Source organism: Bufo gargarizans, chromosome 4 (assembly GCF_014858855.1).
Source record: "Bufo gargarizans isolate SCDJY-AF-19 chromosome 4, ASM1485885v1, whole genome shotgun sequence".
NCBI classification, from domain to species: Eukaryota; Metazoa; Chordata; class Amphibia; order Anura; family Bufonidae; genus Bufo; species Bufo gargarizans.
In genome coordinates, this window is record NC_058083.1 from 230,938,926 (window position 1) to 231,201,292 (window position 262,367).

The 262,367-nt window shown below is 42.2% G+C and overlaps 1 protein-coding gene across 1 annotated transcript; it reads right to left on the bottom strand.

Annotated features, from left to right (window-relative positions):
* Positions 1 to 57,739: 57,739 nt before the first annotated feature.
* CUX1 (cut like homeobox 1) lies at positions 57,740 to 240,088 on the bottom strand. Its single transcript, XM_044291108.1, has 23 exons — positions 240,046 to 240,088; positions 229,839 to 229,924; positions 209,032 to 209,110; positions 195,578 to 195,715; positions 188,828 to 188,951; positions 185,441 to 185,517; positions 183,127 to 183,193; positions 145,796 to 145,844; positions 141,976 to 142,074; positions 139,687 to 139,875; positions 135,024 to 135,082; positions 131,515 to 131,563; positions 130,599 to 130,695; positions 128,988 to 129,662; positions 125,562 to 125,627; positions 117,394 to 117,495; positions 114,779 to 115,608; positions 111,178 to 111,343; positions 110,833 to 110,889; positions 79,283 to 79,585; positions 79,003 to 79,191; positions 68,747 to 69,011; positions 57,740 to 66,259 (listed from the first exon to the last, which is right to left on the bottom strand). The coding sequence occupies exons 1-23, from the start codon at positions 240,086 to 240,088 to the stop codon at positions 65,578 to 65,580; spliced, it is 4,491 nt and encodes a 1,496-aa protein (XP_044147043.1). The 3' UTR covers positions 57,740 to 65,577.
* Between the last annotated feature and the right edge of the window lie 22,279 nt (positions 240,089 to 262,367).

Genomic DNA, 262,367 nt, shown 5'->3' on the forward strand with positions numbered 1-262,367 from the left:
TCAGCTCCATAGTCAACTGACACTACTGTTGGATTTCGTTACTGAGTCTGGTCCATCCAAGGATGCTTTGGTGCTTGGTGGGCAGTGGTGGACTAGGAACTTAGTGGCCCTGAAAAAATAAATAAAAGTGGCCTCAAATTGTAGGCGAGTCCAAATTGACAGAAGGCAGGGACAACAGAAGCATGCAGAGCCAGTAATACTGTAAAACAAAATAGCCGAGTGATGCCCTATGACCATTTTGAGGATGGTGATACAGTTGAATTCAGGAGGTCACCTGCAGATATTGGACAGGTGCATAAGTACCTGATGTTTCTAGCATTAATACTGAGAGCATCAGATCATTATGTACCTGGCCAATGGCTGTAAGGAGGGCTTGGACATCCCCCTGGGCATTGGCCTGCCGGGAAATTTTCCTGTAGGGTATATGGCCAGTACGCCCCTGTAAGTGGGCCAGTCATAATCTGATCCTTGGGATCTTGTGGCGCACCAGTCCAACCCTTATTACAATTTTAGTATTCCTGAACATTTTTGAAATTTATCATACATAACTTTCGATAAAAAAACCCAAAAACTTTTATTTGTTCAGCAACATTTTAAAATCAGGAATGTAAAAGCACTGACTATTCTAAAATTATTCTAAATGATAAAATGCTAATGTTAATTATCACCTTACTGGCCTAATTAGGTGTCAGTAGGAGCATTTGATCTTACAGGGACTACACTATGCAGGGCAGCTTTAATCAAAGGGCAAAGGGTACAAATGCACCCATCCCACCAGCGGTAGGTCACGTGACCCATCGAGGACAGTCCTCGATTTTGGTCACCGTCTCGCAGACCTGGAAGGACATGTTCTGATTTTAACTACATGTTCATCCTGAGGACAAGGATATAGTAGAATACAATGGTGAAGCAAGGAGCCGTCAGATCCCTGCTCTACCATTTACCACCCTGTGCTCTCCCCAGCAGGCAGACATGTAACATTCAAATGATTTTGCAATTTCTTGTGCCAGTCATCCCAATAACACCAAAATCATTACATTCCAAAATGACATCCTTTCTGGGCTTCTGGTAAATACTGCATGTATTGACTGTTTAATGCTGGCTTATCAAGTTTTCAATTTTCTGAAAATACATTAAGAATTTATGAACTGAAAATTATTTTTGCAATTGTTTCCTTTTTTGCAGGAATGCATTCATATTTTATGGATAAAGATTGAGACATTGCTGTGGCTCCTAGTTTTATGTATAGTTGAATTCTTAATCATTTATTGACATGAGTCACTTCTCCTGAAATTTCTGTTTTAGTAAATTAATGCATCTCCCATGTATATTGTGCCATTCCTTTATTAGTCCTGCTAGAAGTTTATGAATACATTTCTAGCAGTCTTTAATAAAGTTTCATCTAGGTTTTACCAGTGTGTGTGTGTGTTGGGGTAGGATAGGAGTGGTCCCTGTACAGTCCGACACTATTCAACCAGTTCTGCCAGTGGCAAATGGTGCAGAGACAAACCCCTCACTGGTAACACCCAGTTGGGAAACTGGGTGGGGCAGGGGGCCCATAGTAAGTTTTGCTGTGAGGTCCTGTGAGATCTGTGTACGCCCCTGGCTGAAGACATTTCTTAAAGGGGTTCTTAAGAATTAAGAAAATGAAAATACTTAAATATTACTTTATTATAAACATATTCCCAAATAACTATCATTAGTTATAATGGCTTGTTTTGTCTAGGGAGCAATAACTAGGAGTAATAAACTGCTGCCGTTCTATTAGTACACACAAATCCTGTCGTAATCGCACAGCAGGACAAGTTACTTCACAACACTTAGCTAAGGAGCTGCCTCATCCTTAAAGGGGTTATTCGACTTAAATATATTCATTCTAATTACTCTTATTATATTCCATTGAAAGATTCTTCAAATCACTTACATTATCTATCTTTCCCCATTTGACCAGTTCACTTATAGGTCATGTGACCCCCGACGTCAGCAAGCCGGCTCTGGCGCTGACGTCGTGTTTACAGGCTTCTCCCTGCTTAAGGGAGTAGCCCGGCTCTGTAAACGAGACGTCAGAGCCTCTGGTTCCCTCCCCTCTCTCGCTGTTCTAACACTGCCTCGGCGATGGTATGCGATCGCACATGCGCAGTACGTACCAGAGCCGAGGCGATCTCTTCTCCGGCAGCAGGTTTTTTCTCGCTCCTGCACTCACTGGGCTAGAGTTAGTGTGATCCGGTGTGAGCCCCTCTGCGTCTGGGGATCGTTCTTACAGCCATGTTACCCTCCACAAGTACACATTCAACAGTTACCACCCCCTGGGAAAAATAAATAAATCATTGTCCATCATATTTATTGATACAGGTCCTTCTAAAAAAATTAGCATATTGTGATAAAGTTAATTATTTTCTGTAATGTACTGATAAACATTAGACTTTCATATATTTTAGATTCATTACACACAACTGAAGTAGTTCAAGCCTTTTATTGTTTTAATATTGATGATTTTGGCATACAGCTCATGAAAACCCCAAATTCCTATCTAAAAAAATTAGCATATCATGAAAAGGTTCTCTAAACGAGCTATTAACCTAATCATCTGAATCAACTTATTAATTCTAAACACCTGCAAAAGATTCCTGAGGCTTTTAAAAACTCCCAGCCTGGTTCATTACTCAAAACCGCAATCATGGGTAAGACTGCCGACCTGACTGCTGTCCAGAAGGCCATCATTGACACCCTCAAGCAAGAGGGTAAGACACAGAAAGAAATTTCTGAACGAATAGGCTGTTCCCAGAGTGCTGTATCAAGGCACCTCAGTGGGAAGTCTGTGGGAAGGAAAAAGTGTGGCAGAAAACGCTGCACAACGAGAAGAGGTGACCGGACCCTGAGGAAGATTGTGGAGAAGGACCGATTCCAGACCTTGGGGGACCTGCGGAATCAGTGGACTGAGTCTGGAGTAGAAACATCCAGAGCCACCGTGTACAGGCGTGTGCAGGAAATGGGCTACAGGTGCCGCATTCCCCAGGTCAAGCCACTTTTGAACCAGAAACAGCGGCAGAAGCGCCTGACCTGGGCTACAGAGAAGCAGCACTGGACTGTTGCTCAGTGGTCCAAAGTACTTTTTTCGGATGAAAGCAAATTTTGCATGTCATTCGGAAATCAAGGTGCCAGAGTCTGGAGGAAGACCGGGGAGAGGGAAATGCCAAAATGCCTGAAGTCCAGTGTCAAGTACCCACAGTCAGTGATGGTCTGGGTGCCATGTCAGCTGCTAGTGTTGGTCCACTGTGTTTTATCAAGGGCAGGGTCAATGCAGCTAGCTATCAGGAGACTTTGGAGCACTTCATGCTTCCATCTGCTGAAAAGCTTTATGGAGATGAAGATTTCATTTTTCAGCACGACCTGGCACCTGCTCACAGTGCCAAAACCACATGGTTTACTGACCATGGTATTACTGTGCTCAATTGGCCTGCCAACTCTCCTGACCTGAACCCCATAGAGAATCTGTGGGATATTGGGAAGAGAAAGTTGAGAGACGCAAGACCCAACACTCTGGATGAGCTTAAGGCCGCTATCGAAGCATCCTGGGCCTCCATAACACCTCAGCAGTGCCACAGGCTGATTGCCTCTATGCCACGCCGCATTGAAGCAGTCATTTCTGCAAAAGGATTCCCGACCAAGTATTGAGTGCATAACTGAACATAATTATTTGAAGGTTGACTTTTTTTGTATTAAAAACACTTTTCTTTTATTGGTCGGATGAAATATGCTAATTTTTTTAGATAGGAAATTTGGGTTTTCATGAGCTGTATGCCAAAATCATCAATATTAAAACAATAAAAGGCTTGAACTACTTCAGTTGGTGTGTAATAAATCTAAAATATATGAAAGTCTAATGTTTATCAGTACATTACAGAAAATAATGAACTTTAGCACAATATGCAATTTTTTTTAGAAGGACCTGTATAGCTATATATAATCCATATCTGCTACCAATATATATATTTATCTAAGCAATATCCATATTGAATATATATTTGAATAATATAGATATTGCTTAGATACAGATACTGCTTATGGTACTTTCACACTAGCGGCAGGACGAATCCGACAGGCTCTTCACCCTGTAGGATCCGCCCTGCCGCTATTTGGCCGTGCCGCTCCATCCCCATTGACTATAATGGGAACAGGGACGGAGATCCAGCACAGCACGGCAGTGCGCGGCGAGAGGTCGCCGGACTAAGTCTACTTTTACACTTGCAGCAGAGTGATCCAGCGAGCAGTTCCGACGATGGAACTGCCTGCCAGATCCGGCATTGCAAAACAACGGAAGGAGGGATGCGTCCTTCTGGTCTGCGCATGCACAGACCATAAAAACGGTGAAAAAGCCTGCCAGACGGATCCTTCCATCCGCATGACAAGCGGATAGATGGATCCGTTCTTGCAATGCATTTGTAGACGGATCCGTTCCTGCAATGTATTTGTAGACGGATCCGTTCCTACAATGCATTGGTAGACGGATCCATTCTTGCAATGCATTTGTAGACGGATCCGCATCCGGATCCGTCTACAAATGCTGTCAGTTGTCGGACTGATCGGCGGATCCGGCAGGCAGCTCTGACGATCGTCCTTCCGGTCTGCGACCAGGAAAACTGTGAAAAAGACTACCAGATGGATTTGTCCATCCGCATGACAAGCAGATAGACGGATCCGTTCTTGCAATGTGCTGGAAGATCTTCTGCCAGTGTGAGCTAGGAGATGATCATGTGTGTTTTTTTTTTATGCAAAGTGCATAGCAGGGGGAGGGAAAAGTCAGATTGTTCACGCCCAGAAATATTCATGAGGCAGAGCTCAGGCTTTGTTGTTATACGCCCCCTCAGCATGTAAGCAAAGCAATGACAGAACCATGAAAAGGTGTAAATATGGGTTTGTCCTGATGAGTTTTAAGAGGATAAACCCTTTAATACAGCTGATCCTGAATACAGGTGATCTTTATCTGAATCTCTGTAGGAATGGAGTTTATGAGTAGATGAAGTACAGACAGGACAGGTAATGTGGTGCTGTGGCAATGGAGACCACCCCCACCTCCTCTCTGTACTTCATGTCTCCTCATGAACTCCATTCCTTCAGCTGTATATCATATTAAACTGCAATCAGGATAATAATCCCTGAAAAGCAGAACAGAGAGGAGGACGAGGCAGCTCTTTAGCTCAATGTTGTGAAGTAACTTGTCCTCCTGTGTGATTAGGACAGGTTCTGTGTGTACCGATAGGACCGCAGCCATTTTACTTCCTCTGATGATTGCTCTCTGGACAAAATGAGACATTATAACTAATGAAAGTATTTGGGAACATATATATAATAAAGTAATATTTAAGTATTTTCAGTAATTTTATTTTCTTAATTCCCCGAGAACCCCTTCAATGACATTGGCTGTATGTTTGGAGTCGTTGTCCTTTTTCAGAATAAATTTGGAGACAATCAGATGCCTCGCTGATGATATTGCGTGATGGATTAGCATGTTACTGTATTTCTCAGCACTGAGGACATCATTACTCCTACCCAAATCCCCAACTCCATTCCCTGAAATGCAGCCCCACCCTATTTTTGTTTAGAATTTTTTCATTAAAAATTTTAATGGAATAAAATAAAAAATTGTAAATAAATTAGAAATCAGGGGAGTTGTGCTTTGTATTTTACATTGCCTAAGGATCCGATACGCATACAGACATTAGATTTTCTTTAGTGTGAAAGAAAGCGATTCGCGCCAACACATCTCTAGGCACTTCCGCTGGCAAACCTTTAGGCTTTAGTAATCGATGAGCTCTATCGATAAAAAGTTCTGTTTGAGCGGCATGGGGCAACAGGATTGTAAAGAAGTCAATTAGGTACTCATGAAGTTGATCTGGTTTTACCGATTCCAGAATTCATCTAAATCAGATATTATGCAGCGTGAACGATCTTCCAAATCAATCACTTTTGCGCAAAGTGCCGCTAATTCTTCATCTTTCTCATTTGTAGTGTCTACTAGATCGTTATGTGCTTTTGAAAATTCAGACATTTTGTTTTCCAAGTGGGACGTGTGCCTTCCAATTTCCACCATTTTGTTTTGTAAAGCTGTCAGCATGTTGCAAAAATCTGCCTGCGGGGACATTCGCAGGTCTCCCTTTAGGGCTTTAAGGAAAGACTCTGTGACCTGGTCTGTCGGATCCCATGCTGCTGTTCCATCAATAGAACCTGTCCTTGGGGACTACCAACAGTCACATAATGCTGCCCAGGCGAGGTGTCATGACAAATGTGTGGCGCCGCCATATTTCTCCCCATTAAGATTTCTGGTGTGCGCTGCCCCGATGTGGTAGGGGAGGGGACATGGTGAAATATTGCAGGGCCCTGTATGGACAGCGTCTGGGGATGGTTACCTGCAGGGGTTTGTGTTACCCTCGCTGGTTCTTCAAGAGATCGCTGCACGCTTCTACTGCCGCCATTTTAGGTTGCGCTGGCAGCGGGGAAAAACTCTGTCAATTTACCGGAGGCCTCCTTTTTCCTGATCTTCTTCATCTTCAAGTCTGGTAGGGTGAAGATTTCTTTATGTGCAGTGAACTTTAGGTAAGTTCTGTAGGCTTTGTGCCGCTGTCTCAGATCTGAAGCGCCGGAACAGAGTTGAAGTGCGTATCACTCCATGCGCTGCCGGCCAGGCCCCCCCTTGTAAACACATTATAACCACTCAATACAAATAGGACAAGACACCAGCTTCTTCCACACCCAAACTTTATTATTGCACTTGCAAAAAAGACAGAAAAGAAATAATTGTTTAAATCAATAAAAAAAAAAAATCAAATTTAAAGAAAGGAACCTTCAGCGAACTGCATTCCTTATTCATTAACATTAAGATTGATAGAATATCATGTACATGTCATATATGCAGATCATTAATGCAGTATATTTGCTCCATCATACCTCAAGAGATCTTTATAGTAAGATCATGAACCTGTGAAGCAGTGGTTTAGACACACAGGGTATCTATAGTTCATCTAAACTGATCACTGTGATTCATGAGAAAATAACAAACTAATTTGCATTTATAGAATAAATTCATTTGCATTTTAATTAAAACTTGTCACAAACATGCAAGAAAGACAATCGGATACCTGACCAATTATTGATTATTTCTATTGTGAAAGCAGACGGTATTGAAAAACTTTTACTAATGAACCATGCTATTGATTAAAGTCTTAGCATACCCACCCAATCAAACATGAACCTGTCAATGTGCTGCCACTGATAATGAGCAGGCGTCTAAAAGAATACAACAAACTGTCATGGATGGATATCGGAGAGAGTAAATGGGGTTCAGGCTTCCAGTTCCCAGGTTATTTTACATGACACATTTTGTTATGGCAGACACAGGGGCAATAGTACTAAGAGGTGATAAAATGGACTTATGTAAAGAAAGTTTCATCTTTGTATAATGAACGTTTCTAATGGTTTTCTAATATACTTTGTGTTTCTATTCATCCCCATTTTCAAGATCTGCAAGTCTACAATCATTTGTATTACAATATATCAGCCTGGAGTCCACTATTGTGTTCATAGAGCGTGGCCATTGTAATAAGCCATCAGCTGTATAAGCAGCAGTAGGTCAGGGGGAGTCACCCTTTTAATGCAAAAACAATTAATGCTTCCGTTCAAATCATGAAACTAGAATGGAATTAAAACATTGTATATTAGGAGGTTGTATATCCTTTAGATATCCAATTAATAAACTTTATTCCCAAAAAACTAGACACCCCTTTTACATATAAGCCTAGAGAAATTGTATTTGGTTAGTTATACATGCACTTAGATTTTAAAGACAATTATAGGGTCAGCCATTTTATTAAAAAAATATATGCCATTTTTATTTCATAATGTAGAATTAAAGGCTATGGACGTTTTGATTACATTAATTTTATTACTGAATGGTACTTTTTTGGGCATAAACAATTGTTCTTCATTAAAAATTCTTAACTGTTGGTCTTCTGCAGCGGGGATCTTTTCACATACGGTGATGGCCACTCTGTCCCCTAGACGGTGAATTCCATCAGAGGAGCTGTCTGATGGCTCATTTTCTAACTTTTTATGCAAACTCAAACACTTAATGAAGCTGAATTCTTATTAATTTGCTAGGAATTCAGCTTAAATTAGTGTTTATAAGCTTTCAGGGGTGCAGAGGTATGGTCTACAGATCAAGCTTTTAGCTCCTATGCAGCAGCACTGTATGTGAAAAATTGTAGGCAGTAGTGAACAAATGGTTACAATTTTTTTATAAAGACCAATTTGAATTTGTCTCAGCCCCAAATAAGTACAATGCAATAATAAAAAAGTATCAAGCTACTGGCCCTTTCACACCTGCGTTATAGTCTTCCGGCATAGAGTTCCGTCGTCGGGGCTCTATGCCGGAAGAATACTGATCAGGATTATCCTAATGCATTCTGAATGGACAGTCCGTCCTTCAGGATGCATCAGGATGTCTTCCGTTCCGGAACGGAACGTTTTTTGGCCGCAGCAAATAGCGCAGCATGCTGCGCTTTTTGCTCCGGCCAAAAATCCGGAACACTTGCCGCAAGGCCGGATCCGGAATGAATGCCCATTGAAAGGCATTGATCCGGATCCGGCCTTAAGCTAAACGTCGTTTCGGCGCATTGCCGGATGCGACGTTTAGCTTTTTCTCAATGGTTACCATGGCTGCCGGGACGCTAAAGTCCTGGCAGCCATGGTAAACTGTAGTGGGGAGCGGGGAGCAGCATACTTACCATCCGTGCGGCTCCCGGGGCGCTCCAGAGTGACGTCAGGGCGCCCCAGGCGCATGGATGACGTGATCGCATGGATCACATGATCCATGCGCATGGGGCGCTCTGACGTCATTCTGGAGCGCCCCGGGAGCCGCACGGACTGTAAGTATACTGCTCCCCCGCTCCCCACTACTACTATGGCAACCAGGACTTTAATAGCGTCCTGGGTGCCATAGTAACACTGAAAGCATTTTGAAGACGGATCCGTCTTCAAATGCTTTCAGTACACTTGCGTTTTTCCGGATCCGGCGTGTAATTCCGGCAAGTGGAGTACACGCCGGATCCGGACAACGCAAGTGTGAAAGAGGCCTTAAGAAACCTATGTCAGATCAGGGATGCTCAACCTGCGGCCCTCCAGCTGTTGTAAAACTACAACTCCCACCATGCCCTGCTGTAGACTGATAGCTGTAGGCTGTCCAGGCATGCTGGGAGTTGTAGTTTTGCAACAGCTGGAGGGCCGCAGGTTGGGCATCCCTGGTCTAGATCATATGCATTTAAACTCCACCCTGCCCCAAACCTGTTCTGGATCCCTACTTGTGGGTGGTGTTTATATAAACCCTGCACATTTTTGAGCGGGGACAAGCAAAATTTTCTGGGATGATCCCAGAAACTGTGCATATGCCAGGAAAACCAGATTTTTTTTTTTTTTTTAAATGATCCACAATGGAGGGTGCATTAATGGGCTTGTATGCCTCTTACAGCACAGTAGCAGCTCTATAGTAAATTCAATAGGGAACACTGAAATTTCAGTAGTGCATGTACAGTTACATTTCTTTCCAGACACACAGATGGCCCTGTTAACAAAATGGCTGACTTATATTAGTAATGGGCAATAACAGTAACAATGCATTATTATCTATAATATTCACAGTACCAGAAGATGAGACGTGTCCATTTGTATGGTCACAAGGCAAGTTATGGAAAACAGCATATTTCTAACAGAAATCATTATAGACAACAGGGTGCAACGTGTCGGCTTTATTATACCATTACAAAAACTTCCAACCCGTTGCACCACTTTACACATAATAGATTAGTGCAGCCTGATGACGTCTCTGACACTGCGGGGCTGATCATGCCCTATTGCTGTAACCACCATACCACTGCTAGGCATAAAATCTATCTGTAATGTACAGGCTGTCTGTAGTTCCATGTTATTAATCCAAGGGATGTAAAAAAATAATAAGAACTGCCTACTAGCAAAATTCTACTCTTGACTTAGTACCAAGTCAGGGCGAAGGGTAAATGGATAGTCGCCTTGTTAAATATGTATAGGTAGTGCATTTTCTCAGCTCTTGTGTCTGCCATTTCCACTACTGTAAAGCTAGTCTAGGTCAAGCAGCTGTGCATAATGCATGGATCAGGGAGATCAGCCTGTAAAAATACATCCGGTCATTTGGCCTCAGGGGGATTAAGACGCCCCCGTATTGCGGATTCTCTACTCCTGCCAAATGGCTCCGTTTTCTCCGTTCTCATGGAATTTGTGCAAGTGGTCGGAGTATCTAAAAGTGAAAGATGAAGTACAGGATTACTGTAGGCAATCTTTGGATGTCTTAAATGACATTGTAATAACAGGAAACGCTCATATCCATTTCTACTTTGCAAAAACTATAGTAATATACAGACTGAAGACGCTTAGGCCCTTATGTAGTCAAATATTCATACGGCGTGTGGCTTATGTACTGGACACAGTTCATGCTACCAAGACAGATACGGACAACAACTTTTTTTTTTTATGGTGTAACATTTACTGGCACAATTTCTTATATTACCTGGGGATGACTACAGAAGGGTATGCCCACACATTAGACTTAGGAGGCCTCAGTTAAGTGCCAGCATGTCGTCATTTGCCATGAGCAAGGCACGTTATTATATCTGCGCTAGGGCTTTCAGTTGTGCCTCAGGGTCTTTTCTGTATGGCGGCAACTACTCCAAGTATGTTGCATCATGTTAAATGATAATACAATATTTAACAAATTGTGCAAAACCAGAATATGAACGAGTAAAACTTGGGTTTTAAGTTTCTCACCATAGAAGCCATCAGAATACAAGCGTCAGTTAAAGCAGTGCCTTTCAAACTCTCAGCTGGGCGTCACCGGTGAGAAGTGCCACCCCGGTTATTGGTGGTCTGACTTGACACATGCTGCACAAACCTTAAAGGGGTTGTCTCACCGCATTAATCAATAGTCATTCTGCTTATTGCAGTCTGATGATCGATTTTGCCATTTAATTTTGATTTCCATTGTGTCTCTGTGAGATCTCATTTCCAAACTAAGAACCCCAAATTGCCTGCTCGTTTCTAGGGCTTACGACCACCGCTGTAAAGCTATCAGCAGTGGCCGTGCAGGCGCATGGAAAGAGCTTCGGCTGGCTGCTGTTGTGGCTGGGATTCGCGGGAGTATTTATGTGCATGCGCAGTGTCCCCTGGCCATCTCGTTTATGGTCAGTCTGATTCTCCCACAGCTCGTAGCATCTATAGCACAGCAACAGGGATTCTAGCCCACTAGCAGCCTAGCTAGCAGCAAGGGGTGGGATTGCATCATACCTGCCCTGCTCGTCTGTGCGTTCAATGAAATGTATCAGCACCACCCTTAGCAAGCTAGAAATCGAGGCCCTGAGAGGTGCTTGGCAGCCATGAAAGACCAGGGTGAGACAACCCCTTTAAGCTGGCCAGTATACATTATATAGGATCCTCCAGCTGGCAGTTATCTGTCCAGACCCTTCTATACACAGACTCACTCAGCTGAGCATTCATGTGTCCTGCACGGAGACATGGCAGTGACTTATCTACCCAAGAACGAAAGTATCGGGCAATGTAAAAGCAAACTGCCCAATCCTTCTCTTGTTCTACATCTGCAGCCTGGGGAGAGTTAAAAGGCCTCCACAGTCCACACACATTAGGCTACTTTCACACTGGCGTTTTGGTTTCCGTTTGTGAGATCCGTTCAGGGATCCGTCCCGACACAAAATGTAAGTCAATGGGGAGGGATCAGTTTTCACTGACACAATATGGCACAATAGAAAACGGATCTGTTCAAGACGGATCCGTTTTGGCTATGTTAAAGATAATACAAACGGATACGTTCTGAACAGATGCATGCGGTTGTATTATCTAAACGGATGCGTTTGTGCAGATCCATGACGGATCCGCAGCAAACACGAGTGTGAAAGTAGCCTTAGGGTACCTTCACACTTGCGTTTTTCTTTTCCAGCATAGAGTTCCGTCACAGGGGCTCTATACCGGAAAATAACTGATCAGTTTTAGCCCCATGCATTCTGGATGGAGAGTAATCCGTTCAGTTTGCATCAGGATGTCTTCAGTTCAGTCGTTTTGACTGATTAGGCAAAACATAAAACCGTAGCATGCTACGGTTTTATCTCTGGCGAAAAAAAACTGAAGACTTGCCTGAATGCCGGATCCGTCATTTTTTCCCATAGGAATGTATTAGTGCCGGATCCGGCATTCAGAATACCGGAATGCCGGACCCGTCCTTCCGGTCTGCGTATGCGCAGACTGAAAAAAATGTGAAATAAAATAAATGCCGGATCCGTTTTGCCGGATGACACCGGAAAGACGGATCCGGCATTTCAATGCATTTTTTCAACTGATCAGGCATTTTTAAGACTGATAAGGATCCTGATCAGTCTTACTAATGCCATCAGTTGGCATACATTTTGCCTGATCCGGCAGGCAGTTCCAGCTTGCCGGATCTCTCTGCCGCAAGTGTGAAAGTAGCCTTAGATGGTCAGCTGGCCCTGCTGAAATTGGTGGGTTCGGCTGACATTTATCTACTGTGTAGGGCCAGCTTTACCCTGGCTACACCAATCTGTGATCCTGCAACACAACTAACTCCTTCTACACTTATTTAATGATCCACTGGATTAAGGTGGCAAATAAAACTTGAGCAATAATTTTACATTTTTAGCATGGACTTTGGCCAAAGGTGAAGCCCAATTGTCACTATATTCTGGATGATAATGTCCCAGTAGGAAAAGCTAAAGAAGCAAAGAGTTGGACCTTCCTGTATTTAGTGAATGGGGTTATTTCAGGGTTTGTCCTGACGCCTTGTAAATGAGATTCACATAGTACAGGGTGCTATACATGGCTTCTGTATTCTGCTGAGACTTATATGACCCTCATCTACGAACAAAACATTTCTACTTGTAAATAGATCCCTTCCTATACAGTCAGGGGCGTAACTACCATAGCGGCAGATCATGGGACTGCTATGGGGCCCAGGGCAAGAGGGGGCCTAATCTTAGTTGGGATCATCCCCTGTTCTACTGGAGGTAAAAACTTGGTCAGGACTCTACTCTCTAAAGGAACAACTTCTAGCAAATGAGGACAGTGGAAAAATGGCCCAAGGGTCATAGAAAGGGGTTTAGGCAGAAACCCTTCTGTCCTGTCTGGGGGGCCTGGTTTGATCCTTGCTATGGGGCTCTTACTTCTCTATGTACGCCACTGTATACAGTATATTATATATATATTATTTATTAATAGTATTACTATATTATATATTATAATTGGAGGATCGCTTGTAACAAAACTCTCTAATATAATATGTGAACAAATACTTTATCCGAAATTAAACCTATATGGCCATTTATTTACTGCCTTATCCGCAGTCACAGAGAAATAATATCTATAGTCCTAGATTACTTGTTTGATATCGCGAGGCCATAACGTGTCCGTAGAGCTTGTGCATTGTCTCCCACTTTGCACTGAGCATGTATAGGGTTTCAGTGTAATGTGCGTTTAGAAGCAGAATAGAATGAGTAAGGTATAATGGTGTGCTAATGCCTTGGGTTAATGGTCCGAGCCATCAGGAGACACGGTCCTCTGCTCTGCATTTTCATGAGCATCAATAGGCAAAAGTGGGAGGAAATGGTTTACACAGCCTACTATTTTTGGATGTATTGATATCCCCAATTGGGAATGTAAGGAAGTAGTCAATCTCAGTAACGGCGGTAACAAGATAACATGAGCTATTCTGTGATAGAAAATCCCTCACCCCCATATTTATAGTGAAGAGCTCATACGCACAGTAGCACATTGACTATTTAAAGGTACACAAAAGATCAACACCAGGGATATATATAAAAAAAAAAACAGGGGGAAGGGTATATAAACCACTCACCTTGGAGCCAATTGGGGGAGCATGAAGCTATCCTCTTGCCAGAAAAGTATCAAGAGAAACAAAGAAAAAAAAGAGACTTCTGCTTGTTAAAGGAACTGACCTTGGTATATCCGTTTATTTGTGTAAAATAGCAATGCGTTTCTGGGCTGAACTAGGAGGGGGTTAGTCCAGCCCAGAAACCCGTTGCCATTTTCCACAAATAAACGGATATACCAAGGTTATACGGTTGGAAGTTCCTTTAGCGAGCAATGCCTGCGGGAAGTCTCTTTTTCTCAGTTTCTATTGATGCATTACTATTGAGGCTTTCTAATCCAAGGAGTATCATGAACTGGTGACAATATGTATGAACACTGGACTATTTTGTCTTAGTGGCACGCTGTTACTACACTGCAACGGTTTATTCTCCAAACCCTACTTTGCGGCATCTCATCCATGTTTTGCGATGAGGAGGTCTATAAAATACTGGCTTTAATGGTCAGTGAGGATTTTGCATGTCTAACTATGAAGTAGCTATGGCAATGCAAATTTCTTGCGTTACAACATATCTAGGTCATGTTTTAAGCTTTCTCAGACTACCAGGGTAAGCAATTATGCTTGAACCTATTATGTAAGATTATGATAAGACTGAGTCAGAGAGTAGAGAACAGAATATGTATAGAGTGTCCTGTGACTTCACAGCAAGTCATGGCGAATACAACGCCATAATACTGATATAGTCATTTAACGCCTCATTTCATTTCCTTACTTCTTGGCGCAGTAGGCAGCACAATCTCTTCCCACACTTTCACTCCAGGCTGTTTTGTACAGGACCTAATAAATGAATAGATATATTAGTATTCAACATGATTAGAACAAAGGAGCCCAATTCATTTAAAGGGGTTTTCCCATTACAGCCTTTAATGGAACATCCATAGAGTCTGGTACTCTATATCCCTATGACCCCCACCGAAACCTAAAACAAAGATGCCAAATTAAATAGATATGATCCTTTCACACTTCTCTGACAAAGCACCACTCCACCTCCTGCCATAGTATGTAGTGTAGCTTCTGGGTCCTCACACTATCACCTCACCTTTCCTTAAAGGAAGCATGTCATCAGAAAATAAACTATTGTTTAATCCTTTCCTGATGCAGTGATTTTCAGTTTTTTTGCGTTTTCGTTCTGCACTCCCTGCCTTCCCGGAGTCATAACTTTTTTTATTTTTCCATTCACATAGCCATATCAGGGCTTGTTTTTTAAATATTGTATACAATGTAGTGGGGAAAAAAAAATCTAAATGGGGTGGAATTGGAAAAAACAATATATATATTCCACCACAGTTTTATGGGTTTTGTTTTTAAGAAGTTCACTATGTGGTAAAACTGACTTGTGCTATTCATTCTCCAGGTCAGTATGATTATAGTGATATCACATATGTATAGTTTTTCTTGTGTCTTAATACTGAAGAAAAAAAAAAAAAGCTTTTGGAAAAATAATTTTTTTCTTTTCATCACAATATTCTGACCACCATAACGGTTTTACAGTTATGTCTAAGGAGGTGTGTGAGGGCAAATTTTTTGGGGGGCGATCTGTAGTTTTGTAAGTGCATGACTTTTTGATCACTTTTTACAAAAAAAAAATTGGGAGCTAAAGTGATAAAAAAATGGCGAATAAGCCATTTTTTTTTTACGTTACGCCGTTCACCATACGGAATAGGTTTTTTATATTTTAATAATACAGGCACTTTCGCACACGGCGATGCCCATGATGTTGATTTTTTATTGTTTCATTTTTATTACTTTCATTTTGAGGAAAGGGGGTGATTTCAATTTTTATACTTTTTTTTTTGTAGGTCCCCAAGTGGACCACAACATGCAATCATTAACATTACAATTTGTATAGGGTAAAGAAATTTTCTCCATTATCCTATACAGAAATGGCTATATCACAGTTCAGTGCCACCTGCTGGCCTAAACTGTAAAATACAAGTAATGAACCTGGAAGTCTAGTACAGGCTCAGGCTCATTATTGCAGTATCCTGAACAAGAGAGATCCAAAGCATGGCACTCCCCATAAAAATCTTCCTTTATTTAATCGAGCAAGGACTACAATGGAAAACCTTCCCTGATCTACGCCAGGGGAGGCATTCCTGCCCGTAAAGTGCACGGCATCTCAGGGGTTAAATGTCCACGATCAGCATTACCACAAATCTCGGACATTAGCCGTGGGTGTCTGCTGTATGAAACAGAAAGTACTCGCTAGCTATGGTGCTCGCTCCGCTCCGGAGCGAGCACCATCTTTAAAGAACCAATATCTGCCTTACGTGTCAAGGGGTTAAATCAAGTTGTTATGGTAAACCTAATTTTTAAGAATTTTTGGTGGTCATTTTTAATTTTCACTTTCCTAGAGATCGCTTTTGCAGTAGTCATCTCATTATCATCACAGGCAAAATTACAGTGGCAGATAACACATATATAGGTAGCTGAATATTTTTCCAGATCTCAAGACTAGAATTATTAAAGAAGTAGTTCAAATATGGGCTTAAAAAGTATATGGAAGTCACTGCTTTTGGAAAATATTCGCCCTCTATTTCCTGGTTTCATTGTTGGTTGTGGGTATTTTTTCAGCTGTCTTCTAGGACAGATCCATTATCTGTATCTACAGGTCAGGTATTTCAACCACAAATGTTCATCTCTTGTTCAGAGTGGTGCTCTGTGCCTTCTCCATGCCGTACAAGTACAAGCTGGCTGCAAGATCCCCAAGAAAGCAGATGATAGAATGAAGACTAATTTTACAGAAAGTATGGAATGATTATAAACTACTAGGTAAATAAACCACCAGTGACTAGGATGTCAATGCTGCAAGGCACTAGTGCCAACCACTGAACCCCAGTGCTGCCCCCTATCCTGTATGTAGCACTTCCTGTTGCTGTATCCGACCAAACCCATGATGCACTTCTCTTTTCTCTGCCACAGCTCCAGCACTAACCACACCCAGCTGGATTATAGCTCCTCCCACCCAGCTAGTTACATAGACACATCCTTATTACTGACACGCCCATGGACATAACGTCACAGGAAATAAGAAAGAGCTGAATGGACATGGTCATGTGACCACAGCCCAGAACGGAATAAAGGAGCACTAAATGTAAAAAAAAAATACAGTACACAATTACAGCTCCCTTCATAAATATCTTAAAAGATGTTAATGCAAACTGCATCTCCCCTTTACGGCAGCTCATCAATTATTATCATTGTGAATGGCTACCATTTTTTTCCACCATGATAACGTATTATGTTACATACCAGGAATACCAGACAATGCAGGAACAGAGTATAGAAAAACGCAATTGTGCGGGCCATCTTATTGGACAGAATGAGCCGACCCTAAAGAAGGCAATAAATATATATATATTACGGGGACATAGTTTAATTCACATGAAGGCTGTTTCATATACTTAACCTTTGATATACTATATCCCTGAGCGCAAGCACATGCATGATAGTTTCACTAGTGTTGTGTGATATTACACCGTAATTCTACGGTAATATGTTTGGCACCGTTTTTGCCTGTATTATCTAATTTTATGACAATATTAACAAATCTGTCCCAGCTTTTTATAGGGGTTGTCAAGCCTTTGTTAAGTGATGGCCTATACTCGGGATCGGCCATCACTAGCTGATTGGCTAGGGTTTGAGACCCCACACTCCTACCGATCAGCTATTTGGTGTAACACCATAGCCAGAAGTTGGTGCCAGAGCTACAGAGCACCGCGCCACATGTAGTGGACAGCACTCGTCAGCGATGGAGCTAAACCAAAAGGCTGATTGTGTGGCTGTAGGTGGTCGACCCCCACGATCAACTAGTGATGGCTTATCATGAGAATTGGGCATTACTTACAAAAAGCTGGACAACCCCTTTAACCTTACAAGGCAGGTATGTACCAGTCAACAGTTGGTATACTATTGCTGAGCTTAGGCTACTTTCACGTTTCTGCTGGATCCGGCAGGGTTCAGCAAAAACACTTCCGTTACTGATAATATAACCAGCTGCATCCGTTATGAATGGATCCAGTTGTTTTATCTTTAACATAGCCAAGACGGATTCGTCATGAACTCCATTGAAAGTCAATGGGAGACAGATCCATTTTCTATTGTGTCAGAGATAACAGATCCGTCCCCATTGACTTGCATTGTGGGTCATGACGGATTCGTCTTGCTCCGCATCCCAGGAAGGAAAGCAAACCGCAGCATGCTGCGGTTTGCTCTCCGGTATGAGAGCGGAATGGAATGCATTTTGGAGCACTCTGTTCTGTTCAGTTATGTTTTGTCCCCATTGACAATGAATGGGGACAAAACTGAAGCGTTTTTTCCTGTATTGAGACCCTATGACGGATCTCAATACCGGAAAATATTAACGCTAATGTGAAAGTAGCCTTAGTGTTGTGGAGTTTGCAGCACACACGCCAGCTTATGTTCTATTAACAATAATAAATCATGTAAAAATACAATGTAATGTACTTATATCAGTGCAGACTTTTAAAGTCTACCCACTAATACTTGGCTGTAGGATCGCCATTCTTCCTTGAATGAGACATTGTGGTGGACCCTTATAAATATATGATCGCTTCTTCATGTGAGCCAAGTTTTTAGACAGTCAATAAAACGTTATTCTTCCATTTCTCTCTATAATAGCATTTGGCTCTTGGACCACGGCACACTTCTCCACAAACTACTGAATATATGTCATCATAGAGGTAAGATAATAAAGAAAGCCTGGCAGCAGTTTTCTATGAATGCAGGTTACAAACTGAATATCAGGGGCTCTGAAAACGAATGATGGAATGACTGAAACTTAGGCTACATGCACACCACCGTGCCGTTTTTTGCGGTCTGCAAACCGCGGATCCGGAAAAAACGGAAGTCGCCCGTGTGCCTTCCGCAATTAGCGAAACGGAACGGGCGGCCCATTGTAGCCATGCCTATTCTTGTCCGCAAAACGGACAAGAATAGGACATGCTATATTTTTTTTGCACATGGAGTGCTGTCCGCATCTTTTGCGGCCCCATTGAAGTGAATGGGTCCGCACCCAAGCCGCAAAAACTGCAGCTCGTGTGCATCAGGCCTTAGGGCAACTTTTTTTTTTCACTGGGAGGTAACCATTAAAGGGCTTCTGTCAGCCCACTAAACCCTTTTTTTTTCCCCGTTAATATTAATCCCTACACTGCAAGCTCCCTGTACATATGCTAAATATTAATTTTCGTTCAGTAGATATTGTTAAAAATCAAGTTTTATCATATGTAAATTACCTTGCTACCAGCAAGTAGGGCGGCTACTTGCTGGTAGCAGCCGCATCCTCCTCTCATCATGACGCCCCCTCCACCGTTTGATTGACAGGGCCAGGGAACGGGTTCGTTCTCTGCTGGCCCTGTTCGAATTCAAAATATCGCGCCTGCGCCGTACCTTTCTTTAATCGGTGCAGGCGCACTGAGAGGCGGCCTCTCTCCCGGCCGCTCCATCCTCAATGCGCCTGCGCCGGGTGTGGATGTGACGTCATCGGCGCAGGCGCACTGAGAGGCGGCCTCTCTCCCGGCCGCTCCATCCTCAATGCGCCTGCGCCGATGACGTCACATCTACACCCGGCGCAGGCGCATTGAGGATGGAGCGGCCGGGAGAGAGGCCGCCTCTCAGTGCGCCTGCACCGATTAAAGAAAGGGACGGCGCAGGCGCGATATTTTGAATTCGAACAGGGCCAGCAGAGAACGAACCCGTTCCCTGGCCCTGTCAATCAAACGGCGGAGGGGGCGTCATGATGAGAGGAGGATGCGGCTGCTACCAGCAAGTAGCCGCCCTACTTGCTGGTAGCAAGGTAATTTACATATGATACAACTTGATTTTTAACAATATCCACTGAACGAAAATTAATATTTAGCATATGTACAGGGAGCTTGCAGTGTAGGGATTAGTGGGCTGACAGAAGCCCTTTAAGATGTGATCAGGTACTCACCATGCTAAGGGTTGCTTTATCCCATGGGCTTAAGTTGAGATACTTCCTCTGGCGTTCCTGCAAAAGGGAAGGGAATTGTTAAAGGGGTTATCCAATTTCACAAACAGCCCACCCATGTGCCGGACCCCTCAGAGGGAAGATACTTACCTCGCTCTGCTCCTGGTTCCCGCTCCGCCGCCGCTTCTTCCTGTACACTGATGAAAAGATCTAGTGTCGGGGGGGGCAGTCAATGGTAGACGGGACGATGACAAGCCTCCCTAGCATCACGGGTGACGCTAGGGAGGCTAGTCCCCGGCTGCCATTGGCTGCTCCCCCCTGACAACGGATGTTTTCATCAGTGTACAGGAATAAGCGGCGGCGGTGTCGTCGGGTCCAGGAGCTGCACAGGGAGTGGGGTAAGTATATTCCCTCGGGGGGGGGGGGGGGGGGGGGCTGTTTGTGAAATTGGATAACCCAATCTAAGCAGCTTGTAAATTATGCAAAGAGTACAGGCATCATTTGATTGTCTGTAATTATTTTTCTCTCTCCATGCACTGTGCCACTATTGTCCATGGACTGTCTGGGAAATGGGAGCAGTGCTGCAGTAACCATCTTCCACCACTACACAGTTGATGGAGCTGTGTAGTTCCGGTGCCCGTTTCTGGGTTTGGACCTACTGCAAAATGGCAGATTGGTGAGGTCTTTGGAAGTCAGACCCCTGCTGGTCTGATACGAATAGCCTTTCCTAAATAGAGGTCATTAATACTCCTGGAGAATATCTTTAAGTCCCCAAGTTATCAGTCAGTTACTGTCAGTACACATGTTGATCCAGATGTAAGTGGAGACAGTCATATTTATTAGAAGACGATTTAAACCAGTATTCAATTACATAAATAATATTAAATATATATTCTTCTTTATGCCATCCAGTGCCTGTAGAAAGCTGTAAGACAACCCCTATGGGCACCATAATGGCTGCTCTTAGTGTCTGGCATGCACCATCTATTAGCTATGCAGGAAATTCAGGATAACTGAACATTTTAGTATAGCTCATACTAAGGCTAAAAGGTGTTAGTTGTTTATATGATCCTTCTTGTAGAAAGCTGTATGATGAATGAGCATAGGATATGACCGTTGTGGGCAGTGATTGGCTAAGTGGTCACTTCCTGTGTGTGGAGAAGGACCAGGAAATAGAGACTAGCGGAGACCCAGGAAATGTCTCAAGTGGCGGGGGAATGGTGAGGTGAACATTCCTTCTTATTTTTATGCCATTTTAATCCCGTTTTATTTTTTATCTGACCGCAACCAAGCCTTGTACATGTACAGTGGTGCTTGAAAGATTGTGACATCGTCACAATTTTCTGCATTTCTGCCCAAATTTGACATAAAACTACATCTTCATTTATTGAAGAAAATGATCCAATATCCCATGTCTGTGGCAGAAGTATGTGAACCTTTAGGTTAAGCAGATCATTTGAAATTAGAGTCAGGAACACGGATCCATAAAAGTCTGATCTTCACAATACGTTTGTGAAAGTGTATCATAGCATGAACAAAGGAGATTTCTGAGAAGATGAGTTCCCAGCAGTGGTCAACCAACAAAGATTACTCATAGTCTGATCACCGAGGAATCTAAGGCAATCTCTAAGCAAGTAAAATCCTTTCCCACATTAGCTAATGTTAATGTTCATGAGGCCACCTAATCCCATCTGTGAAACCTGGTGGTGGTAGTATCATGGTTTGGACCTGTTTTACTGCATCTGGGTCTAGACAACTTCCCATCTTTGATGGAACAATGAATTCTGAATTATACCAACAACAATATGTGTGGAGCTGTGCCCATTTTGCGTGTTGCAGCCGCCCCCTTGGTACAGCAACTTGCCCACCTCATTAACTTTGAGCACCGAGTCTGCACCTAATTATGCAAAATCCTAGTGTCACATACATTTACAGTACATCGAGGAAGAGAGCAGCCATGACTTGAATAGTGTTCCCTAAGAAGAATTACAGTGGCCTTTAAAGTGGAACATAGTGCCTGCAGATTGCACTGCATTTCCTGGTGACAGGTCCTTCTTTAAAGTGTACCTAAGTTTAAAAAAAAAAGTTTGCATAATGGCTATGCTTCTTTGTGCAATTATAACTGTGAAAAAACAGTTGTGTGTGGGCTTACCTAATGTTTTTTTCAGCTGCATAGCTAGATGCATTTCACTCAGAAGCAGGGGGCATCTCCCTTCTGTCAGCATTCTATGCAGTGACCTCACTTCCTGCATAGAAGGAGGGATAAATCACATTTACGAACACACAGGAGGCTCCTGTGATGTTCAAATGCAGTGTAGAAGCAGAAATTTTATCAGGCTCACAAAATGGTTGCCAATCTGGCTGTGCTTCTTTGTGTAGTTATAACTGTGAAGGAACAGTTATTTTAAGCTTCCCTAATGTTTTTTTTCAGCTGCACAGCTAGATGCATTTCACTCAGAAGCAGGGGAAGTCTCCCTTCTTTATTTTTTCAGGGTCTTGACAGGGTTGCCAATAATCCAGAAAATCTTGGACTTTTTTTTTTTTTTACCAGTGTCTGTGATTTTTCTTAGTACTTGCGCAAGTCACTTTGTAATTCTCAGCATTTTAGAGCTCGCAGTAAATTATAGTAAAATGTTCAGTATTAGTATCTTACGTATAGACATGTATTACTCATCATCTTTATTGTTCATTATAGTCTTACAATTTGTCTGTAAAAAATGATGCCTGTGATTTTTGGATAAATTGTCCAGAAAAAATAAAAATGTAGGTTGACAATCCTGGCTCACAATCGCAGCTAGCTCTGACACACACCCCCACTTTCTCTCAGCCGTCTTCTCTGTTACCAGGGACAGATCATGCCTGACAACAGGCAGTGGGCTCTAACTTAGGTGGAAGTGAGACCCCTAGTGGCCATGACTGCACCACATTTAGAAATCTTTTAGTTACACCATTCTCTGTTAAATGAAATGAAATTGTGTGAAAGTACAGCGACTCTTTAAATATGGAACCATAATGTTTAATAAAAACTATGAAAAACAGCAAAAAATTTTTTGCATTATGAATTAATGGGTTGGTATTTACTGACCAGAGAACAAGGTATGATGCAAAAGGAAAAAAAAAATAAAAGCCAAAACAGCTCAATGTTATTCTTGCATGATGTTGCGGCAAACCACAAGTAGATTTCCCCCTACTATGGCAGCAATTGTTCCAGAGTCTGATGCTGTGCCAGGTTGGGTTTAGAAAATTCATTGGTTGAGTGAGAAAACTAGTAAATAACAATTTAAGTGCAACAATCAATAGAGGAAATAAATGGTAAAGGAAAAGCTTTTATACTGCGTATGGAAAGACAAATGTCTTCTGTATACACAAATCTCGGAAACTCATTCCATCAAAAATCTTTTTGGAAACATCTTGTGGTTTTATATTAGAAACATCGAAGCCACTAAGTAAATCTGCGCGCTTATTATTGTGGAAAAGATCTATAAAGCTCAGCTTACATTTCAGAACTCGCTCTATGCAGACAAGCATCAACTCACAACCATTAAAAATCAATTTCATTATCTCTTTTGTAGGTTTAGTAGTGACCATATACATAGATATCCTTGTCCTGAAACGACCTCAACAAATATTTAATCTGGAACAATATATGACTTGATGAAGACTGAGAATAAAAGCAACTATGCAAACAAGAGCAAATTTGGCTAAACCCACCCTTTTCAGCAGCATCGGCCAACTATCAAATCTGTATGGGGGTGTACCAACTCTCCGACGATAAATGGTATTAGAGGAAAGAAGTATCTTGAATGTTAAAGGGGTTTTCTAGGACTTAGATACTGCTGACCTGTCCTCAGGATAGGCCATCAGTATCAGACCAATGGCGGTTCAATACCTGGCTCAGGCAGCTGGCGGCAAGGGAAACTATACAGTAGACACTGATGGAAGCAGAAAGTTCCATCCACTGTGTAGTTTCTGGTGCCGGCATAGCTCCCGTTTATTAATGTATTTTACTTGCTTGTATAGCACCAACATATACATACACACCAGCATATACAGCGCTTTACAACAGTACCATCACTCACGGTCACCAGTGGCGCTCACAATATACATTCCATATCATTATGTCTTCGAAGTGTGGGAGGAAACCAGAGGTGTCTGGCAGTGGCTAATTTCCGCGTCCATACTGAGAACACAGGCCTCATTAAGTGCGCGTGTGTATGGGGGGTGGGGTGGTCAACAGGAATAACTGTCAGCTGAAGAGGCGTTCCAACGACAGCTATGACCTCTTAAAATATCATACCCACAGTCAACTTACATTGTTTTCAGTTGAATCAAGCATAGCTATGCTGCGCTGTAACAGAAACCATTTTAGGGTCCATTCACACGTCCGTTGTTTCTTTCCTGATCTGTTCCGTTTTTTGAGGAACAGATCTGGACCCATTCATTTTCAATGGGTCCTGAAAAAAATCGGACAGCACAACGTCAGATTTTTTTTTTCAGGACCCATTGAAAATGAATGGGTCCAGATCTGGTCCAGATCTGTTCCGCAAAAAACGGAACAGATCAGGAAAGAAACAACAGACGTGTGAATGGACCATTAGTCAGTCAATATTGATGTTACTAGCAATAAAGAAATGCTGAGTGTCTTGAGACAGTTGATGCGTTAAAGGGATGATATTAATACAGACAACCCCATTAATATAGGAGCCACAGGGGCAATATAATATTCCATAGCAGCCATTCTGGCAGGATATGTCCAGATAGTACAACCTCTTTAACCCCATTATGCTCTATGACGTACTATTATATTATGGCAGCAGGGTCATTCCCCCTCTGTGCCATAACACTATGTCATGGTGATGGTTCGGGGCCAGGAACTCAGAAAGCACCCAGCTCTCACTGCCAAGATTAGACATAACGCCTATCCTGACAGTTTACGTTTTCAGTGATAAAAGCAGGTTCTGCCTTCATACTAATGATAGCCACATCAGAGTTTGAAGATGGGCTGGAGAGCATCTACTGCCATCATGCAGAGACACACAGGACCAACATTATCTACCATGGCTGTCAGATATTCATGGAGGAAACATTGACCAGCCTTTGGTATGTTCAGGACAATGTGGAAAACAGTCCTACTGCCTTTTTGGGTCAGTTAGAAGACATGCTACACAAGATAATGTCCACCCATGCTACACAACGTGCTCTTCAGCGTATCCAGCAGCAACCCTGGTCAGCTTAATCACCAGATCTCTCCCCATCTAGAATGTCAGGGACTGGATTGAGCAATGGATCTCCCATGCACAGCAGATAATTACCATGGCTGAACTATGAGTCCAAGTCGAAAGAGCTTGGAAGGACATACAACAGAATATGTATATATATATATATATATACACACATGTAGTAACATGGTGGCTGGTAAAGTACTGGAGGTGGTGTATATCTCACCCAGAATGCCCAGATAGGTAAAAGGTAAAAGAATCTATGAAAGGGTGGGTAGTTTGGTAGAGGGATCTGCGATTCCTGTCCTACTCCAGGACATTTTCCCCTAAGCTGAAGCTGCTGGGCTCTTTACTGGGTCAGTGTCTGGGCGCTGCATGACCTGCTGGTTCAGGAGAGTATGATCATGTGTTTACAAAGTACGATTCTGTTTAGTTAGTGTCCAGACGAGTAAGGACTTTAGTTTTTTTGTTCTATTTTGGATGGAAAATAAATGATAATGGATTTTTAAACTGCCAGATCCTGTGAAGTCTGTCATCGTCTACCCCATTGATAAGTACAAGTCCTAACAATATATAATATATGCATATGCACATACACACAATACATATATACACACGCTATATGGACAAAAGTATTGGGACATGTCTTAATCGTTGAATTTGTGTGCTTCATTCATTCCCATTGCCACAGGTGTATAAAATCCAGCTCCTAGCCATGCAGTCTGCCTCTACAAACATTTGTGAAAAATGGGTCGTTCTAAAGAGGTCACTGGATCTCAATAGAAGTTTTTAGGAACCAAGCAAATCAGCCACAAAGTAGAGAGCATGTAAAAGTACAGAGTGCGGAGTTGCATAAAAGTCACCAAGACTCTGCCGACTTCTCTCGCATTAGCATCAACACAAAAGCTGTGTGCCAGGAGCTTCATGCATAGGTTTCCATGGCTGAGTAGCTGCATGCAAGCCTTACATCACCAAGCACAATGCCAAGTGTCAGATGTGGTGGTGTAAAAAGCACGCTGCTACTGTACTCTGGAGCAGTGGATACGTGTTCTGTGGAGTGACAAATCACGCTTCTCTATCTGGCAGTCAGATGGATGAGTCTGGGTTTGGCGAATGCCAGGAAAACGTTACCTGCCTGACTGCATTACGCCTACTGTAGTTTGGTGGAGGAGGGATAATGCTAAAAGGTTGCTCTGCAGGTGTTGGCCTAGGCCCCTTAATACCAGTGAAGTGAAATCTTACTGCTTCAGCATACCAAGGCTCTTTTCTGATCCAGCATGACTGTGCGCCAGTGTACAAAGCAAGGTCCATAAAGGCATGGTTGGGTAAGTCTGGTGTGAAAGAACTTGAATGGCTGCACAGAGCCCTGACCTCAGCGCTATCAACATTTTGCTGTTTTAGCTGCAAAGGAGGGATCAACTCCATCACTCACTCCCCCTCTATCATTATAACGTGCTACCTGACCCGAAAAACTTACCTTCCTGCTAAATGAGGAGAATGGGTCAAGTCGCTCTTCATACTGGGAGGAGTAACGAAGCTCGGTGTCATCACTCTTACCTCCCTGGTGAAGGAAAACAGAAAAGTTTATTAGACTTAAAAGGTCCACCCAAATAGAAGCCAGTATATGTCCATTGTCCTCATAAACCACATTTATTCCAGCCATTACTAATTATTTTCTTTTGATCTTTTTTTAACATGATCACGTTTTCTACTACATAGTTGACTTAGGCTAGTTTCACACTAGCAGCAAGAAACTCTGGCACGCTGTTCCGGCGGGTGAACAGCCTGTCGGATCCGTGCTGCCGCTAGTGCACGCATGCCCCCGGACTACCACTCTGGCCCCATTGACTATAAGGGGGGGGGGGGGGTCAGGACGGAGTTCCGGCGGCAGCACAGCAAACATGCGGAGACGCGGCCGGAATAAAAGTACGACATGTCGTAGTTTTATTCCGGCCACCTCTTCACCCGCAGGAACAGCCTGCCGGAGTTCCTTGCCGCTAGTGTGAAAGTAACCTTAAAAATTAAGTGCGCCCTACAGGCTGAAATTTTTTTTTTCTTAGTATTATCAGTATCACCTTTGTTACAGTATTAAAACTTCCTTTTTGATAATGCAATGAAAGAAATTGCAGAGCATGGAGGCACACAAGTTCCCGAAGGTCTTTAATATGGAGTCAAAAGTGCTGCTGTATAGTTTTCTTGCAGAAGGAAGCAGCAATGATCGGTATTTTCCTGGGACCCGGCTCCTCTTTCTGCAAGTCTCTCTCTCTCAAAGCTCCCGAGCTCTCTTCCCTGGCTGTGTGAGGAGGCGGGGGCCAAGGACGCAGGATCGCAGACTGGCACAGTGAGTGAGAGGCAGGACACTGCCTGCATGGCCGGGTTTATCATAAGCTGGGACATGCAGGCAGCCGCCCGGGACAGTTGGAACCTATGCAGCTGCAGGAGTGAGTGGGCATAGTTGCCCGGGTATGCCGAGTGCTGACGCCGGCCCTGCTCAGCGTAATGACATCACTGCATGCTCCCAGCATGAGTATGCTGAGAGCTGGTCCTTCAGCAGGTCCTTTTCAATCAAGAGAGGAGCAACTGCCACTGCGCGTGCAAGTGCATGAGGGGAGTATTATAATTTTTTTCAACCCCTAAAAGGCCACATGGTTCTAGTGTACCTGTTTTTAACAGCTGTTAGACGTGTGTACTCCTGTCTAAGCGGCCGTTAAAAAAAAAAGAGTTCTGTCTGGCCTTTAAAAGGGCCAAAAATAGAACAATTTTTTTGACAGCCGCTATTCACTGGCCTTTTTAAAAAAATGGACATGTGAATAGCCCCATGGACTTTCATTGGTGATAAAAGTTGTGTGCATGTAGCCTTAGACAGAATACCTCTGTAGCACTGCATGTGGAGCATAGACCATAATTATGCCGCATACATCTCTGAGAGGCATACAGGAATGTCACTAGCAACAGACGTCTGGGCACATGCCTAACGTTTTTTTGCCTGGTTCCCCATGATTCCTAGTCTGGGCCTGGAACCTTAGCCTGCATTTGACCCAGTGATCAGGTGGAAACCCTTTATTATTTAATAAAGTAGACCACAAGCAGTTGTGTTGCTGTTTTGCTCTCACATTGGATCTATTTTGGCAGACGTATCTGATACAGAATAAAAACTGTGGTTCTTCAAAGAGAGGTAAATAGACAGTACAAATAAACTAATAAATCCTCCAGGACAAGACAGACTTTTGGCTCTACCAAGGATTATCATAGATGCGGTCCATGTTTTACTCTCTCACAGCTACTGCATTCACATCTACACTGCTCAGTGCTTCTCTATAATGTCCTCCATGCTGCTGCAATTTCGCTCTGTATATGAGGCAATTATAAGGGGAGCAGGATCTTCTGTCCTCCGTGTGCTGTGTATGGGAGACCTCATAGCAGCCATGATGTGTCCACCTACTAGCTCAGGCATAACTGTGAATTACAGATAGAGCCTGCGAGGGGAAAACTTGTGAAATGCCAACGAAAGTTCATATAATGGACAGATATAGTGCTGCTCATGTACACACAAGACAGATTATTCTGAAGTCAACTGAAACTATAGATACATTTTAAGTTCTAATAGGTATAGTAATAACAAAGGTATAAGGACCTATCTGACACCAAAGAGGTGATAAAATGATGTGGGCGGCCTAATGCATACAATAGTTTTGTCAGTTTAAAAATCACTAAACTGAGTGCGTTATTATATTCCACAGCAGGTATTAATGGGTTTAATTACATAATTTGCTAAGACACAGATGATAATGTGGCTCTTTGGATTTACAGACTTTAGTCTTAAAAGATGGCTCTGTGTTCATAGTGGACAAAGACAGATGATCCAGTTATTTAATAACAGCCCCATAAAGTCATGTAAAAGGTTCCTGTTCTGAGATTATTCTGGAAATCTGAAAAAAAAAAAAAAAACTCACTTTGCCCCTGTAACTTTGCAGGAATTTAATCTTTTCATACAGCTTGACGTTGTCAGCTCTCAGGTTATCCAGCTCGCTTTGAAGAGCCCTCATAGTATGATGCATCATCCGATTTTCCTATTTAGTGGAGACAAAACAAAACAGTCCAGCATTTAACAAAAATTACAAACAAAACAAAAAAAAATCAAGTTATCCTATTAAAATATGTTAAAAACTCAGAGATAAAATCCTTCATTTTTTGTAAAGCAATTTGAGGAAGGAAGGAAGCACTTATAGGACACTGACAATATACTATAATTCGTGTAATCTGGTGTTGGACATTTTGAAAATTATAACTCACTGGCAATCCAGAACCTTGTAAGACTGGAGACAGCACAAGCCTGTCTTGCTTGAGAATAGCATAATTTATGTTTGTTACTGTCTATTCTTCCTTGGCACACAGAGCCAGGAAGATGTGTTCTTGATTAAATTGCCTCTTAAAGGGGTTCTCCAGGAATGGTTTAAGATGGCCACCAGCAACCTGTCCTAGAATGTGAGCAGCAATGGTTTCCTCCACTTGCAGAGCTGCCTAGGGGGGTGAGGTGGCGATTCCTCACTACACATTAAACCTCTAGAACTTGCATATACTACATATTGGGCAGTTTTCCTGTCAGACTGCTCAGCCATGATGGCATATCATAGGCAGGGTCACATCATCACCATTTATTGTAGAGCAGTGTAGTGAGGCTTTAAGCCCTCCTCCCCAAGGCAGCTCTGCAAGTGGAGGCAACCAGTCCTGCTGGCATTATAGGATAGGTTGCTGGTTGCCATTTCAAATCATTCCCGGAGACCCCGTTTAATCCAAGATAAAGAAAGCGGCAGAAAACCCACACATTTTCCCATGCAGTGTGGAAGACTTTATAATTATTATAAATACTATAATTATTTTCCATCTATTGAATGCAATGTATGACCGAATCAGATGGACGGAGATGAGAACATGTTGCAGCTATTACTATTTTGGGTTTTAACGTTAGAATCCCTTTCACGCCATTTTCCTACTTAATACTATAATCAAGAATGTTAAAGGGAGTCTGCAGCAGTTTTCACCATACACAGTGCTTAGCTAGGGGCCAGAGAAAACAGGATAAACTTACCTTTTGTGGAGCTTTTATTATCAGGAAGAGTGTGACTATGAAGTTTTATTCTGCACCTGCAAGTGCTTTGAAGGCGGAGCTTCACTTTGAACTGCTCCTCACTCCTTGCATTGAGCTGCTTCACAACCCTTCCCCTCTGTTGTTAGCGTCAATTACAGCAATATCCTGGTTGGATGCTACAGCTCTCACTCAACGTCAAGCAGCTCAATGCAAAGAGCACTACATAGTGACTTTCTGCCTCTTGGGCACTTGCAGGAGAAGTTCCTATTCACACTACTCCTGATAATTAAAGCTCTGCAAAAGGTATATTTGTCCTACTCTCAACTGACCCTACCTAGTTCTGTTAGCAATTTTGCTATCTGATCAAGTGCTGGCACTCAATTGCAAAAATACACCAATTTTAAAGTTTTGGCATTTGTCCAACTTCAGGGATCTTCATTGACCTTGAGAATAAATCAGCATTAGAGCTTCCTTACAGTCTTTTCCATACACAGAGGTGCCACTTGACACAGCTATATTCAAGTGAATAGGCCCAACAGCAGTTCCTTGCTCAGCTGTGCAGAACGAGGAATAACACTATTTCACTATTTTCGCCTCTGCACACTCAGTCTCTCAGTTTGCAGTTCTCCCAGATCTGGTGGGGAGAGACTAGATCCGGTCTGCACACAGAAAGTAGAGGAGAATCTTCTTCATAACCTTCTCTTGCTCATATTTTGAAGTTTGTGTACGCGTTCTTGTTGTGGTATTTACTGATTGTGTTATGGATTCTGTTACCACGGACCATGACGGAATGCATAACGGAAGCCTTTAGAGGCATTCCGTTATTCATTCCGTCATAATAGAAGTCTATGGCCTGCATAATGGATCCATCCGGTTTCCGTTATGCTGGAGTCCTCTCCTGCATAACGGAAACTGGACGGATCCGTTATGCAGGCCATTGACTTCTATTATGACGGAATGAATAACGGAATGCCTCTAAAGGCATTCCGTTATGCATTTCGTCATGGAATTCCGTTATGGTCCGTGGTAACGGAATCCATAACGCAAATCAGTAAATACCACAACACGAACCCGCACATGAACTTCAAAATATGAAATTCGCTCATCCCTACTGATTATATCACATTGTCCAGTCTACGGAACAGGATAAGAGGCCACTTACCGCTTCCAGTTCTTGATTTCTTGCTCTGAAACGCTCCCTTTGACTGGATATGATTGAAAGCAAAGAGTCCATCTGTCCTTCAGGAATTGGAGTACTCGCAGAATAACCTGGAATGATACAAAAGCATTAGTATAACCTTCATGTAAACATATACAACCTATGAGATACTGTACCTACTATATAACTGACATAGAATGAAAGACGTATGATGGGAGAATTAGATTTATGAAGTAGGTTCTTTCTCAGACACTTCATATGGTTCTATTACAAGCATTGATCATTGACCTGCTAAAAGCAATGTGCCACAGATAGGCCTATCAGTCACTGGTGTAACTAGAGTTCTATAGGCCCCAGGGCAAACTTTGGATTAGACCCACCTACAACATGGGGCCGCTTTTCGTATTTTTTATTTTTTTTTCTAGGGCCACTTTAAGTTCCCAGTCCCTCCTTGTCTGTCATGTTCTATAGTTATTCCCTATGATGATGATTGTTATTGCAAGTAATTAAAAAAAAACTGATCAGGACAGGTACAGGTTGTCTTTAAGGGAATATGAAAATAAAGTGCTTTAACTTGGGAACATGATAAATCAGTACTTCAAGCAGCAGTCAAACTTTAGAAATATTTTCACAAGTGACAACAGGAAGTGCTGCCATATTGATTGCCACTAGTTTTACTATTAGGTGCTATGAAGCAAATTCATAAGTGACACCAATATATCTGCACTTCTTATTCTTACCTTCATAAAACTAATACTCACTCCATTGGGCTCTGTTCACACTGCGGTCTGGTGCCCTCATCAGGGTTTCAGTGGCAGATCTGTCACTTTTAAAGAACAGCTCAGCATGGAGCATTTTTGTTGCAAATAAAATAACGGAAAGCATTACAGAATCCTGCTGGACTCCAGTACGACAGATCCAGCAAAGCATCATAACTGCCATTGTGAATGGTAGCCATGATGTAATTGTGAACACACAGTGTCTAATACAAATATTTTAAGCCCTGGCCTCTGTAGGACCCCATCTAAGACTGTTCACCATGGCACAGATGATATTTCCTTACCATAGAAAACTGCTGTAGCTTCTTTAATGGGGTCAAGAATCTTCTCCATGCTGGGCACTGCAGCTCCCTGTTGATTATAACATGATATTATTACAAGTAGATTCTAATTATATGGATGGTACACAAATAATAATCTGAGGAACTGGCAAAAATGGAGGGTGTGGGTGATCCCAATGTTGCAATTAGAGATGGGCACTAGGGTTGTCACGATACCAAAATTTTGATTCAATTTCGATACCAAAATTTTGATTCAATTTCGATACCATAAAAAAGTATTGCGATACTCGATACCATGCGGGAAAAAAATAAGATGCCAAAAAAGCCGCGTGCATTTAACTCTTTATGGAACGTCCGGCCCATAATCGAACAGTCCAATCCTATTTTTTGGGGGGACAAGGTGAATTGCAAATTATGCTGTTTTTTTTTTTTTTTCGGTTACGCCGTTCGCCGCATAGGAGATATTTTATTATATTTTAAGAGTTTGTACTTTTTGGACGTGGAGATACCTAATGTTTATTTATTGTTTATATATTTTATATGTAAAATTGGGAAAGAGGGTGATTTATAATTAATATTTTGGTGTTCTTTTTCGGTAGCATCCTAGCTGCCATGGTAACCGATCGGAGCCCTGCGATTACACTGCTGGGGCTCCGATCGGAACCTGCCACTGCACCACCAATGAAGAGGGGGAGAGGGGACCATGTGGCCACTGCACCAATAATTTAATACTGGGGGGGGGGGGGGTGCACTGTGCCACCAATGATGATAACTAACGTTTAATACAAATACAGGAGGGCGGGTACCGCCTGGAGAATCACATAGCCAGCACCTGACCTCTATGACAGGGCGCTGCGATCCACCGCAATTAACCCCTCAGATGCCGCATCTGAGGGGGTTAACTGCCGTGGATCGCAGCGCCCTGTCATAGAGGTCAGGTGCCGGCTATGTGATTCTGCAGCCGGCACCGCCTCCTGTATTTGTATTAATGGTTTAGTTATCTTCATTGATTGCGCAGTGGCCACAGTCCCTCCCTTCCTCCTCCCCTCTCTCTCCTCATTGGTGGCAGCGGCACAGGTGGGAGGGAGAGACTCTCTCCTTCTCCACTGTGCTGCTGAGGGAACATGGCGCGCGCTGAGAGCAGCGTGTGCCATGTTCTGTGATACTATGTTCTGTGATGTACCCGGTGCAACCCTAATTGGCACAGCAACCCTTTGGCAATTAAAGGGGCTGTGCAGTGTCCTCAGGATAGGTCATCAGTATTGGATCAGCGGTGGTCCAATTCCCAGCACCCCTGCCGATTAGCTGGTTGAAGAGGCCGAGGTACTTGTTTCAGTGCTGCATCCTCTTCATTGTTTCCTTACACCCCATGTAGCGGAGGTGAAGTGTAACTACAACAACTTCTTCCATTCACTTGTATAGGAGAGGAAGGTGTAATTACTCTGCACTGCTGCTACAAGGGAGATGATGTGCAGGTAAACCTTGAAGAGGATGCAGCACTCGCATGAACCCTCCAGCCTCTTCAACCAGATGATTGTGGGGGTGCCAGGAGTCGGACCCTTGCTGATCTGAACTGATGACCTATCCTGATTATTTTAACACAAGGCTGCAACATAACAAAATGTAAAAAAGTGAAAGGGTTTAAAGAATTTATGAATGCATTATATATATATATATATATATATATATATAGATGGGGGAGAATAATTTCCACTACCTTCTGCTGCTGTATCTAATTCCTTCTTGCAGAAATTAGCCCTATATTTGAGAATGTATGTGCGTGATACTATGTATATCTTAGCTGGTGGTGTAGGTCACCCAAATGGAGCCCTGAGAAAATGTAAGGGATACCTCAGCATCTGGTCGTTGGACAGATGACATAGACTGGATGGTGCTCAGGTCATGCTCCAGTTTGGAGATCAGGTCTTTCTGCTCAGTCACTGTAGAAATGGATTCTGTGAACTGGAGCTGTAACTCTGCACAGCGGGCTGGAAAATAATACATGGAAGACATATCAGCTCATATGAAGGAGATCCATGGGAGGCAGCATACATATTAGTCAATCACCTTGACATGGAGATCACTGTAGGGTGGTGGTCCAGAAAATACCGCTTTTGCCTTGTCTGCATATAACATCTGGGGAATTGGGTTTAAAGCCAACTTCACTTTGGCACATGGGAAGGTACAAGTAAGAAACCCACACAGATGATGCTTATAAGATGTCAGCATTGCATGATGGTAACCTCAGTCTTCTATCTACATGGGCTGCTGCTAAAGCCAAGCCCTGAGGAGGAGCATGTAGGAGGCATCAGTGTGACTAAAAAGGGCATGATAAAACTTTAAGTTGTAGTATTAGTGTTGTACTTTTCAGGTCTATGCAATGACCCTGCTTCCTTCTTTCAAGTTTCTTGTCCAAATGTAGGGATATCCCTTAAAAGGACTTGTGCCATAAACTACTGTTCACTCTAAAGCGTATTATTACCAGCATCTATATCTCCTTGGATAGTTTTTTTTCTTCTCCATATTTACCTCATTTGCAGTTTTCTCTTATCCCCCATGCTTGAATCCTACTTCCTGTTTTGCCATGTGTGTGCGGTCCCATCATGCCTTAGGGCAGTGAGATGTTCAGCAGGTCATATGACACTAACCACACCCCTTGTTTTTACCAATGACGCTTGTGCTCCCTACATTACAAGGATTCGATACACAATGTAACCTACAGCAATTGAATAGACAACTAAATGGTAGGATAATAACTTTAGAATAAGGCAGTTTTGATAAATGGTGGTATTTGGAGAAAGTGATATAACAGAGTTATCTGTTGTTTGGGATACATTTATATTAGTGCCACAACCCCTTTAAGTTTAATATAGAAGAAAGTTGACCGATAGGACTATTACCATAAACACTATCTGATATTTTTGTGTACAATAACAAGATTCCACAATATCCTGTCCTCTGCTTAGGAGCTCTAAAGATGAAAATCTACAGTAGTTTGGGGTAAAAAAAATTATAGGAGCCCAGTGACTTGCTTTATTTTTTTCTCTTATAACTTAAATTTAAGTAGAGGCTAAATCTAGATAATCATCGCCATACTTTATCTATATAATACAGTATTACTTAGGGCATGACGATGTGGTCATGCTGCAGTTAGGAACAGCAGCATCTCATTTCCCAATAGAAGCCAAGGCGGAAATACAGACGTGGACAAAATTGTTGGTACCCTTTGGTCAATGAAAGAAAAAGTCACAATGGTCACAGAAATAACTTTAATCTGACAAAAGTAATAATAAATTAAAATTCTATAAATGTTAACCAATGAAAGTCAGACATTGTTTTTCAACCATGCTTCAACAGAATTATGTAAAAAAATAAACTCATGAAACAGGCATGGACAAAAATGATGGTACCCCTAACTTAATATTTTGTTGCGCAACCTTTTGAGGCAATCACTGCAATCAAACGCTTCCTGTAACTGTCAATGAGACATCTGCACCTCTCAGCAGGTATTTTGGCCCACTCCTCATGAGCAAACTGCTCCAGTTGTGTCCGGTTTGAAGGGTGCCTTTTCCAGACTGCATGTTTCAGCTCCTTCCAAAGATGCTCAATAGGATTGAGGTCAGGGCTCATAGAAGGCCACTTTAGAATAGTCCAATTTTTTCCTCTTAGCCATTCTTGGGTGTTTTTAGCGGTGTGTTTTGGGTCATTGTCCTGTTGCAAGACCCATGACCTGCGACTGAGACCAAGCTTTCTGACACTGGCTAGTACATTTCTCTCTAGAATTCCTTGATAGTCTTGAGATTTCATTGTACCCTGCACAGATTCAAGACACCCTGTGCCAGACGCAGCAAAGCAGCCCCAGAACATAACAGAGCCTCCTCCATGTTTCACAGTAGGGACAGTGTTCTTTTCTTGATATGCTTCATTTTTTCGTCTGTGAACATACAGCTGATGTGCCTTGGCAAAAACTTCGATTTTTGTCTCATCTGTCCACAGGACATTCTCCCAGAAGCTTTGTGGCTTGTCAACATGTAGTTTGGCATATTCCAGTCTTGCTTTTTTATGATTCGTTTTCAACAATGGTGTCCTCCTTGGTCGTCTCCCATGTAGTCCACTTTGGCTCAAACAACGACGGATGGTGCGATCTGACACTGATGTTCCTTGAGCATGAAGTTCACCTTGAATCTCTTTAGAAGTCTTTCTAGGCTCTTTTGTTACCATTCGGATTATCCGTCTCTTAGATTTGTCATCAATTTTCCTCCTGCGGCCACGTCCAGGGAGGTTGGCTACAGTCCCATGGATCTTAAACTTATGAATAATATGTGCAACTGTACTCACAGGAACATCTAGTTGCTTGGAGATGGTCTTATAGCCTTTACCTTTAACATGCTTGTCTATAATTTTCTTTCTGATCTCTTGAGACAGCTCTTTCCTTTGCTTCCTCTGGTCCATGTCGAGTGTGGTACACACCATATCACCAAACAACACAGTGATTACCTGGAGCCATATATATAGGCCCAATGGCTGATTACAAGGTTGTAGACACCTGTGATGCTAATTAGTGGACACACCTTGAATTAACATGTCCCTTTGGTCACATTATGTTCTGTGTTTTCTAGGGGTACCATCATTTTTGTCCATGCCTGTTTCATGAGTTTATTTTTTTACATAATTCTGTTGAAGCATGGTTGAAAAACAATGTCTGACTTTCATTGGTTAACATTTATAGAATTTTAATTTATTATTACTTTTGTCAGATTAAAGTTATTTCTGTGACCATTGTGACTTTTTCTTTCATTGACCAAAGGGTACCAACAATTTTGTCCACGTCTGTAGGTTTCTGAGACAGACCTGGCACTTCTCAAGTTGTGATGACTGCACGTAAAACACGCCCGACCATTTGCGACTGCCGACCGTAGCGGCCATATAGTAGATCAACCGCTTCTGGTATATATGTAACATATTTTACCAAATGTATCACTATTTAAAGTTAATCAGAATGCTAAAGAACCACGAAAATCCACAACAAATAACAGTCCATAATCACAGACAAAAAAAAAAAAAAAAGCACCCTAAAAGCATGATTATACATGCGGTGGCAGCATGCGTTCCCTGACTGCAGCATGACCATGACACAAATGCACTGTGTGGTCGTACCCTTATGTGAATGAGTTGGTTAAAGTGGTTCTCCGGGCTTTTAATATTGATGACCTCCACCGATCAGCTGTATGAAGGGAAGGCACGAGCACTGCGCGATTGCCGTCTCCTTTCTCTCACCATAGACATAGCAGGAGCGAAGAGGAAGAGAGACAGCACACGCGCACCTTCCTTTCATAAAACTGATCAACAGGGGTGCCAGCTGTCAGACCTCCGCCGATCTGATATTGATGACCTATCCTGAGGATAGCAATAAACAAAGTGTAGAAGCAGCATCACTCGGTCCTTGTTGATGTATCCTAATAGATGCAACAGCCTCACCAATGGCCCTGGATCTAACGGACGGAATATATGGATAAATGCAGACGGTATCAGCAGCATCTCACATCATCAACTTTTATTTGGACTTCAAAGCAACAATACACATGGCAACGTTTCGGCTGATATACAGCCTTTGTCAAGCCTATTCACATTATGTTACATCGATATATTCATGCTAAAAACAAGTGCGCCCCCCCATCCAGATTATCCAATTGCAGGCAATGGTATGGACTGACCAATGAGAATGCGTATTTACACAACCGCTCTTTAGCCTAATTTACCTATATGTCTCACCTGAGTCTCCACCAATCGCCCTATAGGTCAACCCCATCATCGCATGACATCTGTAATTGCTATGCACCAAATGTAGAGCAAAACATCAATTGCCATGTTCTGCGTTCCTTACCGCTCAGTGCGCATGTATACACAGCTGTCTAATCACTCACGTCATCATCTATGATCCCTGTAATGGGTCCGCAGCTAAGTGTCACATTGCTCCATCCTCCACTGCCGACGTCATCCGGTCGCGACGAGCGCTCCCAACTACGAGTGCGATCAGGGCACCCTACGCACTTGTGAGTCTGACATTGCTGAAACATGCGGATCAATTGCCTGGACTGTCTGGGGTCACTATCCCATAATCTATACTTTATAGTGTGGATTGGGATGACTGGGGCCTCCCCCTGTGTAGGTGGTGGATCGCAGTCTATATTCAAGGGACTTCTGTAGATTCCTGGATACCTTCGGTGGCGCTGTGTGTTGCCGTGGCAACATTGGGACGCCCTCTGTGAGGTCAGTTAGTTGCGCGTCGACGCCAGGATGATGTAGTTTGGAGCGCTTGTCGCGACTGGATGACGTCGGCAGTGGAGGATGGAGCAACGTGACACTTAGGGGCGGACCCACAGACGCATTACAGGGATCATCGATGATGACGTGAGTGATTAGACAGCTGTGTATACATGCGCACTGAGCGGTAAGGAACGCCGAACATGGCAATTGATGTTTTGCTCTACATTTGGTGCATAGCAATTACAGACGTCATGCGATGATGGGGTTGACCTATAGGGCGATTGGTGGAGACTCTGGTGAGACATATAGGTAAATTAGGCTAAAGAGCGGTTGTGTAAATACGCATTCTCATTGGTCAGTCCATACCATTGCCTGCAATTGGATAATCTGGATGGGGGGCGCACTTGTTTTTACTATAAAATTATGTATGTAACACAATGTGAATAGGCTTGACAAAGGCTGTATATCAGCAGAAACGTTGCCATGTGTATTGTTGCTTTGAAGTCCAAATAAAAGTCAATGATGTGAGATGCTGCTGACACCGTCTGCATTTATCTATCCTGAGGATAGGTCATCAATATTAAAAGTCCGGAGAACCCCTTTAATTGATTAGTTTTATGTTCATTTTGTGAAACTACATAAAGAAAAATAATTTGCCTGCAGCTGGAAACCAACAGCTACATTTTTATACTACATTTTACACTCTTCTCTACGTATGTTACAATAGGAATACAAAACACTAGATCACATTAAATGAACACACTTGGACTAGTGTAATACATATGTAGGACCACTAGATGTCAGCATGTCCTAAAAATAAAAAGCATCTCTTGTAATAGTATTGACTAACACTTTCTAACAATGTGGCTTATTCACAGTTGCAAGAAAAAGTAAGTAAACCCTTTGGAATTACCTGGATTTCTGCATTTATTACAAATAAAATTTCATCTTTTTTTTTTTTTTTGTAGTTCAAAAAAAATAAAAAAAAATATATATATTATATATATTATATATATATATATATATATATATATATATATATATATATATATGTGTGTGTGTTTTAAGACAAATATGGGCGTATTTCTGTTTATTAAATGACCCTTATCGTTTTAAGGAAAAATATTCAGTATGACTCATTTTGAGCTCAGCAGCCAAGTGGTTGGTCTTATAAGTGATTGACAGCTAGCTATGTATACAAAATGATAAGAAGGAACAAAAGCAGTAGTGAACCGTGGCAAATTTTATAATACTAAGCCACACCTCTAACTTCGCTCAATGCATATTATACACGCCCCCTTAGTGCTCCCACACAGAAGTTATACCTACATTGTGCCCTCTCACAGTAGTAATGCCCACATTGTGCCCTCGCAGTAGTTATGACAACATTGTACCCCCCTCACAGTAGTAATGCCCAAATTTTGTCCCTCTTTTAGTAGTTATGCCCACACTAAAACCCCCTTTCAGTAGTAATGCGCACATTGTGTCCTTTTTTTTATAAGAGTTGTCCACATTGTGCCCTCCTTTCGGTAGTTATGTCCACGTTGTGTCCCTCTTTCAGTAGTTATGTCCATATTGTGTCCCTCTTTTAGTAGAATTGCCCACATTGTGCCCCCTTTCAGTAATTATGCCCACATTGTGTTCCTCTTTTAGTATTTATGCATACATTGTGCCCCTTTTAGTAGTTATGCATACATTGTGTCTATTTTTTAGTAGAATTGTCCACATTTCAGTAGTTATGCCCACATTGTGTCCTTCTTTTAGTAGTTACGCCCACATTGTGTCCCCTTTTAGTAGTTATGTCCACATTGTATTCCTCTTTAAGTAGTTATGCATACATTGTACCCCCTTTTAGTAGTTATGCCCACATTTTATTCCTCTTTTAGTAGTTATGCATACATTGTATCCCCCTTTTAGTAGTTATGCCCACATTGTGTTCCTCTTTTAGTATTTATGCATACATTGTGTCCCCCTTTTAGTAGTTATGCATACATTTTATTCACCTTTCAGTAGTTATGCCCACATCGTGTCCCTCTTTTAGTAGTTATGCATACGTGTCCCCCTTTTACTAGTTATGCATACATTGTGTCCCCCTTTTAGTTGTTATGCATACATTGTGTCCCCCTTTTAGTAGTTATGCATACATTTTATTCACCCTTCAGTAGTTATGCCCACATCGTGTCCCACTTTTAGTAGTTATGCATACATGTCCCCCTTTTACTAGTTATGCATACATTGTGTCCCCCTTTTAGTAGTTATGCATACATTGCGTCCCCTTTTAGTAGTAATGCATACATTTTATTCACCTTTCAGTAGTTATGCCCACATCGTGTCCCCCTTTTAGTAGTTATGCATACATTGTGTCCCCCTTTTAGTAGTTATGCATACATTGTGTCCCCCTTTTAGTAGTTATGCATACATTGTGTCCCCCTTTTAGTAGTTATGCATACATTGTGTCCCCCTTTTAGTAGTTATGCATACATCGTGTCCCCCTTTTAGTAGTTATGCATACATCGTGTCCCCCTTTCAGTAATTATGCCCACATCGTGTCCCCATTTTAGTAGTTATGCCCACATCGTGTCCCCTGCTTAGTAGTTATGCATGCATTGTATTCCCCTTTTAGTAGTTATGCCCACATTGTGGTCCTCTTAGTAGTTATGCATACATCGTATGCCACTTTCAGTAGTTATGCCCACATCGTGTCCCCATTTTAGTAGTTATGCATATATCATGTCCCTCTTTTAGTAGTTATGCATAGATTGTGCCCCCCTTTTAGTAGTTATGCATACATCCTGTCCCCTTTTAGTAGTTACGCCCACATTGGGTCCCCCTTTTAGCAGTTATGTCCTCATTGTGTCCCTCTTTTAGTAGAATTGCCCACATTGTGCCCCCATTCAGTAATTATACCCACATCGTCTGCCCCTTTCAAGTTATGCATACATTGTATCCCTCTTTTAGTAGTTATGCCCACATTGTATTCCTCTTTTAGTAGTTATGCATACATTGTGTACCCCTTTTAGTAGTTATGCCCACATTATATTCCTCTTTTAGTAGTAATGCATACATTGTGTCCCCTTTTAGTAGTTATGCATACATTTTATTAACCTTTCAGTAGTTATGCCCACATCGTGTCCCTCTTTTACTAGTTATGCATACATTGTGCCCCCCTTTTACTAGTTATGCATACATTGTGTCCCCCTTTTAGTAGTTATGCATACATCGTATGCCCCTTTCAGTAGTTATGTCCACATTGTGTCCCCATTTTAGTAGTTATGCCCACATCGTGTCCCCCGTTTATTAGTTATGCATGCATTGTATCCCCCTTTTAGTAGTTATGCCCACATTGGGTTCCTCTTTTAGTAGTTATGCATACATTGTATGCCCCTTTCAGTAGCTATGCCCACATTGTATCCCCATTTTAGTAGTTATGCCCACATCGTGTCCCCCATTTTAGTAGTAATGCCCACATCGTGTCCCCCATTTAGTATTTATGCATGCATTGTATCCCCTTTTAGTAGTTATGCCCACATTGTGTTCCTCTTTTAGTAGTTATGCATACATCGTATGCTTCTTTCAGTAGTTATGCCCACATCGTGTGCCCATTTTCGTAGTTATGCATACATTGTGTTCCCCTTTTAGTAGTGTCACCTCTGTTAATAAATAAAAAAGTAAATACTCACCTAAGCCTTCCCCTGATGATTGGAGCACATCCTATGCTCCCCAGGAGGCATGATGCAGTCACACACATTGTGCTTGCTAGGCTGTGTAGGAGAGGGTGGGCACAGGTAGATTCCCGGGCCTGCACATTCTTCCCACACAGCACAGCAGAGTAATGTGTGTGTGACTGCATCATGTCTGCTTCACTGCAATCAACTGTCTGAAAAGACGATTGCCCACGTCAATAAATTACAAGTTGCTAAATCTTTTCCCAGAAAAACGATATATTCAGTTTGCTCAGCTTCTTCTGATCTATAACATGCTGCCTGCAGATTGCATTGCAGTCTAAGGCTGGGTTCACATCATGTTTTTCCCACCCGTTTAACATACAAAAAACGTATACGTAGGCATCCATTCACCATAGAGTTCCATTGTTAAAAAAAAAAAAGATACTTTTTTTTACTACAGGGAGTGCAGAATTATTAGGCAAATGAGTATTTTGACCACATCATCCTCTTTATGCATGTTGTCTTACTCCAAGCTGTATAGGCTCGAAAGCCTACTACCAATTAAGCATATTAGGTGATGTGCATCTCTGTAATGAGAAGGGGTGTGGTCTAATGACACCAACACCCTATATCCTTTGGCAAAATGGGTCAAAAGAAGGACTTGACAGGCTCAGAAAAGTCAAAAATAGTGAGATATCTTGCAGAGGGATGCAGCACTCTTAAAATTGCAAAGCTTCTGAAGCGTGATCATCGAACAATCAAGCGTTTCATTCAAAATAGTCAACAGGGTCGCAAGAAGCGTGTGGAAAAACCAAGGCGCAAAATAACTGCCCATGAACTGAGAAAAGTCAAGCGTGCAGCTGCCAAGATGCCACTTGCCACCAGTTTGGCCATATTTCAGAGCTGCAACATCACTGGAGTGCCCAAAAGCACAAGGTGTGCAATACTCAGAGACATGGCCAAGGTAAGAAAGGCTGAAAGACGACCACCACTGAACAAGACACAAAAGCTGAAACGTCAAGACTGGGCCAAGAAATATCTCAAGACTGATTTTTCTAAGGTTTTATGGACTGATGAAATGAGAGTGAGTCTTGATGGGGCAGATGGATGGGCCCGTGGCTGGATTGGTAAAGGGCAGAGAGCTCCAGTCCGACTCAGACGCCAGCAAGGTGGAGGTGGAGTACTGGTTTGGGCTGGTATCATCAAAGATGAGCTTGTGGGGCCTTTTCGGGTTGAGGATGGAGTCAAGCTCAACTCCCAGTCCTACTGCCAGTTTCTGGAAGACACCTTCTTCAAGCAGTGGTACAGGAAGAAGTCTGCATCCTTCAAGAAAAACATGATTTTCATGCAGGACAATGCTCCATCACACGCGTCCAAGTACTCCACAGCGTGGCTGGCAAGAAAGGGTATAAAATAAGAAAATCTAATGACATGGCCTCCTTGTTCACCTGATCTGAACCCCATTGAGAACCTGTGGTCCATCATCAAATGTGAGATTTACAAGGAGGGAAAACAGTACACCTCTCTGAACAGTGTCTGGGAGGCTGTGGTTGCTGCTGCACGCAATGTTGATGGTGAACAGATCAAAACACTGACAGAATCCATGGATGGCAGGCTTTTGAGTGTCCTTGCAAAGAAAGGTGGCTATATTGGTCACCGATTTGTTTTTGAATGTCAGAAATGTATATTTGTGAATGTTGAGATGTTATATTGGTTTCACTGGTAAAAATAAATAATTGAAATGGGTATATATTTGTTTTTTGTTAAGTTGCCTAATAATTATGCACAGTAATAGTCACCTGCACACACAGATATCCCCCTAAAATAGCTAAACCTAAAAACTACTTCCAAAAATATTCAGCTTTGATATTAATGAGTTTTTTGGGTTCATTGAGAACATGGTTGTTGTTCAATAATAAAATTAATCCTCAAAAATACAACTTGCCTAATAATTCTGCACTCCCTGTATTGTAAAATAATAAAATAATGTTTATTACTGGACTGTGCATTGCGGGCTGCAATGCACGAATACCCACCGAGGTACAGCCGCAGCAGATATCAGACCCATTCACTTTAATAGGTCCGCGATCCGGCCATTCTGCAAAAAGAAAGGACATGTTCTATCTTTTTGCGGAACGGAAGTACGGGATGGAACCCTACGGAAGCACTCCGTAGTGCTTCCGTAGGGTTCTGTTCCGTGCTTCTGTTTTGCATCTCCGGATTTGCTGACCCATTGAAGTTAATGGGTCCGCATCAGTGATGCGGAATGCACACGGAACGTTGCCCGTGTATTGCGGATCCGCAAATGGGGTCAACATTACGGTCACGGGGCCCACATATTCGTGTGCAAGAGGCCTAATACTGATGATCTGATTGGTGGGAGTCCGACACCAAGGACCTCTGCCGATCAGCTATTTCAGAAGGCAGTGGCGCTCAAAGTAGTGCCATGGCCTTCTCCAGCTTTTCCTAGGCCGTGTGATGACATGTTAATTAGTCACATGGCCTAGGGGCAACTTAGCCCCACAGAAGTGAATAGGACTGAGCTGCAATACCAAGCATAGCCGTTATACTATGTACGTCGCCGTGCTTGGCGAGCTATAAGACGACCACAGCGCTCACAGGAGCACCAGTGCCTTCTGAAACAGCTAATCAGCGGGGGATCCTGGTGTCGGACCCCCACGATCAGTATTTAAATAAAATTCTATCCCAATCTGGACAAGATTGATTAAGCTTGAAAGGGATTTTTTTTAGTATATATATATATATATATATATATATATATATATATATATGCCAGATATCAAATTTTACAGCATGCCAATTTTCATTTTAAAATAAAAAACATGGTTAGATTTTTGACATGGTTAGATTTTTTTTAACTTTATTTATCCTATCCATAAAAATGCAGTTTTCATTATTGGCCACTAGATGTCAGCATAGCAGCCTTCAATACTTGACAGAAAACAATTTGTTACAGCCCAGTAAAACGGAATGTTCTTTAGTCATTACTACTGGAGAAGCCGCTGTGCTGGGTCAAAAGCCAGGCAGTTGCCAAAGATGTTTAATCCTTAGGAGGCCCCCAGGGATGGGACTGTCAAAAGCAAGCTGACCAAGGAGCAGAGAAAAACATTTAGCTGCACTGTTTCCTATGACCAGTCTGGTCTGGGTGCTCATTAAAACCAAACTCTCTTCCATGCCATCTGACCTATTATTAGTGCACCAGAGGCAAAGGAGACAGGTAAACTGCAGTCAGATTCCTGTTACAGGCTGCCAGACAGTGCTGGAGGAGTGACTAGGACTGGGTAAGACTCGCACTGTTCATGCAATGTATTCAGCTGACAGTGTTCGGCCTAGTTCACGCTTTAGTGATTTGGTCAATGATTTCCATCAGTGATTGTGAGCCAAAACCAGGGACATGTGAAAAACACAAAACAGGTGCAAATATTTCCATTATTCCTTATGTCTCTCCATTCCTGGTTTTGGTTTACAAATCATTGATCAAAATCACTGACCAAATACCAACATCCACCAGCAGATTGCGCCAGAGAGGAACAGCCCGTTGGGACATGCTGGAGGCAGGCCTGGGGCCTTCAATACACTCCAGCCTGCGTGCAGAGACATTGGCACCCCGCAATGTCATTTGTGGGGTGCAAAAGGGAAGCAGAGGGAGTCTGCTTCATCTGTAACCACTTAAATGCCACGGGTGCTCTTGCCTGTGGCATCTAAGAGGTTAAATGTTAGAGCAGGGAGAGCTGAGCCCCCACTCTCTCCTGCAGTCCTGTGCAGCGCTTAGACTAGTCCGCCATAAAAATTTGTAGTCTCTAAGGCAGGCATGCTCAACCTGCGGCCCTCCAGCTGTTGTAAAACTACAACTCCCACAATGCCCTGCTGTAGGCTGATAGCTGTAGGTTGTTCGGGCATGCTGAGAGTTGTAGTTTTGTAACAGCTGGAGGGCCGCAGGTTGAGCATGCCTGCTCTAAGGGGTTAAATGGTGACACTTGTCCCGCAAAAAACAAGGCCTCCAAAAATGACTGATTGTAGCCTCTGCTCTAGATTATGTCTTCTCCAATTCCAGTCCCCTCTAATTCCAGGGATAAACGCAGGAAAATAACAACTCAGTTATTAAAGGACTAATAAATTCAAGACAGTGGAACCTTACATGTAACATATAGCTGAAGTCCACCCAGTCTGGCATTGTCTTGGAAAAGTTACTCATTAAATCTTTTCAGAAGAACTTTACTGTTGGGAAGCCTCAGTTTTTCCAACACTATTCTTGTACTAGCAGTTTGCAGACTGAAGGCTAAAAGGATTTTCTGATATTTTAATACTGATGACCTATACTCTGGACAGGTCATCAGTATCTGATGGGTGGGGGTCCGACACCCAGGACCCCTGCCGATCAGCTGTTTGGACAGAGGATAGGTTATCAGTATTGGTGTTTTGGAAAACCCCTTTCAACCAGTCACCTCTCCTGACACGTCTAATTAGCTACTTTGCATTCTCCATGCATTAAAAGTTCTGAAGCATCTTTTCCTATAACTCTATGTTCTGCAATTCCTCTATTACTCCTACTAGAAGTGTATAAATGAATTGCCAACAGTCTGCAATAGGGGTGCAGCTGGGTAATGTGTGTGTGTGTGTTTGTGTTTGTGGGGGGGGGGGGGTTCCTGCACAGTTTGATACTCTCCATTCGGTGCTGCAAGTGGCAGACTGTGCAGAGACTCCCCTCTCCTAATTTGTAACACCAAGCTGGACCTTTGTTGTACTGGCAGTTTATTCATAAACTTCCAGTAGGAATAATAGGGGAATGACACAAAGTATAAGGATAGATGCTGCAGAATTGTTTTTACACGGGGAATGCAACTTCCCCTCCTTTGCTCCCTTGATGCACCCTCTCCAATGCCCTGGCACTCTCTGCATGCTCTTCCACCAAGGTCCTGACCAGATGTGGCCGCTCTTATCCTATACAGTTGCATTGACTATAACAGGGCTGGCCAACCTGCGGCTCTCTAGCTGTTGTAAAACTACAATTCCCACCATGCCCGTCTGGGCATGCTGGGAGTTGTAGTTTTGCAACAGCTGGAGAGCCGCAGGTTGTCCATCCCTGGACTATAATGCAGCTGAACAGGAAAAGATGCGGCCACATCTGGTCAGGACCCGGGTGGAAGGCTGACAGCCCCTCATTGCATACCCTTGATTTGGGCCCCACAGTGACCGCTCTCTGCCGTTCTGGCACATATGTCTGGACAGCCCACTGGCCACCCAGCATTTGCGGTCCCACCTGTAGGATATTTTTGATGGTCCAGTCCCACTGGCCTGGCCATTGCACCCGGAGTTATAACAGGCCCCACTGGACCTTTTCTGCAGTTTTAAACAGGTATATTTTCTGTTTCACTGCTCTAATCTCCCACTGCTGTGGCTGGTCCCTGCCACAGGCCTAGCTAACAGCATTTTTTTCGCCTCTCAGGCACAATAGTGCCTGCTAGCCCCCCCCCCCTTTTTTTCACGTCCCCTGATGAGTTATTTAAACCGAAACGTGACACGTCGGGACTTCGCTAGGGCTTATTAGGGACACCGGCCCCACCAGGGCTAGGTATCCGGACGGGGTCGCTCCTTGCGGAGCAAGCACTCCGTATAGATAGGTAGGGTTCAATAGCCCCTCCCCCATCACTAGGGACACATTAGGGAACAAGCTTCCTGACCCTGCCTACCATCCAATACCTTCGGTATTATCCTTACTGCACGCAGTTCTACAACCAGCACCAGCACCCGCTGAGAACCTGACTCCGTACCTGTGACCGCATTATCCAGGTTTCATCTACAGAGATCGGCCCACTCATCAACCATCCGGGTGAGAACGTTCCATTTTTTGACATTTGGTGTTTATCTCGTGCAATTGTGTTTGGCCCCTCTGGGCCTGTCTACCTAATATTTATATGTTTTTCTTTTTTTGTGCCATTTTTTCTAATTGATCATCATTAAATGCTAAGTTTTAATCCCTTTGATCCCCTCAATGGATCAGGCTATATAACTCAATAATTTGGGATACTTGGTCAAGACTTCTAGCTTGACCCGTGCACATTCCCGGGTGGAAGAGCATGCAGAGCGACTTTGGGAGAAAGTAAGTTCTATGTAAAAGAGCGTCCCACCATATGTTAGTACCATACGGTATTTAGACAAAATGCCTGGCGAACCCATTTAAGTACCGGACAACCCCTTTAACTTATGTCAGCCTTTGTAAAGGTTGCATTCTACTTGAAGATCACCCAATACGCGTAATATTGCCAAACTATTGGTGCAGAACCCCGCCACCATTAGAAATTTGAGGATTCCATACTATTAAAGGTTTTGTTCAGTATAAGAAAAAAAAGGAGCAACTTGTTTTCAGGGACAGACTGAGAACTTAAAGTGGCCTTGAAAAAAAAAAACTAAACGTGGCCCCATGTAGTAGGCAGGTCTACAGGGCTCCAGACTAAAAAAAAAAATATCAAGGAGCCATTGGCTCCTAACCTGAAAAATTTAGGAGCCAAATTTTAATTTTTAGTAGCCAAATTTAAAATACATATAATTACGGTATAATTAAAAAAAAGAACAAAAAAATAAATAAAAAATTTGACTCGATTTCGATACCATAAAAAAGTATTGCGATACTCAATACCATGTGAAAAAAAAAATAAACCAAAAAAGCCACGTGCATTCCACATTTTATGGAACGCCTAGACCATAATAGAACAGTCCAATCCAAATTTTTGTCTGGACAAGGTGACAAAAAAAAAGGCAAATTGCAAGTTTATTTTTTATTTTTTTCTGTTACGGCATTCACCGCATAGGAGATATTTTTTTAATATTTTAATAGTTTGCATTTTTTCGGGCATGGCAATATGTAATATTTATTTATCGTTTATATATTTTATATGTAAAATTGGGCAAGGGGGTGATTTAACCCCTTAATGACTTAGGGCGTACCAGTACGCCCTATTTCCAGAATCCTTAAGGACTCAGGGCGTACCGGTAGGTCCCAAGTTTAAATCGTGATTGCGGCGCCGCGGGGGTTAATCCGAACAGGATGCCGGCTGAAATCATTCAGCCGGCATCCTGACCCCCCCCCCCCATATCGGCGATCGCAGAAAACCGCAGGTCAATTGAGACCTGCGGTTTGCTGCGTTTTCCGGAAAAAGACTGCGATCGGTGGCGTGATTACACACCACCAATCGCAGTACGAAGATTTGGAGAGGCGGTGCTGGCCCTGGTACTGAATGCTGCTGTCCAGGGTGCTAATTGGTGCAGGGGAGAGAGGCGCGAGATTCAAACTTCCTGCGCTCCTCTCTCCCCTCCTCTTCCTGTTCTGCACCAGCACCACCGTCCTCACCAGGCTCCTGAGATCCCCCCTAAATCGGCACCCATCACCCTCCTGCATCCATCGCCCTCCAGGTAGGTTAGGGTCAGTGAGGGAGAGGCACCGTTAGGCAGGGATAGAAGGGAAAAGTTAGTTAGGAAAAAAAAAAACTAAATCACTTTTATTTAAACTTTTTATTTTTTTTCAGCTTTCAGACCCTAGACCCCCCCTGCCACTTGCCCCCCCCCCCAACCGGCCCCCCTCACCATCAGTGTGCGCTGACTGTCCGGCACTCTTAACGTCCGGCCACTGTTAGTGCATCGCCCGCCCCACCGCTGATCAGCAAGTTTGAACTTTTTTTTTTTTTTCCTAACACTTCTCCATTTTTTTTTCCACTTTTTAGTACGCGAACACCCGTTCCCCCCGCACACACAATAAAGGTTTACACGCACGCACATACACACATACCCATGGCCCGCCGGATGTTCTCGGTGGAGGAGGCATACACCCAGATTGCCTCAGACTCTGAGAGCCCCAGTGAGGATGAGGATGACCCCACGTTCCTATTGTCATTCGCATCCTCCTCATCATCATCTGATGACGATGAGCCCCCAAGGAGGCGGAGACGCCACCAGGAGGAGCCAGGGGCCCCACATGCTAGGGACCCTGTGGCCCACCCTAGTACGAGCCGCCCTGGGGCTCGTACTGGTTTCCCAGCCCACCAAATAAGCCCACCGGAGCCCCCTGCCGGTGAACTTAGCTGGTGTCCCCCAGTGGATTTTGAGCCCGAGATTCCGGATTTTGTTGGCAATCCAGATTCCCACAGTGGGGTTTACTAAAATTGACTTTTTTAGTTTTTTTTTTTTCAGTAACCCATTTGTCAATCTGATGGTGGAGCAGACGAACCTGTACGCCCAACAGTTTGTTGCTCAGCACCCGGGCTCATTTTTGGCTAGACCCGGTGGCTGGACGCCGGTCAGTGCAGCCGAGATGAGGACATTTTGGGGACTCGTGCTGCATATGGGTCTAGTCCAAAAACCCAGTGTCAGGCAATACTGGAATGGGGACGTCCTCTACCAGTCCCCACTCTACAGTATGGCCATGACACATCCCCGGTTTGAGGCCACCCGGAAATGTCTGCATTATGCCCATGACCCTCTGTATAAGATACGGCCGGTCATCGATCACTTCGGGGCCAAATTTGAGCAGGCCTACGTACCTGGAAGGGAGGTCGCGGTTGATGAGTCTCTTGTTGCGTTCAAGGGGAGACTCAGATTCCGCCAATACATTCCCACTAAGCGGGCGAGGTATGGCGTGAAAATGTACAAAATTTGTAAGAGTGCCTCAGGGTACACTTACAAATTTTGTGTGTACGAGGGGCGAGATTCCCGTATTCAACCCCCAGAATGTCCCCCCACTCTGGGTGTTAGCGGGAAACTCGTGTGGGACCTTATGTACACACTGCTAGATAAGGGTTACCACTTGTATGTGGATAACTCGTGCCCTTACCAGTGGAAACCTGTTGCTGGTCAGGTAGAAGGACAAGAGGTATGTCCTTATGCTGTCCACAATCCACGGTAACAGCACCACCCCCGTCTCTGTGCAAGGTACCACGGCAACGGTCCTCAAGCCCGATAGTATCGTCGACTACAATCGGTATATCTTTAAAACGCCCTACGCCCAAAGAAGTACAGGAGCTTCTTTGGGGCGTATTGTCACGCGTTCTGTACATAAACACCTCTGTTTTTCATTGGACGCCTCTGTGGTCAATCGCAAGAACGCGTGTACGCCACGCGTTTCCCATTTCCAAAAACACGCTGTAATACGCCCCGAAAACGTCCCATAAAAACGCGCCTCTCAAATACGCTCAAGTGTGAACCAGGCGTAAAGTAAATACTGTCCGCATCAGTAGTCCTGGTATGTTACATGATGCTAGTACGTCCATTTTAAATATGACAATTGTCCATATAAAACTATTTTTAGAAGTGATGCTTTAAAAAAAATAATAATAATAATAATCAAACCCCCCCTCACATAATAACGGATCCATTGGTTTCTGTCACCCACTGTGGACTTATGTGCAAGTTGATCACAAGACATCTAACCACATGACCACTGCAGCCAATCACTTACCTTTGACCACATGGTTAGTTAGCATCAGCGACAAAGATATACAGCAAAACCCCAATATCCACTGGGAATAGGTTCCAAGCGTATCCCTGAATTTGCAGTAGAAACCAATGGCAGACTATAATGTGGTCGATTGGGGTGGCAGCCCTGGGCCACTGACTTTTTTTGGGGGGGCCATTATAGACCACAAACACATTAGGCTCCAGTGGAGAGCCTGTGGCTTTATCTTTTTACTGTGGAACGTGCACCACTGCCCATCTACATTGCCTCAGTCTGTCCGGCAAGAGCAGTGAATGATGACAACCTGTGACCTGGACAGGAAGCAATTAAAATTATCGGTGGCAGCAAAGTAAGAGACGAAGATCATCTTCTCCCCCAGTATGCCTGTAAGTATGTGTATATATATGTATGCGTATACACTGTATATACATGTCTAGATAAACAGTATATATATATATATATATATATATATATATATATACATACATACACACACACACATGTCTTTGTATATATGGTACAGGTCTATGTATATAAAGGGGGGGGGGGATGGTCAGGGGCAAATGGAGGGAGGGGGCCAATGTTGGGTAAACAGCCTTGGGTCAATAAAGCACTTCATCTGCCTGGTAGCGACCACCATGCACTGTTCGTACCTAGGAAGAACTTTTTACGACTTATCTTTGGCACATCCAATTTGCCAGAATTCCTGCTCTTCTACATTGGGGCCATTATTAGGAGAGTGGATACACTGGACAAAGCCATGATTTACATCCTGGGCAGGACTGTACGTGATTCCATCAGGTTACTCAGTACGGCACACATTTTAAATGATACATGATGTGCTGTACAGTGGTCAATTGTGGTTAAGTGAAACTGCAGTAACTGAAATAGCAGATAGAGACCGACAGGGACCACTGGATCAATGGCATGGAGAGCCAGGTATTTTTTTAAATCACTCTCTATTACTTAAAATATTATAGATCATCCTCCTAAAGAATGTTTTTTTTTAGTGAAAGATCCACTGCATTGGAGGTTTGTTTATTATCTCAGGTCACATTTGGGTCTCATACCAACCATGGCCTGCTCTAGCCATGTGTACTCTTACTAACAAGATAGAGCGATACAATTCATAGTATACTGGTGCTGCCAAATAGCAACCAATCTGATTATAGATTTAAAGGAGTGTTCCCATCTGGGACATTGATGGTATATCACTAGGATATGCTATCAATGACAGATACATGCAGGTCTCATCTGTGGTGGCCACTTCTATCTAAAGAATTTGGCCCCTGAATCGAAGGAGAGCACACTATCCATGAGCGTTCTGCTCTTCATTTACAGTGCATTTGGAAAGCTTTCAGACCCTTTCACTTTATTCACATTTTGTTATGTTGTGGCCTTGTTCTGAAAAAAAATAAAAATAAAGTTTCCCCCATCATTCTGCACTCAGTCTGCCTTAGGGTACTTTCACACTAGCGGTTTTCTTTTCCGGTGTTGAGTTCCGTCCTAGGGGCTCTACACCGGAAAAGAACTGATGAGTTTTATCCCTATGCATTCTGAATGGAGAGAAATTTGTTCAGGATGCATCAGGAAGTCATCAGTTCAGTCATTCAACAGCGTTTTGGACGGAGGAAATACCGCAGCTTCCGGATCAGTTGCCGGAATGCCGGATCTGGCATTAATTTACATTGAAATGTATTAGTGCCGGAGCCGGCATTAAAAATACTGCAATGCCGGATCCGGACGCGAGAAAAAATAGAAACTGATCTATTTGTCCGTATGACAAACAGAGAGACGGATCCGTTCTTGCAACGCATCCGGATCCGTCTACAAATGCTGTCTGTTTGCATGCAAATTGCCTGATCCGGCAGGCAGTTCCGGCTAACTGCTTTGCGGATTACTCTGCCGCAAGTGTGAAAGTAGCCTTAACGAGAAAGTGAAAGCAGAATTTTAGAAATGCTTACAAATTTATTAACAAGGAAAAACAAAATTTTCGCATGGACGTTTTTGAGATACTTTGCTATGACAATTTAGCTCTGGGGCTTCCCATTTCTCTTGATCTTCTTTGAGATGTTTCTACACCTTGATTAGAGTCCTCCTGTGATAAATTTAGTTGATTGGACATGAGTTGAAAAGATAAACCGCTGTCTATATAAGATCTCAGAGTTGACAATGTATAATCAGAGCAAAAAACAAGCCATGAGGAGGAAAGAATTGTCCGTAGAGCCCTGGATTGTGTGGTCACAAATTTGGAGAAAGTTATAAAAAATTGTGCTGCACTGAGTCTTCCAAAAAGCTGTGGCCTTTATAATTCTTAAATGAAAAAAGTTGAGCTGGCCACTAGAGATGAGCGAATCGAATCCCATGAAGTAGAACTCTAGCCGAATTTCAGGATAAATTCGATTTGCCTAGAAGATGAATTTCCTTGTGCTTCGTGTCAGCGAATCGATTTAACCTGAAATGGTATAAAAAATAAATAAAATCAAACTTACTGCTGTAATCTCGCGCCGCACGGGATTTCGGCCGAGATCTTCAAGCAAGACGCGGCGACCGGTCCGTCATGAGCAAATGGAGGCTGTAAGTTTGATTTTATTTATTTTTATTGTTATTTTACACTCAGATGCTATCGCAGCTCCCTGTCATTGCACCCGCTACTTACAAAAAAAATTGCTCATCTCTACTGGCCACCCCACCAAACTAAGTAATCTGAGGAAAAGGGCCTTGTAAGAGAGGTGACCAAGAACCCAATGGTCACTTTGACTTTGCTCCAAAGATACTGTGTGCAGATGGGATAAACTTCTAGGTGGTCAACATTTACTGCAGCACTCCACCAATCTAGGTTTTATGGCAAAGTGACCAAAAAGAAGCCTTTCCTCAGTAACAAAAAAAAAACAACACATGAAAGCTTTCAAAAAAGCACCTAAAGGACTCAGATTGTTATTAACAGGAATCTCTGGTCTGATGAAACAAATATTGAACTTTTTGTCCTCAATTCTAAGTGTCATAGGGAAACCAAGCAGTGCTCATCACCTGCCCAATACTATCCCCAGCGAAGCATGGTGGTGGCAGCATCATGCTTTAGACGTGTTTGCCAGTGGCTGGGACAGGGAGACTGGTCAGAGTTGAGAGAAAGCTAAATGGAGCATAGTACAAAGATATTATTAATGAAAACCTGATCCAGAGTGTTTTGGCCTGGAGGTTTACATTCAAACATGACAATGACACTAAGCAAACAACCACAAGACAGGAGTGGCTTAGGAAGAACTCTATGAATGTCTTTGAGTAACCCAGCCAGAGCCCTGACTTGAACCCAATCGAACATGGCTGTCCACCAATACAGTTGCAAGAAAAAGTATGTGAACCCTTTGGAATGATATGGATTTCTGCCATTGGTCAAAAAAATGTGATCTGATCTTCATTTAAAGCCTTATTCACACGTCAGTGTTTTGGTCAGTGATTTCCTTCAGTGATTGTGAGCCAAAACCATGTGCGGCTCTAAACACAGAACATGTGCTGATCTTTCCCTTATACCTTATGTCTGTGGAGGCTCCAATCCTGATTTTGACTCACAATCACTGATGTAGATCACTGACCAAAACACTGACGTGTGAATGAGGCTTAAGTCACAACAATAGACAATCACAGTCTGATTAAACTAATAACACACGAATAATTAAATGTTACCATGTTTTTATTGAACACTCCATGTAAACATTCACAGTGCAGGTGGAAAAAGTATGTGAACCCTTGGATTTAATAACTGGTTGAACCTCCTTTGGCAGCAATAACTTCAACCAAACGTTTCCTGTAGTTGCAGATCAGACGTGCACAACGGTCAGGAGTAATTCTTGACCATTCCTCTTTACAGAACTGTTTCAGTTCAGCAATATTCTTGGGATGTCTGGTGTGAATCGCTTTCTTGAGGTCATGCCACAGCATCTCAATCGGGTTGAGGTCAGGACTCTGACTGGGCCACTCCAGAAGGCGTATTTTCTTCTGTTTAAGCCATTCTGTTTATTTACCTCTATGCTTTGGGTCGTTGTCCTGTTGCAACACCCATCTTCTGTTGAGCTTCAGCTGGTTGACAGATGGCCTAAAGTTCTCCTGCAAAATGTCTTGATAAACTTGGGAATTAATTTTTTCTTTGATGATAGCAATCCGTCCAGGCCCTGACGCAGCAAAGCAGCCCCAAACCATGATGCCCCCACCACCATACTTTACAGTTGGGATGAGGTTTTGATGTTGGTATGCTGTGCCTCTTTTTCTCCACACATAGTGTTGTGTGTTTCTTCCAAACAACTCAACTTTGGTTTCATCCGTCCACATAATATTTTGCCAGTACTGCTGTGGAACATCCAGGTGCTCTTGTGCAAACTGTAAACATGCAACAATATTTTTTTTGGGGACAGCCGTGGCTTCCTCTGTGGTATTCTCCCATGAAATCCATTCTTGTTTCGTGTTTTACGTATCATAGATTCGCTAACAGGGAGGTTAGCATATGCCAGAGACTTTTGTAAGTCTTTAGCTGACACTCTAGGATTCTTCTTCACCTCATTGAGCAGTGTGCGCTGTGCTCTTGCTCTTCACAGGACGGCCACGCCTAGGGAGAGTAGCAGCAGTGCTGAACTTTCTCCATTTATAGACAATTTGTCTTACTGTGGACTGATGAACAGCAAGGCTTTTGGAGATACTTTTATAACCCTTTCCAGCTTTATGCAAGTCAACAATTCTTAATCGTAGGTCTTCTGAGAGTTCTTTTGTGCAAGGCATCATTCACATCAGGCAATGCTTCTTGTGAAAAGCAAACCCAGAACTGGTGTGTGTTTTTTATAGGGCAGCTGTAACCAACACCTCCAATCTCATTTCACTGATTGGACTCCAGTTGGCTGACACCTCACTCCAATTAGCTCTTGGAGATGTCATTAGTCTAGGGGTTCACATACTTTTTCCACCTGCACTGTGAATGGTTACATGGTGTGTTCAATAAAAACATGGTAACATTTAATTATTTGTGTGTTATTAGTTTAAGCAGACTGTGATTGTCTATTGTTGTGACTTAGATGAAGATAAGATCACATTTTATGACCAATTTGTACAGAAATCCATATCATTCCAAAGGGTTCACATACTTTTTCTTGCAACTGTAGTCCCCATCCAACCTTACTGAGATTGCGAGGATCTGCAAATAATCCATATGTGCAAACCTTGTGGCATCATATCCAAGAAGACTGGAGGCTGTAACAGCTGCCAAAGGTGCTTCAAAGTCTTGAGTAAAGGGTCTGATGCTTATGTCAATGCAGTTTTTCGTCTTCAATAAATTAGCAAAGTTTCAAACATTCTACTTTCACTGTCATTATGGGGTACTGAGTTCCGATTGATGAATTGATGAAAAAAAAAAAAAGCTTTCAAATGCACTGTATCCCTATGATATTTCCGAAAATAACCGAGTGCACTTGGAAGTTCCATAGTGGTGAATGGAAAGCGCACAGAGCAAGAATGGCCACCTCTCCATTTACCCCTATGGGACTGCTGAAAATAGTCGAGCAAGTGCTTGCCTATTTTTGGAAGTCCCATAGCAGTGAAAAGTGGCGAGACCCCCACCTATCTGACATTGATGGCATATCCTAACTATATGCCTTCAATATCCCTGATGGGAATATGCCTTTGATTGGAAATGCAATTTAAGGAAAACCAACATCTCATTGATCTGCGCCATTTTCTTGAAGCAGTTTTCGCAAATGAATCCACATACATAATCTTCAACATAATTTATCAAGGTTTTCATATATGATAAACAAAAAGTGTAAAATAAATACAGCAATTCACGCTGCTCTGTAAATGTTTGCTGTTTTGACCACATTAAAGAATGACAAACCACCATTGACTGTGTTTGTATAAAAGATATTTACTTCAATTATCACACCTAGGGTGCTAGTGAATAATAATAATACATTGTGTGAGATTCATACAGTGATATTGCTTCTCCATATCATATAGGGACCGTTGTACAGTGCTGAGAACAAACATTATTATGGCTACCCAAACAAAGACAGAACAATGCCTGCTGACGGGACCTCTATTCCCACTGTCGCCAGCCATAAAGAACTTGTACTATAAGTTTGAACAAATACCAATAAAGAAAAAGCTACAAAAAAAGGAGTCACAGCAACACAACATGGGCTTCTCAAAGCTACGTGTACAAAAATTACACTTTTTTTGGTCAGTTGGGTCTCTTGTGAGGATTTTTGTTTTTTTGTTTTTTTCATATTTTTAAACTTGTGATCGTGAATAACAAACAAGCTCTAAAAACATCTAAGACTTAATGCAGTACAGAAAAAAAATTTTTTTAAAAAAATAATAGAATACTGCTAAAAATGTCAGACACCACAATACACCGGGGGAACTGAGCTTATTCAAATGTTCTCAAGAAATAAGGATAAAAAAAAGACAAGTACATCACGTCTGAGTTCATCTTGTGCTGTGTTAGTAGTCAGGGCATTTTTCAGCTGCACCCATCTTCATGGCAAGTAGTTATTGCACAAATATATAGAGTTAGTTTTAGAGTAACATAAACAGGGACATGAAGAAATGCGTTATTTTCCTCCTTTGTTACAGGTGAATCTTGCCTTTGGATACAAGCCCATATGTCTATCCAAATACAACTGCATTTGTGGTAGACTCATTGCAAAAAAATATGAAATGAGGAGAAAAATATATATATAAAAAGTACTGCAGGCTGTATTGTCATGAGGTTATGACCAATATTTAGTGTGACAATGTGAAATTATATAGTGGCAATTTTTTTAGCTTCTGTCCAAAACGTGCTCGCTGCGGAAGTGGAATTTATCTGAAATTGCTGAGATCTAGGTGACAGATAGATGCACATGTGGTAACCAGTCACCGACCCAGAGTAGAGGCGGCCATTATGTGAGGGCTTAACCATTATGCCTGAGGATAGGAAGCAATCACATTACTATGGGAATCCATCAGTGACGGCAGCAGGCAATCATTCCTCTCTCCGGTCACTAGTAACGGATAGGCTACCTACTCTGGAATATTGGTTGACTCCCTACAATGGCTGCTTCCACCAGTCGTCACTGACAGAAACTCAAGTTAGGCCACCAAAAGCTTAATCTACATGGTGTAGTCAATCTCAGTAGACACTTACTGTAACAATGTAGCAGGGTTAATGTCTTACAACACAACAATGAAATATTAATGGGATTTAGAAACCAAAACGTTACAATATTTCCTCGTAAAATATAATGAGCATTTGGAAGTCCAGAAACAAAGTGCCATTTACCATTTGATACGTCTTAGTATAGCAGAAGATATCTGTCTGGTGTACAGAACAGTTCTCTCTGTCCTAGAATGATACATGTGGTATATTGCAGTTTCTTGCATCACAACCAGTCCTGAATCTACTGAAACTAAATAGTATAAGGAAATCCAACACTTTGAACCACAATATCTGTTGAAAATATTTTCAGGCTCTTAGAGGCAAAAGGCAAGAAAAAAAAATTCCAAAAAAACTGGTTATTGGGCGCATTAAAATACATTAGGTGTTTAAAGGGTTGTCCAGTTTCGACCCTCCAGATCAAGCTGCAATGAAGGATGGCTAAATACTTACTTGACAGATTCTGCTCGGCTGCTCCAGTTCTCCTGGCCGGGCTTTATTTACTCAGCTGCAGCAGTGACGTTACGTCAACAATACATGACTGCTGCAGCCAATCACTGGCCTGGGTTCATCTCTGAGACTAGTGATTGGATGCAGTGGTCATGTGTTGTTGAAATGACATCACCACTGCAGCTGGGTAAATAGAGCCCGGACAGGAGAAACAGGGTGGTGGCGCAGGATCTGGCAGGTAACTTCTTACCCATTCTCCATCAGAGCTTGATCAGGAGGGTTAATCGGTTTCATCCTTAATAAAGATACAAAGTGGCCAGAATGCAGCCAAGGTGTGGCTCTAATGTGTCTTCCCCCCCTACAAACTGACATGTGGTAAAGACCAGGCGGTATTATGGGTAAAATTGATGTTTACCTGCAGAACATCTTTGCAATTAACAATGAGCTTGAAAATTGCACCAATTTGTAGCAAAAACACATGTTGGTGCAGTTTTCAGTTTCTATGCATGTCTCTACCCAGAGAGGTAACCTACAGCATCTAGCAATGTAAAATCTGTAAAGGGCCTTTAACTATGACACATTCATAGGGCTGGGGGCAGAGGGACCTTATGTGTCCACTTTTGGCTCTAGGTACCAGGTAGGACGACAGCCTCTGCACCTGTCTCTACCCTAATTGATCTATTATCCCAAAATGACTACATGACATATGTGTATTTAACCCACAGGACTGGACATGAAGTGTATCTGTAACAAGTGGCGGGGTAGTTTTATGTTTGTATGGTGTGTGCTATTTTTCAGACTACAGAATCTGAAAGCTAGAAATTGTTTTGCCATTTTTATTTCAGAATACTGAAGTATCGCAGTGAATAGTACAAGACGACTTGAATAAGTAGTGTTTAAAAATATTTTAAAAACCACAGAAATATTAATTAAAAAAACAATTTCCATTTAGCATAATAAAAATAAAATAATTGGTATCGTTGCATCCAAAAAATGGGCACTATACTAAAATATCATGTGATTAATCCTGCACAGTAAACAGCGTGAAAAAAAAACAGAATTTTTTTTTTTGTGTCACTTTGCCGCACCCCAAAAATGGAATTCAAATTAAAAAAAATTATAAAAAGTTACGTGTTCCTCAAAATATACCAATAAAAACGACAGCTCATCTTGCAAAAAAAATTAGCCTTCACTTTTACTGCATAGTAAACGCCGTAAAAAATAACCCCAAATTACATTGAATTGCATTTTTTAACCCCCCAAAATATCTTTTTTTTCTTACAGCTTCACAATACATTAATCACATGGATTGTTAAATGGTGCTTTTAAAAATAAGAACTAATCCAGCATAAAACAAGCCCTCCTTTAGCCATGTTGACACAAAAATGAGAAAGTTGGGGCTCTTGGAAGGCGGGAAGGAAAAATGGGAAACAGCATTTCCAAAATTGCCCTGGTCTCAAAAAGCCTTAATCTGGAAGTAAACTGCAAGCAGAGATCTTGAACATCACAAGGAATTGATATAGAAACTATACTGGAAAACTTAGCAATAAACTGTGAATATGAAAAAAATTCTGGAGTCTCTGGGACTTGGACCTCATACACAGGCCAGTCGTAAAAATCTCTCATGTATGTGAAAGTTTAGAGAGAAGCATGGTAGAAGTAGAGCATGCTTGGAGATACTTCAGTGGTCACCATACAGTTATTAGAATGTACATTGAATAAAAATGGACAATGAGATATACAGATTACCTGACAATGCTGGAGGATTTCCCTGTATAATGTAACAGCAGTATAGTACTCAGTATGGTCCTATACCTTATTGCTTAGTGTTGCTGTAATGCAGTAGTTTTGCTCTATAACTTAGGTGACAAATCTTTAACTCTCCTCATATGCAAAAAAAAGGGTATGTGGCAGTAATGTCTATTTTTACAGTGTGCCAGCTGCACATGTCTATATCTATGGCTGGAAAAGATTATACTGAATATGTGGATAGATCCTACATGCATGACTAATTTGTGATTTTTGGTTCATCTACTGGTTTAGGACCAGTTTGCATAGAAGACCATAGTCTGTTGATGTAACACATGGATAGTATGGCTTTATGGGTCTCCTTCACTGTAGCGGCTCTTCTGACATATGGGTGAAATCTGCAGATGGTCATCAAAAAGAAACAATTAAGAAAATCTTTGGATGTTTACAGGATGTAATGAATTAGAAGCTTGTTAGCCTAGAGGAGGCTAGCCAGGGTTTAAAGGTTTCCCACTTTGGACAATAATTTGGACATCTATTTCCGTGTCTCCCATCAGGGCATATGGAGGTCATGAAGGGGTGCTACATGGATGTTCATTGATTCCAATGGGTGTCCTGTAACAGCTCATGCAGCAGTGTTATATGGGAATTGAGCATTTGCCGAGTGATCTGGTGGGAGGGACACTAAGAAGCCCGCATCCTCACTATCAGCTACAGTACTGGTTAGGAGAGTTTGCCCACATGATCTCTACTTTTGTTCTTCTCAATATCCCTGGTTTATTTGGTCCCATTTATAGCCCAGAGGTATTCTTTAGCTTTCTCCTAATACTGCGGTATTTTCCCAGCATTTATACTGGGAACCTGCTGGATCCCATCACAATCAATGGGGATCTGGCGGTGCCGGATACAGTAACTTCAGTAGTCTGCTCCTTTGCCGGAACAGACTACTGGTTTTACCTGCCGCAGATGTGAACCTACCCTATTATGTAGGTGTATGTAAACTTTTTAAATAGCCTATTATTTACACCTAAGACCGGAAAAGATTGATATCTATAGTTAAGAAATACAGGTGAAACTCGAAAAATTAGAATATCGTGCAAAGTTCATTTATTTTAGTAATGCAACTTAAAAGGTGAAACTAACATATGAGATAGACTCAGTACATGCAGAGCGAGATATTTCAAGCCTGTATTTGGTATAATTTGGGTGATTATGGATTTCAGCTTATGAATCCCCAAAGTCACTATTTTGAGGTACCCTTTGCTCAGTGGGTATGGATTAATTAGCTGACTAGAGTGTGACACTTTGAGCCTCGAATATTGAACCTTTTGATAAAACTCTACTTTTAAGCTGCATTAATGCAATTCCTTTTAACTTGCATTGCTGAAATAAATGGACTTTTGCACGATATTCAAATTTTTCGAGTTTCACATGTATGTATATTCTGTACATGCCTCCAATTCTTTGGTAGTTTTAGTGACTGACGTGGTAACATGGGCAAAGCTAAGATGAGAGATGGGCAGAATAGGCTGCTGCCTTAGGCCCAACTATTTTTAAATTTCTTTTGACAGCTAGTCAGGCATTAGGTGTCAGTGGCTGGTAACGCTGTATGACAACCACACACATATATGAAGGCTGATTGCACAGGCATAACATGCACGTTTGCATGTTACTGGGTGGATTATGGCTGCAGGCTGAACTATTTAATAGCTATCATGCTGATGTTAAGGGTGTAAAGGTGAGGGGTTATTGTGAAACCCCTGCACCAAATTTGTGCCACTACTAAACACAGTTTAAAGGGGATTCATGGGGACGTGACTTCTACTTATATGCAAAATAGAGAGAAAAAATATCTTTAAAACTAAAAGACAGGTATCATTTTTGATCATCATGCTCATTATGTCACACCAGAATTTATTTATTTTCATAATATTACGCAGAGCCACAGGTTGGAGACCACGGCTTTAAATGTATATTGTTAAAGGGGAATCACATTTTTTTTTTTTTTTTTTAGAAATAGGCTTATAGAACATACTGCAAAAACATGAACAACCCTTTAAGTGTTCAGATGGGGGAAAAAAAAAAAAAAAAAAAAAAAAAAAAAAAAAACTTTAAAGATGACAATATACAGTAACCGAATTGACTAGTGATTATCAATTGGTGTTACTACAAATACAGCAAAAATCTGCTGACATTTTTTTTTACTTGCCCTTTTTGCCTCTGAGCCTCTTTTTTTGTAATTAGTTTTCTGTATTGTTCATCGAGAATTTAATCTATCCTTAACCTGAAGTGCTACTGCATCTTACCAATGCATGTAAAGAACATTTTATTATTTTACTACACTCTTGTATAACAAATGTGGTTCTACACATTAAAATGTTTCTACTAAATAATACAAGCTCATTGAGGTTTAGCATAGGGAGTACAGTTTTATAACAACACTCCCATCCCCTATAAGATAAAGGGATTAAAACATAAAATAAAAAAAAGATATATTAAAACATAAGTAACAAATGCACCAAATAACGTCATCAAAAGATGCTGACCTAAGACACAATGTTTCAATGATACACGATAAGATCAAAGAAAAAAAATCTTTAAATCAATAATATACAGTATGACAACTACATCTTGTAAATTATACCCAATACTGCCGGCAGTCTATCCCTCTAAAGAATATTTGCCCCCGTTTTCATCCCTTCCTAACAATCAGATAATAAAATACAGCACCTATAAATAAGCAAAAAAAATATATATATACTGAAATCATCTATTGTTAGTTTTTAAGATATGGCGAGAAACGAGCCTAGTTCAGCAAATCTTGTCGAAGCCATAGCAGATAAACCAGCTTATTGAAAAAGGTGGCAGTAATGCACTCTATGTGTGCACAAGTACATAAGAAAATACACAGACTTATAAAATTGCATACACGGGTATTCCCACACGTCTCTGTTCTCTCTCACACACATATTGACAGCAAGAAGGAAGAGGATACAAATTGGAATGGGTGTCGTACTTTGAACGAGAACAGACAGTTGTCGGAAAGATTGCTAGGGGGCCACAAATGCTGTCTCGTCCAATGGTTATTTTGGTTCTAGATTTGACTATTTACACTGTACTATGTCAGAGTTAAGAGGTTGCTTTGTTTTATCTTTTTTTTCTATAATTTTATTATATTTTTTATACATAAAAAGTTTATAATTAGACTGCATTTAAAATGTCTATTTTCTCTGCATCAAGCTGGCAGCATATTTGGTAATAGTTAAACATATAAAAAAAAAAAAAGTGGCCTTTTGTAAAAGAAAACTAAATTCTATATATATATATATACACATATTTGTGTGTGTGTGTCGGTATGTAGGGAATACTGTAAGGATGTATAACAGTACATGTCTGCCATTCCAACTTGTACCCTTTTACCCTTCCAAAATATGAGGTCTGAATCAGCGTGCTCTGTGGTTAGAGGTTAAAAAGCAGATTAGAAAATACCTAAATTCAGATCTTTTTTTTGTCCTGATTTGGCCTAAAATGGAGTGTAATAAACAAATCCTGGTCTGGAAAAGACCATAATTAGTTAAAGCTATGAAACAATGTGCACTGGATACCTAGTTTCACTACCAAGAAAACACTACATCAGCTACCACAAATTAAAATAGTTTCCTGATGTGACTTTAGTTAGAAAATATGTGGATTGGTGTAATTCTTTTATTTAAAGTTCTGAGCAGGTTTTTTTTTATTCTTTTTTTATTTTATTTTTTTATTTTAACTTCTTGAAAATAGGATTCCAAACTAGTGTGTTTAGAGTCAGATGACTGTGCAATCTCTTTGTGGCAACTGAAACACCTACTAAAAAGGAAAACCAAAATGATAAAAAAGGACAACCTTTTTTTTTTTTTCCTGAAAAATCTCCTCCTTTTCCTGGTATAAGAAGATCATAGTGTATTATCGCTCTGCGGCCATTACATGGCAGATAAAAAGCCCCCATATATTTTGTGGGTTCAATTTTTTTTTAGCTTTTTTTGTACTTTTTTTTAAGCCCACACTAAAAAGGTGGGCACAAGGCAAAGCTGTAAGAGTTATTCCAGAAAGTGTGAAAATCACTTGGGTAATAGTAAAAACACTTCAGGTTACAAAAAGCTTGACTACATATTTCAGTTTTCGTCCTCGAAAACACAACATAAAATTGGGCTTAATGCTCCTTTTTTATTCTATATGCACCTTGGCCTATGGCGTTTTTGCCCTGTGGCCTGCAGGGCGGTAAGTGCGCAATATGATATAACCAGTGAGAGGTCCAGTTTAAAATCCCCAGTTTTCTGGAACCAGGGTTAATTTAATTTCAAAACTCCCATTCGATGGGTTCTTCTCGACTAGCGGCCTTCTCTAAGCGGTGAATTATGCTGTTCAAGTTTGCGGCTTTCTTTTTCCTCAAGGAGTTGTCCCGTGTGTTTTTGGAACTTGCTGTCTCAGAAAAGTTGAACAAGCTCTGAATCGAGCTTCCTTTCTGTGAACTTGTACTTGGCACACTGGATAGTTTCTCAGAATCTTCACTAGACTTGTTAAAACCCTCCTTTGTGGGGACCAAGCTTGAGGCAGCTGAGGTAGAGGCATGCTTTTCAGTAGCAGATTTCGGTGTCGTCTCTGAACTCTCTCCAGAACACCGAGATCCAGGAAGGGAAGTCCGACTCTGCTTTCTCCGGCCTTCCTCAACCTTTTCAACTGGGCTGTCTACTTCTGACCGGCTGTTGTCCGATTTCTCAGTAGGTCTAGCGTCTTCACCCTCTTCAAAAGCTGAATCTGTCTGCCCACCCTGAGACTTTATATTGTCACTGAATTCATCTCCTTCAAGGACACCATGCTTCCCATCAGTTGTGCTTTCCATATCTACACCATCGCAGCTATCTCCTTCTGAACTGTGGGCTGCTCTGCTGCTTGTAGCTGATGGAGAATCACTAGAACCAATTTGTCCATGACCACCTGCTTGAATTTCTTCAATGAACAGCTCTCTACGGATGCGAGACCTGATGAGAGAAGTAAAAGCATTTTTTTAAAATAATTTTATGCACACTATATCCAGAAAAAAAACAACCATATTTAGAGATAATTAAAGAGGTTTTCCATGCTACTGATATTAATGACCTATTCCTAGGACAGGTCATTAATATCCCATTAGTGAGGGTCCAACACCCCGCAGCCCCACTAATCAGCTGTTCCCTGCAGCATTTGGCGCTGGAATTAGCACTGTGAATGGAACAGGAAGCACAGCTCCGTTCAAAGTGGGGTGGCCGTACCGCTGCAGTAGGGCTCTGTGGGAAGGGATGCAGCTTCACAGCGAATGGGGTGTAGCCTAAGAAGCACAATTTTCGCCAAAATTGCATCACAATTCTGGCATAAAATTCTGTTTTAAAGGGAACCTGTCACCGGGATTTGATGTATAGAGCTGAGGACATGGGTTGCTAGATGGCCGCTAGCACATCCGCAATACCCAGTCCACACAGCTCTGTGTGCTTTTATTGTGGGGAAAAAAACTATTTGATCCATATGCAAATTACCCCGATATGTGTCCTGTCCCAGAGATGCGTCCAGCGTGAAGGATCCCAGCACCGGCCCGCATCCTCAGAATCTCCTCCTTGCTCGCTGACGTCAGACAGCCAGAGCGCCGTAATCTCGCGATGCTCAAGTTAGCGCATGCGCAGTTCCTTCCCTGAGGCTGATGCCAGCACAGGGAAGGAACACTATGAGGACAGATTACGGCGCTCTGGCTGTCTGACGTCAGGGAGCAAGGAGGAGATTCTGAGGATGCGGGGCGGTGCTGGGCTCCTTCACGCTGGAGTCATCTCATGTACAGGACACATATCAGGGTAATTTGCATATGGATCAAATAGTTTTTTTTTCCACAATAAAAGCACACAGAACTATGGGGACTGGGAATTGTAGATGTGCTAGCGGCCATCTAGCAACCCATGTCCTCAGCTCTGTACACAAAATCGAGATGACAGGTTCCCTTTAAAGTAAGCCAACCATAATGTTGCCATTATACTCTGACTGGCACCTATATGTTTGAAAAGAGTGTTCTCAAACCCAAAACGTTGCAACTTATTGTTTCATGTGTAAATGGGATGTTATGATCTAAGCTTTGGCAGACAAAAATAAAGACTACCGAACTGCAGTAAAATTTGAATGCTGTCCTAATATATTAAATAATAGTTGGTGAAGAGTTAAAGAAAAGTATCTCTCCCTGCATTATATTTATCTTCGAGCACGAGTCCCTGTCAAATCTGGTGCAGGTCTAGACAGCCTGTCTAAGCTTATGTCCTATATGGATTGGTAGCTGCCCCTATGTGGGCAGGGGACTTTAAAGAGGCTATCCGATTCCTGAAATGCCCCCCAATATGGCATGAAATTAAGGATCTGATGCTCGAATAAGTGAAATAATTAATTATTGTACCATTGTAATTTATTGGGAATACTTTTGCCATCACAAACCGGCTTATTTCCAGTATACTGTGCTCACACAGGGTTGTAATCAATGTGGGACAGCTGACTCATCACAGATTTTCACTAGAGATTGCGTTTACCCCCACCATCTGGCTTATCCCCTCTACCAGCATTATTATTATTGATTCATCATGAGGAGCCAAGTTCGACAAGTCTGATATAGACTAGGCTGGTGCAAAGGGATGATTTAAAGGGATGGCCTCTCAGGGCGTACTGTAGAGCTTCTGAAGAGGAGAACCCCAGGAGTAAACAAAACCACCAGGTATCATTTAGTGGTGTATAGTGGTGTTAAATGGGAAATAATAAGCTTACATAGCGCCACCGTATTCCGTAGCACTTATATGATGAAGTAGGAACTACTTGTCTATAGTCATATAAGGGCATGGCCACATGTGCTGTATACACAGCAAATACAGAAGCAGCAAAGTGAATGAGATTTAAGAAAAAAAAAATCTCATCCACATGCTGCGGAAAGTTTCCACTAAAAACTTGACCTGCAGGGCAGATGTTAAATCTACAGCCTATCAATTTAGGTTGCAAATAAAGGGGGAAATCTGGGGGAATGAAACACACCAGAAAAGTGCTAAAGTAGATGGGGCTACCAAATTGGTATACGTTACACCTGTGGTCGCAATTTTAGTGATTAAATATCGCATATCGGTCTTAAAAAAAGTTGCGTGTTCAAAATGAGTTGAGCACAGATCCACGGTCACAAATACAATTAAATGTTGCGTTTTAACTCTTCGGCACAAGACGCAATTTGAAAATAGCATGCGCCTTTTGATAAATGAGCTGCTGTTATATGGACTGTATATGGCAATATTACATTGGCATAAGGTGGCTAAAGCTTGTTCTATTTTCTATAAAACTGGCAGCACACACTGCTATGATTTTGAAGATTTCTTATGTCTTACAATCATGTTACATAAGGAGACACACACTTTTGGTGAGTTGTCGAATTGTTAGTCTCTGTATTACCATTAAAAACAATAGCTTGGTGGTGCATTTACCTGTAATTATGGAACCAGTTGATAACGGTGCTGGTTTTCAGGTTCAGTTGTGTTGCAAGCTCTTCAATAGTTTTCGGGGAAGGGTATGGCTTTTGCTGGTAAGCCCGTTTCAAAGCTTCTTTCTCCTCAGGAGCCAATACTACGCGTGGCTTCTTCAGCTGATGCTGTGGCTGGGGACTGGATCCCTGGCTGTAATCTATGCCTGTAGGAGGCGGCTCACAGGGCAGGCTGTCACTCACCGAACTGTGCCTTCTCTTCATGTAAGCTGTAGGCGAGAGCATTTCATTGGTTAAACACATGGTAAATCACTGTCAATTACCATTACAGCTTGATAATAATAATGGGGGTCATTTCTTAGGCTACTTTCACACTAGCGTTATTTGAGGATCTGCAAAAACGCTTCCGTTACAATAATAAAACCGCATGCATCCGTCATGAACGGATCCGGTTGGTCTTCTATAGCCATGACGGATCCCTCTTGAACACCATTCAAAGTCAATGGGGGAAGGATCAGTTTTCTATTGTGCCAGATCAGTTTGCGAAATCCGTTCAGAGCTCTAACAAGCAGTCCAAGACGGATCAGTTTTGCCCTAATGTATTCTGAATGGAAAAGGATCCGCTCAGAATGCATCAGTTTGCCCCTGTTCAGTCACCATTCCGCTCGGGAGGCAGACACCAAACAGAGCCAAACGGACCCCAAAAAGCCCTCATTTTGCCCACCTCTTTTTGAAGGCAGATTTCTGGTGTGCATGACTTGATAAGTTCACCCATTAGGTCATTAGGTTCAGAGCACATTTTTAGTGCTAGTATGCTTAAATTGTATGCTTATGCTTAAATTTTTAGTGCTAGTATGCATAAATCTTTCCATGAGATGCATGCAATGTCTCCACCTCTAGATGGCGCTTCAGGCAAAGTAATTGAATATAAACTTGAACATTAGAAACGGAAACTGTTGCATGTACAGCAAAATGAATCACTAATGTTTTATATAAACCATGACCAGTTGTGTATTATTTAGCTGCGTGCTTTCTTTTAAGAAGTCTTAAGCCTTTAAATTTAGATTCTGAGGACACGATTATATTTAGCTTCTGATGTTATTTGTAACCTTTACAGAAAAGCACTTCTAAAACAGAAAACATGTATAAAATGTATATGAATTATAGATGTGGAACGTCCCTATAATAATTATCCACTACTCAAATAAGTACCCCAAAAGTTATGGCCATACACTACAGATACCCTCTAGAGATGTGTGCACTCCCCCAGGGAAAAAGCCTAGGATACTGAGAAAGACAAAAATCTATAGAAATGGGCATTCATGACAAGTTGTTGTGCCATGCAGCTCTTGTCCATGGAAGCATTTCTACAGGAACATCATAAGTGCTCTATTGAAGTGAATGGGAGCAGTGCTGCAGTTACCATCTCCAGCCACTACACAATGGACGGAGCTCTGTAGTCCCTGCGCTACATGGTAACAGCTGATCGTGGGGTGTCTGATCTGAGACTGATTGCCTATACTGATGAAAGGCCATCAGTATTAAAATCCTGGACAACCCCTTTAATTGACTCTCTCAGCTAATATATGAAGTGGGAACATCATGTGCCCAGAGTGTTAGTGGCAGGTGTGCCATGTGCCCAGAGTGTTAGTGGCAGGTGTGCCATGTGCCCAGAGTGTTAGTGGCAGGTGTGCCATGTGCCCAGAGTGTTGGTGGCAGGTGTGGCATGTGCCCAGAGTGTTAGTGGCAGGTGTGCCATGTGCCCAGAGTGTTAGTGGCAGGTGTGGCATGTGCCTAGAGTGTTGGTGGCAGGTGTGGCATGTGCCCAGAGTGTTGGTGGCAGGTGTGACATATGTCCAGAGTGTTGGTGGCAGGTGTTGCATGCATTCAGTGAGTAAGACCCCCATGGCTGCGGTCGTAGCGATGCGTTTGGCGCCACGAACAAGATCCGAACATGTTAAATCTGTGTACCCATGAACTGTCTAGCCTATTGGATTTACAAAAATACCTTTAAAAATGATTCTGATGCATCTACTGGGGAATGACAGGCTCAAGAGTGTGCACGCTGGCCGCAAAAGGGTTAATCCGACATTTTTTTTAATTTAATGGCGCAACTTCTTTGTAAGCAAACAGAGCAGGAAAATCCAGGAACGTCCCTCTCTAAAGCAGGAAAATCTAGCCCTGCCTACCAGGAACCATACTACAGTGTGCAAAGAGGAAGTAGAAGCTCCTCCCTTCAGGCCCCGCCTTCTCCAGTCAGCCAGTGAGCAAAAAAACAAGATGGTTCTCCCAAAGCTGGGGAGAGATGGTTTGTGGCAACGACCTGCCCAAATTGAAGGAAGCGGTGTAGGAGATAAGGCTTTGCAGCTTGTATGAGGTTTAGGGAAAGAGACACCCGCTTTCCCTGCGCCAGCTGGCGCAGCGGATGCGGCAGGAGATCCCACTCCACCGCCCAGCAAGTTTGAGCCACCCAAAAAGAGTGAAGGCGTCAATGCCCTCAATCCCGTGGTCCCCCCCAAAAGTGACGGCCTACGCCACCAACGCCTGGGATTACCAGAAGCCCATAGAAGATTGGGTTGTCCGAATACTCGACTGACCACTGGTGCGGAGAACCAGAACAGTCATATAGTTCAGCATCGAGAGAGGTATGGGGTTCGTGCAGGATGACAGATTGGGGACTGAACTATTCGTCGTTAGATGTTCAGTTAAAAGGCCGTACCACAGGCTAGGTAGAGCCTATACAAAGGAGAGAAAGTGGAGTTTACTCCCATGTAATCCCCTAAAGGCCCCTTTGCCACGGAGGTGAGTCTACTGCACAAGCCGCTGGTCCCAGAGTCCACACCGGAGCACTGGCAGGAGGACCCAGCTGCCCGGAGACGTGTTGTACGATTACAGGAGACAGAGAGCGGAATGCTGCAATATCAGGAGAAGCATCAGCCTTAAAGAACAGTGACTTCTGGGAGCCACTTTGTGGACTGAACCGGAAGGGTGAGAGCCTGTTGGCACTTTGTATGTTTTTATGTTTGCAGGTTGCCCCTGTTTTTAGCTCTCACCCGGATGGCCATGCGAGTTAGGACTCCCCCCAGCTACCAAAAATCCAAGTTGCGCTCAACAGTGCCAATTTTACCTTTTTCCCCCCTTTTCAGGTTATTTGGGGAACCCCTTTACCAAAAGGTTCTCATGACCTGTGCTGCTACACCGTTATTACCCACATGGATTACAAATATTGACGTGGTCTTATTTCCTTTGGATTACAATTAATTATTCCCTATGGAGTACAAAAGAACTCTTTGCACTTCAAGGACTTTGTCTCACTTAAAGTTCCAGTTTGGTGCATTTTATCACTTTATCTACCAGCCTTGAAAAGTGGACTCTAAAGTAACTTTATTGCCTTATTTAATTGCATAACAAATATGCCTTATTGTTATTTGCACTAATCTTTAGAATTTTCAGCAACATTCAAGAATCGTGCCCGTTGTGTGTATTCTCTTGCAGGCGCCGCAATGCTATATTATATGCATCTTTGTATGGACTTTGGTGTAACTTTACATCGTTAGCCAGATAGAAAGCACTTTATTGCTTAGCTTTCATGGACTGCCTCTGAGGACGTTAATATACGTCACAAGCAGGTATAACATCGTTATTGCTCATTATGAGGACATTTAATACTAATGGTTCTTATGTGACCTTGTGTTAGCTAGATAGCCTAGGCATTGTATTGTATTGCTACTAGTGATGATCGAGCACCTTAGTGCTCGGGTGCTCTGGCCGAACACATCAGGATGCTCGGGTGCTCTACCGAGCACCCGAGTTTAATGGAAGTCAAAGGGAGGACCCGAGCATTAAACCAGGAACCCCCTGCTCTGAAGAGGGGAGGGTGCCTGGTTCATATGAAAAGTTCAGAAATTGATGGAAACACCCCCGAAACTGTTCGGGCACAACATGGGCAGGATGTCTGCATGCATCTTGGACTCCCATGTCGCTGCTTGGAGTGATATTGTCCGAGTAGTACACCAATTTTACAGACTGACAATAATACGCACAAAACCAAAGATAAAATCGATTGTAGAGTAAAAATTGTTAGGAAACATTATTTCCTGTATATTTATATAAAGTGCAAGTTCAGCCAAAAATGTTGTTGATTTTCGGAACTGGGGCCATGATAAAGAGGGACGGCTCGTGGCATCCGTATAGTACTGCTAGTGGTGAAATTCTTGGACTGGCGCAAGACTAACCACAGTCAAAGCATTTGTTGCCACGAATGTTTTCATTAAACAATGAAAGTCGGAGGTTCGAATACGATCCCACAGGCGATCCGGCGGCGCTATTCCCATTACCTGCCGAGCATTTTCTGGGAAAACAAACTCTTTGGGTTCCGGGGGGAGTATGGATGCAAAGCTGAAACAAACAAATTGACGGAAGGGCACCACCAGGAGTGGAGCCCGCAGCTTAATTTTACTACGCACGGAAAACCTCACCCGGCCCGGACACAGAAAGGATTGACAGATTGATACCTCTTTCTCGATTCTGTGGGTGGTGGGGCATGGCTGTTGTGAGCGAGTGGATCGAGACGATTTGTGTGGTTCATTCCGATAAACAACGATACTCCTCCGTGCTAAATAGTTACGTGACCCCCGGTGGAGAGGATTGTGTTGACCAGACTCTTGGATAGGGAGACTGGACTTGTAGGTGAGGGCCTGCAGGTGAGCTGACCCTCTAAAAGATTTTTTTTTTTTATATCCGCACACTTTACACAGCAGATGTGGCGTGGATAATTTAACTGTCCGCAGCGAACACCGTCTATGGAAAAAGTATGATTGATGGCCTGCTGGTGACCCTCAAAAACATCAGGGGTGAGGGTGTGCTGCTGAGCTGACCATCTAAAACATTATGGGTGAGGGCATGCTGGTGAGCTAAACCTCTAATAGATTTTCCCTAAGGGCCTGCGGGTGACCTGACCCTGTAAAAAATTATATGAGAGGGCCTGCGGGTGAGCTGACCCTGTAAAAAATTATATGAGAGGGCTTGCGGGTGAGCTGACCCTGTAAAAAATTAAATGACAGGGCCTGCGGATGAGCTGACCTTGCAAAAATTATATGAGAGGAGCTGCGGGTGAGGTAACTGTAAAAATTTATATAAGAGGGCATATATACAAGGGCATTATATGTGACGAATAAGCATGTTGATATGATGGAAGAGGAGAAAGGAGGATTCAACCATATACCCTTTTTTGTGGTGGAAGGGGTTCATGGGAATACAGAATATTCAGTACATTATAAACACATTTAGAGTGCCTTTATGTTCATCCGCTTTCCTCTGGTGGAGTCGAGAAGTCAAGGGAAATCCAGGCCTTGGTAATTTTTCTAAGAGTCAACCTGTCAGCATTTTCAGTTGACAGGCGGATACTGCCACCAGCAGCACTAAATACCCGCTCAGACAAAATGCTGGCGGCAGGGCAGGCCAGCACCTCCAAGGCGTAGAGCACCAGTTCGTGCCACGTATCCAGCTTGGACATCCAGTAGTTGTAATGCACTGAGGGATCACTGAGAACACTGGCACGGTCTGCTACGTAATCCTTCACCATCTTCCAAAACTTTTCCCTCCTTGTGACACTAGGCCGCGCATCAGGGTGAGGGTGCTGGCGGGGTGTCATGAAACTGTCCCAGGTCTTGGAGAGTGTTGCCCTGCCTCTGTTAGAACTGCTGTGTGTTCACTTGTCTCCCCTCCTCGGCTGCCCAAGGAAGTACAGACTCTGCCACCAGCGTTGTCAGATGGAAATTTTTGGAGCAATTTTTCAACAAGGACCTTCTGGTATTGCACCGTTTTGCTCGTCCTCTCCACCTGAGGAATGAGAGATGACAAGTTCTCTTTGCGTATAACTGCGTATAACGTGCGGGTCGCGGGAAAGGCAGCCTAACATGAAGTTAGTCATTTGTGCCAGAGTACTAACAGACAAGACTTCGCTCTTGTCAACAGGAGGGTGACTGTCCATCTCCTCATCCACTTCCTACTCTTCTGCCCACCCACGCTAAACAGATGGAATTAAACTTCCATGGGTACTACCCCCTGTAACAGAGGCAACCGTCTCCTGCTCCTCCTCCTCATCGTCCAATTCACGCCGAGAAGACAGATGGGGGGTGGTCTGGCTATCACCCTGTGTAATGTCTTTTCCCCCCATTTCTACCTGCAAAGTGTCGGTCTCAATTGTGAGCAGCGTTTGAGTAGACACAGAGGTGGGATGGTTACGCCGATAATAGCGTTATCGCCGCTTACCATCTGTGTCGATTCCTCAAAGTTTCTTGAAACCTCACAGAGGTCAGACATCCATGCCCACTCCTCGCTTCTGATTAGCGGAAGCTGACTGGAAATGTGACGACCATATAGCATTTGGTATTCCACTACTGCCCTCAGCTGCTCACAAAGCCTGGCCAACATGTGGAACGTGGAGTTCCAGTGCGTGCTCATGTCGCACAACAGCTGGTGAGCCGGCAATTTCAAGCGCTGCTGCAGCGTTGACAGACCGCCTGAAGCTGTCGATGACTTGCAGAAATGTGCACACACGCGGCACACCTTCACCAGTAGTTTAGACAAATTGGGGTAGGTTTTGAGAAACCGCTGAACCAATAAGTTTAAGATGTGGGCTAGGCATGGGATGTGTGCGAGCTTGCCGAGCTCCAAAGCCGCCACCAAGTTACGGCCATAATCACACATAACCATGCCTGATTGTAGGTTGAGTGGCGAGAGCCACAGCTCAGTCTGGTCTCTGATCCCCTGCAACAGCTCTGCGGCGGTGTGTTTGTCCCCTAAGCATATCAGCTTCAGCGCGGACTGTTGACGCTTCCCCACTGCAGTGCTACACTGCTTCCAGCTATCGGCTGATGGCTAACTGGTGCTGCACGCGGATAATTCGGAGGTGGAAGTGGAGGAGGAGGCGGAGGAGGAGAAGTGGGGGTTGGAGCCACTTACGTAGACCCAGCCACAACCTCAGTGACTGACAACTCTGTATCATCCTCTTAATCAACCTCTTGAAACAGTAATTGCGGTTGACTCAATGGCAACTGTGTCTTATCATCATCCACCTCATTACACACTAATTGCCATTCCCCACCGTCATCTTCTTGTGACTGTGGATGCTGTAGAGGTTGGGAATCAGGGCACAAGATCTCATGTTCCTCTTCAAGCGTGCTAGGCGAGAGGGTCAAATCAAGTAATGGCGATGAAAAGAGCTCCTCGGAATATCCGAGTGTGGGATCACTTGTTTGGCCAGACTCTCCATGGTGAAAGGAGGATCAGGGTGAGGATTCTGTTGACCAGACTCTTGGCTACAGAGACTGGACTTGGTGGAAGACAGGGTGGTGCTTAACAGACTGGATGCATTATCTGCTGCAATCCAACCGACCACCTGGTCGCACTGGTCTGACTTCAAGAGTTTTGTCCTGCAACGCCCTGCAAACTGTGACATGAAGCTAGGTATCGCGGATGATTGTTTTTCTTGTGCTCTGGCAGCAGGCAGTTTCAACGGATGTCACAAGTCATTGCAGGCACCCTCTATAGAAAAAGTATGGAAAAGTACAGAAAATAAAAAATTTATGGCTCTATTATAAGTCTTTTGGGTCTTTGAAACATTTTTCAACTAAATAGATTGCGATCACACTCCCTACACTATCTGTCCCTTTTCTAAGCGCAGCTCTCCCTGACTAATAATGAGTCGAACACACACGCCATCAGGTGCTATATAGCACCCGATCACGTGTTCCGGCCAGCCAATCACTGTAATGTCAGAAATCAACAAGGCTATGGCATTACACTGATGGCAGTACTTACATGCACGTTTATTGGCTGCATAGCAGCCAAGAAACGTGCAGGGAGGAGACTCGAGCATGGCACTCGAGCACATGCGGTACTCGGCCGAGTACCGCCATGTGCCGAGCATAGCGATGCTTGAGCCGAACAGCAGTTCGGCCGAGCATGCTCGCTCAACACTAATTGCTACACAGGGGGAACCAAGTGGTAAGTCACAAGCAGATCTAAGACTGTCGAGGGTAACCCGCTGGTAATACGTGTCCGGAGAGATTGGCCTCATCCTCCTAAGTGTTATATGTTTTGAGGCCTTGTGCTTAGCCAAGGTTCTTTATTTATCCCCAGGTTTTCTGCTTAGCCAAGCCAGAGAAAAATGTGTGTAGCTACCTAGTCAGTCATCAAGGTGACGAAGTGTAAAGCATTATTAGACCTTGGTGCAAGGATGAAGCCACCCTTCTATTTGCAGGTGTATCATGACATGTGGAGGGATTACAGTACATGACACACCCACACTCCATTTGCGACAAAGGCCACGTCGTAGAGTATTGAGTGCTTAATGCAGTAGTACTTAAAGAGTACTCATTTGTTCGGTTCGTTGCAAGAGAGAGAACCGTTGCAAGGAGTCAAGGAGCCCATAGGTAGCCGTCTTCTATGTTAGTCTATGTATGTCTATATTTTCTTGTAGCACTTAAAGTTTTTCCCAGGTGCCCCGACAGCATATCTGTATTTATTTACATTAAGCACAAGCCGATGGCGGCTTGGTTCTTAAGTGTGGGGGTATGCAACGCCCCAGAGGTGCATTACCACCTTTACGCCTCTCTACTATCTCCTATGGTTAACCTAATATCATCCTATGTATTAATTTCCAGGGCCCGCAAAATGTGTATTTCCATTTCCATGCAACTCTTATGTTAAAAGTATAATGTGCCTGGTTCACCAGCAGATGGCGGCAACAATGGCATAGCCATCTTACATAGAATGGAATCCTTCTTTCCATTCTAGCTCCCTCAAGGGAGGAGTTTACCTAGTTATAAGTCAGTCTAGCCTATCCCTTCTAGGGGAGAGGTCGAGTCTAGCTTACCCCCTGCTAGGGGAAGGCTGTGTCCAAGCCAGCAGAGCACCTCAAGCTCTGCTGGATATTGAGGCCAAAGCCTGAAGCCTTAAGAGCCAGGAAGAAAGTTCCCTGGATACAACTAAAGACAGACCAGACTACAGAAAGTTAAGTACAGCAGAAAGGAAGTTTCCTATTTAATCCTGTTAGCACAGCAGAGCAAAAGAGCAACAGATGTAGCAGTGCTAATTGTGCTTGCCTGCCAGAATTAATGCCAAAGCCTGCTAGTGACTAAGGCAAAGCTTGCAAATCATTTGGAGGAAAGTTTAAGTAAAGCTGCTGTTCAATGTTATACAAAGTCTGGACTCCACTTATTCCACTTACATTTCATAATCCCCTGCATCAACTATCCTTTTTTCTGTAATGGACGCCCCAACGCCTGGGGTTCCAGCTTATCCAGGTAGGAGCACCGTGACAAGTGCAACACCATTCAGGAACATTTTAGGTCACCCTACACTGGGTACCACACCACCATATCACTAAAAAGGGCCCTGTGCCCTTGTTGCTTCAATGCAACTGGTGTCACGAGAAACAAGAAACTATAGACTTTTTACCTCTTAAAGGGACCCCCATGGCCGTGGTCGTAGCACTGCATATGTACATTAATGTATAATTTAGTCATAGTAAATGTGTAAGGACATAGCCATAACCCATCACTAGACAATCACAGGGTGGCATCTTTAGAGGTATAGGCAGGGTACATACTGGAACATGAGATGAAATGAACATTGGGAAGTAATATGGATATTGGCACCGATATGATATATTCCTATAGGTTGTGAGCAGGGAAGTCACTTCTGTGGTTTGAATTGCTTGTTAGATGTTACTCTGTAATATACTCTGGAATTATTATTTATGTGCTATATACTTTGTTCTCTTATACTTATTCCCATAAAATAATAGTTTTTTTGTTATGAAACATGGTTTCTATCAAATGTAATAGTTAGCTAGCTATGAGTGACAATGCAGACACTGCTTCATCCCCCTAGCTGCCTAAGGTTGGCAACATGTCAGGTGCGGTACAAACACAGTGCGGTATATTATATAGTGGATGTGCCGGTTATTGCAGCTTAATTCTGTTCACTATGATGGGAGTGAGCTGTGCAAAGATCAAGTTACCAACAGACGTGATGCTATAGGCCAACGAAGACGCACAGCGCTCAGCCGCCAGCCCCTTTCAACAGTTGACCGGCAAGGGTGCAGTGAGTCGGACCCCCACTAAGGTGATATGCATGACCTATCCTGAGGATTATGTAGACTACATACAAAGGCCAATGTAAGATTTGGCTCTGTGTTGGTTATAACAAGAAATCAATACTGAACCTGAAGAAACCAAATCAACCGCATACCTTTCTTTTCCATCCGTTTCATGTCCATGAGCTTATCTACATTGTTTGGATCATTGAGCCACAGTTGCATTCGTACAAATGGTTCTCTTCCTTTCAAACTTAGTTTATGCCAGGGTTTTGGTCTAGCCAGCAAATCAGAGACGGAGCCTTGAGTTAAGCCGAGAATGGTCTCTCCAAACAGACGCTGACCTGAGTGAAAGAAGACATAGATAGATAAATGATGCCAATCCTATGAAGATCCTTTATTATCAGTTAGTAAGGAAGTAAACTACTTTTCTACCTAAATTATTGTCCGTTAAAACTTCTTTCACCCTCTTGGTGATGCCATAGGTGTCCAGTTCTGGTGACATGGCCACCAGCTCCTGGATGCTCAGTGCTGAATGGCCAGGGAATGGAAGTGGTGTTGGTGGCTGGGAGTCACCTCCAGTGGCATCACTTGACTCCTGGGCCTCTCCTTCTTTGTTGGTCTCAATTGGGGGGCACGGCTGTTGCACTAGTTCTGTCAGGCTTTTCACCGATTCATTGGAGCTCATTGGTGATTCTGGAGCAGGGCTGCAGCTGGTTGAGCTTTTTGGAGTGTTTTCTGTAACAAAAATTATGTAGGTTACTGTACATTGTTGAGCTCAACTGTTTTTCTTTACCCAAACCACTATAATCCAAAAATTGCATATAAGTAGTACAGTTCATACTGTTAGAATTGATGAAAAAGCATATACGGTACAAACCTAATTAAAAAGGTACTGGAGTCATATATTAGCACATCAGCAATGTCTACTTTCTAGTCAATACATTAAACATTTAAGAACAAATAGTTTTTATTTTTTTCAGGTCACTGTCTACACAGTCATCACAATAGACTGGCACTTCATATTTTGTAGGGATTTTAGCTTCTGCGGTGTATACTGGAAACAGGATCAGCAGTCATCTCAATATCAGTGCAGATTACAATGGAAGGTAACACCTTTAGAATACACCGGATCCACTACTGACAATAAGTGATGGGCACAGCTGTGAGTACTGCACGTGACAGAGAATGCTCACTACACTCTTCCATATAAATCAGTAAGTGATGTCTAAACTCCTTTACACAAACTTTTTTGTTTAAAGAGTGTTAAAAAATAAATTTAAAAAAATACCCAAAAAACACCATGAGTTGAAACCATTTTGCAAGCATTTTTGGTGGCATTTTTATTTTAAAACATTATTTTTTTTTTTGCCAGTTTTGAAGTCCTATACAGAAGCCTATGGGAAAAACTGCAGAAAAAATGCCATGTTGCATTTTGAAAGAAACTAAATGCTGTCAATGTAGACTAGCTTCTACGATCAAGGTCAACATCTGCATGGAGTTTGTATGTTCTGCCCGTGTTTGTGTGGATTTCCTCTGGGTTCTCCGGTTTCCTCCCACACTCCAAAGACACACTGATAGGGAACTTGGAGTGTGAGCCCCATTGGGGACAGCCCGATGCTAATGTCTGTAAAGCGCTGCGGAATATGTTAGCGCTATATAAGTGTGTATGATAAATAAATACATAAAATATGTAAATTAAATGTTTCTGCTTTGGTAAAAAGCGCTATAAAATGTTATCATAAGAAACAAAGTTGTATTACTGACTGCTCATACTCCTTCTCAAATCCATTACATATACATTAGAGAGGTTTTTTGTATTTGTATTTGACAAGTACTGGTAAATGTTGTGTAATCTCACTTCATGTTCATGCCCTGTGTAACCTGAGATTGTATGTTGTATGAAATACCAATTTTACATATTGAGATTAACGTCCTCCGAAATGACAGCTAAAAACTATACACTATACACAAACCAGGCGCCCAGAGGAGATGACTAGCAAATCAGCAGCAGCCAACAGTCGCTAAACACGGCTAATACATGTAGTCAGCTGCCGCTCTCATTAAAGGCTAGATTATGTGTCTTTTTGTATACAGCCATAATATGTTGTTTACAGAGGTACACAGGGCGTCATATGCATCACTGTAAGCCTTCAGTTCTCTGTTGGATTCCTATGAATGAGTCAGAAACAATAGAAAACATGATATATTCCGTCAGACTCCACATGTACAGTTATACTGCCACTCCTTCGAGGGGATGTTTGCTAGGCCATGTCAACCATAGAACCAACAGTGTCCTTTCATATGGCCCCCTTGATGGCACTATTTTCAACAGCTATGATGGTCTCACTGCCCCACCATTCACTCTTATATATGTGTGTGTGTGTGTGTGTGTGGGAAGGCGGATATTAGGCATGGGCCGCATGCAAAAGAAATAGAGGGAGGTGAGGTCCATTCATGAAACCTTTGCACTATGTCCCCTGGATGTATATCTCCATACATACAGCATCCCACACAGCATGAGTGGCTTCATACTAGGGAACCATGACACGTTCATGCAGGGCAGTATAAGCTCTGTGAAAAAGACTGTTTTGTGCACGAACCCTAATGATTATGGCCAGAGAAGGCAGTAGAAGTTGACTATCTGGATCTGGTGCTGTTGATAACATGCATTACGTATAGCGTTGGTTGTGGTCATTCTACGAATCTGCATTGATATTCTACATGATCTGTTTCCTTTTAAGAAGAAACAAGTGCAGTACAGATGTAGAAACTTCAGTGTTTAAAAGATTAATTATTGAAAACCCTAGGCTTCATAAAAAGTGTGTTAACGATGGCCTCTAATTCTTACCACTAGAGGAAGGGTAGGAGCTCACTGCATACTGTCATATTGTTGAGTTCAAGGTATAAACAGTATGCAGTAAGCTCTTGAGCTCCCTCTACTGTTGGCTGCAGGTACAATGCATGTCGTCTTAGATTTAGAGCTCTGCATCAGAAAAACAAAGATCTGATCACTATAAATATATATTAAAAAAATAAGTCGGCAAAGAATTTAGAACCTGTTCAAATAAAAAATGGTGTTCAAAAGGTCCAGTAAGGATCTAGTAACCATCTGTAGTTTTTGTAGGCTTGGGCTGAAACTACTGCTAGAATTAGTAACCTAATTAATCTAGATTTTCAGAGCAAGACTACAACAAATTGCAGTGAAAGAAAGACATACATAGTCAAGGCAATCACTGAGGCGCTAAACTGCTGACATTCAGAGCATGACCTGTGAGAATGCTACTTAGAAGGTGCAGATATTATGTAATAATGAGAGAAAGTGGGTATTTGTCTCCCAGTGGGCCCTCATTATTTGTTCAGTCTGACATTATTTGTGGTGCTTGATGTCTCATATACGTCAGTGTTGGAGGTTTATTATGAGTCACATGCAGCTGCACCCGGAGGCCCACACAACATATGTAGCTTGCTAATCAAATATCTATAACTCCCCGTTCTCTGGAACTTTATACTCTTGCATTGTGTAACCAAACACATTATGAAAATCCCAAAATATATTTATGGCCAGTTTATTTAGGGTATGTTCTTATGTGGTGAATATGCTGCAGATTTGCCAATGCAGGTTTTCGTGGAGAAAATCCACAGTGTTGTACAGCACCAGCAATGCAAAGGAACCACAGCGTAAATGGACCTTTGATGCAGATATGAAATCTGCAGCATGTCAATATACAATGTGGATCGCCACCACAGATTTCACTCTTTGCAATGGAGATGATGAAATGCACAACTATTTCCAAGGTAATATCCACATCAGACTATGCCCTGTATAACCGACATACCCTAAATAATGCAATTCAGATTCAGCATGTATGGAAGCCATTCTTAAAATTAACTCATCAGGTGATTTCTGCTGCCCTATCTGAGCAGGAGCTGATAGAGGACGAGAAGCTGAGCTCTGTGATATATAGGTCTATATTATTTGGAGCAGGATTTCTGAACAAGAAGAGTACATCCTGACAGGACTCCTTGGACAGATGGTAAGAGTCCCAATTGCCCTACCCACACACGGTGATTGACCGCTTTCCAGGTGTCTGTGTGTGTTCAGAGAAGGCTGTCAATCATCCTATGTGGGTGGGGTAATCCGGTCTCTCATCTGCTTTTTATTAAGAAATCCAAGTCCAAATAACATAAACCTATTTAACCACTTAAGGACCACAGGTTTATACCCCCCTAGTGACCAGGCCCTTTTTTACAAATCGGCACTCCACAACTTTAGCGGTTTATTGCTCGGTCATGCAACTTACCACCCAAATGAATTTTACCTAAAAAATGACATTTTTCACTTTCAGTTGTAAAATTTTGCAAAAAAAACAACATCCATATATCCATTTTTCACTAAATTTATTGTTCTACATGTCTTTGATAAAAAAAAAATGTTTGGGTAAAAAAAAAATGGTTTGGGTCAAAGTTATAGCGTTTACAAACTATGGTACAAAAATGTGAATTTCCGCTTTTTGAAGCAGCTCTGACTTTCTGAGCACCTGTCATGTTACCTGAGGTTCTACAATGCCCAAACAGTAGAAAAACCCCACAAATGACCCCATTTCGGAAAGTAGACACCCTAAGTTATTCGCTGATGGGCATAGTGAGTTCATAGAACTTTTTATTTTTTGTCACAAGTTAGCAGAAAATGCTGAATTTTTTTTTTTTCTTACTATGTCTCATATTCCACTAACTTGCGACAAAAAATAAAAAATTCTAGGAACTCGCCATGCCCCTCACGGAATACCTTGGGGTGTCTTCTTTCCAAAATGGGGTCACTTGTGGCGTAGTTATACTGCCCTGGCAATTTAGGGGCCCAAATGTGTGAGAAGTACTTTGCAATCAAAAGCTGTAAAAAATGACCGGTGAAATCCGAAAGGTGCACTTTGGAATGTGGGTCCCTTTGCCCACCTAGGCTGCAAAAAAGTGTGACACATCTGGTATCGCCGTACTCAGGAGAAGTTGGGGAATGTGTTTTGGGGTGTCATTTTACATATACCCATGCTGGGTGAGAGTAATATCTTGGCAAAAGACAACTTTTCCCATTTTTCTATACAAAGTTGGCATTTGACCAAGATATTTCTCTCACCCAGCATGGGTATATGTAAAATGACACCCCAAAACACATTCCCCAACTTCTCCTGAGTACGGCGATACCAGATGTGTCACACTTTATTGCAGCCAAGGTGGGCAAAGGGGCACATATTCCAAAGTGCACCTTTCGGATTTCGCAGGCCATTTTTTACACATTTTGATTGCAAAGTTCTTCTCACACATTTGGGCCCCTAAATTGCCAGGGCAGTATAACTACGCCACAAGTGACCCCATTTTGGAAAGAAGACACCCCAAGGTATTCCGTGAGGGGCACGGCGAGTTCCTAGAATTTTTTATTTTTTGTCACAAGTTAGCGGAAAATGATGATTTTTTTTCTTTTTTTTTTTTTCTTTCAAAGTCTCATATTCCACTAACTTGCGACAAAAAATAAAACATTCTAGGAACTCACCATGCCCCTCACGGAATACCTTGGGGTGTCTTCTTTCCAAAATGGGGTCACTTGTGGCGTAGTTATACTGCCCTGGCAATTTAGGGGCCCAAATGTGTGAGAAGTACTTTGCAATCAAAATGTGTAAAAAATGGCCTGCGAAATCCGAAAGGTGCACTTTGGAATATGTGCCCCTTTGCCCACCTTGGCTGCAAAAAAGTGTCACACATCTGGTATCACCGTACTCAGGAGAAGTTGGGGAATGTGTTTTGGGGTGTCATTTTACATATAACCATGCTGGGTGAGAGAAATATCTTGGCAAAAGACAACTTTTCAATTTTTTTTATACAAAGTTGGCATTTGACCAAGATATTTCTCTCACCCAGCATGGGTATATGTAAAATGACACCCCAAAACACATTCCCCAACTTCCCCTGAGTACGGCAATACCAGATGTGTGACACTTTTTTGCAGCCAAGGTGGGCAAAGGGGCACATATTCCAAAGTGCACCTTTCGGATTTCGCAGGCCATTTTTTACACATTTTGATTGCAAAGTACTTCTCACACATTTGGGCCCCTAAATTGCCAGGGCAGCATAACTACGCCACAAGTGACCCCATTTTGGAAAGAAGACACCCCAAGGTATTCCGTGAGGGGCACGGCGAGTTCCTAGAATTTTTTATTTTTTGTCACAAGTTAGCGGAAAATGATGATTTTTTTCTTTTTTTTCTTTCAAAGTCTCATATTCCACTAACTTGCGACAAAAAATAAAAAATTCTAGGAACTCGCCATGCCCCTCACAGAATACCTTGGGGTGTCTTCTTTCCAAAATGGGGTCACTTGTGGCGTAGTTATACTGCCCTGGCAATTTAGGGGCCCAAATGTGTGAGAAGTACTTTGCAATCAAAATCTGTAAAAAATGACCGGTGAAATCCGAAAGGTGCACTTTGGAATGTGTGCCCCTTTGCCCACCTTGGCTGCAAAAAAGTGTCACACATCTGGTATCAACGTACTCAGGAGAAGTTGGGGAATGTGTTTTGTGGTGTCATTTTACATATACCCATGCTGGGTGAGAGAAATATCTTGGCAAAAGACAACTTTTCCCATTTGTTTTATACAAAGTTGGCATTTGACCAATATATTTATCTCACCCAGCATGGGTATATGTAAAATGACACCCCAAAACACATTCCCCAACTTCTCCTGAGTACGGCGATACCAGATGTGTGACACTTTTTTGCAGCCTAGATGCGCAAAGCGGCCCAAATTCCTTTTAGGAGGGCATTTTTAGACATTTGGATCCCAGACTTCTTCTGGCTCTTTAGGGCCCCTAAAAAGCCAGGGCAGTATAAAATACCCCACATGTGACCCCACTTTGGAAAGAAGACACCCCAAGGTATTCAATGAGGGGCCTGGCGAGTTCATCGAAATTTTTTTTTGGGCATAATTTAGCAAAAATTATTTTTTTTTTGTTTTTTTTCTCACAAAGTGTCACTTTCCGCTAACTTAGGACAAAAATTTAAATCTTTCATGGACTCAATATGCCCCTCAGCAAATACCTTGGGGTGTCTTCTTTCCAAAATTGGGTCATTTGTGGGGTGTTTGTACTGCCCTGGCATTTGAGGGTCTCCGCAATCATTACATTAGGGGTCTCCAGCATTAGGAGTTTCTGCTATTCTCCTTATATTGAGCATACAGGTAATGAGATTTTTTTTTCCGTTCAGCCTCTGGGCTGAAAGAAAAAAATGAACGGCACAGATTTCTTCATTCGCATCGATCAATGTGGATGAAAAAATCTCTGCCCAAAAAAAAAAAAGGAGGGGAAAGGCGTCTGCCAGGACATAGGAGCTCCGCCCTACATCCATACCCACTTAGCTCGTATGCCCTGGCAAACCCGATTTCTCCATTCACATCAATCGATGTGGATGAATAAATCATTGCCGGGATTATTTTTTTTTTACATACAAAGTGTTTGCCAAAGCATAGGAACGCCGCCTCCTCCTCAGCTCGTATGCCTCGGCAAACGTATCTGTTACTGCAGAGTAGAAATCTCGTCTTGCAGCGCCGCATACACCGACTTGCGTGTAATCTGACAGCAGCGCAATGCTTCTGTCAGAATGCACATCAGTGCTGCAGCTGCTTGATCGCTTGGTCCACCTGGAAGGTAAAAAAACAAAAAAAGAAAAAACCAGGCCGCAACGCAATAATTTTATTAACATTAACTTTAGAGAACATTAACTTTTCTAAACTTTTGAAACAGAACAATAACTTTTTTGCTTACCGGTGATTTTTTTTTTTTTTTTTTTTTTTTTTTTACCTTTATTGGACAAACCTCTCCTTCCCCATGGGACAATGTGCAAAGCGCAAATCGCCCAAACATGTGGCGAAGTGCATTATGCACTTTGTCCCAGGTGAAAGGAGAGGTTTGTGGCAGCTCTGTGTGAAAGGGGCCTAAGACCCCTATGTGCCTGTCCTGTGTACGCAATCCCTATGCTAATAGTGTACCTGAGTGTGGAACTTGCGGAAACACTCCCCTATGCATAGGGCAGGCTGGTCAGGACAGTCAGGACAAAAAAAGGTGGTGTCACGCCTTATTCCACCCCTGCTACAGACACGACATCTTTTTCTTGTGGAACGTTGAGTTGGGGTACCAGGATAGACAGACGGGAAGTGTCTGCCATGTAGCCTGCTCACTACATCAGGGCCTTGGGGCACGGACCCTCCTGGATACAGGATTTCCGAAATGATCTCTTCCTGGAATTTTAGGAAGGATCCTGTTCTCCCAGCCTTACTGTAGAGAACAAAACTATTGTACATCGCCAATTGGATCAAATAAACAGACACCTTCTTATACCAGCGTCTGGTTCTGCGGGAAACTAAATAGGGAGCCAACATCTGGTCATTGAAGTCCACCCCTCCCATGTGAAGGTTATAGTCGTGGACAGAGAGGGGTTTCACAATGACTCCAGTTGCCCTTTCAATTTGGACAGTCGTGTCTGCGTGAATGGTGGACAGAAGGTAAACGTCCCTCTTGTCCCTCCACTTCACCGCGAGCAGTTCTTGGTCACACAAGGCAGCCCTCTCCCCCCGTGCAAGTCGGGTACTAACGAGCCGTTGGGGGAAGCCCCGGCGACTAGGTCGCGCGGTACCACAGCATTGAATTCCGACTATATGTAAGTGCCGAAAGAGGGCCACGCTTGAGTAAAAATTGTCCACGTATAAGTGGTACCCCTTGTGGAATAAGGGTGACACCAAGTCCCAGACAATCTTGCCACTGCTCCCCAGGTAGTCAGGACATCCGACCGGCTCCAGTTTTGAGTCTTTTCCCTCATAGACCCTAAAACGATATGTATAGCCTGTGGCCCTTTCACAGAGCTTATACAGTTTGACCCCATACCGGGCGCGCTTGCTGGGGATGTACTGTTTTATGCCAAGGCGCCCGGTAAAATGTACTAGGGACTCGTCTATGCAGATGTTTTGATTAGGGGTATACGCATCTGCAAATCTGGATGACAAATGGTCTATGAGGGGCCGAATTTTGTGGAGCCGGTCATAAGCAGGGTGGCCTCTTGGGTGACAGGTGCTATTGTCCGCGAAATGCATAAAGCACACGATGACCTCAAAACGTGCCCTAGACATTGCAGCAGAGAACATGGGCATGAAATGTATTGGGTCTTTAGACCAATATGACCGCAATACATTTTTTTTTGTTAGACCCATGCTGAGGATAAGGCCCAAAAAAATTTTAAACTCGGAAACTGTGACTGGTTTCCACCGGTAAGGCTGGGCATAGAAGCTTTCCGGATTGGCGGTAATAAACTGTGTGGCGTAGCGGTTGGTTTCAGCCACAACTAGGTCATAGAGATCCGCGGTGAAGAACAGCTCAAAAAACTGAAGGGCCGATCCTAAATGAGCCGTCTCCACGCGAACTCCAGACTGGGCGGTGAAAGGGGGCAGTACGGGTGCGGCGGAATCAGGGGATTGCCAATTAGGATTTGCCAGCACCTCTGGGAGACTAAGGGTTCTACGGACCTGTGAACGCGGTGGCTGTGACGGGGGAGTTATTGCACGTGCCACCGTACCAGCTGGAACTGCCCTTCTGGTGCTCGCCACTTCACCAGGGACTACGGCAGTGCTGGTAGAAGGTCCAGGCTGTGCTGCGCTGCTGGTGTATGCCGCACCATAAACAAGATCAGCGCTAGCACCACTCTGCTGCAAATGAGGATCATCATGCAGGGTAGGCAGAACTCTTACATGGGATCGGGTACGTCTGGCCGTAGCAGGGACCTCTACCTCGTCATCCTCACTAGCCGTTAGAGTGCCACTGCTGTCTACAGGTTCATATTCTGAACCACTGGATTCAGCGGATAAGGCGTCCCCATCGCTTTCATCCATCACGGTCAGAATCCTGTAGGCCTCTTCAGCGGAATACCCCTTGTTTGACATTTTGGGTTCACTAAATTTAGGGGGTATTCCTCTGAGACTACCCAGGAAAAAGAGCAAACCTGCTTAGTAAAAAGGAGTGCTTGCGAAGTAAAGCTGCGATCGCTAATAAAGATCCAAAAAGCTCAAAAGTGATCTTTTATAGCGGCGCAGCGATTTTACGGTTTTTGCAGTGATCAGAAAAAAAAAAATTCTGTCACTGCGGTGGGGCGGACTGAACGCAAGTGTGCGCACAAGATCAGGCCTGATCGGGCGAACACTGCATTTTTTGTAGAACTTAAGGTGACCCTAATGTACTTATATAGATCTGATTGCGATCAGTATTGATCACTTACAGATACTATATAGTACTAGTGCTGATTAGCGACAGCGATGACGCTAATCAGCGACTAATCGGTGACTGCGGTGCGGTGCGGTGGGCGCTAACTACCTAACAAGTAGCTAACTACCTGGCGGTGATAAGGGACCCTAACAGGGGGGGTGATCAATGACAGGGGGGTGGATAAGGGGGTGATCAGGGTGTCTAATATGGGTGATCAGGAGCTAAATAAGGGGTTAAATAAATGACAGGGTAATATCTAATGTGTAGTGTGGTGTTTGGTGCTACTTACTGAGCTGCCTGTATCCTCTGGTGGTCGATCCAAGCAAAAGGGACCACCAGAGGACCAGGCAGGAGTTATATCAGACGCTATTTTCAAAATAGCGTCTGACATAACCATTTCATTGGCCGATTCAAAAATCCACAGCCTGCCAGTCAATGATCGCGGCCGGCAGGCTGCAGATGAACTTGTGAACTGTGCAATCCTGTGAACGCACGCTCCTGTGAGCGCGCGTTCACAGGAAATCTCGGCTCACGCGAGATGACGCCAATCGGCGTTAGTGTGACCTGGGAGCGCCGCAGAGATGACACCTTTCGGCGTTAGTGTGACGGGAGGAGGTTAAATCACTCAGGTTTTTCACTCCATCATATTCAGATAGGGTAGAAATCAACTGACAGGTTTGTGTTAAAGGGGTTGTCCAGGATTTTACAACTATCATCAGGGTAGGTCATCAATATCTAATCGGCGGGGTCTGATGCCCAGCGTCTTCCTGCCGATCAGCTGTTCTGCAGTAGCTCCAGTGCCGAAATTACACACGGCGTAGTGGACGGAAGTGGTTACTGCAGAGGGGCGGCATCAGATGACATACTGGAAAGGACTACAAGTAGCAGCACACTGCCATGCGCAAAGAGACCTGAATAAACTTAAATTGCATTACTGATATACTTACTATAGGTAAACAATCAAAATTGTTTTGAGTCCTTTGTACAAACAGCTTCTAAGTATCAAAGTGCCAGAGTATAAAGCCACAAGGACATGCAGCTTTTTTCTGTCCGGAGCTATTTAACATCACAACCGATGAGCCAGATGTATAAGAACTATCCCCTAGAAAACTAAGGGATCAGTTCTGGATCAGTTCTAGAGGAGAACCTAGCTAGATCAGTGGACACATGTGTAGGAGGCCTTAGAAACATTAATCCTAAATAGACAGGCTATGAGTGGATTGCTATTGCCAAAAATCAAATGATGTATACCAGGGTCGGACTGGCCCACCAGAGGATCCTCTGGTGGGCCCAAGCTCTGACAATAATGGGCAGCTAATAAAACAGGGCCCCTAAGGTCATATATATATATATATATATATATATATATATACACATATATACATATATACATATATACACACACACACACACACACACACACACAGAGGGTGGGCCCTCAGAATCATTCTCTCTGGTGGGCCCAAGGGACTTCAGTCTGACGCTGATGCATACATCTGGTCGAATCAAATGCTATATTATGAAGTACCCTGTACAATTAATTATTCATAATGAACACACACAAATACAACAGCAAAAATATCAATGAATATATATATAACATATTGATGGTTTATTATACCCATCCCTTTTCTTATGAATCCTCCTCTTCTCTAAACCCTGAGGTCATGATACACGGAATATATAACCTAGCAAATGTTATTTCTGTATTGCAGGCTGCTGAGAAACAGTCCTGTAAATTTGCCCAGATTCAGCCAAGCGCAGGAATAAATTGGCAGGTCATCCATCTTGCTCACTGTACACTGTCAGGGATGCTATGAATTCCCTACATGATTAACAGACTTCTTCTTGGGCCTGCGTCCTTTAACCTACAGCAAGGTCGACATTATGGCTGCCGGCCTGATATAGTGTACAGAGCTTACGTTCAGTTCAGATTTTGTTCCTTGTATCAGCCTAAATAAACCTTACCGTGCAGCAAGAATAATTACTCCACCATAGTGCATAGCCCCCACACCAACGGCGCATGTCCCTGACACCAACAAAATGACGGATGTAAATAAAGGGTTATCATTTCAGAAATTATTAACACCATAAACCGCCACTGCATCACAAACAGAAAACATGGGCTGGAAATGGACTGAGATTCCACAAGATGTGGGGGGTTGTTATCCTACAAAGAGCAACCAAAACGTCTGGAGCTATGCTGCCAAAATTCTGGTCCATACCAATGATACAGAGCAGTGAAGGTTCATATTAGGCCTCATGCACCCGACCGTGCTGTTATTTGCGGTCCGCAAGCCCATTGTAGAAATGCCTATACTTGTCTGCAAAACGGACAAGAATAGGACATGCTATATTTTTTTGGCGGGGTCACCGAACGGTGCAACGGACGCGGACAGCACACGGAGTGCTGTCCGCATCTTTTGCGGCCCCATTGAAGTGAATGGGTCCGCACCCGAGCCGAAAAAAAATGCGGCTAGGATGCAGACCACAAAAACGGTCGTGTGCATGAGGCCTTATTGTGAGATCTATCTCACATGAGAATTTATCTCGGAGAGGAATTTTTGATTGAGTCTGCATTGCTGTAATTTGCACCAAATGTATCAAACATTATTACATCTGCTACAGATGTATTGTCAATGGAGTGAAATTGTGACTTTTTAATGATTTATTGGAAAAATCACATTCATTTAATCTGGCATAGACCTACTCAACTACCTAACCATGTGAGAGTGGCATAACAAAAAACAAAAACAAAAAAAAAATTGGGGGGCAAAAAATGCCAAGTGCTAAAATTTGGGACTTAACTTTCTGCCAGAACACTAGCGCACAAGGATTAATTTGTCCCTCTCATATTTCCAGAGCTAAGGATTTTGGTGGTGAATTGACCTTAAACTACAATAATAGTGCTAATCATTAAAGGGGTTGTCCCAAGAAAAATATTGTACAGTTTTCAAACCAGCGTCTGGATCTGAATACTTTTGTAATTGCTTGTGATTAAAAATGTATTATAGCCACTGAGTTATTCAATAAAATGTATCTGTATAGCGCCACCTGCTGTGTTTTTTTTTTCTCATTTCTTTGTCCAGCTCACTGCGCTTGCCGCACATGCTCAGTTTCATCCTTAAACTGCCTCCTGAACTGTGATGGGAGGAGAGCTGCAGCTCCCCTTGAGATGCCAACCTGATATACTGTAAATTGGAGCAATGAATGGGAAGATCTCTGGATCCAAAGCTTTGTTAGAAAAAGAATGTTCTGTACTATGTGATGTCCAATTTATATTTTTTACATTAATCATGGGATAAACCCTTTAACGATCAATCAACGTTGATTACATTAGTATTTGACTTGGCAGATTTTCAATGACTTTATATTAATGGGGCTAACACACTGGTCGCTGACAATGCAGACTTGGTTATCAATTTTTAATAATGGTGGGTTTTATTCAGTATAATGAATTTTTGATATCTTGGATATTTGGGGAGTCCGCAAAGAGCAGCACCTATATATAATTTATATTTTCCATGCAGATGATGTGGTTTTACAATAACCTGTATTCTGCATCCTGTTCACTGAGGGTACTTGGAAGATCTCCCACTATCCCCGCATGTTTGTACTGAAACCTTCAGACAATCATGCCATTAGGGAATTGCCATTTAAGCCTTTCCCAATAAACTCTTAAGTGCTGTATGAAGGTAGCCTCAGCCAGCTCATCTTTACCACTACACAGGGAGCCAAGGATCAGCCACTTCCACTGCTTCTACAAGAGCAGGCTTCAAGGACAGCGAGTGTCATGTATCAACCGCCACTGAAGAGAAAGCAAATGCGCCTCCTGCTTCTGTTGCCTACAGCACAGTCAATTATAAGGAACTTGTTAATTTAAAACTTTCACATTTGACATGATGTGTTTGCCGTGAGGTTTAATACACTGGAGACCCATTGGGGATTTTTACTTTGTAAAATTAAACGTAAAAAAGAGCAATCGCGTTCACAGACCATTTAGAAGCCTGTGACGAGCAGCCATCTACAGAAGTGACACACAGGAAAGCATCACATAAATGATCCTATAGTCTGATTATGGCAATATTCATTAAAGGGTTTTTGTCACCTGAAGAATGGGTATTAAGCTGGCTGACAGTAGCGATGTGCTAGTGTCAGCTGAACATAACTATATTAGAGCCATCTCACTGCCTGCCGCCGTTATTGAGAAAAACAAACGTATAGAATATGCTAATTAGCCTCTAGGAGTGGGGGGGGGGGGGCGTTGCCCCTGCTCCTAGAGGCTCCGTTCTCCCACCTCTGGCCACGCCCTGCTACATTACATTGACAGGGGCAGGCATCGTTGGTCTCCTACCTCCGGCCCTGTCTGCAGTGTAAATCTCACGCCATTCAGTATTCTGCACAGGCGCAGTGAGTGAAGGGCGCTTGCCGGAGGCCAGCTTACTCACTGTGCCTGCGCCGATTATTTAACGCCGCGAGATTTAAGTTCAGCAGATATTAGCACATTGCTAATGTCAGACAATATCCATTTTTCAGGTGACCGAAACCAGTAAGTGGAAGCCAGCGGTAACAGAGAAGTAATCACACCTATCCTTCCCTGCACTGAGGGTTCACACACATGACCATCATTATGAGTACACTGCAATACCCCGTGATCAGAGTGCACTGCAAAAGACCCGCGATCAGATACAAACTGACTATATCATAAATTACAAAGATACAGTCAGTTTAGGTCAAAGGAGCTGCAATCGGCCCGTCACCTGCAACAGACACAAAGACCATGTTTCCTGGATCAATCATGGTCATGTGCATGAGCTATAAACCTGTACATTTGGAGAGCAATGATGTCATCACTTACAGAATTGTTTTTTTGTTTGGACAGCAATGATGTCATCACTTATAGAATTGTTTATGTTGGGAGAGGCGTGATGTCATCGCTTATAGAATTATGTTTGGAGAGTAGTGATGCCGTCACTTACAGCAATGCTTATGTTTGGACATTAGTGATGTCATCACTTCTAGCAATATTTATGCATGGAGAGCAGTGATGTCATCAGTTCTAGCAATGTTTATGCTTGGAGGGCAATGATGCCATCACTCCTAGCAATGTTTATGTAAATCAGTTATAGATTAGAATTATGTTTGGATAGTAATGATGTCATCACTTCTAGCTATGTTTATGAATGGAGAGCACTGACGTCATCACTTTGTTTAAAAAAAAAAAGAACATGTCCTATTCTTGTCCGTTTTGCTGACAAGGATAGGCATTGTAACAATGGATCCGCAAATGAATGTAGCCAAACTCTAACATTAAAATAAATTCTCAATTTTATATTCTGGTATGGTTTCTGACAATTTCTTTTTTTTCCCCCCCGGTTTGGTAAACATCTCTGTCACCTACCGTATATATACATACTGTATATTACACTGCAGAGTTAGGCAGATTTGCCATTCAGGACTCTAGGAAAGCTGGATTACAATCCTTCTAGGGCAGCCACATTGCTATACACATGCACAATGTACTATATAAACTGTATAGACATCAGTAACAAACCACCTATTAACTGGATAATGGTATTGGATTTTTTGAAAGTAAACCGGATTGTAATTTTCAGAAACAAATCTTCCATTTATCAGATCCCTCTTTTAAATTTCCCCGACACAGGCCTCAATTCTCAGTAATAATAACCTAAATTCCATTTAGTGTTTATTTGAGCAGTCAGGATAAAGTCATTTCTTATTATCTCCCCGCTGTGTAAAAAACAGCTTGAAGGTAGGAAGTCAGCAAGCATTTTCACCAAAAAGTAATTATTGTAAGTGACATTTTTACTGCTGGCGTGCCATAAGGCGTACTGTGCATTCAGAAGGACAAGTTGCTGAAATGAAATGGCAGGGTGCTCTGTGACATTTTGACAAGAACCCAAACATTATTTATCTGATGACTGGTCTGATACTCTTCCTTACAATATGACCATGGTAAGGACATACTAAACACTGTCTAATTCTCGCTGGCGCTCCGGATGTACACAGTGCTGCGCCTAATGCCATTTACAAGAGTGACAGGTGCAGATTATACAGCATTTAGTGGCATGAGCTTTTTGGAAAAGGAAATAAAGAGTGCTGCAGGCTACCATAACGGCACTGACAAATATCTGATATAAAATATACCAATACCTAAGCCCCTTGAATGTGCGGCATCATTTCTAGACAATAGACATCTACCAAAAAATACTGCATTCTCCTGCAGACAATATTTGCATTGCTAGCGTCTAGCAACATAATGCAGTATATTTATCTGGAGTCCTATGTAAAACCAGATAAAGTATTGGATTACCAAACTGTAGTAAATAAACTGAGTGGAATTACAGTAATATTTATACTCAAAACTGTTTCAGACCGCAAGTATTATATGTCATTCTCTTTCCAAAAAAGCTAGAACCAGCCCTGTACCTCACATGGATCCAGAGATTTCCCCATTGATTACTGCAATTGCTCTGCTAGATTTATTTCAAGCTTGGACATTCTCAAATTGCTCTGTACTCCACACGGGGGTTGTGGATGGGGGTTGGGGTATTTTATTATTATTATATGATTCACAAAAATCTTTATTTCAAGCTGGCAGCTCAGGGAGTATGCACTCTCTCAGGAGTATGTCAACTTCAGTGAGCTGGACAGAGAATTTACAAAAACAGCAAACAGCAGGTGGCGCCAAACAGATAGATTTCAGTGAATAGCTCAGTGGCTATACACATTTTTTGATTATTTGCAATTACAAACGTTTTCAGACCCAGAAAAATGTAGAATATTCTTTTGTGGGACAACCCCTTCAAATGAATTTCAATTAGGACACTTCCATCTTAAAAGACAAGGCGTTACGGGGGAGATTTATCAAAACTGGTGTAAAGAAAAACTGGCTTAGTTGCCTTTAGCAACTCCACCTTTCATTTTCCAAAGGCGCTCTGAAAAATAAAAGCTGGAATCTAGTTGCTATGGGCAACTAAGCCAGTTTTCCTTTACACCAGGTTTCATAAAAGTCTCCCCCGACGTCTTTAAGGGTATGTCCATATGGGATGTAATTTGCAGTAGAAAACCCCGATTTGTTGCGGATTTCACACTGTGCATTGAAAACGTGCAGTGGGTTAATTTATGCCGCAGAATTTATGCTTTTTCAGCAGCGTGTGGATCAGATTTGCTAAACCCTCAACCACTTGCTGGTACTGTAATGCGCTGCAGATTTAACACACGCAAATCCGCAATGGCATAAATTGCAGCCTCGCCATACCCTAACAGATCTTCAACTTCTGCTGCTATAGTGAGCTGGTATATACACAAGCAGGCAAAGCATCATATTCTTCTCTTACACTGAATATATCCTATATTGTTTAATCATATTTTATACCAATTCTACTTGCCAATCGATAATAGGACTTCAAAAAGGTGCCCAGTCTAACCCCAGCTGACCAATATCCAAGACAAGGCCTATACATAATGCATGCACAAAACGCTGCATTAACTATTTTAATAATGAATAAGAGGCAGGGGATTTCAATGCGTCTAAAGGTTTTGATGATCGATGGCTACTTAAATTCAAGAATGTATTATCAGCGTGAACAAAAGACGCATTGTTATAGGGACATGGTGCGTGGTTCCAAGGTTCTATACTAAACGGAGGTTAATGGGTCAGAAATTGATTTTCCCAGGGCACCTAATCAGACACACAAAGCATTGTTTCAGAACACAAATGGACACGCATACATGAATATTTTTTTTTTTTTTTTTTGCCGTTTTACGTAAGAGTGCACAGCTGGGGCAGCAGAAACTGAATCTCTTCTCCCCCACGGACGCCTGTCTCGGCTGTTTTTAAAGTCACTATAGTTCTCTCCGAGCCTCAGAAATGGTATCTGGAGTCTGCTTCAAACAAGGACACTCCGAAAATGTAGACTAGAGGAACAGAGCAAAGAGCAGGACAAAACTGAATGTTAATAGGTGATGTGCCATCTAAAAATGCTGGCAAAAGTACATTGGTCCCCTCCATCCATCACAGTGCTCAGGACAAATGCATTTTTACTATATGATTATCCATTTCATATTGCTGAAACCACCTTGCCGTCTTTGTAAGTGGACCATTAATCACGCGGCTAAACACAAACATACCTACAGAAGCTGGCACCAGCACAGAGCTTTCCTCGACAGAACAGTGCGTGGTCAGTATTTGTTAACTCTTAGGCACAGCGCCTGTTTCACTTACTTATCCTTGGCAAATAAAGACTGACTGGCTGATTCAACGTAGGTTATAATAGAACGGAGCATAATAATCAAGTGCTGAAGGGCACAAAGGCTGTAAGTATAGAGTGACGAGTGACATGAACGTGAGGGCAGCGGTCCATGCCAGAGTTTACCCACTCATTATCATTAAACTTTTGCTATACAATATTTGACTGATACAAACTTTGAATGGGCAGACAAAAAAACGGGTCAGCGAGCCAGAGAAAGACATGAATACTTAAAGAACACCTCCGGCTTGGAGGCGCTTTCAGAATAATATTTGTGAATTGCATAGCCAGCAATTGCTTAAAGGGAACCGGTCACCGTGGAAATGCAGTGTACTTTGCAAGTAGCATGCTATAGAGCAGGAGGAGCTGAGCAGATTTATATAGTTAGGCCTCATGCACACTACCGTATTTTCGGTCCACCTCCGAGTTTTGTGGATCGGACGTGGACCCATTCTTTTCAAAGGGGCCACAAGTATGCGGAAAGCACAATGTGTGGTGTCCTCAACCACTTGTCTGTTCTATTGGCCTGCAAAAAAAGATACAACATGTCCAATCCTAATGATAGGACATCTCTACTGGGGGTAAAAAAAATAAAAAAAAACACCACCACCACAGTCACATGCACATTGGCAGGATCCATGTTTTGCAGATCGCGAATCACATACGGTCGTGTACACGAGGCCTTATTCAGGAAACGTCTCAGTATAACTGGTATTTAAAAGTTATACTGAATCTTTTCCCATAAAACTACATATATCAGTCTGCCCAGCTTCTCCTGCTCTATAACATGCTGCCTGTAGATAAGACACCATGTTCAACATGACAGGTTCCCTTTAATATATTGTGATTAACAGAAACTTTCTGATATGAAGCTGTAATACAACTCTGGGCATTATAACAGGGCTCCCAAAGAGCTACGCGAGGTCTCTACTCAACTTTTATGTCTCCAATTTCCTAAAGAAGCAAACAGAGGTTTTATCCAACAGAAAGAAAAAAAAGTTGCATGCTCCATCGGATGCCATATGTACAGAGGTTTCCTCCTGAAGAAGTGTCAAATCTCTCTACATTTATGGTACTATATGGAGCCTGAATGGTAGCACAACCCTACTGAGGAGCCTGTTCTACGTGTTTTCTAGGCATAAGAAAGTGACCTCGTGTGATGTGAGTGCCATGGGGAATGCCAACATGCAATGTCTTGGCCAGGGTGTTTTAATAGAAGGCAGTAAACTTGAATAGTTGAAGGATGCACAGTTCTAGTATACAGAACCTATACACTATATGAATCAAGACACCAAAAAATCTTCAATTTATTTCTGAACATGAACAGAATGGCGCCGTCCATCGTCTTCTCATCTACTGCATATATCTCGGCAGTCTGTTACGACAAGTGATCCTGAGTGAAAGCAATACACAAGACTATCTGCCAGTGCAACCTCTGCACTTTCATCCTTATTTACACGTGTGCAACCAAAGATGATGAATGTGGTGACAAGGATCTGTGTTAAATGTCATTTGTCATTCTCTAGTCATTTCATATCCTTGGTCCGGCCCGTGGTAGCAACAGCTAATGATCAAGATGCCTCAATGCAGAATGTGCCTTCTGATCATTTAATAAAAAATAAGAAAATCCAGGCATTAACACAACTATGCTGACTACGTCGGTTCGGGGGGCCAAGGGCAGGCGGTATTGATAAACTGCAGCGTTCAAAGGCAGCAGTGGGAGGGGTAATTGTGTTTGAAAATGTAATTTTGCTCAAGCCGCAGGAAAGTCCAGATTTACTTCTGCTTCAGGATGGAAAATGAGCCTACCTGTACACATGGGGCCTAATGACTATGCCAACCAATTTGGCCCATGGATTCTTTTATTCTGCACAGTTATGATTATGTACATGATGCCTATAGTGTCCCGAACAGCTTCACTACAGCGCTATAGATAGCCTATTGACTGTATGGAGGAGATGTACAAGAGGGACACCCAAGACGTTCTCCTCTCCAACAGTAAAAATGTGTCCAATTACTACAGCAGTTTGTAGTTTATTAATCAAGGACTTTAGGATACGTGTACACTATAGAAATATTATGCTGTGAAAGTGGCCTAAAATCTACTGCAAATTTTTTACGCTGAGTGAATGGGACTTAGACACCTTTAGGGATATTTTTTATGATTCTATTTTATGCATTTTGGGCTAAAAATATTTTTTTACGTTAAAACACCGGTGCCATGAATCCACCGATTTCATATGCATGACCTGTCCTGACGATAGGCCATCAATATTTAACTCCCAGAAACCCGTTTAGTTTGGAATTTAGATGGTCAATCCCCCATGGGGGACACTGAGTGATGACAATCGCTGCACTGCTGTGGAATACGTCGGTGCTATATAAATAAATATAGTAATAATATAAAGATATACTTCATTACCAGGTTATTGGCTCAGCCCACAAAATGGCTGCCTCCGCTGTGTTTATGTGACAGCCAGGCCGTGTCCCCACAGTGTCACCAGGCACAGTTAATGGCCACAGTGCTCTCATTAGAACAGGCCAGGAATGACAGATTACAGCTGACTCCTTCCCGTGTTCTAACTTCACCTTTCTACGTAGATCAATTGCGCATAATGAATAAAACAAATCTCTGCTGAGCGCAGGGTGAAGCGCTGAGACTAAATGCCTCTTAGACGCAGCAATAATACAGCAGTTATTAGGGTACATTATTTTATACAATCCTACAATATCCATACTGCTTCATTCAATTTCAGATAAAATTGTTTGGAAAGGGTGCTTAATGTAGGACAGTCAGTAAAAGTAATTTATCATGTTCTCGCCTCACTGCGCACGTTATCAGCGAACTCATTTTCTGCATTCATCATGCAATCAGCCTATTATTTGCATATTAATCAGGCAGTGGACCATGAAAGGACTGCATCCCAGCCAAATGCTGCACTATCTCAGGAGAAACACTCAGTAATTATCATACATCAGTGTTATGATGTGGTAATTGATTAGAACATCTTTTTGTTGCCCCTAGGGAGTCCCACTTCCATCGCTGCTTAAGGCGCTTGCCGTCGATTTTATTTTTATATTCTTTTTCCTTTGCAGATATCTGCCGCCCTCTTTGCTACTCGTGTAAGCTATGTTTTGCTCAATTATGTTACTCATTAAATGTTTTAAATAATCAAGTCTCAGTACATTCATCTCCAACTGGGCTCTAAGTGTTAGATGCGAATATCAACTATTAGACACTTTAACATGATTATTCTGATTATTAATGTGTGATGCTTTCCCAGATTTTTATATTTTTTTGAAAATGGTTACTACCAAGTTGAAATTATATGATTCCAGTTCATTCCATTGTAGCTGTAAATAATTCTGCATTAAGGGAATCTGTCAGGAAGGGGCATTCCATAAGACTTTAGGCTATGTTCATATCTCCGACACAAACAACTGGAATTTACCGTAACCGGCATAGCCAGATCCTCACTGACTACAATGGAATCCGACAGGGATCCGGTGGCTTTCTGGCCTAAATGCCAACTTTCAGCCAAACAAATACAGCTACATTGGTATTTATCAGACGGAAAGTTAGGCCTCTTGCACACGAACGTTGTGCATCCGTTCCGTGCACTGGGGACCGCAATTTGGAGGACAGATCGAGACCCATTCAACTTAAAAGGGTCTGTGATCCGTCCGCACCGCAAACAAATAGAACAAGTTCTATCTTTTTGCGGTGCGGAGTCACAGAAAGAAACACCACGGAAGCATTCTGTAGTGCTTCCGTGGGGTTCCGATCCGTGCTTCCGTTCCGCATCTCCATGATTGCGGACCCATTCGGAGTGCACACGGGCCAGTGCCAATGTAATACGGACCCGCCGTATGCAGGCCGCAATACGGCCACGGGTACAAAACGTTTGTGTGCAAGAGGCCCTAGCCTTTATGCTGGAAAGATGCCAGATTCCCCTAGAATCCGACAGGAAGGGGTATTCCATAAACCTTTAGGCCATGTCCACAACTCCAGCACAAATAGACTGGCAAAATGTACCAAATCCGCCATAACCATATCTGCATAGACTACAATGGAATCCAACAGGGATCTGGTGGCTTTCTGGCCTGAAAGCTGGCAGCTATGCTGGAGAGATGTTGCATCCCAGTTGGATCCCATTATAGTCAATGGGGATCCAGCAGTGCCCTGCGGTATCTGGCTTTGCTGGATACAATAAACTCCAGCAGTCTGTTCCCCCTCCACAGACTACTAGACTTTGTGCTGGAGATGTGAAACTTCCCTTATGGCACCTCAGTGACATGGGGTTCGTGAGTATAAGTGCACCCGATTTGCTCCCTCTTTTAGGATAGCTAGTAAATGCTCTACTTCTAAGACCGGCCTGTCCTCATAACACACACCATTTAATAAAAATTACAAACTCAATACTTTTTTTATGTGGATAATTTCCCAAATGTTACAGGGTCATGGTCCTAATGCCAAAATGAACTGTGCCATTTGGCTAACAGGTGCACTGTAAGAATACAGAGGCCTCATATTTAGGCCTCATGCACACAACCATATTTTTCATCCGCGGGCTATTCGTATTTTTTGCAGATGCACACTGATCCATTCCTTTCTCTGGGGCCGTGCATACATCCATTTTTCTGAAAGATCTGTGTGGTCGTTCTGCACATTGTGGACTTTCTACTGATGGAAGCGTATACGTATTATGCGGATCTGATGTTTGTAGGCTGAAATACAGACACAGCCATTAGCATTAAGCCTTATGAGTCATAAATGAGCAAGAACGAGTGTGTCCGTGCACAGTAGCATGTTGCTCACCTCCCTATGGGATTGAAGGAGCAGTCCACTCATGAGTACAGTGGTCTCCTAGTCGTGTGCCCACTGTATTCTTTTAGCTCTCCTATTAGACAAACAGCAGCAGTATTTGTCCGGCCGAATCTTGATATATTTGCTCGATTGCGGCTGGATAACCGCCAGTCCCCATTATAGTTAATGGGGCCGGACGGCATTCATGTAGCTACAGATACAGAGAGAACTAGCCTAATTAATGCTGAGAGCATCGGATCATTATGTACCTGGCCAGCAGCTGTAAGGAAGGTTCAGGCAGCCCCCTGGACATCGGCCCTCCAGGAAAATTCCCTGTAGAGTCTATGGCCAATTCCCCCCTGCATAGGTATATTAGTTTATAGCATAATCTATCTTCAAGTCATAAAAATAATTTAGGGTCCCAATTTGAGACAATATTTCATTTGGCAAAAGCTTACTTCCTGCTGGGTGTAATTGGTCAGCAAAGTGACCCATTTTTTATGTATATTTTAAATATTAGGCCCCCATGTTTTTCCTTAACTACCCTCAGTGGTATATTTGATGCCAAATTTAAATAAACAATAGGTACCACTACTTAAGCTACATACACACAACCGTAACCGGTTTGCGGTCCCCAAACTGTGGATTTACAAAATATCGATACTGTCCGTGTGCAATATGCATTTTTCTTGGTCCCATTAGTAGAAATAGCTATTCTTGTCCACAAAACGGACAAGAACAGGACATGTTCGATAATTTGCGGGACAGACATAAGAATGCAGACAGCACACGGATTACATTTGTGCGATGTCCATTTCTTTGCAAACCCACAGAAATTAATAGGTCAGTGTGCAATATGCGGATGGGATAAGGATCCAAAATATGGTTGTGTGCATGAGGCCTTTCATTGAAAATGAACAAGCCCTGCGTTTTATGTTGAATCACAAAGGCAATTTTAATGTGCGTTTTCTATAGTCATTGTCAGAGGAAATGATTTTGAGGGCCCAGCCTCTCTGTATGTAGGACCTCATGGGCTCTGTCGTATTAGGTCCCATTATTGTTAGAGCTGGGGCCCTCTGGTACTCTGGTGGGCCAGTTCAAACCTGGTCACTATTATGTAGCTTTTTAATAATTTTTATAATTATTGTTTGCCATCTACAGTAGTTACCTACGAATGCTTGGTCTCTGACATTTCCTGCTGAACTGGATTACTACCACAGTACGAGCAAATAAAACATATGCCGAGAGTTCTGCAGAGAAATCTAGGACACATTTAAGGGAATGAGAACATGTTAGGTAATACATATGCATTTTCCAGAAAAGGTGTTAAGTGAATATACTTAGTACCTGCTCCTCTTTTTCGTGGCCAAAGACTTGTGAAAATGACTGGTGTGGTTAAAAATCAAATGAGCGCTTAACATTATCCTGTGTCTGTACATCCATACAAGATAAAAGCAAAGAACACTTTTCTTTTCCAGACAGATTGCTCATTCATATTTGTCAGGGCAATGACTGCAGCCATTGTTCTTATCACCCGTTAGTTTGCTTAGCCAATTACAGATGAAATGGACATGCATGACTTCTACTCATTCATAAGTAAGTCAGCGAGCTTGTGGGACCCCATTCACATGCAATATACTGCCAGGGACATACAGGCAATGGAGCTGGACACGCATTATTAAAATGTGATTTGAAAATTGATTTCATGGAAATAATATTTATCAGGTTTATCGTCTCAACCTTTATCATTATCCAAAATATACTTAAAATTCTGATTATTTCTGTACCATGTCTGTATAAATACAATGGAGAACAAGTGTAGTAAGAGTGTGCGTCATCAGGAGTCCCCCTCATGCTGCGACAAACATCTGCCTCCTAAAATCTGACAGCTGTACCTCGCAGTGCAAGGAAGGGAACAAAGTGTGTACAACAATAATGGCAGCACATTAGCCAGAGAGGGGGCCCATTATTTCATTTTCACATTGCATATTACTGTGCCATGTGAAGTTATTCTGCACAATTTCCTTAGCCCTTGCGGCTGGAAAAAAAAAAATTTGCATTACAAATTATTACTTTTATATACCTAATGGGGCTCAATTATCAGAACTGTTACAGTAAAACGGTTTGTCGCGCAAAGCTACCAGAGTTCAGCTTACATTTTTACAGAGCAGTTTAATAAATAAAAGCTGAGCTCTGATTGGTTGATAAGGGCAACAGATCGTCTTTACTGTTGGTTTTGAAAAATAAAATCCAATGTTTTTTGTTCTGGCTCACTCTTTATACCGAATTCTAGCAAATCATCTCACAGCCATTATATCATATCAAAGACATGAAGCATACCTGTGTTTAAAAAAAAAAGTTTGCATAATAGCTGTACTCCTTTGTATAATCATTACTGTGAAGGAACAGGTCTTTTTTGGACTTCCCTAATGTCTTTTTCAGCCTAATTATTCCCCTCTTCAGCTGCACAGCTAGATGCATTTCTCTCAAAAGCAGAGGTCGTCTTCTCCCTTCTGTGGAATCTGCCAGTAGTCAGTGCTGTGATGTCTTTTCTCTTCCCTCTATGTTTGTTTTCAGCTCTAGAGCTCACAGAACAGAAAAGAAGGGAGAGATCACACTTACAGACACACAGGAGGCTCCAGTGATGTTCAGAAGCAGTTGTTTTATCAGGCTCAGAATCTCAGCTAGCTCTGACATGCCCCCACTTCCTCTCTGCCATCTTGTGTCTCTGTTACTAGGGACGGATCTTGTCTGACAACGGGCAGTGGACTGCAAACTAGGTGGAAGTGAGACCCCTAGTGGCCATGACTGTACAGCTTTTTTTTCAGGTGGATGCAGGCAGATTTTATTTTTAATTAAGCGATTTAGAAATTTGCCATTTACACCATTCTGTATTCAATGAAATTGTGTAAAAGCACAGTGACTCTTTAAAGGGTTGTGCTAAGTTTGCAAGTTATCCCCTATTTACAGGATATGGAATAATTAACTGATCGCAGGGAGTCTGACTGTTGGGACCTGTTCCCTCGATCTGATGGTGCAGCATACTGGATATGCGGCCTGCCACTCCATTCATTTTCTATAGGAGTGAGTACAGTCCTGGCTATTTTTGGGGGACTTCTAGGGAAAGAATGAAGCAGCAGGGTGCATGTTTCACCTGCCGCTCCATCAGATTGGGGAAAAGAGACCCCTGTCCTTAGAATCAGTGGGGGTCCCAGCGATCTGAACTATAGCGCTCAGTTAATTATGCCCTATCTTGTAAATAGGAGATAACTTGCAAATTTGGCACAAACTTGGCATAACCTACTATGGCACAGCAAGTGGTAATATCAATGTATGCGCATACATAGGTTCTCTTTAGGGGAGCCCTGATATTCAGAGGCAACCCAGACGACAATACACCCCTATTCTGCTTCCAGCTAAATGGGTGGGGAGGACAAGCTTGTTAGTCAACTTTTTCAACCAGCTGACCCAAAAAAATATTGTAATCTACAGTGATAGATATACATGAAATCTTGCACCTCCCCCCATAGAGGACACCACACATCTGCATATGGATTATCATGGCAATCTCAACTTGCTCTTATTTCTAAAACGTATGTGCCATGGATGCCAGCACATTCACACAAGAATTATGCCCATTCATTGGGTCTAGTTAGTGTGAGACTAATATGCCGTTTTTCCAAGAAGATCCCATGAGAAGAATGAGCATAGTCAAAGATAACTATCTCATCTATGATTTTTTTCCCTGGTGTGGGCAAAAATCTGTGCAGATTTTTTCCAGGAGATTGGATGCAGAATGTTAGTGGATTTGATAAGGATTTATTTTTGGACTTTGTGCCTAAATCCTCCTGAACACGTGAAAAGAACCTTAATATTACCCTCAAAAATCCTTCTTTTTGTGCAATCCATTGGCCATTCTGGTGCAATATGCATGTAGCCATGAAGCATAGCGTGAACCAGATGTTCACATGAGGAGTAGGAGATTAGTTGAACATAATTATATTTTATCTAGAAAAGTCAGGAATATACACGGGTGACTGACCGTATCGGATTGCAATTACAAATCTGTACTTGTGGCTAACTGCAAGGAATAGGGACACGCCACTGTTTGTCTACAATACAGACTTCAAGTCCACATGCAGAAATATCTGCACTTTATAAACTCTAGAATGTCTGCTTCCAGATGCAGAAGTCCACCAGAGGAAGATCAGCTGGCAAACAAAGGATACGTGTTTCCCGAGGGTAAAGTAATGCCCAATACCAATTTTGTTGGCGGAATTGATGTTCAGATGGATGAGATTGAGATTAAAGACTTCTTTTCTTAATACGGAGTAGTGGAAGAGGCGAAATTACCATATAAACTATGATGTGAATTTCTCTTGAAAACAACTGAGAGCACAGGCACTGAAATAAGTGTGGAAATAATACCATCTGCAAATACACTAAAAGGCTTTGCTATAGACAGGACACTTAAAGGGGTTGTCTCACTTCAGAAAATGACACTTACTGTATCATGCAGACAACGTTAAAGGAGTTGTCTCACTTCAGCAAATGGCATTTATCATGTAGAGAATGTTAATACAAGGCGCTTACTAATGTATTGTGATTGTCCATATTGCCTCATTTGCCGGCTTGATTCATTTTTTTCATCACATTATACATTGCTTGTATTCAAGGGTTATGACCACCCTGCAATCCATCAGCGGTGGCCGTGCTTGCATACTATAGGAAAAAGTGCCAGCCTCTCTGGTGGCCGGGACTGTGGGAGTGCGCACAGGCCAGAGCTTTTACCTATAGTGTGCAAGTACGGCCACCAAGGCTGGATTGCAGGGTGGTCGTAACCCTGAATATGAGCAGTGATGGAAAAATTAATCAGGCAATATGGATAATAACAATACATTAGTAAGTGCCTTGTCTTAACTTTGTCTACATGATAAAAGCTGAGAAAGTGAGAAAACCCCTTTTAACACACTGAACATATCCCAGGGCGGGCTGCATGGATGATGCCTCCTGATATAAGTGCTTGGGGACAGAAGGTTTATTAGAGGAGAACCCCTTTATGTTAAGTCTTGGACCCCTGGAGACAATTATAAATTTTCCGAAAGCAGTAGTTTAACTTTTCTCAGTGGAACAAAGCGTTAATTTCTTTCGGTATGCATAACAAATCTACTGAAAAGTACCACAAATGTATTGAGACAGCTATAACAACCTTCATAAAGTAAGCCTTCCCCTGAACTGCTCGATCCTCACTGCCTCATCCTAGGGGAGCCGGAAGATTAATTGCCATGTGATATCATTAACAAAACGGACTTTTGTTTGTGTTCTGCATTATTTTAAGCAGATCTAAACATATTGCGGACACTTAAGTCACTAATGCAGGAGCCATTATTCAAGGTATGTAGTGGTTGTGTTCAGGGGGGCCATCCTTAATTAGCAGTTGCCTTTTGTTGCTGTACGAGTTTCTATTCCTATGGGTTTGTCTTCTGCTAAGCAGCATGAGGTTAGACATGATGGATGATAGCTCAGAATATAGACGAACAAAGAAGAAAGACCGAGTCCCCGGGGATCACCCACAGCTGGAACTTCAAATGCAGTTTTCCACCTCCAGTTTAATAATGAGAGGACACTAACCAAAATAAAGTACTTTTGTGTGTCTCTCCTTCGAGTGTGACACGAACAATAAAGGTCTATGGTAAACAGTTTTAAAAGTAACAACGCACAGCTTCAGTCATGGAGTGAGGTTACAGATCAGTGCTTCTCAGGGACAAGTCCATTCATTACCGGGAAGAGCTGTCCATCAATCTGGGCTGATTTGTCCCTATTGCTCCACTGTGAGAGCCGATGCAGGTAATGTTACTCTGAAAAGGCCGCCGTACATACCCTTCTGCGAGACTGCCAGCATGCCAGGTATAATGCTCAATCTTTCTGCTGTGTATCACCATATATCACATGGTAACTGAACAATCTTTCCTGATGGGTGTCACTTTCTGTTCTGATAGAGCCTCAGTCAATAAGGCAACTTGCAACATAGACTGTTCTGCTGTGTTAGGCCTTGTTCACATTCCGTCTGCATTTTCCACGGACAGCACATGCACCCATTTATTTAAATGTGCCTGTCCACACACCAGTATTTTTTTTTACTGCCCATGAAAGTCAGTGAAAAAGTCTTGGAGACATGAATGACTTTGGTCCATGATGCGGACCACACACGCTCATTAAAGTCTATGGATCCGTGAAACTCATGGACACGACATGGATGGCATCTGTTTTTCAGCTGAGCAGTGTCCGTGGAATACGGATGGTGCATGGAGGGCAAAAAACGGACACACAGACCAAACAAAGTCAGATTTTTTCATGGACGTCAAATGGACACAGAAACCTTGTAGGAGTGGCCTTATAGGAGTGGAACAACAAAAGAAACTAAATAAAAAAAAAAGGAGGTGTCCGATCAGTTGCATGATGGACATGAATGTCCCGCCAAACTCTACTGACTATAATGTGGTCCCATATGGTTTCTGATGTGGAGCTTGACATTTGACTGGACATAATATTGCAGGATTGTGGGAAAAATACGATGTGCATTTGCTATGGAATCCAAAGTAGAAATTCAAGGCTGACCCTCAGATTTCTTTCCATGGATTTTAGCCCTCGCTCTAATCCGCTAACACAAAAAGAATTGAAATTCTAAAAATTTTTTATATGGGTTTCCATGGTGCAGAGTGCCATTTAAATTATTCGGACCATTAATTAATAATTCTTGCATTAGGTTACCATTACTCTTTAATGACTGTGCTATTCATCAAATAAAAAAACACACACACAAAAAACAGGCAGCTGATGGAAACTAAACCATCCCATTATCAATGCCAGAAGAAAAATAAAGAAAGGTAAAACAGGTAACTGATCTGTAATGGATCCAGTAAAAACGCCATGATGTGTGAATAGGGCTAATAGAAAGCCATGCAGAGGAATTTAATGCATTTTGAAGTGGTTGTCCCATCAGGAAAACCCCTCTTCTAAATTTAGACCCTCTGAACAACTAGAAAGGGGACATCTTTTTATTTTTTTTGTGATCTGGTATTCTTGCTATAGGTCTAGAATGAAGGGATAAAAGAAATATTGGAAGCAGTTAAACAGTGATGGCCAGTTCGCATTGTTCGCCAGCGAACATATGCGGGCTGCGATCTTTTTTCACAAGTCCGGCGAGGCACAGGTAAGCCCTTACCTGTGCGCGAGCCAGTCTGAAAACAAGTGCGGTCAGCGGGAGCAGGCAGTTCCGAGAACAGCCACCGGGGGCCTTCATCGGGCTGTTCTCGGAACTGCCTGCTCCCGGTGACCGCATTTGTTTTCAGACCGGCTCGCGGCACAGGCACAGGTAAGGGCTTACCTGTGCCTCGCCGGACTTGTGAAAAAAGGTGGCAGCCCGCATATGTTCGCGGGGCGAACAATGCGAACTGGCTATCACTGCAGTTAAATACTCAATTTTTCCCATTTTATGGAGTTGGAAATTGGGAGGCACAATGAGAAAGAATGGATGACCATAAAGGCCTCTAAATAGAGATTTCTGCTAGTGTCATTGACATTTGTAAGGTATGTGATTTATGCATCATGGTTATGGACTTCTACCGGACAGAATGTATCAATATCAGGCTTATGTGAGGTGTGCAGAGCGTGCACCAGGTAGTCTGAGAAGTTGTGCATTCATATTGGATGGCAGAAGCTGAAGAGAAGAAGTCGATTTAAGGGAAGAGTCGGCTGAACCAGCCAAAAATGGTGGGACTAACCAACTATCTTATGGGGCGAGAAAACTCTCCTCCATGTCGCAATAGAAAAAGGATTGAGCATGTTGAATTTCAAAATCAAGCTCTCTAGTTATCAAGGGAGACAATAAATGTATCTATCTCATTATCCATCTATCCTCTCTAGGTGTCTCTATTGCCCTATGTAATCTATCTAATATCACAATGTCTCTTTCTCTCTAGGTATCTGTCTCATATCTATCCAACTAACTAATTTCTCTAGGTGTCTCTCTCTCTCTAGGTGTCTCTATTTCCCTATCTAATCTATCTCATATTATGGCGTCTCTCTCTCTCTCTAGGTGTCTATGAATCTAATACCAATCTATCTAATCTCTCTAGGTGTCTCTCTCTCTCTCTTGCCCTATCTAACCTCTCTCATATCACGGTGTCTCTTGCACTATAGGTGTTTATCTCATATCTAACTATCTAATCTATCACATAGAGCAGAGCTGACCTGTGCTACATATAAAATGTGTGAACAAAAGTAAAAAAAAATAATAACAGTAATGTGAGAAATGGTCTCAGTGAAAGCTTCACTTGAGGACCCTGCTATCAATTCAGTTATATTCTCTTATGGTAAAAATGTGCCTTCATGTCTTGAATGATATCCTTAAGGTCTGGTATAAACATCTCTAAAATCTCCTATCCTTAAAGTAGCCCAAAAAATAAAAACCTCTTAAAGAAATTACTTTACATTAAGGAATATTACTCTCCAGCACTTTGGAATGAATGTGACAAAAACCCCACAAATGCCCTTAACACATTTCGTCCCAAGTGTCAAAAATCTCAGATCGTGTTCAAACGCAGAGTAAGTACCTGAACTTGGACATCCTTCGATCACAGAATCCTGTTGAGTTGCTGCAGATTGCAGGGCTATAAATGGAAATAAAAGGTAGATCAGCAGAGGATGTGGCAAAGACATCATCCCTGTAAGAATCTTTATACATCAGCGCTTTACTTGCCACAGGGCACTACGACACATGGCACTCAGTGCCCGCCAACAGCAGAACAAGTCTCACTTTCTACACCCTCTACACTACGCTATACCCCGTCAGGTCTGTCTAGAGAAGTAGTCAAGGTCACATTATGTCTAAAACCTTTCCATAAAACAGGAGATACGGCAGGTAGTGCAGTCACTAGATATTTCGACATTTATAGTACCTTGTCCTTGCTGCTGTCCTTGGGAATGCAGGACGCTCTGCCCCAGCTCACCGTTCAGCCAGAGCTGCATTCTAATAAACGGCTCCCGGCCCTTCTGGGTCAGCTTGCTCCAAGGTTTCGGCCTGGACAGCATGTCGCTGACACTGCCCTGTGACAAGCCCAGCACCTGAAAGTCCAAACCACAGGTTCAATCAAAGGTTATTATAAGAAAATACAGCAAATGATATCTTCTCAATACGTCCTGTAGTTCATTCATTATGTAAAAAACTGAGGAAATCTCCTGCAATTCATTATTTTAAACACGTGCAATTCCACCCAGGACAGAGTCGCTCTTCTTCGGGCAAACACTATTCAAGGTCATGCAGGGACAAGAAACCTAGAAGGCGTTTTTGCTGGGAATAGCGTCTCTAATTCAGGACATATTGGGTAATGAACCTTATGAGGAAACACATGAATCTACTTAATCAGTCACCTCTCAGACTTGTTACAGCATGGGCATCATGTGATAGGATGACAGTCATTAAGATATACTGTATCACATTGTATACAATATCTAAGATGCCACATTCACACTGTACATGTGCAAATAATACTGAGACACGGACAGAGGTTCTCCGATTCCACCAATTCTTACTTGATTCTATTGGCGATAAAGTGTCCCTATGCCAGGACCAGCAGCGGTCAGCTGTAATCTCTGAAATGTTCAGCTTCTCTACAGCGCCTCTACAGGGAAATCCAAGCATTACACAGTTCCCATTCAAATCACTCCGCTGCCAGTGTAAGGTAGCACAGTACAGTCCTCCCGAGATAGGGGCGCTCTTCTTAGCTGCTCCCCAAAATATGAGGATCCTGAATAGAATCCTCCTCTCTATTAAAAGGGTTATCAAGGGCTTTAACACTGATGGCCTGTACTTAGGACAGGCCATTAGTACTAGGTATTAGGACTAGGTACTTGGTTGGGGGTCCAACTCATGGCAGCAGTGTGAAGGGGCCACGTCGCTGCAGTGAATGCTTTGTCCACTTGGGACAGTTCTGCAGCCATAGCGGCAGCGGTGCCTGGTGTTACAGCTCAGTCCTATTTGCTTGAAGGTGATGAAGCTGTTGTGGACTGTAATACCAGGGGCCTCACTGCGCCTTTTAAGGGAATACAACATTTTCGGGAGTGCCACAGCTCCTTAAAACAGCTGATCAGCAGGGGCGCTGAGAGCTGGATCCCCACCAATAAGATATTGATAGCCTATCCTAAACAAAGTCCTGAAAAACCCCTTTAACTCATAATTATCTAATATTGAAAATGGGCTTTCTAAACTTGACAAACCTTTTAATAGTGTATATTACTTAAAGGGGTGGTCAGAGATTTAAAGAGTGATGACCTATCCTGAGAATAAGTCATCAGTATCTGATCGGCGGAAGGTGCAACTCACCCTGTACATCAGTTGTTTGAAGAGCCCGGAGCACAGTGGTCACATGGCCTAGACCAGGGAAGACTAACCTCCGGAACTCCAGCTGTGGTGAAACTACGACTCCTAGCATGCTCCATTCATTTCTATGGAGTTCTGAGAATAGCCAAGCAATGGGGCACCTTAGGAGTCATAGTTTTACCACAGCTGGAGTGCCGGAGGTTAGCCATCACAGTCCTAGATGCAGCTCAGTCCCATTCAGGTAAATGGGGCAGAAATGCAATACCAAGCACTGTAGCTATCAATGGACGTCGCCGTGTTTGGTAAGCTGCGAGGAGGCCGTCGTGCTCACCTGAGCACCGCAACCTCCTCAAAAACTCATCGGCGGGGGTGCCGGGAGTTGGACCCCACCAATCTGATATTGATGACCTGTCCTGAGGTTGGGTCAGCAATATTAAGTACTCAGAAAATTAATTTACGTTTTAGTATCTATGTGCTTTCCCCATATAATAAAACATTGCTCCAAAGTTATTACAACTGAATATTGCTCCCTTAGTATTCCTTTTAGAAAGTTCTGAAAATTTTACAACTTGGCGTTACCATTCTTCCTTGTCAAAGGGTTGTGTCCCTGCACAGTCTGCCACTGACCACACACTGTCCCCACTGTGCAGGGACACCGCCCCAACTGGTAACATTCAGTTGCAGATTCATTAACAAATGTCTAGTAGGAATAACAGAGGAACAGCACAACACACAGTTCTAAGAAAAGATGCTCCAGAATGGTCATTTCTTGTGGAATATTTACTAAAACATGTCAAGGGGGTAACAGGTCTTTGTTAGGCTGATAAATATCAGTTGATCCCACTGATTTCTATGTGATCCGATAACAGTCTAATGGGTATGGTGGCAGCCTGACAATCCTCTAATGCCTACTGACAACTTGAACATGCCCATTCCTTTGCTCTCCCAGGGATCTGACATCCGTCTGCCACTCAGATTATCTGCACGGACCTGTCTGTTGGGGAGCTGTCGGCTGAGAGGTCCAGCTGCTTTACTTTTCCTTCTCAATAATTTTTATTAATTGATAAAATCCCTATCCCTATACTTATAATATATATGTAGGACTCCCCATTAGGCTACGTTTCCGTGTTTGTTAGGTTTTTTTTTAGGACAGGATGCGGACCCATTCATTTCAATAGGTCCGCAAAAAATGCGGACAGCACACCGTGTGCTGTCCGCATCAGTATGTCCATTCCGTAGCCCCGCAAAAAAAAATTTGAACATGCCCTATTCTTGTCTGTTTTAGGCATGGTTACAATGGATCTGCAAAAAATAAAAAAATAAAACTGATGGCATATGGATGTGTGCACACCGCAAAACACATACAGTTGTGTGCATGTAGCCTTAGTCTGTGCTTATCATTTTGCAACTACCAAAAAAAAATATATATATAAAATAGATAAAAGTGGCAATGTGTATGTCCTACACGGACTGGGCATGAGACGATGCCCTTCACTTACCGGAGGTATGGAATTTGACAAGAGTATGCTCTAGCAGGGAGTTAACTGGATCTGTAATATCCATGTGTCCAAAATACAGTGAAAAGCACTGCACCGGGTAGCACATTTTACATTCTTTACATGACCCCCTCCCACACACACACACTGGAATGAACCAAGAGCTGCTTAGTATTCAGAATTATAAACTTTTTTTTCTTATTATTATCTCTTGACTTGTGGATTCATTAATACTACTGTTATATTAGCAGCTGATCCTCACTGTGACAGACAGGGGGCGCTACGGTGCATGCTCTGAAGCATTCATAGACAATGTTATCTAGGAGTATGGGTGCTTAAAGAAACAAACAAACCTATATGCACTAAAAGAAAGCATCTTTCAGCAATTTTCAGACAGCCCATGTTCAGCTGTGCCAACCCTAACATTTATTTATCGTATCTGTGTCAAGTACATGTTTTGACAGTCCAGAAACAACATCTACCTTCTGCCAAAATGGGCCTTGAGCGGCTACATTGTATGATTTATTAGCATGTGCCCAAATCAAGACAAATCAAGCAATGACTATATCAAGAACAGCTTACGAGCCTCGAGCGGTGCCAAGGTTTTCTCTGGAAAGCGTCGCAGGTAATAAACAGAACATTGTAATAGTGAAGGTAAGTGAATATAATGCACGTGACGGTTACCTTTTCACCGAATATCCTTTGGCAGATTCCATTTTTTGCAAGCTTCTCTTTCACTTGACGAGTCAGATCAATGGTGTCCACCTCCTGGTACATGTAAACCTCGTACTGCTCTGGGGTTAGCGGAGGGACCGATGGTTTGGTCGGCTTGGCTATAGAGACCACAGGAGAAGAAGGCAGTGGACTGTTTTGTGGTGTCTCACTACGACTGGCTCCGGTCATGCTAATTTCGGAGCTTTGAGAGTAGGGAGACTCGGCACTTGGCCACTCTTTCCAGTAATCTGAAGAAGATGATGGTCCTTGGAGTTGATTCCGTTCTGACCTATTCGGATTGATCACTTTTTCCTTTGTGCAGTTGGTCTCCTCCGTTTTTGTGTCTTCGGCCATGGCAGTGCTTCTCCGGTCATGTTGAACAGTGTTCCACCAATGGTCTTTCCAAACATTACCTCGTCCCAGCTCATTTTTTACATGCCTTAGAATGCTTGGCGTTGAATCGGTCATGCCATGAAATTCTAACACTGACGTCTCCTGTGGCTCTTTTTTTACACTAGAAAGGTTTTGTAAAGTAGCGATACCAGAGTCTAAGACAGGCGTATGTTTCTTCAAGGACATAATTAAAGGAGAGTAAGTAGATGCAGAAGAGACAGCAGTGGTGGAAATTATTTTTGGGGAGAGGATGGCAAGGTCAGCTTGGGATAAAGATGCCGTCTTTAAGGCAGGTTCAAAAGCAGCCTGCTGGGCTTCCATCTCTCGCCGTGCTTGTTGTAGAATGGACCGAATAGTGTCGTCAGAATTACCACTGCTGGATGCTGAAGGGGGCTGAGCCGGCTCAACTGCAAAAGCAAAGATCAAATAAAAAAAAAAAGATGAGAAAAGAAGAATAAAGAACACCCGTTAGCTTTTTACTGAACACAATTTATGGTCAATACATTGCTTTTTAACAGAATGTCAATTTTAGGCCCTACTAACTTCATTTCTGAGAATGAGCTCAAAATTCCTTGCATACCTATACAGTTAAAGGAGTTTCCGAGATAGGTCATCAGTAGGGGTCCGACACCTGGGACCCCCGCCAATCAACTTTCAGTAGCGCCGTGGCCTTCTCTCTGCTTTTTCTAGGCCAGTGACGATACATTCATGTGTCACATGGCCTAGGTCCGTGGTGGCGAACCTATGGCATGGGTGCCAGAGGAGGCACTCCGAGACCCCTCTGTGGGCACCTGTACCCTGGGAGAAGTCTAGGGCGTACCAATATGACAGATTTTTCCTGCCATTCATCAGCACAGGGCGCACTATTAACAGCACAGGCAGGTTATTATAGTCATATGATAAAGTACATGAAAGATATACTATATTGGACTGTAGTATTCAGGTTAAATTGCTGTGTTGGCACTTTGCGATAAATAAGTGTGTTTTGGGTTGCAGTTTGGGCACTTACCCTCTAAAAGGTTTGCCATCACTGACCTAGGTTCAGCTCAGCCCCATAGAAGTGAATAGGGCTGAGCTGCGATACCAAGTACAGCCACTATACAATGTCTGGTGCTGAGCTTGGTAAGCTGCGAGAAGGTTTAAGTATCTTCTTAAAACAGATGATTGGCGGGGGTGCCAGGGGTCGGACCCCCACCAATCGGATGAAAATAAAATCTCTGAAAACCCTTTTAAAATGTTAAAATTCAGATTTCCTGAAGCCGCCACTAGAGGGTGTATATGGTTTCATTAAAGGGGTTGGTCATCAATATCAGACTGATGGTCTCCCGTCATCACAACGATCGGGTGACTGAATAGGGACATATGACAAAGCTGTAGCACTCAGAAAAGCCATAACTAAGCAAGCAAGCTTACGGACTATGGACGGATGCAATAAAAAAAAAAAAAGGTCACAGCGCTTGCGCAAGCTCTACTGCCTATACAAATGGGTCATCCAGGGATGCAAAGAGTTGGACCCCCACCAATCTGATATTGATAGCCTATCCTAAAGATTGTGCATGAATATAACCCCAAAATAGTAACATCCAGATGTCATTTTATTCATATATTTCTGAGAGGTGTAACGAAGGAATGGCACAACTCCAGAATTCTTATGTGAAGAACAGAATTATCCACTAACACAGACTTGTCAGAAGAGCTGACAGGTTCCCATTTACGCTTATGCTGTACACATAATTTTGTTCATATTTCTTTTAAAATGGATCTGTCAGCTTTCTTGCCATCCCCGTTTTAGTGAATATGCCCTGAGCGTGTTTTCTTATAGCTTTGTGATGTGTTGCTCCTCTGTTAATCCACTCAGAAATTAGAAAATAAGTTGAGAACTGAGCTTTATTATTCCCCTTGTCAATATGATGTGCCTCTATTACTCCCATCACTGCAATGTCAATCAAACATTTCCAGGAGGAATAAAAATGTAACGTCACAGTTACATAAAAAGTTCGAACAAAAGATTCTCCAAATTTGTAATTTCAAGTATTCACTGAAACAGAACATCAAGAGGGACAGATACTCTTTAAAGATGATTCAACATATATAATGTGCCTAATTTAGGCAATAAATCATGTAAAAAGAAAACAAAAACCATACACAAACACACACATACAAAAAAAAACGACTAGCGGTCCACCACTCACCCGTCTTCAGCACCTGCAGCTCTCTTTTGGCTTGCTCTAGAATAGACTTAATGGCTTCATCGGAGCCCGTCTCTGAGGTTCTGATCCGTGTAGTAATATTTCCTAGAGTGGCAATAATATTAATAAAACACAATTAGAAAAAAGCACTTAAGACAGAATAAAGCATTTTTTTTATTACTGTTTTTAGAAAATTAGACCAGCAAGGTCAAGGTAACTTATTGACCCAGAAATGCCACTAAATGGCCAGATTTGTATTGACATGTGGGTGCCTTATGGTTTATGTATTTCTGGCCCTCTACCATGGTGCTAAGCTGAAGACCCTATGGACCTGTACACTTGCACATTGTAGTCTGTAAGATTTTTCAATTAAAGGGGTTGTGTCACAAAACAGATTCTACATTTTTCAAACCAGCACCTGGATCTAAATACTTTTAGAATTGCATGTAATCAAAAATGTAGTATAGCCACTGAGCTATTCAATAAAACGTATCTGTATGGCGCCACCTGCTGTTTGTAGTTTTCCTTATTTTTTTGTCCATCTCACTGAGCTGAGGTTGAAAGTGATCAGTTTAAATCTTCAACTGCCACCAGCCAGATGTTCTGTTAGATGCTGTGGCAGTTACAGGGAGAGAGCTGCAGCAAAAGGGACACGCCCCCAGAGCTGCCAGGCTGAGGATAATCTAGCAGAGCAGGGAATGTGGAGATCTCTGGATCCCTGTGCATTAGAGCACTGGTTCTAGCTTTCTTAGAAAGGTATTGTCCTGTACTATAGGATGTCTGACTTTGACATCAGTCATGGCAGAACCCCTTTCATTTCTAGTCCCTCTGTAACATCCCTCACTTCCCGTCATGTGCAGCATGGCAATACGTTGTACAACTGAAAATGAATGCAAATCCCACTGCCATACTTTTATAAGGGGCCTGTCAATCAAGCCAAGTCGATTAGAGCCTAAGTGCTTTTTCTCTCTCCAAACTGAAGTTTGTTGGAAAGAGGATATTGAACACATCAACAAATGCAGGATATTTGGCCAGACTGTCAAAGCCGTTTGCCAAGTTTCGATCAAGTAAAAAGTATTTTTAGCTCTGACTGGTTTAAACTCTGCTGGAAATTCTAATGAGCTGTAATCGTATATCTTTCTGGCAAGGCCGCGCCAAGGTGCCACGCTAATCATGTGGTTTCTACAGATCGTTGATATGCATAGGAGTCAATGCATCACATAACATGCAGGACTGATAGTGCTGACTCACAGAAATAGAAGAGGACTAACAGTAAGATGTGCGGACAGGATCATTTCAGGTACTTCAGGCAATCCACGTCTCTGATAGCCTGGCCTTGCCAGCACTTCTGTCTCGGAGCTGGTATCGGGCACCAAGGAAGCTTTTTTGGCCGACAAGTAGCATTGCACTTCTAATGACTCTTAGGTGAAGTGGGTGAAGCAAATTCCTCATGACTACATCACTACTGATGATGGCCCTGCACGTACGACTTTACCGCTGACCAGTGGGCTGTGAACCCCAATTGGCAATGCCCTAATGACTGGCCAGTCAGGTGTGGAGGTCAGTAGGCTTAAAGGGTATTGAATTCCTTGCAGATATTGATTTCTGTGTATGGACAAAATGCAGTTCTCAACTATTTAAATGTAGCATTATGTTGTATGGATGTGTTTATATATATACGTCCATACAGCACAGGCTACATATACAAGATGTCTAGACAGAAGTCCATAGGCCCACTATAATAAAGGCTCTAGTATGTTTTCTATCTTACCCAAGTGTTGGGTTCACAGCTACACTGCTCAGTACTGCTGTATAATGCCCTCCATGATGCTGGAGCTGCTTCTGAGGGTGTGCTACAGCGAGGGAAAATAAGGAGGTTCTTCTCTTTTCTGTGTGTGTTGTGTATGGGAGATATTATAGCAGTTAAGCTTATATTAGAAGCTCTTTAGTGAGTATCTGGCAGTGTGATACTGCCGCCACGTAATTAGAATCTTTCAACAGGTTTAAAAAACACTGTTTGCCGGTGGCAGATCATGCTGTGTAATCACGATCGGCTGCCCTCATAACAACTAGTCAGTATGGGGACAAGTAATGGCATTAGCAATCGATGTTCCCCATACTGTGGAGGAGATCACTGCATGTAACAGCAGTGGTCTCCTCCACTGTCGTGAAGGAAGGAATGCTGGATGATCTACACGTCTAATATAAGCCTTAGTTTATTGCTTATGCTCCTTCCTCCCCTCTTTATAGACTACTATGGGCAACTGTAACATGATCTCTCTGTAAATATGATAAATGATCACCTCTATGGAGATGGATTTTATCAGTGGGGGGGGGAGGGAAAGGAGCCCGATAAGTGGAGAAAGAGTCATTTTTCTCTTCTAATATGTTATGAGTTTTTTTCTTTCTTTACCTTTGCTTGTACTATTGATTTATGCAAAATTGTTCATAATCAGAGATACTCTTTAAACTCTCTGCTCTATTGGTCATTATTGACAGGAGTTTTCGTAACCTCTTTCAGTCAAGGGGTTAAGTTAATGGGGATGTCCAACTTAATTGAATGTGATAAAAATAATAAAAGATCAAATACCATACTTGTCACTTATCCCTTGCCATTGCAGCGGTGACATATCTGTATATGACATGTGACCACTGTAGCCAATCACTGACCTCAGCAGTGCACGGTACTGTATACAGCTACGTAACCGCTGCAGCCTCTAAACACAGACCAGGACGGCAGTGCTATAAACGGGAGGGAATTACGTGGTGTGTATCCAATCTTATTATTTTCTCACATTTAGAGGCACTGGGCGCATTTTTTATAAACTGGACACCCCATTTAAATATGTGCATGAAAACAATGACTATAGCCGATATCAGAAAATTAAGGCTGCAGACATTTTCCATCAGACACCAGGGACCTAACCGTTTTTTTACGATAATAATCCAGCTGATCTGAATTTATCTATAAACTCCTTTCGAGTTTGTACCAGTAACAAATGGGCCCATTATCAGAGCCAGGCGAGCATGTAACATTTACACACACAGTTTAGTACAAGCAGAATGCTGACAAACACTTATTTAAATTACAGCTTATTGTTGCTTTCACGTATTTCTTAATGTTGCAGTATCTTTGAACGGAATACATCTGAGATAAAGGTGGGATTGGGAGGGGCGTCTCTAACTATAAGAATTCCAGCAGAGATTCTATAGGTCGTCTGTACACTGTATAGTGCAGAATGCACCAGCAGCCATCATCATTTCACTTATGCTTAGGTACGTTACATTGGCAAAATGTGACACATCAACAATACCTCAAGAATGTTGGTATTTAAGGTGCTGGGTTTAAAGCAAACGCTCAAAGCTCCTGGGGCCCAATACAAGGTTTATTCCTACAACTACCATGGGTTACTTGTAGTGCTGCCGTCCATTTATATGGTCCTTCTCAAAAAATTTGCATATTGTGATAAAGTTCATTATTTTCTGTAATGTCCTGATAAACATTAGACTTTCATATATTTTAGATTCATTACACACAACTGAAGTAGTTCAAGCCTTTTATTGTTTTAATATTGATGATTTTGGCATACAGCTCATGAAAACCCAAAATTTCCTATCTAAAAAAATTAGCATATCATGAAAAGGTTCTCTAAACAAGCTATTAACCTAATCATCTGAATCAACTAATTAACTCTAAACACCTGCAAAAGATTCCTGAGGCTTTTAAAAACTCCCAGCCTGGTTCATTACTCAAAACCGCAATCATGGGTAAGACTGCCGACCTGACTGCTGTCCAGAAGGCCATCACTGACACCCTCAAGCAAGAGGGTAAGATACAGAAAGAAATTTCTGAACGAATAGGCTGTTCCCAGAGTGCTGTATCAAGGCACCTCAGTGGGAAGTCTGTGGGAAGGAAAAAGTGTGGCAGAAAACGCTGCATAACGAGAAGAGGTGACCGGACCCTGAGGAAGATTGTGGAGAAGGACCGATTCCAGACCTTGGGGGACCTGCGGAAGCAGTGGACTGAGTCTGGAGTAGAAACATCCAGAGCCACCGTGTACAGGCGTGTGCAGGAAATGGGCTACAGGTGCCGCATTCCCCAGGTCAAGCCACTTTTGAACCAGAAAAAGCGGTAGAAGCGCCTGACCTGGGCTACAGAGAAGCAGCACTGGACTGTTGCTCAGTGGTCCAAAGTACTTTTTTCGGATGAAAGCAAATTTTGCATGTCATTAGGAAATGAAGGTGCCAGAGTCTGGAGGAAGACTGGGGAGAGGGAAATGCCAAAATGCCTGAAGTCCAGTGTCAAGTACCCACAGTCAGTGATGGTCTGGGGTGCCATGTCAGCTGCTGGTGTTGGTCCACTGTGTTTTATCAAGGGCAGGGTCAATGCAGCTAGCTATCAGGAGATTTTGGAGCACTTCATGCTTCCATCTGCTGAAAAGCTTTATGGAGATGAAGATTTCATTTTTCAGCACGACCTGGCACCTGCTCACAGTGCCAAAACCACTGGTAAATGGTTTACTGACCATGGTATTACTGAGCTCAATTGGCCTGCCAACTCTCCTGACCTGAACCCCATAGAGAATCTGTGGGATATTGGGAAGAGAAAGTTGAGAGACGCAAGACCCAACACTCTGGATGAGCTTAAGGCCGCCATCGAAGCATCCTGGGCCTCCATAACACCTCAGCAGTGCCACAGGCTGATTGCCTCCATGCCACGCCGCATTGAAGCAGTCATTTCTGCAAAAGGATTCCCGACCAAGTATTGAGTGCAGAACTGAACATCATTATTTGAAGGTTGACTTTTTTTGTATTAAAAACACTTTTCTTTTATTGGTCGGATGAAATATGCTAATTTTTTTAGAAAGGAAATTTGGGTTTTCATGAGCTGTATGCCAAAATCATCAATATTAAAACAATAAAAGGCTTGAACTACTTCAGTTGTGTGTAATGAATCTAAAATATATGAAAGTCTAATGTTTATCAGTACATTACAGAAAATAATGAACTTTATCACAATATGCTAATTTTTTTAGAAGGACCTGTATGTGGTCCTTGTCAGGCACCAGGGTCCACATATATGGCTCTATTCACATCTGGACCTGTTGCACGATATATATACACCAGCGTCATCTGATTGTCTCCACTTATAATGATATCCAGCAGGTTCCATTATGGTGTTTGTGTTGGGCAAAACATAATGTGTTATTCCCCATTAAAAATGATGGCGCCTCTGATACAGATGTGAACAGAGTCTAAAAGTAAAAAAAAAACTAAAAAAAAACAAACAACTCTTTGGCCTCTTTCACACGGGCGTCATGTTTTTTGCCCGGATAAGAGGCGTGTGCGTTGCGGGAAAATGCACGATTTTTCCGCGCGAGTGCAAAACATTGTCATGTGTTTTGCACTGGCGTGAGAAAAATCGCGCATGTTTGGTACCCAGACCCGAACTTCTTCACAGAAGTTCGGGCTTGGGATTGATGTTCTGAAGATTGTATTATTTTCCCTTATAACATGGTTATAAGGGAAAATAATAGCATTCTGAATACAGAATGCTTAGTATAATAGTGCTGGAAGGGTTAAAAATAATAAAAAAGTTAACTCACCTTCTCCTCTTGTTAGCGTAGATCCCGGTCTGTTCTTTAGCTGTGGACTGAATGACCTGTGGTGACGTCAGATCACATGCTCCAATCACATGGTCCATCACCGTGGTGATGGAGCATGTGATCTGACGTCATCAAAGGTCCTTTAGTCCACAGATAAAGAACAGACCGGCATCTACGCTAACAAGAGGAGAAGGTGAGTTAACTTTTTTATTATTTTTAACCCTTCCAGCACTATTATACTATGCATTCTGTATTCAGAATGCTATTATTTTCCCTTATAACCATGTTATAAGGGAAAATAATACAGTGAATAGACTGTCACCTAGCAACCATGCGTGAAAATCGCACTGCATCTGCACTTGCTTGCGGATGCATGCGATTTTCACGCAACCCCATTCATTTCTATAGGGCCTGCGTTACGTGAAAAACGCACAAAGAGGAGCATGCTGCGATTTTCACGCAACGCACAAGTGATGCGTGAAAATCACCGCTCGTGTGCACAGCCCCATAGAAATGAATGGGTCAGGATTCAGTGCGGGTGCAGTGCGTTCACCGCACGCATCGCACCCGCACGGAAAACTCGCCCGTGTGAAAGGGGCCTTTGTCTCTTATTAGCAGGCACCAGATCAGGGGCAGGTTTATAGCCGCTGTTTAGAGGGAATATGACAGCTCCGAAGCAACCCCCCCCCCCACAAAACTAGAGTAAGGCTACTTTCACACTCGCGTTTTGTGCGGATCGGTCTTGTATCTACACAGACGGATCCGCACCAATAATGCAAACGCTTGTATCCGTTAATAACGGATCAGTTTGCATTATTCATAAAAAAAAAAGTCTAAGTCTAAATGGATCTGTCTTGACTTCCATTGAAAGTCAATAGGGGACGGATCCGTTTTTAATTGCACCATATTGTGTCAGTGAAAAACGGATACTTCCTTATTGACTTACATTGTAAGTCTAGCCGGATTTGTTTGGCTCCGCATCGTCAGACGGTCACCAAAACGCTGCAAGCTGCGTTTTAGTGACCGTCTAAAAAACCCAACGGAGACCAAACGCAGCCAAATTGATGCATTCTGAATGGATCCTTATCCATTCAGAATGCATTAGGGCTAAACTGATCCCTTTTGGGCCGCTTGTGAGAGCCCTGAATGGATCTCACAAGCAGACCCAGAAACGCCAGTGTGAAAGTAGCCTAAGCAATGTATAGTGCATGGGGTGCTGGGTCTGATCAGGTCATTTTTATCTTCATGCTCACTTGCTTTCTGATCCTGTGCTCCCACAAACCAGCAGTAAGATGCATTGAGAGGACTCCTGGAGTCCTCGCCATTATGTGTGCATCTTACTGCTGGTTTATGGGAGCACAGCATGAGAATGCAAGATAAAAATGACATAACCGGACTAAGTGTCACTTACACTATACATTGCTTACTCTTGTTTGGGGTGCTGACAGATTCCCTTTAAAGGAAAAATGGTCTTTGTTGCTCACAGCAACCAATCACAGCACAGATTTCATTTTCCAAGGTCACTATAAAAATTTAAAAACACGACAGTGACTGGTTGCTATGGGCAACAAAGACAGTTTTCCTTTATGCTGCAAATAATGTCTGCACAGAATATTACGGACAGTGACGCCTTTCGTGGCCAGAGATCTCAGCATCTTTATCATTGCTGTGACTGTGGGGCGCGAGACACCAGAAATCCTGCCGGTGTCTCGGCTGCAGAAACTTGCAATGTGACCCACTTCACTTTATTTACCTAGAGATGGAGTATCATGATCCTGCGATCTTTGGTCACGTGACATGTCACAGTCAAAATCGCTAAGTAGCCACACTTTAAAGGGCAGGGAGTGAATATTTTTGTGCGCAATTATTGATATATATTATTTTTTCTTTACAATTTTCTGTTATTTACAAAATGCCACATTTAAAAAGAAACTTTCAGCTCTTAAAAAAAAAAGTCTCTGATTGTCTGTATAATACCTTGTCCCAGCTTCTCGGTGACCGGGGCTGTAAAGTGGATGTGTGCATTGTAAATGGTGCTAAGCAGATTGCTAGCAGCGAGTTCATTTCCCACTCCATGTGATAATAAAAAGAGCGGTGCCAATTGTGTTTCCAGCCACATAACGTCCCGATCGTCGAGTGGGTTTCAGCATCGTGTTAACATGCAGAGACGGCTTGCTAGGAACGGAAACAGGGAAAACTGCTCCCAACAATTCTGCGCCGTTCCCCTAAAATTAACCATTTGAATACTACAACGCTATAAACAGAGTTATTATTTTTATGCAGGTGACATAGCATTTGGATCTGACCAGCGATAGGTCTTCAGTGTCGTGTACCTTGTATTTATCCCCCTCCCACAGCTTATGTCCTGATCTAGAAACAGGTCGCCGCACAGAAGTATTCTCCTGATGTCTAATACTCCAGAGTGAGCGCCCGTGTTTTATACTTACTACAGCTGTTTTTCTATTAGATTCCAGGCCAGAATCAAATGCCACAGTATGACTACACAGAGCAGAGTGAAAGCAGAACGGCTGGCTACAAACACAGAGACACCTGCTTGTCACGTACCTTCAGACCCATTTCTTCTTTTCGGTACTTCCTGAAATAGTCTGTTCAGGTTCTGGCCTGGATTCTCTGTTGAAAAACAAGTTTGGTAAGAACAAAACAGTCGGGGGGGATGTCAGCTTTGTAATGTTATGGGCTACGTTACATGAAGAAATGGAAATCTAATGTGGGTGAATGCATAAGATGGTGGAATAATTGCCCACTAACTACTCTTTGTAAGGGTACTGAGACATACCGCCCATGTTTTGGGATGGTCAACGGATAGGTGATAAATGTCAGATCAATGCGGGTATGACTGCAGTGACCCCTCAGCATTCCCAAGAATGAGGGTCTCCAAGTGGTCTCCAATAGAGCAGAGATGTGCATGTTGGTCCACTGCTCTATTGATTTCTATGGGAATGGACTGCTGCAGTGGAAGGAGGACATGCGCACTCGTGTACCATTCAGATAGGCCACTCGGGACCCCTGTTCTCGTCACTTCTCCTGTGGATAGGTGATTAATGCTGACTCCTTCAACATAAATCTATTTCCATGGTCAAAAAAGAGAGGGAGAGATTAAATCAGCAAATAGGAAGGGACTTGGATGAAAAGCAAGGACTGTCCCTCGAAAAGAGGGATCCATGGGGGTATGACCAGAGACTTCATCCTCCCAGTGCAGTTTACAAAATGAAAGCTGAATTCAGATTACTACGGGCAAAAGAGGCTCTTATTCCTTCGAGACAGCATTGATCTCCCAACCTCAATTCTAATATATCATGATAAAAATGCAGCAGCAGAGCTGAGCTTGTCATTTCACACATGATATCATCATTATATCACTGGGGGTTTCCACAAGTTAATTCACTTAGGTTTTCACTGTGCACAAAAGATCCATTCCAAACAACAAATTCAGCTCTGCTACATCTGTTTGTGTCAGTATCCAGTAGCCAGGTAACCAGGATGCCAAAACAGCACAGATAATTAATTTTATAAGTGTTTTGTATATGTCACTGCCCCGGATCAGACTAACCGGCTCCTGTATTCTGCATTCATTTATTGCCAATAAAACGTCACCAACTTGTATTAAAAAGCAGAGCTGTGCCTCCCAAGAGTCGCTAATAGAATATCTATCTATCTCTCCAATATCCATCTATCCCATATCCATCCATCTATCTAGACAGGACACCCCCCCCCCCCCCCCGAGCTGCAGCAGAAAGAAAACCCCCCTTGGCTGCAGCAGAAAGTACCCCCCCTGAGCTGCAGCAGAAAGGACACCCCCCTGAGATGCAGCAGAAAGGACACTCCACTTGAGCTGCCATCTTGATCTAAATCTAGTTCTAGGTTTGTTAGAAAGAGGTTGTCATGTACTATGTGATGTCCGATTTTATACTAATCATAAGATAACCTCTTTGAAGAAAAACAGTCTTTGTTGCCCTTTCCAGGAAAAAAAACTACAAATTTTCCTTTTAGCCACTTTTTATAAATCTGTCCTATTGTCAGCCATGGCCGATCACATTCTTTGGGGTCCTCCGCATGCTGTAATATGCCTCCAGGTACCAGATATAACTGCCTGAATCCTATCTGTACCTCTAAATTTGGTACAATAACTGCAGCTAAATAGGGTGAGCGACCTGATATAACAACGCACGTAGTCTTCAGAAAACGCCTCATACCAGAGAGTATTCCTACTAAAATTCATGTAATCATAGGTAAATGTAGGAGATAATGACAGATAAACCGCACTGGTCACATACCACCCTGTGCAGCTCTTGTACAAAATGTACAGAGAACAAAAGCATAAAAGTATATGTACCTGTCTAAAGGTTCATTTGAAAATGGAAAATTGCTTTGATGGTTATTATTACCTATTATAGATAAGGAACATAACATTTCAGGTTGATCCTTTAATGATGAACATAGGGATTTGTTAAAGCTACTGACCTCTGCTTATAAAATGGACAGTTGTGGATTTCTTCTTTATGTTGGTTCTTCATAGTTTAAAAGAAATGCTATAGTATGGTATATATTGTTTGACAATGTATTTAAAGGGCTATACTTTCCACTCTATAGGAGATAACCAACTGATCGGTGGGTGTCAGACCGCACTCTCCAGAGGACTGCCAGAGACAGTCGAGTACAGCACTCTGCTACTTCTGACAGTCCCAAAGAGAGTGAACAGAGCAGAAGGGTGCGTGCCTGATCTGCAGCTCCACTAGACCACCATTCCGGAGATTGAAGGGGGTCCCAACAGTTGGGCCCCTACTAATTAATTAGTAACTGTATTAAGTAGATAGGGGGATAACATTTAGTAACTGTAATACCCATTTAAAGTCTGAATCCACTCAAAAATTCAGGTGAAGCTGCAATAAACCCGAGTTCTCCAGCTGAGATATAGAGAGCTGTTTGCTGGTGTCCTGAAACTATGTGCATGTCAGTTCCATTCAAGTGAATGACCCTGGGCTGCAATACTAAGCACAGTCCCTATACAATGTACAGCCCTGTGCTTGGTAAGCTGTGAGGAGGCTGCAGTACTCCCCCGAAGCACTGCAGCCTCTTCAAACAGCTGCTCGTCAACCAATCAGATATAGATGACCTATTGAGCGGATAGGTCATAAATATTCTACTCCTGGAAAAACCCTTAAAAAAAAAAAAAAAAAAAACACCAGTGACCCTCAACAATACCACATCAAATAAGTTTTCATATCTCAGCTTCCTAGAATCCTGGGAGGAAATATAAAGGGCAGAGTGGGATTGGGTTGAATGTACCCATCAGGTCTGAAGAACACTTTAAAAGGACACATTGCATCTTGATGACTTGTATTGAATCGATAGCTTCCACTATATTGCACATCAACTATTTAACGTCAGAAAACTATACTAAGAGAGACGTGAGGTAAAAAGGAGCTCAAAGTTGAACCTAGAAGCACAAGGTTATAACAAGGATGTATGCACAAGTGATTCTGCACATACATATGACACTGCAGTGAACAAGAAGCTAGTCCGAACATGGCTTTTGTGTAGCCATCTTTTAAAAGTGCTCATCCAAAAATGGTGGGACAAAAACCTCCAAAAATAAAAATCTGATATGAAAAACTATTCACATTTTGGGATTTACCCGCATCATTACTACTGACAAAGCAGATTTTTTTAAATAAATTATGTAAATTTCACAACATTAATAGGGGTCTGTAGGTACATAGCATTCTGGGTTGTAACTGGTTAGTCCTGGCTGCTGGATTGACTACCTGCCTTCTACGTTTTACGATGCCTTGACTAATGACATGAGAATATGTATGTGTAGCACACCCCTGCACCCACTGTCTACAAATGAGATACTAGTTGCCTGTGTCAGGATATGGAGATGATGGCTGTATAATGAAGTATTCTGGAAGTGTGGGGTGTTGGAAATGATTAGGAAGACCATGTAGACTTTAGGAACGTGGCACTCACCTCTTTGTCTGCCTTGTATACTCCGCAGTGCAAGGATGTTCTGCTCATCGGAGAGGAACTGCTTCATCTTGTGGAAGGGCTCCTTGCCTCGTACAGTTAGTTTATTCCATGGTTTGGGCCTGGCCAGTATCTCACTCACAGACCCTTGTGATAGTCCCAGTACATAATGTCCAAAGATACGCTGCCCAATATTGTGCTTGATCAACTGCTCTTTCACTTGACGTGCAATTTCTGCAGTGTCCATATCTTCGCCTTCCGAGACGCTCCCAGCGCTCTCTGACTGGCTTGGTGAAGGAGCCATGCCGTTTACATCCGGGCTTGGCTGTTGTAATGGACTTTGGGAAGATATGGAGTTTGTGCTGAAGTGACCTGTTGAAAAAAGCATGCTTGTGCTTCCTGCTTCCTGCATTGCCTTGGAGTAGAAGGACTGCATAAGCTGTCGCTGGAGAAGTGAATTTAGTGCAAATTTTCCCGTGGAGGCCAAGGGTAAAGTAGGGCTTGCAATGGATGAGCTGAAAAAGTCTTGGTTTAAACCCGTTGGTGAGAACTGGTGTGTACCATTAGTATTGGAAGCCTGCTCCCCTGCGTTGCGGAGCAACTGAGAGGGAGGGGAGGCCGGCAAGGTTGCAGGACGCTGAGTTTCATGCTGGTCTTTCCCTTTTCTCCTGGCTGACCCTACAAGAAAGGTCAAACATAATGCATTATGGGGGGATTAAAAAGGGAAAAACCAAAATAAAAACGCAATGTTTGCCCCACAAAGTGAAAAAGTGCATTTTTTTTTTTAAAAGGGCCAATTAGGTTTTTAAATTGAATTTTCAGTAAGCCAAACTTGGCCCCCAAAACAAACAACATGCATTTCATGTTTGTACCTTTCTTGTACAGTTTGTTGCAGCCTGGAGAACACCTATGACAAATGATTGCACTTCACTTCAATCACCGCATCGTACAGTATATAGAAGGATTAGGTTATGATATGCGATCCTGGACGATAGCATGGTCTTACAGCATACAAATACAAGTCAATGTGTGGCCCCACAGCAAACATTTACACTCGAGAGCAGCCGAATGCAGCAGATGAAAGAAAACCAATGTTACAAATCCTCCAATATCACGCTCGTGTCATGCTATACAGAAGGCTCTACAAATCCTCTGACGAAAGAGTACCAAACTGTACAGCCCAGTTTTCTAAAGACAACGCACATCAACCAAAACGGAACCAAATAATGGTCCAGGCAGAATCTGCCCAACTCTTTCATTACGACTATTAATCAAGACCAATGAGAAGCGCCCTCGCTGTATATTCAAGCTCTCTTTTCTTATCATCCCACCTTTCCTCCTACGGCAGAGGAGAAAACAAGCTTGTAATGTCGCACAGCTTACAGAACTGCTATTTTCTAAGGTAATTAGTCTTTCTTTTTTTTTTTTTTTTTTTTAACACAATGCCATGGAGGTCCTCAAGATGTTTTCTATTCTCCCGCTCACACTCCTTACAAGTCAAACAATACTGGCGGATCCTGTTGTTCATTAATCTTGCTGTCAGGTGTCTCTAACTCAGTTTTTCCACCGCACATTCATTTTTGTCACTTACTGAAGTCAGCAAAACAAACTTACCACTCAGGTCGCTGTTGGAAATGCGCAGCGTGGCGTTCTCGGACTGCAGCGTGCGGTTCTTCTCCAGTAACAGAACCTCCAATGGTTTTGATGCTTCCTGAAGAAGGCATTATTAGGAGAGTTAACATATTAACAATGTGACTTTTACTCATTGTACTAGAAAAGTTTTACAAGGTGCCAGGGAAAAAGGGAAACATGATCAAAACCTTTACATATGAGAAAGATTCCACTAAGGTTCAGCGGGGAAGTGTTTTTAATAAGAAACAAAGTGAGAACAAGGGTGCCCCCCTGAAATCTGAAGGGGAATCGGAAGAAATGTCAGAAAATATTATTTTACTGAAAGAGTAGTAGATGCTTGAAACAAATGTCCAGCAGTGGTCGGAAAATCCACATAAAATGAGAAAATAGAAAGGAAATAACAGGGCAGACTAGATATTTTTTGATTTCTAAAATGCAAAAATGTAATTTACAAAATAGTAGATGCAACCTGGACATAGCATTATTAAGCCTCTGTTCACACTACCTGATCAGTTACCCTTGTGCATATTTAGAACAGAAAAAATACCACAGTCTGCAAGGGTATTCTTATGATCAAAAATACTGAAACCCAGATGGACCCCATTCATCTCAATGGGATCTGTTGGTATCCATCTGAAAATTGATCCGACATAGCCGTTCTGGCTCTATTATAACCAGAACTTGTAAAAAAAAAAAGAAAAAGAAAAAAAGAAAAGGGATTATAGCAGTTGCAAACAAAACCCGCTAGTGGATTAATGAACTGTATTTGCTCTATATAAGAGGCTACAAACATCTGCATAGAAATATTGTAAAAAAATAAATAAAAATGTACAAAAGATACAAAAACGGCGGCAATGTAGAAGCAGTCCCGTTATCACAGGCTCAGCATGGACTATACCTGTGCACTTGATCCTTCAGACTGGGAAAACTCCATGGATTTCAGAATGCTGCAAAAATCAAAAGAGAAAGGTCACTTCTTACTTTTCCATATCTGTAGGAAAGTAGCAAGTGTAGTTTTCCGAGAGTCAACATTGCAGAAAAACAACTCCAGGTAACTTTCTCAACTTGCTCCGCAGCGCAATAATCAGATAATGAACCCGAAGAGCAATCTATCCCTAGATAAAATACATCTTTCTTATGGGTCACTTAAATAATGCATATCTCATTCCCAGCAGGCCACATCACGGCATAAAATTAAATGTTAATAAGGATATAACATTTGAAGCTGTCAGAAAGTGTATACATTTGTTAGTGTAGCTGCAAGGGAGTTAGATTTGCATAACAGTCGTGGTTAAATAACGCTGATCTTTTTTTTTTTTCCTCCATAAATCTCTTTTAAAGGATACATGAAGGAACCAGACTGTGAAATACATGGATTGTTAATGGATTCTCTAAATATTGCAAATTAAACAGCACATAAATATCCGTATTATTCAGTGACTGCAGTTACTGTGCATTGATTCAAAGCATCCTTGTCTCCCGCATACAACATACAAGAATTCTTCTGGATGAAGCAGCAGATCGATTCATTATGAAATAAAAGTGTTCTTGAGATGGAGGCATCAATAATCTGGAGAAAGGGACCTGAAAATCCATGGCGAGTAAGACTACGGCTACACGGCAACTTTGGTCGCACGTCATCGAAATTGCAAAGGAGATTGCAAACTTTAAAATCAAAAGACGAAATTCAAAAGATATCCCACCGCTCTGGTAGACCTGCGACAGTCACAAGCTATTAATCAGCCACGTGACCAGCACAGCCAATCATTGGCCTCAGCGGTCACTAGTGCATGAAGGGCACTTTACCACTGAGACCAGTGGTTGGCTGCAGCAGTCAGGTAAATGATCCCAGAAGGGATTGATGCAGTGAGGACAAGAGTGGTAATGCAGGAGCGCCAGGACATTTAGAGCTCATGCACATGACTGTGTGTATTTTGCAGTCTGCAAAACACGATCCGCCAAAAAAAAAACAACAGATGACATACGCGTGATGTCCGTATTGCATCCGTTTTTTGCAGATCCATTGCAACAATGCCTAAAGAACAGGACATGCGGACATATGGAAACGGAATGCACACGGAGTCATTTCAGAACTGTAAAAAAACTGAAGAAAAATACGTTCCTGTGCATGAGCCCTTAAAAGGTGAATAAGGTTTTTTTCTTTGCTTCATATAGTCCCCTGTTTTCTGGTACTTAAAAAATAAAACTATTGGACAGCCCCTTCAAAGGGGTTCTCGGGATACAGATATTGATGACTTATCAATCAATATCAGATCAGCTGGGGTCTGACTCCTGGCACTCCCACTGATCACCTATTTCAAGGTTCCACGGTTCTGATTCAGACCTATCCGGGCACGTCGTGTGTCCCAACCCAGGTAGCTGGCGTTCCTTGCCCTGTCCATGGTGCTCATGCCATCACCCTTGTAGTGGTGGTGCAGTAATTGCAGCTTCATCTCCCGGTCACTTGACTGGTAGGAACAGCTGTAATTACACTACACCGCCACTACAATCTAGACAGCGGGCCTGCAAACAGTGAAGAGGACCCCCAGCGATCTGATATTGATGACTTTTCCTGAAGATCATCAATATCTGAAGTCCAGAGAACCTCTTTAAAGAAATACAATATAAAAAAGGAACTTTTCTTTGTGTAGTACTAGAGTTGAGCAATTGGTCATACACAATTCTATATTTTGGCTTGATCTTTCTGTCAGGCAACATATAACATAATTTGTAAGGCTGAAAAAAATAGACGTCCATCCAGTTCAGCCTGTTATCCAAACAATTTGATCGAGCTTACATTGAATCAGTCACTAGCGACCCTAGTGTGTACACGAGTTCCAGGAAAATTAGACTGGGAGCCCCAGTAAGGTAAAGGATGCGAGCGGATACATACACATTTCTGTGTACAGAGGGACAGTAAGTAGTATGTAAGTAATTGGCTATAAATTATAAAAAGGATGAAACACTGCGCTTTTCTGCAGATGGCCTGCGGTAATACGATATTCATAAGGGCACACGCTCCCGCACACTGTTGCAGTCAGCAGCAGTCCCCGGCATTTTCAATGTAACTTTGAGATTGCGTATTATGAGCAAAGGAACTGTTTTCCCAACACTCACAATGTAATTTGAACAAAATGATTTATGGCTGCAGGAAGAAGCTGTCAAATAAAAAGAAGAAGGATTGGTAAGGAAGGCAGAACACCAGGAAAAGGCAGGGAGAAATAGATGCAGACGATAATATTACATTTTCGGACAGCATACGATACCCTTGAGGCCGATGATATTCAAGTCAGCTACAAGCTGACCTGAACAAATCACTAAGAAAGGGTAAGTGCAACACAGGCCTTTCTTAGGAACCACATATCATTGAAATACAGAATGCAAGATCTGAAACTTAAATTGTCTATACAAAGTATATAGTATTAACCCCTTAGTGGCTGCCAGTATGCCTTTTTACAGTGGGAAGTAAGGGGTCTAAAGCAAGGCTGCGGCCTTTTTACAGCGGCCTAGTCTAAGCAGGAACTTGGCTTTCGCATGACAGTTGTGATTTCTGCTCTAATGGCCCAGACCGGCAGAAACGCAGATCCAGGCCATTTAACCCCGTAGATGCTGCGATCAGTAGCGACCGCAGCATCTAAGTGGTTGCGGAGGGAGGTCCCTCAATCAGGCATAGGCACCACTGCGAATTAGATCGCAGGGTTTCAATGTCTTCTCATGGCAGCCAGGACCCTAATGCAGGTGCCCAGGTGTCTTTCAGTTTCTACTGACATTATAATACACTGTATTACAGAAGTAGTACGGTGTACTATAGAAGCGATCAAAGGATCGCATGTCAAAGCCCCCTTGTGGAACTAATAAGAATGTTTTTGTACAACACAAAAGTTAAAAAAATAACCTTTTTTCATTAAAAAAAAATCACAAAAATAAAAACGCCACATACTTGTGATTGCTGCATTTCTAACAACCTGCAGTAATGCCAACTCTTTTTAACATTGTATGTATCCCAAAATTCTAACAATAAAAACTACAAAAATCAAGTCCTCACACAGCTCAGTTGAAAGAAAAATGAAAAAAGTTATGGGTCTTGGGGAGCGGCGATGCAAAAATATTTTTAACTATCCAGGACTAATCTTTTGATGACCTATGGAATAGGTCATCAATATATTATTGGTGGGGGTCTGACTCCTGGGGGCCAGGATGCTTGGGTAATCACTGCACCCTCTCCCTGTGACATCATGTCCATGTGTCACAGCCCCTTTACAAGTTATTACATTGTCAGAATTGGTATGGGTACCAATAGTTGGATCCCAATGATCAGACATTTCTGCCATTTCAAAATCAGCATTTCCTTTGGAAACAATTTTCTGTAAAGGAATAAGACTATACAAATTGGATTAAGACACATACTTGAGCTCCTTTTTAATTTCTTCATAGTCCGCCTGCACTTTAAGTTTTTCTTCAAGTTGCTGAATATGCAAAAAGAAAATCACAATTAGAAAAAAATAGCAAATGATTCTAATAAGAATATATAATATTTGTCACTGTATCCAGTAACTTATAATATCTGCCACAGTCTTAAAAAATGAAACAGGAAATACAAAATAATAAATACAATAATTACACCGAACTGTTTTACTGTACAGTACACAGCACATCAGACATGGAGTGTGAAGATGGTCTCTTATGTATTACATTGGGCTGTCCATGTTAGAAAACCCATTTTGAAATACTCTATTCAGGCATCCTGAATTTATCAAGGGTGGTCCCTCGTTTGCAATGTACAATAACTAGCCAGTGCAGAGAGCTGCTGGAGTCTCCCTGGAGGACTTGGTCTATCCGTGTATTACACAGCACCATTAACTGTTTCATTTTCCATGTGGAGGCATTGCAGCCTGCTCCACATGATCGCTGGGGTCCACAGCAGTATATTTTCATGAGCCCCCTATAACAAAAATCAATTGTCAAAAGTGGACAACCCTTTAAGTAACTTGCTTTAAATCTCTGCCCAGATCTATCCAGATCTATTTACCGAATCTGTAAGTCAGGGGGGGTGACCCCTGGCACCCCCACTGATCAGCTGTTTGAAGAAGCTGCAGCACTCTGGGGAACACCGCACCCTCTTCTTAGGCCAGTGACGTCACATTCATCGGTCGCATGCTGAGGCGCAGCTCAGCCCCATTGCCATGAATACCAAGCACAGCCGCTATCCAATGGACAGTGCTATGCTTGCTATGCAGTGAGGAGGCTGCAGCTCTCACCGGAGGGTCGGATGTCATCTCTGGACCAGGAGGCAGCAGGGGACTGGACAGTATTGATACAGGAGTGGCGGGGATCTGTAAGGCGAGTAGTGCTTTTTTTCAAATTCTTGAACAGCACTCTTAAGTTTTAAGTGCAAAACAGATGCAATGTATTGTCTGCACACATTCACGAAAAAAATGTAAATTCAACATTTCTGAGAACAGTCTTGACTGATTTGCATCTTGACTAGTGACGCTGCAGTTTCAGTCCTCCAGTGCCAACAGTGAGAATGATTGATAATTATACAATGCGGTGTTGCTGCAAGACACATTACATATTATAGCAAACAAATGTCACTATGAATTCTCTACTTAAATTGTTAATGTGATTTTAATGGTGCTAGGGAAGGCCTACATCTGGGATCCATTCGCATGCCAAGATGTATGGAGCAGAACGAACTGTTATTCAGATCCCACAGAATGACAGGGGATGCCTGAAAACAGTTGTTAAAAATCTAGTACATTAACCTCTTCTCTATAGAGGGCATATGGAACGTTTCATCTACAAATGGCCACTGATGGAGAAAGGCAAGTCCCGCATATTAAGGGTGGGGGAGGGGGGACAGAGGAACAATGAATTGTAAAGGCCCTGCGTGGCTTCAGACGTATACATCTACCTATTTAAAGTAATAGCCTGCACACATCCACAAAATATGACAGCAATGTAAGCTTTAACTGGCGCCTACAATTGGATTACAGGATCTACTGTATGTTTTTCTACTAGACAACAATGGAATAGAACAATAGCACAGATACTTGGAAGCTACATAGGCCTAGTTCCTAGAAGACATTCATAAACATCTAAAGCAGGTTTGGTTTTACAACATTAAGAACTACAATCCCCAGCATAGCAGGAAGGCAGTAGTAAATCAGCTGCATTACAACAGTGACAAGCGCCTAAAATATAATATAATCTCTTTTTCTCTACCCTTAAGTTTCACGTGGTTGTCATATGGCTGCAAACAGCACCGGGTAATAGCCCCCATTGCGTAGTCCTACTGATCTGGATGTAGAGCACCATACATTTTGTCCAATAGGTTGCAGTTGTTGTGGCAGAATTATGACTGGGTGAGACCAGCCTGATGATGGCCATACACTCAACCGAGCATGCATGTGCTCCTAATAGTACAAAGGGATCAGGCATGTTGAAATCCAACATGCATGGCCCTTCTTTCCCCAATGTCTCCTGTCAGGGGAGAATCAGAACGCGCCCATACGTATCGGCCAGCCTGGCCAAAATCAATGGGTGCGCCTGACATTCAGATGATGTATATGGGCACCTTCTACATTTCTTAATTATATCTATTCGACGATATGTTGTCTCTCAGATAGCCTAAGCCTGCCTAACAGCAACACTATAGGAGGGATGTATGTATTACTGTGTGGCTTATGCATGGCCATAAGATACTTATTATTACTGTATATATAGAGCTTAAAATATAATGCAGAACCTGCCCTATTATATTGATATAATGCTGCCCTGACATTTGCGCTCCAGCTTGCATGTCATGGCAGCAATTTATTTCCATGCTCAGAACACGAGACAAATTTTTGGTGACATCATTTATCAAAGGATGTGGACGTATGCAAAGCTGGCTCTAGTGATGCATGCAGCACAGAATAAAAGATTCAGAGGGATCGAGAGGCTTTGCTTGTGTGCGTGCCTCTAAAACACACAGTCTATTAGAGACGACTCATTGAGCACAATTTCTTGATGGCTGGAATTATCTGGTATGCATGTGAAGATGCACATTGTGCTGCAACACTGGATTCTGCGGGGGAATAAGGATTAATGTCAGTTCTCCAATGTTCAGCGTGTCTACCATGGAAGAGAAAGATTGATAACCAATTCCATCCCACCACTGTGCTTTTCCCGCAGCAGTCTCCAATCTGAGCAGAGATTTAAAGTGTACTTAAACTTTGTAGAAAAGTGTTTTTGAACACTGAGAAATACCCTAGTAATATTTTTTGCAATATACTTTATAGATTTTTATTGTTCTACAAGCAAAAGTGGCCCTAGAAGTTCAGGCCTTCATGAAGCGCTTTTCACTGTAGCACATACAGAATGGCATAGCACATCGGTGGCACAGGTTTCAGTGGAGGGCACAGGCAGGAGCAGCAAGAGGTACTACTGCCAGTACAGAGCTCACTGCAGAGCATATTGTAGAAGCATCCATACACCGCATACATGGTTCTGGTGTATGGATTCTGTATGTGCTGCAGACCTGAACTTCGGAGGCAACTTTTGCTTGTAGAACAATAAAATCAAAGAAATTATATTACAAAAATGATTAGTGGGATATTTCCAACAGTTTAAAAATATTTCTTGTAAGTTTAGGTACACTTTAAATCTCTCCAGAAGCAGATGCCACATAAAAATTGATCTAGCTGTTTAGGCTATCATTTATGTAACCTCAAGTTGGCCGTACACATTAGATAGGACAATATACCACTGACACACACCTCTGGCAGCAACTTATGGGGGAAAAAAGGATGAGACACCTCTGACATTTGTTGTCTGGGGACGGGTGAGCGTTTACTATACATATGAGATCACCTACGGATCCTATTGATATTGGCTGGTTCAGACAACGTTTCTCTTATGTGTATGGCCAGTCTGCTTTTTTTTTTTGGCACCAGCCCACTTCCGCAGATTTCTCTCTAGTGTGTACAGGCAGCTTAGAGTAGATGCAGCTATGCAGTAATAATCTAAACCAGTGCTTTTCAGTATGTGAGGTGAACCTGGTCATTGGTGAGGCTTAGCTAGGAAGGCAGTTTTCAGAAAAGTGACCATAAGCTGCACAGGCCTTTCTCTGGCTGCAGCAAGCTCTGGTTTAGCATCATATCTGACTGCTCATTTGGGTATATTTTAACATTATACAGAGGTCAGCAGACAAATTAAAGGTAAATTAAGCAATATTTTTTTAATTTCAGCATGGACTTTGACCATGGGTGATAAGCCCAGGGCCGGTGCTATAATAAGGCAGACCAAGCGGCTGCCTTAGGGCGCAGAGACAGGGGGGCGGAAAAAAATCAAACTTGAAAAAATAAAATAAAAATACCCTGTATTTTTCGCCCCTGGGTCCTATGGGGCGAATACTAATGAAGCGCTTCCATTTTGAAAGCGCTTCATTAGTACCGGAGGACCAGGAAGCGGTGAAGGACCTGTACTCACCGCTTCCTGGTCCTCCGCTCGGCTGTCTGCTGTGCAGGGCTGCGCACCATGTGACCTCCCTGTGCGCAGCCTTCATAGCCGAAAACCAGGAAGAAGAGAGAGAGCGCTGGTGGTGAGGAGCGGTGGCGTCCAGGAGCAGGAGAGGCAAGTTATTTTTTATTTTTTTTATTTGCGCTGATAGCTGACATGGGGGGGGGGCATGATGGCTGACATAGGGGGGCATGATGGCTGACATGGGAGGGCATGATGGCTGACATGGGGGTCTGATCTGAGGCACTGGGAGTCTGATCTGAGGTCTGATTAACATTGGGGGTCTGATTGCTGGTCTGACCTGAGGTGTAATGAAAAATATTTTTTTCTTATTATCCTCCTCTAAAACCTAGGTGCGTAAGGAAGAACCAAAATGTAGCTTCGCTTGTGTTGGCAAAAATCCTTGCACCGGCCCTGGATAAGCCCCAGACATTACCATCTTCTGGCTGGTGAGACCCCAGTAGAAAAAGGTTGAGAAGCCCTTTTCTAAACTATCCGCTGTGTCACCATAAAAAAAAAACGTAGACTATGCAGCTCCAGTATTACAGACCCATTCAGCAGCACTTACTTTAAGAGTGCTGTTCTTGGTGTTTAGCTGCTGTTCAAGCTGAGATATTTGAGAAGCGGAGTTTTCACGGAGCTTTGTAAGACTGGCCTGTAACCTCTGCACGTCCTCCACAAGTTGGGCTATTTCACGCTCCTTTGCGGTAAGTTCAACTTCCATATTGGAGTGACCTGTTCCCTCCGTCGTCTGATCCTGTTTGAAGGCAAAGAGACAGGAGAATTTCATTATTAAACTACTAACATCTATTCAAAAGATTAAAGCAGACATATGCCTATAGACTGTATATTGATTATATGACTAATGGGAAATATTTACTACTGGGCCACAATGTGGGAGCTTTATTACTAATTGGGGCATTATGGTGAGCTTTATAACTATTGAAGGGCACTGTGGTGGGATTTATTACAAATGGGGGCACTATAAGGTAAATTATTACTACTGGGGGACTATCGGGAATTTGATGACATTAGTTTTACCTTTCTAATAAAGTAGCAAAGATTTTTTGAAAATGCAGTTTTCACTTTGTTAATATGGGGTATTAAGTGCAAAATGATGGGGAAAAACTAATTTTTTTTGTTTTTGTTTTAGCACAAGGTCACAACATAATAAAATGTGGAAAAAATAAAAGGGTCTGAAGGCTTTACAAATGCATTGTTGTATGGGCACTATGAGGGACATTATTACTATAGTGGGAACTGTTGGGACCCTATTACTTCCAAGGGCACTCTGGGAGAGAATTATCATTTTGGGCACACGATCAGCTTAACGCAATTATTTTTGGGGATACTGTTTAAGGCACTATTCACTGGGCACAATTATTCTGTGTGGCGATAATTATACATCTGTATCAGGGGAGATGTCACTGGGTATGTAGTGCTGTAGTCTCCTGTATGTTCGGTAACGAGGAATTTAATTTAACTAGTAATAGTTATACATTATGGGTCCAAGTATGGAGTCTGTCATTTTGACAGGATGACTAACTCTGCCTGCTGCGCTATTCTTTCTGTCAAATCTCAAGGAACTGCTGAGCCTATCACAGCAGCGTAATAATATTCTTATTTTGAACAATCACTACAGAAAATACTTAGGATAACATATGTGAAAAACACCAACAACAGTCGTATAGCTTCCAGCTTACGTTCTAAAACACACTGTCATATACAATTTTACTAACCTTGATTTAAAAGTCTGACTGTATTTATGATATAAACATATTCATATCCAGTGGCGTAACTAGAAATGACTGGGCCCCACAGCAAATTTTTGAATGGGGCCCCTAGCAACTTCTGCGCAACCCCTACTCCTGTGGCTAGTCAAGATCGCTCTCAGACGAGGCCCAGCAGCCGCTCCCTCCATTTCATACAGTGTCTCTGTATATAATGTTATGTTGAGGGGGCCCAGACAAATTATTTTTATCTTTATCCTGGGTGGGCCCCTTCTGAGTTGGGGCCCCAAAGCAGCCGCTTCCCCAGCTTCCTCTATAGCTATGCCCCTGAAACCTCTCCCAAAAAAACCCTCTGTAATATCAGTCCGAGAGCAGATTTCCCAAGCTTTTTCCCTGCTGGGGGAGAGAGCATTATTGTGGCCTAGTGACGGCTTTTACAGGATCTGTGTGCCAGTCAGCAATGCCTACTATAAAGTGGCATTTACCGGTTGTGTCTTTGGTAACAAAACCTTTATGGCGATACAATCAATGAAAATTGAAGATATATGAAAGCTTTTTTACTCATTGTGAATCTTTTCCTCCATTCATGCTGCCCAATTATGATGATCACTTGGAAATAAGGAAATTGTGCTAATACCTGGGGAGAGTAAGAAGGTCTTTAAGGCACCACTCACACGTCCGCAAATGGGTCCTCATCGAATCCGTAATTTCTGTCTATGAGGACAGAAAAGATGCGGACAGCACAGAGTGTGCTGTCCGCATCCACATTTCTGTGCCGCGGCCCCGAACTTCCGGGCCGCGGCTCAGCAAAAAATAGAACATGTCCTATTCTTGTCCGAAATTGCGGACAAGAATAGGCAGTTCTATGGGGAATGCCGGCCGGGTGTATCGCAGATCTGCAATTTGCTGATTCGCAATGCACTACGGACGTGTGAATAGACCCTAAGTGGGCAGTTCTGCTAAAGGTGGAGTTGACCTGTAATCTTGGTCGGATATTACTCACTGCGTTGTATCAAATACAACCTATTACTAAGAGAAAACTTGGTATGATGACTGATTGACAGCTCAACAGTCAAGATATCATCACAGCGGCTACAAGTAAGCAGAATCATAAAGTGGATTTTCACCGTATCAGGCGGCTTCTGCGAGGCATGGTCGAGAGATTTGTTAACTGAGGAGAGCTGCTCCTTTAAGGCCTCTGCTTCTCTCTGTGCCACCTCTGCTCTCTGAAGGGAGGAAGAAAAAAAAAGGTGAAGAGAGAAATACATTCATTTTAACAACTGACAATTAATCTGAGAACATTCATCAATTCATGCCCGGCTGACTATAATTGATTTTCCTAAACACTCAACCTAATAAATGTTAGGGGGGGAAGGAGGAAAAAAAACTGGAAAGTGATGGATTTTTATTTTAAACAGTACAAGGAAGAAATAATTGAGCGATTATGACAGTAATTTAACGCTAGAAGCAAGGAATCCCCTGCTGCTGTTAATGCTGCAGCCCACTGAATTTATCAGGCTGAATAAATATGAGGAGAAATGGAATCTTTTTTATTCAATTTATTTCTGTACTCATGCCGAGAATGATTTCATTCCAGAACTACTTGTGGGAATGGCTCCTAGAGGGAGGCACGGTAGGAACCTTTTAATCTGGTACGGTTTGGATTCTAGCCAGCCAATGGAGTGGCGGAGCTGGCAATGAAGGGGTTAAAGTGGTGGAATGATGGGGTAATATAAAGCAGCCATACTGGCTGAAACAAGGGGGCAAGCCGCCCTGTGCGTAATACAGAGATGAATATTATTACGTTACACTAGCCGATAAAATGGATTTAATCATTTTACACTTGACCATCACTTGTATGGAGGCAGAGACGCACAGGCTACGAAGAGGATGGCTAGGAGATATTAGTATGGTGGCAGATCTTTATGGCACTTCAGCAAACACATCAGAACATTACAGGAGTATTCTGGTTCGGAGCAATCGTTTGGATAGGTCATAACAGCTACATCACAGAGGGTCCGACCACAGGGACCCCTAGTTTGAAGGAATGTTTTATTATGGTTTGGATAGGTGATGGCTGCTACATCAGAGAGGGTCACCATAATTGGGGTTTCCTGTGTCCTCCATTTGAATGGAGAGGTGATGTGGAAAGCATGTGCAATTCTATTAAACGTCTATGGGACTGACGGAGATAGCCGAGTGTTAGGCCTCATTCAAACAACCGTGTCTGTGATGACAAACACCATAAGAAGGTCAGGGGTTCATCTGTGAAGATGTCCGTGTAGGATCCGTTTGGTCCACGTGTCTGTTTTATGCCCTCCGTGTTTTATCCGTATTCTATAGACATTGATAGGCTGCAAATTCGTTTCCAGAGCATCTCCTACCAATGGTCCATGAAAACCACATGACATTCGTGTTATGTCCATGGTTTTCCCACAGCCATAGATTATAATGTGTGTGAGGGATCCATAATTACTGGCAAAATAGGACATTCTTTCGTGGTCTCACCACAGACCCATGGATCGTGAAAAACCCCTGATGTATAAATACACAAATTAAAGTCAATGGATGCGTGAGCAGACCATGTGATTCACGGACCTTATAAGTCAGCCATCTTCATCAGTCCCATAGACTCTGGCATGCTCAAGTGCCACTCTATTAAAACGGGGGTATGGGATCACCCCCATTCTAGTGAATCGTGGGGGTTCCAGTGGTAGGATGTCTAATTTTTTTTTTTCTCCAGAAAAGGGGCATACATATTAAGACATGGTAAAAATTATTCTTGACATGCAAGTAATTACTTATATTTCATATTTTTTTATTTCAGGTTGACATAATAAAGGAGTACATACAGTGTGAGATAAGTAATACTTTACAGCATTTCTTTTAGTGACATGTCATCGGTAAAAGTCCCAACATAGATAATCAGAATAATGTATTGGAGCTGCTGCGTCAACCTTCCGACATTAGTCGGTTTTTCCATATAAGTGGAGAAGGGGAGTGGAGGGGAAGGGGAAAGGATGAGTTATGGGGGATTAGTAGTACAACATACGTCAGAAACCATAACTCGACACCCCGTAAACCGCAGGGTGCGCAGAACATACCCGTAGCCCAACATGTTCACCTCTCCTCCACAGTCAGTGGATTTAAAACCCAAGCAAGTACGCAGCACGCAGGGACCCCCGCTGAGCCCTCCAGTAGATTCAGATCCCTGAAATCGTTTAGTAAGACACGCGTCTGATAGCAGGAAGTGAGTTGAAAACATTCCTGAATGCATCTTCTAACCTGGAGGGGCGGTATATCTATGAAGCTCACCCAGCATTCAAAGAACTGCTTCACATGGATCTCCTTCCTGGAAGACGCCTCCACCCAGTTAATCTTCATTAAGGCCTCGTTTACACGACCGTATGGCTTTTTCAGTGTTTTGTGGTCCGTTGTTCCGTTTTTTGTTTCCGTTGCGTTTCCGTATGGCATAAACAGTATACAGTAATTACATAGAAAAAATTTGGCTGGGCATAACATATTCAATAGATGGTTCCGCAAAAAACGGAACGGATACGGAAGACATACGGATGCATTTCCATATGTGTTCCGTTTTTTTGCGGACCCATTGACTTGAATGGAGCCACAGAACATGATTTGCAGGCAATAATAGGACATGTTCTGTCTTTCAACGGAACGGAAATACGGAAACAGAATGCATACGGAGTACACGTACGTTTTTTTTTTTGCGGAACCATTGAAATGATACGCAAAAAACGGCCTGTAAATTGGAAAAAAAAAAACGGTTGTGTGAAAGAGGCCCAAGAAGGAGACTTTCTCTAGAAATAGCTTAAACGGTGGGGGTGTGGGGTCGATCCATGTGTGGAAGATGGTCTTGATTCCTGCCACTGCTATCAGACATAATACGTGTAGGGTCAATGTACCCAAAGATAAGTAATTACTTATAATCGATTAAGCAGGCTGTAATAACCACTAACAATTAATAACTGGTAACTGCTCTGATCTCTGGGACCATGACAATTGGAAGTCTATGGCCTACATCTGTCGTGTTCTGTGTAGATATACTGCTGACTGCTTGTTGCTGCATCTTCACTACTTCTGTATAGCAGGCAAATATTCCACAGGTCTTGGCCAAGAAGAAACCATTAAAAATAAAGAATTGACTGCCCTGGAAATGAATGCTATTTTATAGGAAATGGGCAATTTTATAATGAGTTACTAGTAACTCCACTCTTACCCATTGGACATGACACTGGGACTGCTTTCATGTTGACCCCATCAAAAGCAACAACAAAAAAAATTGTAAGTAGACTTCTGAACGAAAAGTATGTGTTCATTGAGTACGTCACAGCCCTAATACATAAAATCCATTCACAGAAAGCCCAGATCCCAGTGCTTTTCAGAATGAGCTTCCACTCCCAAAAGATGTGCTTAATCAAAACGTCATGTACAGCGCGCGCCTGCCAAAGACCTTGGTTAGGACTACAAATCCTTCTTGGACAAAAGCAAATGTGTGCATGCCAAACCAGAGGCAAATAACTCCAGTCTAGAGCATAGTCCAGGACAAGTTTCTCAGCATGTTATTATGGTGTGCATTAGAAGGCTTTTAACACTACGATCATCTTATAATGAAATTTCAATGCCGTTTCATTTCTTTAAGGAATTATTACTGAATGTACAATATCCTCTCTCTCAAGTGTAGACATATAATAAAGCAGAGTTTTAATGTTTTCTTTTTTTGACTTGGAAGTTGCCCAAAAGAAACAAACGTGATGACAGGTGGCCACGATCCAGCTCCTCACCTGCGCCTGGAACATGCGTCTACTAGTGCTGACTGTAATAGCCTCCATGTACACACATTTTGTCTTCTAGCAGTTGAAATGAGGTTCCTGAATCACGGTGACACAAGACAATTACATTCAGCTAAAAAACTGGAAGCATTACCTGGTTGGCTCTTTCAAGGTCAGTCATGATCATTTCAATCTCATCGGCCCTAGAGAGGGGAAAAAAGAAAAACCCGGATAAGAAAGGCTGGTAAACTCAAGTCAAGGTAAAGAAAAATATCAAGGGCATGTCCACAGGGGACTTATTTTGCTGCAGCGGACCAGTGTCAAAATCTGCATGAGCATTGCAATGAGTGAAACGTGTGGGAAAAATCCACAGTATAGGTTGACATGTTGCAGAATTAAAATGCGAACAGCAGGCAATTGCCCTGTGGATTCCACCTGAGTTTTACCACGGCGTGCAGATGAGATTTATTTCAATTTCCTCCACTTTCTGCAGACATTAAACCCTGCAGCTTATAAACACTTAGACATCACCTAAAGAGACTCTGTCCCCTTGGAACCTCCTGCCCCTACCCCCCGAAAATATAAAATGACAAACAGGCCGTCCTGCAGTCCACTTCATTGTGTGCACAGGCTCGGGAGTTCTCTCACTGCACTGCATGGCCCATTTCCAAGAGCACTGTGGCAGAATGCAAGGGAGTAAAAAGGTAACATTTGTTTGTGTGAATGGAGAGCAAGTGCGGCCACTTCTCCAGTCACTTCTAAGGCATTGCCGGAGATAGCTGAACCAGTGCTCAGTTATTGCTCAAGTTGCTATTGGCAGTCCCATAGAAATGAATAGGGGACAGTTGCTTTCAGCTCACTTTGGGGGTCTCCTTCTGGAGATCTGCCACCAATGTCTAAGATGAGACAAGCCCTTTAATAAAATATTTGGGGCAGAAAAAAACTAGATTGGAAATAGACATCCTTTAAACTATTCACTGTTTACTCTAGTTTAGGGACTTTTTTCCCCCATGGTCACAAGAGTTTCTTTAGCATAGCCATTGTTTCAATTTTCTGTCCTATAAAATCAATAGTACAAGAGAATCAGAAACTACCTAATATATCTTAATGAAAAATGCCTATTTCTACACTTTCTTCCCCTTACCAATGCCTCCTGCACTGATCACTCACTGTCTGTTCACTGGTCAAATATATCTACAAGGAGGCAGAGATGTAGACTGATTAACAGCTCCATGAGGAATCAAGTTAGAAATGCTGTCTATGGAAGTATATGGAAAGAGAAGGTGCAAGAAGAGTTATCAGCTGCAGAGAGAAACCTAGAGACACAAAGATGAAGCTGCTGACTCTGATAAGTTTTCTATCTCACCCCAGTGCTGGATTCACAGCTGCACTGCAAAGAGAAAGAGATAGAGAAGCAGGATCTGTTCTATCTGTACCATGGTTATGATTATAAACATCCTATCACAGAAATGTGTTCAAACCCAGTCATAAACTACACCAATGATCACTCTACAAATATAATTTATTCAATAATATTAAAAAGTCATACACAAAAGAATGTGAAGGAATCTACATAACATTGGTGAACAGGTTTCACAAACGTGCTTTGTGTCCCCTGATGAAGCACCTTTGCAAAACGAGTTGGATGAGTGAGGGTCACTGGTGTGGATAGGTGCTACTTTATCAAGTCTGTGTTGATATCTTGAAGGTTACTGTATAGTTGAATGTTCTATGGAACAATGACTTATGTGTCTGGTGTTGTAAAGTACCTAATATATTAGGAGGATACCCCGATGGTTTCATTGTGCTATGGGATATGTATACTGTGGCTGTGTACTATTTTCAGTTCCCACTCCTACTATTTTTCACCAGTGTTATGTGGTTTCCTTCACATGCTTTTATGTATGACTTTTTAATATTATTGAATAAAGAATATTTTTAGAGTGATCACTGGTCTAGTTTATGACTGGGTTTGGACACATTTCTTGATGGGATTGTGATTATTTTGTGTGGCCCCTTTTAGGTCTAGTCAGTCAATGGCTATGATTATAGTGGATAGATAGATAAATAGATAGATATTTCAGTCAGTCCAATAGGGATTCTAGGCATCCAATCTAAACACATGTTCAGCAGGAACTAAAGTAACACTATTTGTGTCATTGAAAATGGCGCACAGAATTACGTGGAGCTCTTTTCGATGTGTCCATCTCGGCAAAGGGTAATTGCAGCTGTTTATATTCCAGGCCTCTTGTTTAAGAAGTGCAGCTCTGCTCAAAACAGCTCCTAATTATAGAGCCACACTGTAAATATGAATTCATCTTAATCTCTACATGTATAAATATTTCTATTCATGTTTCATATTCAAACCAGAACTTCTATTGGTATTTTAAATGATTTTCCCGCTAATAAACATTTTAACAAAATGTAATTCTTTTTTTATACTGGCCAACAGTTGTGTCCTATTTTGGTCAGATCGGAGGATATTCTAATAGAAGAGCACAGTTTATCCTTTGTAAATCCACTACTAAGGGAGATCATAGACAAAAAGAGTTTGTATTAGCAACTGGCCTAACACCCGCCCTCGCCCTCCCCCACAATGGAAAGGTTTGTTTAGCTTTTCTTTTTTTTTACTTAAAAATCAGTTCACCATAAGTGGATATAGTAGAGGTGGTATAGCTGCTCCAGTTGTCCAACCTTTTAAAAAGGGATGCCGCACCTGAAGTCGAGCTGTAATTGTTCATGAGACAACCCAGTTAAGATTTAGGCCCCTTGCAGATGAGCGTGAGCGGAATAGGTCCGGATGCGTTCAGTGAAAAATTTGCAATTTTGCAAGCAAGTTCATTCAGTTTTGCCTGCAATCGTGTTCAGTTTTTATCGCGCGGGTGCAATGCGATTTAATGCATTTTGCTTGCACGTGATAAAAACTGAAGGTATACAAACAACATCTCTTAGCAACCACACGTGAAAATCCGATCCGCACTTGCTTGCGGATGCAATGCAATTTTCATGTAGCCCCATTCACTTCTATGGGGCCAGCGTTTCGTGAAAAACGCAGAATATTGAACATGCTGCGATTTTCACGCAAAGCCAACGCTCATGTACACAGACCCATTGAAATGAATGGGTCCGGATTCAGTGCTGGCGCAATGCGTTCGCATCACGCATTGCAACCGCTCTGAATACTCGCTCATGTGAAAGGGGCCTTAGACAATGGCAAATATCAACTATTAAAACCTACAGTAGAATATTTTTAGAGATCAGTCCATAGAAAATAGCAATCTTAGGGATCTACAGATTGTCAGGGTTAGAGGCAATTGTCAGGGTTAGGCGATTATCAGGAATGTACATTAGTATGAACGCTACTTCACAATAATTGGCCTTTCTAAAGATGCCGCCAATCACCCAATGACCGAGCAAATTGTTGTACATCGGCTGAAAAAGTTTATGCTGGCACCTAAATCATCGTTTCTGGGCAGCAGATAGTGCTGTGCAACAGGGATCTGCTGCCAAGAAACAATGACTCTGTATGAGGACCAGTGATTGCAGAAGCCATTGCTCGGCCCATACAGTGGAGATGAATGTAGCTCTAACCTCCACTGAAGATCAGGCATTTATCGGGAAGTAATGGTTCCTTTCTGATAATTTCCTGCTCAGTCGGACAGTGTAAATGTGCCTGTAATGTATTTGTTGTAGTTTACATCGCTATGATGCACAATCCTTATTATAGCTGAACAACCTTTTATCTGTCATCTATGATGGGTCTGCTAAATTATCATTACAACTCCTTTTTATAATTTGCTTTGACTGATAATTTCTTCTTTAAATTGGCACAAGGGATTATCAGTGACACATTGTATATCATGTTCTATTTACAGTGCAAGGGAATCTTATCTTTAGGTGATAAAAGTACTTCTATCTGACCTAGGTTATTTATGATAAGGCTGTAAAGATGGCGTCACTAAATGGTTTATTACCCCGAAAGATAACTCTGCTTAAATTGAAACTGCTCCATTTTAGGCTTGCTGCCTCATACATATTGAAAATTTATAAAGTAAGATACTTATTAAGATGGATTATATTAAGATTTATATATATATATATATATATATATATATATATATATATACATACATACATACATATATATATACACACACACACATATATATATATATATATATAAAAGTATATATAAAACTATAAATATATATATATATATATATATATATATATATACACATACATACATAGTTTGACCTGCAACTGAACATGTACTTTAAAAAAAAAAATAATAAGACTATCTGATACCAAAAGCCCTGAACCCTAAATATTCAAAGAGCTTTGAGGAATGTGAACTGAATCCACTGGCAACCAGATTTGTGAATGAAGCATGGGACTATAAAATACACACGAAAGCCTCTTGCACATGAACTATATGGAATGTGTCAGGGTCTGTCCAGTGAAAAACTGATTGTTTTGCATGAAAGTTGAATCATTTGTGTTCAATGTTTTTTTTTTTTTTTACATGAGTGAAGAAAAACTGAAGAATAACACTTAACATCTCTAGCAACTATCAATGATAAAGCTACCTCCGATTAATAATGAATGAGCGAAACGATCGTTCATCGGGTAATAGGCTCATTCGTGTGGACACCTAAATCATCACGATTCTGTACGAGGACGAGCAATGGCATTAGCAATCACTCCTCCCCATACTGTGGAGATCGCTCCATGTAAATGCAGCTTTCTCCTCCACTGACGAACAAACGATTGTTGAGAATGGAACACTTCCTTCCTGACAATCATCTACTCCATCGGGCAATGTACAGTTGCCTTAAGCTAAAAATGAATCCTAAAATAAACAGGAAACATAGCTGCCTCACTCTTTGTCAGTCTGCAGCATTTCGTTCATGACCCTAAAGCTCACAGTCCTATAGAAATCCTGCAGGGAACACAGAGGTTAATTTCATTCTGATCTGTACATCTTTAGCTGGAGGCCAGCCAAAGGGGTAGAGCTTAGCAAAACCACTGCAGCAGGGAGGCTGCTGCTCCAGCCAGTTGCCTTGCAACCAGTCACTAGTCGGTGAGAAGAAGGAATGGGATATGGCTGATCACAGAGAAAATATTTCTTGATATACACTATTGTGCATAAGTTTTAGGCAAGTGTGGAAAAAATGCTGCAAAGAATGTTTGAAAAATAGAAGTGTTAATAGTTTTAATGTATTCTGCAGCAGGACAATGACTGCATGTGTGGGCTCAATGTCATTAAGAACTATTTCCAGTGTTAAAAAGAACAGGAGCCCTGGATGTGAAGATGTCTGGAACAACCTCTCTTCCGAGTTCCTTCAAAAACTGTGCGCAAGTGTCCCTAGAAGAACGGATGCTATTTTGAAGGCAAAAGGCGGTCATACCAAATATTGATTGGAATTCGATTTCTCTTTGGTTTATTTTTATCAATTAACAAAATGTAAAGTGAATAAACTATTAACACATTTCTAAAAACAGCATTTTTCCCACACCTGCCTAAAACTTTTGCGTAATACTGTATTTCTTGGCTTCAAAATTAATAATAGGAGACAAAGTAGGGTCAACGGAAAGGAGGAGATTAAGCGTGGAAGGGCTGGAATATTATTATTTTTTTTTTGTGCAATTATTTGTTTAGTTTTCTTTTATGTCCAGGCATCTCTTAAATATCTATAGTATCCAAAAGCATATGCAGAAAAGAGCAGTTATGTGAAATTTGAAGAGATCTCGGGAAACTTTTAAATATACTCTTGCATTTTAACCCTTTAATAGAAAACATCTTGCATTTTAAGCATTCAATTTAAAAAAGGTAAATTTTTAACTTGCTGACCATAAAATAAATACTTGATGAGATCATAAAACCACACAACACATCAGTAACCAGGAGTTAACTGCTGAGAAATTCCATTCCACACAATCTACACATGTAAGAGTTGACTCCACAATTGTCCTCTAGTGGGCCAACATGGTGTCCAAATAACTTGTGTGTGAAAAAAAAGGGGGCAAAGAGAATCATACAGACAATATGTGAAATGCAGGTCACAGCTCGGCATGTGACCCACTAAGCAATCAAAGACATTGCCTGTAACTGTCACTCAAGGTTCAGTCGTTTCAGTGCAGGACAAATTGAACAGCTGTGGCTCGGAGAATTAAGTGTACTGCATGATTCATTCAGTATCTATGAAGGAAGGCATGCGGGAATGTCCTGTGCTCGGTAATGCATTATAGGCTCTCTTGCCATAGATTAGGTTAAAGCTTTCACCATTATGTAACAGATTATTATTGACAGAGATGGTCAAACCTTAAAAATATTCCTCCAGAATGACTTACACGGTTATTGGGATCATTCATTATGAGCATTATAGATAATATAAAAGGGCATTTCCTAAACTAAACATATGCAGGCATGCATACTTGTCTAAATGATGGCTGGATGGATGGTCTTGAACTGTCTTGTACAAGAACACAATTTCCTGACACTTTTAGGGTAGGTTCACATATGAGTTCAGAAATCCTGAAGCCTGGTCCACACATATGTGAACCTACTGATCTTACATGTATATTATTTGCATTATTTTGCCATGCATATCAAGAAATCGCTGAAAAGGGACCTCTAACATAAATTATAAAGTTTAATAAATACATATAAAAACAATAACTTTCCAAAAATATGCGGTGTATTCCACATAAAACAATCACAAGCAAAACTGCTTGGGCACCATGGTCCTAGTAGACCCTGCAGAATAGAAAGTAACTGCCCCACAAAAGGGCAACCTTGATCTGCATCCTCACACTATTAATCTCTACAGGGTGGGCCATTTATATGGATACACCTTAATAAAATGGGAATGGTTGGTGATATTAACTTCCTGTTTGTGGCACATTAGTATATATGAGGGGGGAAACTTTTCAAGATGGGTGGTGACCATGGCGGCCATTTTTAAGTCGGCCATTTTGAATACAACTTTTGTTTTTTCAATAGGAAGAGGGTCATGTGACACACCAAACTTATTGGGAATTTCACAAAAAAACAACGGTGTGCTTGGTTTTAACGTAACTTTATTCTTTCATGAGTTATTTACAAGTTTCTGACCACTTATAAAAGGTGTTCCCATTGTGTTGGATTGTCAATGGAACCCCCTTCTCCCACTCTTCACACACTGATAGCAACACAGCAGGAGAAATGCTAGCACAGGCCTCCAGTATCCGTAGTTTCAGCATATGCTGTGAATATATGAGATGTGCAGCACCTGAAACTACGGATACTGCAAGCCTGTGCTAGCATTTCTCCTGCGGTGTTGCTATCAGTGTGTGAAGAGTGGGAGAAGGGGGTTCCATTGACAATCCAACACAAAGGGCAGCACATTGAACACATTTTATAAGTGGTCAGAAACTTGTTAATAACTCATGAAATAATAAAGTTACATTAAAACCAAGCACACCATTGTTTTTCTTGTGAAATTCCCAATAAGTTTGATGTGTCACATGACCCTCTTCCTATTGAAAAAACAAAAGTTGGATTCAAAATGGCCGACTTCAAAATGGCCACCATGGACACCACCCATCTTGAAAAGTTTCCCCCCTCACATATACTAATGTGCCACAAACAGGAAGTTAATATCACCAACCATTCCCATTTTATTAAGGTGTATCCATATAAATGGCCCACCCTGTATATTGGCCGAACCAAATGTGTATTCAATGGGGGGAAATTTTGTCCGATCCTTCTCTACCGCTCCGTAATATAAAAAAAAGAAAAGAAGAATATAACAAATTACAAAGGCCAGCCATACACATAAGACTGCTGTTGGCTGAGCCTGCAGGAATCTATCACACATGTAATGGGTATGGCAAGCTTAAAGGGGTTTTCCAGGAGTACAATATTGATAACCCATCCTCGGCATATGTCATCAATATCTGATCAGGTGGTTTTAAATCACAGCACCACCACTGATCAGCCGTTTGAAGACGCCATGGAGCTTTGGCGAGTGCTGGGGTCTCCTCACAGCTTATCAAGCACAGCGCCGTCTATTGTATAGCGGCTGTGCTTGGTATTGCAGCCTATACCCATCGACTTCAATCCAACTGAGCTGCACCTAGGCTAAGTGGCGGATGAACATGGCAACTCACTGGCCTAGGAAGGGAACCCAGGGCCGCTGCCTCTTCAAACAGCTGTCCAAGTCATCAACCCGTGTAAAAAGGCCCTTATTGACCACATGCCATGGTCAACTCGAGTGTGATACGGCACATAGGATTTTTAGGTCTCACATCCCTGAGGCTTGGAAGTAGCAACCTAACTGGCAGAGCAAATATTTCATCTTTAATTACAAAATTAAACACCTGTATAGCTTTCTAAAGAAAAATCTGTCAGTTTCTTAACCTTGAGGTACCCAAATAACGATCCATAAGCAGGTTACCATATAATGGACTTTACAACACTTCAAAACAATAAAGATACGGGTGGCTAGATCTGCTCTTGATCACTTATAGATGTTGACATGCCGCCATTCTGTCCGCTAACCAGCTTATTGTAACCAGACTTGTTTAATCCGTCTTCCTGAAGAAGAGACATGTCTACGCAGTGATGACTAAAATGGTCTTCAGGACACTCTGTCTATTGCTTTCAAGTAACTGTCTGCTCGTCTGGAGTAAATATTTGCCTACTGCGGCTAAATTGTTTGTTAATGTTAAATGCTGGAATTACATATTGTTTATCACCATAGCAACAACATGAAAAGAATCATTGCCTCCATTTTAATTCCAATGAATCTTGATGTTTAATTAAATTAAGCACAATGGAGAAGAAAATCGTGCTGAAACGCTCTGAAGGAAAGGAGGAAAAAAAAACAAAAAAAAAAAAACAACTACAGCAGTTCCAACAGAAAAAAAGTGTGTGTATGTGTTAGGGCTTAAAGGAAAATTAATGGAAATATAGATAAAAACAATCTTTGCTTCATCCAGGGGGATCACTGATATCATTATCTTCCTACAGCAAGAATCTACACTAGTGGAGAATAACCTTAAACCCTCCAATATTCAACACATTCCTTGAACGGGTTCCCAAGTGATGACCATTAATGTTAGACCTTTAGGACCCACCAATCTTCTGGGCTGTAGCCCTCCTACCAACTAATACACATTACTTCTAAGGAGTCTGATGGTTGTACAACCAATCACCTGGTAAAGCATCATTACGCTGATGCAGCCATACACATTTAGCCCGTATTGGCTGTTCCAGTCATTCAAACTGGTTGTAGGTGTTCAATGAAACCAGACAGGAGACTAAAGATTTTTCTGTCAAAATTATTTCATCCTTAAATGTTCTTTCCTTAAGAAGATATTTTAAGTACGGCTGACTTCTTTTTTTAGACAATGACAGTCTCTCATTGGTGGCTGAAATGATGATTCCTTGGTAAATCTCACCTGATGAATTATAGTTATAGTTGAATTTGTCCATTCTCATCAACTTTAGATTAATGTGTATGGCCACCTTTAAAGATAAACCAAAGATTGTAGGTTGGTAGGAGGGAAAACAGTTGGGTTAGGGGCTTGTTATCCCCAGTATGAGGTTGGGTTGTAGCATTTTGATTTGTTAATGTGAATTTATAAGGACTTTATTTTGGGCATGTTCTAAAGCCATTGCAAATAGAGAGAGCCCACAGTTGATGAGATGACATTATGTGAACGTATGGACATCATAAAAATGGAGATAATATTTTTCCAATGTCATTGAATCACAGATGTGTGCTGGCCATGGTCTCCACAGACAGAACGCATACCCATTGACTTTAATATGTGTATTCACACATGGGCTTGTGCAAGTTTCTTCCAGGTGCTCCGGTTTCCTCCCACACTCCAAGACATACTGATAGGGACCTTAGATTGTGAGCCCCATTGGGGACAGCCTGATGCTAATGTCTGTAAAGCGTTATATAAGTGTGTATAATAAATAAATCCGTAATTTTCCAGGGGCCATGGAATATGGATGACACAATGAGGGCAAAAAAACACAAGGTCTAAACATGGATTCTACATCTTCATGGATGAACCACTGACTATCTTGCTATGGATGTCATTACGGACACAGATGTGTGAATAAGGCTTTACAAAGACAGCACAGGTCATTTATTAGCCACCCTATTTTTCTAAGACTCGCCACTAAACTAATATCACAAATTCCTGCAACCATCTAGCCCTGTTATTGAATATAAAAATACATTTAAAGGGGTTTTCTGCTTTCCCCATATTAATGACCTATCCTCAGGATAGGTCATCATTAGCAAATTGGCGGGGCCTGACTCCCCCCGATCGGCTGTATAAAGAGAATAAAGCTTTCGTGCGAGCGCTGCATTGTCTTCATGGTTTACCGGCTCACCGTTGACACTGCAGTAGTGACCAGTGTAATTACAGCTCCTCCATACCATTCACTTGAAAGGGAAGGAGCAGTTGTAGTTACACTCCGTCCCATTCAAATAAATGGGACGGAGGAGCTGTAATTACACCCGCAATGTCGATGGTGAGCAGGCAAACAGTGAAGAGAAGGCAGCTCTGCCTTCTCTTCATACAGCTGATCAGCGGGAGTCGGGCCCCTGCCGATCCAATGTTGATTACCTATTCTGAGGATGGGTCATCAATATGGGGAAAGCATAAACCCCTTTAACTGCAAATTACTGCAATTTTTCATTTGTAAACGTGGTGTAATCACACAGAGTATTGTGTTTCATTCTTAGAACACAGGAAGCAGGATTATAATGCAGCTTATCAAGCACTAACATAAGGAAGGCTTTTTCTTGTTATTGGAGCTAGATCCCACCACCTGCATGTGAGTAGACTAGGATCTTATCAAGGATTTCATCAAACTGCCTTAGCATCATTTCTACCTGGAGCATGAAGCACAAGGGTATTGGATACTACATTATGGTTCCTAGGTAAGGCCAAACTGCAGATCATGGTGGGACAATTAAATGTGAGGTAAACACTGTAGACCAGGGATCTCAAACTGCGGCCCTCGAGCTGTTGCAAAACTACAACTCCCAGCAAGCCCGGACAGCCTACAGGTATCAGCCTACAGCAGGGCATTGTGGGAGTTGTAGTTTTGCAACAGCTGGAGGGCCGCAGTTTGAGATGCCTGCGACTATTATTTTTGTCATTTCTAATTGGATTTCACTTATACATTATATATTTACTATTCTTTTTATTGAGTATTCGTATACAATTAAAATGCTATAACCCATTCAATAACAGGTTTCTAACAATTTTTGACCTAAATGTGAGGGATAATTAAACTATAGGTACACGATGCTTCAATTCTCTGAAATCATTCCCCATTGAACCATGAGTCTGGCCGGAAACGCTACAGTTCCCATCCTGTGCATGTTTTACCAATCCAGGCTTGCAGTTCTGGATCACCCGCACTGAGCAGAAGCTTTAGTGACATGGACAGTTTGAGCTGACCTTCTGCACGGTAGTCAATTTGAGATTTTCTGGTTAAGTTTGAAGAGAGTGCCATTATTCCTTCACTATTAAAGTGTACATAAAATGGTCATTTTATTAGGGACACCCATCTAGTAGCACGTTTGACATCCTTTGGCCTTCAGAACTGTAGAAATTAGTTGTGGCACAGATTCTACTAGGTGCTGAAATTTTTCTGGAAGTATTGACCCATACAGATAGGGTCGCTTCTCGCTGTGGCCCTGTTCTACCTCGTACCATAGATGTTCTATAGGATTAAAATCTGGGGACTGTGAAGGCCAAGAAAGCAAGGAAAATTTGCTGCCATTTTTGCAGAACCAACCCATAACTGTACGATCTTTGTGAGATGGTGCGTTGTCCTGCTGAAATGGTCCTTCTGCCATACGGTAAACCGCTGCCATGAAGGGATGAACTTGTTCGGCCACAAATGTGGAAACCCACCCTAAAAGCTTTAAGAAACACATGACAACCCTGGCTTGACAAAACATTTTTTTTACATTTTTTTTGGTAGAAGTTTTCTTGACATTCATGGAAATGAATTTATAGACAAAATGCAACTATGCTTGCATGGATAGGGCATCCTGCAGTTAGCCATTCTGCTGGCATGACTGGCACATTTATAAACCACTATTATATATATATATATATATATACATATATATATATATATATTTTAATAATAATATTATTATTATTATTAATTCTCCTTCTTCCTATACATGGAACTGCAGTGAAAAAGAGAAGAAAAAAAAAAAAAAAACATGAATCTTCTGTGCATCCCCTCCCCCACCTACAATTCACACAAATGATTGCAATCGGCAGATAAAGGGCAGACATAACAGTTATATATCTGTTTTATCCTATGGCGCTTCATAGTTCCTGTGACATACTGTCAGTCCTTTCACCTCATTTTAGGAATAAGTTACCTGACAAAAACTATAACTAGGTTGCTACAGGCATTTACCTCAGACAGGAGCTTAATATGGGAAATAAGTACGTGGAACCTCTCCGAGGTCACATGCCTGCAGTGATTGGACTGGCTTCTCATTAATGCAGTATGAAATGGGGACTTGCAATGATACCAATAGGTTATACCATGAGAATATGTTAGCAATGGAGCTGTACTAACAATTTAGGTCTAAAGACGGCCAGGAACAAGACATAATATACAGCAAAAGTCTTCACAGGTGTCGATGCTAAAATAGTTTGGCAATAAAGTCAACGCAAGTGTTTCCCTACTCAATCCCTCCCTTGACAAAAAAAGGTTATTTCAGACATGGACTATCAATCTGTTTACAGCAATCGTATTAAACTTTATCTCTAACCATGTGGCCTATAGAGACAATTATTTTCACCCCATTTCAGCCAAAAAGCATGGAGTAACATATGAACAAACAGCAGCCACCCCTGTAAAGATAAATCACCTAAACATATCTAATAATACATGGCCAATGCAATCCAATGGTGTATAAAATATCATACCCAAAATAATAGCAGTTCAGGGAGATATTGATCGAGATAGATAAATACAAGATAATCTGAATATTGAAAAGATGGAGGAGTCCATCAGTGGCTCAATGAGTGATAGAGATATACTGTAGATATTAGAGAGATCTAGTACATAGTTATGAAATAGATGGATATATTCCAAGGCACTGAAAAAAATAAAAATAAAGTAGTAGTAATATTCAGCAGTGCAAAGGAAACTACTACTGAACATTTTTTGGGAGTGCCGTGGAATTTCTTCTACTATTTCTCTGAAGTTTGCAGTCACACCATTTCAACAAATTTAGCTGTGCTGCTCTAGTTTTCTTTTTTTCGGTAGATATGAGCTAGATATTAGATGGATAGACAGCTAGACAGAAACACAGAGATAGGCTACTTTCACATCTGCGTTTTGGCTGGATGTGACAGGGTTCAGCAAAAACGCTTCCATCGTGATATGTTATGCATACGTTATGTAAGTTAACGGGTCCGTTTTCTTTTATGTACATTGACTTACATTGTGTGTCAAGCTGGATCCGTTTTGCTCCGCATCCCGTGCCAGACAGAAAAATGCTACTGTAGCGTTTTATTGTCCGGTATGGGAACGCCACCAAACGGAATGGAATGCATTCTGGTGCACTCCGTTCCGTTTAGTTTTGTCCCCATTCATTGTCAATGAAGCGTTTGCCTCCGGTATTGAGATTCTATGACGGATCTCAATACCAGAAAGAAGAGACATAGATGTAAACGCAGCCTTAGATAATTAGATGGACAGATAAATAGATGATGACAGACAGATGTTACTGTTAGACTTCTATCACAAGAAACGTTTTCATTCCTATTAACTACTTTAAGCTCAATGCAAGACTTCAGAAGCATTTTCCCCGCAGAACAGTCAGCATCCAGCTATATCTATTATAATTTTACAGTGACACAGCTTTAATTACCAGCGGGTAAAGAAGAGGCCAATGCAACAGAGCTAAGTACACACATCTCCGGAGTCCAACAACTCAAAAATAGGATTTAACAAATCTCGCAGGCTTTGCTCACCCTCTCAATATATTGTATTGATTTCAGGGTCATCTTTTTGTAATGCGGCCACCTTTCTAAGCTTCCTTTCATTTTTATACTGTTCGGTTACTGTACATTTTGGCAGACTTTAGTGGTATGAAAGACTAATTATATATATATATATATATATATATATATATATATAATCATCAAGTTAATTGGAGCGACAGGGACTCAACATCTGGTACCACTCTGTGAAGTTAAAAAACTTTAGGTTTAATAAAGAAAGCAGTTAATGTTAACAATCATTAAAAACATTAAAAAACGATTTGCTAAGAAATATTATGCACATAAAAATATAGCAGGTAAAAGGATGGCGAGTAAAAGGGTATATGGAATGATCTCATACAGTCCTCATGTATCCTAGTTTCTCAGATAAATAGCCACCTCTGGGGTGTTGGTGGTAAGTCACAAATATGCGTGGTTGCTGATGTACAATATGGCCTCCTCGGCTCTGGCTAATAGTGACCCTCTAGGTTATAACAGACGATAGGGACGTATCAGTATATTCCCTGGAGTATAGATGCTCCTCAGGGTATCTGATATATCCCGGGCAATCATCAAAATATTTAGTTAGGATGAGAAGAAGTGATATATATATATATATATATATATATATATATATATACACACACACACACACACACACACACACAGACATGGATATACAGTTGATAGAATGATCCTGAAAAAAACAAGGCAGGTAGTGGACCGGAGGAGAGATGGGCTCTAGATCCCTAGACAGCCCTAAGGTACAGATGCTATGCTGGCCCTAACGTCCTAGCCACGGAGCACCCGTTCTAAAAAGAACGACCCCGTCCGGAACCTTGCCCTCAAACTACTTGGCCTAAAGTGCCCTAGTGCAGCTAGTCCCTACATGCATGCTTCCATTTACTCTCATCAGGGGAAACATTACAGAAACTGGATAGAAACAAAAACCAAATTCAGGAGGGCATAAGTCTAGTATGATCTGGCTTCACAACGCACATACAGGTAAGTGCTGGTAAAAAGGATGAAAGAATGCCTCAACGATAAACAGGCCAATTTCAATGGAAGTGGCAGCCCGAGATATAGTCTCCACTAGTGTACTGGGCCTCCGCAAGTACTGCAAAATGGAGGGCACTTACAGTAGTGAGTGGAAGCTTTGCGATGAAGGACTCCCCCGATGCGGTGGGCCAAGACACGTTCCGAGGCAGTGGGCTATCCATTTCACATATACTACCCATTGTGTTTGTGTTTCCTCATAAATTACCATGACATCGACCTGTAGTTCTGAGCCTTTGTTAGGTCGAGCATGCTCAGTGTGTTGCTATCGATTCTCTAACTAAATGTCTTGTCAAACAAAGGGAGTGTTCACACGGGCGTCGCGGAAGAGGTCCGGGTGCGTTGCAGGTGCATTGCGGGAAACCCGTGCGAGTGCGCATGCAATTTCAGTCAGTTTTGTCTGCGATTGCGTTGGTTAGTTTTTTCCGCTTGAGTGCAAAGCGTTTTAATGCGTTTTGCACGTGCATGAAAAAAAAAAAAGAATGTTGGTACTCAGACCCAAACCCGGACTTCACTGAAGTTCGGGTTTGGTGTTCTGTAGATTTTACTATTTTCCATTATAAACATGATTATAATGGAAAATAATAGCATTCTTTAATACAGAATGCTAAGTAAAATGACCATTTAAGGTAAAAAAAATAATTAAAAAAAATTACTCACCTCATCCACTTGATTGCACAGCCGTTATCGTTTTCTTTCTTTTTCTTGCAGGACCTGCAAAAGGACCTGCGCGGACGTCACAGCGCTTACCATGTGGTGAGCGCGATGACGTCAGCGCAGGTCCTTTTGCAGGTCCTGAAAGAAGAAAGAAGACGATAACAGCTGCACGATCAAGTGGATGAGGTTAGTAATTTTTTTTTAAATTATTTTTTAACCCTCAATGGTCATTTTACTTAGCATTCTGTATTAAAGAATGCTATTTTCCATTATAACCATGTTATAATGGAAAATAATAAAGTAAATGGACTTTAATGAGGTCCCGGGGCTCATCCCTATTTATTCACAACATCTCCTTAGCAACTATCCATGAAAAATCGCATTGCATCCGCACTTGCTTGCGGATGCAATGTGATTTTCACGCAGCCCCATTCACTACTATGGGGCCTGCGTTGCGTGAAAAACGTAGAATATAGAACATGCTGCGATTTTCACGCAACGCACAAGTGATGCGTGAAAAACAACGCTCATGTACACAGACCCATTGAAATAAATGGGTCCGGATTCAGTGCGTGGAAAACACACCCATGTGAAAGGGGCCTTAGTGTGCTGCTGATTACTGAGTAGAGGGGCGTGACTGGGCGGTATATCAGGCAATCAATAAACATCAGCAACCACAGCAGGAAAGCTAGGGATTGTGGGTATTGTAGTCTTTGTAGTTTTCTGAGGGAAGATCAGGCACCATGACACTCAGTGTGTTGCAGGCTCACACAGGACCTAGAGAAATTGATGACAAGGTAAATTAAAGCTCTGGTTATATGTATAGGTGTGGGTCCTGGTTGGGTGGTCACAGCTTGCAGCCTTAATACCGTTTAAAAAAAATTACGTTACTTTACCAGAATACCCCTTAAGGCTAGGTCTACACGACGACATTTGTCGCGCGACGATAGGGCGCAACAGTTGTCGCGCGACATTTTGTTGCACCAATGTCGCGCGACAATTTTTATAATGGCAGTCTATGGTGTCGCACTGCAACATGCGACATGTTGCGACTGCGACGCGACAGTCGCAGAAAAATCCATCTTGAATGGATTTTCTGCGACTGTCGCGTCGCAGTCGCAGCATGTCGCATGTTGCAGTGCGACACCATAGACTGCCATTATAAAAATTGTCGCGCGACATTGGTGCAACAAAATGTCGCGCGACAAATGTCGTCGTGTAGACCTAGCCTTAAAATCCGTGGGCTGTTTTTGAAACTTATGGACTTGTTGGGTCCTCCACAGAAGGAACAGGGGGCCCACTGCTACCAATTGAGAACTACTGAATAGGCATTTGGAAAAAAAAAATCTAAACTCCTTTAAATTGGCTCCAAAGATGGGCTTCCTTGTAACTGGTCAGTCTGCATTTGTACAATGTATCTACAGCTAGACTTTCTTTAGGCAACTTATATCTGTTACTAGATATAACCGATAGAGTTTTTTCCTGGTAGGACTGGAATCTAACAACAGATCTATTAGTCTCCCATTATAAAATACATTACACTGATAAATGTACGGGTCTGTAGGTTACCCTGAGAAGCGGCTATAAAGATAACAAAAAGATAAAAATGAGTGCTCTGAAAGAGGAACCCAGGATCGGTTCCAGGCATAAAGCACTGGAGTACCGCTCTGACAGGCCGAGGCGCTCCCACATCCAGCAATGTAACTGGATACCGCCGAGCTGCATTCACACAATGAAGGATTCAGAAATTCATCATAACTTATAAAGCTACAATAAATCTATAGTCTCCTTTAGTCTTTCTCATATGGAAAAGATTACATATACTGCGCATATTGTCTGCGCTCCTCACTCATATTTCAACTGTTTGCTGTAAAAGACCAAGGTGGACAGTAATATCCTCTATACTTTACTGTGAATGCATACACTATGCTTTATGATATTAGGTTTCAGCGGGAAACAAAGCAAGGTCTCTCATTAATGATCCTTCTTTGCAGATGTATTTACCACAGTCAATAAGATTTTAGGGACACACTCTCATACTCTATACAACAAACAGCCATAGTATTAAAACCACCTGCCCAATATGGTCTAGGTCCCAATCAGGCCACCAAAACAGCACTTAGGGTGGGTTGACACTAGCGTTAAGGAGTCCGAAATGGCAGGGTTATAACGGAACATAACAGAATCCATAAGACGGAAGAGCGGATCCGTTTTGCTGCCTTAAAAAGGCATTCCGATTGCTCTCCGGTTTATGGGAATCAAAACAAATCCGTCTGGTTCCCGTTATGCAAGACGGAAAACAAAGTCCTGTGGACTTTGTTTTCCGTCTTGCATAACGGGACCCAGGCGGATCCGTTATGTTTTCCCATAGACTTCTAGTAGGACGGAGCAAAACGGAATGCCTTTTAAAGGCTTCCAATTTGCATTCCATCCTATGGATTCCGTTATGTTCCGTTATAACCCCATTATAACGGAAAGCCATAATGGAGTCCATAACGCTAGTGTGAACCCACCCTTAGCTTTCGAGACATGGACTACACAAGACCTATGTGGTATAGGTCATCAATATCTGAACTATGGGGGTCCAACACCTGGCACCCCCTCCAATCAGCTGTTTGAAGAGGACAAGGCACTGTCTCCTCCTCACAGCTTACCAAGCACACCTCCGTACGTAGTATAGTGGCTGCGCATGGTATCACAGCTAAAAGCTACTTCACACTTGCGTTCTGGGCGGATCAGTCATGGATTTTCAAAAACTGGTCAGTTACAATAATACAACCGCATGCATTAGTCATGAACAAATCCATTTGTATTAGGGTACTTTCAACACTTGTGTTGTGAAGATCCGGCAGGCAGTTCCGTCGCCGGAACTGCCTGCCGGATCAGGAAATCCATGTGCAAACGGATGCGGATCCGTCTAACAAATGCATTGAAACACTGGATCTGTCTCTCCGGTGTCATCCAAAAAAACGGGTCCGGTATTTTTTTATTTGCCGGAACACTTGGTGCCTTAATGCATTTTAAAGAAAATAATGCTGGATCCGGCATTCCGGCAAGTGTTCTTGAATTTTGGACAGAGAAAATACTGCAGCATGCTGCGGTATTTTCTCCGGCCAAGTACCATAAGAGTGACTGAACTGAAGACATCCTGATGCATACTGAACGGATTGCTCTCCATTCAGAATGCATGGGGATAAAACTTATCAGTTTTTTTCCGGTAATGAGTTCAGTCATAGGCTAGTGTCAAAGTACCCTTAGGCTTCGTTCACATCACTGTTCTCCAGCTCCGTTTAGTTGCAGGAGAACGTAAAGGACGGATTCGACACATAACTAAGCAGAACGGAGCCTAAGGACCCCATAGACCAGGTATACTCAACCTGCGGCCCTCCAGCTGTTGTAAAACTACAACTCCCACCATGCCCTGCTGTAGTTTGATAGCTTTAGGCTGTCCAGGCATGCTGGGAGTTGTAGTTTTGCAACAGCTGGAGGGCCGCAGGTTGAGCATCCCTGCCATAGACTATAATGGGGTCAGTTATGTTTTCCGCTCAGAAGATGATTTTGGAGCGGAGACAAAAGTTGCGCATTCAGGACTTGTCTCCGACTCAAAATCATCGTCTGAGCGGAAACATAACTGACCCCTCTATAGTCTATGGGATCCTAAGTGCTCCTTTTGGCTCAGTTATGCCTAAACGGAGCAGGAGAATGGAAAGGCTGAACGGTGATGTGAACGAAGCCTTATCTGTAACATAGCCAAGACGGATCAGTCGTGAACTCCAATGAAAGTCAATGGGAGACAGATTATTTTTCTATTGTGCCAGATTGTGTCAGAGATCCGTCCCCATTGACTTACATTGTGTGTCAGGACGGAACCGTTTGGCTCAGTTTCATCAATCAGGCAGCGTTTTGGTGTCCGCCTCCACAGCTGAATGGTGACTGATCGGAGGCAAACTGATGCATTCTGAGCGGATCCTTTTCTATTCAGAATGCATTAGGGCAAAAATGATCTGTTTTGGACCGCTTTTGAGAGCCCATGACGGATCTCACAAACGGAAAGCCAAAATGCGAGTGTGAAAGTAGCCTAAGCCCCATTCATTTGAAGGGGACTGAGCTACGCCTAGCCCATGTGAGTGATGAACGTCACTGGTCTATGAAGAGGCTGCAGCCTCTTTAAACAGCTGATTGGTGGGGGTGACGGGAGTCAGACGCAACACCGATCAGATATCGATAAACCTTCTCCTGAGGATAGGCCATCAATATTGAAATCTTGAACAACTCCTTTAAGTACCAAGGCATTAACAGCACACCCAGTCCAGTAAAAGACAAGATGAGTTTCTTTAACCGGAATTGGTGATGGGATGGTCAAGTAATTCAAATGACATGGCTTTACCTTCTTGAGTTGTACTTCTACGGTATATTCACGCATGGCAGATTCTACTTAAAAAGTTCTGTGACTTTGACCTCATGTCTGTATTGTCATCCGCAAACTATGGATCCACAAAATACAGATGCCTAACTCTGTGCAATCTGCATTTTCTTCTCCCTCCAATCAATATAAATGTGCTGAACGGACATAAGGATGCATTTTTTTTCCAGACCCATAGAAATGAATGGGTCCATCTGCAATTCGCAAAGAATGTTGATCGGATGTGGATGCAAAAATAATGTTGTATGCATGCGAGTATGCATGTATGGGAATGTGTTGGCAGCACGTGCATGGGTTTGGATGTGTGAATGAAACAGATGTGAATGAAAATGTTGTACACGGACTCCATGGAGTGTGGCTGTTGCACAAGTGTCATACAAATGTGTTGTATTACACAAGATTTGCAGTGCTGATGCTACGGCCACTTTCAGGTTGTCCCAAAATGTTAGTCACAGCTGCCATCTGGATCCTTGAAGGCTGTGTGCAATAAGTGTGCAATAGGAGAAACCCTAAGAATGCTGCACACTGGACATGGGCACCTTTCCATGGTGGCAAACAAAGTTAGATGGTGCAACCTGACAGGATGACCAACAGTGGAAGCTCAGGCAGTGTAAAATGGTCAAAGACCTTCATAATTCTATCTCAGTGACATAAATATGATCATGGTAAGGCTAGGTTCACATCTCCGTCAGTGGTTCAGGCAGGAGCCACTAGCGCAGATCCCTGCAAAACCAAAAATGGACAAAATACAGCTAAAAGCAGCAAAAATGGCATCCATCAGGCGCTGGCACTGTCTGGTATATGCCCAGTCCAGTGATTCTGGTATTCTGTACCTATGCCAAAAAAGAATAACTGAATTTTACTAGATATATGAACTTATACTAAGCGGAATGAAGATTTGTGTTTTTTTGTACAGACGTGCTGATCTGTTTTCTCTGTGTGATGATCTAGCCCAAAAAAATTAAAAATACAGCTCCGACTATAATCATTCATTTAAACTATGTTCTCACAAAACTCCTCTTTGATCACTCAGAGCTCACTGATGGCCTTACACAACTTAATAAAAAGAAACAAAAACTTTTTAGCCCAATTTCATATCACCAGCAAACCCTGAGGTGACAGCATCAACCTAGGAGGAATACCAAAGCACTCTTACAAAACAGCAGTCCATAAATCTGCTACGGCGCCATAAAATATAGAAAATAAAAGCAACTGTCTACAAAATGGCATTTGGATGGGCTTATAATGGGGGTGGGGAGTAGTTAGCCAATGCCTCTAAAGCACAGCAAACAATCAACCAGCACTGCCATGAACGTTTCTGATTGGCGCTCTAAGGGTTAACCCCGAAATGATGTAGAACGCCCCAGGCCTGAGCTCTGCTCATCAGAGCATTAAATCTGAAAGCTCAAGAGAACAGAGCAGTCGAGCTGCAAGGGCTGTGTTATGAAGTTCTGCATTAAAAATTCATATTGCAGGCTCGCCACAGTCCCCTTGTCTGGCTGAATGGAGAGCTGGCGGGGGAAATATTACACACCCCACTGTCTTTCTGGCGATTGGAAACATTCCTCAGCAAACAGCACCTCAGGAAGAGAACGAAAGGGCAAACAAACCGTGAAACAAATCAATGGGTTCAATTATCTCTCTTCTCTCTCGTAAAAGGAAACTTTTGATTTTGAAGCCGTTTCATCAAATATATTTTTAATGACAGCTCAAGACATGAAGACCCCAGACCCTAAATGTGACTGGTTGCTTGGAAAAGAGCAGTTTTGCCATGACGTCCTTTTTTTTTTCTCTCCCGCAGCTATAAACATCACATGCTACTTAAAGGGATGGCCCCTTGTAATAAAATAACATCACCTAGGTAAAGAGAGAACATGAAGGAAAGAGCTGTGGTACAAAACCGACTCGTCATGTCCTGTGAAAATGGAGCTCGATGTCACAGGACAGAAGACACATTCATAACCAAGACAGAGCCCAGATTATCCAAAGACACACTATGTGTGTCCATGGAGGAGGGCACCTGCAAAGGAGACAATTTGTATTATGCGTATATGTGTGTGTATATAATAATGATATAGATATATAGATATATATATATATATACACACACACACACACACACATACATACATATATATATATATCTATATATACACATACACACTAATGGCACCAGCCATTGAGACATAAGTAGCACTCTGTCTTCTTTTTTAGGCGCAGACAAACATTTTAGAGCCATACATGACTTAAAAGGGTTGTCCCATCTGAATATTTATGGCTTATTGATAGGATATGCCACAAATGTCAGATAGGCAGAGATCCCAACTCTAGGACCTGCTAATACCTACAAAACGGAGCTCCCAAAGTGAAGGGCGAAAAACCATGCATGTGCGGCCACGTTCCATTCACCGCTAAAGAGTTCCGAAAACACCTGAGCTCAGGGACAGCTATATGGAGCAGTCCCATAGTGGTGAATTGGGGGGGGGGTTTGTTGTGCTTGTGTGGCCTACTTTCCATTCAGAAGACTGATAGCAGTGAATGGAAAGGATGCCACACATGCTCAGTGTACTCTCCTTCAATTTGGGGGCTCTATTCTGGATAAAGAAGTGAGTCCCACACACCTATCTGACATTTGTGGCATCTCCTAGGTATAGGCCATAAAAGTTGAAATGGGACAGCCCCGTTAAAAAAGCATTTCAGTCAAATTAAAAATAATATATATATACAGACGTGGACAAAATTGTTGGTACCCTTTGGTCAATGAAAGAAAAAGTCACAATGGTCACAGAAATAACTTTAATCTGACAAAAGTAATAATAAATTAAAATTCTATAAATGTTAACCAATGAAAGTCAGACATTGTTTTTCAACCATGCTTCAACAGAATTATGTAAAAAAATAAACTCATGAAACAGGCATGGACAAAAATGATGGTACCCCTAACTTAATATTTTGTTGCGCAACCTTTTGAGGCAATCACTGCAATCAAACGCTTCCTGTAACTGTCAATGAGACATCTGCACCTCTCAGCAGGTATTTTGGCCCACTCCTCATGAGCAAACTGCTCCAGTTGTGTCCGGTTTGAAGGGTGCCTTTTCCAGACTGCATGTTTCAGCTCCTTCCAAAGATGCTCAATAGGATTGAGGTCAGGGCTCATAGAAGGCCACTTTAGAATAGTCCAATTTTTTCCTCTTAGCCATTCTTGGGTGTTTTTAGCGGTGTGTTTTGGGTCATTGTCCTGTTGCAAGACCCATGACCTGCGACTGAGACCAAGCTTTCTGACACTGGCTAGTACATTTCTCTCTAGAATTCCTTGATAGTCTTGAGATTTCATTGTACCCTGCACAGATTCAAGACACCCTGTGCCAGACGCAGCAAAGCAGCCCCAGAACATAACAGAGCCTCCTCCATGTTTCACAGTAGGGACAGTGTTCTTTTCTTGATATGCTTCATTTTTTCGTCTGTGAACATACAGCTGATGTGCCTTGGCAAAAACTTCGATTTTTGTCTCATCTGTCCACAGGACATTCTCCCAGAAGCTTTGTGGCTTGTCAACATGTAGTTTGGCATATTCCAGTCTTGCTTTTTTATGATTCGTTTTCAACAATGGTGTCCTCCTTGGTCGTCTCCCATGTAGTCCACTTTGGCTCAAACAACGACGGATGGTGCGATCTGACACTGATGTTCCTTGAGCATGAAGTTCACCTTGAATCTCTTTAGAAGTCTTTCTAGGCTCTTTTGTTACCATTCGGATTATCCGTCTCTTAGATTTGTCATCAATTTTCCTCCTGCGGCCACGTCCAGGGAGGTTGGCTACAGTCCCATGGATCTTAAACTTATGAATAATATGTGCAACTGTACTCACAGGAACATCTAGTTGCTTGGAGATGGTCTTATAGCCTTTACCTTTAACATGCTTGTCTATAATTTTCTTTCTGATCTCTTGAGACAGCTCTTTCCTTTGCTTCCTCTGGTCCATGTCGAGTGTGGTACACACCATATCACCAAACAACACAGTGATTACCTGGAGCCATATATATAGGCCCAATGGCTGATTACAAGGTTGTAGACACCTGTGATGCTAATTAGTGGACACACCTTGAATTAACATGTCCCTTTGGTCACATTATGTTCTGTGTTTTCTAGGGGTACCATCATTTTTGTCCATGCCTGTTTCATGAGTTTATTTTTTTACATAATTCTGTTGAAGCATGGTTGAAAAACAATGTCTGACTTTCATTGGTTAACATTTATAGAATTTTAATTTATTATTACTTTTGTCAGATTAAAGTTATTTCTGTGACCATTGTGACTTTTTCTTTCATTGACCAAAGGGTACCAACAATTTTGTCCACGTCTGTATATATATATATATATATATATATATATACACAACTTATACCCATCTCACCAAGCCCTCACTGTTGCCATTTCGATGTTGCCTAGGTCTCTGCTGCTTCCACTTTTTGTTCCTGTCCAGATACAGCAGGAAAGGGCTGTCAACTAAAGTGTCAGCGGGGATCTGTGCATCACTGGAACAGCAACTGTGGGGGATCAGTGGGTATAAGCACTCCATTTGTATCCCACTGGAACCCTTTTTGATTTGGCTGGAATACCCATTAGGTTGTCACCTTCTTGCTGGGTGGAGACTAAGGGTACTTTCACACTTGGGTTTTTCTTTTTCGGCATAGAGTTCCGTCCTAGGGGCTCTATACCAGAAAATAACTATTCAGTTTTATCCTAATGCATTCTGAATGGAGAGCAATCAGTTCAGGATGCATCAGGATGTCTTCAGTTCAGTCTTTTTGACTGATCAGGCAAAAGATAAAACCGCAGCGTGCTACGGTTTTATCTCCGGCTAAATAAACTGAAGACTTGCCTGAATGGTGGATCCAGCTTTTTCTTTCATAGGAATGTATTAGTGCCGGATCCTGCATTCAAAATACCGGAATGCCGATCCGTCCTCCCGGTCTGCGCATGCGCAGACCGGTAAATATGTGGGGGAAAAAAATCTAAACGGGTCCATCTGTCCGTATGACAAATGAACCCGTTCTTGCGATGCATTTGTAAGACGGATCAAGATCCTGATCAGTCTTAAAATGCAATCAGTTGGCATACGTTTTGCCGGATGGAACTGCCTGCCGGATTCCTCTGCCGCAAGTGTGAAAGTAGCCTAAGGTGCTAGACAATCTGTGCCTCAATGCTGCTGGGATGTAAATCCAGTACTTTATGTGAATCTAATAGCAATTTCCTCATCCTCAACTTTTTATTTATTTTATCTTTATATTTCTTTATAATTGCCATAACAATAAAAAATTAAAAAATCTTCTGAGCAACATCTGATATGTTATACCTAGTGCAAGGCCTAAGGGGGAGATGCATGACACACAGATTTTGGCTTAAACTCCAGGCAAATTTTCAGAATACGGAAAATGGACCCAGTAGGGCCTTGTAACATACCGGGGCACTTTTCTCTTTAAAGTGGTTATCCAGTAATGGATAAAGATGACCTATCCTTAGAACAGGTCATCATTATCAGATCAGCAGGGGTTAAAATCCCAGCACCATTGTGGATCCGCTGTTACACGGAGTCGCCGCGCTTAGTAGATCTCTGGTGAGCGCAACTAGCTCCCGACATCTCTCACAAGCACAGCGCTGTACATAGTATAGTGCCTGTACTTGGTATTGCAGCTCAGCCCTATTCACTTCTATGGGACCGAGTTGCAACTAGGCCATGTGACCGATGTACAGTCACATCTTATGGCCTAGGAAGAGGCCATGGCGCCCACAGAGCGCCGGCCTCTTTAACAGCTGATAGGCTAAAATAAAGTGGTAGACGCTCTCTTATTGCTGAAGTTGGATTCACAGACCTACTTTTGAGTCCATCTTTCGCAGCTAGGAGAAACAGCACTATGTGTAAGCGACTGTTTGTCCTTTTTAGAGGTCTCAGCACTTACACATAACACATCTAAAATCTTGATATGTCACCGAGACAAATAAAAGCTTTGTACAGGTACACTTTAGAGTTGAGCGAATCAATTCGTTAATCAAACAGAGTCGCTGCGCAGCAAGAAGCTGCCCCCACTGCTCAAGAGGCACCCCTGTTCTGCTTGATAGACAGGGCCGGAAATCTTTCCCAGACCTGACAATATTGCACCTGCTCTGCTGCTCCAAGTAGCAGAAACTGTGCATGCACTGCTACACTTCCAGGTAGTGGTGCATGCACAGTTGCAGCTCTGGTGGCAGCAGCTAAGCCTGTACGCTTGGGCCTGCTACTTGGAGCAGAGGCACAGGCGCAGGATTGTCAGGGCTGGGCGAGCTGTCCAGCCCTGTCAGTCAAGTGGCAGAGGTGAGCAGTGGGAAAAGCCCCTTGCGGCACAAGAACTCTGTCTGATAAACAGGAAAATTCATTCATCTCTAGTACACCTTAAAGTGTAACAGAAGACAGAGGAGCAAAGGCTCAACATGGACCACTTTAGAGCTATTTTTCTAATAGAAATGTATGATTTCAGTAATGAACATATATTACAAAAATGGTCAGAGTCACTGCCCCTATACATTACAAAAATAAAAATAGAATGGCAGTCACACTTTAATGCACTATACGTGAAAAGGACGCCTCTTTCTCGGACATCACTCGCTGCTTTGCGTCCGGCTCAACCCACACTGTGGCGCTAGTTTACTATAAGAATTAAATCTGAAGCAAGGTTAATATTTTTTGCTTAGGATTCAGATACTCCGGTTTCACTGGTAACCGTAAATACAATTTCATTAAAACCACAACATGATGCACAATGACAAGTAGGTTCAGGTCCTCAATAAAAAGATCTGCGACTATGCACACTTTACAACTCTTAGCTCATCGGCGATAACAATAAAGTTTTATTTGGTCATGAAAGAACATGCAGGAGCCAATAGCGATGTTGCCTCACACCTGGCACACTGTCTAGACTCTACCTTGTACCATTTAGCAAGCTAGGGTTTTTTTAATTACATTTTTTAGATTCAAAAAGAATTCCTGCACATTTTCTTTAGGCATCTCATCTTAACCTGTAATATGTAGAACTTTTTTGGGTCACACATTGGAATAATTACCGACGTGTAGTTTCCATGGCAGAAACTCAAGTCTGATCATTCAATTTCTACCAGGGATCTGCATGAGCTTTAGCCCCATTATCATTCAATGGTGCTAATCCTTGCACATTTCAGCCCACTCATTTCTGGGATTTGTTTCCGCGCCATGCTGCTGGAAAACAGGGTTGCAGAGACCCTATTTACATGCATGGGATGCAGATCTGTTCCATTCTCTTTACACATAGAAGCAATTTGGCTATGTAGGAGTGGGGAGATCACGTTCCCCAATGCTGCCACCAGAGCTAGTAAAATAACCATAAACCTTCCATGAGATGAATGTCGTGCATCAAGAATTAACACAGATCCTCCAACTCTGGGTTCAGATGGATTCATGGTAGAGCTTGGAAAACATGGTTCACACTCTCAGCACCTTGATGGTAACTGACCACCAGCTATTATTCATCTATTTGTATCTTAATTAGGGTCCATTTACACGTCTGCAAGTGTTTTGCGGTCGGCAAATTGCAGATTCGCAAAACACGGACACCGGCGGACTGCACATGCCAGGCACTTTAATAGAAATGCCTTTTCTTGTCCATGTCTGCGGACAAGAATAGGACATGTTCTATTTATTTTTTTTATTTATTTTTTGCGGAATGGAAGTGCGGATGCGGACAGCACACTGTGTGCTGTCCGCATCTTTTCCGGTCCCATTGGAAATGAATGGGTCAGCACCCGTTCCTCAAAATTGCAGAACGGATGCGGACGTGTGAATGGACCCTTAAACTAATATAATCTACACAGTAGAACGCATAAGAACATATGACCTGGCCACTCATGTGACAGTCCTGTCCATGACATGGACAGTGAGGTCACACACGTGTGAGATCACAAACTAAGATTATGGAATGTGATGTTAAAAAGCCTGCTTCAGAATTGGCAGCCTCCTTGGAGTACACATACTAGATCTGTTACAGAAATTTCTGCAACTGAAAATTAGTTCCATGTATCTGAATGGGCTTGTTTCTGTATTATGTCTGCACCTTGTCTCATTCAGATGTGACTGTACCTTAAAAATCTGGATACATTTTTAAATACTTAGTCTACAACACAGCACATAGGAGAATCTGTTATAGGCGCACTAACTTTTCGAAAGATATATTACAAGTTTTCTTATATACACCTGTGCTTTGCTTTATGCAAAGCTTTTTGAAACAACAGTGACCATTTAACTTAAAAGGTCGCCAACTTTTCAAAAAAAACGTAGAAATAGTTTATAAAAATATGTAAAAATAAGTTTAGATTGGTGGAGGTCTGATCCCTAAGACGCCCACCGATATCTAGAACAAGGGGAGAGACGCGCACCAATACCATGCTCTCTCATCACTGCAGAGGACTAAATCATGACGGTCCCTGGACTTCTATTGAGCCCATATGCTTCCCTCCCCTCGTTTAAAGGATCGGTGGGAGTCTCAGCGTTCAGACCCGCACCAATCTAAACTTTTGATATGTCTCTAAACATTTTTTTAAATGATAGCAATCCATTAAGATAAATGGTCACTGTCATTTAACAAAAACTTTGCATGAACCAATAGCACAAGGTGACTATAAGAACCTTTGTAATACATCTTATCAGCGAAAAATGCTCCTCCCAAAACTAACATTTTCTGCTAAGTCTGTCTTGATGACCTGCTGTCAGCTCCTTGCAGCATCAGATTATAGAATCCAGTAGAAGTCTATGGAGAGAGGAGGAGTGAGGAGCAGGGAGTTGTAGCAAGAGACACACAATGTTATTTAAGGAAGAATGAGCTGCTGAGACGGAAAAAAAATGCATTTTCTTGGATAAGATATATTACATTTCTTATATTTGCGATTAAAACTAGCAATTTCTATTCTATCCACACAAAAAAGTCCCAGCCCCTACACATGCAGACCACATATGCACCGTATTTGAGGCCATCATACCAGTGGACATACACTGACATTCCTCAATGCTTATAAAGTGCAATGCATGTTCCCCCCCGGAATCTGCTTTAAATAAAAGTGCTCTCATTTGTAAAGCCTGTTCTTAGTGTAATTGCAAGTTACTTTATAGTTCTAAACACATGCTTTGGATGTTCATGACTCATTAACTGAACAGGAAATCGGAAACTTTAATTACAAATTAACTTTTATTATAGACTCAGCATAATACCACATGTAACAACCATAAAACCACTGTCTTTTATACTCGTTCCAGGAATGCAGTCACCAGTTGAGTATAAGCGTGTACAACAAAAACACTGGTTCTGTTTTCTCTTTTGATTATTCGTTAACACCAAAGCTCTACATGCAAACTTGTTATCTCAGCAAAACACAAAAAAGTCTAGCTGAGGCAAAGAGGGTATTTTGATATAAATATGTTTAGTTTCACTACTGCAAAAAAATGAATAAAGCCAGAGATCCCATTCTGTGCCGTGCAGGATTGAGTTGGCTTAAAATAACTTCCTTTTCAGTTTTCATTATTTTGTCTCTTATGTCTGTTGCCAAAATAAGCGATTTCTACGTGAAAAAATAGTGATAGAGACACCAGTTAGTTTTTACTCCCTGCACACCTCTGTGCAGTGACACCCTAACCTCCGCCGCAGACGGTATGATTAAATATCCAAACAATTATCATTACGTCAATGTTCCTGAAATGTCTCGATTCTGATTGAAGGTAATTTGCTCCATCAGCCGAAACAGTGTTCATGCTTCAAATTTTTCCTTGGCTGATCACATATTATGATTTAAATTTTGACTGCGTTTTTCACAGAATTTACATTAGTATTTTTAACTAATTTTTTGGTAAAAAAAACACTGCGGACAGATGTTACTTTAAAGGAGTATTCCGGTTGTTAGGATAGGGAATAACTATTAGATCTGTGGGGGCTACCATTGGGAGCCCCATCGATGAGAATGGGTACCCCACGTACTAATTGGAGCCGCCACAAATGAATGGAATGGCAGGTCAAGCATGCACGTTGCTGATCCATTCATTTTCAGCAAACGGCCTTGTCCAGAACTCCAGCAGACATGAATGGATTGGCAACATGCATGCGCAATATGCTGAGCTGTTTATTTTAGGGGTCTCCAAGGGGTACAGGGTACCCATTTCAGTGATTGGTGGGGCTCCCAGTGGTAGGACAGGGGATCATTTTTTTGGGATAGGGAATACTTAAAAAAAAAAAAAAAGAAAATCCTTTCAAAGGGCATCTGTGCTAGTCAAATGTTAATATGTGCTTACATTGCTGAGAAAATTTAGATGACCCTAGAGATGTTTTCACTGCCTGGCCCCTCAATCAAAGTGCTGAGGGCGCGGCAGATGCAGAGGGAGCAGAGCCTCTAGGTGTAACAGCAACGCCCCCATTGCTCCTAGAGGATCATTATTATATATCAAAAAATAATTTTTCTCAGCAATGTGGGCACATATGAACATGAGACCATCACGAATGCCTTCAGCTGCCAAGCGCACATGTAACAGGTCAGTCAGTTTCATAGGTACAAATCTGCTGACAGATGCCCTTTAGGTCTGTAGCATATTACTGAAAACACCGTGGGCAGAGATAGATATATATATATATATATATATATATAAAAAAAAAAGGTTTATTTTTAGCTAGAGTATTGTGTCTGGGCCAATTGTAATTTGCGTCAAATTTATTTTTTGGATTGGTAAAAGGGTTTTCAGAGACTTCTCTACTGATTACCTACTGGATAGGTCATTTGTATCTGATCAGTGGGAGTCTGACACCTGGGACCCCCGCTGATCATCAGTTTGAGAAGACATCAGTGCTTGCAAAAGTGCCTCAGCCTTCTCACAGCTTTCTCTATGCCATGTGACGTCATGTTCATTGGTCACATGGTCTAGGCGCAGCTCAGCCTCATTGTTGTGAATGAAGCTCAGCTGTGATACAAAAGACAGCTGCTACCAAATGGACAGCACTGTGCTTGGTGAGCAGAGAGAAGGTTGTGGCGGGACTGCGAGCACCAGTGCCTTGTCAAACAGCTGATCGGCAGGGTGTCGGACCCCCACCAATCAGATAATAATAACAAAATGCTGTCAGTGTAATACAATAGATTCCAGGAGTCTCAGGGTCACATTGCATTATAAATCATTATAATGCTGTGCGATCCTCTCAGAGGAGTGGGGGTCAGAATGAGACCTCACAAAGACACACGCTGCGCGTTTTTTCGCATTGAACTAGCTATTGTGTGTCTGGCCTAAAGGCTCATGATTCTTATGCTAGGGTTCTGCATCGACAGAGCTGTCCACGATTTGAAGTAAAATAGCTTCCTGACCGCATGGCAATTATGTTTCCCTGGGGGAAAAGTTGCAAGGTAGCATGAACCTTCAGAAAAAACGGCAGATTTATTCTTTTACAATTTTTACAAATTTGCTTGCAGTTCCATGTTCCATAGGGAAAAGCTAAGGTCTAAATTTCCCTGTCACTGCCTGGCAACTAGCCAGTTTAAAAGTCTGTAGTTGCTAAGAAGCATTTCCTTAGCAACAAAACGGTTAAATTGGTTTGGCAGGATGCAGTGATGACCGCAGAGAAGGGGTCAGCAGCGTGATAGTAAAAGGGTCATGTCACTAGTGAGGCCGAGGTACATCATTTCTTTATTTTCGTGGCTAGGAGTTCAGAATACATGGATGTATACATGGATAAGAAAATAAACCATAATGCCGCACACACTCTGTCGTCATTGTGAACATTGTATACGTTCCCTGCATACTGGACATATAGTATGTATTTGTGTCTACTGCATTAGTAGAGTACTTCAGTTATTAGTATTAAATTCTTCAGCATAAATTTCATGCACAAAACCAATGGAGAACGCTGCTTAGCATCTGTCTAAAAAATGCTGCATTAATAAACATGAAGAACACTTTTACCTCCCACTCTCAAAGACAGAATAAAACAAAGACCAGCTGTATTCATCAATGGATCCTTGTTCTAAGCATAAAGGCTAATTACATTTTATTTTGAGCCTACACATGGAAAACTTTACAGTTGCCATAAGTGGCTTTCTGATATTCCATCCGACACACTGGCAATACTGCACGGGGAGGGAAAGTAAAAACGCTGGATATGTAACACTTTCCAAGCCATGTACCTGCTTCACTTTTAAACCCCTCTTCAAAGGTTGGTGGAATTTTATCACTGGCTTTTCAAATAGATACGCAGCTTGGAAAATTTGCGTACAACTTTTATAATGGATCTGTCGACGGTGACATTTTTCCTTTTTTCATCAGGGTCCTGCTTCTTATTCAAGGCAGAAATAGTGGGATCTACAGTGCTGCTCTTGCTGTTACTGAAACTCTAAGGCTCCATTCACACGTCCGTATAATGGGTCCGCATCCGTTCCGCAAATTGCAGAAAGGGTGCGGACTAGTGATGAGCGAACTTCTGTTTTAAGTTCGGCGTCTAAAGTTCGGCTTCCGGTTAGCGGAGAATCCCGATATGGATTCCGACTTCCGTTGTGGTCCGTGGTAGCGGAATCAATAATGGCTGATTATTGATTCCGCTACCACGGACCACAACGGAAGTCGGAATCCATATCGGGATTCTCCGCTAACCGGAAGCCGAACTTTAGACGCCGAACTTAAAACAGAAGTTCGCTCATCACTAGTGCGGACCCATTCATTCTCTATGGGGACGGAATGGATGCGGAGAGCACACTATCCGCATTTCCAGAGCGCTCCCCCGATCTTCCAGTCCGCGGCTCCAGAAAAAATAGAACATGACCAATTCTTGTCTGCAATTGCGGACAAGGATAGGCAGTTCTATGGGGATGCTGGCCGAGTGTATTGCGGATCTGCAATGCACTACGGACGTCTGAATGGACCCTAAGGGCCCGTTCACATGGAATTTACCGTTAAAATTTTAACGCTAAAACCGTACCAAAGTTTGGCCAGTGGCTGTGTGGTGTCGACCTCCATTTGTTTTCATTGGGGGACATTGCTGGAGATCAGGAGCTGGCCGGTGGCTTAAAGAACAACTAAACTTTTAGTAAACTTTTTTTTTTTTATGTCCCAAATGCCTTAACAATAATTTTTTCTAATATACTTTATTAACAGATTTTGCAGTTTTACTAAATAAATTGGCACCCAAAATCCTGATTTCTACCGCACACTAAATTCAATACATTCACACATCGCTGACTTCCCAGCGGTGTACAGAGTACGGACACCTTGCACTGTAGCAATGGGGCAAGCAGCAAACAGTGTACGGGTAGGCGAGCACATTGCTGCTCCTGCCTGTGCACCCCAGGCTTAGCAAAATGCTATGCCAGGATGAGCGAAGCGGGCACAGGCAGGTGCAGCTATGTGTGCTCCTGCCTGTACACCATTCACTGCAGCCCCATTGCTATAGTGCAAGGAATCCATACTCCATACACTGCTGAGAAGTCAGCGATGTGCAAATATAGTGAACTTAGAGTGTGGGTGATTTTGGGTGTCAATTTCTTTAGTAAAAAAGGCAAAATCTGTTAATAAAGTAGATTAGAAAAATGATTATTAAGGCATTTGGGACATTTCGGAAAAAAAAAAAAAAAAGTTGAATAAAAGTTTAGTTACTCTTTAAAGCCATTACCGTGCCAAGAAAGGACTAGTCCCTTCTTGGTGCAGTGTCCGGATGGACACCACTTTGAAGCTGCTGTGGGTGTTCGCTTGTGGTTCAGCTCCATTCAATGGAACTAAGCCGCAAGCAGGTCCACCGCATGCAAAGTGAAAAACTGCAGCAGAAACCGTTGCGCCAAAGTCCACTGGGTGAACGTACTCTAATGGCAACCAACAAACTTCAATATAAATCAGCAGGCTGTATTAAGATTCATTGGGGTTCAATCAGAAACTTGTCTGACGCTAATGTGAAAACAGCCTTAGCTCTGCAAGGATATGTATAATGGGGAAAGAAACTAAAGGCATCAATGGCAGGGGTAAAAACTTAAAAGGGTTATACAGCCTAATCTTGAAATAACAAGCTCATAGTGTGATCCCATCAGCTGATTGCAGGCCCACCCCTTCTTTATGATAAATTTTGTTGGTTTTTAGTTTAGAGAATGGTGACAAAACATGTGCAACTGTAAAATAGATATAAAAAAACAAAACAATTTTCTAAAAATGTTGCGATACATTTTCTAAAAGCTAAAAACGTGATACAAATATATAATTGGAAGTAGAAACAAAACCCCCAATGTATTACTTTTATGCTTTGCCAGTTATTATTATGGCCTGCGTGACATTTCCTGTGAACGTAATGGAAGAGAGAGCCAAGCTGCTTCCCTTCCATTCCATGCGCGATATGCTTGTAAATAAAAATCTCTCTTACATTAAACTTATGTGATCTTAATAAAGGTCAATGTGGTTTTTTATGGCTCCTGGGTTAAACTGTAGATATACATTTTATTTTATATTTATATTCCCTGAGGTTACAGGATTCGCCAGAGATATTTTTCAGTGCACTGCAGATAATGAGAAAATTCAAGTGTGCATTACACCATGACCAAAAATTTTGCGAGGCTTAAGGGTAAGAAGCTAAGAAATGGTGGACGAGATGATATCAAACAAAAAAGGGGTTGATCACCTCTTATGTATTTATGTTGTTATATTAAGTGGAAAAGTAAAAGCTATCAGGACTGGACATCACTAGCGCAAAGCTTTTTACTCCTGACATCTGTAAGAGGATGTCAAAGACGCTTTATAAAATAATATGGAAAACCAATCATGTACACAGTGTAGTAGGAGTCGATACCTATAAGGTGGTCATTCATCTGGTTATTGATAAGCATTAAGTCTATGATGCTAAACCCAATGATATCTGTTCTACTGGTTGGATAATTTTTTATTTTTTTATGGAAATGGACCATTTTCTTGGCATTGTATTAATATATACAGATACAATGGAAAACATGTCAGTGGGGTGATACTTGCAATACTAAGTAGCACAGGAATAATCACATTATATTAGTAAGCATGACGTCTAAGGAAACCACATCTTGTACAGGTTTATCTCTGACTGGGCAGGAAACATCTGATGGTCGCCAAGCAAAAATGGAAAGCAGTATAATAAGCCCGGGGAATTCCACGTCTTAGTAATGGAATACCACTGGTGTTACATGGTCTTAGATTCTGGTGGTGGGGGATATCAGATTTGACAATCTTCGTATTTCTTATACAGTTGCTTATTAAGGTTTTTCTTCAAACAATGTAATGACAGGGTGCAGTCTGGTCAAACCAGTCCTTCGTATACATGGTAATAAAAATAGTCTCTTAGTTTCTCTATAGCATAGGAAATATGGCTATATACTACTATAATTAAAGTAAAAAAAGTTAAAAACTTGTTGTTAAAGCGGCACTATATGGACATATCCATTAGATGGTGGGCTGGTCCTACTAAAATCGGCAGGTTCAGACAACAATTATCTTATGTGTATGGCCAGCTTTCCCGATGTTGCTCCTTTCATACATAGCCATGCCAGGAATATTTTGTGTGTTGTGCCTCAGTAACGTCCCCCTTTGGCCATTAGTCACTGGTATCTGTTCTGTCTATATGGTTCTGTTTTTCTTCAGCAACTCCATGTTTCACAACCGTGGCGCCTCGCTGGGAAAGTCTTAAGAATTCACCATACCGATCCCCCACCATTTCTGTTCCATTGCTTTCAGATCCCCCACCAGTCTCTGCTTCCTGGTCCCTTCATACGTGCAGGAAAAGATGCTCAGCCAATCACTGGTCCCAGCGATAATCTGCCTCAGCCAATAATTGAGAGTGATCATTTCCTGCATTGAGAGAGACCAGGAAGGATCCGACCTGGAGTGATTGGAGGGGGGGGTCCTTAAGCCTATGGGGATATTTATCATCACCCCTATGCCAATTTTCTGGCGTAAAAAAACACTTTTTAACCCTATGCAAATGAGGTTTGTTTGTTGTTGACATTTGCTCTCGCCACTTTCTGGACTGCAGCGTAATACAGCATCAGCAAAATGAATGCGATTAGATAAATCTCAGGTAGATTTCTATTTTGTCCCATGTGGAAATTGACCTGCCGTGTGGATTTTGAGATACGCAGCAAGTCGATTCTTTGTGGGGTTCTTTTGTGTGGATTTCATCCTTTTCAATGCAAAGGTGAGATCTGCCGCAAAACTGCAAATCCGCACCAAAAACCGCAAGTAATACCTGTGATTTTTGGTGTGGATCTGGTGTGGAAATGCACAAAAATCTGCACGGAATTTCTGCAAGACAGTCCGCAGGTAGCCTAAGTGTAGGATGCTTATTGTGGTACTTTTAGTCCGCTGCGGGCATCCTCCACTGCATGCATTTTTGCTGGGGATCGCCATTAGCAACGGAGCACAAGTGCATGATTTGCTCCCCTGTATACACATGCACAACTGCATATGGGTTTGAGCACTTCCTGCCTGTTTAACACCATACCATTTTTTGCAGTTTGTTTGTATATGTGCCATATTCATAGATAGAAAGGCTTAGTATACACAGGCTATGAAAAATACCAAATCAATAGCACAGCATGAGTGTTGGTTTTCTTAAAAGCCTGCAAACACATCTTAAGCCTTTCAATTGGCAATCATTTATTGCTATGTGCTCAGTTAAAGCTGGGCAATAGCGGCAGTCCATTCAGACAAGTCTTATGCTGTTAGAAATATTTTAATTATAGAGCTGATTTGGGCATGACTAAATCAAAAACTTCTGTAAATCTTTACAATCAAAAAACAAAACAAAACAAAAAAAAACTATGCTGTGTCACAAATAATAATGGGCAATTGATCCATGATCTCAGCATGATGCCTTCAAGTGTGTTTCTTGAGAATAATCTGATTAAAATCGTTATTGGTCATGCTGGTAAATGTGGTTGGAAGGTCTCTAGCTGGTCCTGCTAATGCTGGGCTAATCAAAGTCAACCTTATATCCACCGCCCAGTCCTTCAGCAAGTAGATCAATCCCTGTGCTGCCAGGTTCTTCTAAAACTTAAAGTAGATTTGAAAAGAAGATTTAAGAAATAGTCTAAAAGAAAGGCTTTTTGTTGCTCATAATAACCAATCCCAACACAGCTTTCATTTTTCAAGAGCAAAATACAAAATGAAAGCTGTGCTGTGATTGGCAGCTAAGGCCGGCAAAAACTGTTTCTCTTTAAGCCTGTTTCATAAATCTCTCCCATTCTTTTTATGACACAGTAGGTACAAAAAACTCTCAAGCACTTACTTTGCTGAGGTTTCTTCATCGTATTTTGTTTTCAGATCAAATAATGCTGCCTGAGACTTTTCCAAAGCTGCAGAGGAGAGAAATATCAGATCAGAAAACAGATTTTATCATAAACCTTCAATGAAAAAGTTATGTGGTGGTATATTCTGTGCTGCAGAACAGGCTCAGATAGACTCATCCTATCACAATATTAAAGGCTTTTCCGGGAGTAAAATATTAATGACCTACAGTATACTGGAGGATAGGTCTGCACCCCCATTGATCAGCTGTTTGAAGAGGCTGCGGCGCTCTGTTGAGTGCTGTGTCCTGTTCACAGAATACTAAGCACAGCGCTGTACATTGTATAGTGGCTCTGCTTGGTATTGCAGCCCAGTCCCATTCACTTGAAAGCGACTGCACATAGGTCATGTGAACCATGTGACATCACTGGCCTAAGAAGAAGCTGCAGTGCTTAACTTAGTGCTGTGGCCTCTTCAAACAGCTGATCGATGGGGGTGATGGGTGACAACCCCCACTGATTTCACATTGATTACCTATCCTGAGAATAGATCATTCATACTTCAGTCCTGGCAAACCCCTTTAATCCTTTCGCTGGCAAGGCAGATTTTGCCGTTCTGTGCCCTCTTGATTTACCCCTCAATAGGCTGATTTAAAATCAGGGCTCGAGTCCTGCGGGCAAAAGGACCAGGAAGTGGTGAAGGCTTTGTACCCACCGCTTCCTGGTCCTCGGCTGTCTAGGGATGCGCACAGGCATGAGGTGCTCTGTGACGTCACACTGTGCGCAGCCTTCACAGCACAGCCGACAGCAGGATCATCGCGTAGGAGGAGAGGAGCGGCGGCGGCGTCCAGGAGCAGGAGAGGGTAAGTGTTATTTTTATTTTATGGGGCGGCTGATGGAGAGACCCTGACTGGGGGGCCTGGGGGCTGATGGAGAGGCTACTGGGGGCTGATGGAGAGGCATGGGGCTTTTATCTGAGGCCTGATTGGGGGTCATTCATATTGGGGTCTGAGCTGAGGTGTGATGTGAGGTCTTATTACATTGGGGATCTTATTGGGGTTGTTAGCTGAGGTCTGATTAACATTGGGGGTCTGACCCGAGGTGTAATGAAAAATATTTTTTTTTCTGGAGCAGCTTGGAGAAAAAAGGCCTCACAGTCTCCCACACTACTTCTGCCTGGGCAAGCCCGTCAGCACCCCTGAGACGAGTTACGCATGAACAGACCTATAGCGCAAATTCCAGTTTTTGTTTATGTTTTATGTTGCACTGAATTTTCTGCGAAATATACATTTATTTATTTTTTGGGCGGGAGGGGGGAGGGGGGAGGGTTGCAGTGGATCTTTTTTTCCCAGGACTTGACCCCTGTTTAAAATGATGCTTTTACATGGTTTGTGTTTGGAATGTAAATTATGTCATGCATGCACTGTATACTTGTATGCTACAAATCATTATATAGATATATATTTAGTCTCTGGGTATTTATTTACATTAGTGTTAGCATTTTCATTTATTTATTTTTTACTTTATTATGCATTTTCTTTTAGCACTTTGATCACGTGTTCTTGTTTGATCATTATATAATATATATGAAATTGAAAATGCAATAAGGAGCTCTACGTTTTGATCATAGGCACTGATTACAATAAAACATCCACAAAGACAATATTGGAGACATATCCTAATCACCAAACAATATTTATCTTCAAATGTGTTCAGTTCAAGGTCTTATGTTTCCCAGCTATTTATAAGTCTCTTTTCCTTTTCAGAGTGGAATGTGGCTCCTGTTCACAATGCAACGTTAAAGGGGCTGGTCCAAAAACAACATTTATCATCTACCCACATGAGAGGTGATTAGACCATCATTGATGACTAAAAGGAGGGGCCCAGAATCCCCTGTGTGCATGTGTGACCACCACTCCATTAATTTGAATGGGGCTTCTACAGACAGCCAAGTGCTGTAAATCGCAGGCCCCAGTGGTTGCACCCCTAGCAATCAACCATCATGCTTTGAATAGGTGATACATGTTATCTGTGGTCCAACCCTTTAAATGGGGCTAACAAGGTACAGGAAGATGGGGACCTTTATAATAGACATATGGCCTACCAATGGGTAAAAACATGTTCTTATGGATACATTTGGACAATTATACAAATGGATACGTTTGGACAATTAACTCCATAATCAATTTTCCGATTAAGCTGTGATCAAGGCGGCAGATCTTGCCTTTAAAGAAATAGTAAAATTGCCAAAATCCTAACAGATAAAATGTCTTCAATTAATCTCAAGAACGCTGAATTAATATAAAGCATCCAAACCTGTCTGCAGAACTTGAACTCTGTGTTCAGTCTCCTCCAGTTTGGAAGACATAGACATCTGAGTCTCCTGCAGTTTCCTAAAAGATAATGAACATTCAGATTTATAAGTAATTTGCTGGACACACACCGACCAATATTGGAAGATTTGATTATTCATTTCAGTGTTAAAAAAGGATTCATGAGCAAATGAGCAGATATATAGTGTAGTAAAACCAAAGACACCTAGTAATTGGGTAACCACTGTCATTCCATATCCATTATAAGCATAGGCCCGGAAAGTCATTTGTTGATTTGGCTACAAAATAGATCCAAATGTCACTGTACAATAGTTCTATGCAGTAAATATTAATCACTTCATACAAATATGAGAATCTGATTACAACACAGGCACAAAGATGTCCTTAATAGGGAAACTGTTACCAGTTTCCTGCTGTCCCAACCACAGTCATCATGAATGAGTGATAAGCGCTCTCTTTATAAGCCCTAATGCACATGACTAGGGATGAGCGAATCGACTTCGGATGAAACAGCTCCGTACAATATTTGATGAGCCAAAGTTATTCCTTCGCGAAGTCTCGCGAGACTTTGCATAATAACTTCATAAAATTGATTTCTACTGTAAGTAACCATTTCCCAAACTCGCGAGACTTCGCCAAGTAATAACTTCGGCTCATCGGAGCCAATACATTCTAATACTGTACAGAGCGCTCGCTCCGTACAGTATTGAAACAAAGGTTTATGCAAATCGACTTCAGACTTCGAAGACGTTTCGCTCATCCCTACACATGACCATAGTTTAGATCCGCATCTGATCTGCATTTTTTTGCGGATCGGATGCGTACCCATTTATTTCAATGAAGCCTCAAAAGAGGCGGACAAAGACATTTCTAGTGGGGTCTGGGAAAAAAAATGGTGGCATGCACACGGCGGGGATCCGTGTTCTGCAGATTTGCCATTTGCGGACTGCAAAACAGATATGGTCATGTGCATGAAGCCTAAAGAACAAAGTTTTGAAAAGAGCCAGGACAGAAAGAAATGTCCGCTGGGTAGCATTCCTCTGGCTTCTCCTCGGCCAGCTTGATTGACAGGTCTCTTCCAATACATACACAGAGAGAAATATCTGTGGTTCGGGCACCATGAAAGCTGATGCAGGTTCCCTTTAATTCAAATATCTGCTCTCAAAGCAGCAAAGTGATGGCCAATTACAGGAATTTCTCAGCAGGTGTTCACACTAAGGTACAGCATAGAGACTATGAACAATAACAGCCAAGAAAGCCTGCATAATAAAAGAAATTAATGAGAGAAAAAGCCTACACAAGCTTGATTTATCATTTTGAATAATATGCATTGTCATCTGTGCACAGTGGAAAAGAACATGCGGAATCCAATAAGGTAACTCAGCTGAAAACTTTCACATTCAGCTGTTTCCTGTGTCTGTCATGTCAGGGTGCGGCCACACGTTCAGGTTTTCTTAAACCGTTTTGAAGCCAAAACCAGGAATGGACAGAAAAAAGGGGATAAGTCGTATCTGTCCTTAATACCTTCTCTCCTGTTATGATCCAGACCTGATTTTGTTCTTCACAAACTGCATTGTGGCAGCACCCTCACTCCTACAGAAGTCCAGAAGAGAATTGCCTGGTGGCGGGTGGTCACCGGTAGTCATTTTCTCCTATAAAACGCATGGCACAGCATTGTAAATGCTTACTTGATTCCTTAAAGAGAACCTGTCACTTTTACCCCCCATAATGGGGTATACAGATCCTCTAGACCAGGGATGAAAAACCTTTTTGGGCCTAGGGTCAGATTAAACCACTCCCAAGGGCGACAATATAACTTAAAGGGCTCATCTACACTACGGTATTTATATCATTTTTTTGTAATGACAGTCAATAGTTGGATAGTCAAGTGTGATTTTTGTGCGAATGTTGCATCGCAATGGGACACCATTGACCATCATTACAAAAAATACTGTTGGGTTGTCGAACCCTCGAGGCATATCATGGTTCCGCTTGCAGAACTCCCACCCATAGGGAGCATTAGGGTTCCCTTGTCCCCCTAGTCAGCACTTTAGAGAAGAAGAGACCATGCATGCACGTGGCGCTCTCCATGGAGGATTATGGGTGCTGTGGTAAGAGCCTAGCATTTCACAACTCCTATATACTACAATACAATGGAGAGAGGCACATGCATCAATGGCCTCCTCTAATTAATATGCTCTTTTCTGACGTGGAGTGCATGCGTCTGATGGAGGCAGACAAGGAGCATATGCTCCTGATACACGGGGGCCCCAGACATGGCTATGATTAGTACATGGTAACCCCTGCACCAGGGCTGTGTGCCACAGCTTTTTTTCTGCATACTCTTTGCACTCACAACAATCTCTCTGACATGGAAACTACATTTCAGCAGCCATACATAGATTTCCGCGCACAGACCATTGAGGGCCAAACAAAATGGCACTGTTCTAAGCCAATGCTACTGAAACTTCGCATAGTACCCTTTATTCAAACAAATTATATAAAACTACCCCCAACCTAATGACTGTGCATTGTACCTACTAAAAGCATGATGCGCACAGATGGCACAGAGAACCCAGGATCTAGGCTATACTGTAGAATCCATCCGCCCATTGACTTAGCAGGTTAGATCACATTTCAGTGTCACTATTATTTCTGTACTATCTTTTACTATGGGATCTATGTTGGGTTCTTTGGAACTAGGGGGGGGGGGGGTCTTGTGGCTGTGACTTGTTAAACCTTCATACAAATAGATGATACTGTGAGCATACAATAAAAAAAAAAGAATTGTCACAATCTGATCAGATCAGACGTCTCTTTCCAACTGTACGTTTGGGTCAAAATACACCAGGCGTAGACAGCAGCAATGGAGTTGAAGTTGACAGGGACTTTAATGATTCTTATCAAAATATGGAACCGATACGATGCAGACGGACAATCCGCAAGGTACTACAGTAGCAGCAAAAGTTGATAAGATTTAAAAACTAATGTTTTCCATACACCGTGGAAAAAAATCTATGTGGAAATTGGCTTGCTGTGCAAATCTGAAATTCTCAATTTTTCCTGCGGATTTTTACTGCAATGTGATGCATATGGTGAGATCTGCTGCAAAATCTGAGTGCGAACCATATTTGTGCCATGGGTGTGCAACACGATCTGTCAAAACCCGGTAACGGAGCTCCTCTTATAAAAGAGAAACTCTATACAAGCTTCCAGCATTGCTTCAGAACTCCGTTACATGCATTGCATAAAATATTGGTCTGCAAAATGCAAAAAAAAAAAAAAAGAAAGGTCCAGCAGTGGCTGCCAATATCTGTACACACATACATGGCCGGCACTGTACATTAGCCATGCTAATACTTCCACTCACCTCTCCTTCTCAGCAAAGTCATTTTGTAACTTTTGTTCTTTCTCCAGAGCCAGGTTTTCCGCCTGGTTCTTCAGGGTCTGTTCATATTCCCGGATTTTCTCTCTAAGTGCTTTTATTGTAACCTCTGTAGAAAAACAATTGGGAGAAAATGTGTTTACATAGCTCTGTGTGGTTATATAATACAAGGCTTTCTTCACCCTGTAGGATCAGTGTGTTTTAAACTCCATCTCCTCAACTCTGACACAAAATCAATAGATATGAGTCCCTTTGGAGACCTTTTACTCCCTAAATGTTAAATTGAACTTTAAACGTTTCAGTTGAGAAGGATCAATGGATTTTGCTGGGAAACAGAGCCGGGGTTTCTGCAACATGCCTGAAAAGGGAAAAAAATCAATGCTAAAACATAATATCACCTTATTGAACAGTTTCAAATTATCTCTCTGTTGAGCTGGGATTAATAAAGTCTCTGTGTGGGTTAAAGCATGAATTAACATGTGGAACCGTTTATTCATTTTTCTGCGCACATTAGGACATTAATTTCCCATAGCCTCCACGCGTATGATGAATGCTCCGCATGCCTCTCTGCTTCTGCTCGAGCCATTTGCATATTTCTCAGATTGCATTGTGATGTAAATCAATTAAATTCATCTTAAAGCCTGTAGACATGTACAATTAAAGAGCCACACAAGAGGAAATCCAAACTGTTACCTCAGCGCAAACCTGACCTGCTTCGCTCTACTACTCCTGTGATGAGCTGTTGACTTGTTACTCTCCTGAGTTAATCCATTCATTCAGGTGAATTTAAAGAGAATAAAGCGCTGAACGAATCACTTAGGATTTATTTTTATTTTTTTATAAAGATTAATTTCAGAATAGATAAATAAAGTGGGGGGGGGGGGGCTGTGGGTTGGGTGGTGCCTATTGGCCACTAAATTTCTGCAACTTGCGATCTCATTCTATTTGGGCACACTCAGAACCCAGGCTGATGAGATCATAAAAAAGGAATACTACAAAATCAATGCATTGACTTGCAAATAAAAGAGTGTTTCTTATGTTGCTTTTTAAAAAACTTTAAGAAATATCCCAACATCCTATCATATAGAAAAGAGGAGAAAGTAGCCATGTGGGGTTAAGGGAGCAGGCAGTGCACTAATCATGACACATGGCCACAAAATATCCCTCTTCCAGCATATTATACCCTAGCACGCCATGTTCTAAACTTTAGAACTAAAGGATTCACTTAATATGACAGTAACCATTTCATGGTGGGCAGTGTAGTTCACCAGTCCAACACCAGCAGGGCAGCATCGGGGTTAGAGGACGCCCCCTGGTGCAATCTGCCAACAGAGTAATGGGTAGCTGGACTGGCCAAAATACCTGCAGTTGGAGAAAGCGAGATTTTAGGAATGCTCCAGAGGTAAGTGGAGCTGGGGGTGGATGGCAACAATTTATTTCCATTTCCCAATGGTAGCAATCATGAATGCTGATGTAGGAGTTCTTCTAGTTAGCAGTACAAGAAGATCAGGCATCTGAGCGCCAACCAATGAGTAACGAATACTAAGAAAAGCTGCATGATCATCTCTTGTGCCACATGTCAGTATATAATATTGTTAGATGTACACTTACACCTGTGTACACATGGGTTTCCTCCAGGTACTAAAGAGAAAATCCAGATTTTGAGCCCCAATAAGGACAGAGTGCCTGTGGAATATGTAAGCGCTGTATAAGTGAGTGAAATAATTAACTAAAATACAACACGAGGAGCTGAGAAGATTGATATTTTTACTTTTGTGGTAAAAGATTCAGTGAAACTTATAAGTTATACATTAAAATTTCAGCTTTTTTTTTTTTTTTTTTTTTTTATTAAAAGAAATAACCTAACATAAGTGCTTTAGAAAGTATCAAGATAGTAACATTTAGATGCCCAAAAATTGGCATATTTAAGTCAAAATTTCAAAGATGACTAAGCCCTCCCCTGTGTACAGCTAGTAGTGACTGACAGCATTCCCTGTGTAAGTATGTGTACAGAGATATCTATCAATCATTGAGAACACCACCCTGTGTACAGCTATCAGTGCCTGACAGCTATCTCTGTATACACAGTTACACAGAGAATGCCATCAATCACTGATACCACCTCCCTGTGTACAACTATCACTGACTGACAGATATCTGTGTATGCATACTTACACAGGGAATGCCTCCAATCACTGATAACACCTTCCCAGTGTACAACGGAGGTCAGAAATAGCAACACATGAAATAGCAACAAATAAACATATTACAAGTTTTACCAAATCTTTTCACATAAAACTATCAATAAGCTTCTCCTGCTCTATAAAAGTTGCCTTTTGTGGTGACAGGTTGTTTTTAAATGTGTTTTAGTCTTCTAAGTCGTGCTGCTGGGAAACATTTGAGGGAGTTTGAACGTCGAAGGTCCTAGGAAGTGAAGGTCCCTGGTTAACTGAATTTTTTTGAATCATACATTATAGGTCCAGGCTCGTTGAGGCATACATCAGGTGTATTCTCAAAGGAATACTATTGTATTGCCATAAAGTGCCCACTTTCCACAATGCAAATTACAAAGTATACATATATTATTTTTTTTTTGCAGTGGAACACTATATAGGAAAGAGTTTCTGCACACCACCCCAATAGAGGCCGCAAGAACACTCTTTTGGCCTATATCGGGGGAACTGGGGCCTATCATCCTATGGCTACATTTGTTGTTTGCAGCAGGAGTTTTCCCAGCGTATAATCCAAACATTTTCATTCAAATGCTGTGTGAACAGAGCCTGAGACAAATTGGCTGAGCGGTAAGTACAAGGAGGTTCCCATAAAGTGATGATGAAACAGTTTCGATGAATATCACTGATAACAGAATTACATTTCATGACATACAACACGTTATTATACAAGACATACTGGGGCAATAAGCAGAACCTTTGGACTGATCGTTATATTACCAAGGAATAACAGAAGACATGTTAGATGAAAAGCTTCTACAAAACCTTCTTCCTGTATGTAACGATACTATGTTGTGTGTTAACCTGGTAATGTAAGGACCAATTTATTCAGAGATCGTGTGTTAGCATAATAACCTGTTCTCATTTAGACCGTAATAGGAAACAGACTATGACCAGAACAATCACGTTTCTTAGTGTTTCGGCTGAGACAGGTTAACTATAATCAAACTCTAAACTTGCTTCGAGGCCAAGAACATTCAGTCTAAGAAGAAACACATAAGCCCTTTAAATTGTTTTGAGTGGTATTCCAATTAGTCTGTTTTCCACAGTATTTTAATTAGTTAAGGTCTTCGGCTCCAAGGTGGCCTGATCTGGTATTGGTCACAGAGACTTGTATACAATAATCCCTTCAAGATAAAATGTAAAGGACTGTCCTGCCACGCTAATCCTCGGACCAGGAGGGCTTTAACTATCTCTTCCCTTGGCAGAACCAAAACTTGATAGGACAAAAGAACGTTACACACCAACATAGCAAAGTTTCTAGACAGAAGATCAAAAGTTTTTTTATGAACATGCGAGCATGTTGGAGACACAGTATTGAGAGGCATAACACTGCTCTTTACATAACAGGCTCTACTACGTACACAGCGTTAGGCTACATGCACACAACTGTGTGTATTTTGTGGCCCGCAAATCGTGGATCTACAAAATATGGATTCTGGCCGTGTGCATGCCGAAAATTATTTGTAGAAATGCCTATTCTTGTCCACAAAACAGACAAGAACAGGACATGTTCAGCGATTTGCGGAAAAGAAAAACATCAAAAAGAATGAGTCCATGGGTGATCGGTGGATCGGACGGAGATGGATCCACGGATCCATCCGTTGCCTCATGCCTTGTGGTGTCTGGAGCGTTGTAAATCCTGAAAAGGCTGCGGCACTTTCCCAAGCACCGCAACCTCTTCACCAGTCTAATGTTGATCAAGACGGTGAAACTTGTGGCATCATGCCCAAGAAGGCTGCAACATATAGTGTGAAAAAAGTAAAAGGGTCTGAAGCCTTTCCCAATGCACTGTGTGTGAATAGCAAAATAACACTGACAATTGAAACGGTAAGACTCCGTTTACACATTCAGGGTTCAATGAGGATTTCAAAGCAGATTCCACACCAAAATTCTCATTAAATCCACTAATAATCCACATCCCATGCAAGTGAATGTAGTTTTTGTAACCCTGCTCACATGTTCGGAGAAAATCATCTGAACAAATTCTTGTCTGTGCTGTGGAAAAAAGCATGCTATTCTTATTCTCATGGCTTCTGCATGGGTTAGCCCCATTGAATGGGACTCGTCTTTGTGTGAATCCGTGACACATCAAACCACACATTCACAGCAAAAATCTGAGTAACAGCTTTGGATTTCTTCCAGGGATACGCTAATAAAAATGTGTCAGATTTTCCATAGGAACCATAACCCACACATCTAGGTGCAAGTGGCGTTGTCCCTGGTGTAGTGTGGCGAGGGCGAAGCCGGTGGCCCTGCACATTTATATTCTTTTACGCCAGTTTTTGGAAATGTACAACAGCTAGGGACTGGCATTAAAGGGGTTGTCTCACTTCAGCAAGTGGCATTTATCATGTAGAGAACGTTAATACAAGGCACTTACTAATGTATTGTGATTGTCTATATTGCTTCCTTCGCTAGCTGGATTAATTTTTTCCTCACATTATACACTGCTCGTTTCCATGGTTACGACCAGCCTGTAGTCCAGCAGCAATGGCTGTGCTTACACACTATAGGAAAAAGAGCTAAGAACGAAGGAGCACACATAGGGTGGTGCTTTTTCCGAGTGTGTGCAAGCATGGCCATCAATGCTGGATTGCAGGTTGGACGTAACCATGGAAACGAGCAGTGTATAATGTGATGGAAAAATGAATCCAGTCAGCAAATTAAGCAATATGGACAATCACAATACATTAGTAAATGCCTTGTATTAACTTTCTCTACATGATAAATGCTACTTCTTGAAGTGAGACAACCCCTTTAAGTTCAGGCTAGGAGCCCAGGCTGCCAGAGAGTGCACCTAATTTATGATGATGCCTAGATCTCGCCATAAATTAGGGGCATCCTCTGGGAGCGCAGGGGATATCAAGACCAGAGTAAGGCTGCTCTATGATAAATTCCTCCCTATGTTGTAACTTACCATTAGATTTGTCAGTGTTGATGGACTGTACGTGAAATAGTCTCGTCATCGCCAGCCTCATTAATCTTTATTAGTTTATTACTGGTATTGTCACAGTTTTAGTTATTAAACCCCAGACACATTAGACAATCTGCATGGATGACGCCAGGATTCAGATCTGCTGCTAACCTAACCAGCTCCTAAATACCTGCCTCAAAAATATACTTAATAGCCCAATCTCATTAAGCATGTTTAAATGGGTGGGGTAATAAGTGCAGAATATTACAACCTCCTTAAGAACACATAAGAATGACGGTTTATGGCTCTGGATAATAGACACTGGAAATATTACAATGCCATGAGCTGTTAGCTATGAGGATATTCTAATCTGGAACCAGGATGGAAAGTTACAAACCAGGTCATTTAAGGAGGAGCTAGCACCTCGCCTGACCTGTCTGTTCTAGTAAGTAATTGTATTTCCCTGCTATATTTTCTCACACCTATGTTGTACCGACCCTCTGTTAGTCTTCCTAAATATATAGTCAATAAACTCTGGTTATTACCTTTCAAAGGGGTTTGCCCCTACACAGTCTGACTGCCAGCACTGAGTGGACAGTGTTAGAGGGCAGGGACCCATCCCCAAACAGTAACACCCAGTTGTCAATTTATTCATTAATTTCTAGGAGGAATAACAGAGGAAGGGCACAACACATTTCTAAGGAAAGAATCCAGAATTGTTATAAAATGGACATCACATGTCAGGAGAGGTGAGAAGTAAACACATTCTTGAGCAGCAAGGGCTGGCCCCGCCTCCCCCTTGATTGACAGGGCTGGACATCTCGCCTTTACTCGTCAATCTTTCTGTTACCTGAAAGTGTAGCAGCTGCTTCTTGGAGCAACAGGGCAGGCGAGAGATCGACAGGACCAGGCAAGGTTTCCAGACATGTCAATCAAGGGGGAGGGCGGAGCCAGCCTCTTGCTGACAAGAAGCCTGATAAACAAATTGATTTAGTATGAACCGATTTGTTTATCTCTAGTGAGAAAGTCCTCTCTAACAGCAAGTAGGAAAGGCGTTCTTCTTTTCCTATTTTATTAAACATTTTTTAGGATTAGCAAATGTCTCCCAATCAATTAATAAAAGGTTGCCTCACAAAAAATATAGTTTATCGCTAAATCTATCTCAATATTGTAAACATTTTTGCATTTGCACATGTTAAAAATAACGCTCATATTCCCAGTTATGTCAGTATAGCACCACCTGCTGATTATAGTAAACAGCCTATCTGCGTCCACCTCAGTAACTGCAACCCACCTGCTCGGCATTTCTTCTGACACACAGAGACTTCAGAAGCAGCCGGCTCACCACATCAGGGATCCCTCCGCAAACACGAAGGAGCAAGACTGAGCATGTGCGTCCACCTCTGCACAGTTACTGAGGTGGACACAGAAGGGCAGTACATTAGAAACAGCAGGTGTGGCTATTCTCACATTATTCCTGTTTATAACAACTGGCTGGATTTAACTATAAACAACCCCTTTAATGACCGCTTAGTCCACTGCCCTTGCTCCATGGCTTTCCATAGAAACATATAATACAATACAAACCTTGATTTTTGACGTCAGCAAACTCTTTGTTGTATTCATCTAATGTCTCTCGGAGCTTCTGATTCTCGGTTTCAATATCGTGCATTCGTTGTACCTTTAGTTGCAATTGCTGTCCCAGATCCAAGGCAGGTACTGGATCTAACAGAAAACAAAAGTTCTGTTCACTTATAGGTCTCCTAGAGCTAGTATATATATGCTAGTAAACAAAAGGTAACCATACACCAAGTTAAACCAACAGGGTCACAAAATATACACATTCTGTAGAACAACAAGTTGACACTTGACTTTACAAATACTCGTCAAATTCAAGGGGTCCTACAAGAACGGCCACCAGCAACCTATCCTAGAATGTGAGAAGGACAGGTTTCCACTACTTGCAGAGCTGCCTAGAAGGGTAAGAAGGCAGGCCCTTACTACACACCACATTGCTCTACAATAGATGGTCATGATGCCATCCTGCCTAGGATATGCAATCATGGCTGAGCAGCCTGACAGAAAGAACTCACCAATATGCAGTATATGCAAGTGCCAGAGCGTAGTGCGGGTCCATACCCACACTCCTCTAGGCAGCTCTACAAGTGGAGGCAACCAGTCATCCTCACGTTCTAAGACTGCCATTTTAAATCATTCCTAGAGAACCCCTTTAAATAAGTACAGTAAATATACATTTTGACTAACAGAACAAAAGTAAGGGCAACCCCTATGTACCGAAACCATGCTGATACCCCCTCCCAATTTGCAACAGTAAACTCTCAGAAGAGGTAGAGCTACAATAATAATAAAGGGTGTTTTGTGTGTATATATTATACACATAAACACGTGTTTGTTGATATGTTTGTTTTGGTGCATGCATATGTACGTGTATTTGGGCTTATGTAGATTTTAGCAATTTGCGTCTGGGGCCCCAGGAGAACTCTCAACGTGCTCGGACAACTCGGTATCATCATCGGTTGCTACGAGACCCACTGTCCCTATGTAACACTGACCGGCCAGAGCACAAGGCAGGAAGTGTTGTCATAGACACAGAGGCTCTTCTCACAAGAGGTCTGTAATTTTGACCTCTGATAATTCGGCACAGGAAGAAGAGGTTTACTTTTAACATAGTAAAAAGGAGGACGGCAGGCAGACCTCTGAGCAGTTCCCCTCTATCTGTATACGCAGAACCCAGCACCATCAGGGGAAAAAAAAAATGCTTCCCACGGGTGAGACTCATTCATCAGAAAACAGACATTAGTTATAAATAGAGAATATTACTTGACCAGACGTGTTTTATGTAATTACAGTGAATGGGAACGACACCCATTAGACTGTCTGTCTCTTAATGCATACTTATTGCATTACGTTCACAATTGGACTGACCACTGCGGCATCGATTTCCAATACTAAGATAATCAGAGCAGCTGCTTGAACCATACATGGGAAAACACGCCATGGCGGTTTGCTGGAGCAGAGGGAACTTGGGAAGGATTATTGAATACATGTCTGATGAGGGCGCCAGATTTAGTGGTATAAAAGGCAGGAAAGATTTAGTCTCGTCCAGTGGAATGCTAAACATCAAACTAAATGGATCAACAACAGTGTACATTAGCGAGTTCATTTAACTTCAAAACATTGCAGTCATTCATTCTGCGGACCACCCTCAGCTTGGAGGAACATAGTGTATATCTGTTAACACATTAGACATGGACACATGCTTTTCCTCAGCTACCCCAGAGGACGCCGTCGCTTGATGGGATGTTACCGGATTTCGCTTGATTTCGCTCTACAATTAAGGAAGAGCGTGCAGCCTGCCATGGTTCTGCACCCAATAGGTTAAACAAAGACATATTGTAATCTGCATATAAGTTGGCCTGGTCCCAACTCGCTAAAATAAGCAGTAATTCATATTAAAAAGGATGGAGACAGACAGTCGAGTCTTCTAAACGCTAGTTACTGAGTTCAGGAAAAGCCCAGTCACTTCTCTGATTATTAAGTAATGACAGCAGCCATTAAAATTAGAAGGCAGAGCCGTCTGGTGAAGAGCAGAGGTAACCCTGCATACACATGTAAAGGGGGAAGAGACCCATTTATACTGTACTTTCTTATAGGTAATGCCATAATTAGAGGGGATTGATCACCTATGATTCTTTTTTTCGTAATTAGATAAAACCAGATACTAACATCTGCTTTTACTAATATGTTTTATTTAAAAAAAATAATGTATTCTAATTTTTGAACACAATTATGGAGCAGCCATCTTGCCTTAGCTGCTATTAAAGGTTTTTTTCTGGTTACATAAACAAAAAAACTTAAATAAAATAAATAAAATCATCCTTACTGCTGCATTATATCCATCAGATGACAAAGTTCTCAGTGCATTTTGACTCCTGCGCCATAATTTGGATCTGTGACCCATGCCCTGTGTATAGATCCCAGCACAAGACTCATGGGGAGGGCCAGCAGCATCAGGTCTCTGCTTTTCCTTCCCCTCCAGGTTTGAACGTTACAGATCCAAGCCTGCTTGAAGCCCTGTTGAAAAATCCCGCCCTAAGACACGGCACCATGGCTGACATCATGTCTACAGGTCCAGGAGAATGAGCAGAATACAACACTCATAGGCAAGGTCATTGGTGATGTTGTGTCTCTAGGGCAGAGCCTTACAAGCCTTGCCACAGCACCGATGTAGACGTGATGTCATCAGGATAGGGATCCAACACAGTGTACAATGTCACGTGACCTCAAAAGGAGTGCAGGAAAATGGACATTACAGATAGACAATCCCTATTAGTAAGTGATTAAGTGTGCTTTCCTTCAAGTGATGCTGAAAATTACAAAACCGGATTACCCCAACCACAAGGACCACAAAAATCTTTAGTCTCATTTACTTCTATGGTGAAGTGTTGTTCTCATCACCTCTTTTGAAAAATGGATGCTATAGCCACCTGCTGTATAACAAAGGTGGTTCCTTCCATTGCAATCCTGCCTGAGAAGATAATAAGATGACTGCTGGAAGTGATCTCTACAGTGTTTCAGCCTATTATAAGAGTCAGCGGTCAGAGTGAAAACAGCAAGATTTAAGGATTATTTCTATTTAGAAAATGGCATGGAACATTAAAAAAAAAACATGTTTAAAGGATAACTGTCAAAATTTTAATTTTAGCATATGTTACTGCTGCAGCAGCATTATGCATAAAGCAATCTTTAGTTTCTTCACTTACCACTGTTTTCCTTGAGTTTTCCCCTTAGTTACAGCTGTTTTGAATCCTACATTATGAGGATCTTCTCAAGATGGCTCCTTTGCCAAAACTACATTCCCTCAGGTCACATACAAACTTGCTGTAGCCAGCAGCTTCCTACCAGCCAATCAGATTGGATTACTGAGAGACACACCTCCTCACTCTGAAGCCTAATGCAGGCATGCAGTGTGAAGGACCGCCCCTCCGTCTTCCTAGCCGGAGACAGATAAGCCATAGCAATGGTCTTTTAAAGGAGCAGTGGAAAGGGACAGGAGACATTAATGAAAGCTGTTATTATCAGGTAATTACAGATCTTTTGGCAATCATCGACAGACTAACTCGGCAAATAAAATAAAAAATATGACAGTTATCCTTTAACATAAAAATGAGCTGTGTGTCCCCCTGCACAGTCTGACACTGGCAGCACTGTGGCAAACTGCAGGGAATCCCCCCCCCCCCCCCCAACTGGTAACACCCAGCTGGACCTTCACTGCAAACTTCTAGTAATTCAGTCATAACATCAAGCAGGAATAATAAAGGGATGGCACAACACAGAGTCATAAGTATAGATGCTCCAAAGTCATTATTACATGGAGAATGTCCGTATTTGCTAAAACAGACATGTCAGGACTGGAGACAGGTCCTCTTTAAGCCTGCTGGGAAGATACAAATGCTCGGGGGATCTTGTTCTCCCTTGAGAATATGGAGCACAGTTTGTTCATCATCTACTAATGTAGGGGGGGGAAAGAAAGAACATATTGGAAATCTGATGAGAAATGTGATATTTAGCCAGTAGGAATCTGTTTGAATTATCTCATATATAAAAGGTCTGAAAAAGGCCACAAACAATCAGCAATCTCTAAGGAGATCTGGGCAGGCAGGCTCTAGTATTATTACAACAGCAGAAGATAACTCCATGGGGCTGTCTGTGCTTATCTTCCTATTACAGTCATAGATTAAGACCTAATAGTTACTATGGCGCTGCAGCCGATACGAGCTATACATAAAACAGAAGTTAGGAAACTTCAATGTACGTGATTATTACTTGTCTCATTAGGGTTACAAAAAGAAAAAAAAATGTTGCTTGGAAAGTCATAGATTTCTACTCTTTCACTAATGTCATATTGCAAAAGTAAATCTGTGTCTTCTCACTGTCAAGGGGAAAGGCAGTTATGGCAGCAAGGCTCGGTGTTCATTGTACAAGGTCCATCTGTGCTGTCATTTCTAATTGACTGGTAGGAAGAGTGGGCTCTCGCGCTCAGTTTCCCGGCAGATGCAGATGAGAAGGTGGAAGGAGGATTGGAAGGATGTAATCAATAATACTTCTTGTTGGTTTAGGTCTGCAGCCCATCATTTGCAATTGACTACTGACCCTTTATGGACTGAGGCAGATGAAATATCAGCGCTGACTACATGATAATCTGTGAATAGAATCTATAGTAAGGTCGCCTAGGACTGGTGTGTGTGAGCATAGGATTCCACTACTGAAACTCAGAAAGCAGAGAATCCAGTTAGAAGGCAAGTAGCAGAAATCGTCTAACTGGTTGCTGTGGTTAACGCCAGAAATGTGCAGAGACCTGACTTTAATATTGGGAACAATCCATACACAGCAGATATTCTTCAGCAGAGCTCGTCTGTGGGATCAGATTTTAAAATTGTCCAATTTTGTGATTGTTCTATTTTGGAGAAACATCTCTGCTCAGTATACCACTTCCCTGAGGAATCTTCTGATCGAAGAAAAAAAAAAAAAAAGCGAAAACAGAACACTTGTAGATTTAGGCTACATGCAAAACGCCCGTGCAAACCGCGGATCCACAAAAAAACGGTAGCCGCCCGTGTGCCTTCCGCAATTTGCATAACTGAACGGACGGCCCATTGTAGAAATGCCTATTCTTGTCCGCAAAACGGACAAGAACAGGACATGCTATATTTTTTTTTTTTGCGGGGCCACGGAACAGAGCAACGGATGCGGCCAGCGGATGTGGACCACAACAATGCGGTCGTGTGCATGAGGCCTTAGGGCAAAATCCTGGCTACATCCACAAGGGGTGGCAAAATCTGCTGCACAGTCCACACAATACAGGCAGATTTGCAGCATCTTTTAAAATATCTGCAAGGTTCATTTCTGCAGCGGATTTTCAATGCAACATGTGGGCGAGATTTTAACAAATCTCATCTATTATGCCGACGCTGTAAAACGCTGTGGATTTTCTGCCTACAGTTCCATGGCAGAATATACTGTATGCAGTGCATCCACTACGTGTGATCATATCTTAAAAGGGAAATTGCAGTCAGAAGCAATTGTCACATACACCAGTGATAATGGCTACCAAAGGGATCCTAGCCATCACCAGAACAGGTAGCACATCCCCCTTGCCGCTATATCTTGACTAGCAAACATTTGAATAGAATGGCGGGGTGAATATTCGACTTCCACTCCATTCAAACTCCTAGTTTCCGTCTGGCGAATGGGGGGGGGGGGGGGAATGGGTGTGGCTGGAGTTCCCCTTTCTGGTGACCTCTGGTCTAGCAATTATCACCTATCCAGTGGACAGGCAAAAATTGCTTTTTGATTGGATTACCCCTTTAAATCTATGACCAACCTAAAAAAAAAAAAAAAAAAAAAAAGGGGCAACCTTATACATGATGTAGGCGACACCATGTAAAAGGTTGCCCCTTTTTTTTTTTTTTTTTTTTTTTTAGGTCAGGTGCTGGTATTGCTCTATTACTGACAAAATAGTTCCTGACCAAGCTTTCCCTCACATACCATTAGCGCCGATGTTCAGTATCTGCAAATGGTAATCCATTGCTCGATAGAAAGCGATTTGTGAGGCTGACAAAAATCGCCAGTTATATTTCATATAATATGGTTCTGGGATAATTATATGGGGAAAACGAGGGCAATATCAGCATAAGCTTTGTATGATCTTCTTAGGTGGATTTCCTCACAAGCGCCGAAGATATATTCTAAGATTCACTGACTTTCACATAGTCAATGATGTGCAGGGGCAAACTGGGAACTTAAAGTGGCCCCTTGTCACAGGTAGGTACAAACTGACAGAAGGAAGGGCCAACACAAGTAGCAGGACCCAATACCACAGTGAGTGCGGCACCCAATATTACAGTGAATGCGGCACCCAATACCACAGTGAGTGCAGCACCCAATACCACCTCAGCAGCCCAAACTTCAGCAGCCCAAAATACCTCCCTAGAAGCAGCCCCTTTGTCCTGATGGCTTCCTGCACCACCACATCTGCAGATGTCAGACGGGTACATAAGTACCTTACATTCTCAGTGCATTTAATTAACTCCAGGAGCATTGTGCTTTTATGTACTTAGATGGTGGCTGTGAGGAGGACTCAGGCGGCCCCCTGGATACCGTCCCACTTGGAAGTTTCCCTGTTGACTCAAATCTAGAAATTGGGACAGTCAGGGTTTATGGTGTTGGGTATCTATGTACTGTATATATATATATATATATATATATATATATATATATATATATATATATATATTTTTCCGTCGATGTCTATTCTGGAACCTATTTGTCCAACCACGTGGGTCTATCCAATTCCCCGTGGTCCATGTTAAATATGGGGCACGTGGTATGCTTAATTTTCATGGACACAATAAATGCCATGTACAGAACCATTCACACAAAGCCCGTTATACACGCCCCTCTTTGCTGTAGGATGAAGATGAATGCCCCCCTTGTGTGTTTGCCTTATGCTACTACAACACATTCCTGCATACGTTCCTTTTTTTGCCAGGGCACTCTAGGCTAATATAATCATACCATTACATAATTAAACCAGCTGTCTCATTAAAGAAAATCAACTGGAATTCAGGGCCTAATTAGTCATACGGCAATTAGCATGCTGATGAGCAACTGATGAAAAGCTGCCTGGATTTCAAGTGTGTCAAGACCACCCAGTTATTTAGTTGGCAGGGGGGCACTGAATGGCGAAGCGGAGACTGAATGGCGGACATGTTGATTATATTTCGCACACAAGCCACATTGCCCATTATGTTACCTCACACACCACAGAAGGCCGATCCACCCAGTCGAGTCCTCCGCACTCCCAAAACTGAGCAGCTCAATTTTAATTGTAGTATACACAAGCAAAATACAAAAGGGGTCAGTAACATGTGCCCTGGACTGGCAGCCTGGATCTGAGATCACTTACTTTACCAAAGTAATAGGTCATGGTCAAGTGGTCTCCGGAGAAGAAGCCCCAAAATAAAGAAAGGAAATGTGTACATACTCAATTTTCATTCTAGCGGTTAAAGGGACACGCCCTTATTTTGTGGGAGTTAAAGGGTTTTCCGCTTTAGACAATCATTATATATCAGAGGCGTCACCCCCCAGGATAATCTGGAAACAGCAAGGAAAATCGTCAAAAACTATTAATTCACCTCGCAGCGCCACCACAGGATAAATTCTGCATTACACAGTGACCATTAAAATCAATGGGCTGCCCGTATAATGCACAGATTTGCCACACAGAGAGAGAGAGACGCTCTGTGCAACCACTCATCGCCCTAATAATTAGTGTTAGTTTCAGGAACTCTGATAATTCATAGAACGCCATAAGGACATTCATACATGCTGTGGTTGTGAACTTGTTAACCAGTCTAGGACTGGACGGCAAGTCTAGATAAAGCTCATGTGTTTCACATATATTTAACACGCGGCTCAAGGTCACCTGGAGACACCGGGAGCGGACCCTCAGATTTCTGAAGTGGATTTGCAGTTTAAACTTCGGTGGATTCTGCAGCAAGTGGTCTCGCTGAGATTAGCGCCAATCATGTCTTATATGGATTTTCCTTGTTGATTTTGCTCTAGACGCAGATTTTTTACACTGTGAGTGAACAGGGTTGACTATCATTTTACTGCAGTTTGGAGCAGAATTTCAGGGAGGATTCCACAACCAAAATCCCGCATGCAATGTATGAATCCACCCCAAGTGCATTAGAAAATTGTTTTTCAAAACCAGATAACCCCTTCAGGCTGGCGTCACACACAGTTCTTTGATGCCGTTTTTTTTGTTGTTGCCAGAAGCGGCCTTATGTACATGACCTTTTCCGTATTGTGGCCCGCAAACCACAAAATACAGACAGTGTGTGTGAAATCCACATTTTTCTCACTTTTACAGCTCATGCACACAAACGTATTTTTTTTTCGTGTCCATTCAATTTTCTGCGGCCCGTATCCGGAACCATTCACTTCAATGGGTCCGCAAAAAAAACTAAAATCACTCAGTGTTCATTTTGGTTTCGTATGTCCACATGGCCAGTCCAGAAAAAAAAGATGTCCTAATCTTGTCAGTTTTGAGGACAAGGATAGGCATTGCTACAACTGATCTGCAAAAAAAAAACCTGATACAATATGGATGTCACATACGGTCGTGCGCATGAGCCCTTATTAAAAGAAATGACTATTCTTGTGCAAAATACAGACAAGAATAGGACATGTTCTATAATTTGCGGGAACGGACACATGGATGCAGACAGCACATGGAGGACATCTTTTTTTGCCGAAACACAGAAATGAACGGGTCCGTGTGCAATCCGCAAAACATGCAGATTGGACAGGATGCAAAATACGGTCGTGTGTATGAAGGCTGAAACTACATGGCAATCTTGGCCAACAACAACCATTGCATGAGCAAAGATCGCTGCGTAGCAGAGCAGCCACTGAAATGAATGCGGTCGCAGGGCAGCTTGCCGCGGCCCTAGAGTCTGCAAAATATTCTAGAAGGAATAATAGAGGCATGAAAAGAAGCTCCAGAGTTGTAAGTAGCTACTAAAAACATATGTCGGGAGAAGTGACAGGTCCTATTTAATTAAAATGATGTCCTAAAGATAATAATCTACTTACATCTGCACTAAATGAGGCGAGTGGCAGGAGCCAGAGCTGAAACTGCCACACCTGGTAAATGACTGTAATTAATCGGGGGAGAAAGTTCCTACCTTTAATTGCAGTTCCCAGAAAACCTTGACCCTGGGTTCACACTTGAGCGTTTTACAGCGCGTTCCTACGCGCTGTAAAACGCACAACAAGGAGAAACCAATGCTTCCCTATCAGCATGGTTCTCACCTGGGCGTTTTACAGCGCTTACGATCGCGCTGTAAAACGCCCGACGCTCAAACAAGTACCTGACCCTTTTTTTGAGCGTTTGTCGCGCGTTCCCGTACAATAGACTTTCGGGAACGCGCGACAATGTGTGCACGGCTGTCTCTGTATGCGCGCTTGTAAACGCCCGTACAAGCGCGCATACAGAGCGCTCCTTTCGGAACGCTCAGGTCTGAACCCAGGGTGAGAGAGACAGAATGTGGTTCCTTGCCGGGGCCTTGCTGGCCTTAGGGCACGACGATTCTAATGATAAAAGGGTTTGGAACATGTTTACACCACTAAATTATAGCTACTGAATGGCGGACCTGTTCCTCTGGCATGTAAGTCATGCTGCTTAACCCACAATTGATCACCATCACAGGACGCAGCGAATGGCACAACCACGGGCATTGAGTGCTCAGCGGATTTAACATCTAGAACAGATAGATGGGGAACATCTGAGGTGACCCTGTTCTGCTGTGGCCGTAGCTGCTCACCAGATGGAACAGCTGTAAGGGTTATTACTAATATCCTGTGAATATGGCATTTAAATACTGAGCTGTGGAGATGAGCAGTACGTGTTCCATATATTACTGAGGACTTGCTGATTGTTTCCACCTAGTTTGGCTTCATATGTCCATCTGTAGTCTGCTGTCCGCAAACCTCGGATTTGCAAAATACGGATACCGGTCGTGTGCAGCCCACAATTTCCATGGGCCTCATTGTCACAATGCCTATTCTCCTCTCCAAAACAGACAAGAATAGAACAGATTTTATTATTTTTGCGGGATGGACATCTGGACATGTGGATGTGGCTAGCACATGGTGTGCAGTCTGCCTTTTTTATGGCCCCAATTGATATAAATGAAACCGAATCCAATCCACAAAAGATGTGGGGGAAAAATACTGTTGTGTGCATGAGGCCATAACCACATTTCTCTGCTGCCAGCTCACATGACCCAGTGAATTTTATAAGACTTGTTCCTATGTATGCCGAATTTTTTTAATTTTTTTTTCTTTTCTAGCAAAGGACACAGAACCACCAGATCTAGCATATGATGGACACCAACGGCGTCCAACAGATCCAATTGACTATGATGGGGTCTGTCAGGTTTCCAACATGGATTCCAGCCTGACCATTGTGTGCAGCTGTAATTTGTCCTTTTTTTTATTTCTTTGCTGAACCTCTGCAGATTTGAATCAAGCCTCAAAAAGATTGTCCAGCGGACAACCCCAACCGTTTAGACCTATGCCCCTAAACATAAAAAAGCAGACTTACCTTTCCCACGGTTCGGTCGTTGCTTAGTTCTTGACTGCTTCCAGTCCCAGCTGGGTCCCAATGACAGCTGCAGCCAGTTACAGGTCTCAGCGGTCACATCAGTTTTAACATTACATCACAGATATGAGGTACTGTTCAAGCCAATGCCACCTCTGAGGCCTGTGATAAACCACAGCGGTAACGGGACCCGGCAGCTACCTGGTCCATGGGAACCAGAAGCGGCTAGGAACGGAGCAGTGGCGGGACAGCAGGCAGGCGAGTCTGCACCGATTCAGACAATAGGAGTTGTCAGCCAGACAATTATTTTTATCATTTACAATGTGGATGCATCACTTTCTCTTACAGTCAGGTCCTACTGTCCCCGGTGTCTAGATGGCCTCACAGGAGAGACAGCACTCCCAAGGTAGGCGTGTAAATTAATTGTTTTTAGCAATTTTAATAAATTTCCCACCACAAGTGACCTGCAATGTCTTGGACAGAACTGTGTACATCTTCAGGTATTAACACAGAATCCCTGTAACCACGGCATGTACGTGGATTAGCAGGACACACTGTATAGATAAAAGGCAGTCACAATGGCGCCTTTTAACATCTTGGGTGTTTATTCCTTACTGTGCACTATACTGAGAATTATAGCGCCTGTATAGAAATGCTTTTTGTACGTTCCTGGTTTGACATAAACACCAGCTCCGAGCTTTTTGGTATCAAAGCGTCAGTGGCCGCAGGTGATACCCTTATACAGGAAGCGTTTTACATTAAAGTGAATGGTTCTACATACGTTCTGCAAAAAAATAAAAAATAAAACACGGAACGGAAGCAGAAAGAAAATATGTTCGTGTGCATGAGCCCTTTGTGTGTATAAATGACCAGCTCTGAAAAATCCACAAACTGGGACAATTAACTTTTTGTTTAATAAAAATATTAAAATCCAAATAACATACATGTTAAAATACACTAATAAAAAGCACACAAATTAAAACAAAAAATAAGCCACCCTGCTACCCCCCCAAAGAAAAAAAAAAAAAAAAATATATATATATATATATATATATTGATTAATTGTCACTTTAAATTTCTTGCTATGGATTGTGGGTATATATACCCTTGTATGACACTGTGTGATATGCTTGAGAAAGACCGCATCGAGACGGTTGAAACGTTGCAGAGGGAATAAAAGATCCACCTTTTTTCACTTTATCTGGAGTGCTGCCTTATCCTTTTGATGCTTATCTATATATAGCCGCTTGAGCCCACGGCTGAGAGGACGTGCACCGGTTTTTCTGTCTTGTGCTGCTGAGACCCGCATTTTGTTTCTATATATATATATATATATATATATATATATATATATATATATATATATATTTCCCCCACCCATTAAGATCCTGAATATCTGGCTGATCTCATAGAATTTGCACTTTTTGAAAAGTACCAGGTCATTTTAGGTAAACCTGTGGCTTTATATTTAAGGAAATACTTTTATGTCTCAACCCATCCACACAGTGTTCATTACTTTGCTCAATCATTCACTGATGAAACATTCTGTAACTTGCCACATCCTGTATTAAATCATTAAACTGAACCCATAAGCTGGAACTGCCTATCTCTGCTAAAGAGGAAATGTATATCATGTGTTGGTACTGTATTTTGTGCATTTTCTTACCACAATACTGGAATTTGAGCTGAATATACAAATTACTTCAACTTACAACAGACTATATTCAATAGACGCTATATAAGAAAGGAAGGTAATTGAAACAGAAACAAATATCTATCTTCTCTACATTTAGCAAGGAGTTAAATAACCAAAACGTGTCAGCTCACATGATCGCTCTCATTGGGATTCCATACTGCCCACTGATGTCAATGAACAGTGACTGCACAAACACCGCTAAATGACACCGTTGTGGAGGAGGATAGGTACCCCACTGATCACACATAACTGGCTGTCCTAAAACTTCAGCTTGAAGACATCTTGGCGTTTTAGGATGGATTTAACTAATGTCAACTCTTGCCCAATTGTGATCCTAAGCTTGAAGTATTTTTCTCTGCACTCTTAGGGTCCATTCACACGTCCGTTTTGGTGTTCCGCATCCGTTCCGATTAAAAACGGAACGTTATGCGGATCCATTCATTTTCAATGGAATCAGCAAATAATCGGACGGCACTCATGGTGCTCTCCGATTCCGTGATTCCGTTCCGTGGGTTCCGTTATTCGGATCCTGGAAAAAAAATATACCCTGTCCTACTATTTGTCCGATTTTGCGTTCCGTCATCCCATTCTAGTCAATGGATCCGTCGAAAATCTGGAAGACAGGCTAAAAGCATCCTCATGTCATCCAGATTTTCGGATCCGCAAAAAACAGGAACGTTTATCTGGAAAGGTAAAAATACTGACGTGTGAATGGACCCTTATTCATAGCATCACCCCTCTCCTTCACATCACAATTCTTTCCACTATCACAAAAGTCTCATATTGTCAAATAAGGCCAAGTTCACACTTCAGTTATTTACATAAGTTATGGGGAGCCAAAATCACAGAATAGGTACAAACCTTTCCATTATATCTCATCTCTGAGTAGGCTTCACTACTGGTTTTGGCTCACAATAACTGATGGAAATATCTGGCCAAATAGCTTAAGTGTGAACTTGGCCTTACTAGCAATATGCTACTGAGTTTTCGATAAAATTTGTAGATTTGTAAATCAATGAATAAGCAAATTCCGTATTTATGTACTGTATGTTTGAATGTGCTATATATTATTAACGTCGCATTGTAAGCGTAAAGTGTAAAAATTCTATTCTATAATAATTATTAATAGTAATAAGAACAGAAATGGATTACCTGGGACATCAATTAATCTCTTATAAACATTCAAGAAGGCAGCTTCAGCTTCTTTACTTCTTTTACTTAATGCATCAATCTAGAAAGAGAAGAAAAAAAAATACTTATTATTTTATATGAACCATTTTATATCACAGGATCATGCTTTGCTATAATTCCTGGCTAGTTTCTTAAACTGGTTGCTGAGTTAAACATTTTTTTATTAAACCTCCATAAATCCAGTGCCGCTGCTACAATCCTTCCTGCTGCTGCAATCATGAATAATGACAACCTGTACATCACACACAAACGCTGCAGCCAATCATTGGCCTCAGTGGTATAACAGCAGAAGACCAGTGGCTGCCCCACCCATGTGGACACGTTACTGCTGAGGATCGGAGTGGCCGTGTCACGATCAGTGTGGGGGAAAAACTCCACACTAAACACAGGAGGGAAGGGGAACAGTAAGTGGGCCTGGAAACTAGGGAAGGAACAGGTCACCTCCTAAATAACCCTAATCTGGGCCCTAACTACCTATCAATATGAATAGACCTTGAAGGTAGGAATATTCATATGCAGTATACCTAGGCCCTTATATCCCTATAAGGCCCTGGAATGAGGTTAGGACCAGAGACAACCCATTCCTCCCCAGATGGATGAATGGAAGTCTCTGTCTCAGGCCCAGATACAAAAAACAGGGAATACAACAAACACAAAACAATAAGAAAAGACAAGACTTATCTGAAAGTAGAAAACTGACACTGACCAGCTAGTAAGAAGGCAGGAAGAAAATCTATAAACCGCAACTCCAAGAGTGAGAAGCGGCTACTTATGGGAAAAGTAAATTACTAACAAGCAACACCTGAAGCAAGGGGTGAGGCATTCACCAAAACACAGACACAATAAAATCCACAGAGAACGTTTCAATTTAACCCACGAGTTGCCAGTCTCTTCGATCTCCTGGTACCTGCCACGGGAACGTCCGTGACAGGCGGTGCTGGAACAGAGGTGATTTGGAATGGTGGGTATAAATGTATTTATTTTTTATTCTATTACCTTCCTCATTTAACTCCTACAACCCGTCAAATCATCCATTCAAGCGGAAACCTTTGGAACTGTTTCCAAGCATAGAGAGATGGCTGCAAGCATATGCACCCCAGCACCCTAACCCTGTTGTAGGTGGTATCACTAATCTCGTAAAAAGGTTTTAAGAATCAAACTCTGTGATATAAAGTGTGAGAATTTAAGCCGACCAGGGATGTGGTTAATCTAGACTTGCAAAAGACTGGACAGGACCACTGCCCAAAACAATAGTTGGCCTGGAGGCAGCGTCTAAAGTGTTCCATACGTTGCCATCTCCTGCCTATTGGAGAGGCACAAGGCAACGCATTCTGCCAGAGTCTTATATTCCAATTAATTGGGTTTGAATCTGGCCTAAGGAAGCTCTACATACAGTTTTCAGGACCTACACATTTCCTCTAACACTGGACTAGAGAACGCATGTGTGAATTAGATAAGGACATTGCGTTGTGAGCTCCAGGGACTCAGAAGAGTCCATTGTCGGTGAAGGACTTTAGAATAGCAGAAAATAAATTATAAAGCGTATTGCTCAGCGCATGCTTACACATGGATAGTAAGCCATTATTCCCAGAGGATAAGTTATTATGTCTACCTAGCATAAGGAACATGTAAATGTGATTGCGGGTCAAATGCTATTAACAAGGTGCAACAATAATGTATTTAGGTTGTGACTAGCCAATTCGTCATACAGACGTCATTTGCTACATGTCACATGTGTAGTTTTATATAGGAATGAAAAGAAAAAAATGTATCTTAATATATCATGACGTAGTAATTAAGTGGGAGATTTATCAAGACTAGCGATTTTTGCGCTGGTCTAAATATCCCCTGCACCACCGGAGGGTGCACCCAATTTATGACCAGGCGCATGCCTCATCATAAATTAGGCACATCCTCCTGCAGGCTGTGCGCCTAAACAGAAACCTACGACAGCTCAGAGCTGCGGTGGATTTCTGGATTCATCTGTATTTTTCAAAAAAGTAAAAGAAAAAAAAAATTTAAGGGGGGGGGGGGGGGGCGCCATAAATTATACCCTGCTTTAAGGCTTTGTGGGCTTATTTGCACAAGAAATTGCAACATTTTTACATCACTCCCGTTTTGAAAAGTGGGTGGTGCCTGGCTAGCCTATCGACCTGATTTAAAGGGAACCTGTCATGTGGACATTTGATTATAATCTAACTAATTATATACAATCATTAACTACTAAAAAGTGCCTTAGATGTATTCACTTACTGGTGTGACAGACGGTTACCTCATAATATACACACAGCGAGTCCAGCATTTTTTCAATTCAGAGCTATAGCCACTCCCCTGCCCACCTGCTGCTGATTCATATGGAAAATAACTGTCAATCAGCAGCAGGTGGGCGGGGAGAGTCAGGAGCTCATGAATATTCAGGACTCATCATTATGAGCTGGAGCTTTTCAAATGCAAGATGTTGGCAGATTGACTGGGTCAATTAAAGAAAGTGACCCAACATTTATGTTTCCCTTAGTTAGGACACCAAAAAACTGGTGACAGGTTCCCTTTAAGCAAGTTTTATCAACTGGCACTTTTTAAAAAGTTGCAAAAATTGTCGCAATCTTACTCCAGGAACAGGGGCGGTGTAGAAAGTGTAGTGTTAGACCACAAGATGGACCAAATTTATTAAAACATTGTTCATGATAAATTTGGTGCAAAGTATAGTAACACAGACTTCAGCAAAACTGACTTTAACCACTTCAACCCCGCTAGCTGAAACCCCCTTAATGACCAGGCCACTTTTTACACTTCTGCACTACACTACTTTTACAGTTTATTGCTCGGTCATGCAACTTACCACCCAAATGAATTTTACCTCCTTTTCTTTTCACTAATAGAGCTTTCATTTGGTGGTATTTCATTGCTGCTGACATTTTAACTTTTTTTGTTATTAATCAAAATTTAATGATTTTTTTGCAAAAAATGGCATTTTTCACTTTCAGTTGTAAAATTTTGCAAAAAAAAAAAAAACGACATCCATATATAAATTTTTCGCTAAATTTATTGTTCTACATGTCTTTGATAAAAAATATTTGGGTAAAAAAAATTGTTTGGGTAAAAGTTATAGCATTTACAAACTATGGTACAAAAATGTGAATTTCCGCTTTTTGAAGCAGCTCTGACTTTCTGAGCACCTGTCATGTTTCCTGAGGTTCTACAATGCCCAGACAGTACAAACACCCCACAAATGACCCCATTTCAGAAAGTAGACACCCTAAGGCAGTGTTTCCCAACCAGTGTGCCTCCAGCTGTTGCAAAACTACAACTCCCAGCATGCCCTGACAGCCTTTGGTTGTGCGTGCATGCTGGGAGTTGTAGTTTTGCAACAGCTGGAGGCACACTGGTTGGGAAACACTGCCCTAAGGTATTCACTGATGGGCATAGTGAGTTTATAGAACTTTTTATTTTTTGTCACAAGTTAGCGGAAAATGATGTTTTTTATTTTTTCTTACAAAGTCTCATATTCCACTAACTTGTGACAAAAAATAAAAACTTCCATGAACTCACTATGCCCATCACAAAATACCTTGGGGTGTCTTCTTTCCAAAATGGGGTCACTTGTGGGGTAGTTATACTGCCCTGGCATTCTAGGGGCCCAGATGTGTGAGAAGAAGTTTGCAATCAAAATCTGTAAAAAATGACCGGTGAAATCCGAAAGGTGCACTTTGGAATGTGTGCCCCTTTGCCCACCTAGGCTGCAAAAAAGTGTCACACATGTGGTATCGCCGTACTCAGGAGAAGTTGGGGAATGTGTTTTGGGGTGTTATTTTACATATAGCCATGCTGGGTGAGATAAATATCTTGGTCAAATGCCAACTTTGTATAAAAAAAATGGGAAAAGTTGTCTTTTGCCGAGATATTTCTCTCACCCAGCATGGGTATATGTAAAATGACACCCCAAAACACATTCCCCAACTTCTCCCGAGTACGGCGATACCAGATGTGTGACACTTTTTTGCAGCCTAGGTGGGCAAAGGGGCACACATTCCAAAGTGCACCTTTTGGATTTCACCGGTCATTTTTTACTGATTTTGATTGCAAACTTCTTCTCACACATCTGGGCCCCTAGAATGCCAGGGCAGTATAACTACGCCACAAGTGACCCCATTTTGGAAAGAAGACACCCCAAGGTATTCCATGAGGCGCATGGCGAGTTCCTAGAATTTTTTTTTTGTCACAAGTTTGCGGAAAATGATGATTTTTTTTATTTATTTTTTTTGTACGGCGATACCACATGTGTGACACTTTTTTGCAGACTAGACGCGCAAAGCGGCCCAAATTCCTTTTGGGAGGGCATTTTTAGACATTTGGATCCCAGACTTCTCCTCACGCTTTAGGGCCACTAAAAATCCAAGGCAGTATAAATACCCCACATGTGACCCCACTTTGGAAAGAAGACACCCCAAGGTATTCAATGAGGGGCATGGCGAGTTCATAGAATTTATTTATTTTTTGCATAAGTTAGCAGAAAATGTTTTTTTTTTTTTTTCTCACAAAGTCTCACTTTCCGCTAACTTGGGACAAAAATTCCAATCTTTCATGGACTCAATATGCCCCTCACGGAATACCTTGGGGTGTCTTCTTTCCGAAATGGGGTCACATGTGGGGTATTTATACTGCCCTGGCTATTTAGGGGCCCTAAAGCGTGAGAAGAAGTCTGGAATATAAATGTCTATAATGTCTAAAATTTTCAGGGAGTGTATATGAGGTGATCACCCCCCTATCATTGATCACCCCCCTGTAAGGCTCCATTCAGACGTCCGTATGTGTTTTGCGGATCCGATCCATGTATCCATGGATCCGTAAAAATCATACGGACGTCTGAATGGAGCCTTACAGGGGGGTGATCAATGACAGGGGGTGATCAGGGAGTGTATATGAGGTGATCACCCCCTGTCATTGATCACCCCCCTGTAAGGCTCCATTCAGACGTCCGTATGCGTTTTGCGGATCCGATCCATGTATCCGTAAAAATCATACGGACGTCTGAATGGAGCCTTACAGGGGGGTGATCAATGACAGGGGGGTGATCAGGGAGTCTGTATGGGGTGATCAGGGGTGATCAGTGGTTCATAAAGGGTTAATAAGTGACAGGGGGGGTGTAGTGTAGTGTTTGGTGCTACTTTATTGAGCTGCCTGAGTCCTCTGGTGGTCGATCCAAACAAAAGGGACCACCAGAGGACCAGGTAGCAGGTATATTAGACGCTGTTATCAAAACAGCGTCTAATATACCTGTTAGGGGTTAAAAAAAAAATCACATCTCCAGCCTGCCAGCGAGCGATCACCGCTGGCAGGCTGGAGATCCACTCGCTTACCTTCCGTTCCTGTGTGCGCGCGTTCACAGGAAATCTCGGCTCTCGCGGGAGGACGCGTATATGCATCCACCCAGAAGAGCAGGGCCACCGGCAGGACGCAATCCTGCGTACGGCGGTCCTGTAGCGGTTAAAAATCCCCTCATGATAAATCCCCCCCATGATCTGAAGACATCTATAAAAAGGAACTTGCTGACACTATTTAAATCCCGCGTAAAAATGCTATATGTTGCAATAAGCCCACAATGCCTTAAAGGGGTTATGCAAGTATGGAGGGGATTTTGCCCCCACGAACCCCTTTAAAGCCCTGGTTTGCAACTTTTTGAAGCTGTAATTCTGAAGTGCAGGAGTTAATATATTCCCCTTACATTTTTTTAAATCTTTGATATTTTTTGAAACTACAGATAAAGCAGAGCAACATTCATTTTAATACTTTTTACATCATTTGTGATTTCTATGTTTTGAGTTCTTTTTATGGATGTTCTTACAATCCCAGACTAAATGCTCCAGTGTAATAATTGTCAATGGTAAAAGGTATAACTCAAGTAAAGAGAAAAATCTGAAATTCCAGAGAATAGGTATAAGGTGAATCTCGTTTCTCAGAAGTCTTATTGTAAGCATTAAATTTGTATGTCTACCCAGAATCAAAGAATGTACTTTCTACAGATAACTTGCTTTTCTAATATTCTGGCAAAAAGTCAGCCCGATAAAGTATCAACCTGCGCTTCCTGGAGTGATATATCCCAGTGTATGATTGCAGGAGATATGCAGCTTCATTGACAAGTATAAATTGACTTTCACTGCATACTCTTCCCCCAACGGTGGTTACTGCTGAATTTTTCATACATTTCTTTTCTACTGCTGAATATTTGAGTATCATTTTATGAAATATGTGGCTTCCTCCGATGGTACGTGACAGGACTAATGGAAAACACATTCTTTTCCTTCCCCTCTACATTTTTAAATTACATCCTATAGCCAATTGACCCCATTATTAAATAGCATAAAAACGGCACTTATCATTATTAATGGGGCATACAAAATGCATTATCTACAAAGGCTGCAAGCAGGCTAGCATGCCAGGTCTCAAACGGTAAAACCAGAGAACCCTGCAGCAGATTCAGGGAAGGAATGGGAACTTAAAGTGGCCCTGGAAAAAAATACAACTAAAAGTGGCCCCATGTTTTAGGTGGGTCCAAATTGAGAGAAGGTGGGGGCAACATAAGTAGGCAGGGACATTAGATGTAGGCAGGGCCAGCAATACTGTAGTGCAGGACAAAATACAGCCCCAGCAGAGCACAAATACTGCCCCCTGCACCACAGTATGAAGCTGTATCATCGTCCTGTGGATGGCAATATAGCTGAATTCAGGAGGGCATCTGCATTCGATGAACAGGTGCATACATACCTGATGCTATTAAATGAATTAATGGTTAGAGAACCAGGTATTTATGTACCTGGCTGGTAGCCATGAGGAGGCTTTGGATGGCCCCCATGGCATCGGCCCCCCCAGGAAATTTCCCTGTTGATTCCATGGTCAGTCCGCCTTTGAACAGATTCTGCACAAACACAGGCATCTCAGACATTAGTAACATATCGCTAGGATATGCCACCAATATCAGCTAGGTTTGGACCTCACACCTATCTCCAAAACGGGTCCCCAGAAGTGAATGAGAGCGTACCACTCAGTTATTTTCAGAACGCTCATAGAAATGAATGGAGTGTGTACTGCCCGAGTGTGGTTCCTGCTCCAAGCCAGCACTTGGCTATTTTCGGAACTCCCATACAAACAAATGGAGGGTGGCCGGACATGCACGGCTGCCCTCCGTTCACTTCTGGGGTCCCACTCTGGAGATAGAGGCAGGTCCCAAAGGCGGGACCCGCACTTATCTGATATTAGTAGTATATCCTAGTGATATCCCACCAATGTCTGAGGTGAGACAACCTCTTTAATGAAGATTCCAAGCTATACTGATGCACTCCATATGCATGACACAAATGCACACAAACAGATTTTTACTTGTAAATGGAGCTACAGGAGTGGCGATCAGCTCGTTATATCGTCGATCATTGCTTCCTACAGGCAGGAAAGCTCCTCCTAGTGGTGGATGCAAGCAGCATGTATTTGATCAATCAACTGTGAATATGCCCAAGATTAACAGGGGTTTTCCGGCATTTTTAAGTGTTCTTGCATGGCAAGACCACTTACTGTTATCTCACATACATATTCTTATTATTATAGCCAAATTTACCACCCTAACTCCTTCCCACAGTTTTTACACTACATAGACAGTAATATACCGAAATGTGTGGATTGTTCCCAATTGGTGTGCTATTACTTTGTGTAACGTTTCGCTGAATGGTTCACAAAATATCTGCGTTTTTGTGGCGAAATTCATCCCATAGGAATGAATGGCGGAATGTTCAAAACTAGAGTGGGAGCTGACAAAAGCTAGAGTGTGAGCTGAAAAATCAGGACATGATTTCTAAACTGCCACCACTCCCTCATTATCAAGCCGACCTACACAAATCGGCTGCTAATGTTTTTATAAATGTTTTAATGTAACTGTGAAGCACTTTGGGCAACAACATTGCAATTAAATGTGCTATATAAATAAAAGTTGAAATGCATTTCTCACTCTATCAAGCTTGCCATGTGCACTTTTTAAATTTGATCAATTGGTTAGTGTAATGTTTACTATCTTTACTCACTTCAAACACTCCAAACAGTTACTCTACCCAGTCCAACCTTTCCACAGTTACTCCAGCCACTCCAACCACACAACAGTTACTCAAGCCACTCCACCCAGTTACTCCGCCCACTCCAGTTGTAGACTACTGGTGGAGGCAAGAACACTTCACACGATTTCCCCAGAAATTGTAGCTTTTCTAGTTAATATTGTTGTCCATCATCAGAATAGGCCATTACAATCTGATGGGCTGGGGTACGACACTCTGCAACCCCCCACCGATCAGCTTATTGGCGGGGATGTCACTGACCAGATATTGATGGCCTATCCTGAGGAACAGAAACATGATTGGTACACTTTAAAGAAAGGCTGTGTTCACCTCTGTATGTAGTCTCCTGTACGCTGGGTTCAGACTTGAGTGTTCGCGATGGAGCGCTCTGTATGCGCGATTGTACGGGCGTTTGCAATCACGCATACAGAGACAAGCAAACGCCCATTGTCGCGCGTTCCCGCTGAAGTCTATGTACGGGAACGCGCGACAAGACGCCCCAAAGAAGCTCATGTACTTCTTGGGGCGTCGGGCGTTTTACAGCGCGATTGTACACACTGTAAAACGCTCAGGTGAGAACCATTCCCATAGGGAATCATTGGTTCTCTTGCCTGTTGAGCGTTTTACAGCGCGTAGGAACGCGCTGTAAAACGCCTCAGGTGTGAACCCAGCCTTAGGCCTAGTTCACACGAACGTATGGCTTTTATAGTTTTTTGCGGTCCGTTTTTCACGGATCCGTTGTTCCGTTTTTGAGTTCCGTTGTGTTTCCGTTTCCGTTCCGTTGTTCCGTTCCGTTTTTCCGTATGCCATGTACAGTTTACAGTAATTACATAGGAAAAATTGGGCTGGCCATAACATTTTCAATAGATGGTTCAGAAAAAACGGAACGGAAACGGAAGACATACGGATGCATTTCCGTATGTGTTCCGTTTTTTTTGCGGATCCATTGACTTGAATGGAGCCACGACCCGTGATTTACGGCCAAATATAGGACAAGCTCTATCTTTCAACGGAACGGAAAAACGGAAAAACGGAAACGGAAGGCATACGGAACACATTCCGTTTTTTTTGCGGAACCATTGAAATGAATGGTTCCGTATACGGACCGTATACGGAACACAAAAAAACGGCCCGTACACCCGCAAAAAAAACGTTCGTGTGAACTAGGCCTTAGGGACCTCTGTTGCAGATCCAATTACCCCCCCCCCCCCCACCCGACAAAATAGTGCAGTGTTCCATTATAGTCAATGAGGTTCAATGGGTGCCATTTATTTCCATCATGTGACAGTGCTGATATTTTTTTTTTTCAAGTCAGGTTTTCTGTTTCTAGAATGGAACAAAAAAAAAACTTTTGAAAAACTGGCACAGATGTGAACGTAGCCTTAAGGACCTAAAACAATGAAAGTGGTTTTGGGACGATTTGATCAGCTCATGTGATCTAGTGCTCTGTGCCGGTGATGAATGCTACACATACAGCTTTGGAGATTCACATGCCCAACAGCAAAGTTTCCCAGGAAATGGATTTTAGTTGTTGGCAAGTGTCTTAAGATGAGCGAGACTCATAGCAGCCAAGAGCACTAATCCTACTAGTTCAGACGCAAAAAAAAAAAAAAAAAAATTGGCAGATTACCATTAGCACAAAAACTGTCTGGGACAAGCAAACAATAATTACTCCACAACCAGTCCACATACACCTCCACATTAAGGCAACCTGCACATGGGTAGCCTTTTCAGTGCGGTTTTTGATGTGGTTTCGTGGCAGATCCCACTCATGCACAAAAAAAAGTGTAACATGCAAAAAAGAACAGCACAAAGAACTGACATGCTGTGGATTCCAAAATCCGCACAGCAGGTCAATTTTTGCACGGAACAAAAAAAGCTAAGTGGGTATGAGATCCGTCTAATATCATGCACTCTGCTGGTAGTACACAGCGTTTATTCCTGCACGAGAACCTATGTGGATAAAACGTGCGGAATTCACAACATGTGTAGATGGGGACGGTGTTTTATTGTTGTGGGGCTATTACAACCATATAATAAAACAATGTGCTCCTTTTATTGCCCACTTATGATAGCAAAGTGCGAGATTGATGCTTCTTGTATGGGCCTTGTACAGACAGATGTCAAATTTATGTCACCTTGTCACCTCAAGCACAGTGAACTTTTCCAAGACATGCTTGTCACTGAAACCAATGAAGTCAACACAAGACAGAGACAGCACTACAGCCAACCGTCACTCATAAGTTCATGCTCCTTCACATTTCTTTACTAGAGCTTTGTAGATACCAGTCATTCAACAATGAGAATATTCTCAAAGTGCATTGTGGGAATATAACTTTTCTGTAGCTCTACAAATACATAAGACATTAAACGTCCTCAATGTTAAGGGGTTGTCCAGGATTTTAAAAAATATGGTTGCTTTTCATAAACAGCTCCAACATCCATGGGTTGAGACTCTTATTGCAACTCAGCTATATGGAAGTGGATGGGGCTGAGCTGCAATACCACAAACAACCTGTGGACAGGTGTGTCACTGTCTGAAAAAATAAAATAAAAAGCTATAATTTTTCTAATTTGGTATAATCCCTTTAAAGGGCTTATGTAGCAAAAGATAATGATGACCTGTCCGTGTGCCTGCTGTTTTTGGATTTGGACCAATTCACTTGAATGGTTACGTGTTCCGCAAGATTCAGTCCGCACGGCAAAAAAAAAAAATTTAGAACATGTATCTTTTTGCGGTGTGGAGGCACAGACCGAAATCCTGCAGGAGCACTCCATATACAGTACAGACCAAAAGTTTGGACACACCTTCTCATTCAAAGAGTTTTCTTTATTTTCATGACTATGAAAATTGTAGATTCACACTGAAGGCATCAAAACTATGAATTAACACATGTGGAATTATATACATAACAAAAAAGTGTGAAACAACTGAAAATATGTCATATTCTAGGTTCTTCAAACTAGCCACCTTTTTCTCTGATTACTGCTTTGCACACTCTTGGCATTTTCTTGATGAGCTTCAAGAGGTAGTCACCTGAAATGGTCTTCCAACAGTCTTGAAGGAGTTCCCACTCCGCTCCGTATCTTTCAGATTGCAGACCCATTCAAGTGAATGGGTTGGCATCCGTTAAACGGCGCGCACACGGCTGATGCCCGTACATTGCAGACCTGCTGTTTGTCAGCAAAGCTGACAAGTGAACTACATTAATCTGAATGGGGCCACAAACTATGCGGACAGCAGACCTGTGTGGTGTCCGCATCAGTAAATCCGTTCCACAGTCCTATTGTTGGCCAGTTTACAGACAAGGATAGGACATTTTTGCAGGAGTAAAAAACTAATAAATAAAAAATGGAAGCATGCACTCGGATGGTATCTGTGTTTTGCAGATGCAAAAGACTTATAGCCGTCTGCATGAGCCATTATGGTCTTGGATCAGGACTTGATGCCAAAAATAACAATTAGGGTTTCTCAGTTCAAAATGAATCAAGCACCTCCAATATCAGGGTAAACATGGTGATAATACAGATAATGTATACAATGGAGAGTGTATTCCTTTACTCAGACGAAGAGAATTCAATTAAATGTGAATCAGTCAAAGTGCTTTACAATAATGTGCCTATTTCAATAATAAAGAGCAGCATTTGGTGTCTAAGAAGGCTACAGCAATTGTCTGCTGTTTAGTTCAATTGACAGAATTATGGTTCAATTTGAGAACAGCGAAAAGCTTCCCGATTTCTAAACATTATATTTCAATTGCTAGTCATTCTTATGTTATATATAGCACATATTACGGTACTTCCACAGCTTCACTACACATGCAACAAGTGAATTGACTCAAATTACGACTTAGTACAATTCCCTGGATGTAGTTCAACATCAAATTCCGACTCCACCACCTAGGAACAATAATCAGTAATTTCAGGAGATTGAGGAACATTCACAAGATTACAAACCTCTAAAAATGATGCAATCATATTGATGCGGAAGCAGTGTCATCAGAGAGCTAAGCATAGGTGAAGCAAATCTAATATTAGGAATCAGCTGAATAGGTAAACATGTATGTAACGTAAATGGCCATGGCCAAGTCTGCTCATGGAGCTATGGCCTGTGTCCCTTTTTAGTGACATTAAGTGTATCAGAGTTTTAAAACAAAGTTGGCATAATGGCTGTGCATCTTTTAACAATCATTACTGTGAAGGAACAGTTATGTTTGGGCTTCCCTAAAGTCTCATTCAGCCATATTATTCCCTGTTTAAGCTGCACAGCTAGATGCATTTCACTCAGAAGCTGGGGGCGTATCCCTTCTGTGAAACCTGCCAACACAGTGCTGCTGTGATGTCCTTTCCCAAACTTCCCACTAGCATTGTTTTTAGCTCTGGAACTCACAGAACAGATAAGGAAGAAGAGATCCCAATTACAGACACATAGGAGACAACTATAATCTTCATAACCTGTGTAGAAGCATTTATTTTATCAGGCTCAGGATCTCAGCTAGCTCTGACACGCTCCCACTTCCTAGGAGCCGTCTTCTGTGTCTCTGTTACCAGGGATGGAAGCTGGATGCAGGCAGATTTTATAAATCAAGTGATTGTTACACCGATCTCTATTAAATGAAACAAAATTGTACAGCAACTTTTTAATATCAAACAAAAGTAGAGAGAGATGTGAAGTACTCCATTTCTGGAAAGCTGGCCAGACACCAGACAATGATGGGCTGCACTGCAGCCATTCTGCTGTCTATGGAATTGGTTCTACAAACGATGGCACCAGCAACTTGCCAGACTAAACTGGTCAACAAAGGAGTCAGTTTTTTTTTTAAACTGACTCCCTGGTCCTTGAACACATTGGCAAATAATTGGCTGAATTTGTCTGATTGTTTCAAACACGTGTAGTATCGCCACGGCTGAAATTATCCAACCTGACGATCACGTTTTTGGACATTTTAAGACAAAGTGTGTCATCGGCGATCGTGAATGACCGTTTTCAGCCAACTTTACGCTCATGTAAGCAACGCCTCAAAGATCTTATAGAAAATTCTTAGGCCACAGTCACTGCATTTGCAGTGTCTGTCTGCCATACACGTCAGGAAAGCTCCTGGTGCATACATCAAATCGTATCCTTAGGATCCCATTTAACTGACAGAGGCCAAAAGTTCTGCCTTCATCAGTCTAGTATATGTCAGTATATACGATACAGAGCAGTCCTGCTAAAAAAGGCTTACATTGTGCAGAATACTATTGTTTTTATGAAAGCCTATGGGCGATGTATGCGCTGACACACAGACATGTGACTTTTGCAGCTAATCATTGGCTGCAGCACTGACCCACTAGAGTCAATGTTTAGGACATCATCATTACAGCAGGAACAGGAGCGGTGAGAGATTAGCAAGGTGAGTATGCCCTTTTTTAATAAGTTTTCTAAGATTTTTTATTTTTTTTCTACTTGTGACCTATTCTCAGGATAGATTATCAGTATCTGATCAGTGGGGGTCCGACACCAGAGACCCCCACCGATCAGCAGTTTTGAGAAGGCAGTGGCGCTCCTGTGCACGCGGCTGCGTTCTTGCAGCTCACTAAGCACATTATATAGCAGCCGTGCTCTGTATCGCAGCTCAGCCCCATTGGATGGGGCTTGGAGGGGTCTGAACTGCTGCTAGGCCACATGAACGATAAACATGACGTTAAACAGCTGATCAGCAGGGTCACGAGTGTCAGACCCCCACCGTTCAAATACTCATGACCTATCCCAAGGATAGGTCATAAGTATAAAAAAAAATAAAAAATATGCAAAAACCCCTTTAATTATTGTCACCATGCTGAGACATTTTAAATGCATTTTCTTTCCCTGGAAAACCCCTTTAAGTGTTCACTTAGCAGAGCTCAATGATTACTGGAGTCAAGTTTCTAAATGAGACCTTCCAACAGTAAACAGATCTAAAAGTGAAATATTAGCACTCTCCACCAGTTATACCAATGACAATAAAGGCTTATATATCTGACGGTGCAAAGAATCTCATATAAACACATGTCACACTGCAGTGGATGCAAGTCCCTCTCCCCCGCCACTCTGCTGCTCCTCTATATACCTACCTAATCTCTAGGTTTATACAAACGATTCCTTTCCATGAGCCTGGCTGTAAGTTGTCTTATGTACAGAAATGTTTAAAGAAAGCATACTTTGGAGGCATGAGATAAGACTCTTAAAGTCACAAGGCTGCAGCATGAAATTGCCTGCTACAAGCGACTAGCAAATAGCACCAGAATAATCTGGAGCCGACTTGCTACCACTGCTAGAAACAGCAGACGGTGCCATCATGCACATCACACTCTGCTTCCACTGTCCTCAATTCACCCTACAGCATTCCAGTGAATTTGCGCAAAATAAAACGTCCCGGTGCCCTCCAGCTGTAAAAATCTCCGTACCAGATTCTGCACGGTTATGGATTATTCATCGACGCTCGCAAATCTGTAATCTTCTGATTCTTTAGACAAATAAATGAAGGCACAAAACCATTCCTTTCATGGTTTCTGAAGGTCACTGTTTAACCTCTTATTTATGGAAAGTCCTCTGCGTTGTCATCTGATATATTGGCAACCTACAGTCAGAAGGTAAAAGGGGTCTGCAGGCCTAGCCACACAGGACTGAAGGTCCAGAACCATATGATACAGCAGAAACTGTTGAGAAAAACCCTAATTGCAATGAAGGATCAATTACTTGCTTTGACCCAGTAATTTTCCTAGGCCTTAAGCACACGAACACTCTTTTGCTGACCACACATGGGCCCACTAATTTCTATGGGGTTGCAAAAAATCCACAGCTGTGCCACAAATTATAGAACGTGTCCTATTCTTGTCCTTTTTTCCGGACAAGAAGAGACAATTGGACAGTGGGGCCTGCAGAAAGTGTGGAATGCACATGGCCGGTATCTGCATTTTGCGGATCCCTGGTTTGCAGACTGCAAAACGGATACGGTCGTGTGCATGAGCCCTTAAACTCACTGTTTACCACCTGAGCAGAGTGTTGGAGTCCACTGTTGTAGACAAAATATTAATAGTTGTAATCAGCTTGCATCAAAGTTTATACTCCATCAGCTGCAGCAAGAGCCAGACCCAAATGCTACCATCTTGATTGAAATCCTGAGCAACTCCCCCTCCTCCTTGCCCAGTGTCCGTCCTTTATTGACTAAACAAAAGGTGTAAAAGGGGCTGGCCCAAGACAAGGATACAGGAAGTGATGACATATCACAGGACAGGGAGGGGCAGTCAATGTGGCTGTGCAGACAATGGACACACCCCATCCTTGTATAACATAGCCAGCTGACAAACACATGTATACAATAATCTACCATCCTAAGATAAAGTAAAGTGTACAAACTTGGGAGTCACAAAGCTCCCAGATCCCGCCACAACAGTATAGGGACACAGTTGCCAATTGTCAAAGTAAGACGGAGGCAGCCATAACTCATAGATATTAAGATTCTGGCTCTTGGAGGTCCTCACCAAGGATTTTAAGAAAATCAATGGGTTGGGGGGAAAAAATAAAAAGACTCCGCATTTGGGGGTCTTGTCTGGCTGACTTCTATCCTGATCGCCCCATACACATGCATACTCCACTCAGACGACTATGAATGTGTTGTGAACGGAAGAGGGGAGAAAGACGCAGCCTGACACCTTATTTCCCTGAGAACTAAAAGGATCGGCCATGTTGCAACCCATGCCCAATCCTTCTCTCCCCCTGACATCTGCTGTAGGGAGGCATATTAGATGGTTGGTGTGTTTGGCAGACATACATCACATAAATGCGTATGGCCAGCAGCACACGTGATGTTTTTGGAACTGAGTAGGCCTTTAATTTCACTTCTATTAAAGCAGTAATGGTAGGATGAAAGTCAACCTTCACAACAGTAAGGAAGCAGATGAAAATGTGAATATCCGCAGAAACCCTGAACAAGAGCAAGAATACTGTCCTAGGCAACTTCTATGTAAGCAGTTTCCATATATGTTTTTTTTTTTTTTTAAAGATGACTCAAACTGAACCAACAGCTTCTCTTCCGTGGACTACAAGGCCTGCATTACAAAGATGGCCGTCTTTTTTATTTATTTTTTAAATATAAAAACTGACTACTTATTATACCACCAGAAAAAAAGTCCTTCAGTCTTGAGGCTCGTACTGGACACAATGTTCTGTATGTGCAAATAACAAATATACTGTGTGTGTGTATATATATATATATATATATATATATATAAATAAATAAAAAGGGGGGTATGGAGATCGCAACGTTAAAGCCTGGCCTCCTCTGACATTCTCCACATTTTGCATTTCACTACGGGCTGACGTGTTTGTGTGTGAGATTGCTGCGAACACAATTTTTTTTCCCCTTCTGGCAGCATCACCCAACTGTATTTGACAACGTAACATCCACTGAGCAGCAAGTAGCAGATGATGCTTAAGAGGTTAACTCGGCACATATCTGGCACCTCTCCAGTCTTTGTAGAAGAATCACTACTAATGTGAGAGCACAAAGCATAGTCCAGGCCAGCCGTGATTAATAGACTGCTGAATACGCTCCTTTCCTCGCACACACACACATTTCATTCCCCTGCTTCCATAGATCATGGACTTATCCTCGAAATATCTGACTGAAATTGAATTTGGCTTCTCTCTCAACCGTTCATTTCCTATGTTATGCAAGGTTATATCCTTTTCTGCATGAGCAGAACCAAACCAGCTGCAGCTCGGGAGAAGAAAATATGTTTTCAATTATGGAGCTGGCCTGAAAACAGAATGGTAGATCTGCGAGCGCCCTTAATAGAGCCATCATTGAATGAACCTGCTAGACGGAATCCTATTAATTAGGTGTTTAGCCTTACACAGGGAACCTTTGATACTGCGAGCACGTTCTACCTGGCACGCTGGAGCTTTGTAACGCAGCAGGAAGTTAATATGGCAAACTTCCTCAATTGGCTATGCAAAGGTCTGACATTTGAAACGGAGATGATTGCGATGAAATATTGACTTTTGGAAGTGTGTAAGGCAACGATGAGAATGAATCAGAATTTACTGAGCTAGCAATGCAAGCCGCCGCATTATGGAGGGATTATTTTTCCCTCAAGGAGGGAGACCAGGGAAGAAAAGCATTTAGGAAAAAAAAAATATGCTGTTTTCTTGCACAAGCTGTGGGGGATTTTCTGCTGCAGTCCCCATTTAGAAAATGGAGTTTGCTTCGAGAGGGAATAAGCATGAAACAATAAAAAGAAAAAAAGAAAATAACAGCAAAACACACAATAGGGTCGGGAGCCGCATTCGCTTCTATTTTTCAATTACTCTGGTACCACTGGGAGGAAGTGACAGCCTTGAACTCATAAAAGACATCTTGGCCATTTATACTCCATCCGTGTTCTCTTTTGTCACGCAGCGCAGTTACTTGTAATGGTGTAATATACTCGTCGTCAGGACCAGTGTCGTGTAATGGTGAATGCAGGCAAACAAAGCTGAATGCTGAAATACAAAAACTTCAGGCACCAAAAGCTAAGAAACGTCTGGTTTAGTAAATTATTGTATCCTTCGTTATCTAAGGGGTTCCTTCTTTCAAACCATGCACCTCCTCCCATGATGCGATTGCAGGGTACTGATGGATTGCTTAACAATGGTCCCCAGTTTTCTATCTTACTATACCTATGAGGCACCGCCAAAGACAGGTTCTAATAGGATGCCTGCCAGTGTTAAGCTGACAGGAATAACACACTGCATTACAACAGTACTACAGCTCTATAGTCCTCTTAATATGCCTGTGCGGCTTTGGGCAGACTGTGGACAGAATCAGCCTCCTTCCCCCTCTGGCACTTCACAATATAATTAGGGATGAGCGAATCAACTTTGGATGAAACATCCAAAGTCGATTCGCATAAAACGTCGTTCAATACTGTCAGGAGCGTGTGCGCCGTACAGTATTAGAATGTATTGGCTCCAATAAACCGAAGTTATTACTTCGCGAAGTCTCACGAGACTTTGTGTAATAACTTCATAAATTGATTTCTACTGTAAAAAAACATTTCCAGAAACTCTGGTTTGGTTTCAAGAGGTACCTTGGAACCGAACCAGAGTTCGGGAAATGTTTTTTTTTTACAGTAGAAATCAATTTATGAAGTTATCACTCGAAGTCTCGCGAGTCTTCGCAAAGTAATAACTTGGCCTCTTTGGAGCCAATACATTATAATACTGTACGGAGCGCTCGCTCCGTACAGTATTGAAATTAGGTTTTATGTGAATCGCTCATCCCTAAACATAATCACTTCTTACTTCTCCTGCAGAAGAGCCTTCTCAACTATACTGCCATGCTACTGCAGAGGCTCTGCTCCTTCCCTGGCAAGCAGAGCAGAAAGCTGTTTCTATTAGCTGCTCTGCAGGGAACAGAGGATCACTATACAGAGAATTACAGTAATGTGGGGAAAGCAATTGAGCATACACGTCCACCAATATTCTTGCTCAGTAAATGGATGTGCACATTGCTATACACTTTGAACACCAGGTGGTGTCATACTATGCAAGTAAATGCCATAACTCTAACTTAGATATTATTTTTTTATAGCATGTAAATGGTAACTATTTAATAGTGGCTCAAACCCTTTAGGTCTATCCATAGAATAGGCCATGAATGTTTATGTCCCGATGAACCACTTTAATTTCCAAGAGCAAGACTTTGCTAACCCAAGCTTTACTAGTTTATACATTGTTACTGCCTGAAACATAACTATTACTACAAACAGTACTCTATAAAAAGAACTGTTCCTCAGAGTTTTATTTTATAGACAAAATATATCTGAGTGATCAATTCATGGGGCAATAATGGGAATTCATGTTCTCCAGACTTTTGATTGAACCAGTCTGGTGGAGGTAAGGACTCCATATACAGTATGTGCATCAGGGAATTGAATTTACACAATTCTCCAATTAAAAGGTACAAATTATAGCAACAAAACGTAAGGTACTAATAAGCTCAATGTGCACTGTCTTAGATGCCATTATTTCAATAAGTTAGTTTGTCAAATTTCTGTCATGCTAGAGCTGCACCAGTAAAATGTGAGTGAAGTTAATGTGAAGTAGAAGCCTCAAGGAATCTCAGCTGGGAACTGCTAGGCCACACGGACCGCCAAATGTTTAATGCAAATAAGACATCTTTTTGCAAAACACTACTGGAGTTGATAACTGTCTCTGGAAGTAACATCAGAGCAAGAACTGCTCATCTGAAGCTTCAAAGGCAAGTATCAGGACAACATCTTGTAACCGCCATGCATAGTGACAAACATTGGGTGGGGCGGTGTAAAGCCCACTGCCATTACACTCGAGTGGCAGAAATGCATCCTCTTGAGTGATGAATCTCGTTTATCTGTCAGATGGCCAACTGTGGGCTGGTGGATGCCAGGATAATGCTGCCCCCTTGTATCCCTTAATTTTTTTTTTGGGCTTGTGAAATGCACTATGAATTTCATGCCATTTTTGGGTTGGTTTTAGAGAAGGAACATAAACCACATGAAAAAAATGCCACATTTGCTGACCCCATCAACATACAAAAAGTGAGTAAAACTGCAAAAAAATATATAATAAATAGTTGGCCACAGGAGGGAGAAAAAGCTAAATTACCACAAAAATGCAGTGTTATTCCAAAAATAAAGTTATGTGTCAAACCACCCTTATGTAGTAACAGATCATTAATGATAGTTATAATACACATTGGCCCAATTTTGGGCAACTAAGGTTTCTACACTTTTTTTTCAGATTTGTTTAAAAAAAAAAGAGTGGGTCTTAGTTGGAAGGGAGTGATTGTGCCACAATTCTAGTGGAAAATTCTGTCTCAAAGTAAGCCAAACAATAGTAGATATAAAGCTAGACAAAAGTGTCTATCCCTCCACCACATTTATCATTCGGCCTGAGCCACTGTGATAAATCTAGTACAGGTCTAGATGATCTGCTTAAAGGGGTTATCCAGGAATTATATATTGATAACCTATCCTCAGGATAGGTCATCAATATCAAATTGGCAGGGGTCGACACCCAGCACCCCCCGCCAATGAGCTCTATGAAGAGGCCACGGAGCTCCGCGAGAACCTAGGTCTCTTCCTAGGCCAGTGACCACACAGTACAACACTTATGTGGCCTAGTCGTAGCTCAGCCTGCAATACCAAACACAGCCACTATACAACGTACATCGCTGTGCCTGGTGAGCTGTGAGGAGGCTGCAGTACTCACCAGCTACAGTGAGCGCCGTGGCTTCCTCAAACAACTGACTGGTCCCAGAAGTCCTATACCGAGCATCCTGGATTACACCTTTAAGGTTACGCCATCTATAGGATTAGTAAATCTGGGTCATTGTAGCTAGATTAACATATCATACCACTGTGACTGCAGCTGCCCTCCAAAAACAACCACTTACCTGGGACAAAGCTGTGACAATAAGGGACAAATCTATGCCTTTACAGTCCACACAGCAAATGTAAAAGAATCCAAGGGCTACCTACATAGACATGCATAAACACATGACACATGCAGCGGGTTTTGGTGTGGATGAACAACTCATTAAGCATTAATGTAAAATAAAACCATAATAAAACTTCCCTGACTAGACAGTAAAACATTTTCTGCTGACAGTGCTAGACTTAAAATGGTCTTACCTCTGCTTGGAAACTCTTTAACAACGGAGCTACCTGTTTGCGCAAGTCCTGTGAAGAACAGAGACAACAATTAGATTTGTGAAATTCTAGTGAGAAGCCAGCAGAAAGAAAACGTCATCTTGCCCAGAACTCCCGTCACCAGACGCTAGCTAGGCCTGCCTCCATCTGGCAAATCAAACACTCATAGGAGTCTCCTCTGCCCATGAAAATATCGTATACTTAAACATTATAGATCTCATAGGACAAGTAATCCTAAATATACCCCATAGAATAACATTTCTGGCAATGAAATTATTACTTTTGTTACTAATCCAGGCGAATGGCAGAATAGCAGGCCATGTTTAGATCTTGGCAGCTCCAAGTCTCTAGTGGCCGTCCTTCATTTCCAGTTCTATTTTAAAGACAAGCTCCAGCCAAGTGTATCTCTCCCCCTCCCCCCATTTTGGCAGGAGTTGCCCTTCCCCCTAAACCATGATCTTTGGGAGTTCTTAAAACCTACTCTTTCTAAGCTTTATTCACTGGCAGCTACTACATGCAACTCCTAAAGTAGAAAACAGGCAAAAAAAAAAAAGGTAACTTCTTACATAGCTCAATGTATTAGTACCAACAAAAGGCTATGTGCGTAGTCGGTTAGAAAACATTTTTCTTTAAATTAAAAAAGCAAACAAAAAAAACACTATTCAAAAAGAGATTTTCCTAGATTACTAATAATGTATCCTTTGGAAAGGTCATCAGTATCTGATCAGTGGGGGTACAACACCCGGGACCCCTGCCAAACAGCTGTTCGAGAAGGCAGCGGCGCTCGCAGTAGCGCGGCACCCTTCACACGGATTTTCCTAGGACAGTGACAACACGTTCTTCATTCACGTGGCCTATGCGCAACTCAACGCCCTAGAAGTGAATGGGGCTGAGCGCGATACCAAGCACAGCTGCTATACAATGTGCGGTGCTGTGCTTGGTGAGCAGAGAGAAGGCCACGGCGCTACTGCTGACCAGCAGGGATCTCAGGTGTCGGACCCCCACAGATCAGATACTGATGACCTATTCCTGAGGATAGATCATCAGTAGCAAAATGTCTGAAAACCCTTTTAACACATTGTGAAAATGAAGCACTTTCTGCCCCGATCAGCTGATCTGTTGTACACTGCTTTCATGTAAGAAACATACAGTGAAAGATAGCAAAATATAAAATAAATGAGTTCATGGTTTACTTTTTAAAAATCTATTTTTACAATATATAATTACTTTTGAGAAACAAACCTTTTTGTATCTTTTTACTTTTAAAACTTTTTTTTTTTTACTGCACAGGCATCTGTTAAGGTCCTATTACACAATTTAGCAGGCGCCTGCCTGTCAGTGAAGCAGACAGCCGCATTTACATGCAGCGATCTCCTCCAGAGTATGGGAAGGAGAGATCACTATTGCCATCACTCGTCTACATACTGAATCATTGTTTGCCGGCAGCAGAGGCTGTTTAGACGGCATGATCTGCCGCCAGCAAAAGACTATTTAGGTGACCGCACAAACGATATTAGTGAAACGCTTGTTTGGGAAATGGGCAGCACCGCCAGATAATTGCTAACAAGCATTCCTATGAACGATTTTTTGCCATTATCTGGCCAATTCTTGGCCCGTGTAAAGCAGCCTGTAGTCCGACTACACAGCCCTTGGGGCCTTTGTCTGCACTGGCATTGATCGTGATGCTTAAAGTGCAATCTGCAGGAAGCAGGTTATAGAGCAGGAGAAGCTGTGCAGATTGATAAACCGTATATTTTTGTTGGAATAAAACTTGTAATTTATACATTTAAATATCTGCTATTTCTCACAAGATCGCCCCCATGAACAGTTCTTAGTACATGTGGGAGGTGCAATGACTGATAGCATTCCCTGTGTAAGTGTGTACACAGAGACAGATGTCACTGATAGTTGTACACCGGGTTGGTCTTAAGTTGAAAAAAAAAAAACTGAGATATAATAAAGATAAAATATTGTCTTTCTGCAGCAGTCAGCTCAAATTTTGAACCCCCTAAATAGGTAATCCATTGCTAAGCCTGTATTACACTGGGCGATATTTCAACTGATAATTGCTAATGAGCGTTCGCATTAGGGATCATCTTGGAGTGTAATATTGCCACCTTCCCGATGAACGAGCAAACGTTTGTTCATCGGGCAATTCAGATTTTTAAGTACGCTTACAAATCAGCACTTGTCGGCGGCAGATCGTGCTGTCTAATAGCAATTTGCCGCCAGCAAACCACTAGACAGGATGGGGACGAGCGATGGCATAGTGATCACTCCTCCACATGCTGCAGAGGAAAACACTGCATGTAATAGCAGCGGTCTCATCCGCTAGCTAGCAAGTGATTGGGAACTCTTCCTGATCTGCCTGTCTAAGTCTACTTTAGTCTACTGCTGCTGAAAGAGGCAGAGGTCATCTGCAACATACAGTAAACACAGGATGCCACGATGGTTAATACACTGAACAAGTTGAAGGGGTCTGAAGTAATATCACAAGTTATGGGTACTAATATGTGGCAATTGGCATTCGCCTTAGGGCTCATGCACACGACAGTATTTTGCGTTCAGTATGCGGAACATATACTGAACCATTCATTTCAATGGTTCAGCAAAAAAATACTGAAGTGTCTCCGTGTGCATTCCGTTTCAGTATTTCAGTATTTCCGTGCCGTGAAAAGATAGAACATGTCCTATTCTTGTCCACAAATCACGGTGCTTGGCTCCATTCAAGTCAATGGGTCCGCAAAAAAAACAGAACACATACGGAAAAGCATCCGTATGTCTTCCGTATCCGTTCTTGCCGAACCATCTATTGAAAATGTTATGCCCAGCCCAATTTTTTCTGTGTAATTACTGTATATGGCATACAGAAAAACGGAACGGAAAAACGGAACGGAAAAGGAAACACAACGGAAACAAAAAAACGGACCGCAAAACACTGAAAAAGCAATACTGTCGTGTGCATGAGCCCTTATGGGGAGTTTTGCCTTCCTCTGGACCAACATGGTAGAATTATCCGCTGGGCTACATGTACTTGTGTCGTCTTCTTTTTTTTTTTACTTTATCAACTATTTAACTAAGGAGAACCTGTTACCATCTTCAAAGATCTTAAGCTGCTATAATGCTAGTATGGCTAGAGAAACATTTTGGGGCATACATACATAAAACATCAATTTGAACAACTCCTGCAGTATCATTCTAGATTAGACAGAGCAGGTACCTACAATTTGTTACATGGCATTATTGTTAGGTAGAATCCTACATCAAGTGCTTATCTTGGCAGCTTGAACATAAGCCTCTACAGTGTATATGTTGTAACTTCACCATTAATTGTCTAATAGAGCCTATGGGAGCATCCATTGTGTATTGATTCAGATGGTCAATACTACATGGCACATAAAGACTCCCTAAATACACATCTTAACTGGACAAAGCTTTCTCAATATATATTTAAAAATGGATTTTCCTTTTTCTAAGGCAGAAGGGTTTGCGAGTCCTGTGTTCAGTAACAGCAATGAGGCAGAGACTCACGTGCACATTCTTGAGGTAGTCACTCATCTCCATATAAATGGTGTAAAAGTTAATCATTTTATAGTTGGAGCCCATCAGCACAAGAATTCAAAAGCACACTATTACTTTGTATGGCATGGGCATATCAGTAGTTTTGCCAGTCCAAACTGTAACCCAAGTGGTCTGCCATATACACAACTGGTTGCAGACATACTCAAACTTTGTAATATAAGTTACTAAGCTTCAGTCATAGTGGGCTGTAGATTTGGGATATGAACACAAATCTATTCATGCCACGTATACATACGGTAATATATTCAGCAAATCCTAAAGCCTTGGTTCTCATGATCAAATATTGGGACTACATTGGTGGTCAGAAGCCTCTGCGCATTCTGTGCTTTCTAGCAGAGTTGCCAATTTCCAGTTATCAAGTCTGCTACGCCAGATTTAAGGCGCAAAAATGCAGCAAGTGATGTCTGCGTGCAACAATTGGTAAGCCACGTCACTTTCAGAAGTGAAGTGAAAAATAGGTCAGGATTTGAGATTAGAAGACCTTTAGATCTCATCTATGACTTTCAAGTTTTATAGTACTTTGCACTTTAGAGACACAGGTGTACACCAAATTGCACCTGCACCAAATAAATGTATTATTATTACTGAGTGCCATTTCATAAATTAGGCTTAGGCCTCATGCACACGGCCGTTGTTTGGGTCCGCATCCGAGCCGCTGCTTTGGCGGCTCGGATGCAGACCCATTTATTTCAACAGAGCTGCAAAAGATGCGGACAGCACTCAGTGTGCTGTCCGCATCCGTGGCTCCGTCCCACGGCATCGGAAAAAAAAAAATATAACATGTCCTATTCTTGTCCACGATTTGCGGACAAGAATAGGCATTTATATTTTGCGGATCCGTGGTTTGCGGACCGCAAAAAAATGCACGGTCATGTGCATGTAGCCTTAACCTCACAAGACAAAGAGACTTAAAACTGACATCAAAACCACTGCAAATGATAAATTGAAAAAAAAAATAAAATAAAGGAATCATGGATCCAATCAAAATTTTTATTAATTCATACAACTGAGATTGTTCTAACAGTCTGGTAGGGTATTCCACTTGTTATGCCACACATGTCTAATGGGTACAGTGCCACCTGGTGATGCAGCTGCTGTATCTTGGTGTAGAAAAAATGGATAGCAGCCACACATGACTGGCAGTAATATCACCAGGGGGGACAGGACGGGATAGCCAGAAATGTCTTTAAGGCCTAGTTCACACGATCGTTTTTTTTTTTGCGAGTGTACGGGCCGTTTTTTTTTGTGTTCCGTATACGGAACCGTTCATTTCAATGGTTCCGCATTAAAAACGGAATGTGTTCCGTAAGCATTCCGTTTCCGTATTTCCGTTCTGTTGAAAGATAGAACATGTCCTATTATTGCCCGCAAATCGCGTTCCGTAGCTCCATTCAAGTCAATAGGTCTGCAAAAAAAACGGAACACATACGGAAATGCATCAGTATGTCTTCCGTATCTGTTCCGTTTTTGGGGAACCATCTATAAAGGCATCATGCACACGACAGTTGTTTCATTCAGTGTCCGTTGTTCCGTGATTTTCTGCGGACCCATTGACTTTCAATAGGTCCGTTGAAAACTCGGCTAATACACAGTTTGTCATCCGCGTCCGTGATCCGTGGTTCCAGTCCGTCCAAAAAATATAACCTGTCCTATTTTTTTCACGGAGAACGGTTCGCGGACCCATTCAAGTCAATGGGTCCGTGAAAAAACGTGGAGGCACACAAGATTGTCATCCGCGTCCGTTTTTTTTCCTATCATTTGCATGGAAAACTTGACTTAGACTTTTTTTTTTTTTTACTTTCCTTCATGTCTGGTGATCCTCCAAAAATAAAGGAAGACACAGTGAAATAAAAACGGAAACGGATCACGGAACAACAGAACCCCATTTTGCGGAACGGAACACAACATCGGTCATGTGCACGAGGCCTTAAATTGTTATGCCCAGCCCAATTTTTTCTATGTAATTACTGTATATGCCATACTGAAAAACGGAACGAAAACACAACGGAACTTAAAAACGGAACAACGGATCCGTGAAAAACGGACTGCAAAAAAACTATAAAAGCCATACGTTTGTATGAACTAGGCCTAACAAACAAGGACAACTTAAAGGGGTTGTGACCAGTTTAAAAGTTATACACTACGAGCAGGGCGGCTCCAGGTTCATGTGGGCCCTTGGGCGATAAATCCCAGTTGGCCCCCTTGAGGCATTTTCATATCCCTTTGTGGCCCGACATGCTATAATGACCACCAGTAGCTCCTATATAGTATAATGCCCACTAGTGGCCCTTCACACCGTATAATAACCCCCCAATGCCCTCAAACACAGTATAATGACCCCCAGTGGCCCCACACATAGTACAATGACCCCATAGTGGCCCTCCATTCATAATAATAACCCCCAGTCGCCCCCCTTTCAGAATAGTCTAGTAAAAAAATGCATACGTTAATGTATATGTTTTTTTTTTTACAATGAAACTGTATGGTGAACGGACGCCACTTTACGGCATCAGTCTGAGGCATCTGTTAACATATACACTTTTGGTATCCATTAAATGGATGGCAAAAATGGTATGTGAACCCAGCCTTAGTGTCAGAATAAGCACCAGTACACAGCGGAGCAACGTGGCGGAGAGGGCAGGCCGCCATGTACTGACAGAGCATTACCTGGTTCTGGTGGTCAGGGATGAGGACTGTGTTTCCCAAGGATCATTTTCTACTGGGAAATACATGGCACAGTAAAGATATTAGCCCTACCCCCGAATAATAATACAATTAGGTGGTCAATTATTATATAGAAATAAGTCTATATTAGGCGTATTTCAGACATGGATTGTGGCGCAAAGGTCCTTAGCACCGCAATCTGCATCTTTTTCCTGCTCATGCCAGGTCTAAAAAAAGGTGTCGTGGGCAGGGAAAGGGATACAGTTATGGCCATCCAGTTATTGGATGACACCTCTGTACAGTGACCATATAACACCGACATACAGTGACCGGATAAAAGAATATAAGAGGGCACAATACAGGGAATGACTAGGGTGTGGTAAGAGGGCACAATGCATGGTATAAGGGGGCACAGTACGGGGTGGGTGACCCTGTGACGTTAAAAGGTCCTTATGGTGAATGAGGTTCAGACGCCACCATAATGAGAGGCAGAGGAGTGAGACAGGGGCCCGGGGCCCTGGATGGACAGGAGTGGCAATCACAGCAAGTAGGTGGAAGGGGGAGTCATACAAAAAGCAGTGGCAGGAGGTCTGTGCAGGGCAGCAACAGGAGATAGGAGCTCTTGATACATGAGGGAGGAAAGGAGACAGAAGAGGATCCATGAGGATGAGATAGGACAGGATATGGGTGGGGTGGGGGAGGTGTCATGGAGGCAAACTGCCCACAGAGAAAAGACAGTCACAGTGCAGACTCGCTGACAAACTCTGCGTGTCTGATGCTGGTAAGGTAACCTGCTGCTCTGCTAAATTGAGTGGGGGAGTGTCTGATGCTCTGCAGCAGCTGGCCTCATGTGACTCAGAGGGCTCACCAGAGGGGTACTGCGTAAGTGAAAGGACAGCAATGAGTCTGTATTAAAGGAAGCATTGCAGCTGTGGGCCTGTGAGCATACACCTTGCTGCTTCATTCATTTGCTATGGGACCTGCAGATATACCGGAGTTATCCCTTGTTTTATTTATTTATCTTATGCACTATATTCCGCAGCACTTTACAGACATTAGCATTCAACTGTCCCCAATGGGGCTCACAATCTAAGGTCCCTATCAGTATGTCTTTGGAGTGTGGGAGGAAACCCACACAAACACGGGGAGAACATACAAACTCCATGCAGATGTTGCCCTTGGTCAGATTCGAACCTAGGACCCCAGCTGCTAGGCACCAGTGTTAACCACTGAGCCACCGTGCTGCCCGTTCACAGGATATTGAATAACTTACTGATCTGTGGATGTCAATCCCAAGAGCGCTGTCTCAGTAAGTTATCCAATATCCTGTGAACAAGGAATAACTTTTAAACTTAACCCAACCCTTTCAATTTTGTACACTTACATCTTAATAGTGGAACTGCTCTTTAAAAAGTGCATTCTATATGATTACCTATATTCTTTGTAGGGCATACAAAGAAGACATTTTTTAAGTTAAAATGACTGCAAACAATCTATAAGAAAGCCCCAAACAACCCATATACTTTCAAATTAATCAATAAGGTTTTTTTTTCCCCCTTTGACATCGGAGCCGCGTTCCCTCCTTTATAAATAGAACGTGTTGATTTTAAGTGCATTTACCAGGTACTTTTATGCTGATAAATAAGAAATACCTTGATCTGCAGCCGTTCACAGCCTACAGAAATTCTCCCTCACACATCTTGTGAAAATTCCATTAGCTTTAATTATTTACTAGGAGGAGATGTAGATTTCTCTTCTTGACCTATTTTTCAGAGCAATGATTAAACAGAAGAATTGCGCTATTGCACATATGCTGAGCAGCCAGGTAAATCTGGAGCAGAACCCCAAGTACTCGGCGCCCCAGTGAGACTGACAATGCTCTCAAGATGTCTCAGATTAGGCGGACCATGCTACAACGTATATAGCAATCCAGCACAAGTCTTATTCATAGGTGATGCATTCCAGTAGAAGCCTTGGAACAGCTGGACAGTCCTGCCACAAAGGAATGTGTTAACGGCATATGTATGAAATCTGTATTCTAAGACTGACCTTTCACTGCACGACCCCAAAGGGACGACATATCAAGATGCATACAATCTTCGTTATTTCTTGGCTCATTAGAGAAGGAATGTACGGTGGCAAATGTAAGCAGATGAAGAAGAGCACCTTTGTTGAACAAAGAAGTGTTGACCCCGTACTAATGGCGACACAGCACGGCAAATTGCAGACGTAAATGCACACAACTAAATTATGTACACATAAATACCTTATAAATGCCGTGCAGCCAGCTTGTAACATAGGCAGCACAGGAGGAGAACACAGTAGTACATGTATACATAGCAATAGCCTAAGGGGATGACTAAACGGTGCAAAATTGGGTGCCGCAGAACGGCATGGCTTGGCCGCATGTAATGAGCCGCAGAATGGGGTCATACTCTAATAAATTCTTTATATTAGACTGATCTGATAATCAGCTTGCAGCAGGTATTCCATTAGGCCACATTCATACATGATGGATTTCTTGTTTTGTTTGTGTGCAAAAAACGGAAGTAAATGGGGGTTTTATAACACCCTATTCATATGTAGCGGGGGGGGGGGGGGGGGGGGGAGTCTGTTTTTTGGATGGCTTTAAAGAGGCATTCCAGTTATGTAAAGTGGACAGGGAATAACTATTACATTACTGAGGGTCCTACTGCTGGGACCCTCAGCGATCACGAGAACAGGGATCCCATACCCTGTGGAGCCCCCTAAAATGAACAGGGCGGACAGTCAGGCACTAGCAAGGCTGCTCTATTCATTTCTATGAGAGTTCAGGAGATAGCCAAGTATAGCAGTTGTCCCCAGAACTCGCATAGAAATGATGGAGCGGCCAGGCGCATGCAATCCTGCTGTGGAAAATCGGCAGCATTTTTGCCACATGAGGGCACGTTCACACATAGCGAGTCTGCTGCAGATTTTCCATTGTTGCCAAGATCACAGCAGGTCCTCCACTGCTTCCAGCCATTGCGTTGCAAAGGTTAGTTAAGAAAAGTTGCGCGACAAAATAAAAACAAAAAACGAATGACATTTGTGTTACTAAGAGCTGTGATTTGGCTGTAGAAATACAGCCAAATAAAAAAAAAAATAATAAGGTAGTAATTATACTCACATTGTGGTCTATCAGGGCAAAGCCACGTACGACTCGCAATCAAAAATCCAATAGGGTTGGATATCTGCAACTGCTACGTCGCAGTCATGGCCTGTCGCACTGCAACGCCACTGACTATCACTAGATGCAATGTCTTGCGGCACAGCCCCAGACTTACAATGCAGGTTCTCTGATTGGATAACATTTCTAAAATTGTATCGTAATTTCGTCATCGTCTGTGCGGATTAGGTGCATGCAAATCCACAATGTTTACACCACTTATGGCAGTACCCTTGAATTTGGGCACGTTCACATGGCAGTTTCTGATAAATTGGCAGCGTACTCTGCAGCAGAAACAGTTGAGGTTGTTCACTTTGGGTTGAGTGGACCCATTCGTGGCTTAAGTGTGAATGGACGGCTGCCATAGCTTCAAGGGGCGTTCATCCGGACACCACGCCAAGAAGGGACATGTCCCTTCCAGGCACAGAGAAGAGCAGCTTTGCCCCCCACGAAAGACATAAAACATTGTGTGAACGGGTCCTTAGGGTGAAATCCACAAAAATGTCCACATGCTATGGATTTCAGTGTTTGCGGCAATCCCTAATATCTGCACTGATATTTCCCCACAATGTGTGAGCCTCATTCACTATCCCTGTGATTTTATATGGTGTGGAATCCGTGCTGAAAACTTGCAGCAAACCCTCAAGGCCATAAGCAGTCTGTACAAGGCTAACCTCAGTGTTCCTGTATTATAATCTAGCAGGTAATTTCTAAGCCTTGTACAAGACGTCTGAACAGCCTTTAATGCTTACATACCGTATGCTGTGTACACTGAATGCAAACTAGGGGAATAGGCCATTGTGCGCCTAATCACTGTCAACATGAGAGCCGTACAGAAGACTGGGGATCAAGGCAGCGCAACGGAGAAGACATGCAGAGACCACGGAGATATTTTTATCTCATTTTTAATATTCAGAAGAGCTGGTCCCGTCAGATTTCCTGTGTATCTGCACACAGGTGCTTACAGCGTGCCACACTTGTTCATTTTCTAAATATTTATTCCGCCACCTGTTCTGTGGGAGAATCGAAACGCAGAAGGGCAAAATGTGTTGTAAGCGCGGTTCATAGCCAGGACTTTTTCCATGTGTTTCGAGACAAACGCAGGGCAAGGATCCAGAATTAGATTAGAGCTGGATGTGCTGGAGAGAAATCACAGCTAACATTCACCATGCAATTACGTTTAGCAGCCACCATTTACCAGAATTTTAACCCAGACAAAAAATAAATGCGTGTCCAAGACAGATTTCTCAACTCCAAAAGTAAGAGCCTCTGCTTAATATTCTTTTGGTCCTCTTCCCTTTCATTCCATTGAGGCCAAGTAGGCGCAGGATAGGAAAAAGTATAAAAGGCAAGAGAAATAGCTGGGCGCAATTTATCATGTGTAAGAAAGGGATGTGCAGAGCCACCGAGAGTGCATTAAATTGTGTTTGCATTTCGCACGCTCAGCTTACTAATAGTTTCCTTATCACAATCTAAATTCGATAGTGTGCTACAGGAGACAGCGGCTTAAAAGCTGCAATAATTCAGTGACCCAAAGAAACATTAAGGGGACAGGGAATTAGCACAACGTACGGCAAATGCTATTGTATTGCTGAAAGCTATACTGCAATTGTGACATAACTAACTCAGATCATCTATTCTACCTGTCATAGGCAAAGTATTGCCAGTTCTAAGAAGCCCACATGGACCACGTTCTTCTGCTCCTATGGACTACCACAAGATTCCTTACAACAGTATTAAAGTCCACAATAAGGCCGAATGCACACGGCCGTGCTCCGTGGCCGTGAGCGGTCTGTGGTATGCCGGGCTTGATTCCTGTTCAGAGCAGGAGCGCACGGCGTCATTGGTTGCTATGACGCCGCCGTGCGCTCCTGCTCTGAACAGGAATCCAGCCCAGCATACCATGGGCCGCTCTCGGCCGCGGAACACGGCCGCGTGCATTCGGCCTAAGGCCAAGTTCACACTTCAGTTATTTGGTCAGTTTTTGTGAGCCAAAACTAGTAGTGAAGCCTACACAGACATAGGGCTCATGCACACTACCGTTGTTCTGGTCCGCATCTGAGCCGCAGTTTTTGCGTCTCGGGTGCGGACCCATTCACTTCAATGGTGCCGCAAAGGATGCGGACAGAACTCAGTGTGCTGTCCGCATCCATTGCTCCGTTCCGTGGCCCCACAAAAAAATAAAATAAAAATAACATGTATTATTCTTGTCCGTTTTGCGTACAAGAATAGCAATTTCTACAATGGGCCGCCTGTTCCATTACACAAATTGCGTAAGGCACACGGACGGCAAAAAACTGAACGGTCCTGTGCATGAGACCATAAGGTATAAGGGAAAGATTTGCACCTGTTCTGTGTTTTTGACCCACACCTGGTTTTGGCTCAAAATAACTGACCAAGTAACTGAAGTGTGAACTCGGTCTTAAAGGGATTCTGTCACCTCCCCTAAGCCAAAAAACGATTTTAAAGCAGCCATGAAGCACAGCTTACCTGGATTAGGCTGTGCTCTTTTATCTTGCAATCCGTCCAGCAGTTACTGCAAAAAACGACTTTTATTCATATGCAAATGTGTCCTGAAGGTGCCCAGAGGGGCGTTTTGTTCTTCTTAGAGAGCCCAGTACCGCCACTCTTACAGTGCCCAGCCCGCCTTCCTTGCACTGTCTAACCGCCCCCAGCCTGCCACAGCCTCTCCTCCCCCTCCCTCACACCGAACGAACTTTCGCACAGGTGCAGTACCCACTGAGGGCTGCGCCTGTGCGATCAGCAGGAGACTGAGGGCAGGAGCTTCATCCTCGTCACTGGGCATGCGCCGAGCCCAGTGACGTCCGATGCTCGCTCTTCCCTCAGTCAGCAGGGAAGAGCGAGCATCGGACGTCACTGGGCTCGGCGCATGCCCAGTGACGAGGATGAAGCTCCTGCCCTCAGTCTCCTGCTGATCGCACAGGCGCAGCCCTCAGTGGGTACTGCGCCTGTGCGAAAGTTCGTTCGGCGTGAGGGAGGGGGAGGAGAGGCTGTGGCAGGCTGGGGGCGGTTAGACAGTGCAAGGAAGGCGGGCTGGGCACTGTAAGAGGGGCAGTACTGGGCTCTCTAAGAGGAACAAAACGCCCCTCTGGGCACCTTCAGGACACATTTGCATATGAATAAAAGTCTTTTTTGGCTTAGGGGAGGTGACAGAATCCCTTTAAGGTTTGGTTCACTTCGCGTTTTGCCATTCGTTTAACGTGTACAAAAAACATATGTTAATGGCTGCCTCAGACTGATGCCATATAGAATTGCATGTTAAACAAGAAATACCTCTGCAAGAAATAAAAATGTAGTGTGCTGCGCTTTTGTAAATTTTTCTCTCTCTCTTATTTTTTTTTTTTTAACATATCCATTAAACGGATAGCAAAAACATCATGTGAACTCACCCTAAGGCCTCTTGCACACGACCGTATGTATATTGTGGTCCGCAAAAAAAAAAAAAAATGATGACATACGTGTGCATTACATATTTTGCGGAACGGAACAGCTGGCCCTTCATAGAACAGTACTATCCTTGTCCGTGATGCGGACAATAATAGGACATGTTCTATTTTTTTTTTGCGGAACAGAAATACGGATATACGGAAACTGAATAACTACCGTTTTTTGTTTTTTTTGTGGACCCATTAAAGTGAATGGTTCCGCATATGGTCCGCAAAAAAAAAACAAAAAACGTAACAGCCACGGAAAGAAAATATGTATTTTTAATGTACATTACATTTTCCCCCTGCTGCTCTCTACCTCCTCTCAGCGCCGGCATAGTGATCTCATAGTGACACAGCCCAGACACCTTCTAATCTCATAGAAATACACTTATATCTCTCTTTAGACAATAGAGAATGGGGGACATGCCATAGCGGAATCACCGGGGTGTGTGTGAGTGACCATTTTCTATGTAGGGAAGGTGTTAACAAGAGCTGACCAAAATGCACACCTATGTTAGCCATAGTTAAACTAAACATTGCTTAAAGGGGTTATACAGGGGTTTTATGACGATGACATTATCAGGATAGGTCATCAATATCTAATCGGTGGGGGTCCGACACCCCTGCCGATAGTCTCGGAAGTGCAGTGTAATTACAAGTACTTGCTCCATGCAAGTACTTGTAATTACACTACACCGCCACTGCAAGGGAGACGACATGTAGTGCAATGAAGAGGAAGTAGCGCTTGCATCTAGAATTACACCAATGGATGCTACAACTTAAGCGGAGATAATCTTGCCTCCATTGCATGTCACGCTGCAGGCTTTCCTACTTGTTGCTTAGGCCTATTTCACATGTCAGCGTTTTGGTCGGCGAGTGTCATCAGTGGTTGCGGGAGAAAACCAGGAGCAGAGACTATGCAGAGATGAGGTAAAATGGAAAAATTTGCACCTGTCCTGTGTTATTTGACCTGCATCTGGTTTTGGTTCAAAATCACTGATGCGAATCACTGACCAAACACTGATGTGTAAACTAGACCTCATACAAACAGTCTTGTATAAATCCTGCAGAAAACACAGGGATATATTTCCTCCTGCAGATCTCTTCCATTGTCACGTGGGAAATGGTTGAGGGAGGAGGGTTCCGCCATTGGGGCAGGGCTTTAACAATCTTTGCTCCCAACTGCAAACAGAGAAGATAGGGAGGTTCCTGTTGCAACCAGTTATCTTACAGCCAGAGAGATTACTGATCTCCTGAAACACAGGTTTTTTTTCAGAGACTTCTTAGTACAACTGTAATATGAAATAAATTATCAAAAGAAAATAAGAGATCAAAGCAACGTTCTCAGCAGTTTTGACCTATAAAAAATGCTGAAGGCACTATATAGGAGCCCAGGAAAGCTGTTTAAACATACGTCTGTGGATGGCGTTAGCATCAGCATAACTAAAAAAGCAACTTGACCCATGATATGCAAAGAGAAGTGTAAGTTTGAGTTATGCGGATGGGCAGCCAGGTAGGTGAACTTGTACACATCTACAATCCCCCTTCATACAAAGAAAAAAAAAAGCAAAACTTGTATAGAGAGACAACCAACACAGTCACATTGCTGGTTTTCATCTATCTACTGTGGTTTTAGGCCATATACTTCCTTATGTTTGCAGCTGATGCTATTAAAGAACTGGTTGGTAAAATGTACCCTTATTATAACAACCAATTTCAAAAACATTTTCTCTATTCATCAGCAAATTATCCGAATACCACATTATGGATTGTACCACTAAACTTCAAAGCAAGGTTTCAGAATCTAAAGATATTATTTCAACCCTTGATGTCAGAAAAGAAAGACCTGTAGCCTCTAATTACAGATTTTGGGGGAAAGCTTTCATTTCCAATTTTGTGTATATTTATGGAAACTGTAAATTATCCTAAAAATATAGGATGTGCCGATGTGAAAAAAAAAACAAAAAAACAACCACTAAAGAGCTGCAGTGTCCTAACAAAAAGGTAAGAAAGTATCACAACGAATAATCTAACAAAAAAAAAAAAAAGTTTAAATGAAAGAAAATAAATTGGTTGTAGAGTGCTGTGGAAAAAAGTACTTGTCCAGACTCCAGATTCCCCAGTCATTGCAAATTGATTGGTTTTTAATCTGTGCATATAGTCTAAAAGGGAAGCAGAGTTAGGAATGTGCCTGATAAAGAGCAGAGGGAAAACTGGGCAGCACGTGCAGATTGCATGCATTACCCAGTTTTCTCCTGAAATCAAACAACCCCCTTAATGCTGCTAAATGTAAAGCAACCAAAAATTGCACTAAAAAAAACTATTTCATTTTACCATTTTCAATATAATTTGCAATTCTCTGAGCAATTGTATTGATGAATCACACAAGACACCAGTAAGTGTACCTAATGCTTATGTCATCAAAGGCACATTGAAGAAGAAACATGGCGTACAGGCTAGCGCTACCTAAACATACAGAGACTGTGTAGTGACATATAAAGCGACAAGTTCCATTTTGAATAAACAGTGCAAAATAGATATTGGCCGTACTCGGGTGCTAAAGGGGTCAAGCCAACTTTGGAGCCAGTCGGTGCAGGACTGCTTAGTGGTTTTAAGTGGCCAGCCAGGACCAGGTCTACTCTATATTTGGGTAGCCAACCAGGACTAGGTCTAGGAATTTTTGTGGCCATCCAGGGAAAGGTCTACTCAGGGTTTTTGGGTGGCCAACCACAAGTCAGATCTGCTTGGTATTTTGCGGCAGCCAGATGTAGTCAGGGGGGCTTAGCATTTTTGGTGCGGACAGGGGTGTGTCCGAAAGTTGCCCTCATCTGTGATTTATTTTGTATTTAGTATTCTGTCAATAAAAAAAAACACAGATTACCCTTATAAAGTACACATTTCAGCTCTAGACTGGTAACATGTTATGCTAAGTTTTACCATGCTCAATTTAATTACCACAGCCAGTAATTTGAGTTTTAACAAGAAATTATGTTAATTAATATACATATAGTGTATCTGTGACAACACACAAGAAAGTAATGTGCATATGAATGATTAATAAATAAAAAAATCAAGAGTGAAGAAAAATTTGCACATACATCCCAGATGGAGGATGTTTTCCTTAAAATGCCTAAATTTAGTAACGATAATGAAGCTGTACTACTGCCTATATCTTTTGAGGGCTACTACCGAGCCAGACAAATTAATGTGCCATTTCCTGACAATCAGCAAAGAAGGGAAACGAGCAGAGCCAGGATTCCTGATGCATTTCTTCACTTCTTTGAACATGAGCCATTCCGCACACCCATCAAAGATTAGCAAATACCTTTCACTTATCAAGGTCTAATTGAAATGCCCTTCTGATGGGTTGTCTGTTGCCTGGGACAAGTACGGACAAAGGGGCATTTTAATGTAACAGGAATAGTATGCCTAATACCCTCGCATTGCTGGAGGGTGGCAGCAGAATGCAGCAAACACACTTAATTCCCTAACATCACCACTTAAGATTGTAATCTCCTAAGGGATTGTCCTTTATGTTTTATTCAATTAGTAGAGCAAGGATAAAGCATACTTATAAGGAGGATCATGTGTATGACAGGTCGGCCCATTTACTATAGCAAATTATAATAGGTGGTTGCTGCTGGAATAATCTTTCGTGCAGGTACAAAGGAAACAAACAATAGATGGCTGAAGGCTTCCTGAACACTATGTATAGACTATAAGGAATGCGAGAAAAACTTTACTGTTATTCAAAGAGTGAAACAGTTGTTAGCATTGCACTGTGTGTCATGGTGGCATTTTAGGCTGTGATATAGATTAGATATATAGATATAGATTATTATACCATTTAGGAGGCCCAAAATGTAGCAAAAATAAATAGGAAAGCTTCAAGATATATAGGCTGACCATACATATCAATGTTAGCCAAACCTGCCGCCTAATGTGTTTGAGAGACTCACGATTCTTCCCTGACAGCAGATGTGAGGGGAAAGAAACAAGAGACAAATATCATATTCTATTCGATTCTATCCTTGACGTCTGCTGGATAAACCCAAATCAGTTGTGATGGCAAGAAAAGGGTCAATTTGAAACTTTTAGGCCCCTTACAGACGAGAGTTCCTCCCGCAGCGAGTCCGCATCGCAGCACCCGGCCTGACCTTCCAGCGCTGCTGGGGTTACATAGCATTATATTGATTTAGGATGCTATGTAACCCATAGGCCTCTTTCAGACGGGTGTTGTAATGCGTTTTGCACTCGCGTGAGAAAAATCACGCGTGTTTGGTACCCGAACTTCTTCACAGAAGTTCGGGCTTGGGATTGGTGTTCTGTAGATTGTATTATTTTCCCTTATAACATGGTTATAAGGGAAAATAATAGCATTCTGAATATAGAATGTATAGTAAAATAGCGCTGGAGGGGTTAAAAATAAATAAAAAATTTAACTTGCCTTAGTCCACTTGCTCGCATAGCCGGCATCTCCTTCTGTCTTCATCTTAGCTTTGTGTAGCAACAGGACCTGTGGTGAAGTCACTCCGGTCATCACATGATCCATCACCATGGTAAAAGATCATGTGATAGATCATGTGATGGATCATGTGAGGACTGTGACGTCACCAAAGGTCCTTGTTGCTACACAAAGCTAAGATCAAGACAGAAGGAGATGCCGGGCTGCGCGAGCAAGTGGATTAAGGCGAGTTAAATTATTATTATTTTTTTAACCCCTCCAGCGCTATTTTACTATGCATTCTGTATTCGGAATGCTATTATTTAGGTTGCGTGAAAAACGCACAAAGAGGAGCATGCTGCGATTTTCACACAACGCACAAGTGATGCGTGAAAATCACCGCTCATGTGAACAGCCCCATAGAAATGAATGGGCAGGATTCAGTGCAGCTGCAATGCGTTCACTTCACGCATTGCACCCGCACAGGAATACTCGCTCGTGTGAAAGGGGCCTTACAGTTCTGGAATGTATTGGATAACACTGGCATAATGCTGCCAGTGCTATCCAATACATTCCAGAACTGTAAGGGTTACATAGCATCATAAATCAATATAATGCTATGTGAATCCCGTCAGTACTGGGAGGTCAGGCCGGGTGCTGCCATGCAGACTCGCTGCAGGAGGAACGCTCCTCTGCAAGGGGCCTTAAGGTGAAATTCTAAGCAGCGTGATTAAAATGAAAGATCCATGCAACAATATAGTGATAAAAAAGAGGGAGTGAGATGAATATGAGCACGAGCCCAGATCAGGGTGAGAATTGCTGTCATTTTTGTTTCTTGGAACAAATCAAATCTTTGGTGAAAAAAAAAAGCAAGAAATAAATAACAAATAATCACATATATGTATTTGTGAATTTGGAGCATTTGTAAAGATTTGGGTTAGGGCTCATGCACACGGACATATTATTTTTTGTTCCGTGTCAGTTACTTTTTTTTTTTTGCAGCCCGTATGCAGAGCCACTCTCTTCAATGGGTAAACAAAAACACGGAAATGACTCCATTCCGTTTCACAGAAAAGATAGCACATGTCCTATTCTAGTCCATTTGCAGACAAGGAGAGTATTTTTACAATGGATCCGTTACGGATGTGTTACAGATGTCATCATATTGTTTGCGGATACGTGTTTAGCGGACCGCAAAATACATACGGTCGTGTGCATGACCACTTACAGTTAGACCTACCAATAAGCTTCATTCCTAGTTTTGGCTGAAAAAAATAAATAAATAAATAAAAAAAAATGGAGTAATGGAGAAGTTATTAAATGGGTTGTCTCACTTCAGCAAATTGCATTTATCATGTAGATAAAGTGAATACAGCACTTCCTAATGTATTTTGATTGTCCATATTGCCTCCTATGCTGTTGAGATTCATTTTTCCATCACATTATACACTTCGTATCCAGGGGTTATAACTAGGGAGGAGTTAATCTACTTCGGATGGTACATCCGAAGTTGATTCGCTAAATATTTGTTCTAATACTGTACAGAGATCCCGCTCCGTACAGTATTAGAATGTATTGGCTCTGATGAGCCGAATTATTACTTTGTACCATCCGAAGTCGATTCGCTCATCCCTAGTTATGACCACCCTGCAATCCAGCAGTGGTGGCTGTGCCTGTACACTATAGGAAACATGTGACCTAAGGCCTTATTCACACTTCAGTGATTTAGTCAGTGATTTCCATCAGCGATTGAGAGCCAAACCCAGGAGTGGAGCCTACACAGAGATAAGGCATCATGGAAAGATCTGCACCTGTTCTGTCTTTAGAACCACACCTGTTTTTGGCCCACAGTCACTGATGGAAATCACTGACTGAACACTGACTGTGAATAAGGCCTAAAGGGGCGTCAAGTTCTAGATACTGATGATTTATTGTTAGAATAGGTCATCAATATCAGACCGGTGAGGGTCCGACACCCGCACCGACCAGGTGTTCACAGCAGCTGCCGACACCAGAACTGAAGGTAGTCCTCCATGTAGTGGCCATGCTGAGTTACTGCAGCTCAGCTTTCATTCAAGGGAAATTATGGCTGCATGTAAATGTAGTTGTAAATGAGCGGACAATCAATCATTGGGAACAAACTATTAGTTTCCGGTCAACACCCTGTGCATCAGCCCATGGAAACGGGCCCTTAAAGTTGTGGCCCTATGTTGTAGTCGGCTTTGATAACCAGAAGTCGCTCCCTAATACGTCTTATAAGCGGATGATAAAATGCTGAAGACAAACATAATAAACCAGGTAAATGAGACAATAATACAATTTAACAATAAAAGAAAGGAATCGGGGGCTGCTTTTCATAATGGAAGTGTCTAAACTGGATCAGATTCTCCGCAATTGAAGGTGAAAGTATTTCAAAGCCAGTTCTATATATACTTCAAGCAATTTGTTACTCTGAAAAACCATCTGTTTCTCGGTATAACAATCCTCAGAGGGCAAATTACAGCTAGTGTTCAACATAAAACATCAATTTAAACCATCAGCTATTCATAATTTCAATTCTTTATTGGAATCCAAGGACATAAATGTCAGAGTACCCAGCAATAATTCTTTTATTAACCATGCTATTCATCTGCACATTAACTAAAGAGTGGATGCCCAGTAAATACCGCTAACCTTTTACCGACAGCTGACCTACAAGACAAAGAATTTTCACATCATACGAGCAGAAAATAATATACGTTGGCAGCCACAGACGCTGAACCACTTGGCTACATACATTCACACGTGAACCAGATGTTCTACACATCACCATTCTCTACCAATCATGAAATAAAAGTAAAGCAGGCCATATGTAACATGACACAATTTAAATATTAACAAATAAGCTTTCAGGGCTGTGGGGAAGAAATCAAGCACGAACTGCTGGTCAAATATAGGCGTCATCTACAGAAGCTTGCACTCTGCAAATTGACAAAGGTCTCAGCATGCGAATGGCCAAAGCAACAGCATCTGCAAGCATCCCATAAACAGAGTACAGGCGACTGTAACATCTGCAAACCGTCCATACACAGAGAACAGGGATCTGAAACATCTGCAAACAGTCCATACACATGGTATAGGCATCTCAACCACCTGCAAACAGTCCATACAGAGTATGGACATCTGAACCATCTGCAAGCAGTCCATTTACAGAGTAAAGGCACATGAAGGGCAGTGGAAGAGAATTTGATTATCTCACAACTCTATAGGCTATTGTCACACCTTTCCTTAGGATAGGTCTTTAATGTCTGATCTGCACCCAATTCTCGGCTTTCCAGCCAATCAGCTGCCTAAAGGGACTGCAGCGCTCAGATAAGCATTGTAGCCTCTTCACAGTAAACCAAATATAAGACTATACATTGTATAGTGGTTGTGCTTGGTTTTGTGGTTCAGTCCCATTCACTTGAATGGGACTGAACAGGCCATGTTACCGATGAATGTGACATCAAAGGCTGCGGAAGAGGTGGCAGCACTCAGCAGAACAGAGAAGCTCCTTCCAACAGTTGATTGGAGGGGGGAAGGGAGGCAGGAAGTCTGACCCCCACTGATTCAAGATTGATGACCCATAGGTCATCAATACTGAAGTTCCATACATTGATGGCACATCACTAGGATCATCATCAATGTCAGACAGGTGCACTCACTCACCTATTTTCAGAACTCTGATAGCGTTGAATGGAGAGCACGCCACACATGCTCAGTGTTGCACACCTTCACTTTATGAAGGGGCCCCATTTTGGAGATAGAAGCGGGTCCCAGAGGTGGGACCTGCAGATATCTGACATTGATGGCATATCCTAGCAATATGCCATCAATGTCCGAGATTAGCTAAACCCTTTAAGGAACATTCCATGCTAAATAGATGCATTCCATATGCACGACCCAAATGTATGCAAAGAGGGTATCCTTATGTCAAACATCCAGAAATCCAACATGCCCAAATATTTTTTCTGGTATCTGCTGGCAAAGGCAATCATCCGCCATACACACAAACATCAGTGGGTTTGGCCAACTTGGAACTAATGGCCCGAAATAATATGGATGGTCCGCTATGTTTTGTGTTCCCGCCAAGAGAGCTTGTATAAATATATGGACTTAGCAAATCCAAATCAGCTTATTAAGAGGGTGTTTTTTTTTTTCTTTTTCTTTAAACCAGAATGAAAACCAGTCAAAAAAGCAAAGTTGAATTGTGTGTGATTAAATTTGTGAAAGGACAGCAAATACTGGAACCATCCTGAGATTTTGCTGTTTTGCTACCACAATGCCCGTCTCTAAAAACACTCTCAAACAGCTCAGCTAAAGAACATCGAAAAAGTCCTTTCATGGGTCACAGAACATTTGCGTGTGATGAAACTCCATAAAAAAGGAAATGTGAGTGTTCAGCTTTATGCATAGCTGTCGGTGATATTTAACAGTCTGAAATTCATTAAGAATTTAAATAGTCATCTAATTCCATGCTAATATATTTAATCAGCACATCCATTTTCTGTGGTAAGTGCATACACAACACTTTTGTAACGATGATAGGGACATGCAATTGAAAGAAAAGATTTTAAACTCTTAGTTATCTCCGTTCCCTTCTATAAACTAATATGCATGAAGGGCCCCTAAACAAAATGTCATCAGCACAACACACAGAACCAAAATGGACTCTTACGCAAGAAGACATCCAAACTCTAAATTGGTCTAAATTTAAAAACATACGATGAAACTGTGTATGACAGACTAACAATGGTAGATGCTCAACACATTAGACTCTGCAGAAGGCAGCATATGGAAAGCCAAGGCACGAGTTTAGCAACTGTTGGCATAGGGTACTGCAATATAGTTGATGTAATACATTTTCCATGGGGAAAACGTGAAAATAAATTACTTCATATAAAAGCAACTAGCATCACATAAACAGAATATATAAAATCAGCTATAACCAGTGTCCACAAACCATTCCTTTCACTCCGTTCCCTGCATTAGATCCAATAGTTCCCTAAACTTCCCTAAATGAAATATCTACATGTATGTAGTACTGAATAATATTAGAAAGAGATTTTCAAAATTTTCAGCTGCCTGTGTACTTTAGGAGTGCTCACTATAGTCCATGTATGTCTCCTAGCTGGGCCTAATTATCTTAATAAGAGAAATATTTTGAAATTTGTTTGCGCTTCGTTTGCTGGTAAAAGGTGAATTGCATTATGGATTCCGTTACCACAGACCATGACGCAATTCTATGATGGAATACATAATGGAATGCCTTTAGAGGCATTCCGTCAAAATAGAAGTCTATGGGCTGCATAACTGATGCAGTCCTCTCCTGCATAACGGAAACAGGACGGATCCGTTATGCAGGTCATAGACCTCTATTATGATGGAATGAATAACGGAATGCCTCTAAAGGCATTCCATTATGCATTCTGTCATAGAATTGCGTTATGGTCAGTGGTAACGGAATCCATAACGCAATTCTGCTTTTACCAGTAAACGAATCGCAAACTAATTTCATAAGCGGATATTCACTCATCTCCAATCTTCATCAAATGGATTATATAACTATCGCTGGCCACACACATTAGATAAATGTTGTCCAAAACTTGCCATGTAAAGTGTAGGTTTATCCCAATAATGATTGGGCTGTTGGATTCCAACATGCTCAGTCCCTTTGTTCTCAGGAAAGATGAGGCATTGCCAGGTATAGAGCAGTGGCTTTCTCCACTCTTCCCATTCATGTCACATGCACAATCGGCCAAGTGGGCAAGTGTATGCGGGGTCAGAAGGCACAGCTGTTGGCTTTTTGGCTGACAGCTATCTGAAGTGTATGGCCAGCCTATGACTCAGGCACACAAACGTATTTTCTTTCCATGTCTGTTCTGGGTTTTTTGCGGACCGTATACGGAACCATTCATTTGAATGGGTCTGCAAAAAACACAGAAGTTACTCTACTTGCATTCCGTTTCCGTATGTCCATTCCGCAAAAATAAATAAATAATAATAATGCTAAAAAAAAAAAAATTTCCTATTATTGTCCGCATTACGGACAAGGATAGTACTGTTCTATTAGGGGCCAGCTGTTCCGTTCCGCAAAATATAGAATGCATCCGTAATTTTTGTGGATCCGAGTTTTGCATCCCGCAAAATAGATACGGTCGTGTGCATGAGACCTTACATGTCAGTCCCGTTTACCTACATCTGTCTCATTGGAAAAATATATACACAGATGTCAGAAGGTATATAATAAAAGTGGAGCAAGTGTTTGGATTTATAATCTATACCTAGAGAAATCATTTAAAGATAGTTTCCCTCCAAAACAACCTACAAACATAAGCCCTTTCCTCGTGTTGAAAGCTAGCTGATAACACATTTTGCCTCTATTACAGACAGAGTCACTCAGCTAAGTTAGCCTCCTAAATGGCAAATCTGCTCAGCTGTGCAGCGATACATGCTCATTTCCCATACCGCTGCATAACTGGGCAGAGTTTCCATTTGGGAATCTGGCAAACTTGATTGGATGTTGGTCATCATCCAGCTCTTTCAGACACAGACGTAAGTCACAGAAAGACGACAACTTATATTTTATGCTGTTTGCTTTTAAACGGAAAGAGCTTTTTAAAGGAACACGAAAGAGAGAAAATGCACAAAAAAAAAAACACATACAATCCTCTCTTAATCGGATCCCAATTAGTTCATATTACAATTAGAACTGAGAAAATATCAAAAAAATTTCAGCATCCCTCTCTACCGGACGGCTAGCCGGAGAAGCAGCCTCCTATGCAGTAGGACAAAAAGACTGTTCCATCCCACCCTCTCATCTAAACACCAGCTGTAGGATTTCTACAAGACGCTGTGTCAGGATCATGGAGAACATGCTACATACTGACAAACAGTAAGGGCAACCACATTTCCTTTTTACGGTACTTTTATCATTCATTCCTAGGCTTTGTGTTCCTTTTAATGTACTGAATCATTAGCTGACAAGGTGGACTGTAAGGGTCCATTCACACGTCTGCAAAATGGGTCCGCATCTGTTCCACAATTTTGCCGGAATGTGCTGGCCGCATCCGCATTTGTAGATCCGCATTTCTGTTCCACAAAAAAAATAAAAAATATAGAACATGTCCTATTCTTGCATTTTCTATGAGAGTGCCGGCGATGTGCGGTCCGCAAAATACGGAACGCACATACGAACATGTGAATGGACCCCATTACCTTTAAGATCATCCATATAGGGTAAGGTAAAGGACAGCCAGTAAATTAAATTACATGATATACTTGCTATAACACAATCTAACATTATTAATTTATTAAATATGTGAATATTGTATTTACTTGTTAGAAATAAAACACATCTGGAAGTATCCGCTTCACCTAATCTTTCTTTGTCAAGGTTGAGCAGACTTCTCCTAGTCCTCCCCTCCGCACATTGTATGTTTGGTGTAAGCCGCAGTTAATGAGATCAGCTAGCTTATTGGTTACATGCACGTGAAGACTTTGCCTTCCACAAGATGTATTCCTTTTAAGAAGTTTACTGTCTACACAGCCAGTAACCTTACAGCCACCATAAGAAAATTGTGAGCCACATGGCAATGCATTAAGAAGGTAGACTATAGAAAACGATCGCGTCATCTGATCTATCAGATTGTATTTACTGTGAGCCGAGCCGTCCGAGATAATCAGAAACGCAATGTAATTTAATTTCTAACTGAACACATTATTGTTCATTTGCTAATTTGTCAGCTATTTCCAAAATCAGATTTGACAGTCGTGACCTAAAGGTAGAGTAGAGAATCGGAGCCTTAAGTAATCTGCCAAATCAGGGTCAATAGCATTAGCTGAGCAAATCTGGAATCAGTGAAGAACAACCACAAACATGGCTTAGATGCTTCTTAAAGTGCACCTGTCACTGACATACGCAATGGAGGCCAGCATCGTCTCTGCTTACCCAAACTGGAGGGCAGTCATTATAGACGTACATTATACACATGTAATAAGCAGTTTCTGGCCACGACACAGCTGCTATCCAGATCAGTCAATTGAGCCCCATTTTTTAAAACTGCCTAACCATGACCGTGTATGTTGCCCACTAGAACCCTAATCATATCCCAGCTTTTATATTTTCAGAGCAATTTAAAGGGACACTCATCATACATTTAAATTTTTTTCACATATGAAAAGCCTACATGTGAATATTCTATGTTTTCTTGTTTCTTATGTGTTTATTTTTTGTTACAAAGAACAGATGGGAGGGTTTTCTGGATATAATTTCTGAAGTCATTCTATGTATTCTACTTCCGGTCCTGGCTCCTTTGTTTGGACTTTCAGCATGGCAGACAGTCCCGGTTAACTCTCTTAGTCAGACCACCACTGTGGCCAGAGAGGCAACTCAAAGATGCCTACAGAAGAGTGTAATGTGTGATGCTCTGTCAGGAAAACAATAGAAGTGTCATACTGTCATCTAAATTCTACAATGTACTATTATACTAGCAGATAACATCTTCCCTTAACAACAGAAATAAACTAAAAATGAATTACCCATCTATATAGGAGTTTTATCTCTGAGCTGATTTCTAAAGAAAGATATTTAATTTTCAATGACAAATTACTGCTTAAATGAAAAAAGAAAATGGCTAAAATTTCTTTAAAGGCAATGGGTCATCAGAAAATGACCTATTGTTTAAATAATGTATTTAAGTTTCTTTATTTTTAATTTTTGGTTATTTATTTTTCCATGTCACTATCTATATTAAAATAAATAAATAAATAATGTATACAATCATGCAATTTTCACAGTGGCCCGTAGAACTGAAATATGTTAAGACTTCCTGTCTTTTGAGAGCAGCTACATGGACACATTAAAGTCTATGGGAGAGTTTTCTAGGCATGATCTGAGACCTGTGCAGAGGTCAGAAGGGAGCTGATAAGCTGTGAGATCACATATTGTGAATGGTGGATTTAGTGTTATCTATACAAAGGTGTGAGAGCTACTGGTAGTTTAGAAGTGTCCCTTTAAAGGGGTTATCCAATTTCAAGAAACCCCCCCCCCCCATGTGCCGGGCCCCTCACCGGTAATATATCTACCCCGCTCCCCGCTGCTGCTTCTCCCTGCACACGGATGAAAACATCCAGTGTCCGGGGGGAGCAGCCAATAGCAGGCGGGGATGGGGGTTTCTTGAAATTGGATAACCCCTTTAAGTAAAGAAGTTGAGCACTGGTTACTATGGGCAATAACTATTAGGTGGTTTTGATAAATGAGGGACTACTGGAAAGAAGCAGCAAAATGATCAGACTAATTGGCTTTGTAGCTGCTGTCAGAGGCACTGTTTGCAATCTGTACTGAAATATAAAGCTCTCTATGTCAGTGCTGCCACTAGACAAGGCCTCATCTAATTAGATGAAAAAACCCGGCATCTTTAACGCTTCCCTCTGAAGGAAAATAAAACACTGCAGCCACTGCCTTTTTATGTGCTGTACACTTACTTCTAGTCGTGACCAGTGCTCAATTCCCATGATGTCATAATGCTTGGAGCCAGAAGATTAGCTAACACGCCATGCAATTGGCAACACTAGAAAAGGCCCAGTCATCCCTCCACAGTCATCTAGACGGCGAGGACTTTGGGACTAATTTTACTGCGACTAATCCTCACCCTTCAATTAAGCCAGTCTACAAAGAGTTTCAATGTGAATATAAATTATTTTTTAAAAGCTTCTTGATCATGTTTCTTTCAACTTCGCATCATGTTGTGACTGTAATAAACAAAAGCAGAAAAATAACTACTTTGGTGGAAACTAAGCTCGCGGTCCAGCTAGGGATGCCTGTAACTAATTCCTGGCCTGCAATACATGATGGATCGGAGAAAAATGCTCCCTGAAGCATTCACATAAGCAGCATTATTTACAGAGACGGGCCAGACATCTACTGCTTGGATTGTCTGGATGTTGTGGAATTAAGGGTACTTTCACACTAGCGTTTTTGTTTTCTGGCATTGAGTTCAGTCCTAGGGGCTCTATACCGGAAAAAACGGATCAGTTTTATCCTAATACATTCTGAATGGAGAGCAATCCGTTCAGGATGCATCAGTTCAGTCCCGCTTACGTTTTTTGGACGGAGAAAATACCGCAGCATGCTGCAGTTCTCTCTCCGGCCGAAAATACTGATCACTTGCCGGAAAGCAGTCATTAATTTACATTGAAGTGTATTAGTGATCCGGCATTAAGTGTTCCGGCAAAATGGATCCGGCTTTCTGGTCTGCGCATGTGCAGACCTTTAATAATGCAAAAAAATAATAATAATATTGGATCTGTTTTTCTGAATGACACCGGAGAGACGGATCTGGCATTTTAATGCATTTGTCAGACAAATCCGCATCGGGATCCGTCTGACAAATGCCATCAGTTTGCGTTTCGGATTGCCGGCAACGGAACTGCCTGCTGGAATCCTCTGCCGCAAGTCTGACAATCTCATAAATCATGATGTATGATACTGGAAGGTATAACTGAAAATCACTGCCAGCCAAGAGAGACTTCGGGTGCAATGGCATCTGTGGCAGTGGATCTGGCAGGCTGTTCTGCAGAGAAAAATCCAGATCCTGCATTGCCGGATTCCACAGTTCTCTGCTGGATCCCCAATGACGATAATGGGGTCCTTTGGTGATCTGGCCACTTTCTGGCATAGATTCCCAGGTTGCAAGCAACGGTTTTTGTCTGCCCAACAGCAGGCATTTATGCCGGATCAGGGATGTTGCAGATGCGAATGTACCCTTAGGTTATGTTCTCATAAGACAGAATTTTGGCAGAAATGTCTGCAAATGTCCCTTTAACCTGAATGCAGTTTGCAGAAAAATCCATGCACATGCTGTGGAAAGATGCACAGGATGGATTTTCTTTAGGGTCCATTCACACGTCCGTTGTTTGTTTCCTGATCTGTTCCGTTTTTTGCTGAACAGATCTGGACCAGATCTGGACCCATTCATTTTCAATGGGTCCTGAAAAAAAACGGACAGCACAATGTCAGATTTTTCTTCAGGACCCATTGAAAATGAATGGGTCCAGATCTGTTCAGCAAAAAACGGAACAGATCAGAAAAGAAACAACGGACGTGTGAATGGACCCTTAGAGGGGCTATTCACTCAAAACGTATTTAACGTCCATATCACTGGAGTAATAAGTGCAACACGTTTGTGTTAAAGGGGTTGTCCCACAGAAAATATTCTACAGTTTTCAAACCAGCACGTGGATCGAGTTGAGTTATTCAATAAAAACTATCTGTATAGCGCCACCTGCAGTTTTTTTTCTTACTTCTTTGTTTGGCTCACTGAGAAGGCCGCACATGCTCAGTTTCATCCTTCAACTGCCCCCTGAGCTGCAGAAGAAAGGACACCCCCCTGAGCTGTCAGCTTGATTTAAATCTAGTAGAGCAATGAATGGGGAGATCTCTGGAACCATGTGAGGTACAGGGCTGGTTCTAGGTTTGCTATAGATTGTCATGTACTATATGAGGTCTGATTTTCATGTTATACACTAGTCATGGGATACCCTCCTTTAATAGCCACTTACCTTGTCTAAACACTAAATGAATGTTGGCCAAACCTGCCGATTTCAGCATATCAGCATGGTGGTTTCCCAACTCTCCCTGGTGGCAGATGTCAGGGAAAAAGGCTGCCTACCAAAGGTGTCTAGAAGTGCTGAGATGAGTGTGCAGGGGGCCGGAAGGAATAGTTTTCAGCTGAATGAAGTATTTGGGCACTTTAAGGCCTCCTGCACACGAACGTTTTTTTACACGGTCCGCAAAAACGGGGTCCGTAGGTCCGTGATCCGTGCCCGTTTTTTCTTCCGTGGGTCTTCCTTGATTTTTGGAGGATCCACGGACATGAAAAAAAAGTCGTTTTGGTGTCCGCCTGGCCGTGCGGAGCCAAACGGATCCGTCCTGAATTACAATGCAAGTCAATGGGGACGGATCCGTTTGATGTTGACACAATATGGTGCCATTTCAAACGGATCCGTCCCCATTGACTTTCAATGTAAAGTCTGGAGTTCTTTTATACCATCGGATTGGAGTTTTCTCCAATCCGATGGTATATTTTAACTTGAAGCGTCCCCATCACCATGGGAACGCCTCTATGTTAGAATATACTGTCGGATATGAGCTACTTCGTGAACCTCAGATCCGACAGTATATTCTAACACAGAGGCGTTCCCATGGTGATGGGGACGCTTCAGGTTAGAATACACTACAAACTTTGTACACACTGTGCCACCAACGATTTAATACAATAGAGGGAGGGAGGGGGGCCGATGGTGGTTGGCACACTGTGCCACCAACGATTTAATACAATAGAGGGAGGGAGGGGGGGCGATGGTGGTTGGCACACTGTGCCACCAACGATATTCAAACTGGGGAGGGGGGGGGGGTCTGCCCCCTGCTGCCTGGCAGCCCTGATCTCTTACAGGGGAATATGATAGTACAATTAACCCCTTTAGGTGCCACACCTGAAGGGGTTAATTGTGCTATCATATCCCCCTGTAAGAGATCGGGTGCTGCCAGGCAGCAGGGGGCAGTCTTGTACAAAGTTTGCCGTGTATTCTAACTAGAAGCGTCCCCATCACCATGCGAACGCTTCTGTGTTAGAATATACTGTCGGAAATGAGTTTTCACAAAGTGAAAACTTAGATCAGAAAAAGCTTTTATGCAGACGGATCTTCGGATCCGTCTGTATGAAAGCAACCTACGGCCACGGATCACGGACACGGATGCCAATCTTGTGTGCATCCGTGTTCTTTCACGGACCCATTGACTTGAATGGGTCCGTGAACCGTTGTCCGTCAAAAAAATAGGACAGGTCATATTTTTTTGACGGACAGGATACACGGATCACGGCCTCAGCTGCAAAACGGTGCATTTTCCGATTTTTCCACGGACCCATTGAAAGTCAATGGGTCCGCGAAAAAAAACGGAAAACGGCACAACGGCCACGGATGCACACAACGGTCGTGTGCATGAGGCCTAAGCCTAAAGACTGTAGAAATTCTATGGGGGTGTATTTTGCAAAACCAGACAAAGCCCAAGGACAAGAGTGGCACTGTTTCTGGTCAGAAAAAGACCAGCACAGGTAAGGGTTGATGTACTGTGAATGCCTCCAGCAGCAAAAGAGAGGCTTTAGGATATTTTACAGAGTAAGCTAAACCCAGCAGTTGAGAGGTGAATACCCTTTATTATTTTATCTGTGAATCTTCTAAGAACTTATCTAACTTCCACTTGCATGTACTGTAGAAGTGAGGAAAAGAAGGGTTTGGGAAAATAACATAAGACTGCAATTTGTACAGCGCGATAAGAACATGTTGACCATTTATGTAATTAGCTTATTCTCGCAGACAATGTTTTGCTGGCCCTCCGGCACTGAATGAGTTCTTTGTACGACTACAACATACACATGTTGTGCAAGCTTAAATAAAATCAGCTTGCAGGTTGTACCATGTCAAATGAAAACTCTGCATGTAATTGAATTACTAAATTGGGCCTGTAAATTTGATAATAAAAAAAAAATGTCACCTCCCAAAATTCAAGCCAGGGCAGATCGATGGGAGGTGGAACGTTCCCCAAGATAATGTTAATGCTGGCATCAGGAATGCACTATGCTTTGTTCAATAATCATTAGGGACGGGAAGAAGGATTACGCCACAGTCTGATGGAAATATTAGAGTCATGTTTTTCAATCAGGAAATTGAGACGCCTTATACATGATCAAAACAAGGCGGTGTGTGAGCGTGCAGCACAAAACCAAACAAATCTCTGAAGCAGGATGTGACTGAATACAACCACGTGCAGGGGCAGACTGGCGTAATGAGCCCAGTTTGACTTTTTTCTGCGCACATGACATTAAAGAGGAGACACAGAGCTTCTCACAAATATAGAAATGCAATACTTCACATGATACTGCACACTGAGTGTGGAACCCAGATTAAAAAGATCATTATAAATCAAGTTTTTAAAATATATTAACGAATTTGTGTTTTGGTGTCTCTATATATTTAAAAATGATCCAATGACAGATCTCAATAGCGGAATTGAAAACGCAGATGTGAAAGTAACACAGGTTCCACCATTAACATTAGGTGAAGGACACAGATTCTCTCTCCCCCCCCCCCCCCCCCCCTTCACAACTCTGCACCAACTCTGCGTGCAACGTGTGGATTTTTATGCAAATTCATTGAGAAAATCTGCCCCCATGTGGCTGTACCCTAAAGGGGTTGCTCAGTAAGGGCAAACACCTGGGTCATCTATAATGGTAAAAGGAGACTACAAGTCCAATGCAGTAATCTTTCAAGTGAAAACAATGGAGGACCATGAATTACAGGACAGGTCATCAACTGTTTGAAGAGACTCACTGGAGCGCCGCGGACTCTTCCTAGGTGTGAGTCATGTTCATTTGTCACACGATCTAGGTGCCAAGTGAATGGGGCTGAGCTGCAATACCAAGCACAGCCACTATCCAACGTGCAGCGCTGTGCTTGGTAAGCTGCGATGAGGCCGCAGGCCACCGATCAAATACTGATGACCTATCAATATTAAACACTCAGACAAACCCTTTAAAATTCTCTAGCCCTTGGAGCAACACTTCCAGTATTTTCCATCTGTTCTTTGCAGCAGCCTTCAGAACAGTTCTGTGCTCAGACACTGAATGGAGAAGCTTCTTTTGCCTCTCCTCTAGTAGAAAGTATCAGCAGGATGTGAACCAGCAGCTGCGTTACATGCAGCCAGACATCAGCCTGCACACACCGCCTAGTATCTGTCTATATTAGTGTCCAGCTGGGAAACTCTGACCTGCCAAAAAGTTATTTAGAGGCCACGGAAATTCAATGCTTTTATCTTAGTGGACTTCTGACATCCTGCTGCATCAAAATATAGCAACTTTACTTTGTATGGCTTACAACCCCTTTAGCTCTGCCAGGTCTCTATGCACTATTTTAGGGATTTTACTAAACCTCACGACTTGTGTTTCTGGTCTATGGGATACTTAGTTTTTTTTCCCTCAAATATAAAGGTGTTATAAGTGGACTGCTTTGTGGGGCTACTTTTACACTTGGGTTGTTAATTCCGGAACTGAGATCAAGCAGAGGATCTCAATACCGGAATTAAACAGATCCGTTTTGATTTTGCACAT

Excerpts from the sequence above, each read along its gene's own strand:
- CUX1 (XM_044291108.1), bottom strand. The coding sequence starts at position 240,088 with ATGGCCTATTCCCCTAGTTTGCATTCAGTGTACACAGCATACG. Across the intron at positions 145,845-183,126 it reads GATGAAGAAACCTCAGCAAA|GGCCGATGAGATTGAAATGA; the intron begins GTAAGTGCTTGA and ends TCCCCTCTCTAG. Across the intron at positions 117,496-125,561 it reads AAGAAGAAATGGGTCTGAAG|GAAATATTACTACACGGATC; the intron begins GTACGTGACAAG and ends TTGCCACTCTAG.